This window comes from Oryzias latipes, chromosome 10 (assembly GCF_002234675.1).
Source record: "Oryzias latipes chromosome 10, ASM223467v1".
Taxonomy (NCBI): domain Eukaryota; kingdom Metazoa; phylum Chordata; class Actinopteri; order Beloniformes; family Adrianichthyidae; genus Oryzias; species Oryzias latipes.
The window spans coordinates 25,843,054-26,106,944 of record NC_019868.2 but is presented as its reverse complement, the minus strand read 5'-3'; the positions used below and the strand labels follow the sequence as shown (position 1 = coordinate 26,106,944).

General features: G+C 39.8%; 8 protein-coding genes across 12 annotated transcripts; 3 read left to right on the top strand and 5 right to left on the bottom strand.

Moving 5' to 3' along the window:
• Positions 1-3,961: 3,961 nt before the first annotated feature.
• LOC101159027 (N-acetyllactosaminide beta-1,3-N-acetylglucosaminyltransferase 2) lies at positions 3,962-7,972 on the top strand. Its single transcript, XM_004073636.4, has 2 exons — positions 3,962-4,742; positions 6,503-7,972. The coding sequence occupies exon 2, from the start codon at positions 6,507-6,509 to the stop codon at positions 7,869-7,871; it is 1,365 nt and encodes a 454-aa protein (XP_004073684.1). The 5' UTR covers positions 3,962-4,742; positions 6,503-6,506; the 3' UTR covers positions 7,872-7,972.
• A 3,985-nt stretch (positions 7,973-11,957) lies between these two features.
• Positions 11,958-14,494, bottom strand: eif1ad (eukaryotic translation initiation factor 1A domain containing). Its single transcript, XM_004073566.4, has 5 exons — positions 14,334-14,494; positions 13,751-13,869; positions 13,520-13,628; positions 12,605-12,713; positions 11,958-12,536 (listed from the first exon to the last, which is right to left on the bottom strand). Exons 2-5 carry the CDS (start codon positions 13,835-13,837, stop codon positions 12,323-12,325), a joined length of 519 nt encoding a protein of 172 aa, XP_004073614.1. The 5' UTR covers positions 13,838-13,869; positions 14,334-14,494; the 3' UTR covers positions 11,958-12,322.
• Positions 14,495-15,542: 1,048 nt separating this feature from the next.
• Positions 15,543-23,462, bottom strand: LOC101161416 (cathepsin L). 2 transcript variants are annotated; one of them, XM_004073565.3, is made up of 14 exons: positions 23,031-23,462; positions 22,102-22,212; positions 21,727-21,808; positions 21,157-21,212; positions 21,005-21,077; positions 19,895-20,008; positions 19,653-19,801; positions 19,468-19,564; positions 19,278-19,358; positions 17,862-17,981; positions 17,688-17,752; positions 17,076-17,166; positions 16,875-16,933; positions 15,543-16,122 (listed from the first exon to the last, which is right to left on the bottom strand). In XM_004073565.3, the coding sequence occupies exons 1-14, from the start codon at positions 23,277-23,279 to the stop codon at positions 16,048-16,050; spliced, it is 1,422 nt and encodes a 473-aa protein (XP_004073613.1). In that variant the 5' UTR covers positions 23,280-23,462; the 3' UTR covers positions 15,543-16,047. The 2 variants fall into 2 exon arrangements, with proteins under 2 accessions (XP_004073613.1, XP_011478802.1); XM_011480500.3 differs by having other exon boundaries at positions 21,157-21,215; positions 23,031-23,448.
• Positions 23,463-25,451: 1,989 nt separating this feature from the next.
• aup1 (AUP1, lipid droplet regulating VLDL assembly factor) lies at positions 25,452-41,484 on the top strand. Its single transcript, XM_004073564.4, has 12 exons — positions 25,452-25,724; positions 26,350-26,487; positions 27,680-27,830; positions 28,204-28,391; positions 30,335-30,407; positions 30,946-31,019; positions 31,156-31,222; positions 35,856-35,964; positions 36,060-36,197; positions 37,843-37,982; positions 39,066-39,154; positions 41,105-41,484. The coding sequence occupies exons 1-12, from the start codon at positions 25,684-25,686 to the stop codon at positions 41,148-41,150; spliced, it is 1,254 nt and encodes a 417-aa protein (XP_004073612.1). The 5' UTR covers positions 25,452-25,683; the 3' UTR covers positions 41,151-41,484.
• Positions 41,485-42,413: 929 nt separating this feature from the next.
• Positions 42,414-50,149, top strand: fnta (farnesyltransferase, CAAX box, alpha). Its single transcript, XM_004073563.4, has 9 exons — positions 42,414-42,602; positions 43,031-43,116; positions 44,409-44,523; positions 46,738-46,842; positions 48,135-48,261; positions 48,340-48,488; positions 48,954-49,016; positions 49,220-49,403; positions 49,494-50,149. Exons 1-9 carry the CDS (start codon positions 42,472-42,474, stop codon positions 49,653-49,655), a joined length of 1,122 nt encoding a protein of 373 aa, XP_004073611.1. The 5' UTR covers positions 42,414-42,471; the 3' UTR covers positions 49,656-50,149.
• Positions 50,150-96,102: 45,953 nt separating this feature from the next.
• Positions 96,103-188,577, bottom strand: pigg (phosphatidylinositol glycan anchor biosynthesis class G). The gene is made up of 13 exons (XM_011480497.3): positions 188,182-188,577; positions 187,887-188,092; positions 177,106-177,315; positions 174,511-174,699; positions 165,649-165,787; positions 161,112-161,324; positions 149,749-149,966; positions 149,272-149,556; positions 138,850-139,244; positions 135,001-135,192; positions 116,183-116,492; positions 103,800-103,963; positions 96,103-97,235 (listed from the first exon to the last, which is right to left on the bottom strand). Exons 1-13 carry the CDS (start codon positions 188,333-188,335, stop codon positions 97,010-97,012), a joined length of 2,901 nt encoding a protein of 966 aa, XP_011478799.2. The 5' UTR covers positions 188,336-188,577; the 3' UTR covers positions 96,103-97,009.
• Positions 188,578-190,557: 1,980 nt separating this feature from the next.
• Positions 190,558-205,883, bottom strand: guf1 (GUF1 homolog, GTPase). 4 transcript variants are annotated; one of them, XM_011480496.3, is made up of 17 exons: positions 205,444-205,881; positions 204,203-204,314; positions 203,936-204,084; positions 203,772-203,863; positions 203,616-203,693; positions 203,467-203,550; positions 203,322-203,386; positions 203,024-203,227; positions 201,773-201,912; positions 201,395-201,518; positions 199,668-199,800; positions 197,592-197,735; positions 195,106-195,239; positions 192,678-192,779; positions 191,029-191,148; positions 190,870-190,906; positions 190,558-190,784 (listed from the first exon to the last, which is right to left on the bottom strand). In XM_011480496.3, exons 4-17 carry the CDS (start codon positions 203,817-203,819, stop codon positions 190,650-190,652), a joined length of 1,548 nt encoding a protein of 515 aa, XP_011478798.1. In that variant the 5' UTR covers positions 203,820-203,863; positions 203,936-204,084; positions 204,203-204,314; positions 205,444-205,881; the 3' UTR covers positions 190,558-190,649. The 4 variants fall into 4 exon arrangements, with proteins under 4 accessions (XP_011478798.1, XP_004073610.1, XP_020562432.1 ...); XM_004073562.4 differs by having other exon boundaries at positions 203,783-203,863; XM_020706772.2 differs by having other exon boundaries at positions 190,726-190,784; positions 191,051-191,148; positions 203,783-203,863; positions 205,444-205,883.
• A 5,498-nt stretch (positions 205,884-211,381) lies between these two features.
• Positions 211,382-259,408, bottom strand: LOC101158539 (gamma-aminobutyric acid receptor subunit alpha-2). The gene is made up of 10 exons (XM_004073634.4): positions 258,987-259,408; positions 258,454-258,556; positions 254,319-254,434; positions 243,435-243,502; positions 238,526-238,746; positions 235,182-235,264; positions 233,526-233,669; positions 214,884-215,036; positions 213,829-214,031; positions 211,382-212,006 (listed from the first exon to the last, which is right to left on the bottom strand). The coding sequence occupies exons 2-10, from the start codon at positions 258,522-258,524 to the stop codon at positions 211,698-211,700; spliced, it is 1,368 nt and encodes a 455-aa protein (XP_004073682.1). The 5' UTR covers positions 258,525-258,556; positions 258,987-259,408; the 3' UTR covers positions 211,382-211,697.
• Between the last annotated feature and the right edge of the window lie 4,483 nt (positions 259,409-263,891).

The window sequence follows — 263,891 nt, the reverse complement described above, 5'->3', positions numbered from 1 at the left end:
AAAATAAACAGACTAACCTAAACGGGACATCCCTGCCCTTAGACCCTCCTTCTTGGTAAAGAAAAACGCCTAAAAAAAAGAAAAATTTAAAACAGATTCCAGGGTGAAAAAATAAGAAACCTCAGAAATGTCTTATATCAGACAAGTTAGGTTAAGGTCACACTAATCCATCAACTGGTGATGACTGCTAATGGAATCTCCCCAGAAGAAGGGATCAACAAACCCTCTTGGGTTTGCTGAATGTGTGTTTTGCCTCACAAGGTTCTGGTCTGCTGATCATGAAAGAAGTGAAAATGCGATGTGGTCACATGACCCGCTGGCTAATGTTGTCTGATATGAAAGCATTTGTTTCTTTAGATCTGATTATCTCTCCTTTAAATGATTTAATGTCCTATTGTGAGGAGAAATGTTAAGGTAAACTATTTACTGTAAATAGAAAATTTAAAAAAATCGAGATTTTAGCTTTTTGGAAGGAAGAGGACCTTCAGTCAGAGCTTTTTGGCTTTAGGTTCTTTCGCTGCACAAAACCTTCCTGCTGCTAACAAATGCTCACCTGACTACTATTCTTCCCCATCATTCCATTATTCTTTTGTAGTTTCCACAATTGTGCACATCTTTCTCTTTCTCCATTCTTCAGACATAGTCTCACTCTAGAAGATCTTGTTAAACAGTCAGATTCTTTACTGCCGCTTCCCTTAAACCCTTCCAATTCTCCACAGGTACGCCGTCATGACCAACAGCTTTTCCACTTTTCCACTCTGCAACATCCACCTCCTCTCTGCTCCCTCTCACAATGTCCTCATTTCTCAGCTCTTCAGTTTTCCTTCCATCTAATTTCCATATGGCTGCGGATACCTTTTGTCTTCAGAAAAGCCTCAATCAAGAAGTCAAAGGGATGAATCCAGTAATGGTTTCACTTTAGACTGTTATCATTTTTTGTTTCTATAATTGCATCTAATGTTTTAATGTCGGTCATTTCCAAAAGTGAAACTTTTTTTTATTCAGAATCATTACAAACAAATTTAAAAATCATTGTTAATTAATTAATGTTAATTAATGTGACTTTTTTGTGATTATAAGAAAAAGATTAGAGAATCAGAATCGAAATGCTGCTTAGTGATTTAAATGGAAGCGGAGACTCTAGAGCCATGAACCTTTCTGGCCAAAGAAAAATAAATTATTATTGATAGTCAGTTCTGGCTGAAGTTCTTCTATAACAGTTAAAATAAACATTTTTTTTACATCACTGCTGACTTTGAAACAAATTCAAGAGGCTTCTGATGACAAACCATTCAAAGGTTTGAAATACTGAGCAAAACTTTGGTCAAATGTTTGATATTCTGTAAGATTTATTTACAAGTAGAAAAGCTCAGTGTTTTCTGAAGCCCTCAATCATCAATCAATCATCTATCTGCTGATGAGGTGAATGGAGATGCTGCTATTTTTTCCAGCAGGACCTGCTGGAAAAATCTATCAGCATCTGTCAAAAATGAAGATTAAAAACGCCAAACCCAAAGACGAAGATGACTTGAAGGCAGCTACTGAAGCATCATGGGCTTCCATCACTCCTACACAGACACAAACTGCATGAAAGAAACGCCTAAAACATTAAAATCTGTGTAAAATAACTATTTCTTTATACAAGTTCTACTTCATGAACTAACTGATGGAACACCTTGTATGCTTTCAGATGAAATTGCATCAAGTTACCCTCTTTGATCCCCATGGTTACCAGAAGCCTCCGGAGCATTTCCTCATCTGTCACCGAATACCAAATATTCCAGAAGTGGACAAACCAGACATTCCCTCTCCCCGGGCCAAACTTTTATACAAGGCTTCAGGAAATGAAAAGAAAAATCCTAACTGGCTGGTTGCTTGGCAGAACATTTTAATTAGTTAAAAGAAAATGAAGGACAGAAAAACGAATATTGAAAATGACTTGGAAGTTTACGAGCCTGCAAAACGAGAATGAATTGGAGGAAGTTGCAGCTGTTTAGCATGTCTACTGAAAGACCAGTTTAGCAATTCAGCAGAAACCTCCTATGGTATCTGTAGGGGTAAAGATGTGGGCTTTGTCTTGCAACCCATCCCAATGTTTTCCTGGAGATTTTCTGCGGCATATCTTGGGCCATCAGTGTGATAGCTGAGGTTTTGATGCGCCACAGTAAATTTGTGCAGCAAATTTCAGTCGGAATGACGAAAACGAGACAGACGTTCAGGCTCATTCAATGTCGTCATTCAGGCGTAAAACGTGAGTACAGACGCGTGTCTCTGAATGTCAACAAACCACAACAATGCTGCCAAAAAACAATCTTCCTCTGCAGTGATGTCACACTGAAAGGGATGACCAAGCCAAGCATACTTTACAGGTTACCACTGAAAGAGTAATAACATCATATGATGTGACGCGTAGTTTCCATTGTCAAGGTGCTTAAAGTTATAATAGTTTTACAGTAAAATTGATCAAAATGAGTAATTTGGGTTTGCAGTCTCCCCTTTAGTTTGACATTTTTTATCCATTTTATTAGTGTTTATAAATGAGAACTGGACTGAGTGACCCCCACACCCGTTGGCATTTCAAACAGGAAGTACCCGCTGGTTCCAAGAAGCCCATCAATCCCATAAAATTTTAGAGAAATAAACAGCTATCATGATAAATGTCAAAATTCTTGCTCTGCTATCTTTTTTCAACTTGTCCTGTCCAACAGCTGAGAGCTGAAAGCTTCTCTTGTTGGACATATTTTACTGTTACAACAGGGGTTGTGAATCTTTTGACACACTAGGTGTATATCTTAATAAACCCCTTTTGTAATTTAGGCTAAACGTTATTCATCTTGTATTTTTAACCGTTTTTTGTTGGACCAGACGGAAAAGAATAGGAGGCAAGAAGAGAGTGGGATGTTGGGGGGGGACTATAGATGGGGGGGGGGGGGGTGTAAAACCATGGGTTTAAATTCATTACGGTTAGGTTTACAAGTAATACAAATCTAAAAAGGGCGGGGCCTGTCCACACACATACTCAAATGTTATAAACATACCTGCTGGCTCCAAAAATGTTCACATACAAATGTCAGCATGTACACAATACAACTCATGTTCACACACGCATACTTATGCCTTCAGACAAACTAGTGTGAGACCTTTCATTCAGTCACGCAAACTATTTGTGCAAAGGTGAGAGAGCACCTGTGCTCGAGTTTAGATAGAGTGGTTGCCATAGAAACCGTGACTCAGACCAATCGCTGCTTGCCGATGATTTCCGATTCCAATATGGCGACTGCATTGCCTTTTTTAATGTTAGAGTTGGAAGTAAGTCATTTTCTCTGGATGATGTGGCACTCACACAATCCAGCTCCCATTTACAGTCGATTTTTCTTCATTCAAAAACCAAAGTGACCTTTGACCTCACAGTTACTAAACCAGAAAGCTCCATTCATCCTTAGGGCTGTCAATTGAATGAGGGTGTGTCTGTTTCTGAGCTCTTGTGACACCTTCTTTACACCATGGAAAAACAGATAAGTCACACCAAAGCTCCTTTGAAATGTTATGGAACAGTAGTTTGAACTGGGTGTCTCCACCTTGTCCAGTCCAGCAGCTGAGCAAACATAAGAGCTGAAGGCCTCTAATGTTGGACAGATTTTACTGTGTCAGTAGGGGGTTAAGAACTTTTGGACACACGAGGTGTATATTTGTATAAACCCCTTTAGTATTTATGGATAAACTTTATTTGTATTGATTATGTTTGCATTTCGCGTTGGACCAGACAGAATCGAGCAGAATGAGAGAGAATGGGATTTTAGAGATGGGTGCAAAAACTAAATTAAAAACGGGGAGGGGGGTATATCATTATTGCTGTTAGAGGCAGATGTTAGTCAAAAGGGTTGGGTTCGTCTATAAACACACTTACCCACACACTCTAATATTACAAACATACCTGTTGGCTCCAAAACACACACAAATATAGAATAGAAACTTGACAATGTCCTCCAGGGCTTGAGCGTAAGACCTCGGTGAGGGCGGGGTTTCAGAAACGAGGCCTTTGCTGAAAACTAATAATCTACCAGATTAATAGGTTTGTGTCTATGGGAAACATGCCAAACTCTCCGTCTTGACAAATACTCTCCAGTGATCATGTCAAAAGCTGTCAAACAGCAATCCAATTACAGACACAGAGCTACGTTTGTCCTTTTTGTGGTAAAATTCTTTTACTTTGTTGTTGCGCAAGGCGGATCACACTGAAAATAAAGCTCACAATAAATATTTCGTTTGCAAAAGTCACATAGTGAACCACCATGAATTCCTAGAGAAGGTGTGAGCTGACTCAGCTTGTTCTATGTTTAGCTTTTTAGGATAATACAGCTTTTCAGTTAAGATTTTGTTTGGAAAAACAGGTCAAAGACACATTCCTTTGCTGTAAAAACTCATCATAGGGATTTTTTAAATTACATTTACTTCAACCTTTACACATTTTTCCCTGGGTGTCGTAATGTTTTTGCTGATTGAGTAACTGTCAGAAGGTGCATCCCACCTGAACACGCCCCTTGGCAGTCGTTGCTGCTACACCATGTATTAACCATCCCAGCAGCCTCACAGGCTTCCAGAGCGTGCTTGGCTCACCACGCAGAAGGAAGTGGACCTTCAGTCAGAGGACCAGCAGTCAGAGGACCAGCAGAGAGCAGGCATGAGGACCTGCTGCACCGACAGATAGTTTCAGTGACGCAAGAAGGCTCTGTTGATAAAAGGTAAGCTAAAAACAATAGATTACAAAAGTCCAATTATTTTAGTTTTTGTTACAGTGTCAAACGTTATATTTTAGTTAAGTTATAGTTGTTAAAAGTTATATTTTCTTGTCTTCTAATAACGTTTCTAGCCTTTTTATTTAAAAACATTTTTAAAAAACATTCATTAGTTTTGAAACCAAATGGATTTTAATTCAGCGTAATTTATTATTTATATTTAATTTATAACAATTTATTATTTACAGTAAACAAATGAATGTTAAGACTTAAGTTCCTGTGAAAACCTGAAACTTCAGGCAAAAATAGTGAGAATGGGGGGTGACCGTGCTCATGAGACTCGTTTTTCCACTTCTAAGAGTCTTTCCCAATCTTTTCCTTTATGCTTCAATTCTTTGTAAATCACACTTGACTCTCTCTGACCTTAGAAATGCAGCAGAACTTTGAATTCACAAACCTAAGGCGTGTTTGTCAGCATGCTCTGAAATATTTCACTTTTTTTTGTTTGGAAAGCTCAGCACGTTTCACATGAAACAATCTGAATTTTTGATTAAAAAAAACGTTTTGAAATATGTTGCGCTAGGGAAAGAAAAAACACAAATTCACTCTGAATTTTATTCCACAAATTAAAATTCAACAAAAATGGATTTTTTTTTATTTCTGTTGTAAGTGTTTAGTAATGTTTTTGTGGTTATATTTATCTGATATGATGTTATAGCTCGAATTTAGAAATGTATTTATTTGATGTAAAATGTATTTGATCTATTCAAATGGTTGTTTTCTATGTCTTAAATGTGAGTCGTGGTAACTGGATTTAAAATTTTCTGCAAACGTTTCAAAGAAGATTTTAAATCCAGTTAACTTTAAGGCAATGTCACCTGGATAAATGAGAACATTTATTTACCATATTGCTGCACATTTTAGGGGGGAAACCCCGAAAATGTGCAGGAATATTTGACAGCAGCAATGAAAAGAGAAGATCATTTTTATCTACCTTTAAGGATTCTACATGTCCATGTTGCATTAAGTTTAATTTAATTTACTTAATTTAAACTTAATTTAAAATTCAAGTTTTCTTCTCTTTACATTTAGTTTTTACTTCAGCCAATGGCTAAACCTTCTTGGAGTTGTTACTGTGGGGTCTCCTAGTCTGGCTACACTTTGAAATTTGTCAAAAGTTCTTACCCTATTGCCAGACTTTCGGTTAGTAAAATAAAAAAATCCGCCATCCGGGAAAGACAATGATCTTACCAAGAATTCTTATTTGAAGAAAAAAATTCAGAGGCATCAGCAGTGCGTGACTTGTGGGTTTATCTGGAACTACGTCAGAGATTAAACCAGAATTACGAGTGAGTTTTTTATGTTCTGGTTTTCAGAGTTCATTCCTGACACTCCATAAAAATATTTTATTGAAAAAAAGGAAACAAAAATCTTTGTAGACATTTATTGATCCTGTAATCTTATAAAAAAAATATAGTCCTCATAAAGAATTGTTAGTAAGGAAAAAGCTCAACTTGCATTATGTGCATCAAACCACTTCAGCTCCAAGAATTACTTTAACATCTACTTAAATACAAAAGTACTTTTTTTTTATAGAAATAAATTCGGGTTAAACATCTTTGGTCCACTTTTTTACTAAATGTTACGGAAAATAGGGTCAACTTTCCAATTTATCCAAATTAAATTGTCTAGAAATTTTTACTTCAGACAAAAAGAAGTTGATCCATTTTTTTCCAAGTTTAACCAACTCCCTTTTTGTTTTTCAGCTGAATGGCACGGATCTGTCGGCTGCGTAACGTGTTGATCTGTGTGGGCACGCCATGTGTGCTCATGCTCCTGATGTCCGTCTACCTCACCTTCTCCTTGTACATGGTGTTGAATGCATCTGTGGAGAATATGAAAAACTACAACAGCGGCCCTCTCTTTGTGGCTCCAGGAACAAAAACAAACGGCACGTTCTGGGAAAAAGAAAAGGCTATTTGGAACCAGCTCCAAAGAGTCGTGGACCTCAACTTCAACCCCATCCTGTATCCGACCCAAGCCAAGGCGGAATCAGAGAGGGTCTACTTGAATGAGTCATTTCTGCAGCAAAGTTTCTCTAAAGTAGCAAACATGGACTCCATGAAGGACAAGTTTGAGAAGCTACCAGAGAACATGCTGCATTATTCCAGATCCATGCAAAAGAGGAGCTACCCCGTCCTGATCCAGCCAGACAGGGCGTGTGGAGCCAAAGCGAGGCGTGAGGATCAGACGCCTTTCATTCTGTTCGCTATCAAGTCATCAGAACTGAACATCAAGAACCGACAAGCCATCCGACAGACGTGGGGTCAGGTGGGATGGGTGCAGGGGCAGAAGAACAGCAGCAACAAAGAAGAAGAAGAAGTAGGAGGATACGTCCGGAGGGTATTCTTACTCGGCAAAGATAACTCCCAATTTTCCTCTCCAGATTTGACTGAACTGCTGAAAGCGGAGAACAGACGTTACGGAGACATCCTGCAGTGGGACTTTGAAGACACCTTTTTTAACCTCACCCTGAAGGACGTCCTCTTCTGGAGCTGGTTCTCGCGTAACTGTGGTCAGACTCTCTTCGTCTTCAAGGGCGATGACGACGTCTTCGTCAACACTCCAAAACTCATCTCCTACCTCCACGAAGAGCTGAAGAAACCGCACGCGCACGCCACCATGAAGGAATTCATGATCGGAGACGTCATAGGAAATGCGATGCCGATCCGAGGGGAGACCTCCAAGTACTTTGTGCCGGACAGCTTCTACAAGGGCATCTACCCCAGCTACGCAGGTGGAGGAGGGGTGGTGTACTCGGGCCATTTGGCTCGACGCTTGCACTACATCTCTAAAACCGTCCACCTGTACCCCATCGATGACGTCTTCGTAGGGATGTGCATGCTTCGCCTGAACGCACTCCCCATCCATCACCCTGCTTTCCTCACATTTGACTTCTCCAGAAAGGATATTGAGCAACCTTGTTTGTACCACACCATCCTATTGGTCCACAAACGAAGCCCGGAGGAGCTGCTCCGCCTGTGGGCCGAGCTGAAAAAGACCCAGACGCAATGTCGGGACGTTCCTCTGCGGGCGCCGGTTACAAAGAAACTTTCACTGGAACCACCAAGTTAATGTTTGAGGGCCTAACTATGGAAGTATATGTGTCTAAAATGTAAAAATAAAAGTCAATACCGGAAATGCTTTTCTTTTTCACGTTCGTTGACTCAAAAATAAAATGAAAAATCAATCCGCCAAGCGGCATTTTCGTTTTTTCTTCTTTTGATTTTTCATTTTCATTTTGAGTCAACGAACGCATTGTGAAAATGGAAAAGCATTTCCGGTATAAACTTTCATTTTGAAATATGAGACACATATTCTTCCATACCAGAGGGCCTGCATATCGACACCACTGACTTGAATCTTGATAACTTTATCTGCAACACTGTGACCCACAAGCATAATATGAAAGTGTTTCCCTAAAGAAGGTAGAGTCATTCAAGTAGAAATTCTGTATTTATTCTGCATTTTATCAGCCTTTTTAAAGAAGCATTTATTTTTTTACAAATGTGCATTTGTGGATTAGAATTTCACAGCTTCCGTTCCTTTATTCAATCCACTTTTTAAGGGTTGTTTGTATTTTCTGGTGACACATGAAGGCAGTTTAGAAAGATTCTGTTCAGGGAAAAAATGATGCACTCAACTACATTGCACAAGTGATGAGTTATTTTCCTTTGTTCCTTCTGTCACACTCTGTGTTTGTCATCATATCCTCTCTAGTGATCGCTGAATCAGTCTAAACCAGCTAATTTAAACACAAACAGAACTCACAGACACGTTTCAGAAAATTTTTATTGAAGTTTTGTACAAACCCAGCTGTAATTTATTTTTTAATGTGAGGTCAATCGCCTTTTTTATTTTGAAAAATAAACGTGAATGTTAATTTGAAATTTAGAGATTTCTTTCGTACGGACAGAAGGAACATTTGTGATGAGAAATATTTATCGATTAAAATTTGCTGCAGGACTTGAGTGTAAAGTCAAATGTGTTTTTGTTTTTTAATCTTGTATCTTGTTTCTTTTGGTTTTGGAGGGAAATCTGGATTCATTTTCAGTCGGGTTCGTTTTGGTCCGCTTTTTTCTGGTAATGAGTCCTGCAAAGGAGTTCTTAGAAAAAGTTAGGAAATCTTTTTGCTCAAACCTGTTGGCTATGGATGAATGGAGCTGTACTGCTGAAGGAAGATGCAGAGTGAAAATGTTTTACTTGTCCTCCGAGTTTCGATGTCATCAATTGGCTGAAAGAACAAGTGAAAGATACCTGCATGGCGTTTCCGCCTGAAACAACTCCGACGGTGCCAGTAGGGCAGCTGCAGGGTCATCAGCCAGGGGCCACCCTTCATTGATGCCACGGTGGTGGAGCAGCGGCGGAGACGTCTTCCCGCCGCCCCCTGCAGCTGCCCCTAGGACCCATCTTTTTTCCCCACAAACTGTACTTCCTCCTCAACCAAAAGTGGAAACTGTCTTTTTTCGCCTCTTCCCCCAAATCCTTGGCTGCCTTCCTTAACTTAGACCTAGTCACTATCTTCATAAGCCGGAGCTAGGTGGATGTTCCAACAAAGCCCCTGCTGCAAACCTCCACCGGGCAGATGACGGCATTCAGCTACCACCTCAGTGTATTTGTCCATTTTCCTTTCGTATGCAGCCTCCCTTTCTCCCTCCCAAGGGATTGTGAGCTCTGTCAGGATTACTGCTTTGGCTGCAGAGGACCACAGGATGGTCGCAGAGAGGTGGTAGTTATCTCTGGTGGGAACTTGAGCTGACGGCTGAGGTCCACCCTTATGTTCCAGTCACATCCTGGTGTTAGCAGTGATGGTGTCCCTCTCTGGATGGTGTTTTGTTCTCCAGCTGGTAATCTCACGCAACTTCACATCAAGCGCTGATAGAGGATGAATTGATAGCACCACACTTGAACTACAGAGAAAAATTGAGAGGTAAACAATGTAGTGGCTGATTCCCTGGTTACATTTTCTGAACTTTGTGGTGTTTTTTTATGTGAAGGGGTTTTGTATTTTATTTTGGTTTTGGTTCTAGTTTTCTTCAAGAAGCGCTGCAGTTCTTGAAATTGATAATGGACTTCGATGGAGCCTTTTCATTTACTGTGTCGTTTCTTCTCAATGAAACTTCCACTTTCTCTGATGGTTAGTCTTTTTCTTGTGTGTCGTCCGATTTTTTTGGGTTGTCTTAACAGTGGCTTTTGCTTGAACCGATGTTTATTTTAGCCCTTTTGTTCTCAATGTCGTTCTAGGAACGTCCACAGTTGAATGCAGTTTGATCCAGAGGTCAAGCCGGTTCTGTTGTGTTCCATTTGGCACTCCTTTCTTCTCTCAACTTGCTTTGTTTATGTCGGTGCAGCTGATGAGGAAGATGATGAGAAAATGTTTAGCTCTTTCAGTTCTGCGAAACCTCCCCTACCTGTGGCGACAGTTTCCAATCCCACTCATGTCTCACCTTTGTGGCTTCTCAATCGATGGAAATCCCGATTTCTCATGAAAATTACTTTAGTTTTGTAAAAAATGTCAGAAACTGTAGATTTCTGCTGATATATAATGTGGCAGCACGAATAAAAGGTTCAAGAACGCCACCTGGGGTTGCTCAGCCCCAGAATAAGAAAGGCAGGTGTAGGTCCTGTTCTAAACCAAGGCAGAGGCTGTGGTTTGCTTTAAAACATAATTTATTAGATTTCAGTTAAAAACAATGTTAGGAAACCCCTACATAAAAACAACAATCCTTGGTAAAAGTCAGTTAAAATATTCTAGAGGGGGCGCTTACCAAGGTGGTTAAAACAACGTAAAAACAAAGCAAACACGCTTGTTGTGAAGCACTGCACACGTGATGGGAAACCACACAGCACACTGGGATCCACCACCAGACACAGCAGTCCACCACCTCGGCCTCCCACCTCCTGAAACAAGAATAAAATTGACAATTAAACCCACACAATTAAACAGTAAAGATAAAAAGGTGATCAATGTTCATGGGCGCTGGGTAAGCCGCCCAACCACCGCTGATCAGCTTGTGGGAGCCGTTCACAGTCCGGTGAGACGCCACAGCAATGAGAGGTCTCCTGTGTGAGCTGAGCATATTGCTCCAACCAGTTCCGTCGTGGCGGGCAGTGGCAGTTTTTGATGTGGGCGAGGTGGGCGGTGGCCCAGGGCGGCACTTCATAGGGGGCTGCGTTGACCATGCCTGCAGCGTCATACTCAAAGAAATACTTACTTCAAAGAGGAGGCTTTCAGCTTTTATTTTGAAGGGTTAAACCACCGCCACCAAATTAACTCAAGTGTGTCGCACGCAGCCACATACCGGTAATTGGTAGGCATGTCCTACTTACCACAAAAAGATGCTGAATGACTTCACAGATACCAGTGTAGGGGTGCAGAATTTTCGTTAACCCTTGTGCTATCTTAGATGACCCCACCCTTGCATTGACGTGTTCTCCCTACCATGACAAAGGTGGATAAAGGTGGAAAGATTTCATGTAATCCATGGACACCAGTGAAGATCACAAATCATTAAAGAAAAAAGGTTCAGAGGACTGTCTAGTGGGTCTAGATGACCCAACTCCCAATGTTAAAGTGCCTAGGATAGCACAAGTTAAACTGGCTCTACAGCTCAGAGGAATTCTCTTAAAAAAAGAAAAATGCAAGAAAGTCTCAAAGAAAAAAGAATGAAGACAGAATGTTAAAACTTGAGTTTGACTGGATTTGCCCCAAATTTAAATAGTTGTTCAGGAGAATCCAAAACTGATCAGGAGGATCTGAACGCGCTCAGTAGCTCCTACTCTCCTCTGAGTAAATAATTGACTCGGTTAAAAAAGAATGGGAAATAATGGTAATTGAAAAATACAGACCATAATAACCTTGAAAAAGACTGCGTGAAGATATGAAGTCTTCAGTCTATAAATGTCACTCAATAAGGAAGCCTGACATTTTTAAAGAATGACACCAACAGCTTAGCTGTTGAAGAATAATTACAAATGTCATGAGTCATATTTTTTATGTCCTAAAAATTGGCTTCTCGGTGCCAGCAGGTACTTCCTGTTTGGAACGCGAGGGAGGAAGAGTTACTCAGTCCAACTGTCTAATACTGTTTATGGCTTCTCATTAAATAATCAGAACGCAACCAAAATCAAACATAACAAATCCAATCCAATGATTAAACATAATTTTTTAACAAATAGCATTTATTTGATTCCATTAGAGAAAATACGAGAACCGTCAGCAAAGATTTCCTGTTTGTCATAGAAACATGGCTCCATAGGAGATTTGCTGAAGAAGAAAAGCAGGAATGTGAGGAAAACAGCTGAAATTATCTCATCTGGATTCTTGCTGAGTTTCTATGATCACATAGAGACCGCTTCATGTGGAAACCATACATAAGGTTTCATAAAGTTCACTGAATGAGATCAACTCGCCAACAATCTGACCAGCAGGGGGAGCTGCTGCACAGAAGCCAACATTTGAAATCTTCCTAGATTCAGTCAGTCTGTGGTAATTATCAGTTCTCCATCGACCTTCATCGCTGCAGCTAAGAACCATTTTCAGTCACTGGTTTGTCCTCTTCATCAGTGTCGTCCTCCTCGCTCTCGCTGTACTGGTAGTTACATCGGTTTGTGTTTACAAAAAGGTCGCTGTCGTCCTCCTCGGAGCTGCATCCTTCCTCTTCCTCATGTTTTGTCTCCGCGTCCTCCTGACGCGTGTTTTCGTTATTGTGTGGCAGCTTCTCCGTGAAGCCCTCAGGCCTGGAGGGGAGCAGAGAGAAGCATGAGAGCCCGAAGCGACGCACACGTCCTTGTGTCTTCAAACTCACCAAAGCTGCTGTTTCTGAAGGTTCTGAATGTGATCTTTGTAGAGGATGAAGCTGATCTCCGCCTTCACCTTCTCTCCCTCCTCGATGGGATCCACAATCACGAAATCGCCTGAAAGTCGAGCCAAAAACACAAACCCCAAGAAAACGTATTTATAAAAATGACAGAATAATTGATTTCTATGACCAGTTTTTGCTGATCTAACTTCAGAATTTCATTACCTGTTCGTCTAAATTAAACAAGAAATTAAATTAATTTAGATTTAAAGGTTATAATATACTTTTAAGAGTTGTGGCTAAAATATGTAGTTTTTTTAGATGAGGAAAAACTGTTGTACTGTAATTTTTACATGAATACAGTTTGCTGAATAAATAAAAATAAAAAAAATAAAAAATGTAGGCAAAATTAATTTGTGATCATAATTTAAAAAGCTTTATTAGAAAATCTAAAAGTTAAATGCAAGTGGAACAATTCCAGACAAGAGTGTTTCCAAAAATGTGCTGATAGTTGATGTGCACAAACCCCCCTTAAACCAAAATGATGTCCAGATATTTAGGTTTGAAATACCTGAACATCGTTTTTATAAATCTGAAAATGTTCTTGCATTGGCATATCTTCCTTCTAGCCTGAAATCCAATCAGTTTTATGCACAGTTCTAATGTTCGAATGGTGTTGCCTCAACAGACAATAGGTCTTAAAACCAGGGAATTGAATCCAAGACTTCCATGTTATGAGGTTGGTTTGCTCTCCAACAGCCCCTCCTAAATGTATACAGTAAATCGACAATGTGTAGTTGCTTGTCTTTCAGCCTTAAGTCAAACCAAACACGTCTTTCTCTCCCAAAACCTTTTTTAGAGCAGTTTCAGGCATGTACATCTATAAACATCAGGAATAGTAACCGTTTTATAATCCCGTACCTCTCTTGATCCAGATGTTTTTCCGGAACTTGGTGGGCATGCTCACCAGGAAAGTCTCCCCCTGAGCCGTGACTGCTTCGTGCAGATTGTTGCCTCGACTTCCAACAACCTGAGGATGTGCAGTGGATGAAAAAAGGGAAGGAGGAAGTTTTTGTAAGATTGTTAACATTTTTTTACATTCCTGTTGATCTTTAATTATTAGGACAGTATTCTGCAAAACACTGAGTTCACCTTTACAATCTGCTGGTTTTCTGTCGGTGTGACAAAATCTCCAAGAACTTCCTTGACAACATGTTTGCGTTTGGTGGCCTGGGACATTATAGACAGTCAAGTGGTGCTTTGGTCGCCAGCTAACACAAAGAAAAGACAAAAAAAACTTAAAAATTGAATTTTTAGTATTCAAAGTTCAAGTTAAGATGCTTTTTGTTTTTTTTGTATGCGACACGATGTATAGTCTGAGGTTAAAATAAAGTTTGCTTCATTTAAATACAAAAGAGTTAATACTTTCCGAGGTGAGGGGGATCGTTGTGCGCATGTCAAATCAAATGTCCACCAAAAATTAGCAAAGCTAGCACTAGCACGGACAGAAATATCTCAAAACCCATTTCCAACCCATAAGGACGAAACTTACATAATTGGTAAGGGGAAAAGCATTATTATTATCATTGTGCAAGTTACCAAATATTTGTTTTTCCTTTAAGCTATATATACAATATATATATTGACATTCGAAATTTAAATCAATAATGCTAACGACTTAGCTGTGTAAGCAAACATTAGACCGTAACTTTTTTTCGTTCGTCGGTTTATTTACCTTGGAAAATAGATAATATTCTTTCAAAGTAGGATTTGAACCGGCAAAAGAAAAACTGAATAAAAACGGAGCAGAAATATTAGGACTTGAACAGAAGTTTTAGCCGTTTAGAGTCGCGTGCGGTTGTTAGTAAAAACACGGTGGAAGTAACCAAACACTTCCGGTATCACTGTTTGTGTGTTCAAAATAAAAGAACCTGTTTTGTTCACTTTAAATAGTAGTGCCTTTAAAAGGAATGATAAAACCCCATTAATGCTTGTTTCTTGTAAATAAGAATGAGTATAATCCTCCACATATCACAAATGTCACCAACATTTTTTTAAACTTTTTTTTTTGGTTTTGTTCAAACATGTTTCTTCTGAAACACCAATGATTACTTCCTGAAGTCTTGCCATGACCTGTAGGAAATGTAGTTTTTAGGCCATGAGTAACGTTCAAGATCACCAACATGACAAATTCAGATGTGCCAAATTAATGTCTTTTCTAGGTAAAAATTCACCATTGTAGACTGAAAAAGCGTAAACACTCTCCCTCTCTCTCTATATATATATAAAACTGAGGTTTTCGCCTTTTATATATATATATATCTATATATCTATATAGATATATCTATATCTATATCTATATCTATCTGCAATGGGAATGATTCCATATACACACATATATATATCTATATAGATATATATATGTGTGTATATGGAATCATTCCCATTGCAGATACTCTCCAACTGGATTGTTGATTTAGTCCAGGATTCCCCTTAAAGTGTGGAAAGACTTATGCTAAAGTTTATCAAGTACCATGTAACCCTTGTGCTATGCTAGGCACTTTAACGTTGGGAGTTGGGTCATCTAGACCCACTAGACACTTCTCTGAACCTTTTTTCTTCAATGATTTGTGATCTTCACTGGTGTCCATGGATTACAAGAAATCCTCTTCACCTTCATCCACTTTTGTCATAGTAGGGAGAACACATCAAAGTAAAACTGGGGTCATAGAATAGCACAAGGGTTTAATATAGGAAATCACTGAAATCCCTACAATAGTTTACCAAAGTCATAGTTAAAACCACCTCAATATCCAGAGGCACAAAAAGGTCAAAGAGCTACATAACAATTTATTAAATAATGGAGTGAACACATGTATGCATTTCTGGTATTGAATTTTATTTTTAATTATGCTCCAGAAAAAAACTTCCATACACAAGAGAATTAATGGTTCCAATCTCTTTATTTAGTTTTTGCCCATAATTCATCATTACAGCAGTCAAAATTGCATTTCAGGTGTGTAGTATTGTGTAGACCCCAGTAAAACCAAAGTACTAGTCTTTCAGGAACACAATAATACTTCAAAGAACTTCCAGTTAAGCTGAAGAGGCTTCAAGCTTTGGGCTCAGTCACTGCAAGTGGAAAATGAACTACACTCAATACTGCATTTTTACACGGCATCTCTATAAATTGCTGGAGGAAACCTGCTGGTATGAATCATGCACACAAAGCTTGTTTTAAGAATACTGTAAAGCTTGATGAATTGGAGTTTTCACTGGATAAAGTGACAAGGAAGAGGAGGTCTGAAGTTAAATTGTGCAACTTTGTTTAACGGAGTCTTGGATTGTAGTCTTCATGTGTTTTGTAAAGATGATAGAGCAGAACAGCAGCAGCAGCGGTGATGTTAGCACGTCTCCATGTTGGAATGCGTCTGTAGCTTTGAATGTGTTTAGTTGATTACAGCGGATGAGCCCATCCTGTTGATGCCACAGGCGTTGGAACCTCTTTGCAGGTAATAGTAACCCTAGAAAAATAGATAAACAAGCTTGAAAAGAGCCACAGTGTAAATGAACAAACGGGTTGGTAGTGGCTGTATTCACAGGTCGACATCAAAGGTTTTGCATTTAGAACACCTGTTTTTTTTTTTTTACAGGTATATTACATTTCATGCGTAATCTTTTACTTTATTTATTTAAAGACCCACTCAGAAAAGAGTCGTGCTTTTTGTGTTTTTAATATGTTCCTGTGGCATTTTTTGGATGATGGAGAGCATATACTGTATAAAGAAAATGAATCTTAAAATTGCATTTCTGTGTATTTCCTTCTTCAAATTGTTGTGAATCAGGAGCGGACACAAAAATGCCATTTGAAAAAGAGCATATTTGTGACGTAGAAAATAGTTCCCTGCTCCGATCCATTCTGATTCACTAATGGACGACTAGATCCTCGTACGTCTTTGTTTTCCTCGTCTTAGCTGGCTCAAAACTGTTAGATTTGGGGTGTGAGGGGCTGTGAGCTGGCAGGAGAGCAACAGAGAGCTCCCAATGATGGGTGACGGGAAGGGGGTTGTCCCACACCAGCAGTCCCGCCCACAGCTCAGAGGCAAATTTCTAATGAACCACTGCCCCTCTGCAGACACTATGTCATAGAAAACGACAGATTTTTAAAATTTGGCTAGAAACGGCATAATTTTTTATTAAAAGACCACTCGGAACACTTTGAAAATAGATCAATAGATGACCGGAGTGGGACTTGAAGAAAAAGTTTGTATATAACCTGCTCGCCATAATCCTCGCCCCAGCTGTTCTTGATGGCCCAGAATGGGATCCCATTACCTAAAAAAAAACAAAAAAAAACAGTTTATACAAATGCATTTTACAAAATTAGTATTGTTTCTGTTGATAAGCAAACAAACGGAGGGCCTAAAGGATCAAAGTAGTAAAAAATAGTGAGGATAAAGTAGAATAAAATCCTTACGTTCTCCATATCCCACTAGGAGAACGGCGTGGTCGATCATCCAGGGGTTGCAGAAGATCTTCCAAGGGTGAGAAACGCCCTTTTTATAGAACTAGAAAGAGATTAAGAAAAATACAGAACTATGATTATGGACAGATATGTAGATATACAAAATGTAGAAAAGATATAAATGGTATAGCTGTTAATACTTACAGTAAATTTGAACTGTGTGAGGATGCATTTGGGTGTGTTGGGAATTAATTGAACTAAATGAGTGTTTATGCAGCAGAATGTGTCAGATCTTTCCACGTGTGTGTGTGTTTACCTTTGCATGAGTACCTATATGTGTGTGTCCTACAACGAACGTGTATCACTAGAGAGGGAACAGGACTATAATAGATGTGTTAGTGTAGTAGGAAAATTGGTCTAGGGCACCGGGTAGAGAATTAATACGGCTTTTACTTCTGGCCACTCCCTTTCAGATATTTGTTTTGTTTTTCTTTCTTCCCCTCAAAGTATACGTATGAAATAAAACATCATCAACTACGGGAACACAAAAAATGTGAAGTAAAAGGGCTAAAAACCAAAATAACCATCCATTTATAGTTGAAACTGTGAGATAAAATGTCTCACCTGCATTGCAAAAGCATTCAAAGCCACAGAGATGGGTCCATTCTCTGCCAGCCAAGCTGCGATCTCTGAGGAGAAAGACAAAAAAAAAAACGTGAAAGGAGAACGTCCACCGCAGACTTGTTCTGTCTTTAAAACAGACCATTGACACGAGCCAGTGGGTTTTGCTCCTCTTACCCCTCTCATCTTTGGGGAGCTCCACAGAGCTATTGATGTAGGCGGCCACCTTCCTGTTGGTGAAGTCGCACTTCTGCTTGTGTCCTGTGTAGGAGTAGTCTGTTTCGCTCTCCAGACCACCTGAGGTGCAGCAGGAGGAAGGGAACAATCAGCATGAATTGCTAGAAAACATAACAATAAAAAACCAAAGCTGGCAGAAGTATGTGCAACCGATGATTAGACTTCCCAATGTATTTATGGCATTCCGCAAGGGCCAGTGCTAAGCCCCTGACCCTTTGTTTTCATAAGCCCTTTTTAAAACCCACACTTCTCTTTATTCTGCCTTCGACTTTTTCTTTATGGCTAAACTTCCACAGTTTTTTGTAAAAGCAAATGTAAGAATACTTTACAAGTAACATTTAAAGCTAATAAAGATCATAAATTTAATTGTTTGTTGTGGTCAAGATTAGGTTATAATTTGACAAAGGATCTGAACACCCAAGATTATTAAAGAGGGAATAAAATCTGGATTTTTGTGTCAGTTCTAGATTGCGGAAACACTTCACAGCAAACAGCGTTTTTGTTTTTTTTGCTTAGCAAAAGTGACAATAATCTAATGAAAATGTACACATTATGGGAGCCGAAAAGCATTTTTTCCTTAGGAAGAAAAAGCAGGATTTAATCACTTGTTGTCATTTTTGTTACTCCCTTTTGAATATTATTTTAACGCTTTGACCTCTGTAGATTTTTTTTTTTACTTTCATGTTTTTGACCTTTTATTTGGCAGCCTTTTTTCACTGTTAAACACGTCTGAATTCAGCATCATGCTTAAGTGAACATGTCTGACAAAATGCAAATAGAGGTTTTTTTTAGGTAAGACCCACCTTTTTAACATGGCTTTTAGATCATCTTTTCTAATTTTTTTCTCGTTTCTCATTTTTTCCTGTATTAAATTAATTTACTTTATATAATTAAACATATTGTATGTATGTAATTTCAACTTCTGATGATGATCTTAGCCTCAGTGTTTCCCTATGACCTGTTTAGTCTGTGGTTGTTACCGTGGCGATCGCCCTAACTGGGTCCGCCGGGGTCCAGCACTGCATCCTCACAGCTGTGGTGTGGACTATGGCAGAGTTCCTGTTGCTCAGCTGGCTCCCGGTGTAAACAGATTCCCACTATACCGTTTCCTCACGGCAGAAGCCAAGGCTTTAATTATTATGCCCGTATACATTGTGTGTGGGGTCATGGGGTGCATGCGTCAATGAAGAAGAGGGCAAAGGGGTGGGTTGGTTTTCATATGAATTTCAGTGTGTCTTGTTTTTTTATGGTTGTAAAGAACTTTGTGCTGCTCAAAGCTCAAAAAGTGCATTTTAGGAATTTAAATTGCAATGACAACGAGATATCTGAGGTTGCTTCAGAGTCGCCGTTCCTCACCCAGCTTCTCTATGGCCTCATAGGCGTTTGACGGCAGCCCGCCCCGGCATGCCTGGTCCAAACCGTCACAGTCAACCAGCTCTGAAGAGGATGGATCGATAATTCAGTCAAACATTCACTAACTTCATTTTGGATGCTGTTGTATAACTGCAGTGTTGGTGGTAGTTTGGACCTCGGCAGATGTCTGTACCTTGCTCAGAAAGCGACAGCAAAGTTCCATTTTTCAGGAACCACTGACCCTCGATGTTTCCTGTGACAGAAAAGGCCCAACAAGATCCACACATCCCCTGTAGAGCACACACACACACATCAGCAGGGATACACAGCAGACATCCGGTCGTCTTCCTCTGTAGGAGGTCTTCTCCTTGTTTCCACCTGGTTCTTAACAGGGCTGACGGCTCCATGGTCCCTCCAGTCCCAGCTGTCAGGGGCGGGGGTTTTGGCGGGAGGAGCTGGTTTCATTCCCCGGTGGAGCGTCCACTGACTCAGCAGGGGGTTCAGGTATGTGGAGCGAAATTCCTCCTCTGAGGAAAACGCAGACGAACAACCGTAAAACCTTTATAATGTTAAAGACAAAATCTGGGTCTTATCATCAGAATCTGGAAGCAGACACGTACCAGTCAGGTCACTGAACTTGGTCACTCCATATTCAGCCGAACCTTGATCCAAAGCCTGGAGCTTCTCGGCTGTCTTCAGGTTCTCCTGGAAAATCTGTAAACGCCGTTCAGCCTCTGACAGACCAAACAGAGCAATTTAGAATGAATACTTTCCAAAAACAACACATTTATTCAGCTTTTTAGGACTCTGCAGCTTAAACTGTCACAAAGGAAATCATTATTTTTCAGTGCAATTCTTTTCAACAGCGCACTGTGCTCTGCGTCCTGATTGGTTGCAGACAATTGTCAATCATTCTCCTGCATACAGAATGTATTCAGTTTGCCAAACTTGCATATTTCTTTGATAGCAAGCATATCTTTGTTTTCATTGTATACTCATTTGCAGTATATTCATTTGCACATTTTTTTTTTTTTTTCTTTTCTTTATTTTGCACATTTCTTTTGCACATCTCTTTACCTGCACTGTTATGTAAATAGCTCTTTAAATTATACCACATTTTCCTTGTTCTCTTTTTTATTTTTATTTATATTATTCTTACTCTTTTTTTCCTGTCAGTTGTTATGGTAACGAACAAATTTCCCACGTGTGGGATCAATAAAGTATTTCTGATTCTGATTCTGATTCTGATATACAAATTTCTCCATGAAGGTTTGAACTTTGAGTAAAAGTGTAAAAATGTTAATGTATGTCAGAGAAAAGTGCATAAAATGCATAATGCATGGCTTTACAGCCTTAAGACATCAAATTCCACTTTGTACATTTTAACTATCACAAGTTATTTTTAGAAGGAAAAAGAGGAAACACTGTACACTCATAAGTAGATGCTGCTGCATCTGAAATGTTGGACTTATGATCGAGAACAGCACAGCCTTTCCTTCCTAATCCTTTAAAGAAAGCAAATCCTGGCACACAATAACTTCAGCTGATTTTTGAAGAGTTTACATCAGATGGCTTTAAAAGTGCAAAATCCTGCACACAAAAAAACTACAGTTATTTGACACTTAAAGGTAATAAATGGGGACTGTTTGGAGAATTTTAGGATTTCATGCAGGCCGGACACGACTGTTGGTATTTTTAATCAATGTGCTCTGACTGCGGGAGCCACTCACCCTCCTGACTGCTGTAGTCCTTCTTGTACTTAACCATGAAGTCTTTAAACTGGCCCAGAAGCTGCACAGACTCCTGTCAGACGGAGCAGAACAATCAGGCAACAAGTTGGGATGCTGGTCTGTCGTCCACCTGGAAGACGAACCATTCTTACCTCCACAGGTTGGCTGTTGGTTGGTTCCGCCACCCTGTTGGTTTCTTCCACTTCAGCTGCTTTGAGACAGACAGATTCCCTCCTAAATGTTCTATTTCTATGACTTTAAAAGGGAAACGACTACATTGATTTTACAACAAAGAGTAACACAAATGTTACTAATTAAGCAGGATTTCAATATAAATGTATTTACAAGAATATTTTATAGAAAGTCATTTTAAAAAACTAAAGGTGGATTTCAGATAAAAGAATTAGACATTTTAGGCATCCTTAACCTCAATAAGCTATTGAACAAATAACATTTATTGGAGAACGTCCAATTCAGCGAACGAGTTCAGGCACTGCAGTTATCATGGTTTGCATTCTTTCAGCCAGTTTTGCAGGATTAGTAATTCCTGCCACGTGCTGCTCCGCCAGCGTGCAAACAGCTCCTCCAATAACAAGGCAGAACTGACTTTAGCTCCTTTGGGAGAGAAAACCGCCATTCCCTGTAATCCATAGGTGAGGTAGGAGACATCTAAAGAAGCGGAGATGTCAGCCAGTTCAGATGCTGACACGCTGCTGACTGACCTTTAGGACTGCACTTCTGCTTAAGCAGGGTTGAAGTGCCCTGCCAGGGGATGTCCCACACTTCAAACACACACACCTCAGTCTGAAACACAAAAGCACAAAGGAGGACAAAGGTGGCGGGCTTCAAAAGTCATTAATCTGGAGAATTAATGCTAATAATAGAGGACAGTTCTCGGAAGACAAAACAAGTTCAACTGTTATACAATTCTAGACTGTTATTTCAGGTCAAACTCATGACTCAAGACCATATGACTGTTGACAAATTTGTCAGACTGAGAGAAAAAAAAATTCTCATGTTTTTTTTTTTTTTTTTTAAAGTGGCAGTAAACATTTTACAAGCACATTAACAGGTGACCTCGAAAAACCAAATCCTACCTTCAGCTTCTGAGTCTCTGGATAGAAGTCACATGTCCTCACCATGGCGGATTTCTTACAGAGGGTGTTGCTCAGCTCCACTGTTATGGTGTAACGGATTCCTTTAACCAGCTGCATGATTTTTAAACAAAACAAGAATTAGTAGCATGTATTGAAATGCATCATACGTTATTACGCATTTATAATCGTTTCCCTGAAATTAGAAAAACGGTTGCATTTTATTTAGGTATATTGTAGGTGAATATGAATCTATTGGTTCTGCAGTACCTAGGATTTTCATAACCAAATATATAAAGTTCTGAAAATCAAATGTCACATAACTAGTGATAAAAACTGGAAAAAAAAAGTTTTCTTTTAAGGGATGAATTAATCAAAATAATAACTGAAGGTAGTTATTTGCCTGAAAAAAATGCATGAATTTGAAGAAAACTGAATAAATGGATCTGATGAATTAATTGTTTGATATTCATAAATGTACATGCTGGTGCATTTTGTTAAATTTTATGTACTTCTTAACTTTTTAATTTTATTTTGGATTTCGAAACTTTTTTTTTTTTTACAAATAAATAATCTTCACCAGAAATATTGAGAGTTTATTAAAAACCTAAATTATTCGTACTAAACGTACCAAAAAAAAAGAAACAAAATACATAATACAAAACCAATTTAGCCATTTGTTTTCCATGACTTATATTTATGTCCACCAACTTCCGCTATTATTTTGAAAATATTTCATCTTTTTTCTAGTTTGACGTTGATGACGTCAACCAGCTTGACGCATGATGTTTGCAAATTATGTCAAATCAACAGGGTTCTAACGATGTAAAATGCGCTGATTAAAAGTATCTTTGGAAAAAATAATAGTTTTAAATTGTAAAATGAAATAATTGGTAAAAATAAGGTTACAGTGACGCAATAAATATCTTTACCTGTTTGGTGGCGGAGACAAACCGGCTGATTTTGCGGAGGTGCATGGCGTTGGAGCCCCGGTTGTATCGCTCCTCTGCGAAAAGCATCACCTTCTTCAAGCCTGGGTCGGACTCATGAACTCCAATGGGAGATCCCGGGGGCCCGAACAGAGGCCGGTCGAGATCTTCTCCCAAACTGAGCACCGAACCCAGCACGGCGGCCAGGACCATCCATGGGATTAGCGCACAGCAGCGGAAACCGACCGACATGCTGACCAGCGGGCGTTGATGGGGCAAAAGGGATCGGAGCTCAGCGTCCTCTCAGTTAAAAAGGCGAATGTTTGTTTTAAAGTCTAAATAAAATCGATAATGGGCTAGATGTTGCGGTTATACAAGCAAGTCATCCTTGTTGTTGCCAAACATATGAAGCTGATTGTGGGAGGAGCCTGTCAGGGGCCTTCTTAAAGAGACAGTACCCAAATAAATCGAAAATCCTGATGAGAGTTCACTATATAGACGTCTCTCAGTAGAATTACACAAATTTGTAGTTACAGGTCTTAAAATCGCAACTGATAAATCACAACTAAATAGTCATATATTTAATTGCCTCCCTAATCAGATTGAATGTTGTGTCAAATGCTGCATTAACTTATTTCTAAGCATCATAACAAGACACCTATTCCCAAAGCAGAAGAAATCCATTAAATCAAAATTATGACTTAGTTATCTCTTATTTCTGACCTTGTAAAGATACCAAGTCAAAACGGAAAAGAAGATTAAGACGTAGTTGAGCTTTTTATTTTATTTTGTATTTTCCATCAATCAGATCCTTCAAAAAAGAAACATTAAGCCTATACCAACATTTATAAAGTATTTATAAAGTAAAAACAAGCAACACATTCAACTCATAAATAATACCTCAGTATATATTTATATGTGCAAATATTTACGAACCATTTTTTGCATCAGTTTAGCCTGCTTTGCATTAAGACAGTTTTATAGATTACGTTCAATAAAAAGTAATTGTTTAGACCCTACATCGGGCTGCACGGTGGCGCCCGATGACGCTTTTGCCTCACAGCGAGAAGGCCGTGGCTCAAATCCCAATTGGGTCCTTTATACGTGGAGTTTGCATGTCCTTCCCATGCATTCATGGGTTTTCTCCAGATCCTCGGCTTCCTCGCACAGTCAAACACGCTTCATGAGTTAATTGGTTGTGTGCGTGTGGGAGTGATTGTCTGCCCTGCAACAGACTGGTGACCTGTTCAGGGTGCAGTAGCTGGACAGGCACCGGCAACCCCGTGACCTTCAAAGGAATATACAGGTTATGAAAATGGATGATTGGACTAAATATTGTTTAATAAAAAATACATTAAATTATGTATCTTACCTGATATAGCCTAATTAAATTAAAAGTTGAAAAAAATCCCCCAAGTGACAGTTGTCATGTTGTTCCTATTTGTTGCCTTGGGAAATAGTGTGTGTGTGTGGGGGGGGGGCAGGCATTTTCCAAAAGACATTTCAATTATGACATTGTTTTTCAATTAATTTTTTTTAAACATCACTGAAACTTAATTTCAAAAATAGTTTTAAACAACAAAAGTAGTAAGGGGAAGACTTACAGAAGTGACACAAATTTTAAGATGATTACATTTTGGGACATTGTTTTAATTTGTTCACTTTACATGGAAGCAAATTATTAAAAAGTATTTTTGCAGACTAAACATCGCTGTTTGGTAATAGAAATACACTTTCATGAATATAGTAATTATTTTGTAACATGATTTAATTATAGACCAAATAATTATTATTCGATTTTATTTATTATTTTTTAGAGAAACTGCCGCATGATATTGCTAAATGGCATTTTGGTTGCAACAAAAAAAGTTTTAGTTGTTCTGTAAAAAAGTTTACATTTACATATTTTTTTAAGTATTCAATTTTTTAAAAAGCAAAAATCTATGACGTGAAAAGGATATATAGACAATTGATCATTTAGGGCACCTAGGGACAAAAGTAAGCAAAAACAAACAAGCAATAGAACATTTTTAACTAAACACTAAAACTACACACAACAATAGGTAAGCCTATTACTTCACATTTTTTAGCTGTAGAATAAAACATTGTATCCTTAATACATTTACCATAAAAAATTTTACTAAATGTGCAATTTGCTTAGATGTCATAGTTGTTCCTTTGTTGTGCTCATGAAACCTAAAAATCAGAATAGGCTAATAGTTGAGCAGGTTGAAGTGGGTTGTGATAACAAGCAGGCTTTAATTTACTGAATATTATTTTAGGCTTTGCTTCCTAAATGTATATGTTAGATTCCCTTTAATGGTATGTTTCTAACAATGGTGACTCAAAAGTAATTTATGATATCGCGCTTAAATTGTGCATTTTATTCTGGAGGATTCCCACCGGAAGTTCCACCGTTATACTTCCTGTTAGCATTAGCAGGTTCACGCTGTGCGGAAAAAAAGGTAATTGTAGGTAGCTGCTATGCTAACATTGCTTTCTTGATCCTTTTTAATCTTGCCAGATCTTGTGAATAAAAAAGAAGCAGATTTCTTCCTAGTTGACCCGCTGCATAACCATTGCGCTGCCTTGAGCGTTATGACTAATCTATATTTAGGCATCAGGTTGTATTCTTAGCGTTAGTAAACTGGCGGACATGGAGACTCGGGGCATCGAGGACATGTTTGACTTTCATAGGTAAGTAAGCAATAGCTATGAAGCTAATGCTAATTAGCTAACTTTGAAGGGGGTTGTGTCGAAAGCTGTTTTTGTCAGAAGCCATTTAATTAAATGCTTTTTTACAATGTTATTTCTTTGGAATCAAGGATATTTCTTAAGAATTTTAACAAGAAGAATTCATGTGTGTTTCAGACCTGGATCTAATTAGCCGTTGGTGTTATTTATTATTTAACTTAATTTGATGCTTGCTAGTATGTGTTTTGTACACGTCATGCTCTAGTACTAGCACATACTTTTTGTTTTGAAGTCGTACGGGTCTCTCTGTCTAATATCCCCAAATAAATTGTGTCAAAATACCAAAACATAGTTTTTTGGGGGGGAGGTCCTATTTTTAATTCCAATATAACTTGGTTGTAGTTATCAGTAGTTAGTCCAGTTTGTCCTAGGCTAAAGGAATACAAATGGGGGGGGGGGTTATTTGTAGTTTTTCCCAAACAAATGAAGTTAGAGGAATTTTCCCATAACTGTCATAACTTCATTTATTTTTAACGTGAAAATGCTGGTATGAAATGCTTATTACTTTAATGTATTAAACATTTTTTTTTTACATTTTATTCTGACTTTTTTTTTTCTCCTTGCATAGGTTTCCCAAAGATCCAGTAGTTCTTCTACTGTTGCTGATTTACTTTCCAGTCGGCATCTGTTTGATGTTTATCCGGATTTTTGTTGGAGTTCACATTTTTCTGGTTAGCTGTGCAATTCCAGAAAGTTTCCTTCGAAGGCAAGTATTTTCTGGATAATCAAAAACCTGTCCTGATCATTATTACCCAACAGCACATTATTTTTATAACAGTATTATTATTAAATATGCCCATTTCTTTTGTAGTAAAGGGCAGTGGTCTTGCATAGCTAAATTACATTTAAGTCATAAACAAAATAAGCCGCATTTCTAGTTATTCCCAAGCAAATGTAAGTGCAAATTTAGACAAATATTGTACTAAAAAGCAAAACCGTTACTTTGTATTTCATAATTATTTAAAAATGTCTTCCTGATACATGTGACATAATTAGTTGTTTTGTAATAATATGAAAATATCATTATTATTAGTTGCTCACATATTTAGAACACAGACATAAGGGCGGTATTCCAAAAAGCAGGTTATTTGAGTTACCACGGTAAGTTAAAGGGTTAAGGAAGAGGATAACCTCAGCTTTCGGTTCCAAAAACAGAGGTATGTTTCAGGGCATGATTAGTTGCCATAGCAACTCATGCTCTGACCATAACCTGGTCTGGAATAGGTTTAGTTGAAGGTTAGTTTGTTTTGAAACAGAAACAGACGAAGAAATTAGGTTGAATAAATTTAACTCGATTACTTGCTATTAATTGAAGTAATTCATTTAAGTTTTATATATATATATATATATATATATATATATATATATATATATATATATATATATATATATATATATATATATATATATATATATATATATATGCATCATAATGAAGATAGAAATAAGATAGAAACTGATGTGTTTACTCTGTCCGTTATTTTTCTCCAAGCATAAACTCTTTCATTTTCTGATTCGTCTGGATTACTCTTTTGACGGGTTTATAATCTTCATACGCCGTCATTAAAATCTCAGACTCCGTCTCACTGAAGTATAGCGCTCTCTTTTTTTCACCACGCGTTTCCATGGTGACTCCGGAAATCGGCGATCCATTGAGAATGTCTTTATGTACTTGCCGTGCACTTGCATTAACCCAGGGCGTAATTACGCTAACTCATATCCGGTCATTAAAGTCATGGTAGTTTAAACATGCTTTCTGGAATACACCCCAGAGTTAGTTACCAATCTGCTCTGCAGATGGATGAAGCCACCTATTGGTTTTAATCAAGACTACGTGCCAAATTCTGATTTTTCTTTGTACTTTCGGCTGTTTTCAGTGAAATATTGTTTCCTTTCAGATTTATTGTGAGGGTCATGTGCTCAGTCCTGGGGATGCATGTGAGACAGAAAAACCCTCGGTCCAGAGACAGAAACATCAAGTTGTACATATGCAATCACGTAACAGAGTTTGACCACAACATATTCAACCTCCTGACCCCATGCAATACAGTAAGTGCTCACAATTGTACAGTTATACACATTTGAGCAGTTCTTCAGTGGGAAATCAGGTTGTTGTTAACAAAGTTTGAAGACTTTTATTCATTTGTCAGTTTATGTGTCAACAGCGTTGCTTAAGTTTTGAAATTTGCACATTATTGTACGAAACACACATTTAAAAGAACTGAAATCCCGTTTTCTTCTCCAAAAATGACTGTGGATGTCAGGGTATGCTATTAGTGGAGTAGATGTCTGCAAAAAACATCATATATTTTCACCTGTGTATAAAGTTTTTACATTTTTCTTGCTTCAAGTGTTTCTGTAACTGCACCTTTTCAATATAGAACAGTAAATACCGTCTTTGTGCTTTTTTCATGCTTTTCAGCCGCAGTTAGAAGGCTCCACGGGCTTTGTGTGCTGGGCCAGAGGCTTCATGGAAGTCCATTCTGCATCTGGCCGGGCAGCGATTGGAGAGTCTCTTCAGAGATACTGCTCCACTGAGGGCACCCAGCCGTTGCTGCTGTTTCCTGAAGAGGACACCACCAACGGACGTGCTGGTCTCCTGAAGTTCAGGTTTGTGCCAGCCTTGTTGTCCTCTAGATAAAGCAATAGTACCCTCAGCATTTCTTGTTATGATCAAAAAGCCTTCTTTGAATGTGGAGTTAAATGCATTAATCTGGACTTTTAAACCTGCACATCCCATTCTGTTTGAAAACAACCTCCATCTGTAGATGCACAGACTCTGAATCTAAAGAGATTATGTGCAGAAAGCTTTCCTGCTTGCTCAGCTAATTTGTTGTTTTTGTTTGAAGTGCTGCTTTGAATTTCAGCAGATAACTATAATAATCAGGACAGAAACACTTTTTTTCTATGTGTCATTATATTTCCATGCGTAGTTTTCTATCTATGTTTAGTTGTTTTTTTTAATCTTTTTTATTCAGGATAATACAAATATGAAGGTGAAGAATTGAGAATAGCGGCAGAGCTTGATTCATTTGTTCTTTAGTTTGGAGAACCTCGAAATGATCACAGATTTTCAGTGAAACCAGAGTTCAGACGTTCGGTTTCTGCACATAATTATCCTACAGTTTGAAGCTGCTGCTTGTTTGTTCTGCGTTAAAAAAAACAAGTCAAGCATTTTTTTATATAGAGCTAATCATACTGTACACCAAAATAATAATAATAATAAATAAAAATAGAAATCCTTTTAATCAATCTAGGTAAACATTGGGCTGAGTGTGGAATACATTTGGTAAGTGGAAATGCTCATTTTTGGGACCTCCTCCTCTGGGGATAGATGCACATGTTATGAATATTAAAATGAATAATTAATAATTATGTATACTCATAAGACATCATAATAAAATTCATTAGAAGCCGAGCTAAATAAAGGCTGCCAGGTTGTTCTGATTTTCAGACGAGACAAAAAATAGGATACAAGATTTGTAGAAAACACAACATTACTGTAACATTTTCATTACAAATGTGTTCAAATTAGGTGGTGTGCTTCACTTCCAGTTTGTGGGGAAAAGAACAAATTTTTTTGAGGTTTTCTGTTAAACACAGAGGATTATTAAGAGGCTCAAGTTCTGTTAGATGCTGACGACCATGTTTTTGTTTTCAGCTGCTCTGAATCTATTTTGCTGTTTATAGCTAAACAAGCCCAGTTAATGACCGGCGGACAGGCAGACGGACGGACGGGCGGGGGGGCGGGCGGGCGAGGTGGGCGGGCGGGCGGTCATTTGTTCATCTGAGGGGAATCTTTGATCCCACAAATATTTGAAAAGTGACTATTAAGATTATTAAAGGCAGGATAAATCCTGTTACTCTAATTAACACGACTTTAGAGTTTATTTGATATTAGACTGAATTTCTTCTGGATATTGAAACTGCTTTTGTTCTCAAGCTGCTTCTGGTTTTACTGTATTCATGACTTCATGATTCTTACGCCTCTGGGGAAAGCAGTGCGGTATAATACTGTAAGGCAGCTGTTTAAAAGTGTTGCCTTGATTCATAGTTGATGACCATAAAAAATATTCTACTCTACAAGAAAACAGAGAAAAATGTAAGAAAGTTGGAATTTTTCTGTTTTTTTAAAATTAAAATAAAATTATATAAATCATCTTTTTGACACAAAAGCATTTGATTAAACATCCTAGCGCATTTAAAAGAAGGGGAACAAGTATAAAAACATCTCAGACTTTCACTTTAATGAGAGCATCGTTATAATTTAAGACGCTGCTGTTGTGTTCCAGTGTGTTGTGTGTGTTACCTGTTCTTGAACATTCACGAAGAGGAAGTGATGGCAGTGCAACAAAAGAAGAAAAGCCCAAAGAACAATGTAGAGACCAAACACACGAGTCCCAATGAATTTGCTTCACTGCAGCTTTATTGTGGGGATGTAAAGAGGAAAAGCTGTCAGCATCCAAATGTTTAGGACGCTGTGTTTACGTTGAAGAACCAGATAACAAACAAAAGATTACATTTTATATTTTGACATTGGTTTTGTCTTTCAGTTCTTTGCCTTTCTCACTGACGGAGTCTGTCCAACCTGCGGCCTTACGGGTGACCAGGCCACTGGTGTCCCTGGTAAGATCTTCTGTCTAGATATGTTGGTCGTCTTATTAGATACATGTATGCTCAGGTGTTGGTTCTCTTCTTAGAATCAAGAAAATCTCACAAAGGCCACAGAATAACTTAACTATCAAAAGGGAAAAAAAGCAACCAAAGAAGATCAGACAATTAATCACTGTTCTATAAAATGATAAGATGTGAACGCTAAAAAGATGGAGATCAATTGACTTTAAGGACATTCCTATATGCTTTTTAGATGATTTTTGATGTTTGTGTAGCAAAAAATAATCAAACGTTGGAACAAAATGTACAGATAGTCCTTTTTTTTTAATGGTTTATTTCAAGCAATCAAATAGGAATACATTTTTAAAGAAAGTGATCCAGTTGTGGAATATTGGTTAAAAAGAAAATCGGTGAATCGTCCTGGAATTTACTGGAAATCGTTTAGTGTCGCCTGTGTTTTTCTAGATTACCATAATTTCTGAATTCCTGCATTTGTGGGATAGTTCGGAGAGCTGAGCTCCATGAACCGTCGTGGTTTTTTCCTCCACAGAACACAGCAGAGTCCAGTTGGCTGGTGGAGCTCTTATGGACCTTTTTTGTTCCATGTACAGTGTATCATGTAAGGTACTAACTCATTTGTGTCTTTATTTCTGCCATTTTATAATTTTAGATTCATGTGAAACTTCAGAGTTTTTTTTTCTTTACAACAAGAAAGTAATTGGATTATTTACAGTTTGAATTTTTTAATTTGTCTTTCCAGTTGGCTCCCACCGGTTTCCAGACAAGACGGCGAGTCTGCACAGGAATTTGCCAACAAAGTCCAGGAGGTAAGCTCATACAATTTGAAAAGAAAAGGGAAGAAGAAAAAAATCCCAGATTTCAAGATGAGGCCAATTCTTTGGTGTAGAGAGTGTTTTCACTGACGTCACAGATCCAGTCATGTTGGTCATATCCAGTTGTATCAGATTAGCTATGAAAGTAAAAACGAGTTGTATAGATCAGTGGTCACTAACCGCCGAGGTGCAGACCGGTACCGGTCCATGGGACAGTTGGTAACGGGCTGCAGAGGGGAAAAAAACGTGACCTACATTTTTTCCATTTTACTTATAATCTGGTTCTGAAGGAAGTTTTATTTTTGAAAACGTCTGGATTCATTCTTGATGCCTGCCAAGTTCAATTCAATTCAATTCAATTCAATTTTATTTGTATAGCCCAAAATCACAACAACAGTCGTCTCGATGGGCTTCGAAGTAAAACATGAACTCAAAAGGATCACGAATACAAAGAGTTCAATAGGAAAATACTAAAATGAACTAACAAACTTACTAAGCTATACTGGCATCCCTGCCCTTAGACCCCCCTTCGCGGTAAGGAAAAACTCCCAAAAAAAACGGATTCCGGAAAAAACGAAGAAACCTCAGGGGTGCCCACATGAAGGAGGGATCCTCCCCCAGGACGGACAGGCGATTTACCAGAAATCTTAGAGAAGAATTAACTTATCAAAATCTACAACTACATATATAAAAGTCCAGCAGACGAGCTTCATCCAGCCGTGGTTGTGGGGACAGTCAGGGGAGCCGGAGACAGGATCCACAGCCAGGTGTAGGAGCAGGAGCGAAGGCGAGGTAAACGGTCAGGAACTGGAGCACGGATGAACCAACTGGAATCTGGAAGCACTCCCACTCCCCAGGAGGGGAGAGGAAAAGAGGGACAATACATGAATCGCACGGCACCAAACAGAGGCATGGAGAACTAAATGATAAATTATGATCAAGAATAGAGGAGAGGAAGGGTAGAAGTAAAAAAGGAAAGAGGACAGAACCCCAGTGCACCATAGTTACCCCAGCTTCAACTTCTAGCAGCCTTTAAAAATAAATAGTTATTAAGTTTAATTTAAACAAATTAACATTAAGTTAAATAATCTCTGAATACTAACTAGTCTGACAATAAGCCTGTCCAAAGAGGAATGTTTTCAGTCTAACTTTGAATGTAGAAACTGAATCGGCCTCTCTTACATGAGCTGGGAGTTTATTCCATAAGACAGGGGCTTGGTGGCTAAACGCTCTACCTCCAACCGTACTTTTACTAATTCTAGGAACCACAAGCAGTCCTGCATTTTGCGAGCGAAGTGTTCTGATTGGATGGTAAGGGACTATGAGGTCCTTAATATAGGACGGGGCCATTCCATGTAAGGCCTTATAGGTTAACAGGAGGATCTTGAACTTGATTCTGGAATCAACTGGGAGCCAATGGAGCGAAACTAACACAGGAGTGATGTGATCTCTTCTGCTAGTTCCAGCTAACAATCTAGCTGCTGCGTTCTGAACAAGCTGGAGACTTCTTAAGGAACTCTTAGGACACGCTGCTAACAAGGAGTTACAGTAATCCAGCCTCGACGTAACAAATGCATGGATGAATTTTTCAGCATCACTCTTAGAAAGTATATTTCTGATCTTAGCAATATTCCGCAGGTGAAAAAAGGCAGTTCTGCACGCCTGAGATATGTGAGCCTTAAATGATAAATCCTGGTCAAGTAAAACCCCAAGGTTTCTAACTGTGGAATTGGGGGCTATACTTATGCCATCCAGGGAGACTATCTGAGCAGACAGAGTATCTCTGAGGTTTTTAAGACCAAGTATAATGACCTCAGTTTTTTCTGGGTTCAAGAGGAGGTAATTAATTGTCATCCAGGTCTTGATGTCACTGATGCAGGCGTTCAGTTTCTCTATCTGGTCATTCTGGTCAGGCTTCATGGATAAATACAACTGCGTATCGTCGGCATAACAATGAAAATTAATGCTGTGTTTCCTGATTATGTTTCCTAGGGGTAGCATATAAAGCGTAAACAGGATCGGTCCCAAGACTGAGCCCTGTGGGACTCCATAGTTGACTCGAGTGCACTGAGAGGAATGGCCATTTACATTAACGAACTGATACCTATCAGACAGATAGGATTTAAACCACTGGAGAGCAGATCCTCTGATCCCTATGTCCTGCTCTAATCTATGGAGTAAAATACCGTGGTCGATAGTGTCAAAGGCTGCACTGAGGTCCAACAGGACCAGAATAGAAAGTAGTCCCTTTTCTGAGGCCAATAACAAGTCATTAGAGACTCTAACTAGTGCAGTTTCCGTACTGTGGTGAGGTCTAAACCCCGACTGAAAGTCTTCAAAGTGGCTGTTCTCCTGTAGGTGGCAGTAAAGCTGCTTAACTACAACTCTTTCTAGGATTTTAGAAATAAAGGGCAGGTTTGATATCGGTCTATAGTTGGCCAAGATGCTAGGATCCAAACTGGGCTTTTTCAGAAGAGGTTTAACAACTGCATATTTAAAAGACTGTGGCACGTAACCCGTTTCCAGAGAGGCATTTATTATTGTTAATATGGGATCATTAATTAGGGGAAAAGTTTCTTTAAAAAGTCTAGTGGGAATTGGGTCTAACAGACACGTTGAGGATTTGGAGGACGTAATAATTGATGTTATTTCCGCTTGATCCACAGTAGTGAAGCAGTCTAATGTGACAGAGGTTTCTATGGATGCCTCCATTTCTACCGCTTCAGCCTGCTCTGGGCTGATAGTAGGAATAACTTGATTTAACTTATGTCTAATATTTGAGATTTTACTATCGAAAAATGTAAGAAAATCATCAGAGCTGAGAGAAACAGGAACATGTGGTTCTACTGAGCTCTGACTGCGAGTTTATCTAGCAATAGTGCTAAAAAGAAATCTTGGATTATTTCCATTCTCTGATATTAAGGTAGAATAGTACTGGCTTCTAGCTCTACGCAGAGCTTTTTTATAATTTAATAGGCTATGTTTCCAGATATCCAGAGACTGCTCTGAACCGGAGCGGCGCCATTCCCTTTCCAACTTACGGGTTTCTTGTTTAAGAGAACGAGTTTCAGCGTTAAACCACGGTGCTACTCGGTTTTGTCTGACGAACTTAGTTTTCAAGGGGGCAACAACATCGAGTGTACTCCTGAGGGCTTGTAAGGCATCATTAACAAAGTGGTCATTTATACTAGGAGTGATGCTATGGGAGCTGGTCTCAGAGTATTTTCTCAGAATATCACTAAGTACTGGCTGAACTGTGTGTTTAAACTCGGACAGAACGGTCAGTTAAGGTTCTTCTAAGCTGTTTCTTATTCACTGGGGCAGAAGGATGTTCCAGTGTAAGCTGGAAGGTAATCATAAAGTGATCAGAAATGATGGGGTTAAGAGGAAGGACACTCAGCTGGCTCATCTCTATCCCATGGGTTAGAACAAGGTCCAGGGTGTGCTTATGACAGTGAGTGGGTTCATTCACACTTTGGGTGAAACCAACATCATCTAATAAAGCTGCAAAGGCCTTTCTTAGGCAGTCACTGGGGTCATCAACATGAATATTAAAATCCCCTAATATTATAATTTGATCAGAATGTAAGACAATAGTCGATAGGAAGTCGGAAAACTCAGTTAAAAATTCTGAATATGGGCCGGGGGGGCGATAAATAATTATGAGTAAAACAGGTTTTCGAGTTTTCCTGTTTGGGTGACAAGTCATTCGGTCACGTGTCAAAAATCCATCTGCTAGCTTCTTAAAGCTTCCATTTTGACAGGTATGGGTTAAGGAAAAATAAATCCCATTTTAATGGCTCCTACACCATATCTAGTGTAAGAATAAAGTTTAAAGCTGCTGCAGATATTTTACAGAGGATGAAGATAAAATTTAGGTAAACTGGAGTAAAAAAATCAGACCCTCACTACAGGCGGTCTGTGAAAATGTGGCCTGTGGGCTGAAAAAGGTTGCAGACCACAGATATAGAGACCAACCTGACCTGAAACAAAAAGAGTCTTATTTTAGTTAATTAAAGGAGTTGATGGAGAGGATCCACATCAAATCAAACCTACATTGTTTTCCAATGACCTCAAGGCTGCTGCTATCATTTAGTTCATTTCTACAGCTTTCCAGTCTAATAAATATGAATATTATAGTTGATGTTATCTTCACTCATTAGTACTAGTTTATATTTGGCTGATAACCACAATTCAGTTCTAGTAATGTCAGTAGTTAACCGGGTTATTTTTTTTTTCGATTAAAAGATCCATTTATACATTTTCTGTATGAATGTAAAGCATACAGCTTAATATTCATACTCTGAGTCAATATTAATTTTCCAGTTTCCCATGAGAATAATGTACTTGCATTTAGCAGAACTCCAACAATAAGAACCAATCAGATGTGGACATTTTCCACCTCGTCCTGCCTCCTGACAGCTTAATGCAAACAGTTAAAGTGGAACTGAACCTCTCTGTCTGACCCTCAGCAAGAACTGACCATTTTGCTTTAAAATCGAGTTCTGGAGTCGTCCTGAAGCTGCAGTTTTGCCGACTTTACGTGAAAACACTCTATAGGTCCATTTAAAGCAGCATATAGTTCTCACTTTTAGTGATTCACTCTTTCATGGTTGTTTTTGCTCAGCTGCTTGCTGGTGAACTTGGCGTAGTCTCCACAAAAATCACCAAAAGTGACAAAGCAGAGTTCATCAAACGAAGCAGACATCCTCCAGCTCCAGCCCAGTCTCGCACAGGTGAGTCCATGATGGAGAAATGAGACTCAGAACCCGTGGAACCGTGTTTCGTTGTTCTGAAGCTTGACCAGCGGTGGATTTTCCTAAACACGCAGGCGTAGCACCGGGCTCCATTGGACTCGGCTTCATGGTCCAGAGTTTAGGTACAGACGATCCTCGGCTGGCTAAAATGGCTCAGCAGGTGAAGGACGTTCTGCCTCACGTCCCACTGAGTGTCATTACCAAGGACTTGGGTAAGACCAGAGTTTTAACAAGCATGTTTGTATTAATCACCACATATGTTTAGAATAAAATGAATTAAGGTTAGCTCTTCCATTAACTCTTCCACCAGGATATTTAATGTTAAGATTTACTGGGGGCCACTAGACTTAAAAATGAATGATTTTTTTTACATGTAATTATTGCAGCTTTGTCAACATTGCAATCATGTTTCCATTAAGTGGTGGATCCACTGAAGGATATTGGAGCAAACAGCTCCTATGTTCAGTAGGTAAACCTCCAGTTTGTGTTGTTATCGCACAGAAAAACATGCAGTTCTGCACTAAAAAGCTCTTTCCTGTGACATGTCAATCTGTTTTAATGGGTTTATGTTAAGGCTAACCTGACAAAATTAAGCACTTTTGTCACTGTAGACCCTGTAGATGATTCCCTTTTATAAAAACACAAAGACTTCCTGGTTTTTTTAGCAGATTCCTGGCTACTTTCGAGCTAGCTCGTAGGTTTCCCATCTCCAGATCCACTCAAGCTCTTTTATTTTATTTGTTTTAATTTTTGTTTTTTTTACCATCGGTCCTGAGCTTTGACCGAATATGGGAACTGGACTGAGTGACCCCTCCCCCTTCACGTTTCAAACTGGAAATTTGTGCCGGTTCCAAGAAGCCAAAATCCCGTAGACCTCTATGGAGAAATAAACAGCTTACACTCAGCTTTTAAATTTTGCTTAGAATAATCATTTTTGCTCTGCTAGTTTGTGTTCTTGTTCTTAATCATCTGACATTTTTTCATGATATTTCTTTCTGTAGTTCAAGTTATTCAGGTTATAAACTGGCCAATCAGACGCCTTAGTGAAAGTAGGCGGTGCCTGCTGGCGCCCACGTCCAACGTTTGGATATGTTTGACGTGAGATTGTTGGGAGATTTTGTGTGGCCCGCTTTCAAGTGGTAGGGGTGTGGACTTCAACAAGCTCACTCCTAATTGGCGAGTGCGGTTGCCATAGAAACGGTTGACTCTGATGGAGCCGGTCCAATCACTGACAGGACAGTAATCGTTCTGACTTTTTGGGTTTTAGGCAGGAGGTGTCAGAAAAGTGACCACAGGGATAACTGGCGTGTGGCGGCCAAGCCTTCATAGCGACGCCGCTTTTTGATGTCTTCGATGTCGGCTCTTCCTATCATTGTGAAGCGTTGGATTGTTCACCCACTAATGGGGAACGTGAGCTGGGGTTTGACCGTCGTGAGACAGGTTAGGTTTACCCTACTGATGATGTGTTGTTGCTCAGTACTTTAAGTTGAAAATATTGGCAAAATATACTCATAAGATAACAGGACAGTAATCAGCGCTGTTACAAAAAAAAAAGGCGACTGAATTACCTTCCTATGGTTGGAAGTAAGCCGTTTTCTGTGGGTGACGTCATAGTCGCTCAGTCCACTTCCCATATATAGTCAATGGTGCTCGGGCACAAATAACACATATGCCACTCCTTCAATTGCCCTGAAACATGTCGCAGCTTACATATGCTGATATTAAAAGTTTACTCCTGGCAGTTTTAACTTATTTTTTTCTTTTTCTTTTGAATCGATGAGTGTGTGTGTCGTCCGTCCCCCCCCATTTTTCTAAATTGTATCAAGTTGAACGTTTTGTCGTTTTTTTTGTCTTCAGCAAAAACCAACTGTGTTGACACCACCATAACAAACCTGCTTGAGAACAAAGAGGACGCTGAGGTGGAAGCTTCCGGCACATCGGCATATGGGGCCTCTTCAGTGGCCTGTCTGTCCTCTGGTCCCGCTTCAGCCATTAAGGTTTGATGATTCTAAATGCTGCTTTTACCTCCTTCCTGCCTCTGCAGCCACGACAAATGAAAGTGTCTAAAATTTGGATTGATGATAATCTTTACATTACGCAGATTTTCTTTACTAGGGAAGCCTCTGGGCAAAAACTGCTCGTCTATAGCAAATTTACTGAGTTACACTTAATGTTTATTTTATATTTTAAAAATATTTTATTTTTTTTTAGCTGTAGTGTTTTTGTTTACTCCATTATGAATCACTTTTGTTCCTTAATCGTAAAACCTTTTAACTTGATCTGTTTTGTCAGTTATACTCTGTGTAAATGCTAAACTGACAGGTTACAAACATTACAAAACAGGATAGTTAAATGTAGGCCTGCACAATATACCGCAAATTTATCGTTATCGCAATATCCAGCTCTGCAATAGGCATGTCGCAAAAGACTTGCGAATATCGCAATAAATCGTAAACCCAAAATGCGTTAAAACAATCTTACGGCAGCTTGACGCTTTTAACGAATCAAATAAATCCCTTTATGCTTTGACCAATCAGATGGACGCCTTCCCATTGTTTACCAATCAGATGGAGGCCTATTATGTTAGATGTTTGTCATCTATGTCGATGAAGGTCATTTGGAGTATAATTTTAAACTGTTGCAATGAAATGGGAATGATGTTTTTGGCATTTTTCTATTTTTTTTATATACCGCAAACTATATCGTTATCGCAATATTAATCTCTAATATCGCAAGTTTTCCTCATATCGTGCAGCCCTAGTTAAATGTTTAAATCCTTGGTGTGGGTGTTGCATGCTGGGTAATGAACCTTTGAAAAGAGCAAAAGAAACCGACACAAAAAAGCGATGTAGTCGGGTTAGTCTCACAACAATTCAAAGAATGATCAAAGGAAATGTGAACGTGTGAAGTTAATAACACGTTAGGATGCATCTTCACACGTCCTTCAGGCAGCAGCAGACATCGGAACAAAGAGAACTTCGATCCTGCTGCAATTTACTGACTGTTGTTCTACAGAATTGTGCTGCATCTGCTTCATTTTATGGTAACCTTAGTATAAACATGTTTGTTTTTTCCCTCAGCCTGCTGCCAAAAGTTTTGGAAAATCTCCAGTCGACAGACATTTGTCTCTTCAGGAAAGAAAAGAGGCACTGTATAATTTTGCACGAAGGTAATAAAATTAGACTTTTTTTTTTTAATTCTCACTAATTGATTGGAAAATCCATCTTTTTTCTACTGATGCAATTTTTTTATACACTGATGCTGTAAATGCTGGAGGTCATTAGGTGTTTAGGTTCTGATGTTGGTTTGACCCAACCGAGGGTTTGATCTCCCAGATTCAGAAGGGACACTCCACCTAAGCTACACTACACCTGCGAGGTCTTAAAGTGTGTTCAAAAGCATTGAATGTAGGAGTTTGGAAATAATACCTTAAAAATCTTAAGCCTTATAAATTGTGCCGTGTGAAACTTCTCCGTATCTAATTTCTCACCAAGAATTTAAATTTAAATTTGAATTGTCCACTGGACATTGGTTTAAAGACTAGAGAAAAAAATAAAAAACAGCATTACATTTTAGAAAACCAAACAAAGTTCCAGAAATCAATACTTAAACAAAAAACAATAAAACATTCAGGAAAACAAAAGTAGTTTCTAGTAAACAAAAGGAAACGCTAAAAAAATCAATCATAGGTATTAAGCTGTCACAAACGGCGGGCTCCGCCTCCGTCACAAACGGCGTGCTCCAATAACTACCAAGCAGTTTTCACAGTTGTCAAATTTTTATTTGTTACGTTTTAACTTGTTGTTTATTTGTATTTCACATTTAAATGTCCTGTGGCTTCGCTAAATTATTGTTCTGAATATAGGCAGAAAATTTGTCTTAATTTTTCATAAGAAAGGCCTAAAGAAATCTTAAATTTATACCCTGATATTGACATCACTGACAGGTGTTTCAAAGGCCGTGTGCTGCCCCCAAGTGGACACAATTAGTCACTGTAGCTTGTACAATGTTAAAGAATTGTTGAAATTGTTTTTTGTAATAATTTATCCTAAAGACCTTTTGCTGTGTTTCCAGATTTGTTTATATTTTGACTGTAACAAAATTTTCGATTTAACCCATTAGATGCGAATATCTATTAAACCACTTCAGCTCTAAAGTTAATTTAGCATCTACATTAAGGTAAAAACATAAATGATGTTTTTTCTTTCATAGTTGGAAATAAATTCATGGTCAATTTACCAATTTGAATGTCTCCCATTGTAGGAATGTTGGTTTTCTTGTATTTTTATTTAATGTTAGAATCTCCCTCTGTCAGGTAAATCCAGATTCTGATTTCCTAAACATGCCTATTCTAAGTAATTGGCAGGACAAAGATTTCTAGGAAAAAACAAACCACAAAACCCAAAACAGGCAGGGCCTGGGCGTGACCTAAACCCCCTAAGGGTTGGGCAGTTCTGTTATGTTTGTCCAATCTTCTAACCATATCAAAGTGGGCGTGGCTTGTTGGGATGAGCAACTGTCTCAGTTTTGATTGGGGTTTAGATATTCAAAATGATAATAGTTATTGTTGTACAGAATATTATCTGCATAATATTAGTCCACAACAACTACAAATACTACAATGATAACAACTACAACATGTAGTACTTTTACTATCATTCTTCTGCTGCACTGTGCAAGTAGCCTGTGTGCTGTTCAAGGGATAAAAAACGTCCATATGTATGAAGTAATATTTATGCCATCACATTGCAAACAAAAGTCACAGTTTTTAGATCAAATCGTCCTAAATTGCAATCAGAATCTTCACTTTTAAATATAAAAATATAAAAAATATTAAATGTTTTCTTTCAAAATCTTTTTCTTTGCTTTCAAAATAAACTTTTGGGTTTGCAACACAAAAGTTTTCAGATGAATTGTCCCCCTCCCCCCCATCTTTGATTTGGGCGTTCACAATTTTCAGTTTAGAGTGACGTATGTCACAGCCAATCACAGACAAGACAGAGCTTTTTTAAATGTTCGTTATTAATTTCTTTGGACACCCTGCAGCCAATCAGAATGAAGGATTCTCCCAGACTTTGGTACAAGCTCCTGATAACCACTGTTTGATCCTCTCTTGCAGACGTTACATTGAAAAGCATGGACTGAAGGAGGAGGACGGCCAGTGAACACAGTTGGCGACAAGCCGTCGTTGAAAACTGCTCGTATTGGAGATGCGTAGCTGTTTAATTTGAATGGTGATTTTTATATTCTGTAAAACTGGATCTGGTGGAGAAAAGCTGGTTTTGTCGTTTGCAGATATTAGCATTGAGTATTCAGAACATGTATACATTCATGAAACGGTGATTTATGCATGTGTTTAATTCATCATTCTGGCAGAAACCTAATTTTGATAACAGTTTGTATAACAATCCACCAACTGTGAATCCTGTATTTATTTTTATAATGTCCAGAGTTGTTGATGGAGAATAAAATTCAGCTTGACTTTGCTTTGAAAATAAATGTTCATGGGGTGTTTTTATTTTTCTATCACTCAAAATTTCACAGTTCTGAATTGAGACTCACCTTGGAGATCCAGCAGAACCAGATGAGATTCAGTTTTTTGATTCCATTAGCTTAGTCTTCCTGTTCCAGAGTTTATAAAACAGGCTTTTTGCATTGAAGATCTGGATGTTTCTGTTCTGCTGATGGTATAAGAAGCTGCATCACCCTGCAGATACTGAAAACGTTGCCGTTTTTTATTAAGAGGTCTCCCAGCCTGGAGCTTTAGTTTTTTTTTAACTTCCCTTTTTTAATTTTTTACCTCTACGATAATGAGCATTTATTCTGGGAAATTTCCCAGGAAATGGGAAAAAAAGAGAACCAGCTTGACCCTGCTGGTGTACAGTGTTACCTCAGGAGAATCAACAAAAAGAACAGACAGAAAATGTTTTAACTACTGTAGACGAAAAGTGACAATATTAACATAATATTTAAAAATAAATTGGTTATTTTTTATGTTAAAGTTCTAAGAAGTTGAGGGATTAACAGCCAAAAATATTAATACCTACTAAAAATATGCTAAAGTAAGAAGGAAAAAAGCAGAAAAACACAGCAAATAAAAGAGATTTTTGTGTTTAGAAAAAAGCAAAATCCTCCCTTGCTGTTTTAATTTTGGGCTTTAAGAGAATAATATAAAACACGTTTACGTGTTTATAACTCAAGCCTTAACGTGACCCTTTCCTCAATTGTCCGTAGACCCCTACTTTAGTAATTTGAGCATTTCAAGACAGAAAAAAATTTTAATGACCAAAATAAACGTACAATTACAGTAAGACAACTCACTGGTGCCGGAGGTAGATATTTGTTGTTTTATTTTCAATTTTCATTTTTAGTTTCTGTTCATTTTTTGAACGATTTTGGAGTTAAATGCACCGCAAAACCACACCGGAAGTAGTATCAACTTCCTGTGCAGAGTTGGAAGCTGGTATTCAGCCTAGAAAATTAGCAATGTCGGGTGTCGAGAAAACGTCCAACGAGTCTCCGGAGGTGGAAGATAAAAATAAAGAAATGGATGCTGAGGCGGAGGAAAGCTTCGGAGACGATTACGGTGTCGAGCCAAGTCAATATTTATTTTACAGGTAGTTTGCGTCTTTTTTGTCATAGTTGTTTGACGTGGCTAACTTAGCTAGCTACGATTTTTCTTTATTATTATTTTTTTTGGTGATGTGTTTTTTCCTCAATGCACTTTTGTAAAAACATTTATCTTCAACGTTTTTTTTAGAAATGCTTTTTGTTATAGAAACAAACGGTAGAAAGATTAAATTTGTTGTCCTTTAGTAGTTTTGTAATAAACCGACTTCCTGTGTGTCGGAGTTAGCTTTTTGCTAATCAGCCCATCAGTTTTCTAAGTTCATCTCCACTCCGCTGAAATACATTGAAAACATAACATTTGGGCTATTGTCGTTATTTAAAAGTGAACCGTGATGTTAGTTTAGTTAGCCAATTTACCTTAAAGGACTTTTTTGACATTAATTATGAATCCAACTTTGTTATTTATGTGTTCCAGTGACAGAAAGGAGTGGGCTGACCTGGAACCTGTTCCCCAGGATGAGGGACCAAACCCTGTTGTTAAGATCGCATATTCTAAAAAATGTAAGACAATTGCAAGTAAATGTAGTAATTTATTTACAAAGTACTCTAAACTCCAACCTTTTTTGCACAAAAAGTAATTTCTTTGTGGCAGCTGATGGGAGTATGTGGGTTTGCCATGATAGAAATTCTATCCACCTCATTTTGTTGTTTTTATTTACTGATGTGTTGAGCTTTCAGGTGCTTCTAAGCAGGTGCCTGCTTGGCCCAATTTGCGAGTAAGGGTGGAGTGTTTAAGGTTTTTGAATCTACAGGCCACTTGTGTTGATGTAGATGGAGTCTGGTGTTTATATGAGAACTTCAAAGTTCTGCTTCCTCAAAACCAAGTTTCAGCATTGTTTTTAGTGAGAAGAAGCTTTATTGATCCCGAAGGAAATTAAAAAGCTGCCTGCATTCAACACACAATAAAAATAAATTAAATTAATTAAAATATATTAGTTAAAAATAGTAAAATATATATTAAATCCCTAAAATATTCAGATATTAAAATCTACTAGCCGCACAGACTGATGAAACGTGCAGCAGTTTGAAGCAGAGGTTAAATGGAGAAAGTACAGCCTGGACTGGCTCTTCTTATAAAGGTGGTCTATATCGGTGGTCCAGTCCAGCTTGTTATCCAACACGACCCCCAGGTACTTGTAGGACTGTACCATCTCCACGCTGTCTCCCTCGATGTATATGGGTTGAGGTGTTGGAGGCTTTCTACGGAAGTCCAGGACCACGTCTTTGGTCTATTGGAGATTCAGCTGCAGCTGATTCTTCCTGCTCCGAGCCTCAAAGTCCTCCACAGGCCGCCTGGACCCCTCCTCTCCTGTCCCCTTTTTATCCAGGCCACAATGGCTGTATCATCTGAAAACGTCTGCATTTGGCAGGTTGAGGTGTTATGGCAGAACTCAGACTTATACAGTAACACCATGCAGCATCACCAAACTAAAGGCTAAAGCAGAATTCTGTGATTATTCCATATATTCCCAGTCTGGATAGAAAAGATGAAAAGGTCTGCCAGCTTTCCAGACCTCAACCGCTTTTATTTGTGAGATCAGCGTAGGTGTGCTGTTCATACCAGACCGACCACATTAGACCGAATAGCTGGTATCCCATTAATGCTTTTCTTATGTAAAAGTGACACCCCTTATACAGGAAATAAACAGACTTTTCAGTGTGATGTGACAATATAGAAATGATCTGCTGAGCACGAACCCCTAAATGTATTTTCCCCCTCATGCTTAAACAACACAGATCGGTTCATTTCAATATTTAGCAACTTGTAACTTTTTTTTTTTTCCTCTTTGCAGTCTCAGATGTTTATGATTATTTCCGTGCCCTCCTAAAGAAAGACGAAAGGAGTGAAAGAGCTTTCGCTTTGACAGCAGACGCCATCGATCTGAATGCTGCAAATTACACTGTCTGGTGAGTAAATGTCAGCTTCATACCATCAAACCAGTCCTTTTTGTAAAGTATGTTAGAAATGTCCGAAATTGTTTTAATGTTTACAGAGGTTCTGTTGGGGGTAAATTACGGTGGCCCAGAAGGGTCACAACACAACACATTAACTTTACACACAACACATTAACTTTACACACAACACATTAACTCACAACACATTAACTCACAACGGAAGTAAAGCTGCAATGGAAGTGCTTTTATTCTGAAATTTCCACTGGGCTGAGTGGCTAACTGCCTAACAGAAATTAACGTCACAGTGAGCTGTGGAGGGAGCATGTTTCTTCTACAAGAGAAGCTAGCAGCAGCGTTGCCAGATTGGGCGGTTTTGGGTGTAAATTTGCGGTCAAAAATGCATAATTTGGGCGGTTTTAAGGTCGGTTCAGCGGGTTTTTTCCCACTCATGAATATATAATAGCGGCCTACGTTAGGCCGTGTGGCTTTTGGAGTTCTACTGAAGCTCCGTGAACGGCAGAGCTTAATGGACCGGGCTCTGTCATCTAACCTGTTGTTGGGGGAGTGCAACGCCCCGCCTCTTAGAAATTGTGTTCATTAAAGCCTGACAGTGCGATCTCTCCACATTTTTCGTGTCAAGTGTTGGGGACCGCGTGCGTGTGTGAGAGGAAGAGGAAGAGGGAGCGGAAGAAAGGAGAGGAGCGTGTGCAGGGACTGGGAGGGTGTGTGGGTGGGTGGGGGGTGTTGGGGACCGAGTGAGTGTGAGAGGAGGGGGCTGAAGAATGGAGAGGAGCACGTGCAGCGACAGAGAGGGGTGTGAGTGCAGCACGGAGGAGTGTGCTCGGAGGAGTGTGCCTTAACATTGTGTAGCTTCTCTTGTAGAAGAAACATGCTCCCTCCACAGCTCACTGTGAAGCAGTGACGTGCGGTGAGGTTAATGGCTGGTGAGGCACTGACGTCATCAGTCAGATTTACAAACATATGAACCATGAATATAAATAACTGAGTAACTTATTCACCATTTGATTGACAACAGTTAACGTTTTGTTTAAAATATAATTTCAACATGTTTTTTTTTTCATATACAAACTGCAGCATAGAAAAAAGCACAAACGTTATTATCGTCTTACCTTTAGTTGTAAATAAAGTCCATACGCCGCTCCTTCTGAAGAAAATGACTTGCCGCTTGCTATCACTTCTTCTAGTATTTTTAGCGTCATAATCTCAGGGCTCACCGGCGCCCCCTAACACGAGGCACGAGAACTGCAACATGAGGCACGAGAATGTCTGGCCTCACCCAGCGGCTTTTTCGCCGTCGTTTAGCGCTCAGCACAAGAAACACGTCCCTCACATACAGTTATTTATAAAAACAAGCACTGTGCATCATATACATCTGCTAAATTATTTAAACTCAGCTCATATAGTACAAGTGATTGAACCGACATACAGAGAGACAGCAGTACCGTCTGACTGCATAGGTATTGCGCAATCCAAGGTGAGGCTCAGCGGGCTGATGCCTCATCGCAGGTCACTTAGTATCTGAACGGCAAATGCGGAAATTCAGCGATTTTGAAAAGAAAAAACACCCAAAAATGGTACATTTAAATGGAAAATGACCGCAAAGCACAACTTACTGATTAAATATAATAATTGAATTTATTTTTTCTCTTTTCTTCCCATAATGACAGGTGAGGCTGTGCCTCACCTGCCTCTCCTGACTGCACGTCACTGCTGTGAAGTTACTTTCTGTTAGGCAGTTAGCCACTCAGCCCAGTGGAAATTTCAGAATAAAAGCACTTCCATTGCAGCTTTACTTCCGTTGTGAGTTAATGTGTTGTGTTGTGAGTTAATGTGTTGTGAGTTAATGTGTTGTGAGTTAATGTGTTGTGAGTTAATGTGTTGTGAGTTATTGTGTTGTGAGTTATTGTGTTGTGTTGTGAGTGAATGTGTTGTGAGTTAATGTGTTGTGAGTTAATGTGTTGTGTTGTGAGTTAATGTGTTGTGTGTTAAGTTAATGTGTTGTGTGTAAAGTTAATGTGTTGTGTGTTAAGTTAATGTGTTGTGTGTAAAGTTAATGTGTTGTGTGTAAAGTTAATGTGTTGTGTGTTAAGTTAATGTGTTGTGTGTAAAGTTAATGTGTTGTGTGTAAAGTTAATGTGTTGTGTTGTGACCCTTCTGGGCCACCGTAGTAAATGGTTGCCTGACAGTAGATTTGAACATTTGCAGGCACTACAGGCGAATTCTGCTGCAGGCTCTGTCGAAGGATCTGAGGAAAGAGATGACTTACATAACTAATATTATTGAGGAACAGCCCAAAAACTACCAAGTCTGGTGAGTCCTGGTTACTTAATACTTCCTATCCTCACAGATTTGCTCATCTAAATATGCAAATGACAGACTGAGAAAGATTTACTGTTCAGGTTTGTTTGTGGTCACCGAAACTGGAGAAATTGTCTACAAACGTAAATCTAAAAAAACAAGGATGCAGGTCTTTAGTTGGGGGATCATCTCAACGTTCAACACATTGTTGTAAAATCCTGTCGGCTTTATACAATAAACACAATAAAAGCAGAATAATGCACTGGAGAAGCTGAAGTTCTGACACTTTTGTTAACATTCATGCCTGTAAAAATGAGGGAAACTTGAAATACAATATAATACCAATAGAAGTGTAAAAGGAATTAATGTAAACAAATGGTTGCTTTCAACTTTTTTTAAGCTCGAAGGAAAGTTTGTATAGTGGATTTTCTATTGTCCTAAGGATTTTGAACGTCATTTTTCTTGATAAATGAACTAAATTCTTTCCAAATTGTTCATTGTAGATTTCCTAGTTGTGAAAGAAATTTCCAGTTCATGTCTCAAATGCAGTTTTAACTGAAAAGATTGACGTTTGAAGGAGTTTAAGCCCCGAATTTGAAAAAGAAAGCCATAAAGTTAACCTCTATAATGACGATAGAATTCCACGTTGATGGATGGAGAGTCTTTGTGGAGTCATATATTCACCCGTGCGCTCTTTTCAATTCTGTACCATTTTGCTTTTTGATGAAGATCCTGCTGGGATGTCCTGGAAACTGACAGCAGCTAAACAACTGAACAGGCTGGTTTTACTCAACCAAAACCAATAAGCTGAATGGGATTCATCGGGTTTAGATTTGGATGTTTCCTGGTTTAAACTTCAGCCTCTGCTTTGAGGCATTTTATTAGGTTTGTTACTATGTTGATAATAAAATTTTCCATGAAGGTAAAAGAAAAAAAGATGAATTGTTGTTTTATTAGTATATTTACCAGTGATTGATAGACTAAAAATGTTAAAAAGCCTCTGGAGTTTATGCAAAATATATATATTTCTAGGTTTTTGTTGGAGATTTGTGTAAATATTCTCTGAAATTAAAACCTAACCTTTCCCCAAGCTGTATGAGTATTACTTCTGGTTGTTTTGCATTTATGTATTTCCACAAAAATAAGCTGAGTGGAGTGGAGGTCCGGGCAATCCTAATGCAGGAACATTCCTGCCGAGTAACTGGATCTGCAAAGAGGCTAAATTGAAGTGTTTTGAAGTTTGTACTCGGAGGCCGTAAAGCTGGAGTCCAAACGTGAACTCCATCACACCCCTCTGCTTGCAGGCATCACAGGCGGATGGTGGTGGAGTGGCTGAATGACCCGACAGAGGAGCTGGCCTTCATCGCTGAGATCCTCAGCCAGGATGCCAAGAACTACCACGCCTGGCAGCACAGGCAGTGGGTCATCCAGGTGGGCGCTTGTGCTTCTCCGTAATGAGGGGAACTGTCAGCAACCTTGCTGAGAGTTGTTGTCTTATCTGTCCTAAAGGAGTACAAGCTGTGGGACAACGAGCTGGAGTTTGTGGAAAGTCTTTTGGAGGACGATGTGAGGAATAATTCAGCGTGGAACCAAAGGCATTTTGTGATTTCTCACACGACGGGCTACTCCGATCCAGCTGTGGTGGAGCGAGAGATTCAGTGAGTGTTTCTCCTCAGAATCTGCAGTTCATTTTAAGAGGAGCTGTTGCAGTTTGGTGACGTTTGTTCAGAAACAATTCTCTAAGAATTTGGTGTTCTTAACATGTTCTTGTGGCAATGTTCTGATGATGCAGGACATGTACAAAGACATAATTGCATTTGAGTATTTCTTTATACAAATTGTTGTCAATCAGGAGCAGATGAAACAGATATTTAAGTAGAAAATGTGTTATCAACAAGCTTTTTCTCATTTTGTCTCTAATAGTTGAGGTATAATTGTGATTAAAATTTTAAAGTGGGAGTACTTACACATTTGGTGGTCGACTAAATCTTTTTTTTGCCCCTCTGTAACAGTCAAAATGTGTCCAGCCCAACAGGCTTTCTGCTCTGATCTGTTGGACAGGAAAGGTTAGAAAAACAAAGTAAACGTTGAAAGTAAAGATGCCTTTTTTCCTCTTTTGTGAGGTATTGTCTGCAGCAGATCAGGAAGGCTCCTCACAATGAAAGCGCATGGAATTACTTGAAAGGGTGAGTGCAGAAGTTTAGCTTTTATTTGCAGCATTTTTTAATGCATGAATGAGTCGTCCTTTGCTGCCGGAGTGGAAATCCTATTTTTTTGGGACTTGGGATAATCGTAGGGGAAGCTTCAGGGGTTTTTACCCAGAAAGAGAGTTATTAAAGAAAGGAGAAGCAGAATAAAAGTCTCACCTCTTTTCTCCGCTTCTCCTCAGAATTCTGCAAGACCACGGCCTGTCATCTCAGCCGGGTCTGCTGGAGAAGGTCCTGGAGCTGAAGGAGACGCACTGCTCTCCTTACCTTCTTGCTTTCCTGTTCGATTGCTACGAAGACGCTCTAGAAAACTCCAAGAATACGGAGGAGCAAGAACGGCAGGAAACGTTGAGCAAGGCTTTAGAAGTGAGTCTTTTCTGACGCTTCTAAAAACCAGGAAGGGAGCTGTTGGGGTCTCACTTCCTGCTCCTCTTCTCTTTGGTTTCTCTTCTCTAGATTTGTGAGCTCCTGGCTCAGGAGAAGGACACCATCCGTAAGGAGTATTGGCAGTTTTTGGGACGCTCTTTGCAGAGCAGACATGGAAGGAGCTCTTCGGAAGAGCCGCCGGGTGCCGAGGCAGAGTCACTTCCTGCGTCTGGGGTGCAGGAGGCCAGCTGAAACTCCAGGAGACGCCCCCTTGGTCTTTATCGGTGCCGTGGCAGAGTCTGATATGACTGTAAACCATTTAGTGTGACGTCTTCAAATCTAACCGCCTAGAATAATAAGTCTTTGCTACACTTACATCCTCTTTTACTGCTTCTGTGATTCTGGAGAACTTCAGTCCACCTTAAACTGGAGCTGAAGAGCCAGACTGAGACTACCTTTAATCTGCAAAGTGTTAGCCAGCTGTAATACTATGGATTCAACACTCCTGCAAGCGTTTGCTTCAATGACCGTCTGGAGGAAAATCCCGTCGACTCTCGACCACAAAGCTAATGATCAGTCAAGTTTATTCCTGACTCGAGGACTTCAGAGGGACTTCTGTTTCTGTAAACATCAGTATTGTTTCATGAATCACGTTGCAATAACAGTTTGCTATAATACTTGCAGTAGTTTGTTAAAGTTCTTTCTAAGAAAATAAAAGCGTGAGGAGGTGAAATGCTCTAGAAGTTCTTCTACTTTCTCATCTCTGACTCACCACCGGTCTCCTAACCCTTTACTCAGGGCTGGAGGAACAGCAGCCTGCTGGCTTTTAAGAAATCCTGCCTTTATATATTTTATAGATCTGAACTATTGACTGTATATGACAACTGGACTGAGTGACCCCTCCCCCCTGGCGTTCCAAACAGGAAGTATGTGCTGGCTCCAAGAAGCCAAAATCTCAGATTTCTATTGAGAAATAAACGGCTGTTACTCAGTTATTCTGTTTGTCAGAAAAACCATTCTGGCTCTCATATTTAACATAAACCTAGTTTTTCTTTTCAGAATTTCTCTCTTTATTGCAAGTTATTTAAGTCACAAACTGACCAATCAGATGCCTCAAAAGTAGGTGGGGCCTGCGGGCCCCTATTTCCAACATTCAAAGCGTTTTACAGATTTTGCGTAGCCCGCTTTCAAGTGATCAGGGTGTGGCCTTTTTGAGAGTGGTTGCCATAGAAACGAGTAGGACCAATTGCTGGTGGCTGACAACGTATGGCTCCAACGCGGCGGCGTCCGTGCTGCAAAAAAAAAAAAAGTAAGGTGCCTGGACTGACTTCAAATTGGTTAATTTCAAGCAATAAACATAAAACAAAATAGATGTATAACTACACCTTAACTATATTTAACCCTTGTGCTATCTTAGATGACCCCCCCCCCACCCTTACATTGACGTGTTCTCCCTACCATGACAAAGGAGGAAAGATTTCATGTAATCCATGGACACCAGTGAAGATCACAAATCATTGAAGAAAAAAGCTTCAGAGCACTGTCTAGTGGGTCTAGATGACCCAACTCCCAATGTTAAAGTGCCTAGGATAGCACAAGGGTATAATTATGCCCACATATGTGCATCTACATACACATGATGCCATTATAATTACTCTTAATCATAAATAGGCTTATTTATATTTATACATGCAATACATGACCCATCAAATTCATTAACCCTTGTGCTATCCTAGGCACTTTAACATTGGGAGTTGGGTCATCTAGACCCACTTGACACAGGGCCGGCCCTGGTCTTCCGGGGGCCCTCTAACTGATCAGCAGCACCAACAAACTGTAATGAGTTTTTTTCTCAGTAATGTTAGAGAGCAGATTGTCTTGATATTTAATGCCCCAGCCGTAGAACGGCGTTGTGACGTTCCCTCGCTGAGTGGAGGGTGAAATGTTACAAAGCAATGCACGGAACTGAAGGTGGTTCATTTCCATCAGCCACCTGCTTAGAACGCTGCCCTGCTGGTAGAAACGTGTGTCGCAGGCTATGAATGTTGAAATTTAATATTAATTCTACACATTGTCAGGGGAGGGACAGATGGTGGTGGACTTTGCGAAGAGGATGGAAATGGCTGTAGTCAACACTTACTTCCAGAAGAGAGAGGAACATAGAGTGACATACAGAAGTGGAGGTAGGAGTACTCAGGTGGACTACATCCTATGTAGACGAGGTCATTTGAGAGAGGTTAATGACTGCAAAGTGGTGGTAGGAGAGAGTGTAGCCAGACAGCACCGCATGGTGGTGTGTAAGATGACTCTGGAGGTCAGGAAGAAGAAGAGAGGGAAAACAGAAAAGAAGACCAAGTGGTGGAAGCTACAGAATGAAGAAACTTGTGAGGAATTTAGGCAGAAGTTGAGGCAGGTCCTGGGTGGTCAGGATGAGCTTCCAGAGGACTGGGAAACTACAGCAGAGATTATCAGGGAAACAGGTAGGAAGGTGCTAGGTGTGTCATCTGGAAAGAGGAAAGACGGTAAAGAGACTTGGTGGTGGAATGAGGAAGTACAGGAATGCGTCCAGAGGAAGAGGTTGGCTAAAAAGAAGTGGGATGTAGAAAGGACTGAGGAAGGTAGACAGGAGTACAAGGAAGCGCAGCGTAAAGTGAAGAGAGAGGTGGCAAAGGCCAAACAGAAAGCTTACGATGAGCTATATGACAGGTTAGACACAAAGGAAGGAGAGAAGGACTTGTACAGGCTAGCCAGACAGAGAGACAGAGATGGGAAGGACGTGCAACAGGTAAGGGTGATTAAGGACAGAGATGGAAAGGTGCTAACAACCCAAGAGAGTGTACAGAAAAGATGGAAGGAGTATTTTGAGGAGCTGATGAACGAGGAAAATGACAGGGAAATAAGGGAGGAAGATGTGGTTGTTGTGGAGCAGGAAGTAGCAGAGATTGGAAAGGATGAGGTTAGGAAGGCTCTGAAAAGGATGAAGAGCGGAAAGGCCGTTGGTCCTGATGACCTACCTGTGGAGGTATGGAAGTGCTTAGGAGAGACAGCAGTGGAATTTCTAACAAGGTTGTTCAATAGGATTTTAGAGAGTGAGAAGATGCCTGAGGAATGGAGGAGAAGCGTTCTGGTCCCGATCTTTAAGAACAAGGGTGACACGCAGAACTGCAGCAACTATAGAGGAATAAAGTTGATGAGCCACACAATGAAGCTGTGGGAGAGAGTAGTGGAAGCCAGGCTTAGGAAGAAGGTGGAGATTTGTGAGCAGCAGTATGGTTTCATGCCCCGTAAGAGCACCACTGATGCCATTTTTGCTTTGAGAATGTTGATGGAAAAGTACAGAGAAGGTCAGAAGGAGCTGCATTGTGTGTTCGTAGATTTAGAGAAGGCGTATGACAGGGTGCCGAGGGAGGAGCTGTGGTACTGTATGAGGTCGTCTGGAGTGGCAGAGAAGTATGTCAGAGTAGTTCAGGACATGTATGAGAGAAGTATGACGGTGGTGAGATGTGCTGTAGGTCAGACAGAGGAGTTCAAGGTGGAGGTGGGACTACACCAAGGATCAGCTTTGAGTCCTTTTTTGTTTGCTATGCTGATGGACAGGCTGACAGATGAGGTAAGACAGGAATCTCCCTGGACAATGATGTTTGCGGATGACATTGTAATTTGCAGTGAGAGTAGAGAGCAGGTGGAGGAACAGCTAGAGAGGTGGAGGTTTGCTCTGGAAAGAAGAGGCATGAAGGTCAGTCGTAGTAAGACAGAATACATGTGTCTGAACGAGAGGGATCAAGGTAGAAGCGTTAGGTTACAGGGGGCTGAGGTGAAGAAGGTGCAGGAGTTTAAGTACTTGGGGTCAACAGTTCAGTGTGATGGGGAGTGTGGAAAAGAGGTGAAGAGGCGAGTGCAGGCAGGTTGGAGCGGTTGGAGGAAAGTGTCAGGAGTGTTGTGTGACAGAAGAGTGCCAGCAAGACTCAAAGGAAAGGTGTACAAGACAGTGGTGAGACCAGCTCTGCTCTATGGGTTAGAGACGGTAGCAGTGAGACAGAGACAAGAGGCTGAGATGGAGGTAGCAGAGATGAAGATGTTGAGGTTCTCCTTAGGAGTGACCAGGTTAGACAGGATAAGGAACGAGTCCATCAGAGGGACGGCTCATGTTGCCTGTGTTAGCGACAAAGTCAGAGAAGCCAGACTGAGATGGTTTGGACATGTTCAGAGGAGGGATAGTGGATATATGGGTAGAAGGATGTTGGAGATGGAGCTGCCTGGCAGGAGGGCAAGAGGACGGCCAAAGAGGAGATACATGGATGTCTTAACAGAGGACATGAAGTTGGCTAATGTTAGGGTAGAAGATGTCCATGATAGAGTGAGGTGGAAAACGATGATTCGCTGTGGCGACCCCTGATGGGAAAAGCCGAAAGAGAAAGAAGATTCTACACATTGTCACAGCATTGGAAAACGTTAAGAATGTTTGTGTCTTGTTTTTCCTCTTACAAAAACCATATTAAAACAAAAAATGTATTACTCTGCCCCATCTTTTTACATTTTCAAACATTTTTGAAAATGCTCCAGGGAGCCACTAGGGCAGCGCTAAAGAGCCGCATGCGGCTCCTGAACCGCAGGTTGTCGACCCCGCACTAACCCATTAGGGGACAGCGCATCGTGTGTACCATTTTCTCTTAACACAATTTTTAGAGAACATTCAAAAAAAAAAAATTGTCTTCTGGTTATTTATGACACAAGTCTCCAACTTGAACTAAAATTTTTACAAAGTAAGTTTAAAAGGGCATTTTTTTTATAGCTAAAGCAGAAATAAAGCATTAGAAGAATGTTCTGTGTAATGATGAAATCGCTTTGACTTTGTTTTATTTTAAGTGTGACGTTACAAACAGATAATAGGGTGTACCAGTAAGTTAAACAACTGTCATGTAGTAATAAATCCAAATTAGTTTAAAAACTGATAAAGAACATTTTTTTGGACCTGTGTGGTGCTTTAAATAGTGCAGTGGGAGTGACTGGTTCAATTCCCGACTCGTTAACAAACCGTCACTATTAAAGCTGACTCTGCGTGAAGATCCTTCATGGACCAGAATCCCTGCTCTGATGCAGATAGAGTAGTGTGGTGGCAGTGTCTCTGTGCTTCCAGTGAGAACGTGCTGGTTCAATTCCCAGTTGGAATAAGGGTCCTTAGGAAGTAGATGTCATAGTCTGTGTCTTTAAACCTTATTGTTGATTTTTGAAACATGTGGAGCGTGTTAAGCTCAAAGGAACAAAGCAACACAGTTCTGCTGTAGACAGATTAGCACAGTGGGAGTGTCTCGGTCCTTGAAGCAGGAGAGTGCAGGTTCAAGTCCTGGCTAGTTGCATCACAACTCATGCTTGGGGTGAGGAAGAGTCAGGGATGCTGAGAAGGGGGGTGGCTTCATCTTTAGTCTGGTAGGAGATCAATGACTTCTGTGCTATAAGATAGATGATGAAAGTTGATATTAGAGCTACAGCTAACTGGTAGTGAGACAGGTACCTAGAAGACTAGAACCGACAGGAGGGCTAAACCAACTATTAACGGGGTGGGGTAGATTTTTCTTTTTCCAGTACGTAGAAGCTACAACTAGATCAAGACAGTACCTTCACGCTACAAACACTACATTATGTTACTATACTTTCATAAATCTTGTCTTTCTAACTCAACTAAAAGTTGGTGCTCATATTATTAACTATTTGTAGAAATAAACTTGTTACATTAATAAAAGTTTTACTTACCTACACCACCATCCCTCACCTGCCCCCCACCTCCAGGTGAGGCTGTTCTACCTGTATTGCATCTATGGTACACAGACCCTCGACACATCCAAGCTGCATTCTGCATGGATCTATCTAAATGTACATCTTCTTCTGGGATCCTCTTCTCCTGGTCCTCCTTCCTCTGGGTGGGGGGGGGCAAAGATGAAGCCCCCCTTTTCCTTGCGTCCTGACTCCTCCTAGCCGCAGCTTGAATTGTGAGGCGACTGAACACCTCAATGTCCCTGACTGGGACTTGAACCTGCGCTCTCCCGCTTCAAGGACAGAGACACTCCCACTGTGCTAATCTGTCTACAGCAGAACTGTGTTGCTTTGTTCTTTTGAGCTGATGACTGTCAAGGAGCGGCAAAAACCGAAAACAACAAAACAGAGACGGGGAATTGAACCAGCGCTTCTCTGCTTTGGAGATCAAGTCAGTTCCATCGCACTATTCTGTACATCAGTCAGCACTTTGTCGATCACCATTTTTCCTCCATCTGGTGCTTTCTGGGATTTGAACCAGCACCTTCTTGCTCTACTGTCTCCACAGCAGCAGCTCTGGTTCCTTTCATCTCCATCAGTGGAACCTTGAAGCTGAAGTTTGATTGACGGTTGACGACCTCACATCACCAGTTGCTGCTGCTTCACCGGAAGTGTTTTGTTTGTTTTTTTCCTTAAAAGAGCGTTGGTTAACGGGTGTATGGAGGCTTTGGTGAAGCGTGTGATAGAAACTTGTGTGTTTACTTTGTTCTTTTTCTCCAAGCAGGAACTCTTTCTTTTGCTGATGATGCAGCCATATTACTTTTTTGATGGGAGTATATTCTTCATACGCCGTCATTAAAATCTCCGACTCCGTCTCACTAAAGTATGGCGCTCTCTATTTAATTACATTTTTTTTTCTGTTAACCAGGTACGGTGCAGTTTTCTCATGTTCTTTTTGTGTTACTTTACATGCTGTGGGGGGAAGGTGCTAATGAGAATGCGCACTGAGACTGCTGCGAGCTCTGGCCGAGGGGGAAAAACACAGAAGAAACTCTGGACAGCAATGTGAATTTTTGTTTTCTGTTAACCAAGATTAAAAGAGATTGACTCAGCATCCAAGCGTGGTCTTTTATTCACTGCAACACAACGCAGAGCAGGACTTACCCAGTTACAGCAGGACCACACCACACCGTTACCAACCTGCTAACAGGTTATGGGCCCAGGAGACGCCTGAGACTATAAAATGTGTTTTCCACTTTTGTGAGGAAGTTGACACCATGAGCAGATGAACAGCTGATACAAGCCGCTGGTCCCGGCTTCTGTTCGACGGAGATGAGAAGAACTATGACCTATGGGAAACCAAGTTCTTGGGTCACCTTCGACTACAAGGATTGAAAGACGCCATTCTGAATGCGCCTGACCCTGATGATGACGATGAGGATCCAGCTAAAAATGCGGAGGCATGAGCTTAACTGATCCAGTTTCTGGATGACAAGAGACTGTCGCTGGTGATGCGTGAGGCAGCAGATGATGTCCGCAAGGCGCTACAGATCCTGAGAGACACCTACCAAAATAAAGGAAAGCCTCGCATCATCAGTCTTTATACTGAACTGACTTCACTAAAAAAGCCGGCCAATGAAAGCATGACAGAATATTTAATCGGCACTGAGACAGCGATCACGGCCTCGAGAAACGCAGGTGAAACCCTGAGCGATGGCCTGCTGGTTGCCATGGTCCTGAAGGGGCTACCTGAGTCATTCCAACCATTTGCAATCCATGTGACACAGCAAGATGAGACCATGTCATTTTAAAGTTTAAAACAAAGCTACGGAGCTGTGAGGACACTGAAAAGATGCGCGCAACCGCAGCAGGTGACAACGTGATGAATGCCCGCATGCACCAGAGGGAGACCTGCCAGCCCAGGTGAGCGAGGAGCAGAGAAGGCGACAAAGGACTTTGTATGCTTCAGATGCGGCCTGTAGGGACACGTGGCCAGAACCTGCCAGCGCAAACTGTGGTGCAGCTTGTGCAAAAGCAGCACGCACCGGGACAGCACCTGCAGACGCAGACAGCACCTGCAGACGCAGACAGCACCTGCAGACGCAGACAGCAGACGCAGACAGCGCAGAGGACAAGACGACGCACACAAAGCCTGCAGCGAGACGATAAACCAGAAGAAGGAGTTTGCTTTCCGAGTGAGCGAGGGAGCAGACATTAGATGGTCGACTGTGGAGCAACTTCACATATCATCACTGATCACAGGAAGTTCAGACGTTTTGATGAGAACTTCCAGGCTGGACCACACTGTGTGGTGTGGTCTGGCTGACGGCACAAAGTGTAAAGGGGCGCCGGAGCGTCGTGGTGATGCGGAGGTCTGTCTGATTGACAGCAGAGGCAAATTTAATTTGTGGGCCCTCTAACTGATCAGCAGCACCAACAAAATGCCACTGTTATTGTAATATAAATGAGATCTCTCTATTACTAAATTTTGTGAATGTATTATTGTTGCTGCTGAAGAACTGAATACAGTTTATCGCTTGCATGTTGGATGCACATTTAGTGGTGCCAAAAAAATTTAAAAGTGAAAAGAAAAAAATATGAATGAAAAATGTATAGAGATATGTATTTTTTAATATAACATTAGGCACTCAACAAATGACATTCACAAAACTCCAACTTATTAAAAACAGCAACTTAATAGAAAATCAAATAACGATAAAGCAATCCAAAAGAAAGAACACAACAGCTCAATGATGGGGATTTTGGAAAGTCAGAGTCTTTATCCGTCTGAAAAGGATCTCTCTGCACCAAATCCATTCTTACTGGATCAGAGAGTGTGGTTGGCCGTTCAGCTGGACCAAACTTACCAGCAGCAGCAGCATCAACGTTTTTCCTTTCAACACAAGATGTGGTGACAGGAGTTTCTTCTGCAGCTAAAAAACAAGCATTATTATTATACAATAATCAATGATAAAGCTAATAAAATAAGAATACTAATAATAGTTTACTGGCTCATTTAAAATCTGTGTGCAGGTTTTTTACAATTTCATGATCTTTTCATATATTTATGAGAGATTGGTTGTTTGATTGTATATTTGCATGAAGTCATATTTGTTTATTTAAATATGAACAATTTGGGACTTCATTCTCTACAGCTGCTGTTTATGAAAAAAGGGGTTATGCAGACACTGTTTTTTAAATTACTTTACACGCTATTAAAGTTACCTGAGATGACATCTTCAGTGATGTCAGAAACATCTTGGGATGTGGACGCTGCACCTCCTCCAATACTTTTTCAGAGCAGAAGAAACTGTTGGATGGGAAGAAACTGTGCAAAAAATCCTCATTATGTAAAACCAAAACTGCAAAATACAAACATGAAATAAATGTACCCATTTATAAATAATAAATGTGAACACTAATTTGATGAGAAATGGAAATATTAGCATTCATACACTTTATTATTATTTTGTATGTTCATAATTTTAAAATTAGTAAATTTATTTTGTTCGTCATTTATCAATGAGAAAATGTATTTCCTGTTTGTATTTGGCAGTTTTGATTCTCCATATTTCATGCTAATGCAAGATTTTAAGACACACTCATTGTTGTAAAACTCAGACTACTGACTGTCTATAACAGATAAACAGCATTTTTATACTGACATAACCGGAAAATGCAGATCGCACTAAATATGTGTTATCAGCAAAACAATGAAACAATACGATAACGTGAGTTAAAACATTTACTTATCAGCCACCGTTGTCATTATTTGCTTTTCTCTGCTCTCCGCCGTTTTAGAAGGTCATGTCTGACCTCATCTTGGAAACTTGGGTATCAGAATTATTTTCACGTTTTCCATTGGTAAATTGCGACAAATGGGATAGTTTTGTGCAATCTTCACCTCGGATTGATTAGTATTTTACGTAAATTGCGCAGCTGCACAGAAAGGCAGGAGAAGAATACAACATCCTCCAAACTTACCTTGTGACTGATGTTTAAATTCTTCATCTTTTTTCAGCTCCTGATGGATAAAGTCTATTTGGCATAAAGTTCTATTGTTGTCGCGTTGATCAACGTGACAAATTGAAACAAAATGCGCTCGTAAATGTACATTGTGCCAGGCTCAGATGAAATGATGTTGACCAATAGTTGCTAAGAGTGGCGTAACGTCATCATTTGGGTTGCCAGATTGGTTCAGGTGTGTTGAAGGGGGCGATCATTAAAGTGCAGCCAACTTTCTTTTGCACAACATTCAGAGCGCACGTTGGTACGGACGCGCTGTGAAATGGGTTGCCAGATTTGGCTCTTTTTTTATTTTTATTTTTTTCGCCACTTCAGGGCCCTGGTGGTGGCGGGGGCCCTACGCGGCTGCGTATTTCGCGTATAGGGAGGGCCGGCCATGACTAGACTGAACAATTTTTCTTCAATGATTTGTGAACCTCACTGGTTTCCATAGATTACATGAAATCTTTCCACCTTTATCCACCTTTGTCATGGTAGGGAGAACACGTCAATGTAAGGGTGGGGTCATCTAAGATAGCACAAGGGTTAAAATTGTAAAGAGTGTCTGACTTCAGGTCAGCGCACTACAAATCAATGAGCGACGTTGCTGCATTTACTTTCCTGGACTCTCACAGAGGAGGGAAAAGCATTTATTCCCCCTGTGTTTCTACAATATTACTAGAGTGCCCCCCTGAGACTGACTAAGCCTCAATACATCTCTGCTTATCCTTTGACATCAACCCTTGTGCTATTTTAGATGACCCCACCCTCACATTGACATGTTCTCCCTACCATGACAAAGGTGGATAAAGGTAGAAAGATTTCATGTAATCCATGGACACCAGTGAAGATCACAAATCATTGAAGAATAAAGGTTCAGATCACTGTCTAATGGGTCTAGATGACCCAACTCCCAACGGTAAAGTGCCTAGGACAGCACAAGGGTCACACAACCAAATGCAGCTGTTTCTGCAGCTCATCCAGGGTCAAAAGGGGAGGACAAACTTCACACATCCGGGTGTGTGATAGCTGACAGGACCTTAACTTTTGATCCTACCTGCATTTTGTATCTCACATGTAATGACGCTGTGGGACTGCATCCTGTGATCTGAAAGCTCAGGGGCCTCTAAGGAGCCCTAACAGGATGTCAAAAACAACCTAAAATGAGCTTCCTGTTTCTCAGAAACAGGTGGAGCGTCTGTTCTTAACGAAACCGGTTCAGGTTGCATTTAATTTTTTACTTAACTCAATTTATTTTGCAAAACATCCAGAATAAGGCCTGCTGCAGATCTTGAAGTATTGTTGGGAGAACGGCGCTCCCTAGTGGTTGAACTGCTAACAAATAACAGACTGTAATTAAAATGCTAATTAATCCTAACACTACTCCAAATCAAGTCGCCAGGTTGTGTTGCAGCACACCAGCGGGTGCTAATAAATTCAGGGGAAGCGTGCACCCAGATATGCTTTCTGATTTGTTATCCATATGTGTTGTTGACAGCAGCGGTTGCACGGGCTTGTGTTGTGTTTAAAATGCATTCCCAGACATCACAGATTACTCCAACGCCAAGGTAGCGTCCTGGATGACATCCAGCTCGGTTTAGAGACATCTGTTTCGTGTAAATGGCGGCTGGTCCCGTGTGAGATTGTGCAGTCGGCCACATGCTTGATTTACACTGACACTCGGGAGGATGGATGACAAAGCCCTGCAGCCATGCAAAGCTCAGGAGGAGGTGGATGTGAGCCTGCACGTCGCACACGTGCAGTGGCATTCCAAACCTGCAGAAAGTGCGAAAAGTAAAAACGATTTCATGACTTTATGTCCCTTTTTCTTCAGAAAAAAGATTTTCCTGCACCAAAACACCTGAACGTGAGGTTTCTTTCACTTCTGCCGCCCATTACGTGGATATAAGTAGTAGTATAATCAACAAAAACAAATAAATTACTTTTTTTTGTTTCAAAATATAAAGGCTGTTTTTTTGCTCAGTTTGGTCATATTTATTTTATCTTATTTTATATGTTTATTTGACTGGGACATTGAACATTACAAAGCATCTGGGCAAATGCACCCGCGGTTATCAAAAGACCGTTTCCCTATGTTGTCCCCGGAAAGGTACGATGTAAACATGTATGATAATGAAATATCAACATTCTAAATGCGTAAAAACACAATGTAAATATAAAAGGACACTACTAACTGATATCAATGCTGTAAACAAAAACAACAAAAAAGAAAATAAAGGAAAAAATCAAAATTGGCATAAAAAAATCTAATTTGCTTTGACAAAGAATTACAAAAGTAATGTTTTAATAGGCAATTGCTTTGTGTATTTCTTCTTTATAAATATTATTTGCACCTACAATTTGCATTAGCATGTACCATGTAAGTACCGAGTAGACACAAAAAACTACCATGTAAGTACCCAGTGAGTCCCATGAAAAGTACCACTCACAACACCGAGTAAATACCCAGTAAATTCCATAAAAAGTATTATGTTAATACCCTGTAAGTACCTAGTAGTTAACCCTTTTGCTATCCTAGGCACTTTAACATTGGGAGTTGGGTCATCTAGACCCACTAGACAGTGCTCTGAACCTTTTTTCTTCAATGACTTGTGATCTTCACTGGTGTCCATGGATTACATGAAATCTTTCCACCTTTATCCACCTTTGTCATGGTAGGGAGAACACGTCAATGCAAGGGTGGGGTCATCTAAGATAGCACAAGGGTTACACAATAAGTACCATGTAAATACCACTTGAGTAAGCTGTAAATACTGTACTGTAAAAGAAAGCGTTACCCACTCTTCTAATCAGCCAATCACATGGCAGCAACTCGATGCATTTAGGCGTGTAGACATGGTCTGCATGATCCACTGCAGGTCAAACTGAGCATCAGAATGGAGAAGAAAGGGGATTGAAGTGACTTTGAACGTGGCATGGTTGTTGGTGCCAGACGGCCACAGCCTACCTATTTGACCACAGTGTCCCCATCTGCTGATGGCTACTTCCAGCAGGATAAGACGCCATGTCAATGATCTCAGACTGGTTTCTTGAACACAACAATAGTTCACTGGACTCAAACGGCCGCCACAGTCACCAGATCTCAACCCAACAGACCGCCTTTGGGATGTGGTGGAACAGGAGATTGGCATCATGGATGTGCATCCGCCAAAACTTGAGCAACTTCGTGATGTTGTCATGTCAATATGGAGCAAACTAAGAAATGTTTCCAGTACCTTAATTAATCTATGCCACCAAGGATTAAGGCAGTTCTGAAGGCAAAAGGGGTCCAATCCACTAGCAAGGTGGACCTAATAAAGTGGCAGGTGAGTGAGTTTACTTGTGTCTTTTATGTCAACACCCTTGTGTTCAGCGTACATTCATGAAAGATGCTCTACAAATAAATGTAGATTATTTGTAGAGCATGTAAAAAATGACAAAGCAAATAAAAAACACACAGAAAAAGCACCCACATATGATCCTTTCTTCCAGAGAAACATTGAATCCTACATTTCTTGTGTCTCAACAATTGAGTTTTTTTAGTTTAATTAATATTTATAGACATGAGGCGGATTTTTCCGGCTGATTTGTCACAACTGCTGGTAAAGCTGCATTTTGATGCTAAAGCAGCCCTGAAGCAGCGGACAGGGCTGCTCCCAGCATCCCATTGACACATCCTGATGGATCTACTTTTGCAGCTTTGAGTGACACCTAAGGATTTCTTTTTGTCTGACAAGAAAAACCCTCGCCCGGTCCTCTGCATTAAATGAAGCCCATTTTGGATAATCCTGCTGTCTGCAGCCCTTCAACTCTGGCAGCTTCTTATCGTAACAGAGGGGAGAAATAACTTTTCCTCCTCTGAACATGTGTCCTCCAGCTCCAGGACAAGGAAAGTGTCTGTCACAGATGAAGGTGTGAAGGGCTTTGCTGGTGTTCTGCTGAAAGATAAATGCAGTTAACAGCTTCTGCGTCATCAAATTTGTCGGACAATTGAACCCAACTTAAGCAACCTTAGGGTTGGCACTGCTCTACATCACAGATAGCGACATTAGGGAGGAGAAAAGTCCAAACACTGAACCCCGAGGGTGTTTTTTTTTCTTGCTGATGCCGGGTCTGTTTGGGTCACAGGAGGCGAGCTGCCGCCTCCTTACTGCTGATGGCGTTGGCCCATCAGCAGTTGGCGTTGGCTGGTCGAGACGCCCGCCAGCCAGCAGGCCTGCCAATCAGCGGGGGATCCACTTGTCATTAGCAGACTCTGATCTACAAAGCCATGGACGGCAGTAATGACCTCATTAAAGAGGCCCTCGCACTTCCTGGCAGCTGCAGCAGAGGCAATGAGGTGGCTCATTGTGATGGATGTATGGAAGTGGGATTCTCTCACCTGAACGGTTGAAAATTTGGTCAATTTTTCAGATTTTACAGATCTCACTAATGAATCATTACACAAACCCTCCAATCCTTTTCACTTTTTAAATTATAACTTTATTCAACGCATAGTTGGTGGGTTTTTTTTTCCAGGTACAAAAATGTTTAAACTCTTTGAATTTCGTCAGAAAGCATCTGATTTGTTTTGCAAAAGTTAAATTCGATGGATTCCAACTCTTGTGAAGATGAAATTGTTTAATTTGACTTCTTTTTTTTCTTTTTTTTATTGCTTCCACAAAATGCGTGGATACTGAAGCATCACATCACTGAAGGTGAAGAAGTGATAGAACAAGAGCTCAAGATGGTCATTCAAGAAATGGGTTTCTTGTGCAATTTTGCATTAAACAGTTATAAATATCAAAACAATCTGCAACAAACATTTTTGCATACAAAGAAAAATGAAAGCATTTATTCCTAAAAGTTCTATAATAATGTCTTCCTCCTAAATTAAGCTTAAATGTATTAAAAAGATCATAACCTGAGCCTTTCAGTGGTTCCATCCACAGACATGACAGCAGCAGGAACTCCGTCAACATTAAACACATTTACTGTTAAACTATGGTCGGCTTTCTGTCAAAACAATGTTAAAAATGGTTAAAAGTTGAATAAAACGACTGGTTATCTTCTCTGAGTGTGACCCTTTTGAAAATTAAAGTTAAGCTTTGTATTAGAAATGTAGTTTTCTTTTGAATATTCCCAACCTAGAACAAAATGTTCCTTTTACGTAATCAGTGGGCCACTTATAGAGGTTGTTCTGATATAGAAAAGACAATCTGATCATGTTGAAATTATCTGGAGTATCATAAATAATGAAGCTCTGGATCGCATTTTTCTCTTTTTTGAAACACTTTAAAGCTTTTTTATTGTGAAAAAAGTTAGGAGAAATAAAAATGGTTTCTGTCAGAGGCGCTGGGTTGAATAACTGAGTATTTAAACTGCAGACAGTTTCATAAATCATCATTAAAGATGCTTGGAATAAACCAACAGAGATCCTACTATTGTAACGTCATTATCAGCCTTTTGTTTGCACATGATACTGCTGGGAGGCGTGAGCTGGATGTTTCAGCACCACGGTCAGTTCCCTGCCTCTGTAATGATGCAGGAACTGGCTTTGGGTCTCCCTCCATGCAGGGCCCCCCACTGACAGCAGATCCCCAAACACCACAGCTGCAAGGAAAAGTTTTTGCTTTAGAGATCTGCAAAAAAAAGTCTGGAATGAAGATACCATTCCAAAAAATGATACGCTTTTTAGACAAAAATCAAAAAACCTGTGACGTAGCTTCTGCTGAGCTGCAGGACTCAATTAGAAATGTGTCTCTGAGTTGTGGGCGGGGCTGTTGACGTGGAGGAACGCCACCCTTCACGTCACCCACATCTGAGAGCTCTCTGTTTACACTCTGTCCCGCTAGCTCATTAACGGAGCAACAAAAATGGCAGGCAATATTGGAGCCCTACAGCCTATCCAGCCCTACAGTTTTGAGCCAGAAATAAGCTCAGACGAGTAAAACGAAGACGGACGGACACGGATCCTGTCATCTGTAAGCGGGTGCAACAGAATGGAGAGGAGCAGGGAGCTCGTGACCCACCCAGTGAATTTTCTACATCACAAAAAATCTCTTTTTCCAACGGCATTTTTTTCTTCTGCTCCTGATTCACAACGATTTGATTAAAACATACTCAGAAATTCCCATTTAAAATAAATGTTCTTTAGATATATTCTCCATCATGAGAAAAAATTAGAAACAAAATGTTTAAAAGTTGTGAAAAGGCTGAAAATTCATATAAAAACCAAATCCAAGTGAAAGAAATGTTGATGAAGGATCTGCTCCAAGGACATTGTTCACTTCTAATGATTTGTGTTCCTCCTGCTGGCCATTGCAGCAGCAGTGCCCCCCCCCCCCCCCCACACACACACACGCAGAAGTCAAACTTGTCTTCAACACCGCCTCGCTTCTCGGGGGCCCGTATTCGGTTCCTGTGGGAGTGCTCGTGGGTCTGTGGGCCATTGCTCACGTCTCTCCGGCTGGAACCGCCGCCTCCTTCAGTTCCGACTCTGCAGACCAGAACTAGAGGAAACTTACTTTCGGCTGTGTGATGCCGGCTCCCCGCGATGTGGAATGCAGGGCTCCGTGGCCGTGGGGCTCGTGGATGATCGATAACTGCCGACAGGAGCGCGTTCCTGTCATTAATTATTAATAGATCCCCGTGAAACGCCGGGGATGCGAGAGAGACGCAGCTGCGGCGAGGATCGCGCAGAGCCGGGGGAGTCACCGACGGAGCAGGTCTCGGTGTGAGCGCGTTTCCAGAGGAGCCCGAGAGGAGCATGAGGGAGGATGAAGAAGGGGGGAGCGGCATGGAGAGTGGCAGAGGTGGATTATAATGAAGTTGAGTGGAAAAGGACTGTGCGCCGTCTTCTCCAGCACCCTCCTCTTCGTGTGCGCCCTGAGCGAAGTTGTCGTTGGATTAAGATGCGTCTCGCTGGGATCCACGGTGAAGGCGCATTTCCACCTCGGCGCCACGGCCGGGGCTTTTTACTCCGGGTTACTTGTGGGAATTGGACAGGTGCTGCTGGGGACCGCGCTGCTCTGTTGCGCGGAGAAGCCCGGCTGCAGGAATTTCTTCCTTCTGGGGGTTGTGGTCTTCTTGTTGGGGGTCCTCACCGCCTTCTCCGGCGCAGTCGTGGATGGAGACACGGCTTCCCTGGTGGAGCGGAAATTCTCCCACTATTGCTTTCACTCTGTGATGATTGTGAACCCGGTCTGCGAGCAGCTGAGGGATTACCAGCGGAGTCTGGTCATCTCCACGGTCCTCAGCACTTTGGAATGCCTCCTGGGGCTCATCCACCTGGCCATCATCAAGCGCTACAAGGCGGCGCAGTTCTCCCGGAGCAGGCGGTGTCAGCGGCAGAGCGCCGGGGCGATCCTCTTCAGTGAGGAGCGGGACTGCCCCGCGCACCTGCCGGTGTCTTACATCAACCTGGGGGTGTTCACGGTGCTGGATGAGACGGGCGCAGAAGCGCGGCGTGGAGGACACCCGTCCATCGAGCTGCCGGGATACTCGCCCTCGGACCCGGAGCTCAACCACTGCTTCCCCTTCTCCTTCCCGATCCCCAGCGAGCTGCCGCCCGCGTACGAAGACATTTTCCCGCCGGAGACGCGCAACACATAGCCGCTCCGGAGCTGCGCCCCGCACCACCCTTGGGGGCGCGTCTCTCTGCTGTGACAATCAGTGACATTGTGCTTCATCAATACCCTCCATCCACTTCAGCAAGTTCCACAGGAGGACAGCAGCAGGGGATTTTTCATTGTCCTGCTTTCATGCTGAGCTTTTCCTCACACCTGCCTGATAGCGCGCATTAGTCAGACTGAAGCAGATGCGCAGATCTGCCTTCAGAGCCTTCAGGCCCCAAGAGCAGGCGCACCGAGGCCCGCAGCTTTGCTAAAATAACGTCCGAGGTACTGTTTTAAATGTTTGCTGTTTTTAAACTTGTGAATAAAACGTGTATTTAACCATAAATGTGGTCATGAAGCTGCTGCCAGCACGTGGACCTCCATCCCACTCCATCAGAGAAAACTCAGATTGTTTATTTACTGGGGATTTTTTGGAGTGTAGCAATCTAAGATTCAAGAGCCATGAATGATTAACAAAGAAAACATTGGTTTTCCAGTCACAATTCAGCACATCTACAGACTGTTTTAAGGGGTTGATCTCTTTAGATTGAAGTGTTTCACACAGTTGGCGTTTGAGGGCCAGATGGACAGAGAGTGTTTTTCATTTTTCTGAGGTCTTATTGAGCAGCAGGTTTGATCTAAACATCTGCAGAGTCTGGTGGTGCTAACATGTCAATTTGGGTGGGGCGATGAGACATCTTACTGGTAGAAATCTGAATGTAATTCCACTTTGACCAAAGTTAAAAACTTTTTTTTTAGAATAATATGTTGCAGGAAAATAAAAAAAATCACTTCGATTTATTTTGCATTGAATGGATGGCAAAATAAGATTAGCTTTGTGCACAAAAAGCATCACTTAAAGTCTGATGGGGGGAAAAGTAACCTGACCCGAACACTCAGCATGAAACCACCACTTAAGAGATTTGCGGTGAACCTCTGCACTCCATGGTAAGCTGCAGCCATCTATGTGGGAAACCTAAATATAAAATGCATCATCATCAGCAAATTAAAGATTTTTAAGAATTTTTTCTGTAGTTTAAGTTATTGAAGTTATAAACTGACTAATCAGATGCCTCAAAATAGCCTGCTTTCAGGTGATAGGGTTGTGACCTTTCAACAAGCTCACTCCTGATTGACAATAGTGGTTGCCATGGAAATGTTGACTCAGGATGACTTTGACCAATCACTGCTTACTGAAGTCTGTCCAACTCCAACATGGCGGCATTCACATCGCGTAAAAATGGCGACTGAACTGACCTTAATTCGTTGGAGCCATTTTCTATGGTTGATGATGTACTAACTCGGTCCAGTCCTCATATACAGTCAATGCTTTAACATCAATATATGACATCAGCAGCAGCATATTTTAGGATAAAAAATAACGAAGTCTTTTATCCTTGAGCTTGTCGTGTGGGTGGAATTCAAAAAAAATAAAAGTTTTTGGTTTCTACTCGGTTCAGAAGCACAAATAAATACAGATCTCATCCCTAGTTCCCTTTAATATATTGAGCTATACATCCAACCCATGCTGGCCTTTTGATCATAACTAAAATAATAAATTCATAAGGAAATTTCCTCTCAGCATGGACAATTCTATTGTTAATAAAGGCTTTCAGCTCCACTTTTTACTTCCTTACAGGAACAGATAATCATTCTAATGTACTCTGGTGAATTCCACTTGAAAAGTTCCCTTTCCTTAAAAAACGATGTTTTACATGCGTTTTTGATGAGCACTTTATGATGATAACCTCCTCTTCTCCTTCTAAATACGGTGTGATGGACTTATCGGCTTCTTCGTTCAGCTTAGGCTGGGCTTTCTGCACGCTGGAGAGGAGAGGTGGAAACATCACGCTTCAGTCTACTCTCACCTAACTTTAAGCAGACGGAGGAAAAAGAAGCGTTTTGGACAGCCGCCGTCTTCATTTGACAGAAAGGTTGAAGCAAAGTGAGCTGTGTAAGCTCGCAGACTGTACTGCACCAAACAAAACAGTCATGTTTTAGAGGAGACGTGGAAATGCTGTGAATTTAAGTGTTTTGTGTCTCTTCTTATGGATACTGCAGCACAATAGATTATTATTCCAGAGGGATGATCTATAGGGAGCTATTCCAAAGATAAACTTTAACTTCTGTGTTTTATCTCTATTGTTCAATGAACTTGATCCATTTATTTGAATGGAAAAACGTTTGATTGAGGATTTTGAGTGGTTCCTCTCTTTAAAACTTATCTTTATTTGGAATATTTTACATTTAGAATTTCAAAGTAATTATTCATTTTATTAGATTTTTTTAGTTCAAAGGTTTCAGTTACTGTCTGGTGACGGAAATTTGAGTTTGTGATGATCATAAAGACGAGGACAAAGATGACACGTTAAAAAATGTTTTTTGTCTTAGCACCTTTGTTGATTCTCCTTGCCTAATTCAACAACAAAGTGCACATAATTTTATTAATTTATTAATTTTTGTCATATTAATTTGCTCTTTTAATCTTTATAAATACATTTTTTGCTGAATTGCAAACAAATATTTTTTTTAATCATTTTTAAGACTTTTAGCCTACAGGTTCAGTTATTTAGTAGCCTAGTTCCCGATTGAGCTAAGCTAAGATAAACTAAGAGCTTCGTTAGCTAAGTCAGAACTCATTTTACCTTTTGAGCCTTTACTGAAGATGTCGCCTGCAAAACTTGAATAAAAGATGCTCTTTGACCTGACGTAACTCTTTGTCTGCTTACGGCATCAACATGAATCTGTTGATTCTGTCGCAGAAAAAAGCGGCTTTTTGGTATTTTCTCCACTTCAGAACCCGTTAAACGAAAGAATGTCAACACTGGAGCTAAAGCTCTGGCGTTAAAGGGCAAAAATAGAAACTTCCGACAAGACATCGGTGTGTATTCTCTTTTTTAAAATATTATTAGTGCACTTATGAGGCACAGTTGTGGTGCCCTGATGATTTAATAAAGCCAACAGCTTTATTTTGTCCTTTAAATCACAAGACTTAAATGCTAGAGCTGCGTATTGACAAGAGTCTGGTGATACGATACGTATCACGATGCACTAAATCCCAATACCCCCCAAGACTGTAGCAGAGGCAAAATGTAAGAAGATTTTAAGAGTAAGACTTTTAAAAAACTTTATCTGAACACTAACAGAGCTTCCACACTGACAAAAACCTATTAAAAATTGTATTTAATTATCAGCACATTAAGTTCTGCAATTGTGTCTAACCTGAAGTTGTTTTTACCCAAACAAATGTGCTTTAACCAATCAAGATTCTTTAAGTATGATTAGGAAAACAAAGTGCTATGTATTTCCAACGCTGCTTTAATGTATTTTATGTGGGAGTCATTGGTTAATGTGTTATTACTTATAGTCACAGGGGTGTAATATCATATCACACACAGCTTTAAGTTTTTAATTTCTTTGCCCTTTTGCAGCAGGTTACCCTACCGTATGTGTTGCTATGATACAAGGCGCAATGTGTTAGGTATCCACATCCCACATCTGCTCTCAGACTCACAGAAATGGTCGCGGAAGTCTCAATCCAGTCAAAACTAAATCTTGACTCAGAAATCATAAAGTGCAAAACATGTGAGGCACTTTTGGGCGAGACCGGTAAAAAACTAGACTGCGACTGATTTGAGATGCTTAAAAGAATGGATTGTGAGCAATCCTCTAATTTAGTGTCCAGCTGTGAACAATCATAGTTCAAGAGATGAGCCTTTCCTGGACTGACTTCAAATTGGTTAATTTCAAGCAATAAACATAAAACAAAATAGATGTATAACTACACCTTAACTATATTTAACCCTTGTGCTATCTTAGATGACCCCACCCTTCCATTGATGCGTTATTCCTACCATGACAAAGGTGGATAAAGGTGGAAAGATTTCATGTAATCCATGGACACCAGTGAAGATCACAAATCATTGAAGAAAAAAGGTTCAGAGCACTGTCTAGTGGGTCTATATGACCCAACTCCCAATGGTAAAGTGCCTAAGATAGCACAAGGGTTAATCTAGTCAGGTCTGACTATGATTGATCAATCATAACTTCTGACTTGTTTGGTAAACCATTTCTGTCTCATTAGTAGACCATGAACTGGACAAAGTGAGTCAAGAAAGGATGTTTGTATTACAGTGACTTTTAACCTCTGATTGAATGTTCTGTGCTGATATGTATTGAATTTATACCTACAATATATTTAAGTCCACTTGGTCATTCTTTATCTCCTTGTAGGTCAGGGGGAATAGATGGACACTTGAGTACAAAAACATGTCAACTGTAGAAAGGACATCTTAATCAGTTTTTAAATAGTATGTTGCTGTTCACCTTTCGGCTCATCCCTTCAGGGATTGCTACAGCCAATCAGCTTTCACTGAGTCGCAATAGTGGTTTGGCAAAGATTTTCAGGTTTGCCTGAGTTTTCTTTAAGACAGGTTTGTTTGTTTATTTATTTTTTGCTGCAAACTGTCAAGTTTGTTCTTGGCTTTAAATTGTTTTGCTCCCAGATTCTCATCGTTGTGTTTGTGAAGCTGCAGTGTTTCTTTTTACATGGCATTCCTTAAATTTCAAGGTAGATTTTTTAATAATCGTAAGAAAACTTGATGTTTTCTGTGAGAGAATTCATCAATTTTCTTTTGAAGATATTTAAAGCATTCAAATTTCAGGTTTAACTGTTTTGACTGTTGTGTAAAAGACTGTATGCTCCATCCGCCTAATGTTGCCAATAAGCTGCCAAAAAAACAGTATAAGGTACAGAGGTTTTAGTCGCAGTCGAGATTTTTGTGAATTTTATCCTGCTAAAGATTTAACACAGATTCGAACTGTCGGACATTAATTTTTTCATATTCTTTTTGAGAATTACCAAAACCTGTAAGAGGGTAAATCTGAACGTTCCTGCCACGGTTATCATTAATTAAGCGGTCTTTGAAGATAGTTCATGATATGCTCCCTCAGATTCAAACCCCTGCCGCCTGAGATGCATAAGGATGTGGAATTGCAGATTTTAATTGTAGTGTAGGGCGGTCCATTATCCTTACATCTGTATTGTCTGCAGTCTGGAGGAGTTTTTTTTCCCTCCTTTCTCCCTGGTGACTGCTGGTCTTTTGTTGGATCAGAGTGCTGCATTAGTGTAATGACAGCCTCCAGCTCCGGTCACACAAAGTGAAAAATGCTGACTTGCATCTCGGCTTCACTCTGAGGAGTGTAAGAGAGGCTTTCAGCACAAGTGATTACACTGCAGATATCCGGATGACTGATGTGCGTGGACCGGAGCGGGCAGGTGGGGCCGGCGGGAACCTGGGGCCGGGACGTGGGATCACGCATGCCCCTCTGGCTCAGCTCCAGTCGCGGCTGGTTGGGTCGCTCAATAAAGCGTGTGATAACTGCTTTGATGTCACCGTGTCGTTTGTGGTCATGGATTGCAGGGGGGGGGAGGGGCTGTTAAATAGAAGAAAAAGCTAATAGGGTCGAGATGTTCACCCCTTCCATTACATCTTCATTCATCTGCATACTTATACTAATATATGTCAAGGGACAGAAGTGCCAGACATGCATACTGGAAGAAGAAGAAGAAAAAAAATCAATGCTGCTTTAAAATGCTTTCATTAGAAGCAAACCTGTTTACTTTGTGCTGCTGCCATAGAAAGTTGTCTGCAAAACCTCTAATGGTTTTTGAAGGGGGTGGACAGTGAAAAAAATGGGTTTCATTTAGGTGTCAGATGACCAGCTTACAGCAAACCTGAAACTTTGGTGCAGCAGAGTATGAACTGAACAGCTTTGCAGGTTCTGATGGGACCCAAAGAGATGCCGATATCCTCTTTTATTTCCTCCCAGCTTCACTGCATCCAGACCAGGAATCAGACTTGGGTTTGTGTCTTGGATCGGAGTCAGATCTCGATCCCACGCGCAGCGACTCGGGACTCATGAACAAAGCTTTTCTCTTTTTTTTACATTATGATTTTGCTTTCACTCTTATGCGGAGGAGGATTCAGTTCACCTTGGAGAAGACTAATCAGCATCTTTGAGATTAAATTTAGAATTCCTGTTGGAAGCGTTTCTCTTTTTTATTTTGAATAAATCAGGATTGAGTTTGTCGCTTTAAAATCAAATCCATCTTCCCTGAAAGACTTTGACTTTACAGATTTACTGTTCCTTTCTTCAGTCAAGATTCTGATCTGGACTGATTTGAAAATGATCCATTTCCAGAACCTTCCATCTTCATTGATCCCTCTCAAATTTAACCCTGGATGCTTGGAGGTCATGAATTTTTCATCAGCTTCAGAGACTCACTGATCCTGGCCTTAAGCGTCTTTGACCCTTTTTTCTACAAAGACTCTTGACTTTATTTGCATGTCAATCTGCTGCTGTTCTCTTTGAGTCTGATCGTGCAGCATCACAAATGCTTCAGATGTGTCTTTTTAGGTTTTATCTGGTGGTAATATCATTAAAAAACATTTGGTTCTCAACAGAATATCTTTTTTAGAAGGAAACTCATCTATTTGCTATGATTTTTTTTTGTAGGTTTATTCTTACTTCCATTGACTGTATATGAGAACTGGAACAAGTGAATGTGATGTCATCTGTACACTGTAAAAATAGCCCCCTTAAGATAAGTAAAAAAAAAAAAAAGAAAATATTTGAAAAATTCTCTTTTGATTAAAAAAAATCTGCCAATGGGGTAAGAAAATTTGTTTTACCAGGAATAATTATTTAAGAAAAATATTCCAGTCAATGAGAGATTTTCTTCTAAAACTGACCAGAGTGAATTGCCTTCATGTGGTTGAACCTTTTCCTATGGGTGACTTCACAGTCATTATGGTCCAGTTCTCAGTCAGTAGGTTGGGTTTTTACCTTCAGATCATATTGGCTTTGAAAAATGCAAATATCACAATAATTCTCTTTTAAAATCCCCCCAAACACTTGATCTGATCTCTTGAACTAATTAATTACCTTTGACCTTTTTTTTTAATAAAATGAGACCAAAAGCATTTTTCAGGGTCAACAAGGGGACTTGTTTGACAGGATGTAATGTGGTTTTAAGCAGTGTACGTACTGTGTGTGTGTGTGTGTCTGTGTGCGTGGGTCTGTGTGTGTGCAGAGCTGACATAACTTGATAGATTGTAGGTAAAACAATGTGACACATCTTTCTGTTTTGTACCAAGAGCCTGAAAACTGACTTAAAAAACTTGCATAGCAACACATGAGCACAGAAGCCTGAGACACTCAAATATTACGCATGTGTTCACATAGACTTTTCAGTGGAAGTGGTTGTCGAGGACAATTTGAACGCAGCATCAGTCTTGATGACATTAAAAAGTCAGTTTAACTGAAACAGGCAGATTGTTGGAGATTTTTGTTTTTTTTTAACACATTAACCATTGGCTCCCACATAAAATACATTAAATCAGTGTTGGAAATACATAGCACTTTGTTTTCCTAATCATACTTAAAGAATCTTGATTGGTTAAAGCACATTTGTTTGGGTAAAAACAACTTCAGGTTAGACACAATTGCAGAACTTAATGCGCTGATAATTAAATACAATTTTTAATAGGTTTTTGTCAGTATGAAAGCTCTGTTAGTGTTCAGATAAAGTTTTTTAAAAGTCTTACTCTTAAAATCTTCTTACATTTTGCCTCTGCTACAGTCTTGGGGGGTATTGGGATTTAGTGCATCGTGAAACGTATCGTATCACCAGACTCTTGTCAATACGCAGCTCTAGCATTTAAGTCTTGTGATTTAAAGGACAAAATAAAGCTTTTGGCTTTATTAAATCATCAGGGCACCACAACTGTGCCTCATAAGTGCAGTAATAATATTTAAATAAAGAGAATACACACTGATGTCTTGCCGGAACTTTTTATTTTTGCTTCTTACACCCTTTAACACCAGAGCTCTAGCTTTAGAGTTGACATTTTTTCATTTATGGTATTCTTCAATTGTTCACACGATGAATTTTAACGGGTTCTAAAGTGGATAAAATACCAAAAAGCCGCTTTTCTCTGCGACAGAATCCACAGATTCATGTTGATGCCATAAGCAGACAAAGAGTTACGTCAGGTCAAAGAGCATCTTTTATTCAAGATTAGCAGGCGACATCTTCAGTAAAGGCTCAAAAAGTCAAACGAGTTCTGACTAAGCTAACTAAGCTCTTAGTTTATCTTAGCTTAGCTCAATCGGGCATTAGGCTACTAAATAAAAACAATACATATATCCAACAGTTTCTAAAAACCTGAAAAGCCCTTTGTATTAAGTTTAAATAAAAACACAAACGTAAGATTGGAAAGTTATTAAAATATATCCCTAAACTGAACCTATAGGCTAATTGTCTTAAAATTATTAAAAATATTTGTTTGTAATTCAGCAAAAAATAAATCATAAAGATTAAAAGAGCAAAATAATATCACTAAATGTGTCAAAAAAAGTTAGAATATCTAGACTTCGTTGTTCAATTAGGAAGAATTGAATTAACAAAGGTGCTCAGACAAAAAACATTTTTTAATGCGATCAGTGGTTTGGGATTTTACCTTCAGATGATTTTGACAACAAAACTATGATAGGATTAAATCCCAGAAACACTTGATCTGCTAAAATAATTAACTAACTTTAATCTTTTTTAATAAAACAAGACCAAAAACTTGAAGCCTTTTTCAGGGTCTACATGTCTCTCTTATACTCCTCAGAGTGGATTTGTTTGACACGGTGCAATGTGGTTCTAAGCAGTGTCCGTCTGTGCTGAGTGTGTGTGTGTGTTGTGTGTGTTTGTGTGTGTGTGCAGAGCTGACTTCACTTGACAGATTGTAGGTAAAACAAGGTGACATATCCTTCTGGCCTGCAAATCAATCAGTCATTTCAGAATCGCTCAGTGGTGCACAAAGGTGACAGAGATAAAATCTTCCTGCAGGTACGAGCTCTGTTGTGCCTGAACGTCAGCTGTAATAAATGTGCTGTTAAAAGACGTCAAAATTAGGCAAAGAAATGTGAGTTCAAAAGCAGGCTGTACAGTAGTTCTCTTGCCTTACAGAGAGAAGACCCTGGTTCAAATCTGGGCTGGGTCCTTTCTGTGTGGAGTTTGTGGAGCTCAACTTGTTCGTGGGTGGCTTTTCTCAGGGTACTCCGATGTTGTCCCACAGCCCAAAAACATGCGTAAAAAAAGGTTCATTGGTGACTCCAAAGCCTGGTTTCCACTGGGCGGTACGGTCTGGTATTTTGAGCGTTTCCATTGTAAAATAGACCCGTTGAGCCGGACCAAATCGTACCATTTTTGTGCCCCCGTTGGTTGTAGGTCCTTAGAAAAAACGAATGGACCGGTTAGGGCGGAGCTACTGTTGAAGCCCATTGATTGGCTGAAGACAATTACAACAAAAGAAAGGGGCATCATTCCTCTTCGCTGCCCGCAATCTTCTCTCAAACAACATAAAAGGATTTGTATCTACAAAGTACCGAAAGCCAAGCGGGAAAACATGAGCTGCTGGATGACCCCCATTGCTGTTGTTGGCTTCTCCTCGCATGATGGTCCAGCTCTGACTGGAAACGCTCACCTGAATTGCCTGGACCATTCTAACCTGGACCCAACCCGACCACTCAGTGGGAACGAGGCTTAAACTGCCCCTGGTTGTGCATTTGAGTGTGTGTAGTTGTACAGTGACCTGCTTAGGGAGTATCCCACCTCCATCCAACAATAAATGGGATAAGCTCCAGCAACCCTTAAGCTGCGAACACACCAGACATTTAAGGCACATTCAAGAGTGCGGGTTTAACTCATGGTGTTCAAACTGGACAAACAGGGAGGAGTTTCTTCTTCTTCTACTGTTTACTAGATTCTACTGTTCGCCTGCTACAAATGGAGGAGTCATGATCTTCAGATCTTTCTCCAGCCTTCTGTTTTTTCACAGCTCTATTCCGATATATGAAAGACTTGTTTTTCTGAGGGCGGTGTGAACGTAGCTCCGGTCCCTGAGAGGGATTCAATGGGATCTGAAGATGAATGGAATTGAAGAGCTTTAATGGTGACACAAAACAAAAACGGCTCTATTTTCAGAGTTTCTGGGATTTCAAACTTTCACTGACATGAATGGTAGCTGCCATAAACTAGAAGAGCAATGAAGAAAAGAGCTAAAAGAAAATGTTTAATACATCAAAAAACAAAAAAAAAACATGTAGGGTTTTCTCACAGGTTTCTGATGGCTTCAGGATATGTCAGACGTTCCTTTTGAAGAAGTCTGATTCTTCTGGTCATGTTGCTCTGAATCCTAAAATAAGTAAACTTCTAAAGCATCGCAGCAAAGCCGTGAAAACACTCAGCCATACTAAACCCGGTCAGTCGTGAAGTTCAGACGATGAGAGGGAACATCATCTCAAACTGCAGATGTTTGTCTTATAGGCATTCTGGTGGCTCGGCGAATCAATTTTGGGCTTGAGCATTAAAATCAGGACAGATGATGGATTTTCCTGATTTTATGTAACTTTAACGCACTGAAGACATTCTCAAAGCATAGCCTGAGGACATGGAAAAGCCTGGATGCCTGCTCGCAGTTCAAAGCGGGGATTTGTCTGCAGAAATCAAGAGATTTCACCAGGTGATCCTCTGCGTGCATACGTGCAATTCACAGACGCGCTTTGCCAAGACTTTTGGCTTTATCATAACTTTTTCTAAAGGGGAACTGTAAGCTAGCAGGGTTGGCTTTTACTGAACTTTCTCAGAGTCATCAATGTGCCACTTAGCAAGCTTTATGCATTTATGCATGACACGATGCAGTCAGCGCGAATCCTGGAGAGTTTACCAGCAGCCTCTCACTGATGTCCAAGTCAGGCAGTCAGTCACTTCATTCAAACAGGGTTTCTGTTACCCTCCGAGCTTCTGCTTCCGAGCATTTTAAGGGATGAAAAAGTGTGGTAACGCTGCACTGATGGTAGAGGGAGAGCCCTGGCAGCGTCTCCAGCCACATAACGAGCCGTGCATCAATTTAGCTCCCGCTCTGGCTGTGGAGTGTCTGGCTCCAGAGCCGCACAAAACCTCTTTGGCTCGCTTCCCTCTGTCACTTAGCAAACCACTCTTGGTGCATTGGAGGGAAGGACTGTGTTGCAAAAGGTTGGGTCGCGGAAAGTTTCAACTCTGAAACGCTGCTTCAGTTTTGTTTTTTTCCTCTTCCATTCCTGTCATGAGATTTGTGTTTTCCGTGGAGACAATTGATGAAACACAGCAGGCTAAGGAACTGAAAACACAAACATGTGTTGATCTTTTTGACAGTTTTAAAGCGTACCGTCTTAAAAAAAATGCTCCTTAAGTCTCAGTCACATGCACGGGAATTGACAAGGACGGGTGCTGCACGTTCTTGGGTTGTCCAGGCCAGTGGAGAGTCGTGGAGAAGAAGTGCGTGAACTGAGCCTGGGAGTCTTGAGACAAATTTTTACAGCTAAAATTAGGTGTCAAATATGTCGTGATTTCAAAAATTGTCTCACTAATTGTATTAATCGTAATATGGATACAAGGAAAACCATTTTTATGATGAAATAACCAAGTAAGAAATAAAAGACGTATAGTCTCAAAACAAGATTTATAATCTTACACATTCTACTGAACAAAATAACAGAAAAAGTAACTGACTGTCTCCTTTGGAAAAGCAATAATGATCATTATCTCCTTTAGCTGAGGAACACTTGACCACATTTTCTGTTAGGAGAGATGATCATCCAATCCCACAATTCTCTCTCAACTCCATATAATTAAACTATAAAGTGAGGTCATATTTGTTGAATCCTTTAACGGCACAGATCTCCTTTGAAATCTCTCCGGCCTCCTTTCCTATGACCTGTGACGTTGCGGGGGAAAAAAGGAGACACTCCTAATGTGCACCAGGCAGAAAATCGTTAAGCTCTCATCTCAACGTTTCCCGTTAATAAGGCCTCAAAGACTTCTCCTTTTCTTTTTTTTTTTTTTTTTAACTTGTCCTGTCCAACAGCTAGGCAGACAGATGAGAGCTGAGGGCCTCTTGGGTTGGACATATTTTACTTTAACAAGAGGGGTTATTAATCTTCAGACAAACCAAAGGTATGTCTGAATAAACCCCTTTTGTAATTGAGGCCAAACTTTATTAATTTCAAACATGTCTGAAAATCTTTGGTGTTGGACCGGACGGAAAAGGAAAGAGGGGAAGAAGAAAGAGGGACGTTAGAGAGAGGGGGGGTAGGGGGTGATAATAGGAGGGGAAGGGGGATAAGACCATGAAGCAGCATAAAGCAACAAGTTTACTGGTTGTTAATCATTATGGTAAGGTTCAAATGTAAAAAAAAAACAAAAAAAAAGGGCGGAGCCTGTCCACACACACACTCAAATGTTATAAACACACTTGTTAGTTGCAAAAATGTCCACCTGTCGACATGTACACAAAACAGATAGTGTTCACACGCATACTTATGCCTTAAAACCAACTAGTGTGAAATATTTCAGTCATTCAGTCTGTTGAGCTGACACCTGTGCTCAGGTGAGTGTTTATGTTCTTCTAAAATGGATGGTGGAACGTGAAAAGAAGGAGGGAGAGTGCCCAGCCATCCCCACCCCAAGACCCCCACCGCACCAGCAGCGGCAGCCGGACTCCCCCCAACACCACACGGGAACCGGCAGGGAACAACCGCCGCCCGGGCGACCAAGCCCGCCACCCAGGCCAGGGCCAGCAGGGCCGCCGCAAGGCCCCCAGAGCCAGAGAGCAGGGAGGCACGGAGGGAAAGAGGGCGCCGCCCCAGCCCAACCAGGAGAGCAGCCCCCCCGCCGCGCCGGGAGAACCCAACGCAGGGCCCCACCGGAGAAGGATGCCCACAGCCCCAGACGAGCACCCCACCACCACCCAGGAGTTCCGGGCATCCCCCCGCCCCAACCCCAGGTACGGGCCAGGACCCCCCAAGGGAGACCCACTCCGCACTCCAGGCAGCCATCCGCCCGGCCAACGGTTGGTCCAGGGAGGAGCGAGGCAGGGGCCCGCCGCCCCCGCCCAGGAGGGGGGAACCCCGGGGAAAAAAGAGGGCCCACAAGGGGTGTTGTAAATATGGCCCGACCAGGCTCGGCCACAGTTGGAAATTTGGCGGGGCCCAGCACTCAGGAGCAAGGACCAGAACCCACCCCCCAGGGACACGAACACCCCCGGCTCAGATGTAATGTGAACCCCCCCACCGCGCGGAGAGAGCACCGCCGGGCCCAGGAAGCCAGCACCCCGGGGACACAGCCGCCGTTGCAAAGGGGCCCGTACCCCCCACCAGGGAAGAGGCAGGGGACAGATGGTCCTAGGTCCCACCTTCCTTGCAAAATGTGTGTGCGTGTATGTGTGTTTGAGAGAGTGTGTGTGTGCATGTGTGTGTGTTTATGTTGGGATGTATATATTGAGGGGGGAGGGGTGTGTGTACTAAGGGGGGTGCGGTTAAAATTGGCGGGTAGGGCACTAAGGGGACGTCTCCTGATTACTCACAGTGACGTCCCCTCACCCTCCCCACCAAGGGGCCCTAAATGTCTAAGGTGCGGTTAAAATTGGCGGGTAGGGTGCTAGGAGGACATCCGCTGCTTGCTGGCAGTGATGTCCAAGCACCCCCCCTACCAAGGGCCCTACATGTCTAAGGTGCAAATAAAACCGAAAGAGGGGGGGCCCACTCCATACGGCAACCACAGGAGGGGGGTCACTGCCTAGTGAACCCCCCCCCCCAAGGCTCATCGCAGGCTAAGCCCCCCACCCCCTCACCCTATTATGAGGTTATATGAGGAAGGGGGTAAGTTGGGGACAGATGATAGACTGTCCCCCGGTGGTCAAACAGCCGTCCCCCGCCCCCCCCCCCCCCAGCAAGGGGGCCAGGCCCACCCAGCCCCGGGGCCCCACCCCCGGAGGCGCAGACACCCCAGGCCCAGCACCACCACCCCCACACAGAGAGAGGGGAGCCAGAAAGCGCCGCCCCCCCCCGGAGCAAGCCCAGGCCCCCACCCCCAAACGCCGGCCCTAGAAGAGCTCTGGTCAGGCCTCGACGGGACCGAGGCAGCCAACCGGCCGGGGAAACCGCCGATGGCCTCAGCGGAGACCCCGACCCGTCAACCCCCCCTGCCCCGTACCAATAGGGCCCCCCCCCTCCCCCAGAATGCCCCCCCACAGGACAGGGCCGACAAGACCCCCACCCCACCCCACCCCCAGACCCCGCAGCCGAAGCGGATGACACCCAGAGCGACCGGGGGCCCCAAGAGGGTTGTCCCGTCCCGCCCCAGAGCCAGGGAAGGGCCGATCCCAGCCCCAGGTGTAGACGGGAAGCCCATCCAGCGCCGCTGGGCCCCCCCCCCGAGCAGCGCCCCCCGCCAACCCCCCCCAGCACAGGCAAAGGGACCACCCCCCCAAGCCAAGCCAGACCACCACCCCACCCCCCCCACCACGCACCCCCACACCCTTTTCTTTACGACACCAAAGCAGGCCAAAGGAAAAACCTCGAAAGCACCTCGCTGTTATTCACACACGTTTCTTCTGTGCTGCTTCGTGAGCAAACCAACCTTTTTAAGGCAACAGCTGGACTACCACAATGAAGATAGTAGTAAAAGAAAAGGAATATGTCCAAATTCTAATAATACATTCCTAGAGGAAGTTAAGATATTGACATCATTGACTGCTGAATGAGACCAGCAAAGGTGTCTTTTTCCCGGAAATTCCCTGCTTAGAGGATAAATTAGTGGCAAATCAGAAGGAAGGACATTAAACGATCGCCATTAAAAAAAAACAGCAGGTTATGAAGCTGAGAGGGCCGGGGAAGGGCGGGGGCACCACTAAGCTCTCTGGAGATGTCTGCTCATCAATGAAACATAGAAGGCTGGCGCCAACCTGATGACCCCGATGGCATATCCGCTCTCACGACTCCCAAATCCCACTGCCAGACTCAAACTGCAGCTTCACAGAAAAAAAACAAAACAAAACCTGGTCATCTTCACAAACAAGCAGGAGGGGAAAAGTTCTTTGACGGAAGCCAGTCTTCATTCCCCTCTTAGTAATGCTGCAACACAACAGCTGCTCTGGAGATGTTTGACTTTCACTCTTTATTTCCTGTCATTTTCAAGCTAAAGCCCATTTCTTCCAACAGTACTGGACCAGTTATTAACAGACCTTTGTAATTACTTCTAGAAGTATATTTTGAACTGTAAAGTATAAGTCAGGAGTGAAGATTGGTGACTGTTTCTCAGTTTGACATCAGGCACTTATCACAACACTTTGATTTAAATTGTGTTTTTAACATGCTCTTGTGGCGTTTGCTGATGATGGAGGACAAAGACAAACGTTTATTTCTGAGTGTTTCTTTAGTCGAATGGTTGTGAATCAGGAGCAGATGGAAAAAAAAAGATCATACTTGGGACATGTAAAATCTGCTGATGCATCCACTTGAAGACAAATAGATCCATGTTGTTGTTCAACTTTTGGCAAATCCCTTCAGGGGTCGCCACAGCGAATCAGCCTCTACTGAGTCGCACAGGTGGTTTGGCAGAGATTTTCCTGGCAAAACCCTGTGTTTTTTCCGGGCTGGGGACGGGCACAGGAAGACCCAGACTTGGGTCTCCTTGCAGCTTTATAGTAAGCCAGCAGCATGAAGGGTCTTGCCCAAGGACCCTCACTGGATTCAGCTCATCACACCCCCTGGGAAACAAACCCCTAGTCTCCCTCGCCGTCAGTTAGGAATGGCTGGTGAGCACAAAGGGCCCAAAAATGCAGAGACGGGAGGCACACGGTTCCAGAGCAAGGGGTTTATTAAACTATTAAATTCACTGTGGGCTAACCAGGAAAATGAGCCAAAACTTTGTTGGGTTTGAGTTTTGACTGTATTTGGTTTACTTTTGATATTAAAGTAGTATGAATGGCAGCAGACTCTAATTAAACGGATGGTGTGACTCCTCAGCTTTGAGAGGTCTGACACGATTTGTATTCAGCAGAACTGCAGCTATTAGAAAAGCTTCACAATTCAGCGGGGATGTGATGAAAAACACGGCTGTGAAACCAACGATAACATGAAGGAGAAGGTTCCGATGCATTGCATCGCCTCCTCCAAACGGGACGAGACAGACAAATAAAAGAGTCTGGTTTACTGTTCTCCAAAACAAATAGTTCCAGCTGAAAGCAGATTCTTTCTTTTCCCAGAGACGCCTGAGATGAGAGGCATTAGGATGATGTGACTGGGAATTCATGAGCCGGTGATGCTGGAGTTTGTCTAAACAAACCTGGAGAATAACCTTGACTGTAGGTCTCGGCACTCTGTACCTCCATTCCATTTCAGAACCACTGTTGGTTTGGTTTGTTCTTATCCATAAACATTTATTCTCTTCGAGGAATCCAGATTAGGTTAATTTGGAGGCAAAAGCCTGAAGATGTTTCTGCCAGAACAGCAGTGAATGAAGCCGTGAAGGACATCTTCATGTCTTCATGTGCAGCAGATCCAATGTTGTGTTTATTGAGAAGAATCGAAGAGTTTTCAGAAGAGGCGATATAGTTCTGATCAGAACCACATGGTTTTAGGGATGTCCAGGAGCTTTTGTGACTTTCTTTCTTCATGTTTGGTGGAAACCTGGACTCTGGTGTGGACCAGACATGGTCCTCCTGCAAACAAGGGTCCATGTGGTTCACTAAAGAGTGAATCTAGTCAGGACGATTTAACCAACCCAAAGAGGAACTGACAAAAACCCAAAGTCCTGTTACCATACTTGAAGCAAACAGGGGGTGTTACCAAGATGGCGGAATAAGCGGTTACTTTTTTCTGTGCTCCGATACTCTACCTGAAAAAACGACACCCTCCATGTGAGAAGTTCAACCAAAGCTAAAGAAAACATCAGCAAAGAACTGTCAAACCTATCCAGCTTGAATGAGATTTGTTTACCACTGTTTTCGTTGTATTTTTCGAACTTCGACGTGATAGAAGAAATGGCTAACACTAGCAAAGACCATGAGTAGCACCTAGTGGCTTCAGGACAGACATGCAGCGGGGGAGAGGTTGAATGGACGGATGAGCAGGAAGACACCCCACAAGATCAGACGAGAGTCAACAGACACCACACACCGGTAAAAAGCCCAAACCGTAAAGAGATCAAAAAGAATGCTCCACAAGAATGCAAGGAAAAAATATCCAACAGTGTCCTCTTTAACGCCATTCAAACCCTGACAACCAAGTTTGATACTCAAAGTGAATATCTGAAAGGATATGAGTTTCAAGTGCACAAGAACACAGATGCTGTTAGACAAGTTAAAGAGTCTGTTGATGCAAATACAGATGCTGTTAAAACTGTTGTGGAAGATGTGAACCGCCTCAAACTGCAGATGGTGTCTCTGCAAAAAGAGAATGCTTCTCTCCGTGAAATGTGTCTGGAACATGCAAGATATAAAAGAAGATGGTCTGCGACTTATTGGCCTTCCTGAGAAATTTGGGGAAATCACAAGAGATTAAATTCTCAAGATCCTTTCCAAAGTGACGTCGGTCAACGTTGAGGAACTGTGAAACCCAGTGGACACAGTGCACCGGCTGGGACAGAAAGAAAAAGATAACCAACCAAGACAAATTACCATGGAATGAGAATTGTTCGAGACCAAGTCTGGAGAATGTCAAAAAATGCAAAAATCTGCAAAGATCTGAATATTCGCTTCAAAGAAGACTTTTGCAAAGAAGACAGGGAGACACGTCAGAGTCTTTGGCCGAGAGTGGAGGAGGCGAGGAAGAGTGGACTCAAGGCCATTTTAAAGGACGGATACGCGGTCATCGATGGTCATCAGGTCACAGCATGAAACCAACACTCCCTCATCTAGACTGAATGGGCAAAGACATCTTCCTTAAAGAGAAGAGAGAAAATAAATCCAAAGCTGGTATGTTATTGTGTTAAATGTTATTACAGCTTTGAGGAAACAGGTTCAAACATTTGAAACTGCATTATAGCCCTTTATGGAGTTAATTGCTTTCTAGCTATTCTTTATGGTTCTTTCTTTGTTGTCTTTAAATGTTCGTGGCTTTAAGAATGTAACAAAGCGCAAGGCATTGTTTCTTTACTGCAAGGCACAAGTTAACATTAACTATTTTTCCTTTCAAGAAACACAGTAATGAAGAAGATTTTGGTTTTTGGAAATCTCAGTGGGGCAGTGGAAACATTTATTTATCTCATGGCAGTCCTCGTTCAGCAGGAGTGGCAATTTTCGTACATAATTTTGATGGTAAAATTGTTGATCATAAAAGTGACACAGAAGGTTATTGGTTAATGGTTTACATTGAGGTGGATGACACTAAATACATTCTTGTTAACGTTTATGGTTTTAATAATAGGACAAAAAAACAGAGATTATTTACAAACATAAATTGTTATTGTTGCAGGTGATTTTAATGTAGTACCAGATGAAAACCAGGACAGATATCCAACTCAACACAACTCTCTTCGTTTCAATAAAATCACTTCTGAATTTTCTAGCTCTCTCGACTTTATCGAGATTTGGCGTAGAAAAAATCCAAATAAGCTTCAATACACCTGGAATAACTCTCAACACTCTTAACGCTCAAGATTAGATTACTGGTTAGTAACAAGTAATCTAACTTCGTCAACCACTCTCCTCTCACTGACCATTGTGTTATCACTTTGGCCATATCCCCTGAAAAAAAAAATCAACCAAAAACTGGACCATCCCACTGGAAATGCAATAATAACCTTTTAAAAAACACAAACTTTTGTCCTTGGTAGGGGGGGTGCTTGGACATCACTGCAAGCAAGCAGCAGATGTCCTCCTGGCACCCTACCGGCCAATTTTAACCGCACCTAAGACATTTAGGGCCCCTTGGTGGGGAGGGTGAGGGGACATCACTGTGAGTAATCAGGAGATGTCCCCTTAGTGCCCTACTCGCCAATTTTAACTGCACCCCCCTTAGTACACACACCCCTCCCCCTTCAATATATACATTCCAACATAAACACACACACATGCACACACACACCCTCTCAAACACACATACACGCACACACATTTTGCAAGGAAGGTGGGACCTGGGTCCATCTGTCCCCTACCCCTTCCCCGGTGGGGGGTGCGGGCCCCTTGGCGATGGCGGCCGTGTCCCTTGGGTGCCGGCTCCCTGGGCCCGGCGATGCTCTCTTCGCACGGTGGGGGGGTTCATATTACACCTGAGCCGGGGGTGTTCATGTCCCTGGGGGGTGGGTCCTGGTCCTTGCCCCTGAGCGCTGGGCCCCGCCAAACTTCCAACATGGCCGAGCCTGGTCGGGCCATATTTATAACACCCCTTGTGGGCCACCCTTTTTTCCCCGTGGTTCCCCCCTCCTGGGCGGGGGCGGCGGGCCCCTGCCTTGCTCCTCCCTGGACCAACCGTGGGCCGGGTGGGTGGCTGCCTGGAGTGCGGAGCGGGTCTCCCTTGGGGGGTCCTGGCTCGTACCTGGGGTTGGGGCGGGGGGATGCCCGGAACTCCTGGGTGGTGGTGGGGTGCTCGTCTGGGGCTGTGGGCGTCCTTCTCCGGTGGGGCCCTGCGTTGGGCTCTTCCAGCGCGGCGGGGGGGCTGCATTCCTGGCTGGGCTGGGGCGGCGCTCTCTTTCCCTCCGCGCCTCCCTGCTCTCTGGCTCTGGGGGCCTCGCGGAGGTCCTGCTGGCCCTGGCCTGGGTGGCGGTCTTGGTCGCCCGGGGGGCGGTTGTTCCCTGCCTGTTCCCGTGTGGCGTTGGGGGAATTCCGGCTGCCGCTGCTGCTGCGGCGGGGGTCTGGGTTTGGGGGTGGCTGGGCGCTCCTCCTCCTTCTTTTCACATTCCACCATCCATTTTAGAAGAACATAAACACTCACCTGAGCATAGGTGTTAGCTCACCTTTGCACTTATAGTTTGCATGATTGAATGAATGAAAGATTTCACACTAGTTGGTTTAAAGGCATAGGTATGCGTTCGTGAACACCATCTGTTTTGTGTGCATGTTGACATGTGAACATTTTCTGCAGCTAGCAGGTGTGTTGATAATATTTGAGTGTGTGTGAACAGGCCCCGCCCTTTTTGTACTACATTTGAACTGTACCGTAACGATAAACAAACAGTAAACCTGTCTGCTCTATGCTGCTTCATGGTCTTACCCCCCCCTCTCACTATCACCCCCCCCCCCCCCCCTGACATCCCTCCCTCTTCTTCCCTTCTTTCCCTTTCCGTCCGGTCCAACACCAAAGATTTTCAATCATGGTTGAAATGAATAAAGTTTGGCCTCAATTACAAAAGGGGTTTATTCAGTCACACCTTTGGTTTGTCTGAAGATTAATAACCCCTCCTGTTAAAGTAAAATATGTCCAACACAAGAGGCCCTCAGCTCTCATCTGCCTGCCTAGCTGGTGGACAGGACAAGTAAAAAAAAAAAAAACACAAACTTTTGTAAAAAAAATCAAATCACTTATTCCTGAAATAAAAGAAATACAATACCTGTCTCCTATTAACAGATGGGAGTGGTTAAAATTTAATATTAGAAATACTGCGATTGTAGAAGGAAAGATTTTGGCCAGAAAACAAAGACAAGAACAGACTGAAATAATTTCCAAATTAAACAGATTGTGTAATTTAAAGCTCAACTGAGTGAGGAGAATGTCATTGAAATTAACAAATTGCAATCTAAATTAGATGAACTCTATACGGAAAAGCCAAAGGAGCATTTATTCGTTCAAAGGCAAAGTGGATGGAAGATGGAAAAAAATATTCAACTTGCTTTTTTAACCTGGAAAAAATTAGACATAGGAAAAAAAATCTATCACTAAGTTACAAATTGAAAACTCTCTAGTGGAAGACCAAAACAATATTAAGGATTATATCACTAAGTTCTATAAAAACCATTACACTACGCAATATTCAAGTCAAAACACACTCTTGTTTGAAAAGTTAATTTATGATAAAGTCCCTTAAATTGGCAAGACATTCAAAGATCTCACGGAATCTGAACTTACCATAGATGAGCTTGATACAGTGGTAAGTCACCGGGACCTGATGGAATTACAGCTGAGTTCTATGAACACTTTTGGAATGACATCATTGTAAGAGAAAAAAGTAAAGAAGCAGAAAATACATATAAAAATTATAAAAATAAATTGGTGAATATAATAAGAAATTCTAAAAAACAGTATTATCATAAGTTAATTGAGCAACACAAATTACACATGCAAGAGACTTGGAAAATAATAAACAAATTAACCAAAAAAAACAATAAGAAACAAGAGTATCCAAGTTATTTTAAAAAATGATATTCAGATCAGAAACCCAATGCTTATTGCAAATGAATTAAATGAATACTTTGCTAATGTTGGAAATAAACTTGCAATGGAAATAAAAGAGCCAATAAAGAAGTTGAAAGAACTTAGTATCCAATCAAACAAGTTCTCAATGTTTCTGTCTGAGGTTAGTTCAAATGAAATACTAGAAATTGTAAGAACATTTCAAAATAAAAGATCCAAAGATTGGAATGACATTGATATGTCATTAATTAAAAACACAATTGAGTTCATTGTTGAACCACTAACTCATATATTTAACATGTCTTTTAGGGAGGGCATTTTTCCAAATAACATGAAAATAGCAAAAATTATTCCCATTTTTAAAAATGGAGATCGCCATATATTTACAAATTACAGACCAATTTCATTATTATCCCAATTCTCCAAGATATTAGAAAAACTTTTTGTTAAAAGAATGAACAATTTTATTGGAAAGTTTAATTTATTGCATGAGGATCAATATGGTTTTAGGGCTGGTAGATCTACTTCAATGGCGATAATGCATCTAGTTGATCATATTTCTTCCTCGATAGAGAAGAAGAAATTTACTGTAGGCGTTTTTGTTGATCTTCAAAAAGCATTTGATACATTAAATCACACTATGTTACTTAGTAGGTTACAGAAATATGGTTTTAGAGGAATAGCATATTCCTGGTTAGAAAGTTATCTTATTAACAGATGTCAGTATGTTTATTTCAATAACGAAAAATCTGATATGTGTCCTGTTACATGTGGAGTACCCCAGGGGTCCCTATTGGGTCCTATATTATTTATTTTATACATAAACGACCTTTGTAAAGTTTCTGATTTGTTAAATTGTGTTTTATATGCTGACGACACTACTTTGTATTTATCTGGAGATAACCTGGAAAAGCTTCTTTCAGACATAACAAAAGAATTATCCATAATCAAACAATGGTTTGATTCAAACAAACTGTCTTTAAATCAAAATAAAACCAAGTACATTATATTTGGCTATAGAAAACGGGAAAACATCTCTGAGTTAAAAATTGAGGATGTTGTTCTTGAAAGAGTAAATGAAATAAAATTTCTTGGAGTAATTTTGAATCATACATTATCATGGAAACCACACATAACTTATATTCTCTCTAAATTGTCCAAATCATTAGCCATCCTACATAAAGTCAAATATTTTTTAAACACAGCTACATTGTATATTCTATATTGTTCCTTCATGATTCCTTATTTGACCTATTGTTTAGAAATCTGGGGGCATAGTTACAAGTCAAATACAAAACCTATTTTTATTCTGCAAAAAAAAGCAATTAGAATTGTAAACCACTCTTCATACAATCAATCCACAAAACAAATATTTCCTAAATTAAGGGCAATAAAATTTTATGATTTAGTTTATCTTAGTACTGGAATTTTTATGTTTAAAGTTAAAAAACAATGTGTACCTGCCAAAATACTGAGTTTGTTCGAAATAAAAGTTGATAATTATGATTTTCGAGGTAAAGATATGTTTAAAAAGAAAGTGGTCAGAACTAACGCATTAAGAAATAGTGTTTTTGTTCAGGGGGTCAACATGTGGAATTTATTATCAGACGAACTGAAAAATGCAAAATCCATACTGCACTTTAAGAAAATGTATAAAGTTAAAATGTTTCAAAAATACCTTCTGGACTGAGAGACTTTGGTGGTTGTGAGGTCATTTTGAGAAGTGTTTGTTTTGTTTTTGGTTTTTGGTTTTTTCATCTTTTTTCTTTTCTGATTTAAGGTTCTAACAGTTTGTAGGTAGATGTAATGTTTGTATTCAGGGTTGGGGAAATAAGCCTTGGCTTCACCCAACACCTTTTTCGGTTAATTTTGTTCAATGTTTATGTTATGTTTATTTATTATTATTATTATTTTCAATGTTTATGTTGACATTGATCAGTGTCAATGTTTATGTTGATGTTTTTAAGTTTGTTTGTTTAACTTAACCGAAATAAAGTTTCTCACATCAGAGAAATGTTGTTTGAGGCATTCAATGAATGGATCGACAAACAAATGTGATCACCTGCAATGAAAAGAGGCATTATTTCCCTTTTACCCAAACCAGGCAAAGATGTGTTCTTAATTCATAGTTGGAGACCGATCACACTTCCTTGTTGTGATTATAAAATATTAGCACATGTCTATGCTAACAGACTGAAATCAGACTGAAATTATAGTACGTGTCGCGCTGCACCACCGCTGCAGTCAAGATTCTGGGAAATATTTATGCTGAACCTTCCGTTGGGTTGAATAAAGCATCAGTTCAGAGAGAAAGTTCACCTCTTACCGCTTGTTTTTGTCCAAATGATAAAGCAAAAGGTTGTTTTAAAGAATCAAAACAAAGATAAAAATAACACCAATAAATGCAGATTCCTTAGTTCAAATACATAACGATAAAATATAGACACAATTACCAACGTTTCATTTGTTCATATTTCTGGAATATTATATTTTGAACATATTTTTAAAATATGTTAACTCAATTTTTTTATGCTAAACAAAACAAGATTTTTTTTTCAGATTTTGTGCCCCCCACCCCCCAAATCTCTTTTTTCTCATGTTCAGGTTCCTAAGGTTTTGTTTTTGTATTTCTTTGTCGTTTTCTACCAGCCATGTTGAGTTTGAGGTGCTCATTTTAGGATTTGTGGAGCTCCTTTCAACCTGACCTGGAGAACTCAACAATAGTTTTCTTCTGAACTTTTAAAGTAATTTGACATTTTTGTTTGTTCATTTTGGGTGGCAGCAATGAACAGCAGCCATAAACAAATCAACAAGGTACAATACAAAAAACAAATAAAAAAAAAAAGAACACGAGGCAATTTTGACCCTGTGGGTTTTCCAGGGTTAAATAGAATTTGTACCTTTTGGAGTAAAATATTCATCCATCTATTGTCTCAACCTGCTTCCTTCGCATTTGGGGTGACGGGGTTGCTGGAGCCTATCCCTGCTATTGAAGAGCAAATACGGGGGTGGACAGTCTGCCAGTTCATAGCAGAGCAAGAACATTTTAAAGTGTCAGACGCTTCCATATGTGTATGTTTCTATGTGTAGTTATATGTGGGTATCTGAAACTACATGTGTAGTCATTAAGGGAACCGGGCTATAAGGTGTGGTAATAATTTTCGTTTAGGCCGTGGGGGTGATAATTAATTAGGTTTTTACTTCTTAATTCCTTTAGGATATTTCTTTTTTTGTATTTTTTCTTTAATGCATATGTCTAAAATAATATATTACCATCAAAAAGTCTTCCTCTGATTAATCCTTAAATAAAAATACTGGACACCGAGTTGTTTAGAAATATTCTTATTTGTCTTAGAGTGTTCCTCAGCCTAAAATGTTGATTGCTCGTATTTTTTTCCCTCTAAATGTTCCCAGACAACCGAATGCTGCAGAGTGACGATAATAAATATCATCCTCCTGACAACCAACATTGCTAATTCTTTCTCTGGAGATAACATTTCTAAACCTGAGTATCACCCAACCACTGCGTACTACTGAAGGATCTTTTTTTGGTGTCTACAGAGGACTTTTGGGGTATTTTCGATGATACCAAATGTGAAGGGGTGTGTCTTTGGAAATTGTAGCTTTTGATGGATTAAAACCATTTTGACTGGACAATGTTTATTTATAATAGTAAGGAAATATTTCATAAGGCTTCATTTTTGCAAATGAATTCCGTGTTTTCTGAATTTCCGTAGTTTTGAAGGATTGCAGACATTACATCAAGTCTTGCACTATTTCCACTTTCGTGACAGTCTATCCTTAAAAATGGAAAACAGAGAAATGTCTAAGTTATCTCTCCTTCCTAGAGCTAGCGTGACTAAATGTTGCTTTCTCTACATCTTTTATCGTCCCCTGAGACTTTCAAGAGAAACTCCTACTCAGAAGTGATTTTTTTTTTAATGGTGGTGTTGAAATCCAGTTCCTGAAAGCTTAAATTTATTATTCTGTGGGTGGAGAGCAGATGATTACTAAATTGTCATCCTCCTACTAGTTTGCTGCATGTAAAAACAGGCAACTTTTCAGATTGTTTTCTGTGCGGTTTTTATGAAGTCACAGAAATAGGAAATAAAACGGGTGTTAAGTTTAACCCGTCCCTCCATCCAAACCTCAAAGACATTTTCATGGGTGCGTAATTACTGATAAAAGAGGGAATTACACAGATACTTACTAAAATATTTGTCTTAAAGATGTAGAAAGCCTATTTAAAGAGAATCCACAGATTTTTGGGTAACTACAACTTTATTTATGCAAGATAATTTAAGGAAAACATCTTTTTACAGCAAAGTTCTAACCACCATCCTTTAGTTAAAAAAAGGACATTTATCAGCCAACAAAACCCCCCTAAAGACCCAATTTATTTGGTTAGACATTCAGGGATGACAGACACAGAAAATGTGTTGCATAGTTGCATCAAAAAAGACAAATCTAGACATAAAACAACCAAACAATGTTCTGTACAACCCAAAAATACCAAAGAGAGTCCTGGGAAAAGCAAAGGTACATGTATTTTTCATGTGATGGAAAAGAAAACAATTATTTTGATCCATTTCACGAGCAGCTGGTTCTTTGTGTACAGAGGGGGGGGGGGGCTTGCACACACTGAGCCTGGTTTAAGCGGCTCCGTCCTGCACCGATACAGGCGAGCCTCACAGAGGGTCCTTGAGGTTTTGGAAACGAGGAGAAGCGTGGAGCAGCTGTAAACGGAGAGCAGCAGGGTTTGTCTGTTCAGGGACCAGACGCCCTGGGTTTAGTTGTTGATCATGGAAAATGCATCTTTTCAGGCATTTTCCAGTTCATAGTATGATCTGCCATTGTTTTAGTTTTTTTTTTAATTGTCATGTTTGTGTCTCTTGGGTTAAAAATGAAGTAATAATTAGTAATAATTAGAATTAGATTGTAATTAGATTTTATATAAACAAAACAGCAAGAGTGTATAATGTAGCAAATGGTGAAATATGAAACCCCCTGTAAAATGCATGGAGTCAATTTGACTGCTAGAAATTACTATTCCAGATAGTAAGTTTGAAATTTTAATGATAAAACGATGTTAAAATAAGATAAAATAAAATTTTGGACAAAGTTATGGCGATGCAAGTTTTTTAAAGCAGTCAAAATGACTCCCTTTGTAATTTTAGTGTTAATAGAATCAAAAAAATTGTGCTTCTGGATTTCTCATTTATAACAAAAAAAAAGGAAAGACAAAACGTTGTTTTATGATTCTGAGATTTTTCACTTTATGCCAAAAGTTTGACGTTTCCTCTCCAGCGAAAATCATCTTTGCAGAAATTCGCTCAGCAGTCATTTTGCTTTTGTCTAAACCGAAAAATCTGTTTTCAGGAAAAAATAACTTTCAGATATTCTACATGTCATGAAGAAGAACAACCAACACCTGAGAAACAGCAAACCTGCCTGCCGTGATTCATACTGAGCATTGACAGATTATTCCTCTGGATTGATGCAATTGATGCAGATTATTATCAGATTTTGCATTTTTTCTTAGTTTGGGTAAAAAAACAAAAACAAATGAAAAACTTGGTGAGAGCGCTCTGTCAGTTTAAGGCAGAGGTCTGCAATCCGAGGCTCCGGAGCTACATGAGGCTCTTTAACCCCTAACCCGAACCCAGAGGCTCTCTGGATGAAGAAAAGTAAAATATGGTAATCTTTCAAAGTAAGGGTTACTTAATTGGCATAACTTTAATTTTGATTAGTTAATTTTATGTCCAAGGTCTTCAGAGAAAATGTCTTGTATTGTTTAAAAACTTTCATCGCTGCACTGGGACGACCCCGTTTGGCACAGGAAGTCTTTTATTTTGAACAGAAGTCATATTAGCTTCTTTCAAAAGCAAAAAAAAAATATTTTTAGAGAAAATTATAGTTTCTCTTTATATTTCAGTTTTTATTCATGTCAAAAAGGAAATGTAATTCATATTTGTTATAAAAACAATGTAATGAATGCAAAGCAGTTTTAAATAATTTTCCTAAAGGGTAAAATAAGACTTTGCGGCTCCTACTTGGTTTTTTAATCAATAAGGAAACAGGTCCAAATGGCTCTTTTACTGTGAAAGGCTGCAGACTTTTGGTTTAAGGTGTTTTGTTGAAGTCAGACCCAGTAAACTGCAAATTAAAATCTGCAAGTCTAAACTCCAACGATCTTCCTGTCGAGGTCAGACGTGGCGACGGGCGTCGAAAAACGAGGAACTTTTCTTCGTGTCTCGGCGCCGCTTCTGCTTCCTCGCCGCCTGTGGCAGATCCTGGATGTCAGGGATCTTAGCCTGGGGCGAGTCGCTGTTTGGAGGCAGACAGCTCATCAAGGTGAGTGACAAATGCCGGGTTTGGAACTCGCAATTCAGTCTTCTGCCTAAAGGGACAAGTTGCTCAATCTTCCAGGTTGTTCTTTTGTTTTCATTCTTAGTTCCTAAATGTCGAAGCTGACAGGTTGCATTTAAGTGCGCGCCAAAAAAATATAAAACCTGTTGCAATTAAGTCTTAGGAGGAACTTTGAGAGTTGCTCTGCTGCAAAGACCTGAAGGTGAGAAGATTTATGTCACAAAACAAACCAGACAAAAGCTTTTAAAAGCACAAAAATAGACTGCAAAAGAACGATCCAAATGCAGACAAAACTATATGACTGTTTTTGCTGAGAAGACTTTTCATTCTAACTGTGGATTTAAGCACAAGTTGAAGTTCTTCTGACCAACATTAGGAACTAAACTCGTCTCTCTTGTCAGTGCTTGGAGACCCGACTGTTAGAGGAGTTTCTAACTCCTCTGAAAGTCGAGGAAAAATACAATTTTTCTTGATGGCTTTTGTTGTAAATGTTCTGCAGTAACAAAAAAAAAACCCCTCCCACTCCAAAGCCGTACATCACACCTCCACAGGTATTTCCACGGGTTCAAAGGAGAGTGTGGGCGCGGGACTGTCAGACATCTCGCTCACATTCATGTGAGTTTCTATCTTATAGTCAGAAAGAACTTTTTGAAGCAGAGATCACGAGTGGAAAACCTGTGACCTCAAAGATATTACAGAGTTCAATGACATTTGAGGGACTGACTTAGTACATATATGCAAATGGTGTTTTTTTATATGAATGTAAAAAAAATTAAAGAATTTAAGCTCCTGTTATGCTAGAGATCTTTAATAAAGATTTAAAAATTGATAAAGTGACAGATTTTATTACCATTAGATATGGCTATTAAATGATCATGCATGATATTGTATTTTGTAGTTTTTGGGAACAGTAGATAGTTTTTGTTCTGGGGATGTATAAAGAATAAAAAATAGAACAGTGATATAAAAAAATAAACAAAAATAATGATAATCTTTAAATGTTTAGGTTTTAGACTCAATTTTGTGTATTCAACAACAGAGATATATTTTTGTTTTACGCTACTTTTAGGTTTAGAACTTTGTTACTCATTTTAGGTTATTTAATACACGCATTTCTGAAACCAATATCTGATTAGCATGAATCAAAAATTTCCTTAAAATCCCATTGTATATAATTTAGTCCAGGTTTTCTACATTGTAGTTCAGCATCATACCACTAGGGGCAGTAGAAGTGCTTCTCCTGCTTATTTCGAAAATGCTGCTTCCGTGAAATTTGAAAAACTCTTGGTGGGAAAGGTTTTGCTATTTTTCAAATTTTTATTTTATGGTGAGAATAACTACAATGAAGTAGTATATATATATATATATATATATATATATATATATATATATATATGTATTTGCATATAAGAATAAAGTTGCAAAATTCTGGAAAATAAATGTCAACAATTCAGGAGAATAAAATTGTAAATATATTTAGTCACGTTTTCCGAAAATAGAACGTATTTAAATATTTCAATATTTCAACAAAAACATTCAAACATTTCCTGTCACATTTATGTTGCCGACAATTTAAAGAAATTGGACGGCCATCACGTCGCTCAAGAATCTAACTGAAATTTGTAAATTTAACACTTTGTTCTCGTGAAACTCCAACTTTATTTTCGATAAAACTGACTTGACTTGTTTTATTTTCAAATAATAACTTTTGAAATAAAAAATATAAAGTTTTATTATTGTAAAATTATTTTTTTCTCCATAAATCTTACACAAATCTTTTTTTCGTAAAATTTTGACTTTTTTTTAACAACTTTAATACTTTATCTCCATTTATCTAACTTTTTATTTTCTTATCTAACTCTTTATTTTCTTTTATGGCAGCCCTAATACTCCATGGTAAAAGTATATTTTAAATGACTACTTCGTGTTTTAAAAAAACGCTAAATTTGTGATGATGCAGTTACATCATGGTAAATATGTGTGCATCAAATTTGAGACAGTGAGTAAAACAAGGTTCTTTTTATCCTTAACACCCATTTTTGCATCTTAAACTAACATTGAGAGTCCAACACATCACAATAGATATCATCTGTATCTCATAAAAAAATATTTTGAAATGTATTTTTTGTAGACTTCATGAAAAGGTTTTTAAAAAACACATTTCTGTTAATTCTTTGATCTTTTGGACTTTACAGGGTTAAAGGTGTCATTCGCACCTGCGCTCTTCCAGCTGCACCAACCAGCACCGAGTTTGTTGGACTCTCTGTTAGCCAGAATTATGAGATTAATCCGGTTCAGAGGGGCTAAGTGATACCAGCTGTGTGTGTTTGTTTGTTTGTGTGTGTGTGTGTGTGGGGGGGGGTAAAATCAGCTCTCCATCCCCATCATTTATGGGATGCAGCTGCTGTGAGTTCGCTGCAGCTCGCCGAACATTTCCCTGAGGTAACAAAGTTTCAGACATTTCCATGCCGTCCCGCATTTATTCTCTTTCTTACCTTTATGGACAAAAGGAAATATTTAAATATCGTAGAAAAAAAAAAAAAAGGACTCAAACCTTCCTTACAAACATACAAACTCCACCTTGTTTCTTTTCTAAAGTCATACTTTGGGATAGAAATGACAAAAAAGCAGGAGCAGGACTGTGGAGTCTAAAGAGTCTGACCGTTACTGGAAGTCTGATTTGGGCTGCGTTTGCTCCATGGTGATGAAGAAGAGGCAGACTCCTGCCGTCAGCAGGAGATGCATGGACTCGTACAGTAGTTTGGGGGAAAAGACGCTCCATATGAAAAGATGGTAGCGCAGGACGGTGACCAGGACGATGTAAGCCGCCGCCGGCACGGACCTGAGGAGCGCCAAACAGTAGCAGCCGTGTCCGACAGCAACCGGACTCCTGCGGGAATGAGGAAGAGGAGGCTTCTGAAGTGTGGATAACAGAGACAAACATCCAGAGAGCAAAGGCACACTAAGCTGCTCTCAGCGCCCGGATAATGAAGATGAATCAGTGATGATGAAGATTGTCTCATGACTCGCAAGCAAACTCAAATCTTTTAGCTCTCACACAAACCCAGGAGAGGATTCCGATCCAATTACCTCCACAAAACAATTCCAACTGCTTCCATATTGCTCTTAAGAAAGTTTAATAACTTGCAAATCTGCATGACGTGACGGCGGATGCAGTCGGGAGATTAGGAAGCAGCGAGACATATGAGGGTGCTGTTTGCGCTGAGCTTCATCTCCCGCACAATGAAACAGGAGTGTAAATGAGCCCGGGGACGGCGTTCATTACATCACGCCAAGTACCAGATGAAGGGGGGGGGGATTTTCAAGCCTCACATCCAAAACTAGGAGGCAAGCGGATGAAGAAGAAGAAAGAAGAGGAGGAGAGGAATGAGGAATCTGAGAACCATCTAATCAAACAACTGCTGTAAAGGTCAATCTATCAATGTATTTGTTGTAGAGTACTTATTAAGGCAACCAAAGTGCAGAAAATAAAATCAAATAAAATCCCTAAACAATATGATACAATAAAGAAAATATAAAATTAACAAGCTGGCCTACTAGATCTGCTCGCTGGAGTTAAAAGCCTGACTAAAAAGATGAGTTTTTAAAAGTGACTTTAAATCACAGACAGCTCTAGCAGACCTCAGAAAAATGGAGAACATTCCAGAGTTTGGGAGCTGCACCTCCCCGGGTCACAAGCAGAGTCCTGGAAACCTTTAAACGCATTTAATGGCCCTGGTGCAGTGGTAGGGCGGTTGACCCATGATCGTAAAGTTGCAGGGTCGATTCCCGCCTTACACGCCCATGAGTCGAAGCGTCCTTGGGCAAGACACTGAGACCCACCTTGCCTCTAGCGGTAGGCGGGCGCCTGTGTTTGGCGCAAGTTTACGTGCTCTTCTTGAGGTCAAAGGTCAATGAGACATTGGCTGTGGTTGTAGATTTAACCTGGTGGCATGTTTATGATTTTTTTAGAAGATCCCTCAAACTAAATGTTTTGTTTCCCTTATTGTGGGAAAATGTGGAAATCACCAAATTTCACATTTTGCATCAAAATAGCCCCCAAGCTGTAGGTCCTGCGGCCATCCCATAATAGTGTAAAACTTTCACTTTCATTTTTCATCTTCTTAACCGTTTATTCCCTTTCGGGGTCACGGGGTTGCCGGAGCCTATCCTGGCTACTTGGGCGTAGGCAAGGGATACCCTGGACTGGTCGCCAGTTTGTCGCAGGGTAGAATATCCTCAATCACACATCCATTCATTCTCACACTCACACCTATGGACAATTTAGAGTTGCCAATCAACCTATGTAGCATGTTTTTGGACGGTGTAAAACTTCCTTTGGATATCCCCAACAACTGTGTTTTGGTTTCTTTAGTAGATTTAGAACTTTTTCTAGCTCCATCAGAGATTTGGCCCCATTCATTTTTTGGACCGTTTTGCCGGCTGTGATGTATGTTCTCCTTTTTCAGGAGGGGGGGACGTTCACTGTGACCAACAATCTTTTTCACCGAGTACTACGCCTGTGCAAACTTTGATGAGTTTTTGAGTTTGTGGCTGGGCCGAAATCTTCCCTCAAACACGCAGCAAGAAAGAAAAACAGTGAAAACACTCTGGTCCTAGTCCAGGACCATAATTCAGACTGTATTCTAAGTACTTCCTCTGTTTCCTGCATGCGCCTCCTCCTGCAATGAGGGGCTTGTTTGGCGTCATTACTCTCTGCTTTTAATGCCCTGCTCCCCTGGAGACCTTTTTCCAAGATGTCCGAGCAGCAAAGCTGCATCCGGCTGTGGATAAAGGCCAGCTTCACAAATGGACCCCGCGAGCTGCAGTCAGCCTCAAGTGGATCGACAACTACAGATTTCCTAAAAGATCTACTTTGATCTTATTCATCTGGAAAAACCTGAAACAAATCAAAAGACTTTTCAACTTTTCTAAAACCATTGTGGTAAGGTTGGGTGAAGTTTTGAAGACCATAATACTGTAACCCCCCTTTTAGTCCTTCTGTACTCACAGAGCTTTAAACAGGAGATGAGTGATCTGAAATCTTTTAGTCAAATGACAAAATGCTTAAAAAAGCCCGCAAATCTGTCAAAAGATTACAAAATAACAACACTTTTTTTGTAAATGAATTCCCAATTTTTCAGTCAATTTCTAGTTGTTTTTACTATTTTTTGGCCAAAAAGTTATTATTAAAAAATGTATTAACACGCTTTATAGTATGTTAGGAACTGTTCTATTATTTTTTTTTTTTTTAACAGTTTCAAATGGAAAAAAGGCTTAAAAACATTTTTAAGGCAAACATTCTGAGAACTACAAAAATCATTCAAATATGATTGTTTAATAAAAGTTACAAAATATGTATTTCTGTTTTCAAAAATATTGATTTTAATTAAAAAAAGTTCTTGTTCATGCTAGATAAGTTATTGTCCACTTTATTACGTTTTTGGACCTTTAGAAAAGTAAAAATGGTGACAGTTTTGTAACCTCGAAGGGAACTTATAAACAGAGCTGCTCTGATGAAAATTATGTTTTTGGTGTCTTTAAAATGTTCTGTGGCATTTTTTGATAAAAGACATAAAAAAAACCTATAAGCTCAAAATTGCATTTCTGATTATTTCTTTATTCAAATCATTGTTAATCAGGAGCAGACGAAAAAATGCAGTTTGAAAAAGAGCTTATTTGAGGTGTAGAACTTACTCTAGGCGGCAGGCTACAAGCTTCCTGGTCTGCGCTCTCATCAACAGGGAGGGGAAGGGGGGGCGGGGATGCTCCATGCCAACAGTCTTTCCCACAACTCGGAGGAATTGCTAATGAACTATTGCTGCTCTGCAGAACCTATGTCCTAGAAACTAGGTTTTATTTGATTTTGGCTAAACAGACTGCTGGGAACGCTTTCAAAATAACTCAAATGATGCAGAAAATAAAAATGCAGGAAGAGTTTAAGAAAAAACTGCAGGGAGAGTTTAATCTGAGCTCAGACCTTCTTTATTTCAGTTGCCTCAACAAAGAGCATGAAGAATGAAGGATGTGGAGGATTGGTGGTTTTATGGAGGCAGTGGAACTGTTGTGCATCAGGTCCAGTTTATATGTGCCATACATGTTTACCTAAAGACATCACATGTGTCAGAAGTCATCTCTGTTCAATAAAACAGTGAGAAATTGGTTAGTTATATAGTAAAATAATAGTTTTTGGTGTTTTAAAGCACATTTTTCGGAACTAAGCAACAAATATAGTAAAACAAACGTGTTTTGTGTCAAAGCTGTTTTTCTTTTTACTCAAATTATGTTTTCAGATTTTCTTATTTCTACCAATAAGATTTATTTGCAGTATCATTTATTTTGTTAGTTTTAGATTAAAATGATTTTCAAATAACTTAGATTTTTTTGTGTGTGTGACAACCTTCAAGGTGTCAAAAGGTTTTATTTGATTTTTTTTTATTACTTTATTGCCATTTTGATCTTTTGTGTTTTTGCCGTTGGCAGCAAATGAGCCAAAAAGCTGCTTTTTGTGGATTCTGAGAAATTCCATTTACATCTGAAATTGTGTGGGAACAAAGACCAAAAATACTTTGAACCTTGTTCTGTTGAGATATTTCTCAACTCTATCATATGTGTTACAACTCAACTCTATTCTCTATTATCTTCTGCATTTCTCTGCATTGCTGTGGCAGGAATCCCCCCCCCCCCAAACAAACAGCATCAACAAACTGTTTTGGTTTTGGCTGCGGCAGCGGGGCAGCTGTTGTCAGGCCGTAAAGAACCTCTCTCAGCAATAAACAGACGCTTCCTGCTGGGAGGGGGCAGCAGTTATCGTCCACTTCCACACAGAAAAATCACCCAGGAACTGACCACTCTCTCCTGCTGCATCTGTTCAAGCTCACAAACAAAAGGGCTGGATGTCTGATGCCCCTGCAGTGCCTTTAGAATTACAAGAGAACAGGAAAGGCTAGAGGTGCAGCTAACAACCATAGAGGTTGTTTACTCACCTAACTTAGCTTCCCTTTTTTTTCCCAAAAACCCCAGACTGCAACATCTGTTTCAGATATTTATTCAAGTCATTTTTAGTTGTTACCTAAACACACCTTTTACTGATGATATTGTCATTTATGTTTATTCTGGAAAAGGATTTAAAGTGTGTTGGCTTTTTCATAAATTCAATTTTTTTTCTTTTAACTTTTAGTTTTAGTTTAGTTTTAGTTAGTTTTTTCTTAAACTCAAGGATTCAAGGTTTTCTATTTGTCATTTCACCACAGGGTGAAGCAAAACTCTGGTCCCATCCAGCCATTTACAGAGCACATACAAATATGTTCATTCATCTTCTTAACCGTTTATTCCCTTTCGGGGTCACGGGGGTTGCCGGAGCCTATCCCGGCCACTTGGGCGTAGGCATGGGATACCCTGGACTGGTTGCCAGTTTGTCGCAGGGTGGAATATCCTCAATCACACATCCATTCATTCTCACACTCACACCTATGGACAATTTAGAGTTGCCAATCAACCTATGAAGCATGTTTTTGGACGGTGGGAGGAAGCCGGAGATCCCGGAGAAAACCCACGCATGCACGGGGAGAACATGCAAACTCTACACAGAAAGGTCCCCCATTGATGTTGTGTTTTTCATGTCCCCCAGCCGGGACTTGAACCGGGGGCCTTCTTGCTGTGAGGCAAGAGCGCTAACCACTGCACCACCGTGCAGCCCACATACAAATATGATACAATAAAAATAGAAATGCTAGTAAAGAAAAGCAACACTATAAATATAAAGACAATATAAAAGATGTGTTGGTCCAGAGGGTGGGAGGGTTTGGGGGCTACAGGGGTCCTCTTACTTAGCAGTCATTCAGCTTCTGGTAGTTGCAATTCATCTTAATCTATAACAATTTTAGCATGAAATTATTAGGAAATGTCTAACAATCAGGTTGCAGTCCATCTTTTCTAAAGTTTTAGCGCGAATTACGTGCTTTATTCGTGTCCTTGAGAAGTTGCTATAACTAAAGCGGGCCACCAGATGTCACTGTTTTTAAAAGTTAAGTTGAATCTGCTTTTTGGTTCAGATCTTTAGGAAGCTTCACTTGTCAAGCTCGTCTACTAATTCTGTAGTTTTGCCTTTGTGACCGTTTGCAGCCACAATGCTTCGAAATGAGAGTCACGCTGTCTAAAATACTAAAACGGTTAACTTATGACTTTCTGGATAATGTGTTTAAGATGCTGAAACAACCGTAGAACCATCCCCACAAGGAAAACGGCTTTGATATTCAGTGACGGCTTTCGAGACAGAGCTCTGGTAGGATGACCGCCTGACTTTTATTCTAGCTTCAGTTCCAGTGTTTGCATCCTTTCGACTATCGTAACTCTTCAGCCATTGAAGCAACTAATTTAATACCCGATTCTGAAGCGGAGAAAAGCAGCTTTGCACCAATACGCCACCTTTTACAGTTGTGCTTAGACAATCAATGCCGATCTGCTTATCCTGACGTGGAGAAAAGTGACTTTGCGCAGTAATGCAAAGCTGATGCTTGGAGCTCTTTTTTATGCGCCACAATCAGCTGATTCACAGGGATTACGCAAACAATCGCATAATAAGAGCTTGTGGCTTGTGTTATTTAGGCATTGCCAGCGATATCTCCAGTGTTAAAGGGGCCAATGTAAGACATTGATGGATTCCAAGTACTTAAATGAATTAATCGGACTAATGTTCAGCTTTTACTCTGGACTGAAAGCTGTGAGTTCATGGTTAGGCAGAGCAGGTCACTGAGATCCAATTACAAACATCGACACACACGGGAACACATATTAAAGCCAAGCACTTGTGATTTTATCATCCATCAGTTGCCTCCTAAGGAGAACAATCTGGAAGAGAGGAGGTCTTTCTGGGAATACAAAACACATTTCTGCCCAAATAAAGAGAGAAGCTTCACTCAAAGTGAAGAAATCAACAAAGGATGTTCGATCAATGAAGACATGCGTGGACATATCTATGGCTTCCAGAGACACAAAGGGGGCTAGGAGTCTTTAAAATGTGGGATGTGTGTCCTCTGATGATGCTGAGTGATTCCAGAGGAGCTCACATGAACATCTGGGACCAGGGTCAGGAGTTAAAATCAGAGCTAAGCTCCAATGGGGAATCACAAACACAGAAAAACTCCAGCATTCTACTGAGAGATGACCTCATCAGACAATCCCAGAGATGATTCATATTTTACTTATAAAGTCCAAAGACAAATCAATGTTTTTCAGAGCCGAACTCCGTTTTATTTTTTTAAAACATTTTTAAAAAATGTATTAAAACTTTTTGAATATCTAATATTTATAACTCTGGATTTTCAAGCCAAACTGGGTGTGTTTTTATAAATCGACTTTCTTTTTAAACTTTCTGTTGAGTTTCATTGAACATTCCTGGAGAAACCAAACCCTCCTCACCTGTGGGACACACCGTCTGAAGGCTGACACTCACCTGTCTCTCTCTGAGCTCAAGTAGCAGACGAGGTGACACGCCCACAGCAGGGGGCCGGCGTAGGTGCTGAGGGCTGTGAGGAAGACGGCGGGCGCCTCGACGTAGCTCTCCAGACCCACGAAGCCCACGGAAATGTCTACCGTGGCGATATTGTTGGAGTTGCCCTGCAGGTGCACAGAACAAACATCATCTACGGTGTGCTGATGAAAATCAGCACACAAACAAACACATCTCGCAGATGGAAGCCAGAGTTTGATGTGCAAGAAAACATGTTGGACAAAAACAGGAAGTTTTGACTTGGTAACTAATTCTAGGTCATCAGAATATGTTTAATAAAGTCATGTGAAATAATAAGTATCTGTTTTTTTCAAAGGCATAAAAAACCCTTTAAAATTAAAGTTTTAATAAGCTTCATTAGTAGCGCTTTTAACTCTTTGTAATCTACAGCTTTTAAGTGAATCTCATCTCAATATTCATGACAGGCACACATGTTTTTTCACATCCCTTTAATTTTCCTCTGCTTGCATGTTTGCTTCAATATATTCACAAGGTAAGGGGATGTCTGTGGGATCAAAGGCAGCGTTCTGCCATTAATTCGAGGCCGTGTGGTTTAACCACAGAGGGGCGAAGCTCTGTCATCTGCTTCCATTCCTAACCGACGGTGGATGTCCATCAGCAGGTTGGAGGCCGCACTTGGAATTTTTTATTTTCTGCTGGCTTCGTCTGTTGAAAACCTGCTGTGACATCTCGAATGTCATTTTCCCATCAAATGAAAACGGTATTGCTCGATCAAATGAAACAATGCTGGGGAAGGAGCAAAAATGTTCTTTTGTAACAAATTACAGAGGCAAATTGTGTCTAACACAGAGCTGGTGGTAATAATGTCGTGGAGCTTCTCCGCTGGAGGCTAAATCATTCCAAGAGATGGTCGGAGGAGGATGAGGCTGCAGTCGAGTGTCAACATTTGCAGAAGCAGTTTTTTTTTAAAACAAACTTTGAGGAGATGATGAAGAAACTAAGGCACCACAGATCATATCCTTTGATTGTTTGCAAGTTAGTTTGGCACATTGACTGTATATGAGAATTGGATTGAGTGAGTGGATTGAGTGGGACTTCCCCCCTTTGCATTCCAAACAGGAAGTACCCGCCGGTACCCGCCCATCCCGTAGACTTCTATAGAGACGTAATCAGCTATTACGTAGTCATACTATTTGTCGGAATAACAATTCTTGCTCTGGTGTCTTTTTTTTTTAACATGTTCTTGATAATTTTTTTTTCCCTATTATTTTTTTTTTTTTGCAGTGAAGGTACTGAGGTTATAAACTGGCCAATCAGATGCCTCAATAAAAGTAGGGAATGCCCACTGGCCCCCACATCCAACGTTCAAAATGTTTGATTCATCCGAGCCCGCTTTCAAGTGGTGGGGCATTAGAGCTCCACGATATGAGGAAAACTCGCCATGTTTGATATTAGTGATCAATATTGCGATGACGATATAACTTGGGATATATAAAAAAAATAGCAAAACAACCAAAAACATCATTTCCATTTCACTGCAGATTAATTGAAATAAGAGTCAACATAACTTAAATTATATTCCAAATGAAAGTAGTCTACATGGGAGGTGAACATCCAACAGAAAGGGCTCCATCCATTTGGTCAAATGCATAAAAGTTATTTTTTTTGATTAACTAAATATTTAAAGAAAACAATTTTTTTTTTAGCACATCTTAAGTAACCATTTATTGCGATTTTCGCCGTCTTTTGCAATATACGTATTGCACAGCTTGATATCGCGATAACGATAAATTTGCAATTTATTGTGCAGACCTATGGGGCATACAAGCATACTCCTGATTGGTGAGAGTGGCTGCCATAGAAACGTTGGCTCGGAGCGGCTCGGACCAATCACTGCTTACCCATGATGTCTGGCTCCAACACGGCGACGTTCGTAATGCGAAACAATGGCGACTGAATTGACTTCATTAGGTTAGGGTCGGCATTAAGCTGCTCTCTATGGGTGATGTCGCTCTCGCTTTTTTTTAAACACACAGAAGGGATTTTCTGAACGGCTGCTCCAACCATTTCCTTAACCACAGGTAAAAAAATGAGCTGCTGTGAGGCTGGAATTCAGGTTTACAGCAAGCCAACAGCCTGAAGAATGTTTTGCTCAATAATTGAGACATTTGTTTTCTTAAAGAAGAGGAAAAGAAGGAAGAAAGCTCCCTCTGGTCAAAACTTTTCATACAGTTACATTTGGACCATAAAGGCATTTTTCAAAACAAAAGCCAGACAATATATCTTTGTTGAATTACGGTATTTAATCACCCTCAATGCTTGTATTTGGCTGATTTGTATCCACTTTTCAGGTTTGTGTTTGCTGCCTTCTTCTAATGTCAATAGAGAGCAAGATAATACTGTACGTAATGTTACATATTTATCTGCAGTTTCTAGATCAGCCTGCATTTAAAACAACCTGATGATAAATCATGCAGCTGGGTTTTCTTATTTCAGCTTTTCCCTCAATCCTCCAGTTTTTATGTATTTGGTTACAAACTACAACATCAAAATTTAAAAACATAAAACGGTCTCCATCTCTCATATGCAAGCGAACATTCACTGGTCGAGTGTACCCAAATTCACTGATTAGATTTTAATTAAACCTAAATTAGATTACTCATGACACTGGGTTTGGTTTCCGAGCAGCAGACCTACACTGCACGTTGCTGCCTGACATCTTTATTATGATTACGACAGCTTGAGAACGATGGTCCTCGAAGGTCTGTAATTACATGCCTGGATGCTGAGACACAAAATTGTCTGGTGGCGGTCTATTCCCAAGCCTATCTCAACGCTAATGACCCGAGGGTGACAAGGTTTATTAAATTTCCAGCCATGTAAAAGTTTAGTGTACAACAATGCACAACAGTTAACTAAACAGCTGTAGGTGGAGGTTAAACAAAGAGTCGGTACAGTGACTGCGGTTCAAGTGGCCCCTTACGGCACGGCAAAGAAAGAGCAGACAAACAGCTCAGAACTGTGCCAACACACTATGAAGTACTTCAGATTCTCTGAATTTTTTAGCCATCTTTACGGCCTGTAGGGTGAAGGGGTCACTGTGAGGATCAAAACAAACACGCACTGGACGGACCATTTCTAGCGTCATCCTTTTGGGGTCTCCAACCCAAGAGAGCTGAAGAACTTTTGTGTTGGACAGGTTTTACTATCACAAAAAGAGGTTATATAACTTCAAAAAACCAGATTGTACATTTGTATAAACCCCTTTTTGTTCTTTTATCATTTTTTTACTTATTTGTTACATTTAGTGTGTGTGGGCAGGGAGAGGGGAAGAATGTGAGGGGGGGGGTAAAAGGAAGAGAGGTGGAGAAAGTTATTATTTAAGCTGTAACAATTATACCAGATCTGCTGGAAAGACAAATATTATATCAAATGTGAAATACTGACGCGAAGATGAGTGGAAGATATCTGTCCATCAATACACTTTGGGTTACGAGGAGGGATGAAGCAGACAGGGAGCAGTGTGCACGTGCACGTGCATGTGGGGGTGGAGATACATGCATGTTGCCGAAGTGAACCGGGTGTTCATAAGGGGAACCAGATCCTTCCCTGCCCGACCAGCCAGACCAGGAGAGGGGGGGGAGCGCCCCAGGCGACAGGACCAAAGCAGCCCGGGAGGGGGGGAGGAGGGGACCGCCCACCCAGGCAGCCAGGCATAGAAGCCCCCCCCCCCTGGCGCAGAGAGGCATAGGTGAACCCGGCGTCTGGGCCCCCAGGTCATAGGACAGGCGTGCTTGGCCCTACCAGACAGCAGCCATGGGGGCCACCAATCGCCGGGACACCGAGACGCGGGCCGAGGACGAAGCCAGGGCCCCGAGAACCCATGAGCCACCCACCACCCAGCCAGAGCCCCGTCTCCGCAAGCCAGCCCCGCCACCCGGAGCTTTAGTTCTAGCTTTGATGTTTTTTTAATTACAGTAACGCTTCAATTGTTCACGCAGTCAACGTAATTTCAGCAGATTCTGAAGCAGAGAAAAGCAGCTTTGCACTGATACGCACTTTACGGTGTAGGTATCATAACCATTCGGCCTGCAATAACTGCCCGGGGTCCTTTCGACTGAGGATAACGACACACTACGGTAGCCCCACTTGGACAAACTATGCAGCGTGGACATCTGCTTGGGCTCTACATTTTGTAATTTCACGTTTCATTCTGTAACCTAAAGTTCTTTTCCCTCATAAGTTGTGTCTGACATTATTCTTTGTAATGTTTACAGAGAGATTTTGCCACAAGCCACTTTGTAAAAAGATCTGTGGCTGTTAGAATGAACCTGCTGCTCCACACCAGCGAACCGTGTCTCTGAGCAGAGCAGCTGGAGTCTCGTAGCTTCGCTTTTGCAGGCTGGGAAGGTGCTTTGTTATAGTGTTCGGTCCCGAGAAGGATTCAGAACGCAGTCCGTTCGGCTGCCAATTCAGCTGATAATAATAATTATCATAATAAAAGCACGTATAGAAGATAATCTCGCTCTATGTCAGAGCTCTGTATGTTTACAACGGACCGCATAATATCGTCTTCTATGGTAGTTTAGTAATTTATCCAGACCAATCACTACCTGATACGTCATTGGACCAACGGACAGCTAATCACATAATGTGACGTCAGCACTACTCGAAGGACCCCGAACGGTTATTGAAGGCTGAATGGTTATAGTACCTACAATGGTAGTAAGGTCTTCACGTGTTATTTCGTGTCACCGGAGACAGCTCCGGTATTTAGGGTTAAGACAAAACTACAAAAAAATACCTAAAATATGAACTCCTCCACTGGATGACTATCAGCAGCATATCTGAATACGCTTCTTTTTGCTGTATTTTCTTTTTTTTTGCAGCACAGGAATCATGTTGTCCCTGTTACCACTCACCGAATGAAAAAAGGTGAAACAGACCTGAAAATGGTTCACATTGTAATCTTATCAGCTCTTCTTCCTCTTCTTTTTTTTTTAGATTTGCGAGTTATCAATGACTTGTCTTTTTCTGGTGTATTCTCTGCAGCCTTCTGCTCAGCAACAAAACACTTAGAAATGATGTGAAATAGCTGGAATGTGCGTGGACTTGGCTCTGAGCCAAAGAGACTGAAAGTGTTGAATCACCTGGATGGTCTAAAAGCAGATATAGCTCTACTGCAGGAGACCCATTTATCAAATTCTTTGGATCACCTTATGAGCTGCTTACAATTTCCAGTTATATACTCTGCCAGTTACAACTCCAAACAACGAGGAGTTGCTGTTTTAATTAATAAAAATCTTAATTTTACTCATAAGGATACAGTTACTGACCCAGAAGGCAGATTTGTAATCATTAATATATCCATTCAGAATAAGGACTTTTGTATAGTGAGTATTTATGGTCCTAATGTTGACGACTCTTCCTTCTTTCACAGATTCTTCACCTCACTCTCAGTTCACTCTGACTCCACAATCATTATAGGAGGAGACTTCAACCTTGTTTTGGACCCTGAACTTGACAGACTCAGCACAGCAGCAAATCAGCGTACATGGCGATCTGCAAGTATTCTAAAGCAGTACATGAATGATCTGGGTCTCTGCGACGCGTGGCGCTCATGTCACCCAAACACTAAAGGGTTCACCTTTTTTTCTCCAGTTCACTATTCACACTCCCGTTTGGACTATTTATTAATCAGTAACTCTCTTTTAAAAAATATTCAAAGCTCCAATATCCATCCAATTATTATCAGTGATCATGCACCAGTCTCTGTAAACATTTCTAGGGAAAAATCCACACCCTCTGGTACAACCTGGAGGTTTAATACGTCTCTGTTAAAGGACCAGGAATTTCTTGAATTCTTTAAAAAAGAGTGGGCAACCTTCTTAGACTTCAACAATACTCCAGACATCTCACCGTGCATTCTTTGGGAAACAGCAAAGGCAGTCATGAGAGGGAAAATCATTTCTTATTCAACGCACAAAAAACGCAAAGAGAAAGCAGATTTATTAGAATTAGAAAATAAAATCAAAACCCTGGAGACTGCTTATGCTGCTTCTGCACAGGAACACATTCTGAGAGATCTGAAAAATTTAAAGCTGCAGTTAAATGACATCATTAATAAACAAACACAATTTCAAATACAAAGGCTACGACTTGAAAGATTTGAAAACTCTAATAAATCTGGCAAATTTCTGGCTAATCAGCTTAAAATTAACAGAGAAAAATCATCAATCACCTCTATTATGGACCAAAGAGGAAATGTCACCCATGACCCGGTCAAAATTAATAACGCATTTGAAAACTTTTATAAAAACCTGTACACACCGCAGATCAATCCGTCAGAGCAAAGTATTGACTCATTTCTTAATAATGTAAACCTACCCAGGCTAAATGAGGATCAAATCACAAACTTAGATTCTCCGCTCTCGCCGTCTGAACTTCATGAAGCTCTGTTACTTATGCCCAATGGTAAAGCACCAGGGCCTGACGGCTTTCCTGCTGAGTTTTATAAAGAATTCTGGGAACAACTGGCACCAACATTTTATAAAACTGTCACATCTATTAATGAGAGCCAATCAATGCCACCTAACATGAACTCAGCCAACATAATTCTTCTTCTAAAACCAGACAAAGATCCCACTAGTCCTTCAAGCTATCGCCCTATTTCTCTAATCAATGCAGATGTAAAAATTATCTGCAAAGCACTAGCACAGAGAATAGAAAAAATCACTCCTCACATAATTCACTTCGACCAGACTGGATTCATCAAAGGCAGACACTCGGATGATAATGTCCGTAGACTAGTTAATATAATAGACTTTGCCACCATTGAAAACCAGGAAATGACTATACTATCACTGGATGCTGAAAAAGCCTTTGACAGAGTTAATTGGAAGTTCCTTATTGCTGCCCTCCAGAAGTTTGGTTTTGGAGAAGCATTCATCAATTGGATCAAAATATTATATCACAACCCCAATGCATCAGTTAGAACTAATAAACAGACTTCAAACAGGTTTTTTCTTGGAAGAGGAACCAGACAGGGCTGCCCACTCTCTCCTTCTCTTTTTGCTATATTCATTGAGCCTTTAGCTGCAGCAATAAGACAGAATGAGAGCATTATAGGAATAAAAACCAAACACAGCCATCATAAAATTAGTCTTTATGCGGATGACATATTACTGTTTTTAAGGAATTTACATTCTGTAAATGAAACAGCAATGATCATAAATGAATTCTCCTCCATATCAGACTATTCCATTAATTGGAATAAGTCTGTTTTATTACCACTCAACAGGAATATGGAACAAAGACTCACAATTCCAGTTAAAACAGGAAATATCAAATATCTGGGTATCTACTTTTCCCCCAAACTATCAGAACTGGTGCAGCTAAACCACACCCCATTACTGAAAAGCATACAGGACGATCTAACACGCTGGACCAACCTGCCTTTGTCCCTTATGGGCAAGGTAGCCACGGTTAAAATGAAAATCTTACCCAAGGTTAATTATCTCTTCTCAATGATTCCCACACAACCGCCATTAAAATGGTTCAAAACATTAGACTCATCCATATCAAGCTTTCTATGGAACAACAAACCTGCAAGAATTAGTCTAAAAACTTTAAAATCTGCAAAAAACTGTGGAGGATTAGAATTACCTAACTTCCACAAATACTTTCTTGCAAATAGATTACAATACATCTTAAAATGGTTAAAAAATAATCCAGAAACCAACTCATGGTTAGACTTGGAACAGGCGTTATGTGGAAAGATCAACCTGTCACAGCTACCATTTATTAGCCAAACAGTTAAAAAACAGGATTGTTTCAAAAGCATTAATATAAATGCCACCTTAACAGCCTGGTGGGAATTTCTCAAAATATCAAAATCATCAATTCAACCGTGCAAAATGACACCCATCTGGAACAACCCGGACATCCTTATTAACAAAAAAATGATTCACTTCCCAGCTTGGCAAGCAGGGGGCATAAAACAACTAGAGCACGTAATTATTGATAGAAGATTCATAACCCCCCAGGAACTTCAAGACAAACATGGAATAAATAACTTCTTGGAATATCAGCAACTTAAATCAAGTATTACTAAAAAGTATAAAATTAAAGACGACGATTTAAAGCTACCAGATGTAGTTACCACTCTGATTAATTTTTCAATGAATAGAACTCTCTCCAAAATATACAAACTTTTATGTAATTTAGATAACAATATTGCCCTTCCAACAAAAAAATGGGATGCAGATTTGAGCATCAGCACAGATGAAAGCTTCTGGTCAGAACTTTGTCTAAACACCTTTAAACTGACAAAAAGTCCAAATCTGCAGCTAATCCATCTCAAAACTCTTCACAGAATTTACTACACTGGACAGAGGATGTTCAAGATGGGTCTCAGTAACTCAGACATTTGCGAGCACTGTGATAATAATCTACCCGACAGCTACATGCACGCACTGTGGTTCTGCACTCCTGTCCAGGCTCTCTGGCAGCAGGTATGTGCCGATTTATCAGTCTGGCTTAAGGTTTCAATCACTGCCTCACCGTCACTTTGTGTGCTTGGTGACATGAGTGCCATCGATATAGAAGAAGGATTAGCATCTATCATTTTCATAACTCTTTGTATTGCCAAAAAAACTATTTTAATAAATTGGAAAAACAAGAAAAATATAAACATAAGTCAACACAGAAATCTGCTGTTTGATCATATCAGCTTGGAAAAAATGTCAGCCCAAAACTCAAGTAACTTTGAAAGAATTCAGTCTCTCTGGTCTCCTGTGGTTGACTCCATGACTTAGGGGGTGGGGGGCTTGGTCGTCGCTGCTCCTTGCCCTTCTGCCGTGGTTTGGGGTGGGGGTCTGGGGTTTCCGGTGCCTGGCGGGGGCGGTGGGGGGCTCCGTTGGTCGGGGGGTCGGGTCCGGTGCCTGGGTGGGGCGGGCTGGGGCGCTGCGTGGTCCTCTGGGCTTGGGTGTGGGGGTGCGTGGTGGGGGGGTGGGGTGGTGGTCTGGCTTGGCTTGGGGGGGTGGTCCCTTTGCCTGTGCTGGGGGGGGTTGGCGGGGGGCCCTGCTCGGGTGGGGGGGCCCAGCGGCGCCGGATGGGCTGCCCATCTGCACCTGGGGCTGGGATCGGCCCTTCCCTGGCTCTGGGACGGGACGGGACAACCCTCTCGGGGCCCCCGGTCGCTCTGGGTGTCACCCGCTTCGGCTGCGGGGTCTGGGGTGGGGTGGGGTGGGGGGCTTGTCAGCCCTGTCCTGTGGGGGGGCGTTCTGGGGGGGAGGGGGGGCCCATTATTAGTACGGGTCGGGGGGGCTAGCGGGTCGGGGTCTCCGCTGAGGCAATCAGTGGTTGCCTCGGCCGGTTGGCCTCCTCGGTCCCGTCGAGGCCTGACCAGAGCTCTTCTAGGGCCGGCGTCTGGGGGTGGGGGCCTGGGCTTGCTCCGGGGGGGGGCGACGCTTTCTGGCTCCTCTCTCTCTGTGTGGGGTGGGTGGTGCCGGGCCTGGGGTGTCGGCGCCTCCGGGGGTGGGCCCCTGGGCTGGGTGGCCCTGGCCCCTTTGCTGGGGGTGGGCTGGGGGACGGCTGTTTGACCACCGGGGGACAGTCTACCAGCTGTCCCCAACTTACCCCCTTCCTTATATAACCTCATATTAGGGTGAGGGGGTGGGGGGTCTAGCCTGCGATGCGCCTTGGGGGGGGGCTACTTGGGAGTGGCCCCCCTCCTATGGTTGCCGTATGGAGTGGGCCCCCCCTCTTTCGGTTTTATTTGCACCTTAGACATGTAGGGTCCTTGGTAGGGGGGGTGCTTGGACATCACTGCAAGCAAGCAGCAGATGTCCTCCTGGCACCCTACCCGCCAATTTTAACCGCACCTTAGACATTTAGGGCCCCTTGGTGTGGAGGGTGAGGGGACATCACTGTGAGTAATCAGGAGATGTCCCCTTAGTGCCCTACTCGCCAATTTTAACTGCACCCCCCTTAGTACACACACCCCTCCCCCTTCAATATATACATTCAAACATAAACACACACACATGCACACAAACACCCTCTCAAACACCCATACACGCACACACATTTTACAAGGAAGGTGGGACCTGGGTCCATCTGTCCCCTACCCCTTCCCTGGTGGGGGGTGCGGGCCCCTTGGCGATGGCGGCCGTGTCCCTTGGGTGCCGGCTCCCTGGGCCCGGCGGTGCTCTCTCCGCACGGTGGGGGGGTTCATATTACACCTGAGCCGGGGGTGTTCGTGTCCCTGGGGGGTGGGTCCTGGTCCTTGCCCCTGGGCGCTGGGCCCCGCCAAACTTCCAACATGGCCGAGCCTGGTCGGGCCATATTTATAACATCCCTTGTGGGCCGCCCTTTTTTCCCCGGGGTTCCCCCCTCCTGGGCGGGGGCGGCGGGCCCCTGCCTTGCTCCTACCTGGACCAACCGTGGGCCGGGTGGGTGGCTGCCTGGAGTGCGGAGCGGGTCTCCCTTGGGGGGTCCTGGCTCGTACCTGGGGTCGGGGCGGGGGGATGCCCGGAACTCCTGGGTGGTGGTGGGGTGCTCGTCTGGGGCTGTGGGCGTCCCTCTCCGGTGGGGCCCTGCGTTGGGCTCTTCCGGCGCGGCGGGGGGCTGCTTTCCTGGCTGGGCTGGGGCGGCGCTCTCTTTCCCTCTGCGCCTCCCTGCTCTCTGGCTCTGGGGGCCTCGCGGCGGTCCGGCTGGCCCTGGCCTGGGTGGCGGTCTTGGTCGCCCGGGGGGCGGTTGTTCCCTGCCTGTTCCCGTGTGGCGTTGGGGGAATTCCGGCTGCCGCTGCTGCTGCGGCGGGGGTATGGGTGTGGGGGTGGCTGGGCGCTCCTCCTCCTTCTTTTCAGATTCCACCATCCATTTTAGAAGAACATAAACACTCACCTGAGCACAGGTGTTAGCTCACCTTTGCACTAATAGTTTGCATGATTGAATGAATGAAAGATTTCACACTAGTTGGTTTAAAGGCATAGGTATGCGTTCGTGAACACTATCTGTTTTGTGTGCATGTTGACATGTGGACATTTTTGCGGCTAGCAGGTGTGTTGATAATATTTGAGTGTGTGTGAACAGGCCCCGCCCTTTTTGTACTACATTTGAACCGTACCGTAACGATAAACAACCAGTAAACCTGTCTGCTCTATGCTGCTTCATGGTCTTACCCCCCTTCCCCTCCTATTATCACCCTCCTACCCCCCCCTCTCTCTAACGTCCCTCTCTCTTCTTCCCCTCTTTCCTTTTCCGTCCGGTCCAACACCAAAGATTTTCAGACATGATTGAAATTAATAAAGTTTGGCCTCAATTACAAAAGGGGTTTATTCAGACATACCTTTGGTTTGTCTGAAGATGAATAACCCCTCTTGTTAAAATAAAATATGTCCAACACAAGAGGCCCTCAGCTCTCATCTGTTTGCCTAGCTGTTGGACAGGACAAGTTAAAAAAAAAAGAAAAAAAAAAAAAAAAAAAAAAAAAAAAAAAAAAAAGAAATGATGTGAAAACAAACACAACACTGGGAGAACAATCTGAAAATACCAGAGGATTTTTCTGGTGAAAATTTCACCTTTTATAAAATTTACTTTATCTAAAAAAAACGCAGAAATATATCTTTACAGTAAATGTTAACAGTTGATATAGAGCAGCGCTAAAACAGGGGTTACTAAAGGCCGTGCCACACAGCCACTACGTACAATTTGATCATTTTCCGCATATGAAATTTCGGTCTTTCGTGACTCATGCGTGATATATGTGATTCATGAATGTTTCTTGTGTTTGTCATTCGTTGTTGTACGCCAACGTTCAAAATTTTGGGTCAGTTGAAAACTAAGCAGTTTGTGTATTTTACGTCATTTCTACCCAATTCCATACATTTTATGTAATTGTGTGTAATTTTTGTGAGATGCTTCTGCAAATTTGTGGTTTTCCACAACCGTTCCACGTATGTCTAATGCACTTATACCAATGTACCACCAAAGTATAACTTTATATCATGTATACGGCGCAAATATTCTGTTAAAATTGCATAATAATGAATTGGATATAAATAGCGCAATGATCACACCCGGTTCATGTTCTACGTTGATTTAAATGCTCTTTGCGTGGTTCATTTGTGATACATTTCTGAAAATTTCATGTAAAGACCAAAACTTTTCTCACTTTTTCCACGTATTTTTACGTATGAGCAATTTTCATCTGTGCGATATGCACAAAATGTACGTATGTGACATTTGCTTTAGAACCGTTTTTATTATTGTCAAGATTCAAGCTCAATACATTTGGTAAATTATTTAAACGTTTGTATTTTTCTGGCTTTTAAAAAAAAAAAGGTTTCTTTAAACCTGCTCACCTGGAAGTAAAAGAAGGCTTGACCAAACCAGTAGTGCATGATGGTCGTCTGAGCTGCATCGTAGTGGAGCTTCTTCCAGATGAACTGGGCCATGAGAGTTTGGATCAACAGGCAGCAGCAGAGGACAGGCAGGTTGTGAGCTCGAAACAGGAGTGAAACCAACAGAACCAGGCCGCTGTAAATCTCCCATAATCCCCTGCTTTTTAACTTGGAGTCTGTTGTGATGATTTGAGATCGCAGGAGGTCCTTGGTGCCGGAGAAGAGGATCCCCAGGACAAAGACATAAACAAAGCGGGCCTCCACTGTTCCCCTGAAATATAGGAAAAACATTTAACAGGGTTTAGAAAAAATAAGAGGAATCCAGTCTAATGTTGCTTGAAAAGGCAATTTCAGTTTCTTGAATCCTTGAGTAGATCTATATTTAAAAAACATTCGGGTATTTTTATATTTTTAGGGTATTTTAAATATTTTTAAATATTCGATATTTTTAAATATTTTGACCACTCGTCACATAAGTAATCTAGGACACCCACACACATTTTGTGAGCTGAATGACTTGATCTTTTTTTTTTTTAAACGTAAAAATACATTTAAGAGTTCAAATTCCACAAAAACATATTTGTGAGAGAGACTAAAAAAACGTCTGCTTGAAAAGAAAAATTATCAAAAAGAGAAAGAAGGCAAATTCATCTAGTAACTCCCATTGATCAAAACGCAAACACGGCTAACACGCCCACCATCCAGTACTTGACTGCTGCATAAAAAATAAGAGGCATTCTTACAGCATTTTCAGAGTTCACTACTTTAATTTTACATCCTGACAGGATCGCTCATGACTCATGAGCAGTCCTTCATTCAGCATGCAGTGTGTCAATGTAACATTCATTATTGATGCTGGGAGACTGGAAAAAGAGTGAATAGCCAGAGGAAAACTGTCTCTAACCTAATCATCAGTCTGTCGTAGTGTCTGCGTTTCTATAGCTGTGAGATGCGTGTTGAAAAGTATCCTTTAAAGAAATCTTTATTTAGGCACTGAATCTGCCTCTTCTAGATGTGATTGTGCTGGGATTGCTTGTATCTAAAGACTTGATTATGTTTGGTGCTTTTAGATGATGGGAGGGAAGAGATCCAGAATTTAGTTTTTTTATACTAAGTCATAATATAAACATAACTACAGTGAAAGGTCAGATGGAAAATAAAGAGACTAGAAAAAGTGACTAGAAAAAGCTACATCATTTGCTGCCTTTGAACCTCCCCCAAAAATCCCCCCAAAAGTGAAGTCAATGTATAAAAGTTTCAAGTTGAACTTTTACTAAAAGTCCTGATGTTAACGTATACATGACTAAAAAAGTGCAGAGTATAGTGCAGGGGTGTCAAACTCATTTTGGTTCGGGGGCCACATTCAACCCGTCTGATCTCAAGTGGGCCGGACCAGTGACATAAAAGCAAAATAACAGCATTGCTTTAGTTTTTTACTCAGTTGGAAAAAATGCCTCAACCAACATAGTAGCCTAATCACTTGGGGCCAATGGATTTCAAATAAAATTAATTTCAATTAAAGAAAAGTTGGTCTATTCAAATTAATACAGACTGAATATTTTACATCTGACACTGAAGCAATCCAAAAACTTTTCTTTATGGTGAGTCTCTTAGTGGTGCTGAATGTCATATTCTTTGAACACTGCAACCTGTTGATGACATACAAAGCATTTGGGTTTTGCATTCAGCTTCGTGAAAGAAAGAAACAATTCTGTCCATTTTCCTGGAAAGCTCTTCACTCCACTTCACTTTTGACAACATTTTGGTCATTAGGGTGTCGCTAATGATCATCCTTATAGCAAGATGACAGCGGTAAGGCTCACAGGGAACCAAAGTGCATCTTACCCAGATGCAGAGCTGTTATGTTTCGCTTTTGGCACGTGCAGAGATATGCTGTTTTACCTGTTTTGCCTTTCCTTTGCTCCCCCTAGTGGCGGAATTGCACATTTCAGTTATTTCTTTAAAAAAATCATAACTCGCCACAGGAATGGACTAGAAACTTGCTTCCTTTTTTAATCATCCTTATGATTTTTACTCTTCATGTGTGGGCCGGACTAAACGACCTGGCGGGTCGGATACGGCCCGCGGGCCGTATGTTTGACACCCCTGTTATAGGGCAAAGTATAAAAAACTTTTAAGGTACTGATTTCTCCAGATAGACCCATTTGAGATGCTTTTCTGTCGAGCTGAAGGTGTTGGCCGTTTGCAAAGTGTTTGGTAGCACAGACAGAATGAAAGAGTCTGCCTGCTGCTGCAGTTTTAACAAACTCAAACATCTGATGCAGTGGGTAAAGACTCCCTCCAGAATGGATATAGATGTTTATGACTATTGTTACCCTTGTTCTAACAACTTTAACACTCCACATTAATTATTAGAAAATCTTGTTTTTAATAACTGATGCACCTTGTAGCAGTTGCAAATGAATAAATACTGTTTTTATAAAATAATGCAATGTTTATATATTTGTTGTGAATTATTTAGTTATTATTATTGTTATTATTGATTTTCTTAAGCCTTTCAGAGTAAACTATAACCCTCTATATGATAATATATTACCTTTGGCACACTAAAGAATGATTTATTTATGAGATACGAGTTATTTTCCTAAGTTCTTTTCTAACCCGGAAGCAAAACGACCCGATTTTTTGAGGCACTGTCGTTCGCTCCGAGTTGGGTAGCGGCCTTGTTATGACAACCTAGAGCCGGCCTCATTCGCGCTTCTGCGTGGTGTCGCCCACGAAAACAACATCCCAACTTTTCCAAAGACTGTTGTTCATACTGTACATATCAAAGGAAAGTGTTTTTGCCGTCCACCGCTAGCTCCGTGCAGAAAGTGAGCTGCGACATGCAGCTTCTCAGTCCATGTTTCTATTACAGTCCTTGCTGAAAGTTTCCTTCTGGCCAAATAATTGTCCACCTTCAATTCTTCAGATCATCTGAAGAAGGCCCAAGATGGAGAAATAACCTTCAGGGACTGAAATCCCTCCAAAAAGGTCTGAATTTAACTGAACTGAATCATAATAATTCAGACAGAAGCAGCTTTAGTTAAAGTCAAATACAGTTTAACTGGGCAATAATTAACTGTATTTAAATAAATAGTTTGCACCTTATTCTTTCCGTGAATATGTGCTAAAGAAACCCTCTACAAAAGCTGCACCTTAACACTAATATTTAGGCATATAGATAATGTTGTTTAATTGGAATTAATCTAAAGTCAAGTTATTCCATTTTATTTGGAAAATAACTGTCAAAAATGGGCTCCTAAACTGTTTATCCTGTACTGCTGAATATTTTTTTTCTTATTCTCAGATTATCAAAATAAATGACTACATTCACTTCCAAAGTGCAGCAAGGCTTTACAGGTCAGAGCTCTTTAAAATGCAGAACGCTGCTTTTAAGGGCGTAAAACTGTAATTGGATAATGCGTTTAATGCTCAGGTCTTTATCAATCTACATAAAGGTGTTGGAGCTGACCGAGCGAGCAGCATTTAGTCGATATTGTGTTAAGCGAAGCAGCACAGAGAAGAAAATGTCCTCTTTGTTTTGTTAGGGGTGAAGTTAGACTTCATTTCAAATGAAAAAGAAGGTATAATTTATAATAATATATCCCAACCTTTTTAACCAAATACTTGTAATAACATTAACAAGCTGGTCTCACTAAATCCTTCAACTGATTTGGTAATAAACGCTCTCATACTGAAGGCTGATCTGCTGCAAACCTAATATTTATCATGATATTTAGGCTCAAATGTATTTTTTGTCATAGCACTAACTAACTAACTAACTAACTAACTAACTAAGTAACTAACTAAATAACTAACTAACCAAAACTTGTAACAATTCACTAATGAGTTGAATACCACACATCTTGATGCATTCTTGTTGTCTTTCCCATGAAAAAGAACATTTGAAATGTAATATCATTTACAAATAATTCTAAAACTAAAAGATGTACATAGAAAAAAATACTGAGAAATGTGTGAAGCAAATAAAATAAAATAAAAACATTCAAGGCAAATCCAAGGTGGCCTCCTGTCGTACATGAATAGAAAAAAACTAAATCAGTACTAATTGTTCTTTAGAATGAGTGTTTTTAAACCCTTAAAAATGTGAGCATCTGGGAAAAACCTTAAGAAGCCAAACTTTTCATTTGTGCATTCTACAAATTCTCTAAAGGAACAAAGATTTATTCATTCACATTCACACCTAAGGGGCAATTTTGTCATCAATTAACCTATGAAGCATGTTTTTAGGACTGTGGGACAAAGCCGGAGAAAACCCACACATGGCTGAGGAGAACATGCAAACATCCCTGGCGGGATTCGAACCCGGGCTTCCTCACTATGAGAAAAAGGATGCTAACCACTACACCAGCCCTGGATTACACCTAGAAGCCTTTTTCAGTTTCAGTTATAAAGGATTCAGAGTAAAAGTATAAATTGATAAATAACACATTTTCAATTTATTTTCTATTCAAGGCTTCATTTCATATTATCTAGAAATATTTAAATGAATCATCTCCCCTAAAGTGATCTTTAGTTAACTTTTATGAATCAATATATTTTATTTACCGGTAATTTGAAAGTCAAGAGCAAATAGAAGGGCCGCACCAAAGTTTCTTTTTTTCATTTACCCAATGGATAATGGGTAAAAAATGGGGGAATTCTACTGCAATTTAGTTAAAAAATTAAACTAAACGTTTGAACTTTCACTGCCCGGGGAAAAATCTTAATTATGTTCTTTTAAAACTTGTTGAGATGAAATCAGGAGTGAAGGATGTAATGCTTCGCCTGAACATACCTGCATGAGAAGATTTAATACGTGGAATCCAATTAACATTTGTAGGGTGGAAAGCCCCCTAAACGTTGTTTACGCTTAAAAAAAAACAAAAAAAACAAAAGCTGCTCCCAAGCATGACTGAAGGCAGTCACGCAGCGAAGGGAATGAAAGACGGCGGGTGACCCTGAAGGAGTGGAGCCAGTATTGGACACATGTATTATTAATCAGTGAGTTTAATGAAAACCTGTTCCAACAGAGGAAATGAAGTAATATGTTCCAGCCGACGCCACTCTTTATTATTCAAAACTGCTCTAACAATACAGCTGGGATTGCATTTATTATTATTTTACAGAGTGTGAATCTACGTGCAAAGAGTGATGAGACGCTGCTGTGCAAAACACATGACAGGAAGTGTGATAAATGTAGCTAGAGGTCTGCAGCTTTTTGTTTTACAACCCTGTGGGTTTAACTAGTTCTAACACACAGCCGTGACAAAATCCGAATGCTCAAAGGGACTCCAGTTGCTCTGACACTTCAACATGCACCAGCCGTCCCCTCCAGTTTACGCAAAAGAAAAACTACTTTTATTAGCATAATCTCTGGAGCTGCAGCCTTCAGAAGACGGCTGATGGGACACTACTGCCATCCATCACTTTCATTAAACTCTTTTTTTCTCCGAGTCGGGGGAATAATGCGTCATGTGTGATTTCTATCCAATAGTGAAAATGATTCCTGCATCCCATCTTACTCCTTTCCTGTCAAACCCTTCTGCCCACATGGCCTGGAAAAGATACAAAGAGATGTGAGGGCATGCTGGGAGTTCTAATAACCCGTTAATTCTTTTCGCTTGTTTGCGTATTTTATCTAGGGACGACCTGATCGGGTTTTCTTTGGCCCCGATTCGATTCCAAGTCTTCTGATTCAGAGGTGTGCCGATACCGAGTCCTGATCCAATACCTTTGTAATACATTTAAAAAAAATGAACACTTAATTTTTTTTATCAACTTCTTTATCCTTTAACCTTTAAACAGAGCACTTATGTTAAGTAGTTTAAACAATAAAGTAAAAATAGTGCAACTATCAATGATTAAAAAACATTTAACTATTAACTAGTAAAAATAGGTGATAATTAGTCATGCGGGAAAAGTTTGGTGACAGTTTTAGGAGCATGAGTTTCAGAGCAGTGTTTTTCAACCGTGGCACACTAGTGTGCCGTGAGATATGATCAGGTGTGCCGTGGGAAATTACCCATTTTCACTGATCTAAAAACATTTACTATCTCCAGGATATCAGCTCTGTGTTCATCCAAACCGGCCCTGATAAAACACTGAGTAGTTTGGAATATGAAAGATCATAAAATACTTTTTTTTCTGTTTTTTTGATTCTATTTAAGACATTTGGATAAGAATGACGGTATCGCGATTTAGTTGCAGCTACAGCTGTTTTTGGAAAAGTACCGCCCCTTTAACTGTCTCCACCAATCATTCTTGGAGGCTTAATCATACGTCATCTGTCTGACCAATCAGAAGTGGTTAAAGTCTTCACTTCTTTGTTCTGATTCTGCTCATAAAGTCTCTCAGTTCCAACAAAAATACCAGCTAAAGCTCGTCTTTAGCGGTGTAGCTTTCCGCGGGATCCGGTATCAGACCGTGGAAAAAGTGATCAAAATAATAGAGACGCGAGTCTGCCCGGCATCGGCGTCAGTTTAAGCACTACATCTCCCATGATGCATTGTGTTAAAGTGACAGTATCTCTGCGCTACAATGAGTCTTCCCTGTTAAACGTCTTGAAACAACAATGGACACACATCAAACAATTTTTAAAACTTCTTGATGAAATCAGAGGTAAACAGCTTAGGTTTGTGTTTATATTAACAGCCAAACGTCCCAGAGTTTGGTCCAAGTCATCTTTCTAACTGAAACACTTTTTATAATAGTGTCTGGATTGAAGGACAAATTTGCTTTCAGACTTTAGTCACTTTTGAAAGATGAAAAGTTAAGCTTAAATAGAAGTAATAACATTTAAGAAACAGGATGAAGGTGAAGTGGCCAACAGACCCAAATACACTAAATTGAAACAATTCAATCGTCTAAAAAGAAATTTGAGAGAGGTTATTGACTGCAAAGTGGTGGTAGGAGAGAGTGTAGCCAGACAGCACCGCATGGTGGTGTGTAAGATGACCCTGGAGGTCAGGAAGAAGAAGAGAGGGAAAACAGAAAAGAAGACCAAGTGGTGGAAGCTACAGAATGAAGAAACTTGTGAGGAATTTAGGCAGAAGTTGAGACAGGGTCTGGGTGGTCAGGATGAGCTTCCAGAGGACTGGGAAACTACAGCAGAGATTATCAGGGAAACAGGTAGGAAGGTGCTAGGTGTGTCATCTGGAAAGAGGAAAGACGGTAAAGAGACTTGGTGGTGGAATGAGGAAGTACAGGAATGCGTCCAGAGGAAGAGGTTGGCTAAAAAGAAGTGGGATGTAGAAAGGACTGAGGAAGGTAGACAGGAGTACAAGGAAGCGCAGCGTAGAGTGAAGAGAGAGGTGGCAAAGGCCAAACAGAAAGCTTACGATGAGCTATATGACAGGTTAGACACAAAGGAAGGAGAGAAGGACTTGTACAGGCTAGCCAGACAGAGAGACAGAGATGGGAAGGACGTGCAACAGATAAGGGTGATTAAGGACAGAGATGGAAAGGTGCTAACAACCCAGGAGAGTGTACAGAAAAGATGGAAGGAGTATTTTGAGGAGCTGATGAACGTGGAAAATGACAGGGAAAGAAGGGAGGAAGATGTGGTTGTTGTGGAGCAGGAAGTAGCAGAGATTGGAAAGGATGAGGTTAGGAAGGCTCTGAAAAGGATGAAGAGCGGAAAGGCCGTTGGTCCTGATGACGTTCCTGTGGAGGTATGGAAGTGCTTAGGAGAGGCAGCAGTGGAATTTCTAACAAGGTTGTTCAATAGGATTCTAGAGAGTGAGAAGATGCCTGAGGAATGGAGGAGAAGCGTTCTGGTTCCGATCTTTAAGAACAAGGGTGACACGCAGAACTGCAGCAACTATAGAGGAATAAAGTTGATGAGCCACACAATGAAGCTGTGGGAAAGAGTAGTGGAAGCCAGGCTTAGGAAGAAGGTGGAGATCTGTGAGCAGCAGTATGGTTTCATGCCCCGTAAGAGCACCACTGATGCCATTTTTGCTTTGAGAATGTTGATGGAAAAGTACAGAGAAGGTCAGAAGGAGCTGCATTGTGTGTTCGTAGATTTAGAGAAGGCGTATGACAGGGTGCCGAGGGAGGAGCTGTGGTACTGTATGAGGTCGTCTGGAGTGGCAGAGAAGTATGTCAGAGTAGTTCAGGACATGTATGAGAGAAGTATGACGGTGGTGAGATGTGCTGTAGGTCAGACAGAGGAGTTCAAGGTGGAGGTGGGACTACACCAAGGATCAGCTTTGAGTCCTTTTTTGTTTGCTATGCTGATGGACAGGCTGACAGATGAGGTAAGACAGGAATCTCCCTGGACAATGATGTTTGCGGATGACATTGTAATTTGCAGTGAGAGTAGAGAGCAGGTGGAGGAACAGCTAGAGAGGTGGAGGTTTGCTCTGGAAAGAAGAGGCATGAAGGTCAGTCGTAGTAAGACAGAATACATGTGTCTGAACGAGAGGGATCAAGGTAGAAGCGTTAGGTTACAGGGGGCTGAGGTGAAGAAGGTGCAGGAGTTTAAGTACTTGGGGTCAACAGTTCAGTGTGATGGGGAGTGTGGAAAAGAGGTGAAGAGGCGAGTGCAGGCAGGTTGGAGCGGTTGGAGGAAAGTGTCAGGAGTGTTGTGTGACAGAAGAGTGCCAGCAAGACTCAAAGGAAAGGTGTACAAGACAGTGGTGAGACCAGCTCTGCTCTATGGGTTAGAGACGGTAGCAGTGAGACAGAGACAAGAGGCTGAGATGGAGGTAGCGGAGATGAAGATGTTGAGGTTCTCCTTAGGAGTGACCAGGTTAGACAGGATAAGGAACGAGTACATCAGAGGGACGGCTCATGTTGCCTGTGTTAGCGACAAAGTCAGAGAAGCCAGACTGAGATGGTTTGGACATGTTCAGAGGAGGGATAGTGGATATATTGGTAGAAGGATGTTGGAGATGGAGCTGCCTGGCAGGAGGGCAAGAGGACGGCCAAAGAGGAGATACATGGATGTCTTAACAGAGGACATGAAGTTGGCTAATGTTAGGGTAGAAGATGTCCATGATAGAGTGAGGTGGAAAAGGATGATTCGCTGTGGCGACCCCTGATGGGAAAAGCCGAAAGAGAAAGAAGAAGAAAAAGAAATAAAATATTTTTGTTAAAGTTTTTAAAGACTTCATCTTTGATTAAGACAAAAGAAAAACTAATAAAACTTCAATATGTTCACTTTTTGTGTAGCTACAGAAAACAAATTTAATGTTAGTTTTTTTTGTAAAATTTATCAAACATATTGTGATCATATTGTTAAAAAATTACAGTTGCCTTCGCAAAATAAAAAAATAAATAAAAAAAATAAATCATTATTTAGAAAGAATTTGTTTTTTTGTGAGGTTACATAAAATTGCATGTTAAAAAACAACTACCAGGGTAAAATGTCAAATAATTTAGTTGAAAATTATTACTGAAAACTAACTTAAATTTTATTACAACTTTTAGAAAAAACAGCTACAACTTCCAGCTTTTTCCGCCACAATTATCACAAAAATGCACGAGATCATGGAGGGACTGTACATCAATACAGACTATAGAGTTTCTCCTTTTTTAATTTTTGGATGCTGGTGTGCCGCAGGATTTTTGTTATAAAGTGTGCCTTGGCTCAAAAAAGGTGGAAACACACTGCTTCAGAGACATTGAACACTTTTGATCATACACATCTCCAATAAAAATTCCTAAAAACTAAAAATGATTTTCTTCCAAAATCATTGTAGCATACATTTGTTGAGTATTCCTGACTAGCTCGAATCCATATAACCATTAATAGTTTTTTTTTTATTCTATCAATTTTTTTAGCTGTTATATTCTCAGTTTAAATCTCATAAAATTATAATATATATTATTCTTTTTAAATGCTTTCGTAGATCTTTACATTAAGAAAAGCCACTGGAGACACTTTCGGTCTGTTTGAAACTTTTTTTTTTGGTCTAATCTGTTTTATTGAGCCCCAGAAATACAAAACATGTACAAAAACAAAGGCAAATGTCAGAAATTTTTCAAACAATGATCTTTTTTTCTTCTTCTACGTGCAAGTAGTGATGTAAAGCAATGATGTGTTTATTTAGTTTCCTTAGAGTACCGGTAAATTGCTTTCTATCTGTGATGCCAAATACTGTAAAGCCATGGCTGATTTGGGTTGAAGATCAATTTTGACATGTTTTAAAAATGTCAGACCAGTAAGATGTCAGAGATGGACAGAGCCAGAACATGAGTGTTAGGTCAGCAGGGTTATAATGGCATCTATCACAGCTGCATTCTACATTAGGCTAGATCTTTGCTAGTCTTGCTTTGGAGTAGTGGATGCGAAATACAACTTTTAATTGGATTAAGTTTAATTTTTTATTTTGCGCAGGAGGAGCTGCCACTTACTCTCAGTAAAGCATCATTCCAGATGTCGTCCTTCAAAGCCAGTTCCTCCCCCAACTCATTCACCCAGGTTGCCCTGATTTTTTACAGGATTTGTGTGTTTTTAAGGAAGTTATATGATCATATATTCTCGAGATAAATCTTCTTAAATGTACTTGGGTTTTTAAAAGTGCTTCTATACCTGGGCGTGACTGCATATGTGGAGTCTGAGTCGTGACACTGAAGGAAGTGGCGAATTTGGAAGTAACGCCATAGGCTAGACTGGGGGACATTAAACTTATGTGAAACATCATCTATGTAAGCATAGAAGGAGTTTATGTACCGGTACATGTCTTTAAAAAGATTAATACCTTCCTTTTCCCAGGGAATGAAACCAGAGTCCAGCCTAGCATGGGGAAAGAGATGATTAATGTGTGAAGGGCTTAAATGAAGGAGATCCCTGCAGTCAAAGTTCCGTCTAAACTGAAGCCATATTTTAAGAGTATTTATGATGACGGGGTTATTATTTATTATTATTTAGTCTATTTAAGGGCAGAGAGAGACAAGTCAGAGGTGACCAGAGCTCGGAGAGACATTAAGATGCAAGATGCAGCTTCAAGAAGGCAACAGTGGAAATCAGGAGTGTGAAGCCAATGGATGATATTCTTTACATTTGAAGCCCAGCAATGGTAGCAAAAATTGGGAAACCACCTGGATTTTTAGACCTCTGTAGCAATTCAAGCTGTATACTAGGCTTCCTTCCATCCCATATAAATGAGAAAAATGAGAAAAGCCCTATCAAGAGATTTTAAAAACAATTTAGGGATGTAGAGTGGGATACACTGGAAAAGGTAAGGAAATATGGGGAGTACAGTTGTTTTAATGAAATTAACCTTCCCTGCCGTGGATAGGTGAAGAGTTCTCCACTTTTTTAGGTCTAATGTAGTCTTTTTTTGGATAGAGATGCTGCATATCTCTTGTAATATTGATATCCAAGCATTTAAAGCCATTTGTGGATATTTGGAATACTAATGCACCGTCATTTTTTTTGGAGAGCCAGATCGTTAACAGGATAACATTAACTTTTCCTTAAGTTCAATTTGTACCCAGAGAAAGCCAAAAATTTTCTAAAAGCATGAATTATATGGGTGAAGTTTAGAATGGGGTCTGACATATATGACAATAAATCATCTGAATACAAAGATACTCTATGTTCCTTTTGTGTCGTGATCAGTTTATGACATGCTGACTTCTAGTAGAGTATTTATCTGTAATAATAACATTGAAATATATAATGTTGATCATGATAAAGAGAATAAAACAAATATCTGATCACATGATTGAATCGTTACATCCCAAATTTTATTATATGTGTCAAGTAATACTAGAGTTTTTCTGATACAAATTGGGTATTTTATTTGTGCTGAACATAACTCAAAGATTTTCTTCAGACAAAATCATTTTCTATGAAACTGTGAGGTTTTTATCCGTCCCTTTGGCTTTCTATCAAAAGGGGGGTGGAGGTGGGGTGGATATTGTTACTTTTGCCATCATTGTCATAATTAAAGTCCTCAAAAAACAAAGCAGAAAAACCTGGAGTGCTCCGAGGTGGAATAGCTATCAGAGTAAAGAGACGAGACGACTCATTAAACATTCATTAAAGCAGACGGAGCAATAACTGAAGCACAAATGTGTTCATTAATCAGTGGATCAAAGCTGATCTTGTTAGGATGGTTTAAAAAACGTACTTTCACACTGATTCCTAAGAATGTCTTAATTTTGCAGAAAAGACAAACTTTTTCTGTTACCTAGTAAGCTTATTTAGACCGTTTTTCAATTTGAAAGAGACACGTTATGGGTTTTTACTCCACACTGTGGCTGATAGGAAGTGAATGCAGATAAACTGTGAAAATGTCACATCACAGGAGATGGATCAGATTCTTTATTTCCCCTTACAAACATTAATAATCTGACGTACAACCAGCAAACAATTTAACCACTTTGATAAAAAACTAAAATACATTTTGTGTTTCTTAGAAGTTACAGACATTTAATCATAGTTCATTTATAAATGCGTTTATGCATGCCTCTGTGCTGTAACATAGTTTATTTTTATAATTAAGAGTAATAATGGGTTCATATATCATCATATAGGGAGATGCATGTGTTAGTATATGTATTTCTAGATCTCCTTTTAACTGTTACGTTTTTTTTTTAATTCTTCAATCAACTTAAGTAATTATCTTACAGACCCAATTTGATTGTAAAAAAAAATTGTTTTTGGTGTTATTAACATGTCCTTGTAGCATTTACTCATTATGGAAGACATGTTAGGTATTTCTTTATTGTGAATCAGGAGCAGACCAAAAACTGCTGTTGGAAGATGTAGAAGAAGCTTGTAGCTGTGACATCAGAACTACAATGACAAGTCATAGGCTACCTGCTCTGGTCCATTCTGATGCACCCACTTGTCAATACACAGATGATCCATGTACGTCTTCTTTTTCTTCCATGTCCTTGAAAACTACTCAGGTTTTTGGATTTTGGCTAAAAACATAATTATAATTAAATGACCACTACAAAGACTGAAAATAGATCAAAAGATGTTTGGAGTGGGAAGTTTTATACACCTATACATTGATATATATTTCTTTTGTCTCTTCTTTAGCTTCTCTGCTTTGATTGTTTGAAATAAACCAATCTAATATTCTGTTAAAACCGATTAAACTATATGTAACATTTTCTGCTAATCTTAGATAACTCCCATTTCCGTTTTTCTGCTTTATACTCAATTCTGATTGAATTGAAGTAGGGGTTTTCACTCCAATAAATCTCATCTTGTTAGCTGGATTTTTATGAAGGTTAATAGTAGCGAGAGTGGATGGAAAATCCTAGCTTGTTATTCAGCTGAGCTGCATAGACTTCATGTTACCTTGGAAACAAGCACCGGTGTTCCAGCAACCATCTGACAGAAGCTATGACTTTGTCCTTTTAACCCGTTTGTCTCATCCTCTTCATCCATCACCTGCACTGGACGGTCCCTCATCCTGAATCGGCCAAATCAAGTCACAGAGTGCCAGGAAACGGCTTTGAAGCAGAGACCTGAGAACGGGGTTGGCCTGCGCTCTCCGGCTGAGCTCTTTCTGCATGATTAAGTGTTGAAATGACAACGGGGACTCGGTGCTGCCAGCATGGGTTTGTGTATTTCCCCCTTCCAAAAAAACTGACCTCCGCATTGAAATATTAACATGTTCATGAAAGCAGCAAAACCAGTACGCTATAGAGTGATGATTTATTTGAGGTTTCTACAAACAGAAGTGACTTTGAAACAGGCTTGTATGCTCTACCTGTTGGTTTATAAAAGTGAACTCTGAGTGTGTGTGTGTGTGTGTGTGTGTGTGTGTGTGTGTGTGTGTGTGTGTGGTGAGAGTTCACAGGTGTTTTCAGACAAGTTTGAATACATTTCCATTTTTAAGCGGGTCGGGTATGCATAAATATTTTTAAATTGGGAAGCTGCGCAACAGTCCCTTTTTAGATCAAGCAGCACATGATAAAATGGGTCACTTTTTTTTTTTTTTGCAGGTGTGAGCAGCTCAAACACACAAAACCGAATATTGTATGAAAGGGCAAGTTGTGGTTTCATGTTGGGTAAAAAAAAAAAAAGTGCAATCAATGAAAAGCTGAATGGAGATTTATCATCACAACTTTAGATCAAATGCTTTAATCCTGACACATCAGAAAATATTATTTGTGATCTTTCATGTTTCGACCAAGATTTTTGTGACCTTCAGTTCTCAGGTAAGGATCAGTGATCCCCATTTCCTGTCGATTTACAGATCAAGCGGGGACCATAACTGCCCAGTCAGCTCTCTTAGTCACACGTCTATTTTTAGTCCCATCTCTGACGATGCAAAGTGGAAGAGCACGGGAGGGAGAGGCGAAAGACAAACAGTATCTGCAGTGACATCAGTCCAAGTAACTCTTTGAGCTCCGTAAAGGGAGCAACGCTGGCTTTTCTCAACCCCATACCAAAAGCTCGGAGGCAAGAAGACAGCAGTGGAGTTGTCAAGATAGGAACAAAGAAGAGTCAAAGACAAACAGACGTTAACAAGGGTCATTAGACTAAATTGTTCCTTTCATGTCGATATCCCAGCACAAAGCAGACAGGATCGGAAAAAGCAGTTCAACCTTTTACTATTCTTCCAGAGACAGGCAGTTCTAATAATACAGTGGGGCAAAAAAAGGATTTAGTCGGCCACCAATTGTGCAAGTTCTCCCACTTAAAAAGATAAGAAAGGCCTGTAATTTTCACAAAAGGTTAGCCTCAACTATGACAGACAAAATAAGAAAGAAAATCTAAAAATTCACTTTGTCTGATTTTTAAAGCATTTATTTTTTAAATTATGGTGGAAAATAAGTATTTGGTAACCTACAAACAAGCAAGATTTTTGGCTCTCCCAGACCTGTAACTTATTCTGTAAGAGAATCTCTGTCCTCCATCCATTTCCTGTATTAATGGCACCTGTTTGAACTGGTTGTTTATATAAAAGACACCTGTCCACAACCTCATACAGTCACACTCTAAACTCCAATATGGCCAAAGAGCATTCTGAGGACACCAGAAACCAAATTGGTTACCTGCACCAGGCTGGGAAGGCTGAACCTGCAATAGATAAGCAGCTTGGTGTGAAGAAATCAACGGAGGGAGCAAATATTAGGAAATGGAAAACATACAAGACCACTGATAATATCCCTCCATCTGGGTCTCCCCAGCAAGATCTCACCCCGCTGGGTCAAAATGATCACAAGAACAGTGAGCAAAAACCTCAGAACCACACGGGGGACCTAGTGAATGACTGCAGAGAGCTGGGACCCATGAATTTAAGATTGCAGGTTTGATTCCTGCCTTGCAGGCCCATGTGTCGAATTGTCCTTGGGCAAGACACTGAACCCCACCTTGCCTCTGGTGGTAGGTTTGCGCCAGCGTGTGTATGTGTGTGTGCATGGGTGAATGGGACTGTGACTGTAAAGGGCTTTGGGCCTTGTAGGTAGAAAAGCACTATATAAGTATAAACCATTTACCATTTACCAACACCGTACCTACTGTAAGCATGAGGGTGGAAGCATCATGCATTGGGGCTGTTTTTCAGCAAACGGACCAGGACGACTGATCTGTGTAAAGGAAAGAATGAATGGCGCCATGTATCATTAAATTTTGAGGAAAAACCTCCTTCCATCAGCAAGGGCATTGAAGATGAAATGTGCCTGGGTCTTTAAGCATGACAATGATCCCTAACACACTGCCCGGGTAACGAAAGAGTGTAACATCACCCATAAAAAGGACTAGCTTCCAGCTCCAGGGAAATGAAGCCATTTCAGTTGCCGTTTTTCTGTGATATGGACATTGCCATGTCGGAGCCAGATTATATCGATTGGCCCGAGTCTGTCTGAGTCAACTTTTCGATGGCAACTACTGTCGCCAATTGGGAGTGAGCTTGTTCAAAGTCCAGACCCCTTCCACTTAAAGCAGGCTCAGGAGAATCTGTACATCGAACACTGAGGTGGGGACCAGTTGGCACCACATGCTCTTATTGAGGCATCTGATTGGTCAGTTTATAACTATAATGACTATTAACTATCATGATAAAAATTGGATTGGCAAGAAGATGTAAAAAAAAAAAGGTTATCAGGGCAAGAAATGGTTATTCTGACAAAATATAATGACTGAGCTGTTTATTTGTCAATAGAAGTCGATGGGATTTTTTGGCTTCTTGGAGCCAGTGAGTACTTCCTGTTTGGAACGCCAAGGGGGAGGAAGGATCTAGTCCCGTTCTCATATACAGTCAATGGTTCTTCCCTCTTAACAATCTTTTGTAGATTGGGGCAAAGGCTTAACTAAGACCTAACCCACAGTAAGGCAAGAATGAACTTAATCTAAAATGATCTATTTAGGCAGAACACTTTAATAATGGGGTCTGAGGGATGTTCTGAAGGATCAGGTCGCCCTCGTCAATCACAGAGTTCATCAAAAGCCGTAGTCCCTGTGCAGCTTTGTCAGGTGTCTGAGAACTGGTGAAAGGGAAAGGTTGAGAATTTAATTAGACAGGCAGGTAAGGGAGACTCCTAAAGAGAACAGAAAAGGTTAAGGAAGGTCAGATACTGGTAGCAGATGAAGGCCAGGAGAACCTGACAGGAGAGCTGTGTGCAATCCTGAACACTCATTATTTTTCGAGGAGGTCAACTTTGTGTGTTGCTGCAGGTGCAAAATGATATCTTGGAGGTACAAGACACAAATTATTATTTTTTTTTAATGGTCTTAATAAGATCTGCCCAATGCAAACCAGAAGAAACAAATGAAATCTTAAGAGAGAATGAATTCAAAGAAGTTTAGACAAAGGCTCATCCTGCATATTTGGAATGCACAAGACGGTTGAAGCTCTGATCTCACATACATTTTTTTTATCTCAAGTAAAAGATTATAATAGCGAGTGAGTCAGAAATGATTTAAACAAGACTACCTTATTTATCAACACGGAAAAAAACCCATAAGCAATACAAAATAAATATGTGCCCTCTATGCAGTAGTCTCATGTTCAGTGACTGGATTTCACCAAAATGTGTCCAGCTGGTGCAGTTTTTACTAAAATTGGTCATGCAGCTAATGTTGCATGTACTGCTGCTGCCTGCCAGGATCTGTCTACAGTTAGGTCTTTCCGACAGACCTGGCTCCGGTGCTTTTTCAGGACCGAGTCTGGCTTAGCACCAGGCCTTTCGTTTTGCATCGCCGCAAGGCTGGCTTCCGGATCTCAACCCTGTTACTCGGACAGACTCCACCTCCTTACTGGGCGAAAGAAAAAAAAAAAGCCCTAAATGAAGTTTACACTTTATCCCTCTAAACATAGAAGCAAACATCTGCAGTCAAAAGTTGTCTTCATGTGTTTGTAAAGCTAGTATTCTTCTGTGGATTGCCATGTTTTCTAGATGCAGAGTTCACAAAGCTGGAATAGTTTCATCTTCAACGACAGACTATAATAATATAAGATAACGTAAGAACACACCAGCTTGTCTCTGTTCCTGTGTGTATGCAGGAGACAGTGGGTATCACCTCTGAACGAATAAAGAAACAAAACCAGCATGCGATGCTCTTAGAAGTTAACCAATCAGGAACAACCTGGATAAGCAGAGGCGGGGCATTACCACAAAGTACTTGACCTATAAAGGGGGAACTGACAGAGTAGAAAAATATTTCGACAAATTTGTGGATTTTCAAGTAACTCAAAAAGTGAAAGCTGCCATAAATATTTATAGATTTAAAATAGCAAGAATTCACTCACTACTGTCTGTTTAGGGCGGTAATTGGATATTCGGCATTTTTCAGGGTGTCTGAATCTACAAGTCCAAACTCTAGTCCCCTGGAAATTTCCCAGAAATCTTTGTGAAAAACCAGTGAGCATCGATGCTCACTCAATTGGTAAATGTAGACCACAATGCACTGCGTTTGAATGATGTATGTACGTTTATTTTTCATAAATCATTCAGGTTTTCATTATCTGAACACAGTGGAATTATAAATGGGCTTTTATTTATTACGGTTTTCTCTGACAAATGGGTGACATCCTATTTGGGTTTTAAAAGAAAAAGAAATCTAGAGCACTAGACAGTCTTGCACTATATAGTCTTGTAAGGGTTAGGGAGTAGTAAATTCAAACACAGTTGTGATCTCACACGTAAAGTGCTACACTGACAGCGTAAAACTTTGTAAAAAGGTCTTAGATTTATAAAAGTATGAACATGAACCAAAGCAACAGGCTGGATTATCAAGAAAACTCTAATGTTTGTACCATTTCAGAAGTTTACCCAAAAACCACAACAGTGAATTTCAGTTTGAGGCCAAAATAATCATTTGAGTTTGTTTTACTGCTTTATACTTCAACCATGCAAGCTTATAACAGAGATTCTTTATGCTGAATGAAAGGCAAATTGACAATTGCTGCAACAGCCACCACTCTAATTAGACCGCTTACTGTCCTGGACGGAGAAAATGTGAAATTGGATTTGGGTAGAAACGCAGAACTGATGTGTGATTCTCTTGCCTCCCCCTCTGGCTGCTAAATTAAATCAACAGTTGAGGACAGTTTGATGTCCTTCTCAAAGAAGTGATTTTAATTTAAGACATTGTCACGCTTTTTTACGACTTGAAGCGACACCGAAGCAGCACGATTTACTGCAGGTAGATGTAAAAGCAAAAAAGAAAAGAGTGTTCAACTCTTCTTCATCACATTTAATGATGTTTCCCTGCAATGACAAATGAATTAAAGTCTGCTGGCTCTTCTGCATGGCAGGGCAGCAAAGCACCTCTGCACACTAAATCAGATCTTTGGACGTTTGCAAACCGAATAGGTTGATGAAATTACGCTCTGCTGGTTCACAAAACTTACTTGGATGTAGTTCGAGAAGAGTGTTGCCAGGGAAACAGGACATTGCCAACAGCTGCCCTGTAGCTGTAGACACCAACGAGTCCGAAAGCCAGAGCCACCTTGGAGACCCACGAGCACCGTCTTTGAACCAGCAGGTAGATGAGAACCAAACAAAAAGCTGACAGCAGGGAGAGGATCACCTTATGTTCAGAGCTGAAAAAAGAGAGAGAGAAAAAAAGTCCTAAATAATGATTTCCTATGGTTTCTTTAGTCTGAATTGATCTACATTTGACATATTTCTGTTACCTGTTACATCAAAACTAAATGATCAACTTCAGTTTTATTGTTTAAAGTAAAACCCAAACTTTGAAGTGGCTGTAGCTTCTGAGTGGAAGTGATTTGGAAGACATACAACATGGTCAGATATGTCCTGCAGCTTCAGATGAAACTTTAAACACAGACTTCAATTGTTCGCTGAAAGAAAAAAAAAGCCCAGACTGGAATATGGCTCACTGTAAACACAGAAAATAATAGGACCTCAAAGGACAGATCAAAGTCGAGCAGAAGCTGCATGTATTTAGCCCCGTAGTTGAGTCAGACAGCAGAGAAACACTTTGGGACAAGATGAGGCATCTTTTAGGCTCTACTTCATTATCCATGTAACAGGCAGCGCAGGTTGGAAGAAGAAAAAAAAAAGGTCACAAGATATGATGCATGTTCAAGAACAAACCACAACTCCCCTCTCTGTGCCCTTTTTGGAATATCAATGTTCATGTTCAGTTTTAGTGGGAAAAAAAATCAGTTTTCCAACAGGCTGAGCAATCAGAGGCCCAACGCTGGCGTCCTGAAATGCTAAGTGGACGGTGCTGTCAGCATGTGGGAGAGAATAATACATCCATAATGTCCCAGTGTCAGCAGAAAAAACACTTAAAAACAGAATAAAATCACTCTAACAATTCCTGTAAGTCTTTTAAGACAAAATAAAGAAATAAAAATCAAGATAAAATTAATGATAGTAACATAAAACTATGTACTATAGCAGCAGATGCTATAGTACATCCTGGTATTACATTATCACAAAAACGATACTGACCAGTTAGAACCTACAGACTATTTTTGTTTATTTCCCAGGTTTGAAATTGAGAGCAGTTCATTCCAGGTTTATTAACACCATTATTCACTGAGCTGTTCAGAAAACAGTTGTGATGATCCTAAATGCAAAAAATGACCATGTCTGAACCGTTGGACATACATGATCCTAACAGGAAGCCTCTGGTTCTTCTCTAAACCTGAACCGTAAAGTTCTTTAAAGATACACTCAGATAAAACTTGTGTTTTTAACAGGATCTTCTGGAATTTTTCTGATGATGGAGGACAAATATACAAAAAATTTAGTTTTAAACTGCATTTCCAAGTCTTTCTTTGTTGCAATTGTTGTCAATCAGGAGCAGATGGAATAATGAAGTTGGAACAGGCTTGTAGGTTTGTTGTAGATGCTACTACGGCAAGCCACAAGCTCCTTGTTCCGCTCCATTCTGGTGCAACCACCTGTGGACGACTAGCTCCATGTATGTCTTTGTTTACCTCATAATAGCTGGCATCTGTGTAGGAGGAAAGTGTACAGCTGGATAGCACTAATATTGCTCGCCCTTTTTGTTGCATCACTAATGTTAGGTTGGGGTTGTGAGAGGTTATAAGCTAGCGGGAGAGATTGTAAAGAGTTTGATGATGGGAAGCAGAGGTGGGCTTACTCACACAATTCAAAGGTGTATTTCTGATGAACTCCTGCTTCTCTGCAGCAACTATGTGCTAGAAAGACACAGGTTTTTACATTTTGGCTAAAAACGGCTAAATCATTTTTAAAATACCGCTGGGAACGCTTTCAAAATAGATCAAAAGATGATCGGAGCGCGTCTTAAAGATTTCCATCATCTGCAAACAGCAGCCTTAAATTTTTTAAGGAACACAAAACCTTTAACACAGAAAAGAAATGAACTCATGACCATGGCATTTTAAAAGTTACCTAAAAGTATAAAATAATAGACAAATACCGTACATAGAAATATGAATTCAATAGAGAAAATTCCATCTCATTTTAAGCAGAAAGTAGACAGGACAAATACTTCAGGGTCAGAACTAGGAGACTAAAAGGTGTCGCAGCCACTGATTTAGGATTTTTGAATTTCCATATTTTTAAATCCATAGTTTTGAGTTTGGTGCCATCTGGACCTAAGCGGTTGGAGGATTTTACTACTTTGAGGAAGCTGGAACTCCACACAAAAAACACCTCTCTCTTATTTCTGTCAATGCAGATTAGACTCACACACAAAGGAAAGCCAAAACCCTGTTTAAGAGCTTTGGGCAGCGTGATTTGGTCCCCAAAGTTCTCAACCTGTGCTACAAGCCCCCTGCTGTAGATGCTCTTCATTACCTGCCTCCGGTTGGTTCAGATAAGCGGGAATTCCTGACTGCAACTTTAAGGCCTCTGGATAGGGAATACAAGAAGCTCTCCAGTGGTTACCGACTATTTCCAGACCAACTCTGTGGTTTATTGGAAAGGTACCGGTATCTGAAATGGTTGGAAAATGTGGGCCTTGATACTATGACTGGGTCAGACCAAATAATCTAAAAACTTAAACCTGTTTCTAATGCAGATCAGATTCCAGAAAAAAAATCTAAAAAACACTTACTTTAAACAGATGCTGGTGTTCTTCTACTGTATGTCAATTTTCTTCAAATTGCTTCACATTTTTGTGATTGTAACTTCAGAAAACCAAATCCTGCAATATTGTTTTTCTTTTTTTGATCAAAATAGAAAAATAATTTTAAAGTTTTAAATGCTTCAAACTCTTTTTTTATTTGAACACATACTTGATAATCTTGCAAGAAATACAAGGAATCTGGAAAACCTCACCTGCACTGTTCAGTACCCAGCTATTTATCTCATCAGTCACACTGGTGGAACTTCGGGGCTAAAGATGTCCTGAATTAGGCCAGCGAATAGGATGGAATCGGACCGCTCAATAGAACTATTATCAAAAGTGAATCGAATTGGCAACCACAACTATCAAATGAGAGTGAATCATTGTTCATCACTAGTAAGGATGTACAAGATACAGATACATATTTAAAAAATTAATCTAGTACTCAGACTAACATCTGTATTTATTGAAAACCACAGATACGAACAAGATTATGTAGGTAAAAAGTATCAAATCAGTCGGGAAGTAACAACCCGTTTCTGTCAAAGATCACTGTCTTTTGTCTTTTTATGTTGGAGGATTTTTGGCTGGAGGTGAATCGGAGTGAGTGATGTGTGCACTAAACATTTGATACCCTTTTTATATCACAACACTGCAAAAAATACTTGAAGAAATTAATTGATCACACCTATTTTTAACCACAAAGAAAGAAAAAAAGCCCCAAAATACCAGGAAATCCCATGAAAATTAGAGTTTCTCTGTTAAATCATTTACATTTATGCTTTTAAATTTCCAATTGAATTATATATTTCTACATTGTATCCGTTTAGGTACAATAATTGGTTTGTACCATGACATAACAAAGTTCATTGAATGTTTTATGCATCTATTTGTGGACCATGTATCATAATGCGTATTGAAACATATGAGAGGTAAAGACACCCCCCACTGAAAGGGTATTCAGGGTATGGACTCTCTGACCCGAGAGAGACCTCATAACCAGACACTCGCCTCAGTGACTATGGTATAAATCAAAAAATCCATTCCCAAACGGCTGCTGTCGTGGAATGAAGAGGAAAACCGTGGCGACACTTTTACCTTGAATTAGACTTAATGTTAAATGTTTTTACAGCATGAAAGGTCCATGACAGAAATGGATGTTACCAACCTATTAAGCCAATGGCCAACGTCGGGAAGATGAGCCCACTGAACACCAGTCTGGTTTAGGGAACGCAGCAGTCTGCAGCACAGCAGCGTGAATGGCGGCGTGGCCAAAGCAAGCCACTTCTCTGAGCACATCTCTGAACCGGAGTGAGAGAACGTTTGGCTCTTTTTGGAAAGGACGATTTGCTCCTCCTCGTCGCGCTGCTCCCTGAAGTACTTGCGGCAAACGTCTTGGAAGACGGTGAGGCAGAGGGTGTTGAGCAGGAAATACCACGTTTGATGCTCCTCTTCAACGAAGCTGCTTGCGGCCAAGCTGAGAGTGTGACCCACGGTGCCTGCCAGCAGCAAGACGTCCAACTCTGACAGCATCCATTCACCACCGGAGCTGCTCTGTGGAGACTGTGAAAGAAAAGGAAGAGGCACGTTAAAACAGAAGCATCATATCCGTCTTAAAGGCTTTTTGGAAAGTTTTTGCAAACCGAAAAAGTAAGTAAGTTTCGTAAACCATTCCGTAAACGTAATTACATTCAAACACACTCGCCCTCCTTTTACGTCACCCTCTTGAGTGCTTCGCCATCAGAATTGTCTGGGGGAATATTAGCCTGATCAAACTGTGTGGCTGAGTCATAGCAGCGCACTCAAACATAATCCTTTGTTGCTTAATAACATCCCTATATATTACAATAAAAGCTCCCATTTTTTTTTACCGCTCAAAGCCGTTCGGAAAACTCAGACTGTAAAAAAAAAATAAAAAAAAGGAGTAACACATAGTCAATCACATATTTCATTGATTTGTTTTTCTTCCTTTAGACTGCAGTTCATAATTTACAGAAATTATTTCCAAAACACGGTTATCTATCACGTCCCCTTTGAATAGCAGCTGTACGCCGCCTCTGCACTGCAGACCATGGCCATGAGCCATCCTTCATGAACTGTGGGCCATCTCTTATAGATGTTTCCATTAGTGTCTTATTTCAGCAGCATACTTGCATACAAATCATTTTATCCAAACCCAAGTTGGTTCAAATAGAGTTCAGCAGCAACCCAAGGAAAACAGATGCGTCTCCATCCCTTCTTCTTTGTTTTCAAGCTGCAAGCTTCTTTTGATTTTCAGTCAAAAAAACAGCATAAGTACAGACACAACCCATGTAGATATTATTAAATATTTTCTCTTGTTACTCATGTCCATAAAAAAGACCTCAAGGAGGACTAAATTGCTGCTAGAAATTATTTTTATTCTTTAACAGAATCAATTTTCTATTTTTAAGGAATCTTTGTTGTTAATGTATTCAAAGATGAAGTAAGAAACTAACAACTAATGTGTTCCATCATCACAACAGGTACTAATTTGATCAAAAAGGTATTTGACAGAATAGTTTGCCCTTTCTTGTGAAAATATTTTACTTTGCAACAATGCAACATGTTTTTTTTTGCTAAACAGCACAGCCTAATGCACATTTCTGACTTTAAAAAAGCCACTCAAATGCCCCAGAATAATCCATAGAGAAAAAGAGTCAAAGGTATTGTTCAGAGAAGGCATCGCTGACATACTCAACGCCCTGATTCACAGCCGGAAAATAATCTTCTCATTCAATCTGTGAAGGAGCAGCTCTGCGCTCCACCATTAGGAGATCTTTCTGCCTCTTTTAACACATTGAAACTATGCTGGACTGTCACAAACTCATTCAGATCCTGAGAGCACTGAAATGATCAATACACTGACCTTTTCTGTTCTCAGACATTTAGCTGATTTTTTTCCCAGAAAGCTTTTTAAACCACCATGGATTCCATCTTGTCTTACTTTTCCTATTGTGCAGTTTTATACAGCACATGCCATTTTCTGGCAACATGGATCCTGGAAGCCTTTGGTTGCCAGAAATGATGGACTCTAGCTTTCCCTTTCTTTTCCTCAGATAATCATTTGTACCGGAGTGTTTAAGTTTGACACCATTTAACAAAGTACTTTTTTTTTTTTAACTTGTCCTGTCCAACAGCTAGGCAGGCAGATGAGAGCTGAGGGCTTCTTGTGTTGGACATATTTTACTTTAACAAAAGGGGTTATTAATCTTCAGACAAACCAAAGGTGTGACTGAACAAACCCCTTTTGTAATTGAGGCCAAACTTTATTCATTTCAACCATGATTGAAAATCTTTGGTGTTGGACCGGACGGAAAAGGAAAGAAGGGAAGAAGAGGGAGGGATGTCAGGGGGGGGGGTGATAGTGAAAGGGGGGGGTAAGACCATGAAGCAGCATAGAGCAGACAGGTTTACTAGTTGTTTATCATTACGGTACAGTTCAAATGTAGTACAAAAAGGGCTGGGCCTGTTCACACACACTCAAATATTATCAACACACCTGCTAGCTGCAGAAAATGTTCACATGTCAACATGTACACAAAACAGATAGTGTTTACGAACGCATACCTATGCCTTTAAACCAACTAGTGTGAAATCTTTCATTCATTCAATCATGATAACTATAAGTGCAAAGGTGAGCTAACACCTGTGCTCAGGTGAGTGTTTATGTTCTTCTAAAATGGATGGTGGAATGTGAAAAGAAGGAGGAGGAGCGCCCAGCCACCCCCACACCCAGACCCCCGCCGCAGCAGCAGCGGCAGCCGGAATCCCCCCCAACGCCACACGGGAACAGGCAGGGAACAACCGCCCCCCGGGCGACCAAGACCGCCACCCAGGCCAGGGCCAGCAGGACCGCCGCGAGGCCCCCAGAGCCAGAGAGCAGGGAGGCGCGGAGGGAAAGAGAGCGCCGCCCCAGCCCAGCCAGGAAAGCAGCCCCCCCGCCGCGCCAGAAGAGCCCAACGCAGGGCCCCACCGGAGAAGGACGCCCACAGCTCCAGACGAGCACCCCACCACCACCCAGGAGTTCCGGGCATCCCCCCGCCCCAACCCCAGGTACGAGCCAGGACCCCCCAAGGGAGACCCGCTCCGCACTCCAGGCAGCCACCCACCCGGCCCACGGTTGGTCCAGGGAGGAGCAAGGCAGGGGCCCACCGCCCAGGAGGGGGGAACCCCAGGGAAAAAAGGGTGGCCCACAAGGGGTGTTATAAATATGGCCCGACCAGGCTCGGCCATGTTGGAAGTTTGGCGGGGCCCAGCGCTAAGGGGCAAGGACCAGGACCCACCCCCCAGGGACACGAACACCCCCGGCTCAGGTGTAATATGAACCCCCCCACCGTGCGGAGAGAGCACCGCCGGGCCCAGGGAGCCGGCACCCAAGGGACACGGCCGCCATCGCCAAGGGGCTCGCACCCCCACCAGGGAAGGGGTAGGGGACAGATGGACCCAGGTCCCACCTTCCTTGCAAAATGTGTGTGCGTGTATGTGTGTTTGAGAGGGTGTGTGTGTGCATGTGTGTGTGTTTATGTTGGAATGTATATATTTAAGGGGGAGGGGTGTGTGTACTAAGGGGGGTGCAGTTAAAATTGGCGAGTAGGGCACTAAGGGGACATCTCCTGATTACTCACAGTGATGTCCCCTCACCCTCCCCACCAAGGGGCCCTAAATGTCTAAGGTGCGGTTAAATTTGGCGGGTAGGGTGCCAGGAGGACATCTGCTGCTTGCTTGCAGTGATGTCCAAGCACCCCCCCTACCAAGGACCCTACATGTCTAAGGTGCAAATAAAACCGAAAGAGGGGGGGCCCACTCCATACGGCAACCATAGGAGGGGGGCCACTGCCAAGTAGCCCCCCCCAAGGCGCATCGCAGGCTAGACCCCCCACCCCCTCACCCTAATATTAGGTTATATGAGGAAGGGGGTAAGTTGGGGACAGCTGGTAGACTGTCCCCCAGTGGTCAAAAAGCTGTCCCCCAGCCCCCCCCCAGCAAAGGGGCCAAAGCCACCCAGCCCAGGGGCCCCACCCCCGGAGGCGCCGACACCCCAGGCCCGGCACCACCCACCCCACACAGAGAGAGGGGAGCCAGAAAGCGCCGCCCCCCCCCCCCGGAGCAAGCCCAGGCTCCCACCCCCAGACGCCGGCCCTAGAGGAGCTCTGGTCAGGCCTTGACGGGACCGAGGAGGCCAACCGGCCGAGGCAACCACCGATTGCCTCAGCGGAGACCCCGACCCGTTAGCCCCCCCGACCCGTACCAATAATATCCCCCCCCCTCCCCCCCAGAACGCCTCCCCACAGGACAGGGCCGACAAGCCCCCCCACCCCACCCCACCCCAGACCCCGAAGCGGATGACACCCAGAGCGACCGGGGGCCCCGAGAGGGTTGTCCCATCCCGTCCCAGAGCCAGGGAAGGGCCGATCCCAGCCCCAGGTTCCAATTTATTAATATAGTTTTTTTGGCAATACAAAGAGTTGTGAAAATGATAGATGCTAATCCTTCTTCTATATCGATGGCACTCATGTCACCAAGCACACAAAGTGACGGTGAGGCAGTGATTGAAACCTTAAGCCAGACTGATAAATCGGCACATACCTGCTGCCAGAGAGCCTGGACAGGAGTGCAGAACCACAGTGCATGCATGTAGCTGTCGGGTAGATTATTATCACAGTGCTCGCAAAGTACTTTAAAAGTCCTCTTTGCAAGTCCAAGTCAAATCCAATCTGTTTGGAATGTATTTCAAGTCAAGTCTTAAGTTCTTAAGTCTCTGGATGAAACTTCACATCAAATATCAAGTCATTAGCTATAAGTTCAAGTCGAACCTCGTCTTTAACTGTGACTTTGGCGAGGGTGGTGCAGCGGAAGGGCAGTCGACCCATGATCGTAAGGTTGCAGGTTCGATTCCCGCCTTGCACGCCCATGAGTCGAAGTGTCCTTGGGCAAGACACTGAACCCCACCTTGCCTCTGGTGGTAGGCGGGCGCCTGTGTTTGGCAGCGGAGCGGCCACCAGTGTGTGAATGTGTGTGTGACTGGGTGAATGGGTCGGTGACTGTAAAGGCCTGTTCACACCGGGACGAATTTCGCCGGCGATTTTCGCCGACGTTTAACGCCTCGTGACTAAACAAAGGGCACCAATGAGAGTGTGCACACCGACGCGAAAAAACGCCACGCGTCAAAGCGTCAAAAAAAACAAAACGCCTCGGGTTCGTTTTTTTTTTTCCGCCGCTTTGACGTGTGGCGTTTTTTCGAAATCTATTTGACCAATGAGAATGGCACTTTTGCACACGTGTCTGGAGCTTCTGAAGTTACAGTAAAACACAACTTGGGGGCGCTCAAACACAAAAGTGCCTTGCTGAGCACACATACCAGCGAAGAAGATAGACGCCAAGTAGCGTCTACACTGCCGCAAAGAAATAATGACGGACATTCTAAAATATCCCCTTACCAAGTACCAGTTGGAGCTACTGATGCTTGAAATATTCATGTTTTCTTTGTATTATTCTGACAAGCGCGTAAATACTTGCTCTCTTCTTCTGAGTGAAAAGCGACTTTAAGAATCGTAAAGTTGCGCAGCGCCACCTTGTGTACAGGAGTATTTCTGTTTACATTAAGCGCCATCTAATGTCAGGGAATGAAATTGCATGTTCACTCGGCTCACCGTCAGCAAAAATCGCCTGGGTGTGAACACAAAAAACGTGGCAAAAAACGCTGGCGAATAACGCCTGGCGAATATTCGTCCCGGTGTGTACGGGCCTTAAAAGCGCTTTGTCCTTGTAGGTAGAAAAGCGCTATACAAGTATACGCCATTTACCATTTACCATTTATTTGAAGTCAAATTTCAAGTCCTTTGCTGAAACTAAAAGTCATGTCTCAAGTCTTCAGCAGTGACTTCAAGTCCCCAGACATAAGCTGTATTTTCAAGTCAAGTCATAACTCTTTTGCATTAACATCAAGTCAAGTTTCATCTTTAGCCGTAATTTCAAATCAAATCTACAGACTTTTGCTGTAACATCAAGTCTCAAGTTATTAGCAATAACTTCAAATCAAATTTCAAGTCTTTAGTTGTACTTTCAAGTCAAAGCTCATCTCTAGCTGTGACCTGAAGTTAAATATCAAGTCTTTTGCTGTAACATCAAGTCTCAAGTCATGAGCCATAACTTCAAGTCAAATCTTAAGCCTTTTGTTGTGATTTCAAGTCCCAAGTCTTTTGCTGTAAAGCCAAGTCTCAAGTTAAATTCAAGTCTCAAGTCTTTAGCTGTAACTTCTTAAAACATATAGGTAAAATGAATAGTCAGAAACTACTTTTAAACAGCTCACGGAGAAACAAAAACAGCCAGTTGGTACATTCTTCATGCAAAAACTTTGTAAAAAGAGCTCCTATTTTTAGAACTGACAGCCATGTATTGCTACTTAAATATAAGAGAAAACAAATGAATGTTATTTACAAGTCCCAAACCTCAAGTCAAGTCTCTGCATGTGAAACTCTAGTCTGACTCAAGTCGGAGTCTTAAGTCCCCCTTTCTGTTGTCTGTTTTTTTTAATCTTTTTTTTCTCTGCAGTAAAACTTAATAAACTCCACAAATCATGCAGTATTCAATAAAATATATATATATTTATTTACCACATCAACTTAGAAGATAATTAGCAAATTCTTGGGGAATATTAAGTAAACATTCCCGTCTTGTCTGTTGTACTCGATCACAAAGGCAGGAACTAAGGGGATGACTCTTGTTCTTCTCCCTGAAGGGAGTCATCTGTTACTCTACTCTGACATCTGCTCCAAACAAGCTTGTCAAAGTGTCTGACAGGTCCAGCTGCTTCTCAAAAGTCAATATTTAGCAGCTGTATTGTACTTGTGTTTCATTCTTGAAGTTTATATACAGTATCTTTAAATATTTTTTATATTTGCTATATGTGACAAATGTACTAATGTCTACAATTTCTTAATGAACAGAACTCTTCCAAAAACTAAAATGGAAATCTATATAATAAAAATGCTAATCTGATGATAAAACAAGTGTTTATCAGATTTAAGAAAACCTATTTCTGCTTTATTTTAATAAAAAACCTTTATCCGTTTGCTTTGAAAAAAACTGCACTTTTGTAATTTTCACTAGAAAATGAGTATTTGTACAGTTTTTATTTGAATACTTTTACATAAAACTGTCAACACTTCTGTCTCTAATAGCAGTGGTGTTTCTGGCAAAGTCAAGGATGCTGCTGAAATTGGAAATACTTTAGGGGAAAGATTGCATTCTTGGCTGAAAACGCAGAATAACTTACTAAAGAACTGGTGATAAAAAAAAAAGTTACACAACTGATTGGTGAGTGTATTTAAGAGAGTCACAGGCCAATTAATAAAATGTAAATTCATGTAGTAAAAGATGAAGAAAATAAAGTTCTCTGTCAAGTAACCCCCATATTTGACAAAATCACATCTTACTGCCCTTACATCAACAATAACTGCTTTAAGTTTGTCATAAACACAGACTGGCAAAAATAGGAAAACAGACAAATAAAGCAGAAAATAGAGGTTTTAGAATATGATACAAGTAGTAAATGAATAAAATCCACAATAACATAATATTCAAATGAGGAGTAAAAAGTTGCCAGATACCATAGCATTCCTAAACTCACTCTTCTATAGAATGTCAGATTATTTCCAGGTGAAACAAAATCCCTCTTTTTCATTTGATGATGGATGTGAATGCTGGCATTTACATAAAAGGGCTAACAAGGTGCACAAAATATTGCTGTTTCTTTGGTTTCTGCAAAAGAAGTTCTGTGTCTCACCATAAACATAGACAATACTATCACATGTGCTCACAGTTGAAAGAGACTTGGTGCAAAATGTTGAAGAGGTGCAAATTTCGTAAATCTTGCTCCAGGCTTTTTCTTTCACAACTCTAAATCCAATCTATGAAAGACTTGGTGTCATAGAATTCAGGCCAGGCACAAACCGCAAATATAACCCTAACCCCTAACCCTAATAATAGATTTTCAACCAGTTGGTACTTCCGTGAATTAAAAAAGACGCCACCTATTTGTCACTACCAAGTCATAGAACCCAAAACGGTTGAAAAAAGGCGTGTACGCACGTTTACATAGACTGTTCATTGAAAGTGGTTGCTTGAACCCGGTGTGAACGTGTCTTGATGTTGAGAGTTACTGTGAATGAAACTTGACTTCTCTGTCATGCTCTTTCTCTGTAAAGGCAACCTATGGCAGATGGAAGAAGCGTACATGAACACAGTTCCCTGGAAAAACTTTCCATCAACCTTTCTGACCAATCACCTACCTCTTTGCCCCTCTACGCATTCCCGGTAGTGTAGTATATCCGATGTCGTGCAACATTTTTGATCGCTTAATGTCCCCTAATGTGCATTATGTAAGAAAATAGTTTATCCTCCATTTATTTCTATTTTGCCTGGCCCAAAATACAAAGCCCCTAGATTTTTGCTGCTTGAACTAAAACAGAATGCATGTCTGGAAAGGTCATTTAACAAAAAACAGCTATTGACTAAACTCAACAAAATTAAAACTCTTCCCAACTGTAAGGTTCAAAGGACTTTAAACTATTTCTATTTTTAAAGATGGGGAATACTTGAGAAGCACATACAAATAACATTACAAAGTGGTGTTTATACCTGTTCCATTGGTTTCAATGGATGTTCCTGGTAAAAAATACTTTTTTCTTTTGACCTTTACCTTTTCCTGTGTAAAGTTACTGGTGTTCACAGAGCAGATAAAGCTGCTGTCATTAGATACAATTAAATGAGCATTTAGACAAATTAATTTTGATCTTACAAGACGTGTTATATCTACACTGACCAAAAATATAAATGCAACACTTTTGTCATTGCTCCCATTTTTTTATGGTATGAACTCAAAGATGTGAAACATTTTCCACACACACAAAATAACCAGTTCTCTGAAATATTGTTCACAAATCTGTCTAAATCTGTGATAGTGAGCACTTCTCCTTTGCCAAGACAATCCATCCCACCTCGCAGGTGTGCCATATCAAGATGCTGATTAGAAAGCATGATTATTGCACAGGTGTGCCTTAGACTGGCCACAAGAAAAGGCCACTCTGAAATCTTCAGTTTTGTTTTATTGAGGGGGTCAGGGGACTCAGACAACCAGTCAGTATCTGGTGTGTCCACCATTTGCCTCATGAAGTGCGACACATCTCCTTCGCATAGAGTTGATCAGGTTGTCTATTGTGGCTTGTGGAATGTTGGTCCACTCTTCTTCAATGGCTGTGCAAAGTTGCTGGATATTGGCAGGAACTGGAACACGCTGTCGTATACGCCGATCCAGAGCATCCCACACATGCTCAATGGGTGACATGTCCGGTGAGTATGCTGGCCATCTAAGAACTGGGATGTTTTCAGCTTACAAGAATTGTGTACAGATCCTTGCAACATGGGGCCGCGCATTATCATGCTGCAACATGAGGTGATGTTGGACGTATGGCACAACAATGGGCCCCAGGATCTCGTCACGGTATCTCTGTGCATTCAAAATGCCATCAATGAAATGCACCTGTGTTCGTCGCCCATAACATATGCCTGCCCATACCATAACCCCACCACCACCATGGGCTACTCGATCCACAACATTGACATCAGAAAACCCCTCACCCACATGACGCCACACACGCTGTCTGCCATCTTCCCTGAACAGTGTAAACCGGGATTCATCCGTGAAGAGAACACCTCTCAAACGTGCCAGACGCCATTGCATGTGAGCATTTGCCCACTCAAGTCGGTTACGACGACGAACCGGAGTGAGGTCGAGACCTCGATGAGGACGACGAGCATGCAAATGAGCTTCCCTGAGACGGTTTCTGACAGTTTGTGCAGAAATGCTGTGGTTATGCAAACCGATTGTTTCAGCAGCTGTCCGAGTGGCTGGTCTCAGACGATCTTGGAGGTGGACATGCTAGATGTGGAGGTCTTGGGCTGGTGTGGTTACACGTGGTCTGCGATTGTGAGGCCGGTTGGATGTGCTGCCAAATTCTCGGAAACGCCTTTGGAGACGGCTTATGGTGGAGAAATTGACATTCAATTCCCTAGGAACAGCTCTGGTGGACATTCCTACTATCAGCATGCCAATTGCACGCTCCCTCAAAACTTGTGACATCTGTGGCATTGTGCTGTGTGATACGACTGAAGATTTCAGAGTGGCCTTTTCTTGTGGCCAGTCTAAGGCACACCTGTGCAATAATCATGCTGTTTAATCAATAACTTCATATGGCACACCTGCGAGGTGGGATGGATTGTCTTGGCAAAGGAGAAGTGCTCACCATCACAGATTTAGACAGATTTGTGAACAATATTTCAGAGAACTGGTTATTTTGTGTATGTGGAAAATGTTTCACATCTTTGAGTTCATAGCATAACAAAAGTGTTGCGTTTATATTTTTGGTCAGTGTATGTGTTTTAATAAAAAAGAATATCTATAACCTGAATATGCAGGACGTTGAGCTCTAAATGAAGCATTCTATAAGCAGACACACCATACATATTATTCCTGCCTGCATTTGGGCATTTTCTAACAAGTGTTACTCACTTTTCCATGAAACTGGGATCCATCGGGGAGTCTCCGTCTTGCCAAAGAGATCAGGATGCAAAACATGGCAGAGGAGAAGGCAACGGCAGCGAAGACGAGGCCCCATGACAGACTGCAGAAGTAACAGGAGCTCTCCGCCGAAGTGCACACCAATACGTGCACTGATGCAAGAAACAGGCACAGGAGGTAGAAAGGCAGGGAGAGCAGCGATGAGAGAACCGGGAGGTCCACCGATGCTGATCCACTGAGGGCTTCAGGCATAGCCAGCAGTAAGACTAACAGGAGCTTAAAGGCCAAGACAGACAGAGAAAAGTCTTACCAACTTTGATCAGTTATCCTGTATGTCCAATTTATACAGAAACAAAAAACTTGAAAAATTGATGGTATGAATAACAGGCAGCACAGATTTTCCCTCCACTTTTTTGTCAGTTATGAATGATTTGAAGCCTTCCTCATGATGTTTTATTCAGTCCTCACCTGAAATACAAAGACCATCCCTGCAATCATTGAGTACATGTCATATTTGCCCAGCTGTTTGCTCAAAGCAGAGCTCATGGCAGCCAGAGCCTCCAGATACTGCTTCAGGACCTTTTTGCCCATGTTGGTGAGCACCTCGGAAGTGTTTCCCTCCAGGTAGAGCTTCATCCAACTTCCATGAGCCTTTTCTGCCACACGGAACTGCTCGAATCCTGCCTCTGGAGTAGAATCAAGGAAAGAAGCAAAAGTAAGTTTCTGTGCAAAATTGACATCTTTAATCACGCATGCATCAGTAATTGTAATGAATGTAAGTTGAAGGTGTTTTTGACTGATTTCTTCAGAAATATTCAGCATAGAAATTCAATGACTCAACTGTGGCATGTTTAAAGTCCGTCATCTTACAAGCCTTCATTTTCAAGAAAAATAATAAAACTCAAACAATGTTGTAAAATTACCTGGTGCAAGACAACAAACTATTTGAAAACCATGACATTAACTTTGTTTCACATCTGGATTTTTACCTTGGAATTAAAAAGAAAAAAATTCCCTTTGAAACACGGAGTTATGCTTAAAGTCTGAAATTTCATAAATGATTTCACTATAATTTATTTTGAAAGCAGGTAAAAGTTATTTCAAGAGAACAGTCCTTTTTCCTGGCAGCTTTGATAAATTATCTACATCATTTGACTGAACTCTTAGATCTTCTGTTTCTTAAGGTTTGGAAGTTTGTGCACTCTATGTTCAGTTAGAATCTTTGTTCAAACATTGACTTTGTGAACTTTTTGCACCCAATTAGGATCACTTACTGTTATTACACTGAATTATTAGTTAAGACTGATAATAATTCCAATCTGCCAAAACCAAGTCCTTTAGGGATGAAGAAAATTTAGTTTAAAATTTAGTTTCTGAGTATTTCTTTATTCAAAGCCTTGTGAATAAGGGGGAGATGAAAAAATGCGGTTGGAAAGAGCCTGTAGCAGTGGCGTAGGTGCTATAGTCATCAGGCCACAAGCTCCTTGCTCCATCCACTTGCAGACGACTAGATCCACGTACGTCTTTGTTTTCCCCATCAGAGCTGGCATCTGGCTAAAAACTGTACGGCTGGATAGCTCCGTTATTGCTCTCCAAGAATCCGTTTCCGATATTTTGCTGTTACACTGTGATGTCACCACGGGTTCTTATGGGTAAAAAACGCAATGAAAGCTTTGAAAAACAGATCAATAGATGATTGGAGTGAGACTTTAAGTTTGGATCATAAAAGCCATTTGTGTTCAAAAGGCCCTTAGTAGTTTCTTGGATAACTGCATTTGGATCAAGTTGATTTTGTTTTAGACTGACTTTATTTCAGCAGCTGCAGAATTGCACTAATTAAAACCTTATAAGGAAGTTAAAACTAGTGAAAAGCTGGATTAAATCAGAGTTAGAACTACTTTAAGATGTTATTGAAGAAAAAATTATTATTTTTTAAATTTTTTTGAAAAAGTAAGAAAATGAAGTGGGGCGCCTCGCTTTATGCTTTCAAACCTTGGCCTTCATAAAAGAAAACATTGGTGCATTCTAAATGCTCGGTCTGGCAGGAATGAGTTCAGAAATCTTAGTTATGGCTACATCCATCATGCTAACAGAGCTGTGAGACAGATCCGTTGCTCAAAATAGAAAATCTATTCCATTTCATTTTCCATGCTCCTGTCTCGGAGCCTTTTATAACTTAAAAAAACCGTAACCCTTGCAAAACAAATTATGTACAATGCGTCTGAGTCTTAACTACGACAGCCATGTTAATGCCAAATGATGTCCGACGCCTCGGAGACTAGTTTAAGGACAACATAAGGCTGTATATGGCAGGGAAGAGCCCCAAACTTCTAAAACGTGATATAAAGTCCATCTCGATGGCAGAGGCCCAGAGGTGAGGAATACTAACCGAAGCTTTGTCAGCCAGACGGGCTGGTAGAAATATTAAAACCTAAAGCCAAAGGCATGTATCACATGGCATCAATGGCCTTGGCCATGTTTCATCTATCTCAAAGTACAGGAAGTGGTTAATGGCTCTGTAAGATGCCTGAGGTTAAAGGCACAAGAAAACACAATATAAAACAGACAGAGTGAGAGTGTGGCAGCGAGCTGCGAAGGCAGAACACGGTTGTTAAAACCATGAATCACCAAAGCTACACTATATCTGCGTAATGCAATATGTCAAAGATTATTCTCCGGTTTATTTGCACGATGGTTTCATTCACATTCAAAGTGCTTTGCATTAGTTAGAAAGAATCAAAAACCACAATTTCCTTACTAAAGACAAAGTTGAAAATAGTTTTTTGATCAAATGTGGTATGGTTGATTTGTTTTATTGAATACATCCATGACTTTTCTTGACCTTTCATTAAACCCTTTATTTATCAGACCACTGGGGAACTAAACTTGGACTTAATATGTCTGGACTTAAACCAAAAATTCACTAAATTGAACAAGGCCTTAAACATTAAAATAAACACACCTCCTAAATAAATTAATAAAACTTAGGGTGTATTTGGACTAAAAAATCATTTGGCTCAAAGAGAGTCCTGAACCTTGCATTCAGTCTGTCTTCAGACTGGCGTCTACCACACATTTCTGTTTCAAAATAAAGCCTGTAAACAATTCATTGGACAGGAATAATGAGGGCGAGGCAAAGCAATGACAGAAGGAATATTTGGAAGTCCTAAGCTTTGCAATCCATGTTAGGATAGTTCACTTTTTCAAACTGTATGGGTGTATTCAGACTGGATCCTTTGGTCCCGACCGGGTCAGCTTAATTTGGTCCGGATCAAGTCCTGTACCTTGCATTTGGTCTGTATTCAGACTACAGTCACGCTGACTGTTTTGAACCAAAGCTTGTAAATAAAATCATGTGACTAAAAATTTCTTCACTCACTGCTCAGGAAAAACGAGGGCGAGGCAAAGCAACTAGAGACAGAAATTATGGAAGTTATGCGCTTTGCATTCCTTGTCAGGATAGTTCGGCGTGGGGCCGATGGGGCGGCAGCGGCTCAGGTCATTGAGCAGGTCGGCCAATGATTGAAGGATCGGCGATTCGATCCCCGCTCCCCCAGTCAACTGTTGTTGTGTCCTTGGGCAAGACTCTTCCCCCTCCCTGCCTCCAGTGTTGCTCCACTGGTGTGTGAATGCGTTTGAATATCCCGGTAATGGTTAGAGGGGCTTTAGGCGCCTCTGTCAGTCTGCCCCAGGGCAGCTGTGGCTTACATTGACGTGTTCTCCCTACCATGACAAAGATGGATAAAGGTGGAAAGATTTCATGTAATCCATGGACACCAGTGAAGATCACAAATCATTGAAGACAAAAGGTTCAGAGCACTGTCTAGTGGGTCTAGATGACCCAACTCCCAATGTTAAAGTGCCTAGGACAGCACAAGGGTTAAACGTAGAAGCAAAAATACGTTTGAGTAAAAAAAAGGAAAAGCCTTTAAAAAAAAGTGTTCAACTTCTGGAAAATTAATCTTGCAATTCAAAGATTAAATTATCCTTTTTTTCCAGAAATGGTCTGGAGAGGATTAAAGGCCAATTTAAAAGAAGGTTCTGATTAAAATTTAAAAGAGTGTCAGTGTGTGAGTGTTTTCTGGGAGGCTGCAGCAGGTTTTTTCAGGATGAAAGAGAAAAATGAAGTTCTAGTTCTTGAAAAGGAGGACTGTCCCCGATCTACTTATAACACAAACAGCCATGTCTTAAAGTCAATTTTCCGAGCAACAGCCTTTTGCTTTGAAAGACCGGTCTGAAGTGTTGCAACCAGAGTTCTGAAGAGAATTGGTAGAAGAGAACATGTTATGCCTTTTTTCAGTTTATTTGCCTATGGAGGGCTGAAAGAAAATTTTAAAATGAATCGACCGTTTTATTTCTTACAGAGCGATTCATTCGTACTCTGAAAGACTGGTTGTTCAGTGTGGGAATGTGTGTAAATGAGTGAATGTGACTTGTAACTGTAAAGCACTCTGGGCTTTAATGAAGGTAAAAAAGTGTTATGTATAATGTCCAAGAATTACCTAAACTAGAATGTGTAGGTGATCCTTCAGGACCAAGACTTCTCTCTTTTGGAATCAACTTCATACATCAGTTGGGAGGCAGACCCCACCTTTGACGCCTGGGGGACCATGAGTCATGTCTCTGACTGCTAGTTCATAACACCATGCTCCTCTTCCTGCTGCTTTTTATTGTCGCATTTACTTACTCGTCTTTCTTTTGTTTTGTTTTTTATTTCATTCTTGTCCTTTCTGAATTGAACCAGTCAGGTGGAGGCAGTGTGATGGTATGAGTTTTCTTCAGCTTGAAAAACAACGCTTGTCATGATTTGAGGCAGATATCAAGATGATAATTTGTAATCATTGGCAACCTTATATCCCCACCTTCTGGAATCAAACTCAATCCTCTACACCCAAACTACAGTCTATTAGAAACCAACAGCAGAATTTGGAGAGGAAAGAAGAAAAGGAGCAACCAGTAGGCCTGACCTCACTCGTTTGGCTGTGGTGCAGTGGTAAAGTGGTCATCCTTTAATCGGAAGATTGTGTCCAATTGTCGCAGATGCCATCAGTGTGTGAATGGGTGAATAGACTCTGACTGTAACTGCGTTTCCGTTACACATAAGCGTAAAGATGTGAACAATGATTTACAGCAGATACATTCAAACTTATGACACGGCACTAGCGCTCATCCTCAATTATCAAAGGGGATGTCGGCGTCTTTATCAGGACATGGAGTAGCAAACTCCTTACAGGTGGGAGCGGCTACGAATGAAGCCATTTTTGGAAATGTTGGTTAGTGATTTTGCAGAGGACCAATTGATCCAACAACTCCACATGACACGCTCAACTTTTGATGATCTGTGTGATGCTGTGGAACCTCTTGTGGAGGCCGCTGTGCAGCGCCAAAGGTAGCCAGTTCCTACCAAGAAGCGCATTGCCATTGCTATCCGACGTATTTAATTCGAAAAAAGTGTTTCCATTGCAGTTTTGCGAAGTATGTCAATTTCAATACACCTTAATACTACCTCTTCCAAGCGCAAAAAACACTTTTTCAAAAAATACAAGTTTTTTTTAATTGTTGTGTTTACATAAGGCAAATTTTTCTTTTTGCAAAACCAATTTGCGCTGTTTCAAAGGAAATGCAGTTTGTAAAGCACTTTGGCTTTCTAAGACAGTAGTAAAGCGCTAAATAAGTATTTGTCATTTACCATCATGTTTTGTGGCTGTGTATAGTTCTTTTACGCACAACTCATGCTCCTGTGCTAAACTGCCATTATGTCTGCTTCCTTTAGACGCCAATAATCCTATCCATCAAACAACAAAAGATATAGTCACATGCACCTATACGGGTATTGACGCATTCGGGTGCTGCAGGATTTTGGGTTTTCCAGGCCCAGGGTTGTATAGATGGGCATCCGCATCTTAAGAGAAATGCAGGTGTACCTTGCATTTCCCTTGAGGCTTTGTAAAAATTGAACTTTTTTATTGTTGTGCGTGTGGTAAGTCTATCGTGGAGTATTCGTAAGGCTAATGTAGGTTATGACACATGAATGACGCTGTCGTACGGTGAGTTTATGCTACACTCTAGTAAGGTATTGTGGCCATGCCACTCTGAACACGCCGGATCTCGTCGGATCTCGGAACCTAAGCAGGGTCGTTCCTAGTTAGTACTTGGATGGGAGAATACCAGGTACAGAATACCAGGTACTACAAAAACCTCTACTGCCTTGCGGCCATATTCATCCATGGAAAAAGGCTTCAGGAGTAAACCTTGAGGAAAATCCAGAGTTGGAGTCCCTAAGGCAGTTCGACGCTGACCTTCGCTCTGGCAACAGCTGCGACGGTGCCGATAGCCTGTCTTCCATATTACGTTGTTCTGGCTAGTATCCGACCACTCTCGCAACCCTGGAGAGGACACTCCAGCCTCGATTGCGTTACTAACGTGGCAGACGCGAACCAAGACGAGAGGTTATGTCATCCATTGTTAACGAGACCGACGGAGGCCAAAAAAAAAGTAAAGTATGAGTCACATCTGTTCTTCAGGCTAGATTCAGGCTGTCTGCTGGCGAAAAACAGGCAAACCTGCACGGGGCATAAAAGGGAACAGCACTTACGGGCAGGGGGTGAAAAAATAAAAAATCTGTACAACAAGACTGCGTCTCACCCATTTCCCCCTTTATTTACCCCACTGTATTGTATAGGTTTGGCATTTCTCAGCTCTCCTTTTGCTCCTTTAAATTTAAGTTTCCTACAAACGTGGACCTATTTTAACACCTTTCCAACCTTATAAGATAAATTGGCAAAAAGCAACAACATTTTTCACCAAACACAAATGCCCTAGGTTTCTGTGTACGGTCAAATTCTTTTTCTGAGTCTTATGAATGTTTAGATAATTCCAAACAGCCAAACTTTTTTAGAGAGACAAATATCTGACAAACTTTACATACCGGAGTATTTTATTCTTTACGAATGCAATGCTTAAGCTTTATTTCAAAGTTTTCATCATTTTTAAGAGGAATTTTTTAAACCTGTTCTGAATAGAGAATCAACAATTTCAACAATTTTCATGAAAGGAAGAAATAAATAAATGAAATGAAAATGAAAACACACGACTTAAAACGTTAGAAACCAGAATGTCCGTCATCAAGTATTAAACTATTAACAAGGAAAACATTTGCACCTTAAACATCAGCAGTTTATACACTGAACTCTAAATGTCACATTAATCTAATGTTTGAGGCTGGCACGTCATTTTAGACCATCTTAACCATTTTAATCATCAACCTGTCATGATGCACTAGCTAGCAGCAGCTGCCGAAGGTGAAATTGAAGCAATTAGTTTCTGATGAAGTTCCCTCCCATTGTTGTGTCGGTCCCTAAAACCTGGTGGGTGTTCATTGTTGTGACCTTTCACGGCGCACTTTGATCATCTAAGGATTTGCTGAAGAGCTTCAGATCCTGTTTGATGGCTTTGCTTCATCTCTGTATTCAGGTGCAGAATGTTGGTTTTGTTTAGCCTTTGGGAAAATCTGCTTCTGTATTGCACATTTCCTTGTCTACATGAATAAAATAACAGTGGATTGGCATCATGTGCTCTTGTCAGGTTAGTCTAAAGACTTTATTATGATCATGTTTACTTTTCTTTTTCACTGTGCCACAGATTTTTGTGTAATTTTTGTAACAGTGTAAATTTCAATGTAACCTAAAATACATTACACACTTTAAAAAATGACAAATACTTGCATGCTTTATATAAGAAAACCTTCTTTTTTTTTAGAACTGTTAATCAGTTCTCATCAGTTTCTATTTAAGGTTTTCAGATATTTTAAACTGAAAGAATCTGCCATAAATGCATCACTTTAACAGCAGATTTAATGCAAAAACATATTTAAAGTCCCTTCTGATAAAGATTCTTGCTTACTTTATTAAAACCAACTTATTCAATAAACAAATGTAGTGAAACTTTTCTTTTGACAGTTTAAATATGAATCTTTCATACTTCCATTTGGGACAGATTACAGGGCTATGAAGCTTTAATGAGCTGGATCTTTAGATCAGACTGCTTTGGGTTAAACATTAAGTGGAGCGCCTCTGATGTATTTGACTTCTTCCTAAAGAAAACTCTAAAGTCTTCTTGGGGTGTGAGTCAGAGAGGTGCACATTTTTAAGAAACTTCCTAGAAGCCTGAGGGTTGGAGAAACAACTATGCACTGAATCTACCGGAGACAAATGTGATATTAACAATCTAGACTCCCATGAAAGATTAAAACTGTAGTATAACACCGGGATTCTTGACGTACAGAGTAGGGATATTATAAAAATGTATGAAGATAAAGAATTACAAATTTTTGTAATGTCCACGTCTCCTGAAGAGGAGTCGTCAACACAACCAAACTTAATCGTTACACCCCCCCACCGCTAACATTTAGTTGACACTCCAATCCTTGCGCTATCAGTGCTATGCTTTAGATTCACAATTATGTACAAACACATTACACTTAAACAAATAAATAAAACCATCCGATGGCCGCTACATTTACCGACTTTGCATAGGTGTGGAACCATAGACTGTAAAAGAGAACTGGACTGAGCGAGTGTGACATTTCCCATAGAAAATGCCTTACTTCCAGTTCCGCCTTGCAGATGTTACACTGTTGGAGCTAGACAACGTAAGTAAACAGTGATTTGTCCGAGTCGCTCTGAGTCAACATTTCCATGGCAACTACTATAGCCGGTCAGGAGTGAGCATATTCGAAGTCCACACCCCATTCACTGAAAGTGGCTCAGGAGAATCTGTCAGTCAAACATTACAAACATTCAAGGCGGAAGCCAGCGGGCACCACATGCTTTTATTAAGGCATCTGATTGGCCAGTTTATAACTTGAATAACTTCCGCTACAGAAAAAATACAACAAATTAGCTTTACAAAGAATATGTTAAAAAATGTATCAGAGCAAGAGTGGTTATTCTGACCAATAGAATAGCTAAGTGATAGCTGTTTATTTCTCTACAGAAGTCTTTGAAATTTTGCTTTCTTGGAACAAGTGGGTGCTTCCTGTTGGGAACGCGAGAGGGAAGGGCTCACTCCGTCCAGTTCTCATCTACAGTCAATGTGTGGCACCATCAAAACTCCAACATAAAATGTTGGAAATCAAATTGTGTACACTTTACAGGTAACTACAAAAGCAAATAAAGAAGCAGCTGATAACCCAGACTAGAAATAAAAAGTTTGGCTAAAGACAAAGCTGTGTATGCTGAAAATCCACCATACACTGAATTATCATAAAAACAGCTAATTTTCTTGATTTAAAGTAAAACAGAGTTGCATGTTCTGAATGACAAGTACAAAGAAAATTAAAAACTAATTCATTAAGATACTATGCAGGGTTAAAAAAAAAGCATTGAAGGTACTAAACACCCTAAAGCTTTTCCACTTAGAGCTGAAATGTAGAAACAAACAAATTAATCCAAATTAAATTAAATGGATTAATCAAATTCCTTAATCAAGTTTTCTTTAAAGTATTTGGAGCATTATTCTTAGGCACAAAGCAGCTTTTTATTAGAATTTAATTTAGAAATTCATCCATTTATTAATAAAAGTTCCACTTTTAGATGAAATAGTTTTAAAAGGAAATTTCACAAATAAATCCACATCCAACTGAAATAAATAGTAAATTAGGAGTCATACTAAAATATGTTGAGATTTTACAGCATTTTAATCACATTTTTGTCCATTTTCATCACATTAAAATAAATGCTTTGATGTTGTAAAATACTAAAACCTTTTTTTTAAATATTGAAAAAACATCAAAATTCATTATGACAAATGTAGATTAAATTGTTTCCTTTTCTATTTTAAGTACTTTTTAAAACATTTTAAATCCATTTCAAAGCAAATAACTGAACCCTAAATATGTTTTAATTCAATATATGACAATATTTTGACAATATAAAACTGTATTTAATAAATACCTTTACAGGCAAAGATATACGACTCTCTTTTTAATAAAAAGTGCAAACTTTAAGTAATCTCCCTTTAAAGTACTTTAGTTTTCAATGTCAAACATATAAGAAACACATCAGGGAGGAAAAGAATAGTTAGCAGAATCATTATCTGAACAACAGCTTCTTTTAAAACAAAGCAGCTCTATAGTCCGTTCTGCACTCTAAGTGGGGAATTCATCACAGAGATATTATTTTAGTAATGTTCACAGGATAATGCAAGATAATATGTTTGGCACAAAAGTTTCAATTTTCCTGCGAGCTGCTCTGCAGCAAACTGCATGTCCTTGAGGATCCAAAGTTGACTCAAAATACTAAGTGGCTAAAGTTAGTTGTTGTTTTGCTGTTTCATTCTTGTTGATTCCAGATCTTTTAATGACTGGAGATTTAAAATTTCCATCACACCTGAGGGTTAACAATTTTGTTGTTTTTTTCACAGTCGAAACTGTGAAGAATAGAAACTCAGCTTTGGTGCACTGAGGACCGAGCCTCCAACAGCACAGCAGCACCAGACCAGAGCATTCATTTAGATTTTCATCTCCATCCACTTGAACAGATTTTACGCTTCAAGTCATTTTTCATATCAACAGCTGTTCATTATGAGCTACTAGAAGCAGAACTACAGTATGTTTACCAGCTAAGACGTAAATAATTTGACTCGGAGTGTATTCAGACTAGAAAAGTCTGTTGAGTGAGGGCCAAGGCAACAAGAGGAAGAATAATGGAAGTCCTAAGCTTTGCAATCCTTATCGGAATAGTTCATTTGTTCAAATGTTATATTTCATTGACTGCTCATAAATGTCTGTGTCAACATCGAGTACTACAGGTTTTACTTGTTACTTTGGTACGGCGGGGGCAATGATGCAAGGGGGCTACTGAGGAGACAACGGCTAAGAAGGTTCGCTCATTCATGACATAAGGAAGATGGTTGTCACGATAAAAGTGGTTTTGATGAGCTTCAATTAATCCGACAACATTTTAATGAGTTGGTGTGTCTCATCGCCATGGTTGCCTACTTCCTCCTCTGTTTACATCCCATAATGCTCGGCCACGGTGGCCGTTTTGGTCCAGCTGATATTGATCCTATTGCATGTATTTAGGCACCCAGAGTTTCCAATAGTTTTTCCTCCTGGACATGTAGGAAAACATGGAGGAATTAATGTTGTTTTTTTTTGAAAAGCAAGAAAAAGGTATTTTTACACTAGTGGAACTTTAATTTTCTGCTTATTTATATTCTATATCAATGACAAACTCTTTCCAAAAAATGTGAATATCATGGAAAAGTGTATATATGTCCATAATCCCCTTCAAATAGAAATGGAACCTCATTAGAATGTAGATTCAGGGATCATTGTATAATTGATATCAAGTATTTGTTTTGTTTTTTACATAAATTGGGCTTCCAACTCGTAATACCCACAAAAACAGAATTTCAAAGAATACTTTGAAAAGGGTCTTTATATCTAAAAGAAAATAAACTTTCTCAACCCCTTCATGCCTCACCCGTTTCTCAATTATATATCAAAATATTCATTTTTTGTTCAATGGTAAGTAAAGTGAAGTCTAGGGTTTAATGCTGTGAATTAGCGATGTGAAGGGTTAAAAAAAAGGAAAACAAGATGTATACCACACAGAAGGCAAAAAGAGCAAAGATGTTTATCCTTGTTTCCCCTTAAATGACTCGGCTAACATGAAGGGAGGTGCCCATTCAGCGTATCGCCTGAAACCTAAACTCGGAACCCGAGACAGAACTCTGAGGCAGAACTGAATCAAGATGAGGCCACCGGGGACACGAGGTCTCAACTTTTCAGTCAGCAGACAGAATACAGAGGATTTTTTTTCTCCCACCTTTCTGGTACTCGGGCGTGCTGTCCTTGAGCAGGCAGCTGAGCTGGTGGCCATTAAGATGCAGGAAGCGCAGCTGCTCCCGGAGAGAGGATTCCTCCAAAACGCCGGGGATGACATGGCCCACGCTGTTCTGAGAGATGGGTAAGCCGAGTCCCAGAGCCAGCGTCGGTGTCAGGTCAACCTGCTCCACCACGCCAGGCTTCTCCATCTCCGCTTAAAGACAGAAACACACGACTGTGACAATCACAGACTCTTCTGTTTGATGAAATTATGACAAATGAACTGACTTGCACTTCAGCTTTTCCCATTCTTAGTAATTACAAAGTTTGATGTGATATTATGTAAATTATTTTTTTTTATCACGGCTCATATTGTAAGAATAGTCAAAAGGTCTGCATGAAGATGGATTTTTTTTTTATATAAAACTGCAGTTTCAGTGAAATAAACATCAAAAACTAATTCGAAATAAGGTTATTATATCTCCAACAAAGCACATATTTACTTTGAACAGAGAAAAATACATTTATTCTTGCAGTTAGGCAAATATTGCCTCCAAGAGACGGCAACATTTTCAGTTTACACTTGTAATTTCCTGTTAACATAATGTGTTTATCTCCAAGCATTTCTTCAAGATAAATGTGAAAAAAGCTGCTTATTCTCTTGAGGACAGCAGCGAACTGTCCCACAGCTTTCAATTATGAGGAAGTCAGTTACAATATGACGCAAATTTGATGGTGCATGGAGCTGTATTCCCAGGAGCTGCAGCATCTCATTACTCCTGCTTCCTCCTCAGCGCAGTCATGCTGCAGACACAAGAGTACAGCAGAATGAGGAGGAAAGCCTCCACTATCTACTCCAGTGTTCATGCATTTAAGGAGAGCAAATAAGTGACCAAAAAAAAAGAAAAGTCAAACAATATTGGGAAATTTAACCTAAAATGTTTTTTCAAATCACTCAAATCATTGTTCTTCTACTACCCCCCTTGGAGAGGACTGCAGAACAAAAGCAGCGTCAGATAAAATATAAATGAAATCATTCATCATCAAACGATTTATGTTTTTCTTTTTCCAGAGCGCATTTGCTGTCGGGCGTTTCTTGCTTCCTGTAGAATGCTCCCTAAGATGGGGGTGAGAGGGGAGGGGGGTCCTCTCACCAGCAGTGTATGAGTGAAATTTTTAGGTTATAATAATGAATTCTACTGGAGAAGAAGCATTTTGAACAAAGAAGAACAGAGCTCAAAAGCAGCAGCAAGTAAAGCAGACTAAAAACTGGACAAATCCCTGAGCCGAGTCCTAATTTGGGTAATTGGATCCCCTGGATCAAGATGAGGGTTTTTTTCGATTTAGTAATCAAAGGAGACAAGGACAAAATTAAGCCTTTGGCAACTACAAATCTACACCAAGCATGTTATGGTCTTAAAAAAGGAAGCACAGGTGAGTGGATTTATCTGCTCCTCTCATACCTGCACACAGTTCAGAGCAGAACCTAATCTGCTCCCAACAAACCAGCTGCAATCTGGCTGAACAGATGTGTGCTGAGCGTTAAACACGGAATCAGAGGTGAGAAAACTTACAAAGGTTTTTTTATATGAACCAACGTACACAGAAGCTGTACATTTACACAAAATGCAATTCATTCAAATCCCTTTTGACATCATCCATTTCCATTATCTTCTCTATGAAATTCATTCCTAGCGTTTTTAGGCGGAGAACATCTTTCCTGATGTTTTTAAGGTAATAATTTATTATTTTATCAATAAAAGTTAAGTTAATGTCACATGTAATTTGGAAAAGTGTTTTTATTAGTTACAAAAATGGTTTTGGAGGGAAATGTGACAAATATCTTCTTGAGTTGTGTTGAATCAAACAGACAGACCAATAGCTGCCATTCTATATCTTCCGAAATGGAGCTTTTAGAAAGAACCAATCAAATGACATAGTAAGGCGCATGTGATCAACAGCATGAACTAATTAAACGAGAAGCAGAGCTCTCCTTTGATGACCTTTTTCTCCAAAATGGATCATAAATAGTTACAACTGAAACGGTGAAAGGAGAAATCCTTTTTCTAGCTTCATTCTCATGACAACAAACCTGCGCCTCAGGAATTCAACAAGATTTTACGTTGGCTCTCGTTTTCTTAACAAATGCAGGAAATGGATAGTAGAACTAAAGTTCATACATTTTTTTAGAGGGTACCTTAAAAAACATATGACCAAAAAGATATCACAGCATATCAAGAAACATTGCTCTTATAAATGTTCACAAGACAAAATGTGGAATAAAACTTTCTATCTTAATGAAATAGAATGATTTCTAATTGGCTGCTAAACAAAACAATGTGTCTTGCAGCACAAACAATGATAATGAGGTTTGCCTTGATATTAATATTGTAACACTATAAAACTATTTTCTTAAAGAGTTCATTGTTATGTTACCACACGCTTAAAACATTTCTAAACACTTCAGAGAGTTTTCCAACAGAAAAGATCATTTTGAAGCATCTTTAGGAGTTTCGAGCTCCTGTATGCACCCAGAATTTCACTAAAGAAGACTTAAGGAAAGCACTGCATGTAGTTGCTATTCTACTGCAGTTATATTTCAGATCTATACAGCTTTTAGTGAGCTTTCACACCCCTAAGTAGCACAAAATACACCCCATTGTTTTTGTTTCTTCATTCTGTTCAGACACTCTCCTCTCCCTTTTCTACAGTCTTCTCAGAAGTCCACAGAAGGAAAAATACTTTAAGCATCTGAAAATGGAAAACAGAATAATAATAACAATAAAATAAACAACTAACTTTACAGCAAGAAGATTCAGTTAAAGGGTGGAGCAGGGGAGCCTTTATTTTCCACACACGTTTATTTTTACCATCCGGATGAATACTCGATTTTGATTGGCCGCTGGGTGTGGATTAAAAAGTGATAATCCACAGTGATAATGCATGTCTAAAAAAGAAGGTCCGGTCACATAGCTTACATGTTCTATATCACTTCGCTGACTTCTTTAAAACAAACTTTAGCTTCATTTAACCCATCGTGACATTCAGCATAGATATAGCTTTCCTTTGCTGCTGCGGTTGAGGTCGGTGCCGGCTAAGCGGCATTATCACATGAACATGACAACACGCCACACCACGCAACAAATAGTCAGCTTTTTGTAAAAAAAAAAACAATCTAAACCGAAAAAATAACAATTACTAAAAACTAGGGGTGTCCATCGGCAAGAGTCTGGCAATAAAATGCGTATCCCGATACCCGTCCAACAATATTATACATATCACAATACTGTACTAGAACCCTTTCTCTTTTTTTTAAGAGTATGAATTGGGAAAAACTCTGCCTGGATATTAATACGCCTTCCATTTTAATAAAATGATCAAATTCATTTTATTTAATTATCACAATGTTAAGCCCTGTATCTCATTTACAAGTTGCTTTTACCCTAGAAAATTCATAGTGCTTTTATTTTGCTTAAAATAAAATTGTTCTTAAAGGGAACAGTCAACATTGTCTGATTTCCACAACCAAATATTTTTCAGTATAAGAAAAATAAATAGAATGAATGTGCCTTAACCAATTAGGTTGTAAACGTATGTTTGAGGAAATAATGTTGTTTATTTGCAATATTGCTTAATGTACCTTCTCCAGCATTTTTAAACGGTTCTGGAGCCTGAATGGTGCTTCAAAAATAATGCACTTCGCGGGGCAACCGAAGGACGGTTCAGGCTTCCACGGCGTGCGTTAAAAAGTGATAATGCGCACTTCGTCTGCCATTAACCCTTACTTATTTAACATTTGCACCTGACTTTGTCCAGAAATACCAGCTTAATTAAGCACTGTAGCACGAAGGCGGTTGGTAAAAATCTCCCTTAGATGGTGGACATTTGCTATCATTTTTCTCACTAATTATTATTTTGAAAATAGTGATAATTCTAAATTATAACTTGGATATGTTAAAACACTTTTAATGCTCAGTGCTTAAGTGTTGGTCACAGGTTAAAATATTTAGTAACAACAAAACAGCCAGATAATGTGATCAAAGCGAAGATAAAGATGCATAAAAGATGTAAATTATCTCGTGGATGTGCAGCTTACATCATTTTGGATGATGCAGAACATGGCAATGGTACTAAAGTTTTAAAAGCTGTGGGTAAAAGCATCTCCAAGCTAAAGCTCCTCTTCAAAAGTTATACATTTCACAATCGAGCTTTGCTAGTGTGCACGTGAATAGTCTATTTAAAAACTTCTCTGCAAGAGTGGTCTTTAAATAAAACAGGCTGATACAGAAACAATTTGCGCATTTGCACGTTCACAGGCGGCCTCATTCAACATATTTCTGCACACTAGCAGAGATTTGCAGAGATGACACTGTTCCTCGCACTGAGACCCACACTACGGATGATGTGAGATTAACCCATTCAGGCTCCATCCAACATGGAGATAATGCAGCTCGGACTTATTAAAGGGAAGAAAAAAAAATGACCATAGTGTCTGTTTGGCAGTTATTTTCTATGATTTTCAAACCATTGTATTTTACCTTTTCTTTTGAAGATCGGACTTATGAGCACCAGAGGTGTGTTGATTTCTGGTTCCGAAGAGCCTCCGTGGCTGCCGGTCTCTGACATGCCGTGGTCTCCACACAGAACCAGTAAGTAGGGCAAAGACCCATCCGCCTCCTGAGGAAACCAACAACAGTTTAGAGGACTCCTCACTCGAAAGATCAACCTTCAGGCACATGCCTAAAAGTATTTGGTATAATAAAGCATGTCTTTGATTTTTTCTTTTCGTTTATCGGGTTATTGGTGTTACTACAAGCATACCTTTGTCAGGAAGTGACATTAGAAAGAGCAAAAATGTGGTAAAATGAAGATATCAAAGAGACAAAAAAGTGAACCCAACAGTTTTTACAGAACGTTTGAAGACCCAATCTGTTCAAAATCGTGTTTTGGGTGTTTTTAGCTTATTTTTCTGACATGTTTCTGATGATGTAGACCATATATTGACAAAAATAATCATTAAACTGCATTTCAGAATATTTATTTATTCAAGTTGTTGTGAATCAGCAGCAAACAAAAAAGAAAATGCAGACCCCCATGTCAGCCGCTTCACTCTGCCGCAAACCGCCCCAATGCATGCTGGAGGTTCTGGTTCAATGACGCCAATAGGACAACATCATCGGCAGAGAGGAACTGCTGTGGTCCCCAAACCAGACCCCCTCTAGTCCCTGGCTAGAAATTCTGTCCATAAAAATTATAAAAAGAACAGATGATAGAAGGCAGGCCTGCACCGGGACCAGGTCCGACTTACTGCTGGCTGTGCGAACAAAGCTCCTGCTCTGATCAGAGGCCGGATAGCCCTCAGTAAGTCTCTCCAGACCCCAAACTTACAGAGCACCCCCCCCCCCCCCCCACAGGTGACGCTGTCGAATGCCTTCTCCTTAAAAGCACACCATTTGTATTTCTTAAATCAACTGGTGTAGTTTCTTCTGGTTACATTTTATTGAACTGTAATACAACATTGTCCAAAACTGTATATTATGTGTATATCTACGGCTATTTGAGTCACTTCAGTGTGCTAAAGAAATGTAGAACAAATAAAGCTGCCTTGCCTTAATGTTAAAGCCAAAGTTCTTCAGTCTAAAGCTACGCTCACACCTAGCTCGGAAACGCGCGTTCAGGCAACCACTTCCAATGAAAATTCAATGTAAACTTGCGTATTTGCCCATTTCGGGCTTCCGCGTTCAAAACTCTCATTTTACTAGATGCTGCACAAGTTTTTGGGCTCTGCCTACAAAACGCACGACCATTGAACGTTGAACTTCGACCAATCAAGGATTCAGATTTAGTAGGGACGTATGGTAGCGCCTTGTTCAAACAAGGAAGTGCCATGAAGGAGATATTAATCATTGGGGTTTGAATGCGGTTGGAATTATATGACACCAAGTCTTTCAAATATGGAAATAGAGCTGTAAAAGAAAAAGCCTGGAGGAAGATTCACAAGATTTGCACCGCTTTGACATTTTACACAAAATCTCTTCCAACTGTGCGTACATGCACTAGCAACAGTCCAGTACGAACAATAAAAGCGGTCAAGAATGCTTGGTCAGCACGTTCTTGAACGCGCATTACATGCCCGTGTGTACGCAGCTTAACCAGCAATGCAGTTTACACAAACACAGAAATATCTTTTTTTTTTTCAGAACATAACATTTCTCATATTTTCAACAACAATCAAAGGAATTGTGGGTTGCAGGTCTAAGCATTTCCTGCTTTAGGAACCACATACAGCAAACCATCCTGCTCAGAGAAAAAAAAAAGCTTCAAGCCAAGGCTGCCGGGTTAATTGGTTTGCTGCAGAGATTTTATAGTAATATGCTTGTGACATTCAACAGCAGCACAGAAGGCCACGAAAACATTATTTTTATGAATGAAAATTGAAAAAGTTCCTTCCCTTAAGTGATTCTGTTTGATCTAATCACAAGGACCCTTCCTTTGACAAGGTTTCGTGGGAGTCACAGCAGAGGAGGCGGGTTCAAATACATAACCACGGAGCAACAAAACAAAGGACACATCCTTGCACTGATTAAATTACTGGGAAAAGTCAACTCCAGTGTTGTGTTGATCAAACAGAAGAATCAAAATGCCAAACACTTAAAGATGCTTTTTTTAAGAACGGAAAGCATCTTCCATCAAGCAAACATAAATACCTTGAGAAAGTTTGAAAAGTATTGATGAAGTTTGCTTTTGTGATTGGACGCAACGGCAAATAATTTGTCAGTTTTATTTCAACTGAAAATGTCAAGACTGATTTATTTCAATCCTTGTAAGTCCACACATTATGCACAGGACACACAGAACCAACCAAAAACCAAACACGGCCACAGCCGTAACACCGGTAAATTGAGAGCTTTGCTTTTAGCTCAGCTCTCTCTTCACCACAATGGAACGGTACAGCGACCGCATGATTACGGACACTGCGCCGATCTTCCTGTCAACCTCATGCTCGGATCTTCCCTCACTCGTGAACAAGACCCAAGGTAAACTCCTCCACCCGGGGTAAGGACACTCCACCCACCGAGAGATGGCAACTCTCAACTCTCATTTGACTGATGAGTCAAAATGTGAAATATTTGACTGTAGTAGAATGCAGTTTGTTTGTTGAAGGGCTGGAAAGAAGAACAATAATGAGCGTCTGCAGACAATAGTGATTCACGGTGGAGGTACTTTGACTGGTTGGGGCTGTTTATCTGCAAATGGAGATTTGATCAGAACCATCCAAAAACTGGCGACCTATTCAGGGTGTACCTCGTCTTTGCCCAACAGTAGCTGGGTTGACTTCAGCAACCCTGTAATTCAGTCGGTTCCATGGATGGATGAATGGATTGAGATTTGACCAGGATTAATAGTGCTCCCAATGCCAAGGAAAATATCGCAAATACCTAACCATCATGCAACACCATCAGGTATATTATTGACCCCTTTTTTTTTTCTACATTGGGACAATAGCCGCGTTTACATGGGCAGAATATCTTGATCGGATCAATGGTCGGGTTAAAATTCACCCGTGCACATGGGATCAGAAAACCTTTTTCCGATTAGAAGAAACGTTCACATGGGTCACACTTTCGGTTGGAATAAATTTTGGGCATGCGTAGTAGTGTCGAAAATACCGGAAGCAAAATGTGTCCCGTTGTAAACAAACCTTTGCTGTCACATATATTTATGCAGCAGCTCGGTAAAAGAGGCGGTCTTCCAAACGGGTTTTTATTAATGTTATGAATATTATGAAGTGCCTGTTCGCTCATCATTTTATATTTAATCCGTGTGGTCAGTGCTTTTTTTGTGGAAGAACGGAGCTGAAGAAGAACCCAGTGTTAGGGCAGGCTAACACGCGCTAACAACTTTAGCCTTTTGATGGACACAAAATCCAGGACCATGCGGGAAACGCTGCAATTTGCAGCTTGGCTGCACGTAAATGTCTGGGAATAACATCAGCCTTTATTTTGTCGGGGCACAACTTTCAACGAAACATAGCACCCTCCCCTCAAACACATTAATAAATGCGGTTGCTCTGCTCAGAGAGGTTCACTCGGTCCACTGGCACTGGAGCCCGAACGCAGAGCTCCAGTGCCGGGTCCAGACGTCAGTGGACACGCATCCTCCCCGCATCTCCCTCGTGAGGGGGTGAAAGAAAGGGGAGAGCCAGCGGGGCGAGAGCAGAGTGGCGCTTTTCACGGGGCGTCCGCAGAGCAGCTGGTCGGTCCCGTATGAGCTCCAAAGCTTTCTCTCAGCGAAACACCATCTATGCTGACGTAAACCAGAGCAGAAGTGACACACGATCGGAATGAACCGTTTACATGACCAACGATCGGATAAACGATCGGTATAACCCACCTATCTCGATCGGAAAGAAATTCTGATCCGGACGAGTCTGATCGGGGCAGAGTATTCCGACCGGCACGTTTACATGACGCATTTTCTTTCCGATCAGGCGTTCATTCCGATTACTTTTGCCCATGTAAACGCGGCTAATGACCCCGAACATACAACCAAATGCCGTAAGAACTAACTTCAATTGAAGAGATGGCATGACCCCCACTGAGCCCTGAACATCTGTGGTTAGTGCTTCAAAATGTTTGTATTCAAGCTACCTACCCAGTTCCTTCAAAAACAGTGAGCAAGTAGACATAAAAGAACTGATGCTGGTGTGAAGGCAAAGGGTGGAAACCAAATATTGATGGGATTTCTTCATTCACTGCATTCTTTGGATGGATAAAAATAACTGAATAAGACTCTTTGCTTACAGCACTTTTTCCACATCTACTCATTAATGTAAATTAATTACACTTTTCAAAAATCTGAACTCAGATGAGCTGTGGTAAATCTTACTCGGCATAGAAAGAGGGAAAAGACAATCCTGTGTCCTACATTTCACCCAAAAACATTCGAGCCAAGCACCACTTAGCGCCACACAGAGTACCTCTGCCCTCCTTACAATAACTCAGAGTTAACTCCTTTTTCAGAGGATAAAAGCATGAAGGCAGGCCACATTGGGAGACTTCCTTCACTTCATACCAAGCCTTTCTTTCAAGCAGCAGACAGTGCTGAGTAAGATAGAAGAATGTGTTCTTCAAGAACAAGCAGTGGAAAAAAAAACACAATGGAAAGTGATTTCCATTTCACAGTCACTGATTCCAACCAAAGGCAGGCAGGCTGTCAATGAAAAGCTAGATGAATAAATCCACTCAAAATGAATTTATGTTTAAATCATTGAATGTTTTGTTATTAAAGTAAAAAAAATAAACTGTGTCCATTTGCTACTTTTGCTTGTGCAGTTTGGAGCAGTTGTGAGTTCTTAAGAAATTATATACAAAAAAACAGAAGGAACAAGTGTTCTCGGCTTTGATACAATTAAACTAAAAAGGACATTCAGGTCTCAATCAAACAGGCGGTTGATTAAATCCTGCACACTTTATTATAGCAGGATGGACCTCGTTTGTAATTTCTTCAAGATGCAGCAGTTTGAGAAGCGACTCAAACATCTTGACACAACCAGATCCAACCTTTCCACAGCATGAATGTTGTTTCTGCAGAGCTTCTATGACCTTAACAAAAACCTGAGAGAGCCTGGTTTATATTTAGGTCATAGGGATTAGGAACAAAGAGGCGCACAAGTCACTTCAGTCAGATTATACACCACATTACAGCTAGTGGAACTGCAGATTCCCAAAATGCACTGCAGCTCCAAGACAGCAGGAATTGGCAAAACCAAATTATTGAGATCTGGAGAAACGCTGAAGCAGAATCTGATAAGAATGTTGGATCATTTAAAATGAGTTTACAATAATGAAAGAAGAAATGAATATGTAAACCTAACAGTTGGTAAATGTCTGAGTCTATGCACCAAAAGGAAAAAATATTCATAATAAAGGGCTTTCAGTAATAACGCTGACAAATATTTATTTTGTCATCTGAACATCTGAATTTCAATTGAATTGAATTTCAGTCAATGTAAAGGAACATATGTGCGCATTTCGAGCTTCCACATATAAAACTCTACATGTTGGTACGCAATGCGTCCAATCATAGACTTTTCTTTGAAAGCGGTCAGTTCCGAGTGTGAACTAGGGGAGTGATGATAACCGCAACACCACGGTGATGAGGTCATCACTGCACGTTTTTTGTTTTTTTTGTTTTTTTATAGTTCTGCATATGGTGCGTGATTGGAACTATAATAAACACATTAAACACATTCATCTTTCCTGATAATTTACTTTTTCTGCTAGTCCTGTGTTCAGACTTCAAGGGCTTCTGGGAGAAACCTTTTATTACTGTTCTCCTTCACTGCCTCTACACTGCACGCGCTCCCTCTTCTTACACACACGCGCAAGGTTTCAGCAGCACACACACACATCCTCATTCTACAACAGAAGTTTCCATCTCGTGAGGAAATACGACAAATTAACTGCGTTCTAATTATTCATTTCCATTGTATTCTTGAGTGCGCGACACGGTTGCCCGCCGGAGGAATTTTTGTTGGGGTTTTTTATTTTTACTGTTCTCCTTCACTCTGTAACACCAAACATGAACGCGCACTGTTAGAGTGCGATAAATATCACTACATGTTTTGTTTGTGAACAAAATGTGCAGCGCAAATCTACGTGTCTGTATAAGCAAAGGCGGAGCCTCCTGCCCAGCGTTCTTCATGGGTGTCAGGCTTCATGGCTACCGGAAAGGTAACAAAGTGTCTGCAGTCTGTTTATTACTGGGCAATATATAAAATTCTGAGAAGATGTCTGTACCAGAGAGCACAGGTGAAACTCGCGTGCAGCTTGAGAACGGTTCACTGCAGAAAAATCAATATGCACCCCCAACACACTTGTGTGCCCTCCTTCCTCCTACACACGCAGCGCACTGACACACATACACACAGTCATTCTACAACACCTTTATAGTTAGTTCATTAGTTAGATAGGTAGTTGTTACTGTTATTTGTTAATAAAGAATACTGGGTTGTAATTGTATTCATTTGCGACGTGGCCGCCGGGGGATTTTGTGTTTGGTAGTGGTGGGGGGTAACAGTGACACTGCGCCCCCTGCTGGTTCATTGCAGCGGTGATCAAAAATCCCACACAGTCACAGCTCTAGTGGGAACGTAGCATAAGACTTTACTGCCTCCACAGTAACTCTAAAACTTGTTTGCAACACGCTACATGTTAGCCATGCAACCATAACAGTCCCTGTAACTCACAATTTTGTTTGCAACACGTGAAAAAGCAGACTGATGCCGCTAAAACAAACGTTGCTGTGACTACGCCATCTCCCAACCTTGTTAGTAAAACGTAAAAATAAACTAAAAACCAATTCCCACACCGCTACACGTTAGCCGTGACAGCGTATTGACAATAACACCCAACCTTGCTTTGCAACTCGAAAAAAAAGTTGGCTAACATTTTAACAGAACGCCATGTACCCCTCAGAATTGCTTTAACATTATTACGAACAAACAGAATTAAACCATCTATAAGGCAATCAGGATTATAAGGCACATTTTGTTTTGTTCAAATTTGGTAGTAAAAGCTGGGGGGGGTCCTTTTCAAAACAATGAATGCCAACCGGTTGAAAAAAAATAAATAACTGCTGTCCGTGTCTTTCATATATCGGAACAGAGCTTAGAGAGAAAAGGTCTAGAGCAAGATTCACGAGATTTGCAACAAGCACCTACCAACTGTCAGTACATGCACTAGTATCAGGTAGCAACAGTCCTGTGTGAACATCGAGTGTTCAAAAACCGCAGTGTACCTTGCTTAGAGCTACGTACACATCAATCTTGTGTAGTGCATTTAAGAAAACGCTGAACGAGGAATGTTCTTACAATCAGCCAGGCCCGTTTCCAAGCCCGGTGTGAACATACCATTACTGGCTGACAGACTTTTCTCTGACTCTTTAGTCTAGCTTAATGTGCCTTATAGTTCAGTGCATCTTATATATGATGCAAATTCAAAAATAGACAATTGATTGACAGCGCACCTTATAATACGGTGTGCCCTAATGTGCGGAAAATATGATAAGCTAGAAACTGGTAGATAAAACTAATGTCTCTGAATCAATCTTAATCAAATTAAAATGTAGACAAGTGTAGCTACGGCCAATAGATCATTTATCCTTATTCGACTCAAAAAAGATACTTTACCATATGGTTATGGCCAACTCCAGTAAATTTAGTCAAGAATTTCTAAACAGCACTAAATAATATTCAGCTGTATGATGGATGACTGGAGATATTCTGGTCTCAGCCAAGGATATCTGTGTGAAACTCCATGAGACTAAGGCAAAAAAAAGAAGGAAGGAGAATAAGAAGTACCTGTATATAACTTCAAAAGTGTGCAAATGTTTCTGGGATGTGAGATTTGGGAAAGGAATAAACAGATCAGCAGGGAGTGACAAAAAAGTAAAAGAAAAAGCTGCCTGCTTTATGCTTTGATTTCTAGAGGGATTTAAGAGAGCAAGGTTTGGCTGGGTAGCAGCTAGAATGCTAAATTTGCACTACAAACATTGAATATTCTTGTTCTGCCACTTTACGAAGACCTACAATATTATCGTCTTTCATTCAGAATGAACATCTGCATCCTCAAAGAACACATACAGCTGGAGTAATCAGCCAAGAATTATTGAGATGCTAACAACTGATGGGAAGAGAATAACTAAATCTGCAGAAGCTTTCATACTTCAACCAAGGATCTGTGTTTATTTGTTTATGCGGTGTCCAACAGCTGTTGACAAAAGCTCTAAGAGATTCACAAGCTTCCTCCCTAAACAGCTTCAGTCTGCAAGGGCGATAAAAAGCGAATTATATCCAGTCAAATATGATTTGAACTATGTAAAATGACCACAAGGCAAAAAAATGCTTATTTTTCAAGTGGCATATCATTAGACAACTACCCAAACAGTTGCTTAATATTTTATAGCTTTCCAAACTGCTTGCATCAGCTTCACGGATACAGCTGACACAATCCGATAGGGAAGCATCTCAGGTGGATGGGTTCATTTATTATTCCCATGATTCCCTATCCCCCAATCCGCTTCAGGGTTCCCACACTCTCCGTTAAAACACCTGGTTCCCCACCAGCCTCTTACTTTTTATGCAAGCTGTTCAGTTTTGTTTTGTTTTGTTTCTATTATTCTGCACAAATGATGAAATAAGCAGAAACTAAGGTGCTCAAATATGCCAAGATGCCACATAAACAACTAAGATAACTGAGGTACAAACATGGCATCTGTCGACCATTAAAATAAACAGTTTTAAAAAGAAATCCAAGGTGAAATGTTGCTAAAAGAAATTCAACAAACTCTATGAGATTCACCAAGAGTACTTTCAATTTGATGGAGAATGAAAAAACCTTTGAAACAAGAGAGCCGTGGATTTTCTTCAGGATGTCGTCCATCTCTAGTAGTTTAGGCTGAATGAGTGAGCTGTGAGGCCCACTGATGTGACCAATGTGGTCCAGGCCCAGATAGTGTAGAATCAAAATGTCCCAGTCATCCCTCTTAAGTGTGCTGTCCAAGTGACGGGTTACATTGTTGTCAACCTGGTGAAAAAAGCAAAAGATGTATTTAGTCAAATAAGAAGTTTCCAAAAGATCTTCGGAGTTATTTGAGTTATTATGAGGAAAAGACATTAAAGAATCATTTAATTTCCAATTCAGCACCATTTGTTTAAAAAACTATGTATGTGTCAAATTTGTATTTAAAAAAATTTTTTTTTTTAGTTATAAAAATGGTTTTTTTAAGCAAGTCTGATACAAGTCAAACTGTGATAGTTTAATGACTGGATGCCAGAAACTTCAACTCTTATGTTTAATCTGTGTTTACAGTGGTCTGTATCTGTCAGCGGTTAAGGCCATGTCACACAGCCGCTACGTCCATTTTGCGCTCATTGCACGAAAGGAAATTGGTCATACATGAATATACGCGTAAAAGTGAGAAAGGTTGTGATCTTTACATGGAATTTTCACAGATTTATCACAAATGAACCACGTTAGAAATACGAACAGTATGAATAAACTACGCAAAGAACACATAAATCAATGTAGAACATGAATCGTGCATGATTATTGGGCTGTACTTATGCAATTCATTATTGATTTAGCGTCAATTACATCATTTTAACGTGATATGTATGCCGTATATGCGATGAATACATCAAGGTACGTGCGTGAAAAGTCTGTTAGATATACATGGACATACGTGGAGGGTAGTGATAAGCCACAAATTTGCGTATGCATCTCGCAAAAATTATGCACAATTGTGTAAGATTAAAAGTAATAATTACGTATAAGCTCTGTAAGATACACGTAAACTGCGCAACTGACCAAAAATTTTGAAAAGCCCAAAACCAAATTCACGTATTGAAGGGCATCTGTGCATATCTATGAATGACGAACGCAAGACACACTTATGAATTACGCATATCACCCATGTATCACGAAAGACCGAAATTTCATACTTGCAATATGCGCACAATGTACATAGTGACTGTGTGACATGGCCTTTAATGAAGCCTTACTGATGGACATCACTGAAGGCTGATGGACCACCCTCATTTTAAATAATTGGAATAACTGGGTGTGTCTGCACATAAAACTATGATGCACTATGGAAAAAGGAAGGTAGACAGGAGCTGTGTGGTCTTGGATCTGGCCATTTAGTGGAGCTTGCTAGGTTGATAATTCAAACAAATCGCATAAATTTGTGGTACAAGCACCAAATTTGGCATGGATGCATCTAAGGACCCTCTCTTTCACCAAACGTACATTAGTCATGAGAAAAATCCAAAATGGTGGCCATTTGTAAAGAGGGCAGCCATACACTCAATTGTAATAAAAATGTTCAATGTCTATTTGCCCCAGTCCCAAGAATGAGCTTTTCGTGGCTAACATGCGCTTCTGAAAGATGGGATCATAAGGTACATCCATGCCAAATTTGGTGCTTGCACTACAAAATGCACGATTGCTTTAATAACTGGCTCCATTAATATATTTGGGTGTTGTATTAAAAAGAACCAGCGAAGCTGTCGCAGACCACAAGCATGCAGTTTGGAAAAACTTGTTTTGCCCGAATGTGACTTGACCAATTCAATGGCTTAAAATGTCTAACTGGAGAATTAAATTTACTGTTTACTCAACAAAAACACAGGTTGATACTCAACATTGAGTTGAAGGGTAAACTGTCAAACAACCGTCCTTTAGAAGAGTGAAATATAGAGAACAAAATAGATAGATTTGGACAATTTAACACCGGAGCTAGAGCTCGAGTGTTGATGCTCTTTAAATGATGTTACACTTCAACTGTTTACGCAATTAATGCAATTCCGACGGGTTCTGAAGCGGAGAAAAGCAGCTTTACGCTGATATGCAACAATTCAGTGTGTTGCATATCAGCGTTTGCTTTGCCAGAATGCAGCAAACGTAAAGTTTATTGATGTTAAATTTTCTCTGCATCAGAATCTGCTGGAATTCCGTTAATAGCTTCAATGGTCGATTTCCAGTAATTGGGTCAATGGTCGAAGAGTTGTGGTACGTCTAAGAGCGTGTGTTATTTAGGTGTTGTCGGTGACGTCTCCAGGGTTAAAGGGTTAAGCCTAATTGGTGAAGCTGTCACAGAATTCGATTAATAGCTGTGTGAAATTGAAAATTACAACAAATTCTTGGGTTCTTTTTAGTCAGACGACACTTCAAAATAAAGCCAATTTTTTGTGGTTATTTCAAAAATCAAATATAAACTTTTAGACTAATATCCTTAGGGTGACAACTGTGTTGTGAGTTTCTCAAAGCTGTCTTGTGCCCAGACTAACCAAAAACTGATTGTTTTTTGTTGCCACAATATTTACTTTACCTAAATGTACTGAGGTTCCTGCACCAAGGAAGTCACCTTGTGTTTGTATCTTTTCTTGATGTGTGGGCAGCCAGGCTGCAGCAGTTGAATTCTCCACATACCTCTGTGTAATCGGAGACAAAAAAGGATGTGGTGCCATCGTACTCCATGAAGTGTTTTGGAAAGAGGCGCACCCAGGTGTCGTCTCCGTAGAAGATGATCTTCTTCCCCGCTGTTTTGGCTTGCCAAATGAGGTTGTCTTCCGACAGTGCAGGAGAATTTAGGTTCATTACCACATCAATGAAGCCTGGGATGCTGCCAGTGGTGAGAGCCTGGAGAGGGATATGTTGTTGTAATTGTCCTTTGAACAATAATTGTCTCTCAGTGGTGTTATGCAACCCAGCAATTTCAAAGTAACTCAGATGATTAAAATTAGCAAGAAACAAAAGACTTTTTATAGTAAATCTTTAAAAAAGGTCTTGATGTAAAAAAAAAACTGACAAAAGATTGATTTTTTAATTTTATTTCATGAGCTAAATGTCTGAACACATAAACAGTGACCGTATGTCAGAAGCCCCACATTTGAACTTGTTTCTCCTTGGCACGGTTCTTCCAAAGAGTTTTTGTAAACCTCTCAAGGAAGCCAGAAGGGGAAGGATAGTGAAATTTCATCAAGTCAAAAACGGCAAGTCTTTGTGGGTTCGTCTGTAACCGTGTAAGCACACTGCTGTGTGTATTTAATGTACGATGTGGGGGATAAATGTGTTTTGTTGTACATTTACTTAAGTTTACAAACATATGTAAAGAATTTCACAGTGATGAGTACCTTGAATCACAGTTAAATTGTTCCATCTGAAGCTAAAGTGGCGTTCTCATTTCTTTACAAATCTCTACCCATTAGGGCCGTACCACATGAGGAAAACTCGCGATATGCAACATTATTGATCAATATTGTGATGACAGTATAACTTGTGATACATGAATAGCAAAACAACCAAAAACATAATTTCCATTTTACTGCAACAGTTTAATTTGAATAAGAGTTAACCTTAGTCTACATAGGAAGCCAACATCTAACATAAAAGAGCTCCATCCGATTGGTCTCCAACATGAAGCGATCCACCTGATTGGTCACATGCATAAATGGATTTTTTTGATTCGTTAAATACTTCAAGCTGCCATTAGATTGTTTTAGCACATATAAGATAACCATTTATTGCAATTTTCGCCATCTTTTGAGATATGCGTATCACACATCTTGATATCGAGGCGACCGTGGTGCAGTGGTAGGGCGGTCGACCTCTGATTGGAAAATTACAGGTTCAATTCCCACCTTGCCCGCCCAAGGCGGATGAATGCTAATTTTAGTTCATTAAAGACTAACAGGATAATTACAATTTAAGCCCTTGTGGTGTTAGGTGTATTGTCCAATGAAACAATACCTGTAAAGTCTGGGATTTTAACCAACCAACTAATAGAAGGATGCCGAAGAGCTATATATTTACAAAAAAACATTTTAAAAAAACACATGGTGTGCCCCCCTTTATTCTTTTTTTTTTTCCATTTTCTGACTTACCTTCTACGAAATCTACGAAACTAAAACAGAAATATTTACTCCTGCTGACTTCTTCAAAAAAATCTGAGATAACCTGCATTTGTTTGGCATAGAGAAGACAACATTTTGAGTTAAGGAAAACAGAGTTTTGCATCGTTAGAGGAGAAAGAAACTTTTTCTCTGGATGACAGGAAAATAATGTCCTTAAAATTTAAAAAGCTGCTTGGAACTCAGCCCAGGATTCTCCAAATATTGAAACAGTCATGCCAACAGTTTATAATGTAAGAACAAAGACAAGACTTAAAATTGAGAATACAATGATTTAGTCAGCTCTTTAAGTCTTATTTATCCGTTTTTTTTGCCGGTTTGAGTGCTTGCCCTTGTTTTTCAGGTCACATTTGATCTGAAAAACAAACTATTTTATTCAGCTTTTGCATTCACAAAGAAAACCCTGCAGCCATTGAAAGACTGGGCTTTGTTGGAGGACCACTTGAGCTGAACAATCCCAGCTCTTTCCTTACTTCAACAGAGAAAAAGTCATTAGAAAGACCCACAAAAAGAAGACAAGGTAAAGGCTAAAAAGTCTAGACAAGTCTTGACAAAAGCATCCTGCTCTTTAATTGTCTCATATTGTCAATAAATCCAGGGTCATTGGCTCTTGACTGTGACAGAATTTTCTCTTGTACTAAAAAACTACCTTTGTTGCTCGTTAGCCACTGATAATTTAACCAAACTCAATCAGGAACAAATAGAAGTCAAAGTTTTTTGTTTAAAAAAAAGGTGTCCACTGGGATTTGAGGCAGAATGTTAAAACTTGTGAGTCTTGTTCTTGAAATGAACTATTCACCATCTCCTTCCTGAGAGTGCAGGTGCTTGTTTCAGAAAAAAGGATGGACAGTCTTGATGAAGCTACTCTTTCTGCTTTATAAGCTGCAGAGGTCCTTTGTTAATTAATAGAAAAGGGCCTGTATGTAACTGGAAACAGTTGACTGTACACCAGGGGTGGGCAAGATACGGCCTGGGGGCTGGATCCGGCCCGCCTCCATGTTTGGTCCGGCCCACTGAACAATATCAGAAACCCATGTTTTTTATTTTTATCTGGCCACACGATCAAGAACCGCATATAACGTCACATATTACTCCCCCCTTCTGCAGTCTGTGCTCCAACCTGAAACCCTCTAAAATCTCTGTCAAATAGAACAGAAGACAGTTTCACTTTCTAAGTCGCAGTTCATCTTTCCCGGTTTAGCTCATTCTTTAAGAGCAATTGTGCTGCTTTTTTAAGACAGCCCACCCTGTTCTGTGTCCTGATTGGCTGGAGACCTTGTCCAGCAATCTCCTCAGTCCGTGCCGTGTCTCCTGTACAGAAACACGGAGCTATTCAGATCAGAAATCTGTGATCGATCAGATCTTTGTTTTCATTCTAAGATCCTGGACCTAATTTCTATGAAGGTTTGAGAATTTAAACAAGAGAAAAGTGTGAAAATGTTCATGTCTGTCTGAGAAAAGTGTATTTAGGCAGTGAGGAGTTTTACTGCCATAAACGTCTGTAATCATTCTCCTTGGATTTCACCAATCACAGTTATTTTTAGAACGTAACTCCTGCAATAAACGAGGGAACTCTGTACTGGTGAAAAGGTAACGCAGATATATGCTGAGCTGCAGCACAAGACGTAGAAATTTGCTTTTTTCATTGTTACTGGATGAGAAACAGACATGCAGGACACAGCTGCTCAGTTTTAGTGCAAACTGTGAGACGTGTGAGGAGCTGCAGCCCTCAAAGTCTCAGCGGGAAAATGAAGGCAGAGGATCCACTATTTATTGGTTTTTCTTTTAAATATATCAGTATACATTTTCCTGACTTTTTGTCTTTGAAAATCACAGTTATTTAGTCATTTTTTCATTTCATAAATAGTGTTATTTATTTTTATTAAAAGGATCATGAATTAATAAAATTTTATTATAGGGCTTTACGATAAAAGAAAGGTCAAAGAAGTTGAAAGAAAATGACTTATTGTGGCCCTCACAAGAAAAAGTTTGGGGACTCCGCTCTAGCATCCATGTGGTGTTGGAAGATTTGTTGTTTTTCATTCTTCCCATCATTCAAACACCACATGAACGCAGCATTTCTCTAAGATTTACACGAGGTACATCAAGCCGTTGGAGCAATTGGCTCTAAATTGAGAACAAAAGTTTTAACCTAGAATCCTCTAAAATGCTTTGTTTTAAAATATAATTTTCAATCCAAATGTTTTCATCCAGATTCCATGTTATGTCTTTCTCACTCCACGCATCTGGTCCTAGTCCGGCCCTTCTATCCAATTTTAGAACCCTATGTGGCCTGTGAGCCAAAATAATTGTCCACCCCTGCTGTGCACAGACAATTTTATATCTTATTGTTTGAAGGCTCTGTAGAAAAACCGGCCAAATCCTACAGTGATACTCAAAGCCAAAAACACGCTGAGAGGTTGCCCAAACGATTCTATGACTCAACGGCGCTCTAATGGCGGGCCCACGGTGTGGCTAAGCTTGCCATGTGCTACAGATAAATGTCAAATACAGTACTGTGGGTAGTACGGATAGTTTTTGGCAGAGTAGTAATATCTTGTAAAGTTGCCACAACAAACATAAGGGTTGGTTTTAAGCCAGAGGAAAAAAGAAAAATCAGTTTTATTTTTCGGTATTATTCCCTTTTTCAACTTAGAGGGAAATATTAAATGAAAAATATATTAGGTTTTCTAATTTGATGTTCTTATCAATTAGTCAAACTGAAGTGGTCAAACAACAACATAACTGTTTACTGCTGATTTATATAAGCCACAGAGAAGAAGAAACTACTTTCTGAAAGCAAACTTTGATTTTTGAACATCAAGGAGAACATGACATTGTTCCACACTCAAATTTATGTCTATATATAGGTAGAAAAATACAGGCTAAGTCACAGACATAATGGTATATTAGCTGTTGTCGACAAAGTCAATCGAGTTCAACTCAGAGATATCAGACAGGATGTGACTTTGGTCTCCAATGCCACCTAATGGTGTATCACAAACACTATGAAGTGCAGGAAATGGTGAAGAGCTCTCTGGACTACAGACTGAATGAATCCCAATGGGCTTTATTGTCTATATATAAACAGTTATAGACTCAATAAATTATATTCAATCCTTTTTTTCTAGATGAGAAATTAAACAGCAAAGTCATCAAGAATGTCTTTAAATGCCACAAATATTGTAATATAAAGTGTCCGGTTGAATAAAAGCACAAGTCTTTAAAACATATTGTGCTATAACTGTGTGAGTATCTATGATACCAATTACCGTATTTTTTTCCCTTTAAATCATCAAAAACACTCACTGTATAAGAGAGAACCTGTAATATTTACGATCAAATGTGCAAAAATATAAATGTAGAGAAGTTTTATTTGCTAAATCCCTACGGTGTCTTGGAAATGCTAGTTCAGTAGGGTCAAAAAAAGAATATAAATGGCCTTTTCCTATGTTAAAAAAAAGAACAACATAAAGAAACATTGAAAAATTAAAGAATCTGATACTATATTAGTTTGGTAAAAAAAATTGAAATTGGAAAAATAAAACTCTAAAATGATTCAGAGGGTGAATAACTGAACTACATCTGAGTTTTAAACCTAGAAACTGGGATAAAATATTAAACTCCCTGCAAACCAGAAAAATCCAGTTTTTGCATTCACACACTATCAAAACTGTCAAGATTAGTTCCATCATAAAAGCATTTTTTTTTACTGCAATCAATAAAAAAATCAATTCCAATAGGAGAAAATGCACAAATGGTAGCAGAAAGTGTTTTGTTTAGAACTAAGTATTTTCTTTCAGATTTCTAAGTTAGATCTGTTCCTACATGACATCAATACAAACAAGTAACTGAGAATCTTTACAACCAACATGATTTGATGTCATTAAACTTTATGCTAAGAGAAAAGAGTTTGAAATATTTTTAGAACTGACTAAAAGGGGGAAAGAAAGCAGCAAGCTGTAAAGAAATGAAGGTACACTAAGCAAACACTTGGTTTTTTTTATAAATTATGGACAAAAAAGTGAATTTTTAATACACATTTTATAAAATCCAGTTTGGTTGAGTAAGTATCTTTCCCAATACTTCTTGGCAACGAAACTTCTATTGTTTGAAAACCTGTTTACTGCAGATTTAGAATGCTGCCACATCTCTAAGGAATACGCATTTGTGGGATGAGCAGCAAACCTGCGTTTGCAGTTCATTCTGCTCCTCGACTTGCGTGTGGGATTTGGGATGATTCAAGTCTGAGACAAGACGTCCATTGAACACTCAGAAGCTTGGGTAGTGTGTGGAAGAGCTGCACACAGCCTGGCAGCTCCTCCTCATGCTGGTCATCCGCCTGGTCACTCACTGCTGTGGGATGACATCCCATTCTTCAACCAACCTTCGTCACAAGCCAGTAAACGCGGTTGTGCTGGTGACTCCAACATGACAGCACGCCTGAGCTGATGGGGGTCAGGACTGCTGGCAGACGGTTCCATCCTCTCTGTCTCTGATCAACCCCGCTCTGTGGGTACCAGCGTCGTCATCTTGGAGGGTGGAGTTCAGTCCCAGACTGTGGACATATGGAAGGGCCACCTGTTGTAGAACCTCATCTTGACATCTCTCTTCGCAGAGATGACAAACTTCATCCTTTCAGCGATGGAGATGGGTCCCCACATCATCACACTGCCTCCACCAAACTATACTGCTCTATCAGTGCAGGAATCAGCATAGTGTTCTTCACGTCTTCTCCACACTAACTCAGTGATCTAAATGCCAACGAAAAATAAAGTTCCTCCACATGTTGGGTTTTGTGTGAAACCAGCCCAAGTAGGCACAATGAAGTCAAACCAGGCCTCCTGGCAGTCCCAGAAGGCTGGCTGTAAGTTGTCTGTTACAGAATATCTGCCAGCAAACCTTAACTATACATCTACAGGACACAATCTGTAGTTCCAAAGTGGAGAGACGGTGCAAGGACACAGTGCTTTTGGGGTGTTGCTTTCATCAGATGCCCATCTAAAGGTCTGTCTATGACATCTCCCTTCAAACTGCACACATTTGAGCTTTATTGCCATTTGCACGTTAAAATCAAGTTAAACAAGTACATTGGAAGTTTCTAGCTCTGTGAGTTCTGCTACGTCACACACAGGGGAGCGCCAGCTTGACATCCAGTGAGTCCCTAGTTTGGAAATAGCCCTAAAGCTGTAACAAAAGGAATATTCCTGAATCAAACCTATCAGGATCAGGATCAGAAACTTAAAAAACAGGTCAATAAAGCAGACAGCCCACATCGACCTGTACGGGCAGTTGTGACTGCACCAAGACACAATTTAACCTAACAGTACACTTTGACCCACTGTGAGAATCAACCAATCAAAGATCAGCATCCCTTTGTGTAATAAAGTCATTAATACATTTGTTCTACATCTCCATCTTTTTTTCCTTTTGGAAAACAGTTTAACCAAGACTGACTTCTGCACATATGTTGGGTTTCTGTGAGTTGTAAATCTATTTCTATGGACTTGTCTTTTACAAGTCCATGGAAATACTGGTTCTGAAAGCAGTTTTTCCTACTCCTTAAGTCCTTACTGGTCTTTCGGTAACATCATGCATTAGGTATTGGTAAACAGCTTTAATGCTCTGAACTTATTCTTAAAGACCCACTCCCATAAAAATCCTGTATTGGGTGTTTTTTAACATCTTTTTGTAGCATTTTTCTAATGATAGAGGACATTTATAAACAATTTAATATAAACACTTTATTTCTGAGTATTTCTTTATTCAAATCGAGCTGAATCAAGAGCAGATGAAAAAAAAAATGCAGTTTGAAAAATTATTTTTTTGTGACGCAGCAATTAAAAGGAGCAGGCAAAAATTCTCCCTGCTCGTTTTAATTCTGATGCATCCACTTGCAGACAAAACAGATCCATGTAGCGGTAAGTCTTTCTTTTCCTCGTCTGAGCTGGAATCTGGATCTAAACTGTAGGACTGGAAGACTCCAACATTGCTTGCCTTCTTTGTTGCTCCGCTAATGTTAGTTTTGGGTTGTAAGGCCGCTGTAAGGTAGCAGAAGAAAGTGTAAACAAAGGGATGATGGGATATCAGTGGAGGCTTACTTCTGCCCCAACAGTCCCACCTACAACCCAGAGGCAAATTTCCTGCCGAGCTGCACAAACTTTGTCCTAGTCAGTGCTACAGGTATTTGGATTTTGCCTGCGGACAGCATAATCAGAATGAAAAGACCACTGGGAACGCTTTTACAACAGATCAGAATATGATTGGAGTGGTACTTTAAACTGTGAAGCTGTTTGAACGTCCTATTTAAACTTTGCGTTGTGTCATAATAGCTGTTGCATTGAAAACCTTCCAGCCCAGAACCTATTCCAGTGCGATGACTGTGCAACTTTCCAAAATGGAGGAAAACTATATATTTTTTGCAAATTCTTTAAACAAACAAAAAGAGTTTTATGTCATATTAAGAAAATGGGAGTTTCTTTCACCAACATTCTGAATTATTAGATGGGAAACTCTCTTAAACTAGTCCTTTCTAATATAAAGAACACTAATAGAACTCTAACTGTACTTAGTCATCGTAAACCTTCATAAGTTTGATGTAGTTTTAGTTTTTGTTGCATTCTGATGGTTTCTTCTTTTTGTTACTCCCCCCTTCACCTTTCTCCATCTTTTTTATTTTTTTTAACCAGTCAACCTTGCTCTTCATCATGATCACTAGCCGAGTTTGTATTTTGACAGCTCCTGCGGACTGGATCACATTTACAAAACATTGTTCGGGGAGAATTTCTTGTGTATTGTAGAGCTGCCAGCACTTGTACAATCCTTTCACTATAGATAATACATAAATATTGCCCGTTATTCTTCCCTTTCACACGCAGACTGAGCATCCTGCTTTACCTGAAAACCTCAGATACGCGTCCTCCCGTTCACCTCCTCAGCACTTAAAACAGGTGAGGCAGTTCTGCTCTTTCGCCTGGAGAAATCCTCCCCCTCCCTGCCTCCACTGCTGACAACAACATGCTGACTTTTTCGCAGTCTGTTCACAGGCTCTGCTTCAGAACAACCAACTGCGAAGCGCTCATGACTTGATAACAGTTCCCCTCTGGCTCCTCTCCTAAACTAACCTCATCAGAATGACACTTTTTTTTTTTTTTTTAAATATGACACACCACACATTCCCCCGCAGATTCTAAAAATCAAACTATTTTAATAGCTCCAGGTCCAAATAAAAGCTCTCGTTTTCAAAACTTCCCAAATCTATTCCTCACAGGATTATTGCTATTAAAGCACTTACCAATATACTCTGGAGACATGCTGGGTTTTCCTATTTGCTCTTCATTTATTGCAGCTGTGTGACATTTGTTAGCAGAATGGTTCTCCAAGAGCTTGAAAGCAAACTCAACCACATTAACATTTTGGGGTATTTCCTGCAACAAATACCCTCAAATAAAAACATTTAAAAATCCTCCCCTTGATTTAGAGCTGTGGTGCCCAAATCCAGGCCTCAAGGGCCGGCCTCCTGCTAGTTTTCCAGAAACACTGCCGTTGCTGTTGATTACCTGGATCAGGTGTGCTTTTAGCCAATAAGGAGCTTCAATGGCAGGATGGTTGGAAAACATTTAGATTTAGAGGAGCTTGGCAGAGGTTTTCCACAATCATCTAAAATGAATTAAATTCCTTTTTCAGCTCTTGTGAAATGCAAGAACATTGCATGATGCTGCCACCACCATGCTTCACTGTGGTGTTTTGGGAGCTTGAGGTTTAGAAGTGTTTTCTTTAATGAGCACAATAACAAAATGTGTCTTATCTGGCTGAAGTCGTTTTTTTGTAGATATTAGGTGGGTCCTAAAGACTTTTTTTGATAAGCTGGTAAGTGACTTATCAAGATTAATTTTGATTCACCGTAAACCAATCTATAGGGCTATAGGCATCTTCTTCTTCCACTTTCGGCTTCTCCCATCAGGGGTCGCCACAGCGAAACAACCTCTCTTTCGAGGATGAGTAGCATGGTTAACTTGGCAATGTTTTACGCCGGATGCCCTTCCTGACGCAACCCTGTCAATCCAGCTAGGCTTGGAACCAGCACAGCAGCAGAGAAGGGAATAGGGAGAAGCCCGGAAACCAAACCAGCACGAGCTAAACCGGCCCCCCTTATAGGGCTATAGGCATCTGCCATTCCTAAATCTATTTCCAGTCAGTAGAATAGAATTGAATTTAGTAAAAACAATTCAAACAATTAATACATGACATCGCCATCCAGGTACTGATTCAGCACAAACCTATAGCAGTCAATCAATCAATCAATCCTTTACTGTCCCGTGAGGGAAACTTGTGTTGGGCTAAAGAGCCCACAGCTACAACATAAAAAACACAACAGAAAAAACATACACAATAAGACAACAACCAAAAAAATAACAACCCGAGGCACTGCTCTGGAGCATTTACAGTTTGCTAAGTGGTCTTATGTCTGATGAAATGAACGAGTTCTTATATCTGTTGGTTTTGTATTTGGCTGCTCTGAAGCATCGTTTGGATGGAAATAATTCAAAGTCAGAAAACAGAATATGAGATGGATCACTGAAGACTTTATGAGTTACACGTGTCACAGAACACACAAGAATTTGCTGTAAAGATGGAATTTTGCGTGTACCTATGACCTTCATCGCTGTTTTCAACATGTTTACTAATTCTGTTTTTGTTTTGAACAGACAAACAGCCAATCCGGACACACAGACCGTAGCGGATGATACTTTCAAGTACAGATGAGTAAAAGGTCCACATTATTTTTGCTACTGACACCAAAGAGCCTCAAACGGGGTAAAAAGTGTAAATCCTTTGGGCCAGACGGGCACAGAGAGAGTCAGTGTGAGCAATTCACCCAGGTATTTCAATGATGTGACAGGTTCTATGGTATTAATGGGGAGGGGGCTGTGTGCTCTAACCTCCTGTGGATCACAGATGATCTCCTTGGTCTTTTTCTCATTAAATATAGGATGAGGTATAAATCAAGTAGAACTTGGAGCCAAAACGAGAAGATGGTGGTGCAAAGATAGAACCAAATGTTCCTCAAATGTATTTATATTTCGGTCCAACGTTACAACTTTTGATTATTTTTTTAAATGACCCCCCTTCTGTTACATTTACTCTTTTTTCCCCCCTTTCCTTTGCTTGTATTTTATCTTGAAATGTATTTTCCTGTGAGAAGTTATCCTATTTTAATAAAGAGACTCTTGTCTTGTGGTAAATGTGTGATCTGAGCGGTTATCGTGTCTACTTCCTGAATCCTGTCGGAGGTCTTACCTTGATCCTCGGCATGGTGACGGTAGGGGGTCTCGCCTTGGCCACAAAGCTGAGAGACGACCCCCTTTCGATGACATGTCGCGTGTAGGGCAGAAACATGGGTCCATTGGGACCAAACACAAAGTCCTCCCGGAGGGCGTCCACCAACATGACAACCACCCGTTTGAACAGGGGCTTGGGGGCGCCCGACGTGTTCGAGGAGCCTCCTGCAAATACATGGGACAACGTGAGCACCGGCGGGTCAAGGGGGGCGCGTGCCAGCCCGGTGGTGGTGCCTGGTTGGTGCCGGTCTCACCTGTCAGCGGCTCTGGCGGCAGGTCCGACAGCTTGTTCTTGGAGGACAAAGACGACTTCACGGGAACAGGGAAGAATCCACGCAGGAAGAGGGCCACGCCGAGAACTTCCAGCATTAAAATAAAGGAGGCGAAGACGGACGAGCGTACTTTCATCGCGCTGGTTGGTCGTCGGGCACTTTTTGAATGAGAAACTTATGCTAGGAACGTCACGAACGACATGTCGCCAAGTTCCTACAGTTTACGGCGGTTAAATACAAAAGCACACGATACAGTTTACCTGTTCTCACCTAACATGCATTAATGTAACGTTTTATTGTCGTATCTTTAAATTAAAAGCACAAATTCCATTAAACTCCGATATGAATTATTTGAAGCTTCCGCATTGGTGACACAGATCTACGGAAAGCCTGTAAGACCAAAAAAGGATCATATGCGTTTCTTCAAAAGCGTCTCTGAATTCTCAATTTTTCCGTAAATATTTGAAATTTGCATATTATTTGCTTTAATGTTGTTTACTTGAGGCTAATGAGTTCAATTTAAGAAAACATTTCAACAAGTTTACTGGATTTATAAATTAATTAAATGTATTGAATAACAAACTACTGTATACCAGATATTTAGTGCATTCTAACAGATAAAACAGGACAGAATTAGTCGATTATAACAGTAAATCCTTTTTAAACTTTTAGCCAACACTTGTTCTTTTTGTAAAATAAAAATAAATAAAATAATATATATTTTTTTAAAATTATGGTATAAAGTCCCACCTAATGTTTGCAGATTTACAGTTTTAGAATTTTTTTGGTAAAGTTGTAGGTAAAAAAGAAAGCATTCTACTGCTTTTTTTAACCTAAAACTCTACCAGGATGAATGGAAATATACTCTGACTAGTTTAACTAGTTTAAAAAAAGTCTGAAAACTGTATTTAAAGGTTGTAGAGGTTTAACAAATAAAAACTCTACTGTTGGTTTAGGAATAATTCATCCATTTTCTACAAACCTCAGGGTCACTGGGTTTTCCAGGAGTCTCTCAGCTGTCGTCAGGCGAGTTTTCTTAGGAAACTTAACCATTAAATCATATTTTCATAAAGCAGTCTTTGGAACTGACAGCCCATAGATACACTGCTTCAAATCAGCCAACTCCAGATGATATAAACTGCAATAGATCTGCATGATTTAAATCCAACATAAATTCGAGCTGGGCTGCACTGTCGCATCCCATGAGATCCTGGTCCAAATCCCATCTGGGTGTGCATGGAGTTAACACATTCTCCTTGTGCATGTGCGCTTTCCTCCCACAGGCCAAGACATGCTTCATTAGTATTATTGTCTCTGAATTGTCCTGTAGGAGTGTGCGTTTGTGCATTGTCCTGCAGAGGACTGACTGTCAGCACGAACACCACCTTTGCCCTGAAGTAGCTGAGGTAGGCTCCAGCTACTCCTACGACTCTTTAAGGGACAAGGAATAAAGGGTGGATGAATACATTTCAGCTGAGGGGGAAACTGTTGAACGATCCATGATGTGGTAAATGAGCTGCTGCTGCCACCTACTGGAGGAACATTGTAAATTCAGTTTGACAGCTTTTCTTTTTTTTATCCCCTCTAACCGCCTGTCCCCCACCCAAAATCACTCTCCCCTGCGTTTCATGCATGATCAGCACTAGAAGACTGTAGAAACTATACATGAAAAACTAGATGCTGAAAAACTACTAACTTAAATACTATTTTATCTAACTTGCATTGGGGGACCTTTCTGCCTGGAGTTTGCATGTTCTCCCCATGCATGCGTGGGTTTTCTCCGGGGACTCCGGCTTCCTCCCACCGTCCAAAAAACATGCTGCATAGGTTCATTGGTTACTCTAACTTGTCCATAGGCGTGAATGCAAGTGTGCGATTGTGGCCCTGCGACAGAATGGCGACCTGTCCAGTATGTCCACTGCCTTCGCCCACGAGTGGGCGGGATGGACTCCGGCAGCACAGTGACCCCGAAAGGGACAAAACGGGTTTAGAAGATGAATGAATGAACTATTTAAGTTTAAGGTTATTAACCAGAAACCACAATAATTACCAAAAGGCTAAAATGTTGGATAACAGTTAATCCTTTAAAATGACCAGAGTTTTACATTGAAAATAACAATATTACAGCTTAGATGATACTTTTACTGCATGATTGTGCTGAGTACTGCAGTTTGTCCATATTGCCTTGATTTTTGCACAGTTTTCAGAAACTCAACTGTTATGTTTTAGTGTGTAGGTAAAGATTTTGGAAATAATAAAGAATATCCATTAGCTGACCTAAATGTTGTTTAATAAGCGGTGCCCACATTGTTTTAGAATTTCATTTCAACATTTCATGCAAAAAGAGAATTCAAGAAGTCGGTAAAAATATTCAGCAGAGCTTTAATTAAGAAAATCAAATCTAGTCTCTTTAATCGGAGACTATAATGCACTATGATGACATAATATTTCTATTTATCCTTTCTCTTCAGAACATTAATAAAAGCATCTTTGGGGACGTCCACATTTCCGATGCGCCTCATCTTCTTTTTGCCTTCTGCTTGTTTCTTCAGGAGCTTCATCTTTCGTGTTATATCACCTCCATACTAACAAGACAATAGAAAAAAACAAAAACTTTTGTTTGATAATCTCTTTTATTTTAAGAAAGAGCAAAGAAAAACATTTACTTACGCATTTTGCAAGAACATTTTTCCTGTATGCCTTTATTCTGAAAGAACACAAATGATTGGCATGATTTCATTAGGTTTATCAGTTAAACACGTTCCAGGAATGTTTTGAACTGTTTGATTTGCAGACCCCAACTACCTCAGAACCTCAGTGTGTGCTTACGTTTCCCGTGCGATGACCTTACTTCCAATGGCTGCCTGCACGGCGATCTCGAACATCTGCCTTGGAATGGAGTCCTTCAGCCGCTCACACATGGCTTTGCCCATTGTGTATGCGCGTTCTCTGCCATGACAACACAGCAGCAGACAGCTTTTAACCAATTCTTGCCTCAGATTTAACAAAAAGAAGAAGAAAAAAAACAAGAGGCCATGGAGTCCAGTTATCAACACACCACCGGACTTTACAGCTGCTCAGTCAAAAGAAATCTGGTCTGTTATATCAAGTTAGTGCTGAAACTGGACTCTTAATAGTATTTCGTTTTTTTAACTTACATTTTAAAACATATTTACTACTAAAAAAAGATAATGTTTTAAGTTACTAGAACCCTAACATACCCAGTGAAGATAGGTTGATTTATATATGTGTTACTCAAGCAAATGATTAACACAAATTCACCAGAAACTTATTTCTAAAGGAGGTCTGGTAAATAAAATTCTTTTCTACAGTCAAGTAAATGTCATTGCAAACCTTAAATTCTTTAATATGTTGATCAGTTTGTTTTTGTAGATTCTAAAAGTGGCGTTTTAAACACAGAAGATGCAAGATTTCCTGCAGTTTTCCTTGTTAAACTACGTTTCTTTTGGTCTGCTAACTGTAATATGCAAAACCTGAAATGTTCATTTCATAGGCAACCATGTATGAAAGTCTTACAGAAAATCTAAGATAAAATCTAAAATCTAATCTATGAAACATAGTTTTTAGTTTTCCTACATTGGCTACCAGTTAAATCTAGAGCTGATTTCAAAAATGTAGTTTGAACTTTTAGTGCACGGTGGTGCAGTGGTTAGCGCTCTTGCCTCACAGCAAGAAGGCCCTTGGTTCAAGTCCCGGCTGGGGGACCTGAACCAGAACATCAATGGGGGACCTTTCTGTGTGGAGTTTGCATGTTCTCCCCGTGCATGCGTGGGTTTTCTCCGGGGTCTCCGGCTTCCTCCCACCATCCAAAAACATGCTTCATAGGTTGATTGGCGACTCTAAATTGTCCATATGTCTGAGTGTGAGAGCGAATGGATGTGTGATTGAGGATATTCTACCCTGCGACAGACTGGCAACCTGTCCAGGGCATCCCTTGCCTTCGCCCAAGTGGCCTGGATAGGCTCCAGCAGCCCAGTGACCCCGAAAGGGAATAAACGGTAAAAGAAGACGAATGAATGAATGAGTTTGAACTTTTAGATCTTCTAATGAACTGGCTTCCACATAGATTTCAGAATTGCTGACTCCCTACGGCCTTCAGGCTAGAACCTCCTTAAGGTCCAGAGACCCCGTTTTAAAAACGCGTTCTTCCAGACTCTTGAGTGGTCTGCCTTTGACCCTCCACGTGGCAGATGTTGCCGATTCTTTTAAAAAGCTTTTAAAGACATTTTTATTCAGAAAAAGCTCAACTTTGCAACAACCTGGCTTGATTTTTTCATTGCATCTTATTTTTATTGTGTTTGTTAATTCATTTTTATTGCATTTTACAGGTACGCTGAGAAGAACTCGAGGATTTTATCTGTGAAAAGTGTTCTACAAATAAATTCTTCTTTAAACCGTAAGCGTTTGTATGATCAGGAAAAGCTACGTTGGAGTAGCCGAAGACGGTTTAAACACACCTGTGCACAATGGTGGTGAGCTCTTCCACCGGATGGCCATTCAGCAGGAGATCCATCTTTATCAAATCGGCAGCCTGGTAGCCGGCACTCTCATAATCAAAGCTAGACCAGATCAAACCACAGTGATGAACAGATTCCTTTATGACAAGACTGCAAAAGTACAAAAACACCTTATTTTTAACAGATCTTTTGAAAGAAATCTCCTCATTTTCCTATCATAAGCCGACGATAAGGAATTAATCACGTGACCTGTGAAATACTGGTAGTGGTATCATGGTTTGTGTAAAAGACCCATTTGAATTGTTTTCTTATTAATGTTTAACATTTCCTTTGATTGAAGATGGCTTTAATTTCAAAAGACGTATGTTGAAGATGTAAAAGAACATTATAAAAAACAACGTTAATATTTGTAATGTGTTTTGAAGACTTTTATTGTGAAGGTCCCACCTACTTCTGTGAAATCCCTGTGTCAATGTAACAGAAACAAAAAAAACGGTTAACAGCTGACGCTACGGCAACAAAGGAAACAGACAAAAAACGGACGGATAACTGTGTAAAGCTGGAAGGCCAACAGGTATGATTTTTGGTTATGTTTACTGTAGACATTTTGTGATTATTTTCAATTTGTTTTGTGTAAAATAACAAAAGAAAGGTTTCTGTTTGAAGTTATCCAACAATCTAAAGCTACTAGCTGAGGTAAAGAATGGTTGTATATCAAAAAGGAATTATTGTAAGTTTGTAGTTTTGCTTTTCTTCAGCTCTTACGGCGTGACTATGACTGTGGAGTAAATAAATGGGTTGGAATACCCCATCATAGTCCATCAGTTACTATCATTGAGTCCATCGTCTGAATCAAGTCCGGCTGGAATGCTAAAGTTTGGGCTTCCTGCCCACCTTCTACAGGAGAATCTGTCTGTAAGACTAAAAAAAGGGAGGAGGACTGGTTTACTAAATCAGTAAGATCACCAGATCCCATCCTGCTGTCAGAATGGCATCACACCAGGAAAGAAGCCGGAAGACTCTTTCAAAACATCTGACAGCGTGTTTGATTGATAACCTTCCTGTGATTATCGTCCAAAACAAAATGTGCTCACTCCCGTTTAGAGAAAACGGCGTCCATGCCCGCAGCTCTGACAGTAAATCAATAGGAGGTTTCTGGAAGCATTTGAAGGACGGACATCAACAAACATCCTCGTTTGAAGCAGCGTTGAAGCAGCTTTATGAGCAGGAACAAACTCGGGTAAAAGACGCGTTTGAGATTTTTTAGGAAAACTTTTGTGATATCTTGCAAAAACACAAAATCTCACCAAGTAGTTTTTTCTACTTTAAATGTCTCATTACTTGATAGAAGACAAAACCAAATTATGCATTACTTTTCAAAAAGAAGAAATAACTTAATTAAAAACAAAAACAAATCTTGAGTTGTTTGAGCTTAAAAAAAGATTAAATTTTAAGCAATATCTCTTGTTTCAATATCAAAATGAAACAACCTTTTCTTAATATAAGTATCTTTTGGGGTTTGCTTCCAGTCAGGACTTGCTTGATTACGTGAAACTGGAAAGTCTTATTGAATTCATAACAGTTCAAATGTATTTCAGTCAGACAACTCATGCAGTAATAGTAATATTTATTTTCACATCTTTTGTTTTGCATTCACATTCTTTTAGTTTGGCATAAGGCTCCGTGCAATTACATGAGACAAATTTCCATAGACTTTTGGGTAATAACTACCCCTAACGGAGCTCACAGGTGGAAGCCGGGTGGGAGGGTGGGGCAACAAACGCAGCGCTGCAGTAAAGAAAGATGAACAGCTTACACACCTGGACTTAAGTAAGATCCCTGAACAGGTGAGTTGATTAACTGAACCGCCCTAGGGGAGTAACCGAAGTAAACGCCTGCCTGAGTTATCTGCCCGAAATTGCTCCCAAGGTCGCTCGTTTACTAAAAGTTTAAAAGCAAACATCCATTTACATATGATTTCCAAGACAAACGTGTTTCAAAATATTAAATTCTACTCTTATTTTAAGATGATTCTGATCCAGAAATGAGGATAGTTTTGGGAGAAAAGTGTGTAAACCTTTTTACTTTGAGCAATACAGGTTTATTTTATTCCCAATTACCAGAACCATCCACCCTAAATTTAAATGTTTTTATCTCATTTTAAGATTGAATTTACTTTTAAAAGGACAGGACATTACGAAATATTTTAAGAATCTTTTTTCACATCTTAAATTCTATATTTTTGAACTCGTTTTGAGGACATTTTTTCCAGTTTGCACAGCGAAGAAGATCAACACACATTCTCAGAAGTATCTCTAATCCATGATCAGGGCGGATGGTAAATGACAGCTGAGAACTGAGTCCTAAACAGAAAATGTCACAAAATCTGAGACAATTTCATCCGAGAGTTTAGCTCCATGACTTTCACCTTGCATATCCAGACGACAGCGATTTGAGGAGGTCGTAAAAGTCCACGACGATCTCATTCAGAGGGAAGAGGTACTTCATCATGACCCGCTGGTCGTCGATGTACACCATGTTCTTCTGGACACCCCTGCGGTTCTAAAGCAAGAGAAGTGGATCACTCCTTCACAGTAGCTGTTATTGAGGACACGCTTTTTACAGTGCTTCATAAATCGCTGCCTAAATGTCCTTTCAGGATGAGTACTTTATTTTCCAACACAAAGAAGGGATTTCCTTAAGTTCCTTTTTTTTTTTTTTTTTACAAAAATCCAAATTGAGAAAATCAAAAGCAAACTAAACCTGCGGCATCCCTACGCTGCGGCTCTCTGTAGTTTTGTAAAAGAACTATTGAGATATGCGTGGTGTCTTCAACGCCGTTGGGATGTGCGCGCGGGCACGAGGAGGAGAGGAGCAGCGTGAACGCGCGGAGGGGGCGTGTCTGTGGCAGTGAACCCGGACCAGGGTCTGTTATGGATAGAAAGTTCTTCTAAAAAAGACAGTACATGTTGAACGAGAGGTGAATAAAAGCCTCATCATGCAGAACCTCTCCGGGTCGTCTGTCGACCAACTCTGTTGTATTTTTGTGAGTAGGTCTGAACCAGGAGCGGGTCGGAACCAGGCGAGCTGCTCGTCCCTGCCTGGACCGGCTCCCCTGTGCTGACGACTGTCGACAAGTAGGAATCAAGGAAAGGCTCATAAAAATGATTTTCTTTTTAAACTAACAGGCTGATTATTATTAGCAGCGTTCGAAATAAGCGGGTATCCTGTTTGTCCGACCAACCTGATGGTTGTCCGTGTGACAACCATCAGGTTCATTGGCATTTTTCGACTATTTTTCAAGTTTAAAGGGTTAGTTTTTGGCAACCTCTGAATTGAGACGTATGCAGCAAATTATTTCCACTGACAAACGAAGTGCGTGCATGCTAGCGAATCCTTTCTGTTTCTACATGTCCTTCTTCCACTTTCGGCTTCTCCCATCATGGGTCGCCACAGCGAACAAGTCGCATGGTAAATTTGGCAATGTTTTACGCCGGATGCCCTTCCTGACGCAACCTTCTCAAACCGGGCTTGGAACCGGCACAGAGGTAGAGAAGGGAACAGGGAGCAGCCCGGAGTCGAACCCTGGCTTCACGGACGGAAGGCACCGCAAACCAGCACGAGCTAAACTGGCTCCTCTGTTTCTACATGTCCACTTTTCAATAAAGGTTATTCAAATAAATGTGTTGAACAACAGTACCTGGCGCCACCGCTAGAGGTCTCCAAAAACACGTTCAAAATAATCAGCCCATTAACAGAAGATTTAAAACATATTCATAAAACACTATAACTTTTACTCATAACAGAACAGACTGACATGAGCTGGGAAAAAAACTTTTTCCATGGGATTGATATTATATTCTAAATTTTAACAACAGTCTTTGTATTTTTATATTCTTTAAAGCAACAATTATCAAAACCAAAGAAAAAAAAGAACCAATATATTTAAATATGTGTAAAGATACTAGTTATAAAGATATTATTTTCAAGTTTTTGGCAATACTTTGTGTAACCAGATGCTTCAATATTTAGTAAAATGTTTGTTTTTAATTTTTAAAGAGTTTTTTTAAATGTCCATCATAAGAGGCAGTTGATATTAGATGTATAGAAGAAATAAAGATGCAAGTACTGACATCTGAGTAGTTGCTGTTGAATATTGGTATCGAAGGACAACCAAAAATTAGGGAGAACAACCAAATATTGCTTGCCAGCTTGTCCAGAGGACAACCATTCCCCCCCCCCCTTATTTCTAACGCTGATTAGGATTGAAAAAAATCTAAATGTAGACATTTTCTGAGTAAAGTTCTATGTGACTATCGACCCGCATCACCGCCACGACTCCCGCCGGCGTGTAATCCCAACAACGTTCCGACCCAGGCAGGATAAAGATGGAAAATTTACAGAGAATTGAAGTTGCTGAAGAAAATATTACGTTTAATGGCACCTGGTTAGATTTGTTTCCTTCTAACGACTTTACCAGTATGATTAATGTATAATGCAGAATTAGCGTGAAATGATGCCGTTCACTGGAAACACCGGTTTTCCAAAGGGTTTTGCGGCTCCCTGTGTTTGAATTTCTGTGGGAAACTGATCCAAATGGCTCTTTGAGTGGTAAAGGTTGCCGACACCTGCTGTAAACCATCTGCACAAATTTACAACATAACATACAAGGGTCCCCAACAAGATAAATATTGGCCAGTTTAAGAGCTTGGAAGCACCAAAAAATACATGTTTTTGTTCCAAATCTTTGTTTTCTTATTTAAAAAGTTTGAAAAAGTTCTGTTTGCTTAAGTTCCACAAATAATTCCATTTTCTGAATTGATAAAAAATGTTTTATTGAACTTCAAAACTTCAAATCCACGATAAACATTGAAACTGCTTTTATTTCCTTTGTGTTTTGAATGCAGTCCTTACCAAGCAGAGGTTCATGATCTTTCCAGTGTGAGCGTCTGGAGCCAGGATGGTCCCCAGAACCATGGGCTCCAGATATTCAGACACAGCCGACCTGTCCGGAAACTGAGCCGGGTTCACGATGATGATCTCCTCGCTGCCGCGTTCCTGCAGGAGAACCACATCCACGCTTTGGGGTTCAACTGGAAAGCACTTGAAATGATCAGAAAGGTTTTGTATTTTGCCTCAAAAAAGCTCCTTTAAAGTAAAAATATGTTTCAAAGCTGTTGAACTGAAGTTGACATCCTTCTTGCTCAGTTTACATGTTTTCCTTTATACAAAAAATTTTCTATATTTCATCCCAATTTATGTTAGTACAATTTTTTTTCAGTTTATAACCTTCATATCAGATAATTAAAATTAAAAGGTACAACCAGGACTAGCATTTTATTTAAGTAAAACTAACTTATTGTTGGTTTTATGTACTTATTTTTTTGGCTCAGATATAAAAAAAAAAAGAAATGACAAAGAAAATCTGTAGTCAATTCATTTTATTTTATACTTTTTGGGTAAAAAAAAGTTTAAAATGTATAATTTATAAAGAAAATAGGCGATATATTCTCCACATGATCAAATTCCACGTACAAAATACAGAAATAGATGCGTGTAACTCCAGAGAGGCTCAGCGTGAGGCGTGCACGGATGACTGTGTCAGTCGATCTCAGTGCACGAAGAAGAGGAGGTGGAGATAGGAGGCACAAAAGTGGGTGATGTGTTTGAGCTGAAGTAATTGATTACTCATCTTTCTGCTTGTGAATGTGCTTGCAGAAGCCATGATTCAGAGACCAGAACAGGGGTGGAGCTGGGTCTGCACAATCCCATCCGTCTATTTTCATATAAAGGAGGTGATTTTAACAGTAAGCTGTGTTTGCTTTGGACCAAAGTGTGGTGCTGTGTCTTTACAAAACAAGCATCTCCAGCTGAACCTCAAACACACAGAAGTTTGGTTAATTTGAGATGCAGCAGGTAGCGTTTCTGGGGATTTCTTTGCACAAACAAACAGAAAAAAATCCCCCTTAGAAATACAGCAAAACTTCCCAGAAGTCTGCGAAAAACCAGTGTGCATCGATGCTCACTAGATTGGTGAATATAGACCACAATGCACTGCGTCTGAACAATTTTAGCCAAAAACATTTATTGAAATGTATTTTTTTTTTTAAATATCAATGTTTTCACCTTCAGAACTCAGTGGATTCATAAATGGTCGTCACAAAACGCTCATATCAATTCGATTTTAAATTTGTGAAATTGATGACGTCATATTTGTCGTTTAAAAAAAAAAAAAAAAAAATCGATCTCCTAAAAAATGTTTATGGGCCTAAAAACGGCATCATTCTAATTAAAAGACCTCTGGGATCAAAATATGACAGGGGTGGGACTTTAAGATCATTCTGGCTGGAAAAGGCAGAGATGTTTTAAAACGAAAGAAAATGTGTTTACCTGTTAAACAAATTCAAGAACAAAAAAAGGATTATATAAAAATATTTACTAAAATAAATACTGAAGGTATTCACATTGTTTTGTTGATCATGATAAAAGTTTCATATATTCAGAAATGGCTAAATGTGAAACCTCCTTCAGTGGAAGAATAGATCAATATAGAAAGATCTAACTTACCTCAGACTATATGATTGAAAAGAGAAAATACTCTGTATTTTTTATTTCAATGGGGCTCTCCCTACCTTTGTTACTTTGTTGTGCTGCTGTTGTACTATAATAGCTGAAAACCTTTAAAAAAACAAAAAAAGTTCCATACATTGAGGGCTTTGCTGCTCTTCGAGCATGAAACCCAACTTTCTACGACAACTTTATCTGATCAGATCACAAATTGAATTAGTTTGTCTTTCCCCGGGAACATTTTGACAAGGATTTCCTGTCAGCCACCATCCGTATATCATCGTACGTGGAAGCACGCCAATGGAACAAGACAGCCGTGATCTAGGGTCAATTTTGTGCTAAGTGGAAACTTTCTGTTGCAATCAGCGCATGCCGAGCTCAGCGGTAAAAGCGGAAGATGAACGGGCTGGAAACGGCTCTTACCTTAATGAGTTTGGCCGAGGAGAGGACGGCCTTGTAGGGCACGGTGGGGGCAGTTACTATGACGGAGGCGTTGTACTCCTGCTCCAGCCTCTGATTGAACACCTCCATGTGGAGAAGACCCAGGAAGCCAAGTCTGCAACACGACAGCGGGGTCCACATGTGCAGTCAGGTTCTGCTGTTGTCTGTGTCGTTTTATCATGGACGACTTCCAGGTTAAGTGGTATTTTCTTAAACAATTTAAATGGGTACAGCTAGTTTAAAAATGTGCGTTTACAGCGGCTGTGTCCAAACTGGAGGGCTGCGTTCTTCCTGGGCTGCATTCGTAGGCCGCTTACATCACAGCGCCGCCACAAGTGCTGCCCAAATTCAACGACTCCTTCCAATGCGGCCAACGCATTTTCCCCCGATTTCAAGGATTGGACTGGTGCATCCTTCTATGTTATACATATCCCAAGATGCATTGCGGCCAAACCCGGAGATTTTCTGACAACAATGGCGGACTGTGAAGCGGGACCCGAGTTGGAGATAATTACACCTTTTTTATAATTACACCTCTGAGATTAAACGTTGGATCAGAAAAGCCAGGAAAATTTTGTGCTCCGTGCCCGGTTCACGACTCCTCTCTGTTCGGGACTCACGGTTGCTAGGCGACAGGACATTTGCCGATGTAACGGCTGGAATTATCTAACCAAATTCACAGCCGTTAACATCTGGCCTACCCGCTCCACGAAGGACGCGGAATATAGATTTATGTTCTAAGAATAAATGCTAGTTTTAGATTTGACAAGGATTTACTGAGACAGGGCAAGTTGCACTAAGCTCATATTTTCATTCTGTTCATTTCCACTTACACGAACTTTTTGTCTCTGCAATCAAAATAAAGTCCGATGAGGTACATACAAACTTAAAACTAGCAAAAAATCACTTAATCTTGGGCCACAGAATCTTCACTTTTGAAGTAATTCTTACAGTTATTTTTTTTAGCTTATTTTTCCATTTAGAACTCTTCTGTGGAACTCTTTGTTTCTGGATTTTGATATCTTATGATCGGATTTCTTGTTAAGTAAAAATGAGTTGCTGCATGGACGGATAATTTACTACTTTCTGGTGATTTTCTTCTGTGTTCTCTTTCTATTTTTAGGCCGGATGCTATTTTAGGCTTCATTTTTGCAGAGTAGAGCAAGGTAACGCGGTCTATCTTCCTTTCTGCTAATGTTAACAAAGATGAAAATGTTGGGATGGAGAAAGTCACGGCTTATGATTGTAGTTTTCAACCCTGGAGAACCCATTTGATTTTGATTTATTTAGTTTTTGGCTGGTAATTGCTGCTACCCAAAATGAACCAAAATGAATTAACTTTAAAAGCCCAGAATCGCATCATCAACAAATTACTCATTTATTTGTCCATTTATTTACCTATTTGTCTGTCTGTAATTGCTATTTGGCGATTTGTGTTATCCCTTCTTTTTTCTTTTGAGCTGCCAGGTGAATTCCTCTTCTGCGGGAATAATAAAGTTCCATTCAATTCAATTTAATTCAAAAAACAAACTGCGGAGAAGAATCAATATTCAAAATTAATGAAAGAACCTATAACTCTACAATTGAAACCTACATTTATTTAATTGCAGAAAAAGAATTAAAAAAAAGAAAAAAGTGTTTTCTTTCTTTGGCAGCAGATTTTTAAGCGACATTGTTTTTGAATTGAAATGCAAAGATGACGTTCTGACCTCCAGCCAGCTCCCAGGGCCAGACTGCTGTCTCTCTGCACCATGACACTTGAGTCATTCAGGGTCAGCCTCTCAATGGCACTGCGAAGGCCCGGGTATTCTGACTGGTCCATTGGATACATCCCTGAGGGCAGAAAAAATACTTGAAAAAAGCCCACAAAAGCAGGAAAATGGACTGTGCAGTGAAAGCACCGTGCCGACCATAGAAACAAAGAACTAAAGGGGCTCAGAGCTGCCACCTAAAGTGACCTCATGCATCACAGCGTTTCTTCCAACTTTGAAATGTTCCCCGAGGCTTCAGTGCATCTTCCTAATTGGGTTATATCATGCTTTATTTTTAAGCATGACGCCGCTGTGGAGGAGAGGGGCTGCTCTCACCTGCAAAGACCATGGGCTTGGCGGGTTTAAAGCCCGGAAGGGCGTCCACAGGCCGCTCCTGAAGGAAGAGCGTGTCGCCAATTTGGGCCTCCTTCACCTCCTTCATCCCTGCGATGATGTATCCCACCTGACCTGCAAATCTGAGCAGAAACTCACATCAGAAACTTTGATCACCGAGGGGCCAGTTTACTCTCCTAATACTGAAGGGGGTGATTCATTCTTTACTGCATGTGGAGGTGAACCTGATCCAAATGAACCGGAGATCAACTAAAGCACAAAATCTCCCCAAGTATGTTGTCTGGTTACTAGTTTGAACGGTTTATATCATGCTTTTCTTTAGCCTTTCAGAGTAAACTGTATCCAGATATATGATAATACATCACTTTTGGCTCACCAAAGAATTATTTTCGCCGCCCATTTTCCTACCCGGGCTTAAGACGACTCGATCTCTGAGGCTCCGCCTTTCTCTCTCGGCCCCGGCAGCGTGTCGGCGTCTCACCCACGGAATCAAACAACATCCGAACTTTTGCAAAGATGAACGTGAATAATGTGTATATAAAATGAAAGAATCTTACTCCACTTAATATAAGACACAGCCAACTTAAAAGTAACTTTACATTATATGTAATGACTTGTTTTAAAGTGAGATTGTAGTGTGATTGTAATTTCTAGCCAGAATCCATCCAAAAACGTGTTGTTTTCTAAGACGTAGTTTCTGCAGAGCGACAGTAATTCAATAGAAATTCATCTCTTGAGTTGTGGGCGGGACTGTTTGCAACCCCACCATTCCCTCCCCAGTGTTGAGAGCTCTTTGTCCATGCACTCTCCTGCTAGCTTACAGCCCCTCATCCTCCCAACCAAACATTAGCGGTGCAACAAAAATGGCGAAAAAATTTGGAGCGTACAGCTGAGACGAGGAAAACAAAAGACGTACATGGATTTAGGAAAATTGTGGCCCGCCCAGCGTGTTCTCACAAAACCCATCTTTCTCAAACTGCATTTCGTCGTCTGAAGAAGAATTGCCAGCTTTCCTTCAAAATTCGAATGAAGAAATACTCCGAAATGAAATTGTGAGCCTAATTTTCCTAATCGTGTGGCCTTCATCATCAGAAAAATGCTACAAAAACATGATTTTCACTGGAGGGGGTCTTTAATACATAGCAGTCATTTATCAAACTGTTCTGCATTTGTCTCTGCAGCAGCATCCACGCCTGATAAGTAAAAAAGCAGAAGGTGATGAACGCAGCTCACAGTTTCTGTGTTGGGAGCTCATCGGGCCTCAGAAGGCCGAGCTCGTTGACCTCGTAGGTTTTACGGAGATGCGCCGAAACTATCTTGTCTCCTTTTTTAACTCGACCTCCCAGCACAGCGATGTTGGCCACCACTCCTCTGTAGTGGTCGAAATTGGAGTCGAACACTAAGGCTTTAAAAGGTTCATGGACGCTTCCTGCTGGCCTGGAGGAGGAGGAGGAGGAGGAGGAGGGGGTAGGCGTCAGTTTAGAAATAGCAGGAGCAGAATAGATCACTGCAGACATGCAAGCATCCTTACGCTGGAATCCTCTCCACAACCGCTTGGAGAACTTTTTCAACATTTGTTCCCAACTTAGCGGAAATCTGACGAGAAACGACAAAATCCTTGTCATCAACCTGGGAAAATGATCAACGTAAAAGTGACCATTGTGAGTGAATCTCACCCGGATGCACTCCTCTGACGGAATATCGAACACCTTTTCAATCTGAGACTCCACACGACTGGGATCAGCATTTTTCAAATCAATCTGAAAAAATGTATTCATCACTTGTCTAATAAAGTGAAATATAAAAACAAGCAATTAAACCCCACCTTGTTAATTACGGGTATGATTGATAGCTGGGCTTCGAACGCCAAGTAGAAATTGGCCACAGTTTGAGCCTGGATGCCCTTCAAAGCAACACAAAAACATCAATAAAGTCACGTTACGCAGCATGTAACTCCAGAATAAGTGCAAAAGGAAAATACCTGTTTGGTACCTGATTGGCATCGACAATCAACAGGACCCCTTGACATGCAGATAGCGAGCGGGACACTTCATAACTGAAGTCAACATGACCCTGGAGAAAGGATGAGCGCGAATAAGAAGTCTGGCAAAAAACAAACAAACAAATGCTATGAATGTAGCTTACTGGCGTGTCGATGAGGTTCAGGAGATACTGCTCCCCCCCGTAGTCATAAAACAGAGAGGCCGTCTGAGCTTTCACGGTGATGCCTCTCTCCCGCTCAACCTGAAGCTTGTCCAGAACCTGCTTGTTCTTCCCGGTCTTTGCTATGGCGCCTGTTTTCCAACCAGTGAGCGTAACAGTCCCGACTTATTTAGCTCAAGACCCAACGATGACGCGGATAAATGAGACATGTATCTGTGCGCATGACCTTTGGCTGCAATGCTAACGCACCTGTCATTTCCAGCAGCCTGTCAGCTAGCGTGCTTTTCCCGTGATCGATGTGAGCAACGATGCAGAAATTCCTGATTCTGTCCGCCGGGAACTTGGAAAGGTCGACCGTGTCCTTTAAAGAAGAAGACCAACGAAATCCTTGAATTATCTCAACATCTGTTCTGGTATAGAATAAATAATTGACATAGACACCCATACATCTCCTGATCCTGCTGAATCCCTTTGTTATGGAGGGATATTTCTGCCACTACGTTACACACAAAACTTTCTAAGTAGCAAATGAAAATATCAAATAATTGCTTTTCAATTATTTTTTTATTTTGCTTTCAAATTTATTCATTTTTGCTTTTGAAAACCTTTTTTGCGTTAGCAAAACACACGTTTTCGCAAGCGTTGTGTCAAATCTCGCTTTATTCCTTTCTTTTTCTGACTGCTTTGAGCGCGACTTAGCGTGATAAAACTGCCACAGCCAAGAAGGTTTTCGCATGCGTTGTGGGTCATCTCACTATCTTTGATTTTGCTGACATTCGTTTCAGCTTAGCGTGACAAAGCGGCCATCAAGCAGCTGCTGATTGGTCCAGCCAATTGTCCGAGTACGGCAAGTTTTACAACCAAAACATTTTCAGCATTTGTTGATTCCACAAATGCTTTCTCCCTACAAATGTGCCACCATTTAAAGGGGAAATAACCAGGCAGCGTTGGGTAGAACCAGAATACCAATATGGTTTATAGAAAAGAAAAGATTCAATAGAATAAGTGGTATAACATTTAAATAGCTAAAATTTTGAATACATTACTCGGATTTATTTCAAGGATTACATTTGGATACATTTTTACAGAACAATTTAATCCCTAAATAGCTGAATTAACATCTAAATGACCATTACCCCTTATCAAAATGTAGTACACTTGAAGTTTCCTTTTGTTAGATATACCTGAGTAAAACATAGCAAGTGTTAGGGGTCTAACAATTTATCAACTAATTGAGGAATCTATTAATATTGCTACAGTCGAACCAGATTGATCTGAGTCAAGCTGTTAATCTAATCGAATGAAAACATTAAAATACAATATTTTCATAATTAAATAAATTTGCTTATATTGATATAATCGGAAAAAGACATTTGGATTGAAATGTTTGTAAATTTATCCTTCAATTGAAAAAAAAATCTTAGAAACAGAATACAGAAGAAACTAAAAGCTGACACCCCGCGTCTGTGAGCTTCCTGTCTCTCTGATACCTTGTCAGCTTGTGTGCTCGTCCTCCTCCTGAAGGTGATGCTGGGAAACCCGGACATAATTTGAATCCAGCGATGTCTGGACATCGTGTAGCTCGAGTTATACCTATGACTTTTTCTCATGCACATTTTCAACAGTGAAAGTATCGAGGAGGTCTGACACAAGCGTGCAACCATACAAACCGACATGTTTCCTTCCAGCTGTAGGGAGAAGTAAGCTACAGCTAGCTAGCTAGCCTAGCAAAGCAGCGAGTATGCTAACACGTCGCACATAGATCCAGACTGACGTTGACCTTAAGTATTACATTAGTAAATTCGCTTTACGTTGTACATAAATACATTAATAAATAAAAAATGGAAAAGTAAAAACCAGCGGATAAACAGAATGGTATGAACTCTACTGCATGCGTTCTTCACGGACATTTTAGGTGAAAGGTCACAGAAGATTTATGGGAAATGGAGTTGAGATCTAACCAAAGACGAAAGGTGACACAAGAGAAATCCCGCCGGAACTTCCTACTTCGTTGATTTTGATATTAAGGTCCCACCGTGAAATGTCATTATTTCATGATATGCATCTTTTTCATTTGTGGAAAAATGAAAAGGTGTTTACAACAATTGACGCTCAATCACATCACTGTGCACAATTCAAAAACATGCACAAAAAAGCGCCCTTTTCTTATTTTAAGCGACAGTCTTTAATAAAAGCATAACAAGTCCCGCCCTCTCAGGTTGTCGGATGGGGGATAAAAACGGATATCAGTTGCTATGACAACGAAGCTGCCTCTTGTACATGAATAGATTACAGCTTTTTTTCTTTGTGTAACCAGAGATAATAAACCTCTATTAGGCCCAGTTCTGTCTGTCATTCATCCACGTGTCTCTTATTTATTTATTTATTTAAATTTGTCCGTAGTTTAAATGTAGGTCAATGCTCCGGTCCAGTAACCCTGCTTGCTTTAAATCGTTTCTGCTTTTACTTAAAAGATAATAGGATTCATTTAGTGAATATGAAAGAGTGCTGCATCACTTCTGAAGACATTTCTTCATTCATACTTTTCCATCTGGTACACCAAAAAAAAAAAATCTTTTTGTGGTTCTGGGTGGCATCTGCTGTGCGCATATAAATCCTGTCAAATGGAAAATTGACAAACTGCCTGATCACTTATGACTTCTGCAAGAGTCGATTTTTAAAATTCTTCCTAAAAAATTGTGACCCTCAATCATAAATATGACAGGCTCTCCAACCAGAGATGCACTTCCTTTCTTTGGAGAGGGATTTCTGCCAGGCCCCGATCTCTGAGCAGACAATCAGGGTCAGCTGTGGACCGAGGAGGCAGAGTGGAAAATGAAACCTCAGCGAGCTTCGCATTACGGCTCAGAGCCACAGGGCTTTTTGTGGTTTTTACTAACACACTCATAATGATGGCAGCATGGGAGCTTTGGCTGACAGGATCTTCCTCCGCCGAAGAGCTGAGCTGCTCCATTCACGGTATCGTGCGCTTACTGGGATGTTACCAGTGAACTGTGGATGTGTTTGCACGCACCTCTTACTGTAAGCGCCACTCTTATGTACAGTGTATAGCTGCAAAGACACATCTCAAAGTGTATGATGTCACAACAGTAAAAGAACCAAATATTTGCATTATTTTGGCGTTTTTTCTAGGGTATAAAGAAGCCAAGAAATTACAAGTTTTCTGACAATAACATGCTAAACCAAATACCACAAAATAAAAAAACATTACAAATCCTTCCTGGTTCTGATTTAAAAAAATTAACACTGTTTACATTAAATAAAGTTTTTTTAATGTCTACAAAAGGCCAAATTCACAGTGTCGGTTTATTTCAATTTTACACAGTGAAATTTATCAAATTTCCAAAATTATGACAACAGTTTTGTATTAAGAACTGAAATTGTGTGTTTTATTAAAAAATCTGTGCATCAAAACAAGCATCCATCTTTTAAACAATCATTTTATCTGGAATGTTTAAGTTTCATTTTGGATATTGTAAAAATTGTGAGTTATATGTCATAGCATACAGGGGGGAGAAAAGGGAAAAAATCAATAAATACCTTGAAAATACATGCAACGTTTGATTCAGCAAACAAATCAGAGTAAATAAAGGTTAAATAAGAAGTCAAATCATATTGATTCATACAAAAATGATTATTATCTTTGACCATATGAGTGCAGACACAGGGCTGGACAGGATTTTTCTCTAACAATATACAGCATTGATTAAAGACTATTTGCACACAAAAAAATCATGGTAAAAAAATGTTCATAAATTTTTATAGGTCAACTAACCAACTTCAGACATCATGAATTTTGTAGAAGAAAAATAAATGGTTGCACGCTGGCTGGAGATAATGAGCGCCCGTTTCAACGCCAGACGTAGCTGTTGGGGGTAAGACACGTCTCACTGTCCTCCACAAATTGTCACACTTATTGCAGAAAAAGACAAGAAAAAAATATTCAACAATTAAGTAAAAAAATAGGGTGAATAAGAATCTACAACAGTAAATACAGCAGCAAATATAACATGGTTACAAAGATTTCTGATTTTAAAGAAAAAGGAATGAATAACACTTTTTGTGTTTGCTAACATGTCGGCTCATTTGTTCCCCTGTATTTGAACTACTGCTTGTTTTTTCTACAGAACTGATTCTTTTTTCTTCCTTATGTGTAGTGTTGTGTACTTATTTTTTCTGTTGGACAAATCTTTTTCTTTATTTCTTCCGTTTGCTTACCTTTAAACCAAATTAAATCGGAAATGACTCACTTATAGCAACAACAAAGTGCTGAATCCTCTTCTGACGAAGCAAAATTACTGTAAAGAATGAATAAATTACCATTTTTTGTCACTCATTTAATTCCTTATTTTTAAAGAAGTGCTGGTCAAATAAATGCTATCTTCTTCTAGCTTTCCTTCAAGAAAAGAGGAGGCTTTACAGTTTTTCTCAGTCGCTTTAGTACAATTCTCAGATCAGAATTGAAGTTTGCAAATACGTGTGTGCATTTCTCAAAACAATTTGTACAAACAGCAAAACACTATGGATTTCTTGCAAAAGCCTGTAACTTGCTCAAAATCTTTAGTTCATCTCTCAAAACGAAGTCTTTTTGTCATTGAACATGTCAGTGCCATCAGAATGTCAAGTCCTTGTGTCATTGTCTACGAACCAGACAGTCAAATGACTTAGTCATGTTGTCAATTTAACTGTGCACTTTAGAGGGAGGTTCTGATGTAAACTGTGGATAAAGTTTTGATGACAATTATTGTAAAAACCTTTTTTGTTTGATTGCAAGAGACTGGACAAGATTCACATTTACACTTCTATTTTTCATATTGTAATTTGTTGACAGACCATGTCATACCAACATAGAAAAAACCCACTGCAAACAGTAACAGAAAAGGGAAAAAAGATAGAACAAAACTCAACAGTACAGGCAGTGCAGTAGGAATTGGTGTGGTCCTCCTACACCTCTTGTCATTCCTGTATGTTAGGCCACAAATTCTCATCCACATCACAGCGAATATCCTCTCTTGCAATGCAGCGAAATATGTTTGTCACATTATGACAACTTGGTCAACCATTTGCAGTTAATGACTTATACGATGAACCAATGACTAGGTGTTTTGAAGAGTAAGACTATTGCACAGTGAATTATATAATACATTTTGATCAACATGACATAAACAATTGATAATGTAGCAAAAAGCAGAGAATCGTACATAATCATTTGCATGGATGTATCAAATCAATTGCAACTTGTTCAAAGAAGTGAGAAACTGCTTATTTGATGTGCACAAGTGACATCATGATGTGAAGATTCAACAAATAGTTTTGGGAATTTCATTCTGATCTGAGAATTGTACTAAAGCGACTGAGAAAAACTGTAATGACAATTTTGTGAAAAATACTCTTCTTTGTGTAAATCTTTAAAAATAAACAAAGTTATTTTTTTAACTTCCTGTTTTTATTTATTGAATGACTTTGCTTCTGTTTATTTATTTAATTTGCTTTTACTGGAGACAAGTTTTGACCTAATTTATTCTGAAATTAGTTACATTTGACAAAAACAAAGTGCTGATAGATAGATAGATAGATAGATAGATAGATAGATAGATAGATAGATAGATAGATAGATAGATAGATAGATAGATAGATAGATAGATAGATAGATAGATAGATAGATAGATAGATAGATAGATAGATAGATAGATAGATAGATAGATAGATAGATAGATAGATAGATAGATAGATAGATAGATAGATAGATAGATAGATAGATAGATAGATAGATAGATAGATAGATAAAACATTGTCACTTTTGATAACTTTAATCGTAGCTACAAATTGCTATTTTAAAAAATCTCTGACCACAGACCGTATATAAAATGTTGGTTAGACTTTTGTATTACAAATGTGGACACCATCAATGTGTCTGTAAACTGTTGAACTGGCCAGCAGGGGGCGACTGGTTGCGAAACATGTGACGCTGATCAGCAATCTCCAAAAAGTTGTAAAATTTTTCCCTGATGTGGATTTGTCCCAATTATTTGGTTGAACTCTTACATATTACTTAATTATGTGTGTTTTGCGGGGGGAAAAAGTAATCCTGTGAAACATAAGAAACATGTAAGGTATGGCTACATAATCACTGTGTGGTTCATGGAGAGGCTCACACTGGGCTGTGATGGAGCATCAGATGTAGCTGGGGATCTGAGATGATAACTGTTGTTACGGTTTCAGGGTTTTAGCTTCATCCATTGGTCATAAAAAGGCCGGACCCAAATGACTTCCCTACCCCTATTGTAAGGGCATTTGAAGCTGTAGTGGTGTCCGAAAGTATTTTTCTAGCCATAGTGACTGAAACACAGAGGGTTACACTTAAATATAAGTACTGAGTTTTTTGTTCTTGAATGACTTTAAAGTTATGGAAGTTACGTTTTAGGTTAAGCCTGTGGACACGTTACAATGAAGGACGTTATGTGAAGCTGTCAGACCACAATACAACTTTTTTGGTCATGACCATGACTGATTAAATTTGGTTAGAAATGAGTGTTTCGGTTTGCATGTGAGCAACTGATGATGCTGATGTATCCACAGCATTGACTGTATTAGAAAACTGGACTGAGTGAGTGAGCGTGACATCAATAGAAAATGCAGCTGGGTCCAACCAAAGGAATCACTCCTTATATTTGCGCGATGTTGTCAATAGGCAGTGATTTATCTAAACTGGTCAAAGTTTGGTCAATTGAGCCAAAGTTTCTATGGCAACCATTCCTCTTGCTGGAAGTCCAGACCCCTATGACTTGAAAACAGGGTGAACGAAATCCATCAAACGTTTTGAACCTTCGATGTAAGACCATGTACTCTCATTGAGGCATCTGACTGGTCAGTTCAGAAACGCACCAAAGAAAAATATCATTAAAAAAATGGTGTTATCAAGAACATGTTAACGTTTTCTGGTTATTCTGTGAAATAGAATGACTGAGTAATAGCTGTTTATTTCTCAACAGAAGTCTATGGGATTTTGTCTTCTTGGAGCCAGCGGGTACGTCCTGTTTGGAACGCCACGAGGGAGCGATCACTCAATCCAGTTCCCATATACAGTCAACGATTTACAGACAGTTATACATGTCAAAACCTGAAAAAAAATGCAGTATCATACAAGTGTGTTTTTGCATTGGCTTGAATAGAAAGAAAGAGTCAGGCCTCTCTTTTTAGCAAGGCATAAAGGAAAAGTTAAAATTTTAAACCCTTTCACTCGAAAAATTAAATATATATTTATATGTGTTTTTATATATATATATATATATATATATATATATATATATATATATATATATATATATATATATATATATATATATATATATATATATATATATAGTGTGTGTGTGTTTGATTTCAAAAAGTGGGTACTGTCGACATAAATCAACACACTTGGAATTCCTTTGTGTTTTCATTTGTACGTACAGTGGACACATACTGTATTTGGAAACATACCTTCAGTATATATGCACTTTAGTCAAAGTGAACACGCTATATGTCACCATGAAACCATGAATATAAACATACGTACACATTTACAAAAGCCAGGCTTTTCAAAAGTGCTGCAGACAGTGTAGAAAACAGGCAGAGAGAGAGGATCACACTGCAATCCAGGACTGCAAAGGTATTACACAGTTGCTGGAGGAATTTGGTTCATGTCAAAGCTCCCTGACCAGAAGCCATTAAAACCTGGTCTCTAATTGGAGGGGACCATATCCTTTATAACGGGTTCTCTGTTTAGGTATGTGGCCCAGTAGACCAGGTTGAATGTCCCAAAGAGAACAGGAAACATAATCCGGGACATCCTGTCAATTTTGCTAACGCTGTTAAATGTCTTCTTGCTTTCTTGGGCTTTACCCTCCAATTTGGGCTTGCTTGGATCGATGGCGCCACCTTTGGCAATGGTGGGAAGTGTGCTGGAGTCCTTGGCAATGTTTGGTGCGTAGTTGGCGACTGCCACAGCGTAGGCATTGTTCTTCTTCATGACAGACGCCCTCTCCTTTTTCTGTTGAGAGATCAGTGGTGTTACTGACAGTCAAAACAATCTCATTTATTTATTTGTCCAATGGTGAAAAAAAAAAGAATTAAGGCAGCAGAAAATGATTCGATTGGGTCATAGCCAAGTATGGTAAAGCCCATTATATAACACACTGGATTTATTATAAAGACAGTTGGAAGACAATGGCTGGAATCAGAGCATTTGTGACCGATTCGGAGACATTTTGGGTTAAAACAATAAAAAAAGTACCACTCTAATCATCTTTTGATGTACTATCAAAGCGTCACCAGCGGTCTAATTTATGATTATGCTGTTTTTAGGCTAAATAAAGAAAACCTGTCATATTCTAGGACATAGTTTCTGCAAAAATGCAGCAGTTCAATGGAAATTTGCCTCTGAGTTGTGGGCGGTACTGGTGGCGTGAAATGATTTCCCATCATCCCTCTGTTTACACTTTTCTCCTACTAGTTTTCAGCCCCTCATAACCTCAACCTAACATTATTGGTGGAAAAAAAATGGAGCAATACAGCCTCACAGATGTGAGACCAGCTCAGATGAGAAAAAAAAGAAATTCATAGATCTAGTCATTTAAAAGTGGGTGCATCGGAATGGAACAGAACAGAGAGTTTGGGGTTTGTCCATTGCAGTTTGTACTAACAACTACAAGCTTTTTTAAACTGCATCATCTGCTCCTGATTCACAACTAATTGAACAAAGAAATACTCAGAAACACAGTTTAAATCTTAATTTTCTTTACATATGTCCTCTATCATGAGAAACATTCTACAACAACATGTTAAAAAGACCAACGACACAAGTTTCATTGGAGTGGGTCTTTGAAGCCTCTACACATGCTGCAATAAATGCATTGACCGAGTGTCAAAGAAAAAACAGAGTGGAATAGTGCAAAACTGTCCTTTTACATGTAATAGGATCCAAAGTATGGGTGCATCCAAATTTTGTGCAAATGCATCTAAGAAAAAAGTTTTCCACACCAGTGCAACCAGTGCCAAAAGTCAGTTTAAAGCCCACAAAAAATGAATTATTACATTAAAAACTAATTTAAAAACTGTTCTTTTGCCAGAGAAACATACAAGAAATGACCTTAAAAAAAATCTATTCCTGGATTTAATCAATGTAAACTTCTAAAGATCAATTTAATTTCCGTCATTATTTTTTTTAAATCCAGTCCTCTACTTTTCTATTATTGGTGGTCAAGTCTAAATATTTCACAGACTTATTAGAAACTGAAAGACTTCCTCCCATTTTAGTCAGACAATAACCGTTTTTGCAATAAGTGTCTTTTTTTCGAATTCAAAAATATTTTTTCAGTTTAATTGTCACTTTGATATTTGGTTATTTTGCAGTAAGTCATAATTCAAGTTAAAAAAAAAACAAAAAAACGTTTTTTTAAGTCAAATCTTAGTCACTTGTTGTTTTAGGTTGGCAGGAGATTCATTTGTCCATTTGTTCTGATGACTCACAGACAGAAACAGTGCTGGCTGACAGACTTTTGAAATGTTTTTTTTTTTGCTGCAGTGAAAAAAAAAATAAAGAAACTGAGAACCTCATGCATCAAATCTGACACAATCAAAAGGCAGAATTTTCAAAACACTGACCAGTCGTACTGTTGTTTCTTTTTCTACAGAGGTGTAATCACTTGGGGTTGTGCTAATAAACATGTAAAAGGTTAAGTCAGCTATTAACCCTGCTCCCTTTGTCTTCAACAAACGCATTTCAGGTCACAATGTGTGCGCTTGCACCACGCTGCTAATGAATTCTCTTTAATGGAGCCTGTCGGACGACATGTTTTTTTCTTCTTCATTACCTTCTCGCTCACGACACTCTTTCCATCCCAAGCCCAGCCTCGCTTTGTGAAGTAATTGACGGTGGCAAACTCAATCAAAGCGGAGAAGACGAAGGCGTAGCAGACAGCGATGAACCAGTCCATGGCGGTGGCGTATGCAACTTTAGGCAGCGAGTTCCTGGCACTGATGCTCAGAGTTGTCATTGTCAGAACAGTGGTCACACCTGAAAAAAGGGAAGGAAGCTTCATGGTCAGGATTTTTATCTGTGTGACTGCTACATGTTACATTGATTAAACTCAACTCAACTGAGAATTGTGATTTTTTTTCTTCTATAGACACATATTTATGTATTTCTTTATTTAAACGTTTAGATGTTTGAACATTTAAATATGAGGACATGCCCATTCAGATGCAACATCTCCTTTTCAAGAGGGTCCTTGGTATCAAACATTTAAAGGGAGGAGAGGAGAAAGAATAAACTAGAGAAAAAAACACATATAAAAACATCAAATATATAAAACTGTGCAGATCATTTCTGATGTCAACAGAAAGTGCATAAGGAAATAAAGCCTGAAGAGGAGCTATAGTGTTCTCACTCTATATCGAGGTCTTGCTGTTTTGTGGATTTTTTTCAACACGATTTACTTTGCTTTTTTATTTTTGTATTTATTCTTTACATTATAATGTGGTTTTGGTCCTGTTGATCTTGTCAATCAATCTCATCTGTGCAGCTTCTCCTGTATAAAGAGGGACATGGCACGGGTGCCCTTATGGATGCGTTAAGCTTGGCAGAGTAGCATAAATCTCCATCTTTGTTTTCATTCTATGATTTTTTTTTATTTTCCTATGAAAGTTTGAACTTTTAGAGTTTAAACAAGAGAGGAAAGTGTGAAAATGTTCATTTTTGTCTGAGAAAAGTGTATGAAGTGGGTAGTGAGGAGTTTACAGCCTTAAAACATTTGGCATTCAGGTTATTTATAGACACATTTGAGTTATGATTAGCTTCATATCTAACTAAAGGTGAGGGTTAGGTTTCACCATCATACGATGTGTAGACAGACTTTTTCAAACTCACCAAACACAGTCCTAGCAGGCACCGATTCTCTGTTCAACCAGAAAGACACCTGGGAAAGGATGACGGTCATGATGCACGGCAGGTACGTCTGGATGACGAAGTAACCGATCTTCCTCTTTAAATGGAAATGAGCCGTCATCACTGTGTATTCACCTGCAAGAAATCAAGATTGTAAATCTTACTGTATGCTTTGTTACAATTACAATTTAAAATCTGCTGACATCTCCAATCGTTGGTCTTGATGACACCACATTTTACAGTGCAGATGTTTTCTTCAACGTAACCAGTGAGGGTTTAAGGACATATTTACCAGCAATGCATGGATGTGGGGTCTTGACATTATTTATTCATTCATCTATGCATCCATCTTATATAGTATTCTCACTTAGTTTGCACAGCTCCTTTTCTGCAGACCCTCTTTTTCAGTGGATTTTAATTAAAGAGTACTTTAAATACATTGTACTATAACATCTAAAACCTGCTTTATGTCTTCATTTTATATTAGCTTCTTTAAAATGAATAAAAGAAGACACTGAACAAAACAAAGCTATGCTATAAAGACAAACACACAACTTTAGTGGAATAAAATGTCACAGTAACCCAGAGTACCACAAAGAACCTCACTGTGACGGACATTCACCTTCATTCCTGCTTCATTTTTTAACAGTTACACTATTTTAAACTCTCCTATACACAATAATAGCCTGAACCCTCAGATTTAATTAACTTGACTTAATTTGTTCTCAAAACACGTCTGATTGACATCTGAAAAATCGTGCACTCTTCAAATTTGCGGAACATTTGTTAATTACAAAAATGACCGGTCTCTTCCCTCACATCATGCTGCCATGGCAACAGAAGAAAGTTAGGGTCCACCACCCTGTGGACGTTTGCATACAGGTTTGAACACATTTTCCTTCTGTCAATGCATGAAAGTTAAACCAGATGTTAAGCTTTAGTCACAGCTGCCCTTATGGGTGGGTATGGGGCTGTCTGCTGGGGAAAAATTGGCAAAGCTGTCTGGGGTTCAGTGAGAAAATGTTCACGCACAGTTTTTTTCTACTGGTATACTGCGAGTAACAGGTTATAGTAGGTGAGATACAGGTGAGTTGTACAGACTTGTATTCCCCCCTTCCAATCCTACAGACCGCGCAACAAACCCATCAGTGCTGGTCAGACACACTTGCACTACCCTTAAGATGTGGCTGCTCCTGTCTACGACCCTGCACGGGCCTGACAACCCGAAAATCTGCTCGGCTCAACCCCCGTACGGGTGCATGTAACCAAGGCTCTATGGGTCATATGATTTGACCAATTCAGACACCTGAATCCAAAGAAATTATCTTGCAAAAAAGTGTCTATGACCTCAATGAAATAGATTGGAAAATACTTGATGAATAACATATCAATCCACAAGCCTTTAATAAATAAATAAAAAACTCTTTCAGCATTTAGGAGTGTTATTTAAAATGTGCAAAACTTTAATTTGTAACAAAAACATAACAATTTACTTTGAGTGGATTATAAACACTATGAACAAAAAATGAATTTAGTAATGGAGATTTTAACTTTGTGTTGGCTGCCATTTTAGATTAAGATTGAATTTCATACTCCTATTTTGGTGAAAACCTCTAGGACAGGGCACACCCTGGACAGGTCAACAGTCTGTCCAAGGGCCTGGTGGAAAAACTTAAAACTAATTGTTTATTTATTTATTTATTTTACTTTATTTTAACAGGGTAGATCTGTTGAGAGCAGACTGTATTCAAGGATCCCCTGCTCATACTTAGCTGATTTAATATATTCTTTTTTTTTTTTTTCATTTTATGTACCGTTTTTCCCTTTTGGGGTCACGACGTTGCTGCAGCCTATCCCGGGCACTTGTGGGCGAAGGCAGGGGATGCCCTGGACAGGTCGCCAGTCTGTCGCAGGGTAGAATGTCCACAATCACACATCCATTATCTCTCAGTTATACCTATGGACAATTTAGATTAACCAATTAACCTATGAAGCATGTTTTTGGATGGTGGGAGGAAGCCGGAGATCCTGGAGAGAACCCACGCATGCACGGGGAAAACATGCAAACTCCACACAGAAAGGTCCCCCATCGATGTTGTTTTTTATGTCCCCCAGCCGGGTCTTGAACCAGGGGTCTTCTTTCTGTGAGGCAAGAGCGCTAACCACTGCGCCACCGTGCAGCCTGATTTAATATATTCATTCATCAAATACTGAGGGGGTACCACAGCTCCACCTGTGGTCACTGTCAGATTGTAATCAAGGGCCTTTCTCGAGATCCCAAGCATGGCTTCAACAGGAGAATTTACGGATGCAGGTCATTTCCCTTTTATTTATTATATTTTTTTAATGACCAGATAATATTGGAGAATGAAATTTACCATACATTTACCATCCATAGGTTAATCGGCAACTCTAAATTGTCCCTAGGTGTGAGTGTGACAGTGAATGGGTGTGTGTTTGTGGACATTCTACCCTGCGACAGACTGGCGACCTGTCCAGGTTGTTCCCTGCCTTCGCCCACAAGTGGCCGGGATAGGCTCCGGCAGCCCCGTGACCCCGAAAGGGAAAAACGGTTAAGAAAATGAATGACTGAATGAATGAAATTTACCATTTAGTTCCCCGTGCCTTTGTTTGGTGCAGTGCAATTCATGTGTTGTCCCCCTTTCCCACTTCCCTCGCGGGATAGCGTAATGGCGGGAGTGATTCCAGATCCAACGAGAAGGAGGGTCTAAAGCACATGTGTCAAACTCAAGGACCGTGGGCCAAATGTGGCCCGCCATGTCATTTTATGTGGCCCAGGAAAGGATACAAGTTTTTAATTTCTTAAAATAAAAACTAGTGTATTTATTTATATCTAGGGGGAATGGGACGCGAAATATCGGATTGGGCAGCTATACATTAGGACTTAAACACTGTCCATATAATCTAACCTGACAGAATCAAATGTAAAAGGATTCATGCTAAAGTAACATGCAAACATGTGTTTTCTATGCAACTGTAATTGTCCCTTTAAAAAAATTATAATAAATAAATAATGAGTTATTTAACATTAAGGAGTAGTTACATTTATTTTTCATTACATTTAGTTACATGGAAAAGTTATATCTGGTCCTTTGAGGACAACCACTATGCTGATGTGGCCCTCGGTGAATATGAGTTTGACCCCCCTGGTCTAAAGGAAGGGGAGCCCAGTTTGGCCTAGTTTAGTAAACTCTGTTTAGTTTTTATCCAGTCATTACCTATTAAATTCTATGACTTCATGTTCTTTATGAATTCACGTTTATTATACAATTACGATTGTATAATATAATACAATTATGAAGCCCATTGATATGACTATTGCTGTAATAATGGTCTGCGTAAATAAAATTTAATCAATTTTAATGCTTTTACAATAATATTCTCATATAAATATAGGAGATATTCGCCACATTTACGTAGGCATTGATAGTGTATATTTAGCCTGACCTACATTGAAAAGTCATAGCTTGCTGATATTGTCAATGGAGTACGCTGATATTCCAGACACATAGACCAATGCAGGCTGTAAGATTTCCAAAACAGCAAAGCAAAGCGTAACAGCTGACGGGGACCATAAAACAGTGCTGGTGCTGCAGCAACATGCAGGCTTTCCAAAGGGAAGATATCTCAAAGAGAAAGCAAGATTAGACAGGAGAAGAAAAAGATGCGTTACCCATGGCAACAGAACACAGTAACACAGCTCATTTGCTGCAATTTTGAAATGAGGGCCTTGAAACATGCTGCTACTTGGCAAGAGGAAAGTCCTTTTCAGAAAAAAAAGAAGGAATGGGGTTTCAACTCCCCATTCTAATCCCAGCTGATTTTTTTCTTTACTCCATGTTTTTATAATCCTATTGTTTTTTATTCTACAAATATAACAACTGTATTATGTTAGACTGATTCTCTATTAGTCATTATACCCTCTACCACACACCAGTGCTGGAATTTAGAGAAACCAAGTGCAGCGGAGCTCTGCATCTTGTGTAATTTAATTTGCATGCCAGTCCTCATGCCTGTGTTGTGAATGGGGGAGGAGTATACATGAGCAAGGAATTCGCTGGATATGGCTTCTCCAGAGAAACCTGCAATTGATTCTCCAGAGGGGAAGATGATAATAAGGACAGCACATAAATAAAAATTGCTACTGGTTGCCTACACATCGAGGGAACAGTATAATTACCCCGCTCAGTCAGCACAAGCACCACATTATGATTTCAAGGTGGTTTATGACACTCAAATGCCTTTAACTATTGCTACCACTTTATCCAATTAAACTTCTATTAGGATTTAGGTAGAGGTGGGATCATAAAAATGCAGAACTGTAGTATTACACACCAGGAAAACTGGATCAAATGCTTCAGAAATTATTTTAAAAATATAAAATATGACAAAAAGATCATTTTTTCTATCCCTTGTTTAAGAACTAAAGCAAAAGATAACCAACTCTCCACATTTTAAAAATAATTTCCTTGATTTTAGGGTTTTGACTTTTTAAACACAGATATTATATTAGTTCTTTGTAACCTCAGTTATGTGCAGCAACATCCTCCAGCAGAGTCAGAGGATAATGTGATAAAGAGACCAAAACACTGACCTTGAACAAGTAGAGTGGGAGTACACCGTTTGTAGTACTGGAAAAGCATCTCAGGACACCAATGAAAAACTTGTACACTATAAATTGCCTCATAGATGTTATTGAACTCCAGACGGTTTGGATTAATTTTAGAAACAAGAAGTGCTAAAAATACCAAGTGAGTTCCTTAACTCGCTGTAGAGAAGTGCATGGTTGAAAGTGATCTTAAACCCGTAGGACAGGCTTCATAAAGGCTGTTGTGTCATGGGGTCTTATGCCAGATGTGTTCATACATCATTTACAGGTTCAGATACTTAAATACTAGATACTTTTAGATACTTAGAAGAGACTTAAGGCCCGTACACACCGGGACGAATATTCGCCAGGCGTTATTCGCCAGCATTTTTCGCCACGTTTTTTGTGTTCACACCCAGGCGATTTCTGCTGACGATGAGCCGAGCGAACATGCAATTTCCTTCCCTGACATTAGATGGCGCTTAATGTAAACAGAAATACTCCTGTACACAAGGTGGCGCTGCGCAACTTAACACTTCTTAAACTCGCTTTTCACTCAGAAGAAGAGAGCAAGTATTTACGCGCATGTCAGAATCAAACAAAGAAAACATGAATATTTCAAGCACCAGTAGCTCCAGCTCCAGTTCCAGCGATGACGAAATTATTGTTCTGTAGAATGATGAAAGACGCTGGAAAAGACATCGATTTTGGGTACATCCCATAGTTACGAGAAGAGAAGAACATGGGGAGTTTTATCGACTGGTACAAGAGCTGAAAATGTATCATGAGCGTTTTTGGGGATATTTTAGAATGTCCGTCAGTGAGTGCATCTTCTTCGTCTTATTTCTTCGCGGCAGTGTAGACGCTACTTGGCGTATATCTTCTTCGCCGTGATGTATGTGTGCTCAGCAAGACAGTTTTGTGTTTGAGCGCCCCCAATTGTGTTTTACTGTAACTTCAGAAGCTCCACACACATGTGTAAAAGCGCCAATCTCAATGGTCGTACAGTTTTTGACGTAGCGCGTCAAACCAAAAAAACGAACCCGAGGCTTTTTGTAAAGAGTGACGCTTATACGCGTGGCGTTTTTCGCGTCGGTGTTCACACTCACATTGGTGCCCTTTGTTTAGTCACGAGGCGTGTCCCGGTGTGTACGGGCCTTTAGGGTGCATTTACAATGACATTTGCAATGGGGTTTGTTACTCAACTAAACTCTAGTTTAGATCAAACAAATGAACACTGGACCAATTCCGAACAAAGTTTCTGGAGTCAATCGTAAATGGACTCCAGTGTTGTTTACTTGCGTTTAATTGCAAAGAGACTTTCAAGAGCCAAAAGAAGAGGACATGAGGTAAGCGCTGTGCATTATATCCTTCCATCCATATTTCAAACTTGCTGAATCTCTTTTGGGGTCATGTGGTTGCTGTGGTTGCTGTGGTTGGAGCCTATCCCAGCTACAATTGAGGGAGGGTGGGGTACACCTTGAACAGATTACCAGTCTGTGCAGGCCCACACACTCACATTCACAGCAAAGGACAATTTAAAATAATCAATTCACCTATGAAGTATTTTTTTATTTTTACTGTGGGAAGAAAGTGGAGTTACTAGACAAAACGTACACAAGCATGGGGAGAACACGCAAACATCTCAGCAGGGATTAGAACCAGGGTCTTCTCGAGGTTAGGTGAGAGTGCTAACCACTACACCTCCGTGCAGCCTGTATTGTGCAGTACGCGCAGGAAAGAAAAAAAGCCCATAGTTCAAATCTGAGGAATCTTTCTGGAATAAAATGTCAGAAAATGGTGAGTAAATGTGATTTAGAGAGGAGTTACAGGGATTTATTAATAGATGATTGAGGGCTTTCCTGATAAAGAGGAGCAGAACACTATAACTCACATTTGAATACAAATACAAATGAACATGTGTCAAACTCAAGGCCCGCGGGCCCGCCGTGTCATTTTATGTGGCCCGCGAGAGCATAAAAGTTTTTAATTTCTCAACATTGTAAAATGTTACACATTAATTGATGTTCTTTCTAAATCAGTTTTATGTTATTTTTCTTTATTCGCTTAGACAGTTTGACCGTGGATTTCAACAAGCAAACATGTTTTCTATACAACTGTAATTGTCCCTTTAAAAAGTTAGAATAAATAAATAATGAGTTATTTAACATTAAGGAGTAGTTACATTTATTTTTCATTACATTTAGTTACATGTATAAGTTATATCTGGACCTTTGAGGACAGCCGCTATGCTGATGTGGCCCTCAGTGACTTAATGGCTTCTTAATTAAAAAAAACCTCACCCAATCATCTTTTGACATATTTCTAAAGAATTCGCAGTTGTATTTTAAATAGGATTATGCCACTTTTAGAAAAAAACTAAAAACCTGTGTCGTTTTCTAGGACATAGTTTCTGCAGAGCTGCAGTAGACATTCAAAATTTGCACTTGAGTTGTGGGCGGGACATTGTCACGGAGCAAACCAATGCTCCCGAGCTTTGTGTTTATGCGCTGTCCTGCTGGCTTACAGCCCCTCATACCCCCAACCTAACAATACTGGTGCAACAAAATTGGCGAGCAATAATAAGAGCCATTCAGCCGTACAATTTTGAGTGAGATGCCAGCTCAGATGTGGAAAACGAAGACGTACATATTTCTAGTCCTCTGCAAGTGGATGCATTAGAATGGAGCGGTGAAGGGAGCTTAAGGCCTGCCAATTATAGCTCCTACAACATTTTTTGGCTTGCTTCACAATAGTTTGAATACAAAAATACTCTGTGCTGCTGTTAAGGTTTTATTTAAAAGGGGTTTTCTAATTTAGAACAAAAAAAGGTAACTGCTACACAACAGATTTTAAATTGGAAATAGGAGGCTTAAACTTTGGTCAAATGTTTTGAAAGCAAAGTCTAACAGAACTGTACAATAAAGAAATAGGCCTAAGGTTGGGTCTTTTCTAATAGTCTGGTGATGTGTTTGCAGGCTTATGCAAGATGTCCATTGCAGTGAGGCCTCAGAGCATATTCGTTTGTGCCAAATGACCTAGTTTGCAAGTCTGCTACACCAAACACTGACACACTAGTAATAAATGATTAATTTAGAGCCAGCCAATCAGATAACAAGGAGTGATGACTACAGAAACAATATAAGTAGACACTGGCAGGCATTTTGCTTTCTACCAAGGCATCAAACACCACTTAACCTAGATAGGTGCATTTAGTGCATGAAAGGGAATTCTTACTCAGTGGAAATGCAGCAAGGATTCCCCTGGTAGGGAATCATAACCACCGGGGGAAGTCCACATTCGGATAATTGACTCCTGAAGGAAAAACTGGTGGATTTCCTGATTAATGGACATGCCTGCTTTAACTTGGGTAACTTTGCTGAAGACATCATGTGGGAAAAGACGTGATGCTCATGAGCATCTAGAAGACACTCCGTTGCACAGCAAAGCTTTTCAAAACATCCACGGTTCCCCCTAAGTGTGTAGTTTACCGTAAGCCCGGAGGCTGTAACCTGGAGATCAACATCCTGAAGGATGGAGCTCCGATCTTACTCATTCTTCAGACAATGGGTCAATTTATATTCAAACCTCCGCAGATGGCCTTCAGTCTAAAATCCTTTACCATTGTATGTATGTAATGGGGAATTGGTGAATATTTAAATAGCTAAAAAAATCAGTTTTTTTATCATCTGTGGTGAGCAGATTAATTCCCTTGAATTTGAAAGTTTCCTTTTTTTGATCTCAGGGTTTCATCTGTTCAGAAGTTTCTGTTTGTTTGCAGTGAGTGACAATAAACAGATCACTTTGAATTCTGTGCTTTGTGGCGGGCTCAAGTAAGAACGACTAAGACTGCAGACAGTGCGCCGAGCTTCAGCTAAAATGCAAAGTGAGCGAAAGTTTGTATGTTGTTCACAGCAAAAGATTCTAGTTCAGCGACCTGATGGATCAGAGTGACGAGTGTAATGCTCCAAAAAAAGACAGTCGCCGTGGTGATGAGCTATGAAATATCCGTTTACTTCTGCGTGTGTGAAAATGGAGATGCATTATCAGTCGATTAATCGTTACACACCTATTATCTACTCAAATTCGTAATGATAATACTGTCACATACAGCCTTTTTTTGTTGTTGTTGAAAATTCTTAGCTTTACTTGCATAAATGCTCCTCCATCTGCTGTAACGGTTAACTCATCCACATCACGTCTCACTGCACTGATGTGCCGGCCTATTTATTACGTATGCTCGCTGCTGTTTGCTGCTGTTCGCTGCCCCTCTCCACCCAGCCAAACCTGCTCCAGCTCTTCTGTTTTTACGCACCCTGAAGCACATTTACTTCCAAGTTAATACCCGCTGGGAGATTATTTGCAATAGTCACAGCATGGTACCCATCACTTCTGCAGCACCACATTGCCAGAGGAGAGTGGCTCACTGAGAGGAGACATTGGCTGTAGGACATAATCGTTTTTGACAGAATTACACTCAAAACAAAGCAATCAAAGGTAAACAAGACATAGTGAATTATGATTTTAGGCAAACTGTTTGTCTACCAGCCTTTCCTTGAGTAACATTGCATGCTGCGATTTAGATAATTGGCAGCCCTTTGTAGCCTTTTTTTCCCCAAAGGTCTAAACCAATGCACTGCAGTACCTAAACCTAAACACTCAGTGTGGTTCACACACAGAACCCATTGACAACAAAGGAACTACTTGTCATTTTAGTACTTTCAGTTGGCACAATGTTTAAAAATGCTATATAGATAAAGATGATTTTACTACATTCCTTCCTTCCTTTTATGTTTCTATTTGTTCATTATCAACCCCCCCCCCCCCCCCCAGTCCCAAACGTCATGTGGCACTCTGGGGTCTGCTTCTCATGGAATCTGCTGTCGCATTAAGCTCCCAGCTCGTGAAAGAAAACAGCTGCCAATCTCTTCATCTCTGCAGAAGAGGTCCTCTGGTCTCACAGTGTCTCAGTATTTGGATCCACGCTCCGATCGGATTTATTTATCTGAGCTTACAACCAGCGTTTGATCACATTTTTGAAGTTATTTGTGTGATGCCTGCTGCCTGGACAGCCATGTTGCTGCTTTCATCCTCCAATGTACAGAAATGGCGTGGATGCATGTAGGCTCACTGTGGCCCAGTTTTCCTGCATGTGTCGGTGGGGTTGGGTAAAATGTGTTGCGTCTATTTTTAGCCCTCATTATCACTTTTGTTTACAGTACAACCTACTTTTGATGTATTTGTGTTCTTTTTCTAAATCCACTTAGTGAGCAACATGTGTCCTTACCCTAATGACTAAACTTGACAACCAATTATAATGAATACATGGAGCATGTGTCTATTTTTTGGTAATCTTCCTCACAAGCCCACATTGCTTGTTGACTCCATCCTTTGGTTTTGCTGCTAATACACTTTCTATTCTTAACTATTGTGAAAACTGCAAGGCTAAACACATCTGTGCTAACATTTTGAATGGTTTCACAAAATATAAGATGCCTAACAAACATCCTGACAAGCAGCCGCAGTGCCACCTAAGAGCACCAACAGAAGCCCAAATACAAGGCAGGAAGGACCGCCACAGGAGCTCTGCAATCAAGGAACAAGAAACCCTAACCAGGAAAGTGATCAGCCACCCTCCACTTCCCGAAAAACAGCCTTGATGAGAGTTTGACCCCTTCCAAAGAGTCCTGAGTGACTCCAGTCCATCTCCCAGAGTGATTTCTGGGCGTCCAGCTTTGCACTTTTGTGAAGAAGGTCATCTGCCCCAAAGGGAGGCCAGAAGGGGAATAAGGGCTACTCATTGCACAAAAGTTGGGTGGTGCTGTGCTGACCAAAACCACAGAAGGTTGATTGCTCGCCATCCCTTGTTCCACTCTTTATACTGCTTGTGCCAATCCATGGGTAACATATTCAGAAACAGCAAGGGGATGACTTTACGCCTTCTGCTTTGCAATGAGAAATGCCATCGCTTGTTGCGGTTACCAAAAAGCAACAACACATATTTAAGGTCTATTCATGGCACTGTGCTTACTGGTCTATTGAAACAATGTGACCCTCTGTTGTCCTTTTGTTAGACAACAGGTCCAAATATTCTCAAACTGTTCACATCACAAGTTCCTCTCTTATGTCCGTTGCATTGCTATGTCATGCAGGCCAGGGGCACTACCTGAAAAAGATGGGAAATAAAGCAAGAAGAAGAAGAAAAGAAGGTATCTGCTAATCTTCTGGTTTATAAGATGACAATACAGTAAGTGCCTGTATTTCTTCGATGAACATAAGTTTACTCTATCAGATATTTGAAAGTTTTTCACGCTGTGAGTGAGGAGCACTGCAAGAACACCTCTTCATTGCTCACAGTGATGTCCAAGCACCCTCCCGCCAAAGAGCCCTACATGTTTAAGGTTCAGTTAATAACAACAGGAGAGAGACCCAAATCCCTGCGACAACCAATGGGAGGGGGGCCACAGCCAAGTAGCCCCACCCCCAAGGTGCATCGCAGGTTGATCCCCCCCCCACTAGGAAGTTAATTCACTCAAGGAGAAATTTGCTCGACTTTGTTCAACGCTCAAGGAGGAGTTTACTAAATGCTCAATAAGGAGTTTACTTAAGGTTCAAGAAGGAGTTTACTTAATGCTCAAAAAGAAGTTTACTTAATTCTTCAGAAGGGTTTTACTTAATTCTGAAGAAGGAGTTTACTCAACGCTCAAGGAGGAGTTTACTTAATGTTCAAGGAGTTTACTTAATTCTCAAGAAGGATTTTACTCAATGCTCAAGGAGGAGTTTAATTAACTTTACTTAACGGTCAAGGAGAAGTTTTCTTAACTTCAGTCAACCCTTAAGGAGTTTAATTTTCCTAAACAATTAAGAAGTAATTCTCACTTAACTTAAGGCTTAAAGGATGAGTTCAATTAACTACTTGTGTTAAAATAAAAACTGTTCTAAAGAAAAAGGTTAAGAGACAGACACACTCACAGAAATATAACAGTAAGACAATGTCTTTCAAAAGTACATTTCATTTTTAAACAAAGAGAAAAAAAAGCTCTTCAAGGTTTAAATTTCAAACTGAAGTGGATCAGATGAGCAACAAGGCTTAGGCTTTATTAGTTCACCATCACAAACATCTACCGATACCAGGACCTTTTTTTCGTCTCTATGAGGGTCAGAGCCATTTCTGAAGTGTAAGTTCACTTCATCAATATAAACAACAAGAAAAAAGAAAACACTGAGAATTGTGGTCAGCATTTCCTGTAACAGTGACAACCAGTTTCCGATTATGAGATTATCTTTATTATCTACAACAATCCCATACATACAAAGCAGATTATCAAGCATTGCTTCTGCCAAAAAAGTAAAAAACATCACGTTTGATTAACAGAATTGTTTCTCTAGTAAACCATGCGGCCTGCTTAAAGTCATTTTTTAATATCTAGAAATGAAACTCTCTCCCCCTTACCTCCCATACACACCGATTACTTAAACATTACGAGCAAGAGCTCTACAATTGCTCTGTTCACCGCGGTACAAGTAAACCCCGAGTAATAACTGGCACAATCAAAATTCTGGAAATGTGTTGAGCAAATAATTAAATTGATCACTCTGTAAATTTTTTTTTTTTTTTGCTTCACTTCCATGTTTTACATTTTTAACTCCCACTTTCTGCCTCCAAAATCAAGGCTCTCATGAAAATGAGTTTGTGACTGATGTGGTAGCTAATTTTTGCTGAAAATTGGTCTAAATGAAATGTGCTTTTTTTATTTAGTGAACATAGTTGATCGTTTTGAACACAATTTTTAATTCCAAATGCTACTGAAAATTAAACCGAGCCTTAGACATTTTGATCATTTCTATCATGTTTATTTTCTACTTGGAGCTACTCTGTTTATATAATTATGCCCAGCAGTCACTGGATAGCTTAACTGGCGCACAAGAAACCTGGGTTTGATTCCCAGTAGTGTAATGAGCTAAAATCCAGTGTGGGTCCTTAGACAAAACCCTTCGCACTGCTGCCTGTCTGAAAATACAAGGTTTTGTCAGGAAGGGCTTTTGGTGTAAAATCCCTCTGTCAAACCATCTGTGTGAATCAGTGAAAGCCGATTCCCTCTGGTGATACCTGACAGGATGTGCCGAAAGGTGAACAAGAAGTTTAAAGCTGCATTCAAAATCTGGCGCGTTCAAGAACATGAGCGGCCACCAGTGTGTAAATGTGTGTGTGACTGGGTGAATGGGTCTGTGACTGTAAAAGCGCTTTGTCCTTGTAGGTAGAAAAGCGCTATACAAGTATACGCTATTTACCATTCACCATTATGCGGTTTCATGAACGCGCATGCAGTTGGTTGTCCTCAAACATCGGACAAGCAGGTTGCGGCTGAGAGGGGCTTCTGCTTCTTTTGCTTTTCTACTGTTTACTAGCATTTGTAGACCACCTATAATGAAATAAATCTTGAGGTGAAATGTAGGTGGAAATCCCGCAAATCTTGCTCCAGGATTTTTCTTTCAGAGCCCCATTCCGATATCTGAAAGACTTGGTGTCATACAATTCCAGGTGGGCAGAAAAAGCGGAATTATTAATTTCTCCTTTGTGGTCACGTTCTCAATGGCTGGCACCTTCCTAATTTGCAAAGGACAGCATCCACACGTCACTACCAAATCCAAGTCCCTGACTGGTCACAGTTCAGCGTTGCCTCGATTTAGTGTCAGAAGTTCAACCGGTTGAACTTCCAGGGCACGATCAATCAACACCCGATTTATACTTAAAGCTCACGACCGGACTTAAAAACGATGCATGAATGATCCCATTCTGGACCCGGAATTAAGGTTGACGTACATTTACATAGACTTTTCATTGAAAGTGGTCGCTTGAAAGCGAATCGATGCAGCCGGTGTGAACCTAGCTTAACAGTCACACAGAAAAATTGTTTCCTTTAACATACTTTATCATGCTCATATACATATAAGTAGTCTGTATGTGAATTAAATGAACACAACCTTTGATGCAAAACAAGGGATAACATAAAAATGCGAAAAAGTATTGAGGAAATCAATGGGATTGCAATTAAAAAAAGCAATTAAATGGGAAAGCAATTATAATAAAACACCTGCAGTTACTTTTTTAATGCAAATTTTAACCTGAGCTTGCAACAAGATAAAAAAAAAGATTAAAACAAGACAACAACAGCGTTTGACTCAGACAAAACCGAAGATGACTGAACCTAACTCCAGCTGTCAAGCATGGTGGAGGAGGACTCCTGATCAGGGCTCCTCCTGCATCCATAAAACTAACGGGATTCAAGAGTTGAACGCAAACTCCAACAAAATAAAGGCTTTCTATTAAATATTCTGTCCAACAGGCAAATCTAAAACACTAATGATAAAAAGAAACAACAGTATCTAGAAGTTATCCAATGATCAAGAAATAATTACATAAACATCTTCATAGTTATGAATAAATCTGCATGGGAGCAGGAATTTGTGTGTCCATTCCTCCTGTCAGGATTATAAAAGGAATGCTGGCTCTTATTTTCTTTTCTTTGTTTCAAAAATTGAGTTTTTATGCACATGGATTCATCTAATCTCAAATCTAATTTTTAGCAGCAAATTGATGTAACAAATTGAGACACTCAGCCAGTGGAGATATTTTAATCAATGCTTTCTGCTCATGAATATAGAACAGGACAAATAATATGGGGGGGGGGGGGGGGGGGACTGTCAGTTTACTGAGAAAACCCTTTAACTATAGATATAATTATACAAGGAAGGCTCAATCGAGGAAACAGAGGAGAAATGCCTATCCATTGTTATAAATAACAGATGAACACTCTTTGGATCATACAGTTTAGCCCTAATGGCAGGAGGAAGACACGTGTACAGATGGAGCATGTTGGGCTGTCTGAATTCAAGATCTCTTGGAAGCCTCTAGAGTTTCATGAGCCAGCTGTCATCTTGTGCCCAGAAAATCGTAAATCTCATGTTCTCCAAATATTCATTATCCTTTTAGACTTTTATTAACAAGCTCCTCAAACGCCACTGAAGCAAACATCAATTTCAAATCAGCATTGCAGGCTTGAACTGGTGAAAAATGCACATTTGGCCTAAAGACTAAATAACTCATTGATTTTCACTGAATGACCGTTTGTGTGCACTGGTCATTGGGCTCACACCTCGGATTCAAATGGTGAAGGATCTGAGCAACCAGAAACCTCAGAATGAATGCTTGACGTAAAGCATCCAATGAGAAAAACGTGTCAATTTTTGAAAATAACATGATATTTTTTTATATTTAAATTTGAAATCTTTATCGTTTATATATATATATATATATATATATATATATATATATATATATATATATATATATATATATATATATATATATATATATATATATATATATATATATATATATATATATATATATATATATATATATATATATATATATATATATATATATATATTTTTACAACTGTTATACTTCCATAAAGAATTGCTACAATTTATGCTCATCACAATCGTGTTCATGAATTTTAATTAGAAAGCTGATCTCCCTAGATTTACTTAGATTAAAGAACTCATTACTCCCGTTTTAGCCTGAAACACTGGATCTCAGTTAGTTTCGGAAATGATTTAATGATTTCAATGATACTCTTAAAAGTGGCTTGGAAACTGGGCCATGGACACATCTCTGGTTTCCTCATACCAAAACCTGGTGGGAGCCTCTTCAAAACCTGAGATATTTACAGAGCCACTCCAGTTATCTTTTGATCTATTTTCAAAGCATTCCCTGTGGTCTTTTTATTATGATTATGCAGTTTTGAGCCCACAAAAGAAAAACCTGTGTTTTTTTCCACGACATAGTTTCTGCAGAGCGGCTGGAGTTCATTAGAAATGTGGGCGGGATTGTTGGTGCGGCGCAACCCCACCACCCCTTCCCCTCTGTTTTGGAACGGAGCATGAATCTTGTGGCCCACCTAGCATATTTTCCACATCATAAGTACGCTTTTTTTCCAACTGCAATCTTCCCTCTGCTCCTAATTCACAATGATTTGAATAAAGAAATTCTCAGAAATGCAAATTTTAGCATAATTTTCATTTCATATGTACTGAGCCCCTGTCCTGACATTAAGATATAAAAATGTATCTTGTTCCCACAGATTAATATCTTGTTCCCACAGGTTATTATGTCGTTCGCACCAATGATTCGCTTTGCGGCGAATCATTGGTCTTGTTGTTAGACCTTGGTCACAGGGACACGGTGATTGGCCAATGATTGGCAGCAAAGCATTCTGGGAAACGTGACGTACTGCTATTGTTGTTATGCTACAAGCTAAAGGTAAGTGCTTTAGGCGAAGCAGCCAGCTTAATATGATATTTTTCAGATTTTCATCGAGAAAATAACAGATCGACCATTCTTGCTTTTATTTTTACCCCTAATGAATGCTCACAGAGACACGGAAGTAGCGGCAGGAAGCGGCTTTTGCAGCAAGATGACCGGAGGGCGTACCAGATGATGTGAACGTGAATACGATGGATGCTTCTGTGCTTTTTAAAATAAACAAATCTGTTCTCTAAACATCCGTGTCTTCAATGCAATGTAATGAGACACACACAGACAGAAACGTGAAGGTATCTGCTGTAAATCTATGACGTAAATTAATAACAGGATCAATGATCGGCTAGTCAGTTAGCATGTATCCTTATAGCCTTCGAATGTAAAGCAACTGACTGCTAAAGTTAATAAAAGACAAGTCCTGAATATTATTATTCCTATTCGACCCTAAACTACAATATCAGCTGTCTGACAACAGACCAGCCAGTTGCCCAAATGCCGGCATACATCAAAGAGCTCTGCGGCGGAGCTAGTAGTAGCCTAGCAGGAGCCATCGTATGACAAAGCAGCCTAGTTATCATAAATCTTTTGATATTTTTCTTATATCCATTGAGACAGAAATAAAGTGATCATTTTTGTTATTCATGTTCCTTTTTTGAACGAATATGGGTCACAGAGACACGGAAATTACCGCTGAAACAAGCGGCTTAGTTTTGCCGGCGTACAGAGAGCATATCCGCGTGTATGACTTATGACGTGAATAATTACTGCGTTCGAACGGATTAATTATTGCGTTCGAACGACATAATTATTGCGTTCGCACGAGTTCATCATTTCGAGGGAACGGAATAGTATTTGGAGGGAACGCAATAGTATCTTGTGGGAACGGAATAGTATCTTGTGGGAAAGGAATAGTATTTCGTGCGAAGGACATAACCTGTGGGAACAAGATATATTTTTATATCTTAATGTCAGGACACGGGCTCCGTACATATGTCCCCCATGCAGAAAAATCCTGCAATAATTTGTTAAAAACATAAAAAAATAATGTTTTTAATTGGTGTGGGTGTTAACACGTAGGTTAGTTTGTGATTCCACAGTTCAGGCTAAAGATCAAAAGGTATCCTTTTCTGTAGAAGGGAATCAGATCGGCTAATACTTTTGCTAAACTTGTTTTAAAAGACATTTTTATAGTTGGGCTCCTCTGCACGTCTGCGTTAGATCAATATTGACATATTCTCTCTCATTAGCTGCATTTCAATTACATATACGCGCAAATTTTTATAAAAATTCCGAAAGTGTCGAAAAAAAAACGCAATTTAGCGACTACGCCGTTTCCATTAAATCGTAATTTTGCGAATACACACAAACCAACTCACACGATAGGTCATTAAAAAACATGGCCACCGATGTGAACAATACTTTGAATCACAGCAGATAGATTCACATTTCTGCCACGGCACGAGTGCTCATCATAATCTTTCAAAGAAGACGTCAGCGTCTAATTCAGGACATGGAGCGGCGAGGTCCTTACATGTGAGGAGCGGCTAAATATGAAGCCGTTTTGGGAAATCGTGTTTGGCGATTTAAGAGTGGGGCTGTGGATCCAAGAATCCTGCATGAAACGCTCAACTTTTGATGCTGTGGGACCTCTTTTGGCGCCCGCTGTGCTGTGCCCAAGGCAGCTAGTTCCAAGCAAGATTTCCCATCGCTATCTACAATCTGGCGCCCTGTGGCCACGTGAGTCATTTAAATTAAAATTAGCATTTTTCATTGTAGTTTTGTGAAATGCGTACATTTCGATACACCTCAAAAACCACTCTCTCCAAGTACAAAAACGATAAATGCGAGTTTTTTTTTTTAAATGATCGTGTTTCCATTCGGGAGTATTTATTAACGCAAATCTAATTTGAGCAATTTCATAGTCAGTTGAAATGCAGCTAATGTTCGGTTTGTTTTTGTGCTTTCTTCATTGACATGTGTACTTTGAATACTTGTTTATCGCACTCTTATTTTATTCGAGAAGGGTATCTTTGTTGTAAAAAGAGCTGTACAAAAAGCATTTTGTTGTGACTATTATGCCCGTTTCATCCATCAGAAGTCAGAATCTCTTAATTTGAAAGCTTGTGAGCCCTCGTTCTCCAAAAGAAGACGTTGGAGAGAAATAGAAGTTATTTCCTGAAGCTCATTTTAAGTCATTGCCAAAGCTTTAACATGTTTTAAAAAGTTTTAAAAAATTGTGAACATAAGCCCCATTTTTTTTGTCCAAAGGCAAATAGAGTGAAAGGTAAATTTTACAGAGTTGCACAGCAGGCTTAATGCCACCTCCTGCAGCATGTAGGAGGTGTATGAGCACAGCCTCTACACAAACAAGCACAAAATCAGTTTGATTTTCACACATGAGCAGAACTGAAACAAAGACATGAGCTCCTTGATTCCACAAATAAATTGGGTTGAAGCCAGCATTTTTTGTTTACTGTCATATTTGGGCTGCAATTTGTTGCCAGAAGGTGTAATAAACAGCTGTTCTGCTCGGTGCTACCGAAAACATGGGGTGGCAAAATCATTACGTAGTTTGTGATTTTTTTACTAGATTTCTTTAAGATGGAAGATCCAGAGATAAAATCTTGATGGAATTCAGTGGTTCAAATTACCTTCAGTGTTACAGCAGATTTTGAAAATGGCTTACCTGTGCTGGATTTGATGGTTTCTTGACCGACAGTTTGCCCAAGAAGGTCATACTGGTTTAGGCGAGAGCTCTCCCCCTCCACCACAACCGAGTCGGAAGCATTTCGGGTCCAAGCATAAGTGACTTCTGAGATTGTGTACGCATCTATAATAAAATACATTCATAATTAGGATTATTGAGTAACCAAAATGTAATTTTTTTAGGAGCAACAGCATTTTGTTTAATATTTACTGTCAGAGGTACTCATTGAATTGTATTTAGTGTTGGTTAGGAGGATTTTTTTTAAACAGCAAAAAATATTTTCACATGGTAAAACTGTTAGAAGTCAGAGCTCTGTCTCCCCCTCTGGTCACCAGTGGGAACCAACACCAGAGTTCAACCCCCACTACATATCCCAGCAACCCCAGAGCACACTTCCTGGATGCCGCACACCTGACTCTCATTCATTCATCAACCACAGCATACTTAAGCACCGCACTGAGCCTCACTCAATGTGAAGTATTGTTTGTGCCACTTTGTCTTCAGAGTGTTATAGGTGGACCTGATCTTCTGTCTCCTGACCCTATTTCCGATTTTTGGATTCTGACTATCCTGTCTCTCCTCGGATAATCTTATGCCTCCTGACCCTGATTTACCTTTGTGGACTTTTAGCTGACCTAATAAACCGGCTGAATTTGGATTGAGCCGTCTGCCTGTTCTTGTGACAAAAACCATTGACTATGTGAGAACTGGACTGAGTGACCCATGGTGTTCCAAACAGGAAGTACTTGTTGGTTCCAAGAAGCCAAAATCCTATAAACTTCTATAGAGAAATAAATAGCTATCACTCAGACATCTTTTTCTCAGAATAACTATTCTTGAATAATCATTTTTTAAAAAGTTCTTGATAATCCTAACTTTTTTTACGATATTTTTTCTTTAGTGCAAGTTACTCAATTTATCAGTTGACCAATCAGATGCCTCAATAGAAGCATGTGGTCTGACGCTGAACGTTCCAAACATTTGACAGATTTCGTGTAGCCCGCTTTAAAGTGGTAGGGGTGTGGACTTCCTGGCCGCAATAAGGTTCCATACCAGGCACTGCTGATGGAGGATCTTATTTAACTTTATCATTTTATTTGTTTTCATTGAGTATTTTAGGTTAACTTTTAACTTGCTTATCTATACATTATGTATTCATTGATTTTAATCTTTTATCTAGTTTATATAGGATTGTTTTAATATCATTTCTGTTTTACTGCTGAGTGTGATTGTACATTTATCATAATTTTATTATAAAAACTGCTGTTGCTGGTTTCACTCTTAAAACATTCAAAGACATCGTTGCGCATTTAATTGATGCTAAATATCAATGCATGCCACACCTGGTCATCCCATAATAATCAATTAGTTAAAAATGTTCTTATCAGGTTTAAACAGAAAATGGTAATAGTAATGTTTACAATTCTGATTCCTATTATGGTATTTTTTGTGCACATTCAGCGTCTGTTTAACTGCTGAAGCCCCCCCCCCCCCCCATGTACAAACTCACAACCACAGCAGTTACGCCAAACATCGCAGCCACTCTCTGACATTGAACAATCACACACAAAAACAAAAAAAAAAGGCTTTTCATCTTCAATTCCCTGGGGCATTTCTATCATCAGAGTTACTCACAGCTGCCAAATTTTAGTGGACAGGAATGAAAGTCCATGGGGAAGTCCTCCAGATGCATTGGGCACTCAGCATGCACAGTTAACCTGCAGCCAAATGACAGCAGACTTTACAATGCATAAAAGCCATCTGTAATAAAAGGGAAATTTTGTTTTCAGCAGCATTTACAAAAGAAAGATATCAAATATAAAGTTAGTAAATTACTTAGCCTAGATTTACTTTTATTTTGTAGGTTCTGTTTAACACTTTAAAGACTCACTCTGATGGGTTTTATAGGAAACAGTTTCTGCAGAGCTGCAGTAGTTAATTAGAAATTCGCCTCTGAGTTAAATTTGCGTGCAGCGACCTCCCCCCCCCCCTTTTTTTCCTTGACTTCCTGTTGCTGAGAGCTCTGTGTTTCTGCGCTTTTTGGATCTGGTCGTCTGCAATTGGATGCATCAAAATGGAGAGGGAGGTGGTGGTTTCTATGAAGTTTTTCCAACAACAATTTTTTTTTATCTGCTATTGATTCACAACGTTTTGAATAAAGAAATACTCAGAAATGAAATTCTAAGCTTTTTTCTATATACATGTCGCCCACAATCAGAAAAACACCTCAAGAAACCTTTTTAAAACACCACTGTTATCACAATGGGTCCTAAGCACCAGAGTTTTAGCTCCAGTGTTGACATTCTTTCCATTACCATTATTCTTCCATTGTTTAGTGTTTACCAACCCTGGGGGGTATTCCAGGAAGCATGTTTAAAAGACAAAATAACTCGGCAATACACAGTAAAACAGCTACACAACTAAACACATTCGGTCAAAAACTCACAATTAAACCCAAATCTGTCCAGACAGGCAAAGGGAATGGTATCCCACAATCCCTTGCGGTGCCGATCTAACAGTAGCACCAAAGTTACACCTACTTAATTGAATTAATTTGAATGCAAAATAAATGTCTGATAACTACATGTTATTTTTAAGCTCACTTAACTAAAAAATGATTTATCTTAACTGAAGCAAATAATTAAGTTAGATCAAAGTAAAAAAGTTTCTTTCCAACATCCATATGTGGTCTTATCACCCTCTCACGGTGGAAAAAGTATTATCTGAGCTTCTTCATCCACTAAATCATCTTCAAATGGACACGCCATGCTCCTTCACCTCTCTGAAAACAAATTAACCTTCAACTAAACCTGCTCCAGACCAGGTTATGTTCAGAGCATGAGTTGCTATAGCAACTTGACATACCCTGACACATACCTCCATTTTTGGAACCGAAAGCTGAGGTTATCAACTTCCTTAGCCTCAAACTTACCCTGGTAACTAGCATAACTTGCTTTCTGGAATACCCCCCTGGTCTTTGAAGCAAACTGTCCTGCATTTTTTCAATCAAACCTTGCTCAAACACACCTGCCTTTGATGACTGTCGTTGTCAGGCTTCTGCAGAGTCTGATGATGTGCTGAATCAGGTGTGCATAAGCAGAGCAACATGGAAAACATGCAGGACAGTTTGCTTCGAGGACCAGGGTGTTTATGCAATTATCTTCCAGTGGATTCTTCTGTAGCGGTGTAAAACAGCTTTGCACCAACACTTTACTACTTTAAAGTTCATAAAGTTCCTTACAGCTTGTGTTATTTCTTGCTGCCGGGGGATAAAGGGTAATTTTGGTTTATAGAATTAAAATTGCAAACAAAAAAGTAAAATCTTGTACCAAAAAGTGTTAAATGTTGTCAGAAAAGGCTGTCAAGCACCTACTAGTTAGCCAGCTCTTCACAGATTTTGCTTGATTTTTACATTTTTTGCACCAGATCTGTATCTTCACACATTCCCAATGTCTTTTCTTGAAAGGACCACATTTTCCCCGGACATGATGGGAAAATGCCCACTTCCAGGAGGAGTTTTAGCAAACATACTTCAGCATTCCTCAATTATTTTACCTTCAATGGGACAAGGCTATTGCACACTTCTCCTTATCACTGGAATTAAAACTGCTTCTCTGCTTCCATTCAGTCCTACATTTTAATCGGGGGGCATAGAGTTTTCTGACAAAACTCAATATAATAAAATAATTGATTTCCTGTTCTGCTGCTTTAATTATGTTGTGTAAAAATGTGAACTTGCAGCTGGATAGAGAACAAATGTATCTAAGAAAATCTAGTTTAACCCTTAAAATGCACCTGTGTTTTTTCCATCCACATCAGCTGTTTCAGTGACGGATGAATAATGTTGACCTGCCATTAAAACAGTTTTATTCAATATATAACTGGACGTTTTCAAAAAGGGGTTTTAGCTCTAAAGGCTTTGGTTTGAAATGAACATAACATGAGTTATGACACATAATTGACAAGGTCCTTCAAATCTAAATTTCTGAAAATGTGGTTCCTGTAAGTTTATCTTTTAATCAATTGCATGGGGGGTAAAATCAACCGACATCTACGTTTAGCCACACTTCTGACAAAATAAGAGCTTTACCATCAGAGCAGGGAGTACATCCCAAAAGAAGAACCACACAGTGTCAGAAAATGTGTTAATAATTCTTGTAGTTTAAAAAAGAAGCCATTTTGGTCACATCATTGATGGAAAGACTGTCATCACATTGACTGACTCCATGAATAAAGCCTTTATTTTTTAATTTAAGAAATCAATCAACCAATCAATTTAAAAAAAAGTATAAAAGAAGAGCTGAAAAATAAATGTGTGGCTACAAACTTTACATCAAATAAACATGAATTATTGTAGAAATTAAGAAAGATATATTAAAATTTCAATTTTAGGTGAAATATGTTTTTGACTTTACTTTTAGATATTGATTAAGGATTTTTTTTGTGTTGTGTAAACTTATTCAAACCTATTCATAATAAATGCATATGTTGCAATTGTTATGCATAGGTTCAAAAGAAGACGAAAAGTAAAACAAAAACTACTATATCTTAAAAATTAACAAAAATTAACAAAGGTTCTCTGCTATAACTGGCAAAGCAGGAAAAGCAGCCAAAAACACTAAGAATTGTGGGATTGTGGTGACACTGCAGGTCAGCTGTGCAGCATGACAGTTAATTGTGTTCATTTTCTACATCTTCAAGCACCGGGTTTCTTTTTAAGAATGGCAACACAAAAAAAAAAAGATGTATTGCTTTTCTACATTGTTTGCCTCAAAACTCTCCTATAAAAAACCTGATGAAAGTTTTTTCTTCTTGTAAATCGTCAGAATTTCATTGCTTCTTAATTTGTTAAATGTGTACATAAACAGGAATGGGTTTGCAGAAATGTCCAAATTACATGATAGAGTTTTATTTCACCTGGGGGCAACCTTCATGTTAAACTGCTGCGTAAAATGACAGATATGTCAGAGTTTAAATACCTCATGGTGTACAGCAGAGTCCCATCGTCTTTGATCCTTAGGAGTTTGTTCGGCATGGTCATGTTGTGAGCCACAGATTTTTTTCCGTTATGAAAGAAGGTGTCTGGGGTCCAGATCTTACTCGCCATGAGGTTGTTGAGAGGCAGAATGTTCATTGGTCCATGAAATGTCAACCTCTCATCCTTCCAGCTTTGCCGGAAGAAAACATCTATAGTGTACTCCTGAGGAAGGAGAAGACAAATTGGAAATGTCTTTACCATTAGTGAATGATTGCAACCTATGCAAAGAGGTCCTGTTGCTAAATTAAAGATCCACTCCAATGAAAATGGTGTTTTTAACATGATGATGGAGGACTTATGTGAAGAAAATTAAGTTGAAAACTGCTTTTCTGAGAAACTCTTTATTCAAATTGTTCTGAATTAGGAGCAGACAAAAAAATACAGTTTGGAAAAGATTGTAGTTATGATGTAGAAATTACAATCGACAGACCACTCCGCTCCTCTTTGCAGACAATTAAATGTCTTTGATTTCCTCGTCTCCCAAAATTGCAGGTCTGCGCAAGCTCTAATATTGCTCGCCATTATTGTTTCATCACTATTGTTAGGTTGGAGTTGTGAGGGGCTGTGAACTAGCAGGAGAGAGTGTAAACAGAGAGCTCTCAGTAACGGGGAGGTGAGAGGAAGGAGGGTGGGGTTGCTCTATGCAAATAGTCCCGTCTACAACTCAGAAGTGAATTTCTAATGAAGTACTGCCGCCTTGCAGAAACTATGTCCCAGGAAACGACACAGGTTTTTTATTTTGGCTAAAAACTGTGTATCCATAATAAAAAGACCACTAAGAACACTTTAAAAAATACCTCAAAAAATGATCGGAGTGAATCTTTAAGGAAAGAGTGTTCTGCTTCCTGCAAAAGTCATCAACAATGTTTGCTTTCTCCATCTGAAGGTGAAATCTTTGTGCCTCACCCCGATCCCAGGGTTAGTGCTCCTCTAAACTGGCTTTGAGTCTATAACACCCCCCTCCCCCCAACCCACAATCCTCTGCTGTGAAAAGAAACTGCACACAAGAGAGGATTTGGTGCAGAAAGCAGCGTGCTGTGAAATGTGTGTAAGTGTGAAAGTGAATGTGTTGATGTGATTCACAGAGGAGAGAGAAAAATGTGAAGAGGAGACAAAAAAAGTTTGATTTTTATTCAAACTGAAATACAGAACCACCCTGATTAGTACTATAGTAAGATTTGTTATGTTTCAAACAATTGTTTGCGATCATTTGTATAACCAAGCAAAGTAATATTTTATGACTCTTTATTTTGTCTTTAAATGGAAATATATATATAGAAAAAGGGGTTTGGATTATTTCTCACTTACCATAATTTATTTATGAAATGATTCTAAAAAACTTCAAAGACATCAATGGATCCAAACCGCATTCTGGCAGCAGTTTTTAGTTGAGTGCGTTAAACTTACAACTGAGGCTAGGTTTATGGCTATGAAGGTTTGAAAGCAGAAATGTGTTGTTTTGGATGACTTTGTTAGAATTTGACTTGTATCAGACTCTAAATTGACTGGAACCATGAAGTGACCCGTTCAGAATAACACACATGAACGCATCCTTTCCTCAGATGGGCTCAGCCAAAAATGGAATTTTTCATTTGTTGATTTTCAAAAGATCAATACAGAGAAGAAGGAATCTGAGGAAAAACATAACAAAACCCTGCTCTTGGGGTTTTACTCTCTTCAATAAAAAAAACACACCAGTCTCTGCTGACTGTTGTTATTGCTCCTCTGCAGATGAGCTGAACTAGGTGTGTTTAAGCAGGACAGCTCTGAGGACCAGGGTTAGGAGACACGTTCATCTTCCTGTTGGAGCGTATTTATTATAAGTGAAGCATCTAAGTGATGTAAAGTCAGAAAAATTAGAATTAAGATGGAACACAAATCCAATCTCAGAACAAATTCCAAGTGTCTCAGGTCAGAATTAAAAAAAACTTCTTATTGCCTGGACTGTTGAGACTGCCCCATAAAGATTGGATATGGGTAAAAAAAATTGGATTCGTGTCACTGTCTATTTTGTAATTACATCTCAATTTTCAATGTATGTGCATCCAATTCCCATGTCACAGGCCTTGTATTTGTACGTTCACTCTTAGGCTACATCCACACGAGTTTGTTCACACACCGGACAAGCAGGGAGCAGCAAGGAGGGGATTCTTCTTCTTCAGTTTTATTTTTAACTTTTTACTGGCGCTTGTCTGCCACCTACAATCGATAGATGCTTGGTGAACAAAGGTCAAAGCGGTCCTGCAAATCCTTGTCCAGGATTTTTCTATCACAGCTCTATTCCGATATATGATAGATTTTATGTCATATAATTGCACCCGGCCGGGCACAAATGTTTACAATGGTTGGCACTTCCATGTTTTGAAAAGTATTTGGTAGCGACCCATATGTCACTACAAGATCTGAGTCCCTGATTGGTCAAAGTTTTGTGTTTTTGTGATTTAGCAGATAAAAGTTCAACTGGTTTCAGGTTCAACTGTCTACATCCCTTTATGGAGTGTTCACACTGCACTGTTTGGTCCAGATCCAAGTTATTTCTCAGAAAATTCCAGATTGTTTTTTCCTTGGACAGGCAATGGCAAATACTTTTGCTTTATCATCTAATGTGGCCCTTTCTCAAGGAAGAAGGGAGAGAAGCAAACGATATTGATTAGAGCCTTCATCTTTTCTTTACAGAATATTTACAGATGAGACAATTTCAAGTATTTTGTGATTTGCTATTATTCATATGTTTATTAAGGCCTGTTTTTATTTTTCTTTAAAATGCTCCTCACCTCCATCACTTTGTCTTTATTTAGGTGTTTACTGGACTCTTTTGTTGTCTGGTAAGTCCGCATTTACACTGAAGTGAACTGCACCAAGTTTCACTTGCAAATAGACGGGGACCCTTTGTTTTTCTAGCAAGATTTAACTAGCTGTTTGATTTGCATCTGGATTGCAAATCAAACAGCTGAACAAATTCTTCAGAGGTTTTACAGACGACCAACAAGCAGAATAGTTATGACATTGACACAATTCTTATTCAATTGAAAATACAAACAAAAAAACCATAGTATCAGTCTGAGGAAGGGAAACTCTAAATAAAGTTCTAAAATGTTATGGTCTGAAAATGTATTGTAGTGCGGTGGTCCAGGTGATTATGTGTCAGAAGTCAGAATTCTGTCTCCCCCTCTGGTCACCAGCGGGAACCAGCACCAGAGTTATAACCACACTACATCTCCCAGCAACCCCAGCGCACCCTTCCCTTCCTGGATGCTGCACACCGGACTCTCATTCATTCAATCAACCACAGCATACTTAAGCACGTCATTGAGTCAAGCTCAATGCAAAGTATTGTTCGTGCCACTCTGCCTTCCTTACCAAGTGTTATATTTGGCCCTGATCTTCTGTTTCCTGATTCCCACTCTGTTTGCCTGCCGCCTGCCCCGACTCTCGCCTGGATCATGACTACCCTGTCTCTCCTCTGACCTCATGCCTGTTATCGACTCCTGCCTGCCTGATTTTAATTTAGTTTTGTGGACTTTTATCTGAGCTAATTAATCAGCAGCATTGGGATCCAGCCGTCTGCCTGTTCTTGTGACCGTATGACAGTCAGAAGAATAAAAGCACCAGAAATGTTTTGTTTCTTGTTCTTTTGTGCAGCTGTTTTGTTCTCAGACAGCATGGTCTGCGCTCCTGTCCAGTGACGTGCAAAAGCAGGCAAACAAAATAGAGTTGAGAAATGTGGACAATCCTATAGTGAAAACACCCAAAATGTCATAAATTATTATATTTGATCAATATTTGATTTGAATGAGACCCACACCCACGTGTGGGTCTCAATCAAAAGTATGCAATCTAAATATCCTGTGACTAGGTGGCACATGGGCAGTCATCCTAATTCCAGGACACATCCTGAATAAATCTGTCACAGCAAGGGGAATTATTTTTATTTCATTTCCTTTGTGTGAAGCATCTTTCTGGAAAAAACAACTTGAAGACAAACATACGTTTGATCCTTATGTTTGTCTTTTAAGGAATATATTTTTAGGAGTAAGAAGTTTTGGCATTTTTAAGGCCTGAGTGCTCCACTTATACACATGAGCAGCTCTGTCTGGTGTTAATCTCAAACAGCTGCAGCTAAAGTACAGACATAAATTTCCATTTTTTTTTCAGATTTTTGTCCATCCCTCTGCCTGTCTGTAGGTTAGCTTGAAAAAGACAGATCAGGCTTGAGTTAGCTGAAATTTACCAGGCAGTTCTCCCTCTGGGCCAATTAGTCACAGGAGATCACATGTGGGTGGTGATGTGGATCTGGGATTTCTGCCATACAGCAAAAGAAAACAAAACAAAAAAAAAAAACGTGCTGCTTTGCAGATTTATTGTTCTGTGTTATAGCCTGCATAAATGATGGCTTGTGTTCAGCTAAAAGCCCTGTGTTGTAATTATCATCCATAGGTCAGTGCATTGCACATGCAGGTTCATAATTGTGAAATCAATGTATCAGTCACTTGGAAAATGGGTCTTTATCTATAGAAGGGAAGTAGGAGATATGATGCGAAGGTGGCCGCCTGTTTCAGAATGATAAACAGGAGAGCCCAGGATAAACAAAGGAGTGACATGAATAACAAGAAGACTTTCAATAATGTATGAGATGAAAATTGTCAGATGAATAGACTTTGTGCCGTGGCAGTGAATACACGTCCTACTTCAGCGGACGTGTGGACAGAACAGACCGAGGTAGTCACAAATAGAGGAAGCAATAATAACAGCGAAATGAATTGAAAGCAAAAATATTTTCCTCTCCCTCGTCTGAGTCTGGAACCAGTATGACAAGAACCCTGTTAGGAAAGAACCAACACTGGACTCACCATGTCTGTGTCTGAAACGGGTCCAAAGCTGGTGACGTAGATGTTGGTCTTCACCTCAGTTACCCTGTCTGGGTCAAAAAAAAAACAACACTTTTTAAACAAAAAAACTCCACGAATACTTAAAGGCAGCATACACGACAAAGAAATTGATTCACAAATTTTCCTTTCCACAAGTTTTATGTGAATATTATTTGTCTTTTGTCTAGTGAATAATGATTGTTGTTTGCAATAGTTCTAAATCTGATACAGGTCCAAGGAAGCTGGATCTTATTTTATATAAAACGCAAATTTAACAAGAAACTCCATGAACATTTGGCTCCTTGTAGTAGATTTAGGGGTTGTCATCTGGACTTGGTTTTAAAGTTAGAAGACGTTTCACCTCTTATTCAAGAGGCTTTGTCAATTCTGAATTAGCTGGAAAGAGATGACCGGTTGGGGAGGGAGTCACTGGTTCCCCAACCCCCAGCTGAGAACAAAGGACTCTAAACGACCCGAAACCATGGAGGCTAAGTTGACAATACCATCCAGTTTCAGGTCTGACTCCTCCCCCATGAGTGCATATATACCAGCTCTTCAACCATCTAATTCAGAATTGACAAAGCCTCTTGGATAAGAGGTGAAACGTCTTCTAACTTTAAAACCAAGTCCAGATGACATCCCCTAAAACTACTACAATGGAACCAACCTGGATGAATGAGAGTCTTCATAGACATTTGGCTCCTTGGTTTAGCTATCAATGTTTTAATATTATTATTTTGTTCTTTTTTGTGTCGCAATCAAAAATGTCTTTTTCTGTGGTATTTGTCATGTCTCTTTTGTTTTAAAACGCTTTCTGCATTACTTTCTGTTGTATTTTGTCGACTTTATGTACAGATTGTCATTTGTTTCCTGTTGGTCTATGATATAACACGTGCACTTCCTGATTGAAGCTGAATCAAAAACAAAATTTTGATTAAAAAAACAAGCCAGTTTAGTCTACCTGGTAACCACAAGGTGGTTTATGAAAAAGGAAGAACCCTTCATTCAGTGGCATCTAAAACTGAGTTCTTTAAACAGCTGATGTGTGTTTCTTGCATTGTAAACACGTTCACAAATATTTAAGTGTGTTTGCATCCAGCAAATTGTTTTGGGCATTTTCTACTGTATGTATGTATGTATGTATGGAAATGCCAGAATCCTCTTCTAATCCAAATTTCACTTTGAGTAAAGAGTGCATAATATTTGTAACTGCTGTTACATTCAGGTATATTTGCAATCGGGTACTGTCTTGTCTTTGATGTGTGCTTTAAAAATAAAAGGATCAGTGTGCTTACTTTTATTTATTTTAGTTGTGAAATCAAATTTGAAAAAATACAATGAAAAAACCCCCCACAAAATAACGGTCTGAAGAAACTAAGATTACTGAATTCTAAATCCAAAAGATGCAATTAAAAAGACACGGCAGCTCCCAAAAATGCATAAAACCAATCGGGGGGCCAGAACAGCCGCATGACCAAAGAATGACAGGCACATGCAAGCATGGAATAATACGATAAAATATAACAATTTGAGAAGTTGATTAAAGACAAACTAATCATTATGGTACATTGAGAGCAAGAAACGTGGAAACTATCAGTGTAAAATCTGCAAAAAAGTATTGTTAACTTAGTTGACAGCTGCGAGCTGACAGAGACATTATATACATTTTCTGATTTCATGTCTAAACAGTTTTAGTTTGGCTAAAATTAACTCTGCTCTGTTTGGCCCATTAGCACGGATCATTTGAGCTGGTCTGAGGTCTGTCTGCCAGCGTTTCCAGCAGAGACGCCCCCAGCTTCTCAGAGCAAAGAACGCTGATGGCTTTACAGTATATCAGTAATGCAAAATCATATTTGGTGAGTGGCAGGTGATGCTATGACCGTAATAGCATGTTTAAATTTTAAATTTTAAGTAATTTAAATTATTTTTATAGACCGGTATGCCTAAAAGCATAGTATGGAGAAAGATTTTTAAAATTTACTTTGCTATTATGTTCTATTTCTGCTGCATTGGCATAGATTTACATTGGGCATTGGCTCAGTTCACCTCTGCATGACCTTCATTTGCTATATTTCTCATTGCACTACATTTACTGAGGGTTCATTTGCTTTTTCAAAGCTCCATGTAATTACAGAAATGCAGTCACGCATGTGCAGTCAAATAAACAAAAGCTTTCCAGGTTTCACTCCACGCTGCACACTCCATCAGATAACCTATGGAGAGAAATCATTCCTCCTCATAAGTAAAGCCCTCTTAGTGCACGAAAGGTGCAGCACTATTCATCTCCCTCCTACCAGAACCCATTATTGTAATAGTTTACAAAAGAGGTTGATGTTTTTACTGTAATTAAGGGTTTGTAGGGTTTTTCTTTTTTTTTTTTTTTAATCACAGAGTGATAAACAGCTTGAAAACTCCCCACATAGATGAATGATAAAAACCTGTCATTACTTTTTCTAAGTATCTAGGATCAGTTTTTTTATTGCATCTTCATTCTCAAAAAAATAATTACACTGTAAATCACAGACTGCATGATAAACTGCTGTCATGTTAATAAGGTAACCTAAATCAACAGGAGGCGGCAGGCTGCTGGTCAATAGGTTGAATCCATTCAGCAAGGCATATTGGTTATGTAAAGCAGATGCAATTATGTGGATAAGGTGGATCTAAATTGATTTTTTTTTCCTACAGCACACAAACACATTGATTTGATTCATTTACTTTACTGATGAATGCATAAAACACCCTGCACAGTAATTCTGTGGAGAGGCAGTGAGCCAATTAAAAGGCAGCTGGCGTTAAATAAATAAATAATATAAATCTGATATATTGTACACAAGGAAAGGAATTGCAGTTTGGGTTTCACCTGAAAGCAAAAACAATGTTTTTTATTTAGGGCTGGACGGTGGGGTAGTGGTTAACCCTTTGCCCTCACAGTGAGAGTTCAAATCCCAGCTGGGACCTTCCCGTGTGGAATTTGAATGTTCTCCCGGTAGGTTTTTCTCCCACAGTCCAAAAACAGGCAATGAATCTGGGTGTGCGTGTGAGTGTGTATGTGTATGTGCAGCAGACTGACGACCTGTCCAAGGTGCACCATTCCTTCACCCCACAGTAGCTAGGATAGGCTCCAGCAACCCCACAACCCCAAAGAGATTAAGCTGGTTCAGAAAGTGGGTGGATTTCAATTTAGCCTATTCAGACCTGGCGTCTACATACTGTATGTGGACATCACAACTTGGGTCATATTACCACAAATGTTCCTTCTGCATAACTGGTGCACTGTTACTACATGTGTAGAGGAAACATGAGCTTGGGTTAAAGCAAAAGAGCCAAAACTGCTTTTACCTATTTTACCTGTACTGATGAAAGTTCTGCATTCATTCAGTTAAAGTCACTTTATCCAAAATGAGACAAACCTTATCAAATGGCTGGTTTTGGATGAAAAGAAAAGAAAAAAAATACTAATTGAACAGTTTACTTACAGGTAATGTAATGGTAATTCAAATCGAAATTGGCAACTTGTTTATCTTAATTCAGAAATGTGACAAGTATTTATTTTAGTTAGTTTGAGCAATCGTAGTAAGCTAAAGCAAAAATGAAAACTGGTGTAAAAATGGAGATAGCATAATCCAGCCTGTTTAAACTATAATCAGAAAACTAAAATGGAATTAATATGTAAAATGATTTAAAATTCGTTTTTCACAGATCATCTTTTGCTCATTCTTTTGTTCAACAAAGCCAAATATTCCACTTGACCTGGAAAAGGCAGGAAATGGGACGGGCATTTATGTTTACATCCCAGTGAACTCATCATGTCTGTTCAATCTGCAGTCATCATTGCATTTCCACACTTTTGCCTTGTCTTAAGAGCTGAACTGTTTTATGAACATTTATGTGACAGCGATCATTCACTATCTTGTTCAAATGTTTGACAACATTTTGTTTGGCATAATCCATTTTGATTGAGTGTTAAGGAAATATTTTCTCTGAATATTTTTAGATACATTTATTGTCCTATTCTTTATTTAATAAATTTGTTATTTAGAGAGAAACATTTTTGTTTCTACACATAAAAAAGGCAGTTAGATCAGCAGACAGTCCAATAATATTACTAAGTCACCAGATTTTTGTGGACAATGAGAGAGAAAATGATTTTATCAATAAAATCTTACTAGAACCATTGACTGTATAAGAGAACTGGACAGAGTGAGTGTGACATCACCCGCAGAAAATGGCTTATTGCTGGCTCCAACCAATTAAAGTCAATTCAGTCGCCATTTTGCACCAAACAATGCTGCCAAACGTCATCAGCATCAGAGATTGGAACATAAAGTGTTGCATTATAGGGCAAAGCTGCTGTTAAAAGCTGCCTTTCTCCGCAGCAGAATCGTTTCATTTACGACAATCGCGTAAACGGTTGAGGATTTACGGTATGTCAAAAAGTGTGTTATTTAGCGGTCGCCGGTGACAGCTTTGGTTTAAAGGGTTAATTAACTAGTTAAAATTACATTAAAATGCGACACCAGTAGTAAGTGTAATTCAAGCCAGATCCACTTGCATTATAAAACATTATTCAAAACAAAAACTTCAGAAAAGCATTCTTCCTGGAGGGGGTTTGTGTTTACTATTTGAAAATATCAAAAGTGCATTTAATGCTCCAGGACTTTAGGAAAAATGAGAACGGGGACAATACCCAAAGTTCATTTACTCGGCAGCCACAGTCCCAAACGTGTGTGTTTCGTGCAATCTGAATCACTTGGTGCAGATGGAGCTGCTGAACCATGTTTAAGAGGTAAGGCTCAACCTGCCTGTGTCAGACTGAGTATTCCACTGTGCAGCTATCCAAATGTCAGCTCACTGCTGTCGGTTTAGAAAAAAAAAAAAAGAGGAGAAAACGAAGAAAAACAAAATGTTGAGCCGTGTGAGAGATGAACTCATCCTGCAATCTGACAAGACAGATTTGACAACATTGAACAGAGAACAACATGTGAAATGGCCACTTTCATCTGTCACAAAAGTAATTGCAACCCTCTTAGTGGAGTTTTTAATTACACGTGGTGATATTAAATAAAATTATACTAAATACTAAAGAGGTTTCTGTTTGTTTTTTTGCATTTGTAGCTCTTTATAGCACAGCTGTTGGAAATCTAACATACACTTATGACGTCTTAGCATTATTTTAGTACGAACAACACAAACGTTCTTTACACAGTATTTGTAATAAGGAAGAAAACTGTAGAGAGTCCTACAACAAATACATTAGTTACACCGAACAATCTGTTTCTAAGTTTGGGAAAAAGAAAATCACAAAAAGAAACACCAAAGCACCAATAAAAAAAATGTCCCTAAGAATTATTGCTTATTTCCAATTATTCCAAACTAATTATCTTTGAAAGCCAAACAATGATTAATAAACAGTACCTCAGTCCAGAAGACCTTATTTACAGATAAAATCCTGTAAATTTTATCTGTAAATTTGTAAAATTTAAGTCAAAACGTGATTTTTTTTGGTCATAATCTTTCATTTCTCTATTATTTGAACTGTACGGTTGGTCTTTGTAACAAGTTCTTGTGGTATTTTTCTGAGATTGGGGGACATATATTAAGAAAATTGCATTGAAGTCCAAATCATAACAACAAATTAACACAAAAAAATCATTGGAAAGATCACAACGACAATTAAAAAGAGAAATGCAGTTTAGAAATCAAAACAAATTCCAGGTATCGAAACACAATTCAAAATTAAATTAAACAAAATAGAATTGAATTCTATCAGAAAACCGATTAATGTCTAGAAAAAAAATGTTATAAAATTAAACACAACAAGAAACTGGAATATTTTGGTGTTGGATGATGACATTTATCCAATTTTCAAATGTGTCTTCAAATGTGTCTTTAATGTTTTATTATTGGTGCATGGCAGGCGCGGAGCTACTGGGGGGCAAAGGGGGCCAGCTGCCCCTCCCAGCAAAAAACATTGCCTTCTCAATTTTTGAGCCAATATTAGTATCAAATATTGACAAAGATTAAGAAATTATCAATACAATCTTCTCTACACATTGGTAATAGCATGTCAGCTCAAATAGTTGCAGTTTTAATATTACTTACAATAACAAGACAGTTTAGAACACTCTGTTGATCCTTTCATTTGTTATGGCCTTCCACTCTGCTGTTCCCATCTGCCACTCTTTCAAAGTCCTCTGCCCCCCTCCCACCCCCCATATAAAACGTTCTAGCTCCGCCACTGGCACAAATCAAATCCAGTATCACTTCAAAATGCAAAATGCCAAATGTCATCATCCAAACAGTGAAGCCCCACAGTAACTACTTTTTCCACTTTGTTGTTTTTCGTTTCAAATATTTCATTTTGATTTCTGGAAATTAGTTTTGTTTACTGAAATCTTTCATTTTTATGTATTTTCATTATTTTTAGAATTGTGTTGTGGTGTCTGGAATTTGTTTTGATTTCTAAAATGTAATATTTGTTTTTGTTTTTTTAATTGTTGTGTTTAAGTGATTTGGACTTCAGGGCCACCGTATTTCTCTAAACCATTGTAAGTAAGAAGCAGGCAAAAAAAATACCGCAGGAAAAAGCTTGTAGACTGTGATTGGAAAGTAGTCAAGCTCTGGAGAAACTATGTCTATGAAACGACACCGTTTTTTAAATTGGTACCATTTTTATCACCATTTTCATCTTTTTTGTTTTGGTTTTGACTCAAAAAAATCTTTTTAGTTTTCTTGTGTCTCTTTTGGGACACGAGAGATGGTTCTTGATGAAGACATTAAAAAAAAAACATCAACTGATTGAAGGAAATTATCTATCTTTTGTTATAATTGTGTCCCAAATTAAAATAAGGCCTTGTTCTTAAAAGGTTAAAACCTTTTTGAGAAAGGAGAGTAAATCCAGCACCGAAAGGGCTCATTATTCTGCAATCCACTTCGTACAAAATTGTTGACAAATGCTGATAAATGTCTGATAAATGTTACATGAACCGTGAAAACCGTAGAAAGGGTTGACTCTTGGACACCGAACGTCCCACACATGTGAACGGGCGCTCTCGTGGAGACAGGATAATCTTCCTTTTCCAGGCGTTATCAATGTGGTATAAATGGACGTCCAGTGAAGCATTTACATCTTTTCCCCACAGATGAGACATACGGATCTAATGTGCCCAGGATGTGGAAAATTACATCTGATGCCATGTTGTGTTTCTTTTTCAGACAGAGTTCTGCGGCTCGGTGTAGTCCCCGTGCACGCTAATGGGTACAATACAGAGCAGCACTTTAAGTGTTGCAGGCTTTGGCTTTCACTTATAAAAATGTATGTGCTCTCATGGTTCTGGAACAGACTTGAAAGCATCTGATCTGTGTTTTCATGTTTTATTTAGGTGTTTTATTTCAAGGAGCTGTTTTCTTGCTGGAATAAACAGTCCAACCGATCTGTTGGTCAGAGAATTTCGCGAGGTACCATTCAAAATCATGACAATGTTATTGATGGGAGGCCGTGGTGCAGCGCTAGGGCGGTCGACCTCTGATCGGAAGATTATGGGTTAGATTCCCGCCTCATCCATATGTCGAAGTGTCCTTGGGCAAGACACCGAACCCCAGGTAGAAAAGTGCATTTACCATTAAACCAAACAAATCCAGTTGAGGGCATAAAAAATTGCTTAAAAGCATTTTTCTTTTTCTTTCTTTTTATTATTATTTTTTTGCATAATACAGTGCCAGAAGACCTCATGCAGATGTGAAATAAATATTATTTAATTATGTTTTGCAGTTGGGGGGCAGACATTGGCATGATTTTATTTTAGAAATGCTTCACATCAGGCTTTCTAATATTTTTTTGGACAGAAATAACATATGAAAGAGATTTTTAATATAAAAAGAACAGAAGAATAAGCTGTAACAGCTGTAAAAACTTAAAAAAAGCATTCCTAGTGGTCTTTTAATTAGAATTATGCTGTTTTTGGCCAAAATCTAAAAAACGGTGTTGATTTCTGTATAGTTTTTGCCGAGCTGCAGTAGTTCATTTGAAATTCACCTCTGAGTTGTGGGCCGGACTCTTGGTGCGGAGCAACCCCGACCCCCCTTCCCTCTTCAATTGCTGAGAGCTCTCGGTGTACACGTTTTCCTGCTAGCTTACAGCCCCTCACACCCCTAACTTAACATTACAGGTGCAAAAAAAATTGTTAGCATTATTGAAGCTATCCGGCCATACAGATTCGAGCTCGAACAAGGAAAACAAAGGCATACATCTAGTCGTCTAAAAGTGGATGCATCAGAATGGAGAGGAGCAGGGAGCTTGCTGTCCACTCAGCGTGTTTTCCACGTAACAAATATGCTTTTTTTTAACAAAAGGATTTTGTCTGCTTCTGATTCATAATGTTTTGAATAAAGAAATACTCAGAAATGCAACTTTGAGCTTAATTTTCTTTCAAGACTGTACTACCAAACTTACATTGAACTGCCACAACATTCTGCTGCCATGATTTGAGCTGTGATCAAAAATGTCCCCTTCAGTGCGAAATAAGATTGATGAAAACATGAAAAAGAAAAACTGTGCAGTAGACTGGAAGCCAGTAGAGAACCAGTTCTGCTGTCAGCAGTTTAGCAGGTTTTATGAGGCCATAAACCAAAGGGCTGCCATCCAAGAAAGACCACCCTACTTCTAACGAGCACGAGCTTCTGTCATTTTCAAGAAAAAAAAATCCTTATCTTCAACTCAGAGGGAATGCAGATTACTATATCTGGCCAGGATGGCTACACATATATTCTGAGAAGAAAAGAGTGCATATTCACTTAGGCATGTGCTAATTGTTAAGCACGGTGATGGAAGAATTATAATAGGGGGAGTTGGTAAATTGCTGACTTATGAAGGAGGAGGCAATCTATGAATTCTGCTAAATTTTCAATACTGTGGGCACAGATTGAGTTTGTGAACTGAATCAACATTCAGTCAAATTTTTGTTTCTGAAAAAAGTAAAAGCTGTAAACTGGTAAATACTAAAACAAATGTTAGAGCATATGACTTTACATTTTTGAGGTCACAGCGTTCCCTCGTTTTCACAGGAGAAATTCGTGAATTTTTGCAGCAAGGACAGATGTTGCTAAGGCTGTGTTACTCACTCTCTACACACATTTTGCGCTTTATCCACATCTCTGAAATGTTAGTCTTTTGTTGTACATGCGTAAGATACGTAATTAATAAATTTTTTCTAGCGCTCATCATTCGTCAATGTGCACAGATGTTCGTCGAGGGTTTCGGCCGACAGGTCATCACATGAATACCGTTTTTATCTGTTTAGAATTTTTGGTTGGTTGAGAAATACGTAGTTTATGCGTATTTTACATAGTTTATACACAATTATTATGCAAATCTTATGCAACTGTGCATGATTTTTTTGAGATGCATATGCAAATTTGTGGCTTTCCACGACCATTCCAGATATGTTTAACAGACTTTTTACGCATGTACCACTGATTTATAACTTTTATATTGCGGATACAACGCACATATCAGGTTAAAATTACTGCTCAAACCACTGATGAAGAATGTTCTACGTAGCTGTAAGTGTTCTTTACGTGGTTTATTCGCACTTCTTTTGTGGTTTTAACGTGGTTCATTCGCGATACATCTGTGAAAATTTCACGTGAAGGCCACAACTTTTCTCACTTTTTCCACGCATTTTCCCGTATGACCAATTTTCATCCGGGCAATATGCGCGGCGTTAAGGTTGTGACACTCTTCTCTACACAATTTCTACATTTTTCTCAGACAGATATGAAGAAATTTTCTCTCTTGTTTAAACTCTCAAAGTTCAAGCCTTCACAGAAAAACAAGCCTGTGACTGTTTTATTGAATGAAAACAAAGATTTGCTCGCCATCGAAGATTTACATAGATTTGAACACAGGAGACCTGGCACAGAGGATGCAACAGCCAATCAGGAGGCAGAACACATTACGCTGCAAAATTGCACTGAAAAAATCTGCGAAACAACAAGACTGCAAAAGATAAACCGTGATACAGCAAGGGAACAATACAGAAAATATCAAAAGTTCAGTTTTTCTTTGCTTTTCAATCACAGCTGCATTACTTACAATAAAGTCATAAAAACACATAATTAAAACAGAAATATGTATATAATGAGTGAATTGACTTTTTCAGCTACAAATATAGGTTGCAGTGTTTAAATAGACTATCTATAATTGCCTGTCCTGCACAGTAAAAACCTGGAAGCCTCCTTAATTTATGTGATTCTGAACAAGCCGAGCACAGCCAGGCTAAAGGAGATCTGCATGCCCATATGGCAGCTCCTGGGCTGGACGGATGGCCTCAGGAATTTGAAATTCAAACTACGCCAAGTCCTGGGGGAGGGACTCAGCTTTGGGGTGAGGAGGCCAGCTAATCAAAAGGGACGCCAAACGTGCAATTCTAAGGATGAGGAGGGAAGCGTAGAGGTGCACAGATGATGAGGAGCAGGATGTTGTAAAGAAAGCATCACAGAGCCAGTCAATTAAATTTCAAATATTATTATTAGGTTGCTGTGGTTTAAATTATGGAAGATTTTGCACGGTGCACAGGTGTGGACAAAGGCATGTGTGGGGTTAAATGTGTCTTTCTTTCCTGGAAGTGGGCTTTGTGTTATGTAATCAAAATTATATTTTTTCTGCACAGAATGCATTCGTCTGTGTACTCCTAAGGGGAAAGATAACTGGCACTATGAAAGCTGATGTTGTGTTCTCACCTCAAATGAGCTGTCATCTGTTAAAAAAGGTAACACGTGCAGTTGTGCATCAACAATTATCCAGTGGCTAACCTGTGCAAAAGCCTTCTGAGTGACTGCAGCGGCAGTTCTCAGCTCACTCACCTCCAAGACCGGGCCGCAGACGGTTGTCATATCCATCCAGCAGTCTGTCCAAGATGCGTGTGAACAGGGTGATGTTGGTTTTAAAGGCATCCGATGTGGCATCAGCATTGACGGATCTGGTGAGGAGAGAAGCGATGCAAAAAGCAGCTGAGACACGACAAAAACATCTCTTTCAGATGAAGCTCCCTTTTTTCAGGTTGGATTTATGCAAAGCTAGGAGCTAATTACTATCTGGCTTAAATGCCCACACAGCCATGCGTGTTACGTCTCATCATGGCTGACCCAGTTCAAGGTAAAATGTTGGAGAGCCATCTGATCTTGGAACCAAAACACATCTGAATATGCAAATGTAATCAGAGCAGAGATTTATGGAAAATAAATTCAGTGGACTCAATGCAAGACAAACTAATCAGCCTTGTTGACAGCTCCACTCCAACAGCTCCAGTTTACGGTCATATTTTACTTAGCATCGAATGAAAACCTACATCTGTGCGCCTTTTGTCAGAATCATGACTTCTTATTAGCTGGAGGCTATTTCCGATGTTGAGATTATTCACAAACCTAAGCATCATTTTATTATAACTGGAGTCAGTTAATGCAAAAATATGAAATTTAAATAACTCTAATATTGCTAGATTACTTTAGTAAATGGGAAAAAAGCTCATCTTAGAGCAACAGCTTTGTTGAGAACTTGTCCTTTAGAAAACTTGCATTACATGATAATTTTTTAGCAGTTATTTTCAGGATTTTTTACAACATTGCAGGTTAATTTTTAAAGTTACATTAAATAATTTAACTAATAAATAAAAATATATCCCTTGATACAAAAGTAAGTAATTCTGGTTATCCGACACTAATGTTATATCTAAACATTTTGATTTCATGCAAACTTAACTAACTATGCATACAAAATATTTCAAAATAAGGGCAGATGTTAAAAAAAGGAGAGACAGAAGAAAAGGATCTTATTATATCTGCTTCTCCTGCCTTAGCAAATCAACACAAGATAATAAAAATAATAGTGATAATAATAAAACTAATACATGCAGTTATTTATTCCAAAATCCCTTCCCAAACCTCCAAGTTGCATGTCTAAAGTTTGAGTTAGCGTAATTGCTTTCCATCATTTTAGTGTATCATTTAAACGTTTTATCCTTTTACATTTTTTTATTCAACTTTGTTTGACCATTTTTTATCAGACTGGTAAAAAGAAATGCATCCAAGTTTTTAGTTTTAAGTTGAAAATATTTTTTACAACAACCTGTGACCAATTAATGTTTGGCTTGTCGATCATAGCATCTACATCACAGTCAGCTACAGCCTTTTTCCAACCGCATTATTTTATCTGGTCCTGATTCACAACAATTTCCAGTGTTTTGCTATTTCCTCTGTTAGGCTAGCAACATCCTGGACATTCATTTGTTCAAATGATCCCAAAATGATTACAATAAACAAATAACTCAAGTCCTGGAACCAAATAAGCTTAATGGCATAAAAAAAAACATTGGTAATGGTTAATTTGTGGCTCCGGTGAATGGAAATGAATTAAATCGCCATTGTTTCGCGATACAGACACCCCCATGTTGGAATCAGAAATTGTCAGTCAGCTGTGATTGGTCCAAGTTGGTCTAAAATTCTATGGCAACCACTCTCGCCAATCAGGAGCGAGCTTGCCGGAAGTCCACACCCCTACCATCTGAAAGCGATCAATACAAAATCTGCCAAATGTTTTGAATGTAGGACGTAAGGGCCAGCAGGCATCTCTTATAAAGGCGTCTGATTGGCCAGTTTATGCTTTGAATAACTTTTACTATAGAAAAAAATATCATGGAAAAAAATAGTATTAGCAAGAAAGTGTAAAAAAATGAAAGTAGCAGAGCAAGAATGGTTATTCTGACAAATATAATAACTGAATAACAGCTTTTTATTTCTCAATAGAAGTCTATGGAATTTTGGCTTCTTGGAGCCAGTGGGGACTTCCTGTTTGGAGGGGGGTCACTCAGTCCAGTTCTGATAGACAGTCGATGCTTAATGCAGCTAATTGACTGGTGTTTCTTAACTCCAGACGTTAGTACCTCCACATCTATGACAAACTCCCACAAAGACTGACCAGTGAGATTGTTTTAAAAAATGACCATCTCTGTACATTCAGCAAATGGAAAGCCCCAAGGGTGAATTCAGTGGCCTTATTTAGATCGTCTCACGTGTTTCTGACATTGCTGGCTGCAGTCATTTGTCAACAGTCCGAGTGTGTGCAGCGGAGTGCCCTGATCTGCCTCTCTGGCCACTGCCATAAAATACTTTTACATGAAAACTGATAAAACACACACATGGATGCAAGGATTTGTGCCAAAAGGGCAATCTAAATAATAATGTGATTTCTAAAAACGAGAACTATCCTTGGAAATGAAAGACAATCAACGTAAAGTTTCAAATGTAGTGGAGAGATAAATTATAAAAGGAAAATGTAAAGAAGAACAGGCTTTTATTTTGGTAATCCATCTAGCATCTATATGCTTTTCACCTGCCATCAAGTTTCTTTATGAGCAAACAGTAACCATATATGCAGACCAAATATCAGATCATTAACTGATTTCTTGAGTCATCTGATCTTCTAAGCGAACATGCAGACAGGATAATCTAATGCCCTTTAAAAAAAAACGAAAATGCTATACATGAATGAGAAATCGCTTAAACATTTGTAGATTTCTTCCCCAATAAGTGTTTTTTCCAGCATGTGTCCACGTTTGACCAATTTATTTCACAGTATTACATCACTGTGTGTGTAAACAAAGGCAAAAACATGGTTATGACACAGGTCCGACATTTTATCCATTTTACAGACGTATTAATTCCATATTAGCAAAGCTAGTGTTATACAATAATAGGCTATGACTGTTAGCATCACCACATTACTGAAGAACAGACCTGAACATTTTAAAATAACAGAAATTTAAAACTAACATAAATTATATGGACATTTCCCATAATTATTCAGATAATGACATCAGTCAGACTAATTTCTGGAGTTGGTTAGCAAGTTAACTCTTGTTGGCATGTAAACTGATTTAATATCAGTTCTCACAGGAGGAATTTGTTTTATATATATGACGCCAAAATATAAAAAAATAAAGGGAAATGTCAGTTAAATCAAATGTACTTCTTTGTTTTCCTGGTGACATCTAGCTCAGTCCTGCAACTCAGAGAAGAATTTCTAATCAACTACTGCTGCTCTGCAGAAACTATGTCCTGGAAAACGACACAAGTTTTTTCGATTTTCCCTAAAAAATGGCAAACTCCTAATTAAAAGACCACAGGAACGCTTTGAAAATGGATTAAAAGATGATTGGATTGGACTTTAAAAGGAAGGCTAAGTGGCTACAAGTGTGATAATCAAAACAAAATGGATTCAAACACACTTGTGAATCCTGAGTTTTATTCTTTTTTGTCCATTTTAAGCAGATTGGCCTTCAACTTATCACTGGTATCACAGTGCGGTAACAAACACAGGGATGAAAACAGGATGTGTTAGCATCTCGTTAAGAGTTTCAGTCAACTCTGCAAATGCAGAGTGAATAAATGTTGATATAAAAACAAAAATGGGATCAAGCTTAGGGGTTACCTGATGCCTCATTGTGCACACACACAAGTTCTTTAAATCTACAAATGCACTATATGTACAAACAGTATCAACACCTTGAGTAGATACAGTTTGACAGGGATAGTTTAATTTGGAAAATAACATGATATTGAAAGGAAATTAGTTCATCTTTCAAAAATGTTTTTGAAAAAAAAGTGTTATAAATACTATTGCAGCAAAAAAAGGAAAAAAGGTGAATGATTTGGAAAAAAACAACAACATTTTGTTGTCCAACAAAAAACAAAAGACCTACACATAAACATTGATTTTTATATTTATTTATTTATGATCCAAGAGGTCATAAATTAATCTATCAATCTAAGCACATAAAAATAGAATTGTGCAGCTCTTAATTTGAAAGATTGTGCGGCTCTTTCAAGGTAAGGGTCAGAACACAGGGGTAGATTTTGACTTCTTTTTTTTTTTCTTAAGTGTGTGATCCTCGTGCCTCCAGAGGCCACGTCCTGACCAATATCCCATCCAGAAGGGACTCACCTGGTTTTCCAGAGAGTTGTGAGGGCCAGCAGGCAGATGAGGAGTGAAGGAGCGCCTTCCTTGATCCACATGGCCGCTTCAGCACCCAGAGGCAGGGCGGTCGCTGTAATGAACACAGCTCCAGTTTAACTGGCTTGACAAGCCACTGAATCATTCTGTGACCTTTACAGCCAAACCAAGACATATTATTGGGGATTCCCCATTTGCAGTGGCATCAATAAATGCATAAACAAATACATAAATGGACGGATGGAGGGGGGGGAGGAGGCAGAGACAGGCGCTGACTGTAATTAGTATTCACTGACATATCCCACTCTTTCTTTCATCTAACATTTACCCCAAAAAATGACATCCTGACAGTTTCTCTTTTATGTTTTTAATAAGAAATAATCATATTAAGTCATGAAAAAGACACAAACAGTGAGAAGACGACGGTTGTCTCCATCGCTCCTCAGCATCTTACTCGATTTCTGCCAACAAAAATGATTAGAATAAACACGCTCTGTGTGTGTGAGGCAGGAAAACAGACTCACCTTAAGAGGAAATTTAACACAAGTGCCTCTTTGCTGCAGCAGAATCTTGCAAAATGCCTCTGAAAGTTAAGGAGAATTCTCCGCTCTCTCCTCCTGTGATGAGACTGTTACGAGCCTGTGATTACAACCGAGCTGCAGGCATCCATAAATCATGGTTCCAGCCAACAAGAGGAATGCTCCTGAGATGTGTTTGCTGTCACAGAATCCAGCGGTTTAACCCCCCAAAAAATGGCCTACTTAATAAAAATATATGTGTCTGTGTAGTGAGAGATAGAGGGAGAGGAAATCACGAGGTGAGGGGAAAAAAGAGGCACAACTAAAAACAAAAAATGAAAAAGCTGCAGGAGCGGGCTTTAAATTGCCATGTTCAGCATCCTCCTCAGCTAGCAGAGGCGCGATGTGAATCGTGATAGGCAAGACGAGCATCTCAGTCTCCTCATCTTCTGAAAAACTACAAAGAAGCGGTGCCCCTGGGTCCTAAAGGCAGTCAGGTATGCGCTGAGGTTTCCACCTGCAGCCTGTGTACGGGAATGCGAGCTTCAATTTCAGTCTCTGAACATCATTGCTGAATATTAATTTGGTTTGTTGCCAAGGCGTCTCTCGGTGTTCATCTTTATTTTTATTTATTTTATTTTACCTGGTAATTTATGTAAAGCATCCACATAGAACCACATGCATGAAAAAAATAAATAATGATATTTTCCTTTTCCACATGCCTAATATTACTTAAAAATACACAAAAAGACAGAGGGGCTGGCTGGCACTCCTGACCCTTTGTTTTGTTTACAACTATGTGTTTTGGTGCAAACAGCAATTATTTTCTAACACCTGTTTTTTTAAGAGTGAAAATTTATTTCTCTGACTCATCTCTCAGCATTTAAAATTAAAAATAAAATCATTATTTTTTAAGTCCCTTAGAAACGGTTTTCCCCAGCATGCACAGAAAGACGATAGGTGCACTGCAAAAACAGCCCTCTAGAAAGAAATAAAAAAAATCTTAAAATTAGAAACTTTTTCTTTAGTCAAATAAATAAATAAATAAAAATCTGCCAATGCTGTAAGAAGATAACCCAATCTAGAATTCTTATTTAAAAAAAAAAAATTCACTTCACAATGACATGTATTGTTAAACTAAGATTATTTCTCAATTGAAAAACTTTGATAAGATTTTCTCTCTTGAAAAAAAATAATTAAGGCACATTTTTGCAAAACAAGAGTCTTTTACTTTTTCAAGATTCAGTTTTTGCAGTGTAATTAATAATTTAGTTCAGCTTCTGTTGTTCAGTTTTGTGTTTTCTCTAGTTTGTTTTTAAACCAGAATAATGTCAAGGTTTAAGAATGTAGGTCTTACATTCATATTCAAAATTTCTTTAGATTCGTAATGAGCCAGCAGCTTTATGGACATTAGAACAGGAAATCTTGGATTGAAGGGGGGGGGGGGGACCAAAAAAGACTGAATAAATAAATAAAGGGGAATCAGGTCATTATATAAGAAGATCTTTTAGAATAAAGTTGTAAAAGTTTGAGAGAAAAAAAGTCAAATTTTTACAAATATTAAGTTATAAGAAAAAGTAATAGACCCTACATTGAGAGTAAAGTTGTACAATTCCAAGAAAAATAACCCACAATTATAAGAAAAAAAACCCTCTTCAATATACAAAAATAAAGTTATACAATCATTAGAAAAAAGTTGAAACATTACAAGGAAAAAAGTCACGCATCTATGACAATAAAAACTGCACGACTGAGGAAAAAGCTTCAATCACAAAAATAAAGCTGAAAATGTATGCGTCAAAAATCTTAATTTTACAAGATTATGCTATTCAAAAAATGAGATGTTACATTTTGGTTTTAAAATGTTTCAACAAAGGCTATTGGACATTACCTTTTTAATTGATGCTGCAGAGAAAGGAGATCAACATTAGACTGCTCAAAGAAACGAGCTAATTCTGCTTTACTTTTTTTTATACTCGAAAAACTTTATTTAAAAAAAAAGGCAGGACTTTTTCTTAGTAAAAAAATGAATTTTTAAATTATAAATGTACAACTTTATTCTTGTAAAAGTTGGACTTTTTTCATAATCAAACAACAATTTTCCCAGACATTTATTTATTTTCTTTTATGGTGGCCCTAATGCTCTGTCAAAACTTCAATGAAACTGTTGCAAAGGTCAAAAATACTGAGCTATGCCTTCAAAAATATTAATTAAACACTATTAATGTGCAAAGGCTGATCTACTCCGAGAGAAAAACTGAGCTGGTTCTTTGTGGCCAAATATTTTCTTCTCTCACTGGTCTGCCTTTTGTTACATCTAAAAAGCTACAGTGGTCGTTGGTTGAAATCCTTGTCAACTGCCAATTAGTGGGGCAAAAACTATTTGACAGTCAAAGATTTTGCAGTTTATCTCCCTTAAAAAGATGAGAGAGGTCTGTAATGTTCATCATACATGCGTTAGGCCCCTACCTAACCTGTATTACTGGAATCCCAGCTCTCTTCAGGTCCAGCACCAGTGATCCTGAATTTCTTTCATTTTACAAAAATTGCTTAAACAGTTGATCTCTTCTCTCCAAGCTGCTTGTTTATTGTAGACTGGTTCACCCCAGTCTGGTTCAGGTCCACAACTTTGTCCCTGGTGTCCTTTTTGGCAGCTCTTCGTCCTGGTGGAGAGGTTGCAGTCTGACTGTTTAAGGGTGTGGACGAGTGTCTTTCATACAGATTACCAGTTCAAACAGGTGACCTAAACACAGGTAACAGGTGGAGGTTGGTTGTTTAAGAAGAAGTAACAGGACGTAATTTTTGTTTGCTTGAAGGAGATAAATTCTTTTTTGCTTAATTATTTGAATAAATTCCTTTAAAATCACAAAATCTGATTTCCAGGATTCCTCTTTTGGGATTCTCTCGTTGCTGAAGTGTATCTCTGATGAACATGACAGACTTCTCATCTTTTTATGATAGGAAGTTTTTTATTTTTGTTACTTGGACTGTATACGCTGATGAATTCTGATAAAGTGTTATTTACGTTCGTGATTTTTCTTATGAAAATTGTCAGCACATATTTTCGAGAATCTGTAATCCGGATAACAACATTTAACTCTGTTGATTGCATTGTTTGAACAATATTGATGCTTTGATTGCTTGAAATAAACCATTTCCAAATCCAAGTGACTGACAAAAACTTTTTTGTCCCACCATAAAAAACAATATACACTCATATTTCTGCTTAAGTCTGGACTCTAATAAAATCAAAACATCTAATTTTGTAAATTCTACCTGTTTGCAACCAGGCTCTACATACGTACACTTTTGTTTAGACTTTTCAACAATCGATGGAAAATTGTCTTCTGACCCCAGTAGTCATTTTGAAACCTGCAACATTTCTGGTTGGTTTCATGTTTGGTTAATGGAAAGTGAAGGCTTGGAGAATACACAATAAGCAAGAAATATGTAAACATAGGTTCATAGGTTAATTGGTTAATCTAAATTGTCCCTAGGTGTGAGTGTGCATGGGTGTGTGATTGTGGACATTCTACCCTGCGACAGACTGGCGACCTGTCCAGGGCATCCCCTGCCTTCGCCCACATTTGGCCGGGATAGGCTCCGGCAGCCCCGTGACCCCGAAAGGGAAAAACGGAATAGAAAATGAATGAATGAATGAAAAAAAATATGTAAACATTAAGAATTGACCACAATTAAGAATTGACCACAATATAAATACATATGATCCAAAAGGTTCTAGATTGTTCCTTTTTTAAAAACAAAATAGCTTCAATAAGTGACCAACCATTTGGACGGTAGTGTTTTCATTGTAATGTCCTCCACTGAGCATGAAATAAAAGAGCGACATTCTGTAGGAAAACCCATAACTTTATTTAGAATAATAGAAAGGAACCTGTGGAAGAACCATATTTAATTAAATTTGCTTTGAGCAAGAACAGGAAAGAGACAAGAATTCACTGGAACATCTGGTATTAAACAGGAGAAATACAAGTTGTGACTGTAAAAGATACATTGTCCCTTCATGGATGAGAAAAAGCGAAGGCAGAGAAAAGGTCTCCAGTGCGGACGTTTAAGAAAACACAGAGTGCATCCTGAAACAACCAGTGGTGCATTCAAAGGTGACCTGAGAGAGATATGACCACCCGGAATAACTGGTGAATAGCCAAGAAAAGCTTTTTTTCATCATATATTCAGATTCAGATTAGACAAAGTGTAGTGTTATTCTCATTTAGGTTTTCGGTGCATGCTACACTCACCTGACCACGCCGTTTAAAGACTCTCAGATAAAAATGGTGTTTATGGTGTTTTTTAATATGCTCTTGTGGCATTTCGCTTATGACGGAAGACATATATAAAGAAAATTAAGATTAAAATAGCATTTCTAAGTACTTCTTTATTTAAATCGTTGTGAATCAGAAGCAGATGAAAAAAGAGCGCATTTGTACAGTACAAGCTCCTTGCTCCGCTCCAGATCAAGGAGGGGAAGGGGGGCGGGGTTACCCCGCTTCAATGGTCCCACCCACAACTCCAAGACAAATTTCTTACTGCTTCTGCAGAAAATATGTCATAAAAAACGACATACGTTTTTTAATTTTGGCTAAAAACAGTATAAAAATAATTGAAAGACCGCTGGGATCGGAGTTGGACTTTACAGGTTCCTGTAAGTTTTCCTGCATCAAGCTGGATAGATCATGCCTTTGATTTAGCAGTTTTTTTGTTTTGTTTTTTTCATTTTGGGAAGTATTTTCTAATCTCTAAGCTCGAAAGAGGCAGCTAGCTTCATATTCTAACAGCACGTTGTTTGTTGCAAGCTGTTGCATCAGCCAACTTTCAGGCTCGAGTGCTTTGACTATTGGGTGCAATGAGTGACAATGCATTTGGATCAAAACTTTGTGTGTGGACGGATAC

Excerpts from the sequence above, each read along its gene's own strand:
- guf1 (XM_004073562.4), bottom strand. The coding sequence starts at position 205,629 with ATGTCGGTTTGTATGGTTGCACGCTTGTGTCAGACCTCCTCGATACTT. Across the intron at positions 204,315-205,443 it reads CGAGCACACAAGCTGACAAG|GACACGGTCGACCTTTCCAA; the intron begins GTATCAGAGAGA and ends TCTTCTTTAAAG. Across the intron at positions 191,149-192,677 it reads CTCACCACCATTGTGCACAG|AGAACGCGCATACACAATGG; the intron begins GTGTGTTTAAAC and ends TTGTCATGGCAG.
- pigg (XM_011480497.3), bottom strand. The coding sequence starts at position 188,335 with ATGAAAGTACGCTCGTCCGTCTTCGCCTCCTTTATTTTAATGCTGGAA. Across the intron at positions 174,700-177,105 it reads TTGTCTCCGATTACACAGAG|GTTGACAACAATGTAACCCG; the intron begins GTATGTGGAGAA and ends TTTTTTCACCAG. Across the intron at positions 135,193-138,849 it reads GTTGGCCATTGGCTTAATAG|CTCTGAACATAAGGTGATCC; the intron begins GTTGGTAACATC and ends CTCTTTTTTCAG.
- LOC101158539 (XM_004073634.4), bottom strand. The coding sequence starts at position 258,524 with ATGTGGATCAAGGAAGGCGCTCCTTCACTCCTCATCTGCCTGCTGGCC. Across the intron at positions 235,265-238,525 it reads ACTCTGCTGTACACCATGAG|GTTAACTGTGCATGCTGAGT; the intron begins GTATTTAAACTC and ends ATTTGGCTGCAG. Across the intron at positions 212,007-213,828 it reads AGAGTGTCGTGAGCGAGAAG|AAAAAGGAGAGGGCGTCTGT; the intron begins GTAATGAAGAAG and ends ATCTCTCAACAG.
- LOC101159027 (XM_004073636.4), top strand. The coding sequence starts at position 6,507 with ATGGCACGGATCTGTCGGCTGCGTAACGTGTTGATCTGTGTGGGCACG.
- fnta (XM_004073563.4), top strand. The coding sequence starts at position 42,472 with ATGTCGGGTGTCGAGAAAACGTCCAACGAGTCTCCGGAGGTGGAAGAT. Across the intron at positions 43,117-44,408 it reads GATCGCATATTCTAAAAAAT|TCTCAGATGTTTATGATTAT; the intron begins GTAAGACAATTG and ends TCCTCTTTGCAG. Across the intron at positions 46,843-48,134 it reads CCCAAAAACTACCAAGTCTG|GCATCACAGGCGGATGGTGG; the intron begins GTGAGTCCTGGT and ends CTCTGCTTGCAG.
- LOC101161416 (XM_011480500.3), bottom strand. The coding sequence starts at position 23,279 with ATGTCGGTCGGTTTCCGCTGCTGTGCGCTAATCCCATGGATGGTCCTG. Across the intron at positions 20,009-21,004 it reads GGACTACAGCAGTCAGGAGG|AGGCTGAACGGCGTTTACAG; the intron begins GTGAGTGGCTCC and ends TTGGTCTGTCAG. Across the intron at positions 16,934-17,075 it reads CCTAGTGGGATATGGAGAAC|GTAATGGGATCCCATTCTGG; the intron begins GTAAGGATTTTA and ends GTTTTTTTTTAG.
- eif1ad (XM_004073566.4), bottom strand. The coding sequence starts at position 13,837 with ATGTCCCAGGCCACCAAACGCAAACATGTTGTCAAGGAAGTTCTTGGA. Across the intron at positions 13,629-13,750 it reads AAAACCAGCAGATTGTAAAG|GTTGTTGGAAGTCGAGGCAA; the intron begins GTGAACTCAGTG and ends GCACATCCTCAG. Across the intron at positions 12,537-12,604 it reads CTTCAGAAACAGCAGCTTTG|GCCTGAGGGCTTCACGGAGA; the intron begins GTGAGTTTGAAG and ends GCTCCCCTCCAG.
- aup1 (XM_004073564.4), top strand. The coding sequence starts at position 25,684 with ATGGAGACTCGGGGCATCGAGGACATGTTTGACTTTCATAG. Across the intron at positions 26,488-27,679 it reads CCAGAAAGTTTCCTTCGAAG|ATTTATTGTGAGGGTCATGT; the intron begins GCAAGTATTTTC and ends GTTTCCTTTCAG. Across the intron at positions 35,965-36,059 it reads TCCAGCCCAGTCTCGCACAG|GCGTAGCACCGGGCTCCATT; the intron begins GTGAGTCCATGA and ends CTAAACACGCAG.